This window comes from Delphinapterus leucas, chromosome 14 (assembly GCF_059928025.1).
Source record: "Delphinapterus leucas isolate spDelLeu-1000000601 "Yukka" chromosome 14, BTC_Dleu_Yukka2, whole genome shotgun sequence".
Classification (NCBI taxonomy): domain Eukaryota; kingdom Metazoa; phylum Chordata; class Mammalia; order Artiodactyla; family Monodontidae; genus Delphinapterus; species Delphinapterus leucas.
Window position 1 is genome coordinate 89,311,380 of NC_143142.1, and position 287,403 is coordinate 89,598,782.

Here is a 287,403-nt window from a genome sequence, read left to right on the forward strand (position 1 = left end):
GGGGATGAAAATGTTTTTAAACAAGAAAGAGGTAGTGGCTGCATGGCACTCTGAATGCACTAAATGCTCCTGAATTGTGCACTTTAAAATGATTCAGTGTACATTGTATAAATTTCACCACAGTGAAAGCAAACGCTAGTGATCCATGGATCACCCTCTGCCTTCCTCTCATCACCTTCACTCAAAAATGACAATTTCTCTTAGATTTTTGACCCTACGTAAACACTGCCGTGACATATTGCTATGTATTGAAGCCCTCCCCCCATTCTCCCTTCTCCATCTACATAATCTTGTAAAATCAGGTAATAAAGTAAATTATTGGGACTCTTTTGCCATCTTCCAATCAGTAATGGACAATTACAACTTATCTTTGATGCTACCATTCTCTACAAGTAAGGCTGATAGCACTCAACTGACACAGATACACGTCTGCAAGCAGAGACAGGTCACCCGAGTGCTGGCTGGTTTCAGGCACCGTGCCCAGATACTTAGACACGACATCTTATTCCACCTTCACACAAAATCCTGAGATAAATCTGATCGCCAACTCATAAATGTGGCGGTGGCAGTGGGGTCTCGCCGCGGTCACTGCCCAGAAGGGCGTCCAAGGCGGGGGACTGGACGCCCAGGGTGAGGCTGCCCATCCCCGGGCTGTTATTGCGCGGCCGCAGAGGGGCCTGGACGGCCCTAGGGGTCAGGAGGAACGGACCCTTTCTCAGGTGAGCAGGTCCTGAGAGCCACCAGTCCACCGTCACAACTTCACTCCCTGCGTCTTAAGGACTTTCTGGGGTTGAAGCACAGACGCCTCAGGGGAGGCCAGGTTCCCCTGACTTACGCCCCTTTGTCTGCACACAGGTCAGGTGAGCGCAAAGACCCCGAGCTTCAGCCCCGGCTCCAGGGCCTGAGAGAGGAGGTGGGACGTGGCCAGTGATACAGCCGCCTGGTCTCTCACCCTGCTTCCAGCTCAGAGAAGGCCAAGCCTGAGACACGGGACGCCCTGCTTCAAGGAGCCACCTGCAGCGCCCTGGTCCCGGAGCCTCCTTGCAACACACAGAGGCTTCCCTTTGACCCACTCCGAGGCTCTCCCACGCCCCGCCAGCCTGTGACGGGGGCGGCTGACCCCCGGCCACAGCAGCTCTGATACCCAGCCTCTGCTTGCTCTCATTTCCAGTCTGTCCTGCCTGTCACCGCGGACCCCTGCCTCTGACCAGCTGTGGTCCCCACAGAAACCCTTGCGGGAGGTCCCACTCTCTTTGATGTAAGTTCCTAAGCGTTTACTGCGCTTGGTGCGCAGGTCTTGTTATTGGTTCCCATCTGTGCGGCATCCTTGCTGGAATCAGACCATTCCTTTCTATCCTTTTTTGCTGTCTTGGCGTTGCTGTTTTGCGCTGTGCTGACTAAAAGTAGTTTGGTCATAATTATAATCACAGAGTAGAACCTGGCATCGGTCCCATGAGCCTGTGGCTGGAGCTGGCCTCCCAGACCAGCGGTTTGTGATTCCTGTGGACCAGCGTCCTCTTGGGCAAACTCTGCTCGGGGTCGGCAGTGACATAGGATGAGATTGTTCTTTCATCTCAAGCTTGTGTCCTGAGAGCCTGGCTTTGGTCCAGAGACAGCGGTTCTCTCTGGTTTCCACCTGCTGGGGCCAACGGTCAGGGGGGAGCTAAAGGCACCATGTTCAAGAGCATCACATTCCTTCCGACTGTCAGCAGCTCTTGTGGCTCATCCAAGTCTACATCCCCCGCCCCACCCCGCTTCCAGGACAACCCCTGCTTCTTATATGTTCTCTCATTGTAACCCCAGTTCTTGCACCTGTCATTCTCAATGACATCACTTCACCAAGGACAACTTGGGCCTTCAGTGGCCCCTCTGGGGAACATCTGGCTTGAAAAGAAGTCCATTTGAGAGGTATGTAGAAGAGAAAGGGAGTCAGATTTCTCAGGCTCAAATGGCGCTGAGAAATCTCAGCACTGTTTGATTAGTAGAGGCCTCCCAATTAAATTCTGAATCCAAATTCTTTCGCTGGAAGTGTATTTGGCCAAAGCTAATGAACAACTTGACAAACTTCAGCTCCCACCAACTATTCACCTCCCTAGGAAGCCCCGTCCCGAGGGGCCTCCTGCACCCACGTCTCCCTCCCCCACTCCTATCACTTCCCTTCCGCACCTGCATCCACTCTCCCTGCCTCTTCCCCCGTCCAGGCCCCCTGCCTTTCCCCAAAACTCTCCTAAAACCCCAAATTGGCAGGTACCTTTCATAAGCCAAATATGTAGGCAGCTGTAGAATGTAAACCATGGACTCAAGCCAAATTAAAAACTATAATTAAGGATTTCCCTGAACCCAGTAAAACCAGCAACTATTCATAGGATTTAAGTTCTTTCAGATTCAGGGGCCCCCTGGTGGCCCCGTGGTCCTTCTCCCAGTGCGGGGGGCCCGGGTTCATCCCTGGTCAGGGCACTGGATCCCGCATGTCGCAGCTAAATAAATAAATAAGTAAATATTTTAAAAATAAATAAATTCTTTTGGATTCATATGAGCCAGGGTTGCCTGACCTATATCAACAGAACCTCAGATTCTAAATCCTGGATGGCAAAAGCTGACTAGACTGACTTGGAGAGGGATCTACAGAATAAACCTGAGGGTGCAAAGAAGGCCAGATAAGTAGGTCAGAGTTTCCTAAAAGCCATACAGGAAACATTTGCTGTAAAAATTTACTGGACGAAATTCATCATGCAAACAAAGAAAGGTGAAACTATAGGCGATTTTGAGGACATTCTGGAGTTAAAGAAGGTGCTGATGAAATAGCAGCTCTTTTGTCTCATCTGGTCCATGGAGTTAGACCTGAGATTGGAGGCCTAATTCAAGAACAGAAATCAGAACGGGAAATAGCCCTTCACCTGAACGACAGCACCTGGCTTTAGAACAAAAATGAGGCAGGACCCAGAATAAGCCTGGGACCCTGCAGATCAAAGAGCCAGCTGGCCCATCCCCCCAACCAACCATCTCCTGACGGAACGTGTGTAGATACTGTACACAGGGGGACACTCGAACAAAGATCATCCCTTCTTGCAAAAGAAAGACCAAGACCAAGACAAAGCCTCGACTCAGATCACTGAGGGTGCTCCAAGGAGGGAGCAGTGCCCTGAAACACTCAAGGTGAATTAACTCAGTTAAGATCACTGAGGTTATGGTCAACTTCATCAGTTCCTGGTCCATACGGGTGCTACCCTTCCTACATTAAACTCTGCTACCTTTTAGTCAACACATCACGACAGGTGGGAGGTATTTCTGATGACCCCCAGATTTTCCAGATCTCTCAGCCCTTAATTGTAATGTCTGAGCCATTGGCTGAGAAGCATTCCTTCCTGCTCTGTGGTACCACTCCAGCAAATGCAATAGGGAACGACTTATTCTGCTAATGGAATTGTAAGATGAAATGCACACCACAGGGACTATTTCTTGAGTCCCAGAAGACTCCTGTATTCATAATCAAGTTGTGTCTGCCCTGGATATACCTTTGCCTCCCCCATGATATTTATGCAGACCCCAGATAAAGGTCTTGATGCAGTACTTGACAAGGATAAACATACTTGGACCAGACCTGTAATAGTTCAACTAGATCCTACCAAACCATTCCTAAGCTTCCCCCATATTCCTTGAAGCAAGAAGCAAAGGAAGAGATCAAACCTCTGTGGAAGGCCTTACATCCACAGGCTTCTCATATCCTGCGCTAGCCTTCGCAACACTCCGTCCTGCAAGCAGAGGAACCAAATGAGTGAGGCTACTGCTTTGTTCAAGGCCTCAGGGCCATCAGCAAAATTGTGATTTCTCATTTCCCAGTAGAGCCCAGATACCATCCTACGTCCAATTCCTCTGGAAGCCACTTGGCCACTGTGGTGAACCTCTGCCCCTTTCAGGCTGCCCCCCGGATCCTGAATCAAGACTTAAAGGATCTAAAGTTCTCTCATGATTTAGTTCTGGCACAACATGTACATGATTTCCTACTTTTCTCAGAGAACAAAGCCTGTGAAAAGGACTCCATTCACTTTCTCTCAGCTTTGGAAGAAAAGGGACTTAAGGTTTTGAAAGATAAGTTATCAAATTTTACCAAAACACAGTCCATTATTTAGGGTATGACCTATCTAAAGAGGAAGCCTCACTCCTGGTAGACTAAAGACGAGCCACACTTATCCCAGACCCCTCACCAGATGACACTGGGGAGGATTTCTAGGCTTAACTGGATGTTGCAGACAACGGGGGCCAAATTTTTCTAAGATTGTATCATGTCTTTACGAAGTAAGTCCTCAGTGAGGGTCCTTTTCCTCTTGGAGCCAAACATCAACAGGCATTCAGAACCTGAAGAAAGCTCTTCACCAGCCTCCTTCCCTGCACATCCTGGCTACAAACTCCCCATTGTCTGTTTGCGGAGAAGCAGTCTGGACGAGCCCTTGGAATTTTAACTCGGCGTCCTGGGAACCAGCAAACCCATCACTCACTAGAGACCTGGGCAGAATTGCTCCACTGTAGAGGTCATCAGCTCACTCTGAATGTCTTTTCTGAATGGGCTGCTTCTAAGGAATCCCTGGATTTTGAGGTCCCTTTTGAAATAGTCTTCCAACTAGATGGAGTTCTGGACTGCTTCTTTAGTTGTGAATCATGAACCGAGTTATGAAATGTGACTCTGGAGTTTAACTGCTGGGTTTTGTTGTTAACAGTAGACGGTAAGGGGCCTTTCAGTGAAATTCAGGAGCAGTTTTCTCAGATGTCTGTTCCAACAGACAAGACCCCTGAGCTGAAGACCATGAAGAGACTGTTCAGGATGATGTCGTGGGGAGGTGGCCTCAGCCGCTGTTGATGGGACTGGGTGTAGTAGATGAGTCCTTTGCAATGTTTCGCCATGATCTGTGTGCAGGAAGGCAGAGTCTAGTGTTGGAGGTGAAACCCCTAAATGCATCAGCCTTCCCTGTTATCAGATCATAGGGTAACTCATGTATCCCTGGAGGAGTCAACCATATGCCCATAGGGCTATTGGAGCGCTCTTGGTCCAAGGAGCTCAGGGTTTCTGAAAACAGCTAACTTTTTGGTTTTTTTTTTAGGTTTTTTTTTGCGGTACACGGGCCTCTCACTGTTGTGGCCTCTCCCGTTGCGGAGCACAGGCTCCGGACGCGCAGGCTCAGCGGCCATGGCTCACGGGCCCAGCCGCTCCGTGGCATGTGGGATCTTCCTGGACCGGGGCACGAACCCGTGTCCCCTGCATCGGCAGGCGGACTCTCAACCACTGCACCACCAGGGAAGCCCTGTAACAATCTATTGATCAGATTCTAGGTAATTATAAATTTGAATTTAACAACCTTCATAGAGCAATGGGCCAAACACTTGCCACCTGAAAGAGACCAAAGCATATAACCAGCTGAGGTAAGGCCTTGTGTCCCAGGCAACTTCTCTTTAACTGGATTTCCATGGGCCCCTCCTGGGTACTAGTTTTGGGGGACCAGGACCTTTGGTGCTGCTTGCCTCAGACCAACTCCTCATGAACTTTAGGAAGAGTATTCTCAGACTTGTCTATACACAGAGGCCCTAAATCTAGAAGTCACTAAGGCCAGAAATTCTAACTGAGACATGAGCTCTGAAATGAGGCCACCTTGATTACTCAGGCACTTTTCCTGGAGGAATCAGACTCATTGTGATGCCAACAACCAGAGCAGTGTTCCCAAATGTGGGACCATACAAAGAGAAGGGCTCTAAGAGAGTTACCATTAACTCTGGGGAAGCTATGACCACCCCCACCCCCCACCCCCCACCCCCTCCTCCCCACCCCCGGGAGCTGCAGACTGGCAGTGCAGAGAGAGGTGACCACAGTGCTCTAGATTTCGGGTTGGCCAGTCATGTGCCACTGCTAATACTTGCTGTGCTTGGATCAACGAAACAGGCCAAGCAGAACACATGATATGTCACCTTAAAGAAAAAGCTATTTGTCTCTTTAGGGTTAATCCTCATGGTCTACGGGACTTTCTTCTCGCCCTAGGTTGGGCAGTTGGTATTCCTAGTTCAAAGCAACCTACAGGGACTACTGATGGCTCTTGTTTTTGTTGTGGTCATGACATTCTATCCAGCCTCACAGGCTTCTGTGCAGCTGCTCCCTCATCAGCTCAGATGATTGCAATGACGGTACAACTAAAAGAAAAAATAAATCTCGCGATATGATTGTTGATGGAGACAGCTAGAGAATCCCCAAGCTGTGAAGACCAGGATCCCTCACCTTCCCTGAACTGATCAGCTTCCCACAGGTGAGACAGAGACCCAAGTGGGAAGGGGACCGAGAGACTAAATACACAAATGGACAAGGGTCAGACCATTTATGACAGGCTCTGACTCACAGCCTCTGCAGCGATCAGCCCGGAATGATCAGGACTTCGTCAGTGACTGCCAGCTTCCTTATTATTATTATTATTATTATTTTTCGCTTCCACTTCCAACTTAGGACCAGCCAGAAAAAGCCAAATGTGCTCCCTAGCCCGGTCTGCTCCACAAACATAAGGGGTCCCAACTCTAATTAGCCGCCTGCAGCTCCCCAGGGCACCTGCCTGAAGCCTTCCCTTCCCACTCCAAAGGTTTCTCACTCATCTGCCTGCCTCTGAGTCTCTACCAAACACAGGTGACGGCGGCTGACACGCTCGCTACAGCAAGACCCAGATAAATAGCCTCTGTTTGTTCTCATTTGGGGGATCTTCATTTATTTCCACGTGACAAACTGGACTTATGTAGATTGTGAAACTGTCTGAAAAAGAAGGATGCTAACAACTGAAGCTGGAGTGACCTTTCCAAAGCCCGTGCTTATTTAGATCCCCGCCCCCGCCCTGCTTTAGAGCCTTTACTGGCTCCCCTGCCGCTGCTCTTCTAAGCTATCTTGGTTGGCTTCCAGCCTCTCTCCCTTACACTGGTAACCAAACTGACCTTTTATTTTCTGGAACGTGCCTTGCTTTCTTTTCCTTCCTGGCTTTGGGACAGGCAGCTTCTTCTACCTGGATTTCTCCCCTATCTCTCTCTTCAACTGGATGTATCCTCACTACCCCTCAGGTGTGCGCACGGACATCACTCTGTCTGGCCAGCTCGCCTCCGTGCCGGCCTGTGCTAATTGCTCCTCCTCTTGTTAGCATAACAGACCATTTTCCCACTGATTATTTGGTTGTGTTCACCCTTCAACTGTGAGCTAAATTATAGTGGTCATATACCACACCAAGCCTAATCCCATCAGCCCTCACAGTAGTCTTACAATTCCTTATCTAGATAATCTGAATGGACGTTTCCTCTGAAGGAATTATTTCTAGAATTATTTTCTGTCAGTATGGGATCTAATGCTTTGCTGATTACGTAGTACCACCAACTGACTGTACAGTTCAACTCTTCCGTTATCTTATTTGTCATAACTAACCTAGGAAGGCAGTTGTCTACAAAGTGTTTTGTATTTTAACTTTATTATTATATTAAAATCAGAGAATCTCAGGGTAGAAGTGACTTCAAGAACAAGTCCCATCTAGTACATTCCTTTGTGTTGGTTCACTCTTTACTCTCTCTCACCCATGTTCATGGCTTTGTAACCGAGCAGGACCCTATGGGGTCTTCTCGGGACAGACCCCTCCCCCACATGCTCTGCTGTAGCTCCTCTCTGAAGTGCCTGGATAACAGTACCTGATGCACGCTTCCTGAGTTGTTTTACAGATGCTAAAACCACCACCGAGTGGAAGAAATTAACTACCTGATGATCATGAACATGTAGCCCCCAGACCTCCTGGAGCCTAAGGATTGAGCCTAAGGTGCCCTGTGACACCACCTTGGTACCCCATCATCAACCAGTCAGAGAGCTGTGCACGAGCTGATCACATACCCTGCGACCCCCACTCCCTCCCTCACCCGGCCTTTAAAAATGCTTTGCTGAAACCCTTCAGGGAGTTCGGGTTTTTTGAGCACTAGCCACCCTGGACTCCTTGTACGGTGCCTGTGATAAACGCTGCCCTTTCCTTCACCGCAGCCCAGTGTCAGTGGATTGGCTTTGCTGTGCGTAGGCCGGCTGACCCAAGTTTGGTTCAGTAACAGCTTCAATTATTATCTGTATTATGGTGACTTTATATTTCTAACCCAGACCTGCATTCTTAGATCCAGACCTGTATTTCCAACTATTTGATTTTAGCATCTAGAGGTCTCAACAGCCTTCTTCAACATTGTCAAGACCAAACCTGTGATCCCTTCATGCTCTCCCCAGTGTCCTCCCTGCCCTCATTCTTGACACTTCGCTCACAGCCCCGTCCACTCTGTCAGGTCTGGTTCACTTCACTTCCTAAATACCTCTTGGAGCTACCTGCTCTCCATCGCCAGGGCTACCCGCCAAACCCCGGTTCCAAATGGCCATCGTCTTCCCCCTGCACCTCTCTGGTACTCCCCTCTGATTCCCACACCTGCTCTCCTCCACACTAGAGCCAGCTGTGCTCTCCAAAAGCAAATCGCATGCTGTCATCCCACTCACTGAAGACACTTCACTGGCTTCTCACTGGTCTTAAAAAAGACCCAAATGGTTTACTGATCTGGCTCCTAGCTTCCCCTCATAACGTACTTTCTTCCTGTGACCTGACCTGTGATTCAGTCCTTCTGGTTTCCTTGGTCAGCCTGTGCCACACCCGCCCCAGGCACCGGGCTTTGCAGGGCTGTTCCTACTGCCCGGAGTCATCTCCCCTCACCACCTCTGTCTGCCTTGATCAACTCATGCCTCCTTGCCCTTCTGACCTCAGGTTGCCACTGCATCAGGATTGCTCAGCCGGATCAGGTCTTTGGGCTATAGATACCTGGAGAGCCTACCTTCTTCAGGAGCGTTTACTCAGTTGGTAATTAAACTTTCACTGTGTACTTATTTCACTAATGACAATCTCCCTCACTGTTCTCTAAGCTCTGTGAAAGCAGGGATTGAGCTTCTTTTGTTTTCTGCTCGCCGTCTCCTTGGCGTCTAGTAGACACACAAATAAACGTAAAACCAAGGTGAGAAAGGGAAGATCCCATGTCGGGTTTACAAGGAATATCATCTCCCCTTCTATAGACATTTCAGCGGTTTTGGATTAAGCGTAGCAATTAATTTTATTGTAGGTGAGCACGCGGACAGTTGTCTCTGTGTGTTGCCAGATGCAGTTGCAGAGGGTGCTGGCCCAGCTCTGCCCAGAGGAAGGGACACTCCTTTCTCTTTCTTTCTTTGTCTGGAAGCTGGGTGGGGTCCTCAGGGCAGCACACACCCAAGGGCTCCCTCTGTGGGCCAACGTGTCAGGCTCTGGGGCCAGTTTAAGATTTCTCTCCATTCTGTGGTCACCCAGATTTTGCTCTTTTTACAGTGGACAGTGAGTTTTGCAAAAGCTGATGCTGATTTTATAGAAGGAACCAGATGAGAGAGTAGGAAAAGCCCAGCACATCTGTAGACTCAACTGAAGCTAAAATCAAAGCATCTGTTCTCGTACTGACACCAAGTAGGTTGAGAAGAAGCAGAACAATCTTGTTTGTGCTACGACGTGCCCAGCATATAAGTCCTCAGGTCTAACTTCTGATTTTGAATGATTTGGTGACTGAGTCCCTCTGGGTCATATTGCTCATTCCTCTGTCATGGGGAGGGACAGTCCTTTCAACATCAAAGCCGTTGATTGTAGTTTTAAATGTCATTTGTTACATATCCATGCATACTCAAGTGTTTAGCGACATTAGCGACATAGTAGACCAATGTCTGCAATTTCCTTTGAATGCATCCAAAAAACAAAAAAAGATGGAACAAGAGATGAATAGTTGATTCACATTAGCCAAAACATGGAAACAACCTAAATGTCCATCAACAGATGAATGGATAAAGAAGATGTGGTATATATATATACAGTGGAATATTACTCAGCTATTAAAAAGGGTGAAATAACGCCATTTGCAGCAACATGGATGGACCTAGAGATGATCACACTAAGTGAAGTAAGTCAGACAGAGAAAGACAAATACCATATGATGTCACTTATATGTGGAATCTGAAATATACCACAAATGAACCTATCTATGAAACAGAAACAGATGCACAGACATAGAGAACAGACTCGGGGTTGCCAAGGGGGAGGGAGGTGAGGGAGGGAAGGACTGGGAGTTTGGGATTAGCAGATGCAAACTGTTGTATACAGGTTGGATAAACAACAAGGTCCTCCTGTAGAGCACAGGAAACTATATTCAATACCCTGTGATAAACCATCATGGAAAAGTATATAAAAAAAGAACGTCTGTGTGTGTAGAACTGAGTCACTTTGCTGTACAGCAGAGATTGGCACAGCATTGTAAACCAACTGTACTTCAATAAAAAAAAGAATTGAAAGAGATGAATAGTTAGATAGCTGGGTGATAAAGCAAATAGAGTAAAATTGTTCATTATAAGATCCAGGTGATGATGGGCTTCCCTGATGGCGCAGTGGATAAGAATCCGCCTGCCAATGCAGGGCACACGGGTTCGAGCCCTGGTCCAGGAAGATCCCACATGACGCAGAGCAACTAAGCCCGTGTGCCACAGCTCAAGCCCTGAGCCCAAGCTCTGGAGCCCATTGAGCGACAACTGATGAGCCTGTGTGCCACAACTACTGAAGCCCACGCACCTAGAGCCCGTGCTCCGCAACAAGAGAAGCCACCGCGATGAGAAGCCCGCGCGCTGCAACGAAGAGTAGCCCCCGCTCGCCGCAACTAGAGAAAGCCCACGCGCAGCAACGAAGACCCAACGCAGGCAAAAAATAAATTAATTAATTGAAAAAAGAAAAGAATACTGGATACTCTTAAAAATAATTGTTAAAAAAAGGATCTAGGTGATGGTGTTCACTGTGCATTTATTTCAACTTTTCAGTACGTTCAAAGTTTTGCATAAGATGTTGGGAGAAAATTCAACATTTATTAAAACCTTGTGATATTTATTAAAATATTTATAAATATAAATTGTATTAAAGTAACCTAGGCATCAGGGATACAGTGATGATCAGAAGACATGGCTCCTGTTGGTACAGCACTCCCTGAGAGAGACAGACACGTTAGCAGGTGATGATCAAACAGCATAGTGAGTGAAGTGACAGATACACACAGACTTCTCTGGGCATGTCAAGAAGAACCCACCACATTTCGCCATGTGTATTTGTGCGGTGGTGGTGGTCAGGGAGATCTTCCTGGAAGAGAAGCCACCAGAACTCAGCCTCGAATGGCAATGGGATAGAGATCAGGTCAGGTGGTAGGGAAGGAAGGAATTCCATGAACAAACCCTGTATAGTGTGTGCAGCAGCGGGAGATGGGCTGGACTGGTCAGCTCTGGGGGGCTTGTGTTCCAAGCTGGCCAGCTGGGCTTGCTCCTTGGTGGTGCGGGGAGGTGGAATGGCTGAAGGTAAGAATGGAAACGGCAGGGTCAGATTCGCTTTTTGCTGCGCCTCTACCTAGCTGACTGCAGAGCATCCCTGAGACACCAAAGCTGGAGGTCAGGTCGGTGCCTGACTGTGCAGGTGTTCCTGTCAGGAGGTGCACACATGGTAAGAGGGCTCTAGGTGGGGGAACAGATTTGAGGAGCATTAGGATGTAAAATTAGAAAAGTGCAGATGGGAAAGATGAAGGGTGGTAAGCATGCTGCTTACGGTTAGAGGGGCTGTTGAGGAGGGATGATGGCCTCAGCCTTGAACTGAGAGGGGCACCTCTCAGTTAGAGGGGCACCCAAGTGGAGCTGCCAAGTTGGCAGCCAGAAAACAAAGCTGAAACTTAGGGAAGAGGTGGATACACTTCATTACTGGACAAAGCTGAAACTTAGGGAAGAGGTGGATACACTTCATTACTGGAATCGAAATAATGAAGTTTGAATCTGCAGTTGAGACTAACAAGGGAGAGTATGGAGAGTGATAAATGAAAGGGATGGGGTTTCCAATACCTGGAACAGTGCCTGGCACATAGGACGTGGTGATGAATATGAACAAAAGTGGGAAGAATTCTGGGACAAACATTCAAGGATGGGCTGAGAAAGGGAAGCTGGTAAAGGTGTAAGGACCGATCAAAGAGGGTGGAGAAGATTAAAGGTCATGTTTGGGAAGGAAGTGTTTCAGGACAGGGAGGAGGTTACAAATAAAAGATGAGGCTAAAATCTGTTCATGGGTGTAACAGTCGGGAGGTCACTGGTAGCAAAGGGATATCTGCAGAGTGCAGAGGGTGGGGACGAGAGCACAGGGTGAGGAGTGGAAGCAGCTGAGGCATCGGGAGAAATGTGACACAATTCCTCCATACTGGAGCGCCGTGGTCTAGATCAAGGGTGACTGGAAGGCTTTAACTTTTCATCACACCCATAATTACTTGAAGAAAGATATCTAGGGACGTCATACCCGTTTACTGCTGTGATTTATTATCAAATTAAATCATGATTCATAAATAACTATAAAGAGCAAATTCTCCTTCAATTATGGCCTGTATTCCTGTAGGAAAAAAGCAAATTGTGGCTAAGTAACATCAGCCCAGCATTCAACACAATTTTTTAAAATAAATTTTATGTATGTATGTATTTATTTTTGGCTGCTTTGGGTCTTCGTTGCTGCACGCGGGCTTTTCTGTAGTTGTGGCGAGCGGGGGCTACTCTTCTTTGCAGTGAGTGGGCTTCTCATTGCTGTGGCTTCTCTTGTTGCGGAGCACGGGCTCTAGGTGCGTGGGCTTCAGCAGTTGTGGCTCGCGGGCTCCAGAGCACAGGCTCGGTAGTTGTGGAGCACAGGCTCAGTTGCATGGGGGATGTGGGATGTGGGATCCCGCGGCATGTGGGATCTTCCCGGACCAGGGCTCAAACCCGTGTCCCCTGCATTGGCAGGCGGATTCTTAACCACTGCGCCACCAGGGAAGCCCTCAACACAATTTTTAAATTAACTCAGACATTTATTTAGTGCCTGTCATGTTTTTAGTCACTGGGCTAAACTGAACAGAAGTTACCAGTAGAAAGAGAGAAGCTGGAATTACGGGAGAGGGAGGGCTGGACAATGAGGTGCTGGGCAGGGCAAACAGGCCAGGGGTGAAGGTGCTGGCCATGGGCGTGAGGAGACGCAGCCTCTGATCAGGACGGTTGCTCAGGAAACAGGCGTGTGCGTGGGGCCAGGAGTGGGTTCCAGGGAGACCAGGTCTGATGGTCTTGGTGTTCTGGAAGAAGGAGGAGACATGGTCTTCTGCTGAAAAGGAAGCTGAGGATTATCCCGGCAGCTTCAATGAAGTGAGAAAGGTCTGGAATAGTTATTGAGGAGCGATAAATTAAAGTAGCTGTGTGCACACACACCAGGCCTCTCGTTAAACTGCAAGTTCTCTGAGGGCGATGTGGCCCTTTTCTTCCCCCTTGGGCGCTTGACTCCACGAAGGAAGACCCAAAGGCATTTTGAAAGCCTCCTACTCCATGATTTCATTCATTTTGAAAAATAATTATTGCCTCACAATTTTTTAAAGAGTTGGGCATAAGTGAACTTCTAGGCCGTTTAAGAGATTTAACAAATGTATGCAATTAACTTTTTTCCTACACATGTAGTAGCTTTAACTTAAAAATCAGAATTCTCAAGAAAAGATGTGACATTAATTTTCTTAGAAAATAATTACTAAGTCAGGAGACCCTATCCAGTCAGTTCACTAAGATGTGTCAATCAAGGGCATACTTGTCAAAGTTCTGATAGTCCAAGTTCTATCCTCCAATAGCAGGGCAGGCTTCTCCTCACATCTGGTTTCCCATTGGCTCTGAGATGTGGGCGGGGCCACCCATTCCTGCTGCTGCCACTAGCTCCACCCCACCCCATGCAAATGAAATCAAAGCTCTGGTGAACCCACGTGATTGGTCACGTGGCACGACACACTCGCCCCACCCCCTCAAATGACATCATCACCCTCTCAAACTCTCACGAGAGTTTGCACAGATGCTGGTGAGAGGCTGGCAGGCCAGTCCACTGTGGCAGGAGGGGTGTCAGGGGAGGGAGCTTCAATACAGACCCCCATTCCCACTGCTGAGTCTCCAGTCCAGCTTAAGACAGGGGCCCCTAGGGGCCTGTGGGGCAGTGCCCAGGGGTCCCTTGCACACTCTTCCCCCATTGGCTGGCTGCTCCGGCATGCAAATGAGGGCGCGCGTCACTTCCGGAGGCCAATCGAGCGCCATTTTCTCTTTCTGGCCGAGCTGGGAGGAGGGGACGGGGTCGCGCGGGGTGGGCGCGCGCCGAGCCGGGGTCCCGCCGCGCGGGGCTGAGGCGGGCGGGCGCGGGGCCCCAGCGGGCGCGGCGAGAGCGGCGGGGGACGCGGCGGCGCTGCGGTCGCCCAGCGGTAGGTAACCCCGGCCCGCGCCGACGCCCCTGGCCCGGCCCGGCCCGGCCCGCGAAGTCCCGGCGGCGGCCCCGCCCCATCCCGCCCACACCCCGCGGCCCGGGGCCGCCTCACGAATCCCGCGACGTTCTCCAGGCGCGGGGCTAGCCGCCAGAAGGGCGCCCGTCGTTCCTCCGCGTCACGTGGGGGCCGGGGGTGGGGAGGGGGCGGGGATGGGGGTTCGGGGGGCGGGGCGGGGGGACGGGACCGGGGTGAGGGGGACGCGGGGACTGGGCGGCGGCTGGGGAGGGCCGGGCGTGCGGAGGGCGGCGGGACGGGGACCCGGGGAGCCGCCCGGAGCGAGTGCGGACGCGGGCCGAGCGGATGCGAGCTCACCCGGCCTGCGCTGTGGCGGCTGTCTCTCAGGAGGAGAGAACAGCCAGTAGCAAAGCCCAGTTCCTTCACCCCTGAGCGTTTGGTGTGAATATTGACCACATGCAGTTGTTGACATGAACGTTTTAACTTTTCATATGTCGTCGCTTCCTGCGTTGACGTAGTCTGGGTGCAGAATTTCTCCTCTCACTTGGCTTTGGAACGTCCAAACCTGTAGCCACCAGTTCACCCTGTACACAGTTGCAAAATGATAAGTAGTTAAATATTTAAAGTATTTTCTTTGAATTTCAATGGGAGGCTTACCTGAATGCTCTTAAAACTCGTTCTAATTGAATGGAATGGGTAATGGCAGTCTCTTGAGACCTGAAGGACTCTTCTGTGTGGTGATTTACAATGCAGATGGGCAAGTGCGGGCAGACAGCGGCGGGTACCCAGGTCTCGCCAGATAGGTGGGGCGGGGAGTCAAGGTTGTGGGGAGCGTCTTGGGGAGAGGACCGCGTGAAAAGTGCGGCTTCTGGGAAGTGCGTGTTCATCTTTGGAAGTGAAGTAGTGCGTGCGTGACTTACTTAGAGCTGAACGAACTTTGATATTCCGGTTGGAGATGCAGCTGTGTTGAGCCAGTGGTCTTTAGGCGTGGAAGTGACAGACCTGTGTGCAGGAAGGGAACTGGTGCTGGCCTGGAGGGTGGACCGGAGTGGGGCGGAGATGCTCACCCGTCCATCTGAGCGGTGGTGAGGACGTGAGAGCTGGATTTAGGGTTAGGAATTGAAGGTCGGTGACGGGAGGTGAAGGTGGAGTTGTTAAAAGATTTTTAGCTGCAGAGATCTGGGACACCTTTTTAACTTGAACCCAGGTTTGCGATGTGCTTTTGGTGAATTTGTGGTTGAAGTCCCTTTGAGGGGTCACGCCCCAGCTTTCTGCCGTGGCCGCCACTCTGGATGTCGCACACCTGTTAGGGCACTGTTTAACAAGTGGGGAGACTGACTGAAAGATGATGACTTGCTGAAGGCCACAAGTCTGAGAAGGGGTATTCCTGACCTTTGAATCTTGCTTTCATGCATTGTACAAATACTGTGTGGTTTTTTTTTTTTTAAATTAATTAATTAATTAATTTATGGCTGCGTTGGGTCTTCGTTGCTGCGCGAGGGCTTTCTCTAGTTGAGGCGAGCCGGGGCTTCTCTTCCTTGCGGTGCGTGGGCTGCTTCTTGCAGTGGCTTCTCTTGTTGTGGGTCACGGGCTCTAGGCGTGCGGGCTTCAGTAGTTGTGTCTCCCGGGCTTCAGTAGTTGTGGCGCACAGGCTTAGTTGCTCCGCGGCATGTGGGATCTTCCCGGACCAGGGCTCGAACCCGTGTCCCCTGCATTGGCAGACGGATTCTTATCCACTGCGCCACCAGGGAAATCCCTGAATATTATGTGTTTTTAAAGTTACTTAAAAACAAAAAAACAACAAACCTGTATTCCAATAGTTGGGACATTTCATGTAGATTTTTTGGAGTTAGATAATGGCAACTCACAGCCTTATGTTCTAAGTGCTTTTCTTGTATTAAACTGTTCTTTCTCAAAAGTGCTTCTCAGAGTAGGTTGTGCAGAAGGAACTGAGGCCCCAGGATTAAGTGACTTGTCGAAGATCACACAGCTAGTCAGCTGTGGAGCTGATTTGAGCTCAGGCAGTGCAGCTCCAGAATCTTTTGCTCGTGAGATGATTGTGTGGGGTTGCTTCTGAAGTGAAATCTTTTTAGAACTTAGATTTCACAGGAACTGAAAAGCAAGTTCTGTGGCTTTAAAAAGTATTATATTACCTGAATGATTTTCTTTTTTGCAGTGTACTTTTTCAATAATGGAATATTCTTAAATAATCATGATACTAAAAAGCAACAAAAGAAACCCTTTAAGTGCCTCTTTGGGAAGTAATATTTTCTTGTGCACATCAGCGCAATTTTTGGTAATTCCGTGTCTACCACACACTGTGAAATTAAAGGTAATTTACTATGAACAGAGGTTGATAGATTAGTGCAGCTGCATTAGCGTGCTGTTTTCTAATGGTGAAGATACAGATTTAACTGAGTACTAAGAATATATAGAGAACAGCATCAATAAAGGATCTATAGATATGGAAGCACTGAACAACTTCTTTCCTAGTTAATTAATCCACTGGGTCCTCTTTATGAAATCTTGCATCTCTTAGAATGGAGAAATAATGGTAAAAGTCACCTTCTGTTCCCCAAAGTGATTGGCAACAGTAGACCAAGGATTTTGAAAGAATTGTTTTAAGGTTATGAAACTTCTGTGATTTACCTACGTTTTATTTTTTATTATCTTTACTTGGTTTCCCTAAAACAGCAAACTGCTGAAAAGAGGAAACTTTTTTTTTTTTAAATTAAGAATGGATCTGTGTACTTGTTTTGGGAGGGGGCGGGGAACCACAATAGCAATGATGAGGGAATGGGGGCACTTACAGTTGAGAATAAAAAGCTCCGATTCTCCAAATTGAAGAAGACAGACTTCCTTGACCCTCCTCCCAAGCCTTGAACAAGTAACTGCTGAGCCCTTTAAAACTTGCCCAGTCACTGGAAGTCTCTTTTCAGTGCCTTCCTCCTGAGGGTCGGCCTGTCAGTAGCAGCCTTGGGAACCATCCTGTGAAAATTGGCCAATCCCTAAACTGCTTCTGGGAGTGTACCAATCCCTGTACTCCTTGCTTCTCAAAACTGTGATAAGATCAGCACTTGCTTTGTAAGGCCAGATTTCTTTGCAAGCAAAAAATTTAGCTTTTTTGTTTTGGATATATGTGGATGGTGGTCTTAACCTTGGACAGTTCTATTTACCCGCTTTGGGGAAAGAAGAACCCCAAAGGATAGAGAGGATAGTGGGACTTTAAGGAGGAAATAACGGCAAGTCTGATAAAGTGAGTGGAAAGCATAAAGGATTTTTGAGGCATGCTCTGGCCAAGGAAGCCAGTCGGGGCTTGAAAGTGACCTTGTGCTTAATATTTAGGAATGCCACCACGAGGTTCTTGACAGCTCCTCTGTTAAATTATGCTTTTGAAGGCTAGAACCCAATTCAGTGAATTTTATTGTTAATAATTTTATTATTAGTTTTTTTTTTTTTTTTTTTTTTTGCTGTACGCGGGCCTCTCACTGCTGTGGCCTCTCCCGTTGCGGAGCACAGGCTCCGGACGCGCAAGCTCAGCGGCCATGGCTCACGGGCCCAGCCGCTCTGCGGCATGTTGGATCCTCCTGGACCGGGGCACGAACCCGTGTCCCCGGCATCGGCAGGCGGACTCTCAACCACTGCGCCACCAGGGAAGCCCTAATTTTATTATTTTTAACTTTACTTCCTATGATTTTTATATCTCCCAGTTCTAAAATGCTAAATGATCCTTCAAGCTCACTTTCTACTGAGGCTGAGATATACTTTTCACATAGATAACTTGTCTGAAAAGCGTGTCCATTCCAAATCAGCTTCTCAAACACTTCATGTTTCTTTATTACCCACGAAAAGGTTCTCCCACTGTTAACCCTCCCTGCCCCGCTCATCTCTCGTTTTATTCCAGTCCACCTTTTTGGTTTTACTTACCTTTTGCCCAGTATATTCAGACTTTTACTACCTTACCTCAGTCATTTTCTGATGCTGATCTATTCACTTGGAATATCTTGGACTCCAAGTCACCAACCCTCCATAGCCTTTCCATTTTGAACCTCAGTGATAGGCCCAGATGTGCAAAGAAAACATGATTCCTGCCCTGAAGAAGTTCAGTCCAATAGGGAAAATAGGTGTAGAAGTAGATAATTACAACGTAGTGAGGTGAGTGCAATGAAATAAGTATAAACTGGCCACTCTGGGAATTCCTCGAGGGGCACCAAGCTTATCCTTGAGGGAGGAGGGGTTTGGTTATAAGAGGGTATAGAAGTGGAATTGCGGGCTTACAGAAATTGTTATTTAAGATCTTGGGAGGTACTGCCAGTTGTCCTGTAAACATGCAGAAAGTACAGTTTTTCTACTTATCCTCACTACCAGAGGATATTATCAATCTTTAAGTTACTGTTTTGATAATAAAAAATTGGCATTCATTTTTTTACCTGGCATTTCTTTAACTCGAGTTTAACTGATTTTGTTTTATAGCTTGCACATTAAAACTTTTTTTGAAATAGTTTTGGATTTATAGAAAGTTGCAAGTACAGTACAAAGAACTTCTTCCCCTGAATCATTTGAAACTAAGTTGACAAAAATGATGCCACATTACCCCCAATATTGTCTGTTTCCTACAATAAGAACATTCTCATATATATGCAGAACACAACCATCAAAATCAGGAGATCAGTTTATTACCATCTAATCCTCAGACTCCATTGAAGTTTTGCCAGTTGTTCCAATAACATCATTTATAGTAAAGAATCTAGTTAGAATTGCGCATTGAATTTAGTTATCTTTAGTCTCTCTCAGTCTGGAACAGTTCTTAGTTTTTCCTTCCATGATCTTTTTCTAAGTGTATAATTAGTTGATTTTTAGTAAATTTATAGAGTTATGCAACCAACAACATAATCTAATATTAGAACATTTCCAGCACTCTCCCCAAAAACCTATTCATGTGCAGTTACTACCCGTTCCCACCCGCAGCTGACTGCTAATCTACCTTCTATCTCTGTAGATTTGTCTTTTCTGAACATTTCACGTAAATGGAATCAGACAGTATGAGGACTTTTGCGTCTGGCTTCTTTCACTTAGCGTCATGTTTTCGAGATTCATTCATGTTGTAGCGTGCATCAGTACCTAGTTACTTTTATTGCCAGATACTATTTTGTGGTATGGGTATGCCATATTTTGTTCATCCAGTCAACATTTGGTGGACACTTGGGTTGTTTCCACATTTTGGCTATTAGGAATAGTGCGCCCTTGTATCATCTGGACACGTTTGAAGATTGCAGGTTAGGTATTTTGTACAGTGTCTCTTAACTGAATGTCTGCCAGACTTCTGTGAATTACACTTTCCCCTTTGGTTATTAACAAGTATTTTGTGGGGAGATGCTTGGAAACCATGTAAGATATCCCATTCCTCACTAAACTTTCAATTTATTAAATTGTTTATGTTACCATGGACTTAAGTTTATATTCTAGTGGGTTATCTTTTGGTTACTATTTCTGAATACCAAACCACCCCAAAACTTTGTAGAATGAAACATTTTATTAAAAAAACTCAGTAATTCTTTGGGTCAGGAGTTCAGGTGGGAGCAGGAAAGATGGCTTGTTTATATTCCACAATGTCTGGGGCCTCATCTGGAAAGACTCAAAGGCTCAGGGTCACTGGACAGCTGCAGGCTCTAGAGCATCTTCACTTTTTTTTTTTTTTTTGCATCTTCACTTTTGTGTCTGCTAGTTGATGTGGAGCCTCTCCATGTGGGCTAGTTGAACTTCTTACAATAAGGAGTCTAGATTCCAAGAGTAATGGTACCCAGAGGGCAGGCAAAAGCATGTGGCATTTTTTATGGTCTACCTTTGGAATTCACATGGCATTACTTCTGCCACACTTTATTGGTTGAGGTTGCCACAAAGTTCTGCCCAGGTTCAAAGGGTGGGAGCATAGATGCCCCTACTTTTTGGGAGGAGTGTCAAGGACATATTTTAAGGAAAGCATGTGGGATGGGAGATCCTGTTACGCTATCTTTGGAAAATTCAGTGCCACAGATTAATCTGTTATTGTCATTACTTATTTGGTACCCACATTGTCCCACATTTGGCTTGTGGGAACTTCTTCAAGCGCTTGACTTCTTTTCAGTCCTTTTGACATGTCTCACCATTCTTTGAGCAACTTCGTTATTTTCTGGCATAAGACATTCTAGGCTCATCTTGTCTTTTATGTGCTCCAGCCCTAGAATCAGCCGTTTTTTCCAAGGAGCCCTGTTTCCTTTTAATGGAAAGTGGTATTTAGAAAGTAAGATTTGAGGGACTTCGCAGGTGGCACAGTGGTTAAGAATCTGCCTGCCAATGCAGGGGACACGGGTTCGAGCCCTGGTCTGGGAAGATCCCACATGCTGTGGAGCAACTAAGCCCATGAGCCACAACTACTGAGCCTGCGCTCTAGAGCCTGTGAGCCACAACAACTGAGCCCGTGTGCCACAACTACTGAGCCCATGCCCTGCAACAAGAGAAGCCGCCGCAATGAGAAGCCCCCGTACTGCAATGAAGACTAGCCTCTTCTGTCCGCAACTAGAGAAAGCCTGGGCGCAGCAACAAAGACCCCACGCAGCCAAAAATAAGTAAATAAATAAATAAAATAAAAAAAAAAAAGAAAAGATTTGGGCCCAAGGAGTGCTCACTGCTACTGGGGTGTGTAACTGCTTCCAGGCTCTCGCAGTGGACAGAGCTATACAATATACACAGACAGATTAACAAATGTATTTATTTTTAATCTATGTATGTGTTAAAAATAATGAGGTCACAGCTACACCTCTTATCATGGTCAAGTACCACAGGATTTATTTTAATTTTATGCTTTTTCAGGTATTTTAAAAACAGCTTTATGGAGATGTAATTTACATACCATACACTTCACCTTTTTTTAAAAAAATTATTTATTTATTTATTTGGCTCTGCCGGGTCTTAGTTGCGGCATGTGGGATCTTCATGGAGGCACACGGGATCTTTAGTTGCGGCATGCAGGATCTAGTTCCCTGACCAGGGATCCAACCCAGGCTCCCGGCATTGGGAGCGTGGAGTCTTAACCGCTGGACCACCAGGGAAGTCCCCAGTTCACCTATTTAAAGTGTACTTACTAAGTGGCTTTTAGTGGGTTCACAGAGTTGTGCATACATCACCACAGTCGATTTTAGAGTACTGTCACTATTCCAGAAGGAAACCCTGTTCCCCTTAGCCATCACCTTCCAGTCCACCTCAGCCTTAAGCAGCCAGTATTCTCCTTTCTGTCTCTATAGATTTGCCTGTTCTGGATACTTCATATACATTGAATCGTATAATATGTGGTCCTTGGTGTCTGGCTCCTTTCACATAGCATAATGTTCCCTCACACAGGATCTTCGTTGAGGCATGTGGGAGCTTTCGTTGAGGCACGAGGCTTCTCTTTAGTTGTGGCTCATGGGCTCAGTAGTTGTGGCCCACGAGCTTAGTTGCTCCGCGGCTTATGGGATCTTCCCATACCAGGGATTGAACCCATGTCCCCTGCATTGGCAGGCAGATTGTTAACCACTGCGCCACCAGGGAAGTCCCCTTAGCCTATTTTTAAGTTGGGTTTTTTATTTGCCTTTTAATTATTGTTATGTATTCTGGATATAAGTTTCTTATCAGAAGTAAGATTTACAAATATTTTCTCCCATTTTGTGGATTCTCTTTGCTTTTTTGATGGTTTCCTTCAAAGCAGGTAGGTCTTTAATTTTGATGAAGTCCAACTTATCTATTTTTTCTTTTGTTGCTAGTGCTTTTTGGTGTCATATCTAAGAATCCATTGCCAAATCCAAGGTCATGAAGATTTATGCCTATGTTTTCTTCTGAGAGTTTTAAAATTTCACCTTGTGCATGTGCATGTATGATCCATTTTGAGTTAATTTTTGTATATGGTATAAGGGAAGAGTCCAACTTCATTCTTTTGTATGTGGAAATCTAATTGTCCCAGAATAAAAATTACTCTGTTTTACCAGCCCTGTTTTAAAAAATTTTATGTGTGTGTGTATGTGTATATGTACTTATTACAGTTTTGTTTTCTTCCCTTTTAAGGAAAATTTCAAAAATGTTTCAAATTCCCGTGGAGAATCTTGACAACATCAGGAAGGTACGGAAAAAGGTGAAAAGCATTCTTATGGATATTGGGCTTGACAGCTGCAAAGAGTTGCTGAAGGTAAGAAGGCATAAGTAACAGATTAAGAGAAGACAGTAATATTGGAGATACTGGGGGTGGTGAGATTTGAACTGGGAGGTTTTGGAGAATGGGTAAGATGCCTCAAGATGGAAATTGCCGACTCTTGAAATGAGCCGTGGGAATAGCATTCGTTTTTATTCATGTCTTTGACTTAAAGTGGGCTACTTTAGGCTCTTCCAGTTTTTAACGTTACTTTTAGGAGGGACTGTTTATAGTCATTAGTTGCAACATATTTTTGTTTTTTGAGGGGAGTGTCTTGAATTACATAAATTATTTTATCAGAAGAAAACTAACTCAATTTTGTCAGTGATGGTCAAATGGGGATGCATACTTGTATGATAGGGTTGTTTGTTTTCTTTTGTTTTTTTCTGATTTGTGAATTTAATACATTCAGTCTTACAAAAGTTTAAAAATTAAGGTCACAGTCACACACTTTATTGATAAATTATGTTCTCATATAATTTTATCTTTTCTTATAACTGGAGAATATATGGCCGGCATAAAGAAATAAAAATTGTTAAATAAAGCTTGCTTTGTAGCTTTGTAGCCACTTATAATTCTATGCATGTTTAATTCATAGCTATTGAAATAGGGACCGTGTCTGCTTTGAATTTTTCAGACTTGTGAAGAATTCGATTCAAGGTGTTATTGGCCTGGGAAGAGTTCAGTTTCTTAATTTTCAAATCTCAGACTTTGAACCAGATTGACTTTTATTTATAAAAAGGTGTTCAGGTGTTCTGATGCTGAAAGACCAATACTTAACCAGGATTCTCATTAATGGTCAGAATTGATTTTTGCTCTAAAGTAAAATTTCTCAAAGGTAGACCTCAAATAGTTATCTTCAAACATTACCACCGCAGAGAGATCTTCCCCCTAAAATGCTGCCCTTTTCACTTTGTTATCTATCTTACCTGCTCTTTCTTCAGAGCTCCTGCAATACCTGATGTTATTTGTTTATCTGTATCCCTCACTTGAATGTAAGAAGGCATGCACCACATTGTTTTGTTATCCACTCTATTACCTGTACATGCTTAACATATATATATTTTTTAACAAATATTTTTCAAGTGAATGAATGAAAGTAAAACCCAAGTAGAGAAGTACTTTCAATAACAGACTGTGCCTGAAAGTTTATTTGGAAATAAAAGGTTGGAGGAGATACTGAATTGGAAGCTCTGAGACACTGTTGTTCCAGAGCAGTCTTAAAGTGAGAGCACTGTCATTGTTCCTGCAGCTCTGTCTGTAAGTCATATTTTATGCATGAGGAAGAAAGCAGGATAATCTTTTGGAGACAGGTTTGAGAAGGTAGATAGTGGACACATAGTCCATTAATAATAGATAAGTATGTGAGTTTAAGTAATATTTGCAGAGAATATAAAAATAACAAGCTAAGAGCACAATATATATAGACTGAGGAAATTTCAAATGATTATGAGAAAATTTTTGGAATGGTGCCTGGCACGCGGTAGATGCTCAAAAAATGTGCCCTGAAGGTATAGCAGTGCCTTCAGTAACAGACTGAAACTCTCTTTGGAATATTTGGGGGATGAAGGCGTGGCTTTCACTTTAGTCCTGGCTAGCAGCTAGTGGTGTGGCCTTGGGCACATCTGTGACTCTCTGGGCCTCAGTGTCCTCGTTCCAGGGAATGTAGAGAATTAGTCAGGATACTTACCCTTGAAGGGGGTTGACAGTCTAGCAGGAGCTGAGACAAACTTGAAACAGTCATAGTGAGAAACAGACAGATCACTTCTAGCTGAGGAGGCTAGAACAGCCTTTATGGAGGAGATGAGATTTGAACTGTTTTTTGTTTGTTTTTATTTGTGTATTTATTTATTTATTTTTGGCTGTGCCGCATGGCATGAGGGATATTAGTTCCCCAGCCAGGGATAGAACCTGTGCCCCCTGCGATAGAAGCACAGAGTCTTAACCACTGGACCGCCAGGGAAGTCCCCATGTTTTTAAAGATAGGGTAGGATTCTCCAGTGGAATTAGAAAGAATATTTCAGGAACATGGAATTTAGAATCACAACCCAGTTGATTAACCCCCATCACACTAGGCTAAGTGAATTCAGTTTTTTAAAAAACTGTTCTATTTGGAAATAATAATTCAAACTTACAGAATAGTTACAAGAATAAAAATAGTACAGGGAACACTCATTACCCTTTACCCAGACTTACCAGTTGTTAACATTTTCTCCCATTTGCTTTAATATTTGCACACTTTTGCCTGTGCTGTGTGTGTGTAGTATTTTTCCCTGAGCCGCTTAAGTAGGTTGCTTATCTCATGACCCTTATTACCTAAATACTTAAAAGTGTGTGTTTTCTAAGAATAAGATTAGTCTCTTATATTGCCACAGGATGGTTATGAACTTAGGTAAATTTAACATGGATATGACATTTTTGTCTAATCATTTATAGCATTTTTCCCCCTGTCAGTGGTGGACCCAATTTAGGGTCAGGTATTGCCTTTGGTTGTCATCTCTCTTTAGTCTCCTTTAATGTGAATTTACTTTTTAAATGGAATTTTTACAGAATTAGTTTTATTTTTAGGTAAAATGCCAGAAACAACTAAAATTTTTCATCCTGGAGTCCTTTGTTTTTGACATGGCGTAAAACTGGACATTCCTCACTAACTTGCTTCCTCAGTCAGCCTAAGAATTGTTTACTCATCTGAATTTGTTCAGGACTGTTTACTTTTTCTTTCCAAGACTATAGTGACACAGAAACATACATACTTCACAAGAGAAAAGTAAGAGATTTGAATGGCATACCAGAATTGTTAATTAGCTATTGGGTTAAATTTTACTATTTCTTTTGGGGGAAAATTTTTGTTTTATTAATTTGTAGTTGGTCCTATATTTTGCAAAATTTTTGAAAATTCAAGCAATGTAGAAGTTCATTATAGAAAAATTAGAAAATATACACAAACTTAGAGGAAAAAAATGACTCAATTGTAAACCGTTACCCCAGAATCTCCATGGTAAACACTGTTATATCTTTGCAGATTTTTAGAAACAGGACATGATCTAACTATAAAATACTATACTTGTAGCTTTGTTCTTACTTTTCTCTGAATCTCATATGAAGAACTTCTTTCCATGTCAAATGCATTTATTCTTAATCCATTGTATTATTTAGAGTCTCTTGGTCTCAAGCAACGAAAACCAGTACTGACCAAGTTAAGTTAAGCAAGAAGGAATTTATCTGAAGTCTGTGGGTGCTTACAGAGAGTCAGCCCTGGGAACACCTGTCCATGTGGTCCTTTCCGTTTCCTTAGCCAGCATTTCAGATTTCATAGTGAGAAATCACTCTGCCTTCTCTGATTTCCAAGGTATATACGACTCCACTTATCCTAAGAGTTAGGCCCTCAAATCGTAGGCTGTACAGTTCTTGTCAAAAGCCTGGCTGAGAAAAGTGAATCTTAGGGGAAATAGGCTCTTCCAAGAACCTTATCTCCTTTTCTAAAAATAGATGTAAACCCTGCTACTCCTTAGAGTATCTTGAGGAGTTTTTTAAAAAGTTAACATTTGGGGGCTTCCCTGGTGGCCCAGTGGTTAAGAATCCGCCTGCCAAAGCAGGGGACATGGGCTCGAGCCCTGGTCCAGGAAGATCCCACATGCCGCGGAGCAACTTAACTTGTGCGCCACAACTCCTGAGCCTGCGCTCTAGAGCCCGTGAACCTCAACTAACTGAGCCCTCGTGCCACAAGCCCGCATGCCTAGACCCCATGCTCCACAACAAGAGAAGCCACCGCAATGAGAAGCCTGCCCACCACAACGAAGAGTAGCCCCTGCTCACTGCAACTAGAGAAAGCCCACGCGCAGCAATGAAGACCCAGTGCAGCCAAAAATAAATAAATAAAATAAAAATGTAAAAAATAAAATAGGGCTTCCCTGGTGGCACAGTGGTTGAGAGTCCGCCTGCTGATGCAGGGGACGCGGGTTTGTGCCCCGGTCCGGGAGGATCCCACATGCCGCAGAGCGGCTGGGCCCGTGAGCCGTGGCCGCTGAGCCTGCACGTCCGGAGCCTGTGCTCCGCAACGGGAGAGGCCACAGCAGTGAGAGGCCCGCATACCGCAAAAAAAAAAATAAAATAAAATAAAATAAAATAAATTAGATCAAGATATTAAAAAAAAAGTTAACATTTGATCAGTTAATTTAAAGGTTACCTACATAATTTGGAGGGCACTGTGCAAAATGAAAATGCAGGGCCATAGGCGCACTGTCCCAACCCACAGCAGATGGGTGACTCCCAAGAGATTGCAGCTTCTGTGCCAGGATGCTTCTGTTGCCTGGATCCAGGGTGGGCTCAAGGCCCCAAGTTATCTACCAAACACCTTGGTGCTGCCAGTCCAGGGCTGGGCTGGTTACCACCTTCCTCCTCCTCTCCCCGGGTCTTCCTGGCTCCCACCAGGGCGACTGGGGAATATGGACCTCTTGACAACTTGGTTATTGCCCCAGGTGGTGGACAAGAGTCTAGGAGTGGTTGCAGGGTGAGGGGAGTTAGGAGGGTTGTGGAGACTGAGAGCAGGGACAGAATCTGTCCCAGGACAGTGGAGGTAGGACCACGCGTGAGCTGACGCTTCAGGCCCCTGACACATGCTCCACGGTCCTATCAGACTTCACTTTATAAAACAAATTCAAAGATGAGATTATTAACACTTTCAAAATGCTGACAACAGGGATTACACCCCAGCACTGGCCTGTCTGAACACAGGGCTCTGTGCAACTGCATTGGTCGTTTTGAAAACTTTCCCATTTTTTTAATTTAGTTAAAAAAAAAATTTAGTTATTTAACCTCATGTTGAAAATATTATTTCAGTATGTAATCAGTATAAAATAAGTAATGAAATATTTTAACCTCTTTTTTCTCTTAAATCCTCCAAGTGTATTTATAGAATTTTTTTATTATGGTAAGATATATATAACATAAAATTTGCCATTTTAGCCTTTTTTTGGGCCACGCTGCACGGCTTGTGGGATGTTAGTTCCCTGACCAGGGATCGAACCTGGGCCCCAGCAGTGAAAGCGCCGAGTCCTAACCACTGGACCACCAAGGAATTCTGCATTTTAGCTATTTTTAAGTGTACAATTCAGTAGCATTAATGATATTAACACTGTTTTGCAACTCGATTTTCATCATCTCAAACAAACTCAGTAACCTTGAAGTAGTAACTCCCCATGCCCCACCCCAGCCTCTGATAAACTCTAATCTACTTTATGTCTCTATAGATTTGCCTATTAAAAATATTTCATGTGAGTGGAATCATGCAGTATTGGTCCTTTTGTGACTAGTTTATTTCACTAGCTTAATGTTTTCAAAGTTCATCTATGTGTGGCATGTGTCAAAATCTTAACTCCTTTTTATGGCTAAGTAATATTCCATTATGTAGACATATACCACATTTTATCAGTTCATCTGTTGATACACACAGGTTGATTCCATCTTTTGGCAGTTGTGAATAATGCTGCAGTGAACTTTGCCTCACAGGTATCTGTTTGAGTCCCTGTTTCACTTTTAGGGTATATACCTCAGAGAAATGCTGGGTCATGTAATAATTGTTTAGCTTTTTGAGGAACCACCTAACTGTTTCCACAGTGGCTGCACGTTTTTCAGTTGCCACCAGCCATGCATGAGGGGTCCAGTTTACCCACAGCCTTGTTAACATTTGTTCTCTCTTTCAGTCTCTCCCTCTTTCTCTCCCTCCCTTGCCATTGTGGCCACTAATGATGTTGAGCATCTTTTCATGTGCCTATTGTAGTTTTTTGCCCATTTTTAAATTGGATTGTTTGTCTTTTTGTTGTTGAGTTGTAGTTTTTTATGTATTCTGGATATTAAACCGTTATTAGATATGTTTTGTAGATATTTTCTCCCATTCTTTTTACTTTCTTGATAATATCTTGATGCACAAAAGTTTTAAATTTTGACGAGGCCCAATTTATTTGTTTATTTATTTATTTATTTATTTATTGCGGTACCTGGGCCTCTCACTGTTGTGGCCTCTCCCATTGCGGAGCACAGGCTCCGGACGCACAGGCTCAGCGCCCATGGCTCACGGGCCCAGCCGCTCCGTGGCATGTGGGATCTTCCCGGACCGGGGCACGAACCCGTGTCCCCTGCATCGGCAGGCGGACTCTCAACCACCGCGCCACCAGGGAAGCCCGGTCCAATTTATTTTTGTGTTTGCAATGCTTTCTATGTAGTGTCTAAGAATCCATTGCCAAATTCAAGTCAAGAAGATTTTCTCCTTTGTTTTTTTCTGAGAGTTTTATGGTTGTAGTTCTTTTTGTTTAGGTTTTGATCCGTTTTGAATTAATTTTGTATATGGTGTGATATAGGGGTCTAACTTTATTCTTTTGCATGTGGAAATCCAGTTGTCCCAGTGCCATTTATTTGACTAATTTTTCCCACATTGAATGGACTTGGCGGCCTTGTAGAAAATGATTTGGCCATAGGTGCATGGATTTATTTCTGAACTCTCAATTCTAGTCCATTAATCTTTATGTCTATCCTTATGTTAGTATTACACTTTTGATTACCCTAGTTTTGTGATAAGTTTTGAAATTGGGAAGTGTGAGCTCTCCAACTCGGTTCTTTTTTTTTTTTTTTTAACATCTTTATTGGGGTATACTTGCTTTACAATGGTGTGTTAGTTTCTTCTGCACTTGCCCTTAGTGTGTTTTCGATTACCTTCATTAGTTTACTCAGGTTTCCCCATGTAAAACCCTAAAAGAAGTTTTTTTTCAGAACTCGCGCTAGGAGAGTATGTGGCATGTCTTGAGTGTGCTGGACCCACATCAGGGATCGGTCCTGACCATCCTTTTCATTGCTTGGTCAGCCTCGTTAGGCAGGCCCATCCCTTGAAGCTCATTAAAGTGTAGAGGAAACTAGTACTGGGTTGCTTGATTGAAAAAAACAAAAAAACAGAAAAACACATGTAATCAGTGGGAAAGTGGAAGAGACATTGGATGTTCTTTCTGTGTATGATGTGTGTGTTGCTTAGAGGAGAGATTTCTAATGTATGATGTGGACCCTTGAGGAATCATGAAGTTATTAGGGAGTACTACAATTTCTCTGGTGGCTGCAAATTCAAATGAAGCATTGTCTGAGAATTGAAAGTAATCTCTCCCATTAAATTACTGTTATATATCAAATGTTCATAGATACTGAGGTGATTAATATTATCCAAATTTATTTAAAAGTATTACTCTTCCTATCAGCTTTTGTCATCCTCTGTTTTCTCAATTAACAGCTATCAGAGATACAAATACTGTCACATGGAGGCCAGAAACCTTTGAAGAAGCGGTAGGGAAAAAGGGGATTAAAAAAAGAAGGTCCCTAGGTTAGAGTTTCAAAGTATCTATCAGATTTATTGAGGGAGTTTGAGATAGAAGGAATTAATGTTGACTGTCTAGTAGAAGTTTGGATCCATGATCATTTTCGCCTTTTTGTCACCTTGTGGGTTTTTACCTTGTAAGCCTTTTTTTCCTACCAGTCTTGCCTTTGGTGCAAAAGCTTGACTACTCTAGCTCTTGCTTCTCACTGCACTGCACCACGTTCCTTTCTGTGCTGTTCTGCTCAGAGCTGCCATTTCTGAGGCAACTAGTGCACTTCTTTGCATCAAGTTACAGATTAGATGAGAGCATTTCAACCAATGTTTACAAATTTGGGGTTGCTGCATCTAAATTAGGGAAGCTTAAACAAAAAGAGTGCACTGAACCCACCCCATGTCAATCTTCTGAGACCTATATATGTATAAACAGATTTTTTAAAATGTGTTAACCTATGTCTCTACATCTTATGTACAAAAATATATTGAAATATTCTTAATCCATTTATTTCCTAATAATTGTGGTTTTTTTCTTACTAGCTCTTTTTTTCCTGCATCTGACATCTTTCCTTTAAACCCTTTAAACCCTTCTCATCGCCTGTGATAGAACATTACTGCTTCCCTCTTCCTTTTCCAGTATTTTCTTAGGAAAAATTTAAGCCTACAGAGATACTGAAAGGCTTGTACTGTGAAAACCCATGTACCTACCACGTAAAGTCTACAAAATTAACATGAATATATATCTACACTCATCATTTTATCTTATTTTTTGATGCATTTCAAAGAGCGTTGCAGGCATTGATAAATTTGCTGTTTTTGTATTTGAAGTGAGACTTTCGTAGACAGCATATAATTGGATCGTGGTTTTTAACCCAATCTGACATTCTCTACCTCTTATTTGAGTGTTTAGACCAGAGGTAGGCAAACTATGGCCCATGGGCCAAATCTGGCTTGCTGCCCATTTTGTAAATAAATAAACTTCCTTGGAATACAGCCATGCTTATTAGTGTTTACATATTGTCTATGGCTGCTTTTGTGCACAATGGTGGGATTGAGTAGTTGTATCAAACAGAGACTGCATGGCTGTCAAAGCCCTAAATATTTATCATCTGACTCTACAGAAACAGTTTACCAGCCCCTGTTATTTAATGTGATTGTTGACATGATTGGGTTTAAATCTCCCATCTCACTGTTTGTTTTTACCTATCTCATCTGTTCTTTGTTCTTTTTATTCTTTTTCTGCTTTCGTTTGGATGAATATTTTTATGATTACATATTATCTCCATTTCTGGCTTATTAGCTATACTTTGTGGGTACCTTCCTCATATAATACTGCTTCACATATAGTCTACAGCAGCATGCTTTCATTTCCCCTTCCAGCCTTTGTGCTATTGTTGTCATATATTTTACCTCTATATATGTTACAAACCTCACAATAAAAGCAGTGTTCTATCCAATTTTTTTTTTTTTTTGCGGTACACGGGCCTCTCACCGTTGTGGCCTTTCCCGTTGAGGAGCACAGGCTCCGGACGCGCAGGCTCAGCGGCCATGGCTCACGGGCCCAGCCGCTTCACGGCATGTGGGATCTTCCCGGACTGGGTCACGAACCCGTGTCCCCTGCATTGGCAGGCGGACTCTCAACCACTGCGCCACCAGGGAAGCCCCATATCCAATTTAAATCCTTGTAATAATTTGCACTTTTCTCTAGTTCTGAATTGACCTGGTAGCAATGTATTAGCCTAGGTATAGTCCAAGGCAGATGTGATATTAATTGTCATTCTCTGGCTTAACTAATTCTTTATTTTATATTAAAATAGTCTTTAATTATTAAAAAAAACCCAGTAATATATACTGTGAAAGTTAGAAAGTACAGGTTATCATTTCTTTAGAAAATAGAAATATTAAATGCCATGTACCTACCATTCAGAGATTTAGCTTTCTCTTTATGTGTGTAAACATATAAATGTGTGTAGTATTTACCACAGTGAGCTCATAGCGGTCACTCTTTTTTATTGCATGCTTTTTCAGTTACCTTCATCTTTCTGTGTCATTAAATGTTCATCCTATCTAATACCCAGTCCATATTCAGATTTCTCCAGTTGCCCCCAGATATTTTTCACACTCTGTCTCTTTGAAGCGGAATTCAGTCTGAACCCTGCTGCATCTGGCTTTAGGGTCTCAGAGTCACGTCCCTTTCCGTCTTGCCGTCCCTGTGGTGTTGTTAGCCACACACTTGAGCCCCTACGTCACTCCCCACCCTGACACTCTTCTCCATGGTGCTCGCGCTGATGGAAGACAGTGTCTGCTCATGCAGTTTCTGTCTTTCAAAACTTACTTGTGGAAACCTCATCTGTTTATTTCTTATAAAACTGTAACTTTAAAAAAATATATATATATTTATATATATTTTTGAATTTACGGAAGACTAAATACATGGAAAAAAAATCCAGCACCCTAACAAGTACGGCCAGGAAGGAAATCAACTCTGTAATAGGATGGTTTAATGAACTACAATCAAGAAAGGATGGGAAAGGAAGAAAAAAATGTGCATTGAATTTAAGACACTGTAAAAACTCGGAAGACATATTCACTTATTATTCAAGTGTAAACTCAGTAAGTACTTGGTATAAATTAAAAGGCCGCTGCTGAGGTACAAAAACTGTAATATTAACTTGGATTATTTCAACATTTTCCCCAGGTCTCCAACTTGATGGGAACTCTGTCACAACTTGCCATGGGCTGCATTTTCATTTCACTCTTCCCAAGTAGATTTCTTAGGTGCCAAGTAATCCCATCAGGTTCTAATTAAATATTTCTTTATCTTCTGAAATTATGTAATAATCTCTCATTTTCTCCCTTTTTAAAAGGACCTTAAAGGCTTTGATCCAGGAGAGAAGTACTTTTATAACACATCATGGGGAGATATTTCTCTCTGGGAACCTTCTGGAAAGAAAGTGGTATGTATTTTTATTTTTGATTTTCATGTTTCCTAAGAACTTGGGGGTAAGTGTCAATTTAGTTCTGAGGAACGTCATATGTTTTGGGGTTGCAGATGAATGAATGGGAGGAGGAGGAAGTGTGTAAATATTCAGGGAAGTAGAAAGAAAAACAAAGTTAAACGTTTTGTGATATAGGATTATTGATGCTTTGAGAGTTTTCCGCCTATCAAGTTGGTAAAGTGATGTAGTGAAACTATTATTTGTCCTTGATTATTATATGTCCCTGATGTAAGAAGGGCTTCTGATTTATATAACTATTCTTAGTAAAAAGAAATGTCATGACTTTATATGTAATGAAGGTATATCCTGGTTTCAAAAATTAAAATAAGAATATGGAGTTTGAATCGAGGAATACAGTTTATAATAATTTGAAGCCTCACACTTAGGCAGATTCGAGCTAAAATATGTGACATACCGCTGAATTCTCCTCCTTAAAGTGTTTTCTTCTGGAAAACCCTTCCTGCCCCCCAGCCACTGGACTATAGCACCTTCATCAGCGTCAAACCAGCACGTCCCAGATATGACGTCACTGCCTCCCCTCACCGCTCCCCCACCCCATTTGGCCAGACCGTGTTGACCTTGTTGGGAATTCTGGCTTTAACAACAAATTCCGGTAGCCAGTGAGTCATTTCTCTGTCAGAATTTTACTTAAAAAAATTTCCGTTGTCACCTTGTCCTCCTGAGTCCTGCTTTCTGCCCTGCTTTGTGTCTCTTATCCTCCTTAACCCGGAACTCCCCTCTATACCCACAGATACAGGGTTCCTTGAAACTGCTTTGATTTGGTTATTCTGCTCAGAACAGCTCATAGCTATTCAAATATGCCTTGTTTTGAAGACCTTGGCTTTGTGAATATTTTCTTGGGCCTCCCTGATTTTTCTTATCCGAATTCTTAAAAGATTCTGTAACGTAACATGCAATATAGTTGATAATTATATGCTTTTCATCAAGAAACATATTTTGAATTCCTGTTACAAACTAGGTAAAACTTTGAGTGCTTGATACAAAGAGGTGAAAGTTAGGGTTCTTTTCCTCAGGGAGTTTATGTTTTTGTTTGGGTGAATAGGGCCTGGCATAAAAAGTTAAATAACAATATGAAAGAGTGGAGATTGAATTTGTTAAGTAGATACCATATTGAGAAAAAAACCCAATAAACCACTGTTGCCTGGCATGGTGGAGGCTGTGTTGTCTGCTCGTTTTAGTACCTTACCCCTCTCTGTGCCGTAGGTAGCTTCTTGCTTTAATTTGTCTCTGGGTAATAGGATATGTGAACAGAGACAGTTTCGGGCACCACAGCAGAAAAGTGTGACCCTGCTGGATTATGTGGCTCATGCTGCACAGAAATGACATGTGTTGGACTTTTGGGTTTGGGACTGAGATGCTCAGGTTATATCAGGTGATGGAGCCCAGCTGTTGTGGGACCTGAGGACGAGGCCTTAGGCTGACGGAGAGACAGGGACTCTCACGGGGACAGGATTTCCACCAGCACCCAGAACACCTGACTCCACTTCTTTTCTGCTTCTCTCCTGGGTTATTTTTTCTAACTCTGTTACAGTGAACCAAGGTCTCACGCTCAAATTGTTTCTGATTGGTCACTGTCCTAGAACTTTCACATACAAGTTTTTCTCTGAACATTTTGTCAGGGATTTTGTGCTTATGGACTTACTGTTTATTTTCCATTTTAATAGGTTTGTAGTGGTATCTGCTCTGGTGTTGGTTTGCATTTCCCTAGTGACTAATGATGTTGAGCATCTTTTCGTGTGTCTGGCATCTGGATACCCTCTTTACTTTAAAGTATTTGATGCTTAAAATGTTTTGCCAGTTTTCTAAAAATTGGGTTATATGTTTTCTTACTGAGACTTGAACATGTCCACAAAAATGATTCTGGACACAAGTCCTTTATTAGATATGTGGTTTGCAAATATTGTCTCCTAGCCTGTGGTTTGTCTTTTTATCTTTTAAACAGTGTCTTTCAAAGAGCAGATTTCTTACTTTGATGAAGTCTTGTTTATCATTGTTTTCTATTATGGATCATACTTATGGTGTCATATTTAAGAAATCTTTTCTTAACCCAAAGATCTGTTCAATACTAACAGATAGTAACAAGTTGTTAGTAAGTGCTATTGACTCTTTAATTGGGTGTAATTTTCATTAAGTATCTGGTTTTTCAGTACAGCATTTTGTGGAGTATAAGATGCACCATTTTAAAATGAACCACTAATGAAACTAAAGTAATACTTCACACTTAAGCTGTGTTGCAGCATTGAACTGTCAGTTGTAAGGTGTTTTCAGATTTCAGAGATATTAAAATATGGGGGGAAGAGTGTGTCAGAATTAGTGAAAAATGTTTTTTTTTACTTTGTGATCTGTGGTTGGCTGTTGCCCTAGGTTTATTATAGATCCTCCTTGAAGTGCCAGAACCTGGGATTTCTAATTGCTGGGAAGGCAGTAGTAACATGTTGTTGAATGGGTTTGGGTGATTTCTCTGACCAGTGACCCAAGAGGAAAACTGCATGACTAGGAGAGAAGGTGACAAAACGCACAGGAGGGGAGTATGTGTATGTGTGTATGAGAGAGAGCGGTCACGAGAGCACAGATCTGGGAAGGAGCGGGGTGGCCTGTGGCCACTGCAGTAGCTGGAAAAAGGGTTGCAGAACGGGAAGGCCTCTGCCCCAGCGTTTAACCTTTCCGCACCTTAACCTTCCTCCTTTGTGAAACTAGGGCCCGTGTTTCCTGGGGCACCAGCTCTGGGGTCCGGAGGCTGTCATACTGCTCCAGGTTGTCAGACCAGCAAGATTTCCTGGATGCTAGAACAGACTGTGCTCCTCAGTTGGCCAGCTGCTGTACAAATGTCTGTTCTTGTGCCCCAAGCTTGTTGAATTTCCCGTATTTGCCTTACAGAGAAATACCGTACTGTCAGAGTTACAGTCTGTGGCCTGAACTTACCTCAGGATTATTCACAGTGAGTTAGGCACAGTCCCTCTTTCTTCAGTGCTTGTCGCACGGTTTATTGGCTACTTGCTTCTGCCATGCGCTGTCTGTGTGCCTCCTGCCTTCTCCAGGAATCTGGGAAATGGAAGACAGTGATGATGGAGTTAACAATTTGCAAGTTTGGTTATATTAGGTAAATTCCAGAAGTTTTAGAATTTGGAGTAAAAACAACATTGGAACTAAGAGAAGTGGGATGAGAAGGGGAGACAATAACTTTTTCGTGCAGAAAATTGAGTTTATTTTAATTAATTCAGTTAGGACTGCATCAATTCAAACTATAGGACTAAGTAATGAGATTTGTGGTTTAATGGCTGGCTTGGAAACAGGGTTCAGCTAGCTGTGATTTTGGGGCCAAACTGTGTTTGTATGGCCTACATGCTGAGAATAGTTGTTACATTTTTAAATGTTTGGGAAGGAAAGAAATTGAAAAGAATACTGTTTTGTGACATGTGAAAATTTGAATTAGGGTCTCTTGTGTTACTTACACGTTATCTGTGGGTACTCTTCCCTTACAGCACAGCACTAGATCTAGCCAGTTAGAAGAAAAAGAATCATATACTTGTCAACTGTAGGTGTAGCATGTGATAGTTTATTAAACTATGCTTGACTTTCTTTTCTTTTAACAGAGATATCGAACAAAACCATACTGTTGTAGCCTCTGTAAATACTCCACAAAAGTGCTTACTTCATTCAAAAATCATTTACATCGTTACCATGAAGATGAAATTGACCAAGAGCTGGTGATCCCTTGTCCAAACTGTGTGTTTTCCTCTCAACCCAGAGTTGTGGGAAGGCACTTCAGAATGTTTCATGCACCTGCTCGGAAAGTCCAGAACTACACTGTGAATATTTTAGGTGAAACTAAATCATCTAGGAGTGATGTGATAAGTTTTACATGTTTAAAGTGTAACTTTTCAAACACTCTGTACTACAGCATGAAGAAGCATGTGCTGGTAGCCCATTTTCACTACTTAATTAATTCCTACTTTGGCCTGAGAACTGAGGAGATGGGTGAGCAACCAAGAGCTGACGACCCCCGTTCTACAGAGAAGATGCCCCCATCCGACAGGTATTACTGTAAAAAGTGCAGCGCCAACGCCAGCAGCCAGGATGCTTTAATGTACCACATCTTGACGTCAGATATACACAGGGATTTGGAGAATAAGCTTAGGTCTGTGATCTCAGAACATATTAAGAAGACTGGACTTTTGAAGCAAATGCATATTGCTCCAAAACCAGCTGCACGTGTGGCTGTACCACCCAACAGCAGTGCTCCGGGCATCCCAGCCACATCTCCTTGCTTCCACCTGGCCTTGCCACAGAACAGTCAGAGCCAAACTGTGGTACAGCCAGTTCAGGGTGCGCCCCCCCCGGTGACTGTGGCCTCGGGCGCTTCTGGAAGCCTCACCCACTCCCCGCCTGCCGTTGCCCAGTCTCATGTGACTCTGGTCTCCAGTCCTCTGCCAGTGGGCCAGAGCAACCTCACTCTGCCGCCCTCAACACCTCAGCCTGTCTTTCTCTCTCATGGAGTTCCACTTAATCAGGCAGCAAACCCTCCTGCGTTGCCCTTGAGTCAGCCAGTGGGACCTGTAAATAAGTCGGTCGGAACCGGCGTCCTCCCCATAAAGCAGACCATCCGCCCGGGGGTTTTGCCCCTCAGCCAGCCTGTTGGGCCCATAAGCAGACCAGTTGGGCCTGGAGTTCTTTCGGTAAATAGACCTGTTGCGTCCGGTGTCCTTCCTGTCAATCCCTCTGTCACCCCTGGAGTTCTTCAGGCGGTCTCGCCAGGGGTGATTTCTGTGAGTCGGACAGTCCCGTCAGGGGTCCTTCCTGCGGGACAGATGACCCCTGCTGGGGTTATCCCTTCAGGACAGACAGCAACTTCTGGGGTTCTCCCTGCTGGCCAGGTGGTTCAGTCAGGGGTTCTCCCCATTGGCCAGACAGCGCCATCGGGGGTGCTCCCCACTGGGCTGACAGTCCCGCCGCGGGTCCTCCCTCCTGGCCAGACGGTCCCACTGAGGGTTCTCCCTGCAGGCCAGGTAGTCCCACCTGGGCTTCTTCCTCCCAACCAGACGGTCTCGTCAGGTGTTCTCCCTGTGAACCAGGGTATTAACTCTGGTGTTCTTCAGCTCAGTCAGCCTGTCGTGTCAGGGGTCCTTCCTGTGGGCCAGCCAGTGAGGCCGGGGGTCCTGCAGCTTAATCCGTCTGTGAGTACCAGCATCCTGCCTGCTCATCAGCCCGTCAGACCCGGGGCTTCGCCAAACACCGCTTTCCTAACATCAGGCTCTATTCTCAGACAGCTGATACCCACAGGGAAACAAGTGAATGGGATTCCCACATACACGCTTGCCCCAGTATCTGTCACTTTGCCTGTGCCCCCTGGAAGTGTCGCCACTGTTGCCCCCCCCCAGATGCCCATCCAGCTCCTGCAGTCGGGCACGGCTGCACAGATGGCCAGCTCCATGGCCAGCCTGCCCTCCCCACCAGTGGTGGTAAATGCCACTCAGAATATGTTCGTTCAGCCTTCTTCGTCTGTGGCAGAGGCAAATCAGGTACTCAAACAGGCAAAGCAGTGGAAAACTTGTCCAGTTTGCAACGAGCTCTTCCCTTCCAATGTCTACCAGGTCCACATGGAAGTGGCACATAAGCACAGCGAATCCAAATCTGCTGAAACACTGGAGCCGGAAAAGCTAGCGGCATGTGCACCGTTTCTAAAGTGGATGAGAGAGAAAACAGTTAGGTGTTTGTCCTGTAAGTGCTTAGTCTCAGAGGAGGAGCTTATCCGCCACTTGCTGGTGCACGGCCTGGGGTGCTTGTTCTGCCCGTGCACTTTCCATGATATTAAAGGCCTCTCAGAGCATAGTAGGGCTATGCACCTAGGGAAGAGGAGACTGCCTGTGGACTATAGCGACAAAGGATTTCAGCTGGATGTCGATGCCAATGGCAGCCTGCTGTTTCCCCACCTCGACTTCATCACCATCTTGCCCAGGGAGGAGCTGGGTGAGCGGGAGGTCTACTTGGCCGTGCTGGCTGGGATACACTCCAAGTCACTGGTGCCCGTGTACATCAAAGTGAGGCCGCAGACCGAGGGTGCGCCCGGGAGGCCTGGCAACCAGGCGCTGACCTGCCCTTTTTGCTTCGGCACCTTCGTGACGGCTGAGGCGTACGAGCTGCATCTGAAGGAGCGGCACCACATCATGCCAACGGTGCACACGATTTTGAAATCCCCGGCTTTCAAGTGCATCCACTGCTGTGGGGTTTACACGGGCAACATGACTCTGGCAGCCATTGCCATACATCTGCTGCGCTGTCGGAGTGCTCCAAAGGACAGCAGCTCAGGCCTGCAGGTCCAGCCTAATTTTATTGAGAACAGTGAACTGCTTTTAGTCAATGGTGAGGTGATACACGACTCCAGTTTTTCCGTAAAGAGAAAGATGCCTGACGGCCAGTTTGGGGCTGAGGAGCAGAGGGAGGGCGAGGAGCGGCCTGTCACCACGAGCGCTGACACAGAGCCGTCCCCGGAGAAGGCGACGAGCGCCGTGCCTTCTAAAAGACAGAGGAGCGAAAGCAGGGCGGAGGCGCCCCTTGTTCACGACGACGCTCTCCAGGTTTTAGCGTTAAATCCTAAAAGATACGAAGACCGTTCTTACGAAGAAAAAAAGCAGTTTCTTAGAGATTATTTCCACAAGAGACCATATCCCAGTAAAAAGGAAATAGAACTGTTATCCTCACTCTTATGGGTGTGGAAAATTGACGTGGCTTCATTTTTTGGAAAAAGAAGGTATATTTGCATGAAAGCAATAAAAAATCACAAGCCTTCTGTACTTTTAGGCTTTGATATGTCTGAACTTAAAAATGTTAAACACAGATTGAACTTTGACTATGAACCACAAAACTTGTAAAAAAAATTAGGAAATCTAAAGTACTAGATACTTAGTAGTCTTTTTCAATTGAGATTTTTAAAAATGTTATTTTCTTCACTGTATGTTGAACTAATCAATTTCAGTGGTCTTTATGCTGCTCTTTAGGTTTATTTCAGGTGCTCAGAAAGACTTCTATATAAAGAACTGAATAGTTCTTTCAAATTTATTGTTTCCTGCAGCTTGATTTTGTAACAGTTGTTTTTCATTTTTCCTCTGTCATGTAAATTAAATCTTTTGATATTTCATGCATGCCTTGTTTTCCCAGTAGTGTCAGAATCGTATGATAAAAACTGAAATCTATATATGTTTGTTTTTCATTTAAGGAAATTTCAGCTTGTTTCAGAATACTTGATTAACTGCGAATTAAAACTGCTCTCCCTCAGCTTCACAAGTAGCAGCAGATGATACAGTAAATGTTTAGAGAAGTGAGTAGAAGCCCCTGTGACATGTCTGGTTCCTTAAGGATGCACTGCATTAACTTATGCTGATTTCTTCTTGTAAGGTATTTGCTTATTAGATTATACTTTTGATTTATGTTTTTTCAGGTTTGTCCTAACAGCTGTTTTTGATTGTAACTCAGAAAACCAAATGTTTTCATTTGTTAAAAATATACTGAACCTGAAGTCTGGTATTAAAGCTCATAAGTCAAGAGTTATTTTACAAATAAAGTAATTCTGTAGGTACAAAAATACTTCTCAGTGTAGACTTTTCCCCTCTTTTTGATACGCTGATAAGTCTTTTCTCCATTCAAAGATATGACAATAAATCTTTAGTGCCTTTAGAACAAACACTGAAAACACACACACAAGCTCTCCTCCTAACCTAACTGTTCATAAACCAGTGAAAGGGAAGGACCGTGTTACTCAGGAATAAAATGTTGACCCCTGGGTGTGGCTACTAACTGAAATATAAACACAGGTTTTCAGGGGACAAGGTGAAATGAGTAGACCGGAGCTAGTCTCCTGGTTGGTGTATTAAATCTCTGACAGTTTCCTAGAGGTAAATGTATTCACTTTGGGGAAGTGGGCTTTCCCATAGCCTAGTTGTCCAGGTTAATGGGATGGGGTATTGCTAAGGAGCTCAAGTGTATTACTCTCCTTTGGACAGCTAAGCCTCGGTTTTTTCACACAATATAAAATAACTTAAAGCACCAGAAGCAGTAATGGAGACCATCCAGTTTAGACCTTAAGTCGTAGTGCTGATGATACACAGCAGAGGCACCTGTGCAACATACTCAGAAGATAAGACAGTCTCTGGGAAATGAGATAATGTTACCGTCTGGATTTTAAAATACAGCTGCATGTCGTTGCTGTAATGTGCATTTTTGAGGCAGTCGTGAAACTGGTGTGCGATTGTTGGTGTGCTCTGTTGTAAATTCAAGGAGCTTGTTCAAGTTAACTTTTTTTTATCTGTTGTTTTCAGAGTGTCTATTTTGAATTAAAACTTGTTACACCACTGCAAGTAGAACTGTTTAATTCTTTTAACTGTTAAAACATCACGGTGACTCAGGAACAATCTAAACGTAGAAGTAGATACCATATTTGTTTTCTAAAAAACATTACTTGTCATTGTGAAAATAAGCACAACCCAAAAGGGCTAACTAATTACAGGGTCACAAAATAGATGTGGCTAGAGATCCTTGCCGTGTCTGGCAGTGGCTGGGAGTCGGCCTTTCTCCAGGTTGTGCTCTGTGCTGAACGGCGCAGCTTGCTGTCTGCATGGTTTGACCCTCCCTTCTTCAGTTTTGCACGTTAGGGGTTCTGTTGGCATTGGGGCCTGATCATTCTTTGCTCGGGTGACTGTCCTGTCCGCTGCAGGATCGGGGCAGCATCCCTGGTCTCTACCCTCCAAGTCAGTAGCACCTCCACCCCCCCCGCCCCCCCCCGGGCTGGCAGATGTGTCCCTGCCAGGTGTCCCTGTGAGGCAGCAACAGCCCTTGAGGAGAACCACTGTGATGAAGGAATTCCGATTTCTACTTGTATTTCAGCTTTCGATGTGGAGTCTTTTTATACTACACTAGTTACTGGTTATTAAATAATGTTTTAGGCTTATGGATCAAAATTTGATATAAGCTGAGCTTCAAAAAGTACATGGGAGTTCTTGCAAATGTAAAAAATGAGTAAATTTATTACTGTTTTTGCCTCTGCCGTGCGGCATGTGGGATCTTAGCTCCCTGACCAGGGATCAAACCCGTGCCCCCTGCAGTGGAAGCGTGGAGTCCTAACCACTGGACTGCCAGGGAAGTCCCTAAATGTATAATTTGAAAATGAAAAACTAAACTATAGATTAATAGTGGTGGAGGTTTTTTAAACTACTCCATTAAAAGATTAGAAATTGAGAAGGAAAGGAGACAATCCTTTTTATTACCACGGTTACGAATAATTGTATACTTTAAAAAATTTTGTAATCTATGTAGCATGAACTCTAAAAATATTTCATATTTGGAGACACTGCTTGGGAAAGATCCTCCGTGTTCTCCTTGCTGCACGTAGTAAAGCCTCCCTTCTCCTACCCTCTCCCCCACCAGATTACATATTTGAAGTCTACTCAGTGAAAGACAAATTAGAATGTAGGATACTATTTTAGCTTCTGAATTCTGTTAACACATCCTTGTTTTGGATGTGTTATTTTTTAATAACTAGGAATCACATCACTTCATTTGTTAACAGTGACTAATAAATGAGAGACAGTAATTCAGGAGTGCTCCAGAAAGCTTTTTATCCACCAAATAACAGGATAAGCACCTTCACCACCCACGCCTTTGGTTAATTCTTCTTTTGATCACTGCTCTCCCACGCATCCCTCAGCATGCTGCTTCCAGAATGAAACTGCTAGCAAATCTCAGTCTGTCGGATTTTGCCTTAGCAACTCAGCTGAGGAGCAAGTTGGCTTTGATTTCACCTTGTCCTAAGGCCCATGAATGTTTTCTCTAGAAAGCTGCAGGCGAATGAAGTAGGAAGGGCCAAATGTGGACCCTACAGCTCTCGAGGACAGTAGGCCTCGGAGTCCAACACAGCTGCAGGAGTACCTGCCTTCAGTTTCTGTGATGTGGGCCACAGGGCTGGCATGAGGGCAGGCAGACAGCAGAGGTGGCCGTGTCGAGGACAGTGCTGGGTACAAGGGCAGTGTTGGTACCACAGTAGCTTGAAGACTACATGGTATAGGTGGTGTCCGCCCACTCTTCCCCCTTCACCCTCATCAATGAGATCAAACAAAACATAGCCAATCAGTGAAGAGGCCAGGCCGGTCCTGAAAAGCCCACAGGGGCCAGAAGACCCTCATCCACGTACCACCAGGTAACCACAGAAACTAGGCTTCTGCACCACCGCACTGGACTGGCATTCCCGGGCCAAGGAGCTCTCCCAGGAATTCCTGGTCCGGGTGGCTCTCAGGAAAGGGCTGTTGCTCATATGAGACTTGTCAGTTGGCCTCCCTGGCGTTGTGGACACATCATCCTCTCCCTCAAGCTCAGGCCGCTTCAGTCTCCCTTGCAAAAGCCATGCGGTTCTGGTTCTTCATTCAGTATTGAAATAAGACCTCTGGAAGTCCTACGCTGTGCTGTAGTTGGGCAGCGGCTGGGCCAGGCCTGCAGTAGACGGTTGCTCTTCTGCCCCCGAGTTCCCAGGGGTGTGTGGCCAGGGAGGGCAGTCGCCCACCTCCTGTTACCCTTTTCCAACAGCTCTTCACATATGATGATTATGTGCAACTTTCTAAGAGTTCACTAAAGAAAGCAACAACCCCGACCAATTAAGAAAAGAAAAAACAGCCCCAAAACACTAACCTAGTTTTTACATTGTTTTTAAACAGACCTTCCTAGTAGACAATAAACATTTATCCACAGTTTACTATTGCTAGGAAATGGGCTGAGTATTTTAACGACAATGATAAAGATCTATTTAGTGCTTACTCATCTGTGCACAGCTGACATGCATTTTAACTCTCAACCATCCTACAAGGTAAATGGTAGTATCTCGTTTTGCCTAAAAGGAAACCGAGGCATGGAGAGCTTAAGTAAGTTGGCCAAGGCAGGGAGCTAGTTAGGTGAAAAGAGCTAGGGCGATACCTGAGGGCCGAGCGCCATGCTCTTAGCTGGTATGATACATTCCTCTGTTCACGTATTTCCCCATTTAAGCCTCATAATACTCTTATGATGTAGGGTTTATTTTACCTGCATTTTAAAGATGAAGAAATGGGATCCAAGGTAGAGTGACCAGCTGTACCAGTTTACTCAGGACTGAGGGATTTCTCTGAACTTTCAGTACCCAAACTGGGAGCATCCAGGCAGGTGGGGATAAGTTGGTCACCCTACTCAGAGGTCAGTTCACCCCCCACGGTGACATGTCCCTTAACTGATGCAGTACTGTCTGTAATAAATCTCTGTCTGCTCTCTCTAGACGCACACGTAGCCCTTTAGGTGTCGAGATATACAGGGCATCCCGATCCTAGATGGTTACAGCACCAACAGTAACAGTGCCCTCTGTGTGCCAGGTATTGTTCTAAATGCTTTGCGTAATGAACTCAATGACATGATGTGTTGTGAATGAAAAGTGAGAGGAGGGAAGTCCTGGTTAGAACAACAATAAAAGAAGTACACACAGATTTGCTATTTAGATATCTTATAATGTCTCCCCATGTTACTAAATAGAGTCCCTGCTGAACTATCAACTAAGGAATAAAAAATCCAACTGTGAGGTACTGCCAGAAAACTTTTCTTTAGTTTTTAATATTTATTTATTTATTTATCTATTTGGCTGGGCCAGATCTTAGTTGTGGCATGCGGGATCTTTGTAGAGGCATTCGGGATCTTCAGTTGCAGCATGCGAACGCAGTTGCAGCATGTGGGATCTAGTTCCCTGACCAGGGATTGAACTCGGCCCCCCTGCATTGGGAGCGCAGAGTCTTAGCCACTGGACCACTAGGGAAGTCCCACTTTTCTTTAGTCTTAAAAACTTAAACTTAATTTCATTCTCTTACTGATAGTTATAATTTTAATGTTCTCAAACCAATTCCTTTTTCATAGGTGCTGAGAGTAAATATCTAAACATGCATTCCTTAACATAAAGCTTCACCTTGTAGCACACCTGCTGATTTATACTTCTGGAATCTGTTTTTTTCTGTTATGCAGTTATTAAATCTCAGCTTTAGAATTTTTCTAGTTTTTGATAACCTGTCCTAATTACTACTTAGTTTTTAAAATTTTAAAGTTAAAAATCAGATATCTAGGAGGGTTACCTTGTAAAGTAGATTAAAATCCAAATCAAAATCTGTTGTATCTGACAGGGATCTCTTAAGGCCACCATATTGGCAGGTGGAAAACAAACACTAACGCCATTCACTCAGATGACCTAGCTCACTTTTTTTTTTTTTTAAGTCCTTATTGAATTTGTTACAACATTGCTTCTGTATTATGTTTTGCTTTTTTGGTCAGAAGGCATGTGGCATCTTAGCTCCCTGACCAGGGCTCAAACCCTTGCATTGGAAGGCAGTCTTAACTACTGGACTGCCAGGGAAGTCCCCTAGCTCACGTTTTGAGAGGGAAAATGTATATAACGCTGCTAAACAGTAGCTAACACTTGTTTTTCACAGCCCGTTAAAGGAGGTGCTTCCCAAACCACTTTTCTTTATCTGACTCATAAAATCATGAGCAGTGTTCGTTTACTTTTAAACAAACAAAAAATTACATAAATTCCTTTTCAGAAGGAAAACTTTAACAATTAAAATTTAGAATTTTATCAATATTTAAATTATAAATCAAACTTCAGCTATATAGGTATGTTTGCTATGAACAAACTAAGACAGATCACGTGGTCATACTATCAAATGCAAATTCAGAATTAGTTGTCATAAATGAATATATTTTTTCAGAAATTAGTTGCTTACAGTTTACAGTCCACGATATGGAAAGTTTAATATATTAATTTACCATTTGCCTAAACATAATCTGGAGAAAATTGAATAATAGCAACGAATAATGGTTCGGTAGTTTTTCTTAAAACAATGTTTCTATATAGATCTATCTTGAGCGTTAGTTGAGTTGTAAAATCCGTAAAAACAACAGTTTTGCTAGAGTTTATAGATAAGTTGACTCATTCTGCCTCCCCAATCCTCTGTGGAGCAGCTTTCAGAATTGTTAGACTGAAGACCTGGAAAATCCTACATTGACTATGAAATAGTGATACTGACACACATACACACACACAAACACACACACAAGTTAATATGATATCAAACTTAGACTACATCTCACAGATTCTAGAAGGAGTTTCCATGCAGACTTAGATTTAAGGTCTTCTCATTACAAAGAAAGCACCTTTGGTCCTGAAAAGGACAGGAGATTTATCCTCAGTTTGCTGTTGTCTTGTGGAAGATGACTTAAGAATTCTTAACACTGGGAAAGTCATGAGATCATTTTAAAGAAATTATGCATTTTGCAGGGAAGGTAATTTTTGGTTATTTTTAAAATTTAATTTTGTCTAGATTTTATATGTGCTTTCAAATAACTAACTGGAGTGGCTACGTACGTCAATAAGACAACTTACACAAAAGAAGGAGGGCAGCTGATGCAGGAATTTCTGAAGCTCACTGGGGAAGCCTAAGTTTAGCCGGGCCAGTGGCTCCTCCCCACTCCAGTCACATGACTCCAGGCATGTTAGCAGAGGCCTTTTCACTACGTTCTTCTTTAAGGTGAGTGCCCTTCTCATAACTTATCAGAAGATCAATAGCCTCGCACCAGAACTCACATTGTTATCACAGTAGTTTTTGGTGCCCTGTTTCCTTGTTGCCTTATATTTCACTGCTGACCTTGTTTGTCTTCACAGGTGGTGGTAGTGACCATCTTGGTCCAATAAGCCACTAATTTAGAAGTAAGCAGGATACACATATATCAACACCCAGTACGTAGAATTTTCTAACCATATCCTAGCTATTGGCATTGCCAATTTTTTGGCCTCTACATAACATTCTGTGTTAGATGATTTGATGAAGGTGAAGCTGGGATACTAAAAGTAGATGTATTGTTACAACATGGAATCAACTCAGAATTTTAAAAACGAAAATGGAAAATCTTGGTAAATTCATTATGAGATCTATTCAGTAATCAAAGTAGATTGACATTACTGTGATTACAGGTTCTTATCTGAGTCCAACTTAGAAATGAATCTTTAAATATATGTTTAGAACTGCACACTTTTTTTTTTTGGCTGTGCTGCGCGGCTTGTGGGATCTTAGTTCCCCGACCAGGGATTGAACCTGCGCCCTCCGCAGTGAAAGCCACTGTACCGCCGGGGAATTCCCAGAATTGTACACTGTTGTCCAAATGAAACATATCTTATTTCCAGGATCAAAATACCCATAATGTCTGAGGGTTGCAGTGTAATTAAATGATATCCTCAATCTAATTTCTCAACACTTAAGAAGTTCAGGGTGTGAACTACTTAACCTTACTCTGCCATCTGAGAAGCTACGCCGGTTCTGGCTGTACTTTGCCTGTTTTTCCATTCACAAAATGGCAGGTGGGGAGAGGTGATTCCTTCTGTGTTTCATAAGAAATGGCCTCAGTATAATCATATGTTTTATTTTCAATGCACTAGAAATAGAGACTGGGTCTTTGCCAGTTCCTGGACAGTTAATTAGTAATTAACTGCTTCCTTGCAATGACTTGGGTAAGAATAGATTATTAGTTGGCATCAATGCATTCCTGCCCTACAGGGTTGCCAAAGTGTCTACAAGAAAAACACTAGACACCCAATATCTTGTAATAACCTATAATGGAATATAATCTGCAAAAAAGCCTAGTCACTGTGCTGTATGCCTAAAACTAACACAGTGTTGTAAATCAACTATACTTCAATTAAAAAAAAGACTAGACAGATTCAAAGAGTTCAGAACACAGTATATGAGTCTTTTGCCTTCTGATATAAAGTCCACCTCAATCTAGATCATTTGGTTGTAACTCAAACTATGTAGACTAGCATAGAAGTCTAAGAGATTGTCTTTCATTACATTTCTCCACGCACCCCGCATGGTCAGGACCTTTTGCCCATGAGGATAAGCAATGTGAAGGAAGACAGTGCCAGAATGATTAATTTTCTTTGATTTAAAATTTAATATTCATTTATTTAAAAAATTAAGCTGCTACCTACATTTGGTAATGTTATATTCTTCCAGTAGTGGTTTCTCACTGCTAAGACAATATTTGTGTGCATAGTCTAAGATTATCAGCAACATTATTTTATAAGTATTTCACTGTCGGGATAATATTGCAGACTTTTCTTCCTAAAGCAGTAAAGTACCTTTGGACCAGGTTTTCCTGGGTATGTGCTATATATATCTGTCTGCCTATCATAGTTTATATCGATTGAGATGATATGTCCAGTAGTAGAAAGATGCTAATAAAAATGCAAAGGGCAACTTGAGTCGCAGTAAAACAAGGTGAAGTGCTTTGACTGTTGAGTTCATCTGAAGCTGTCAGAATATGTTACACACATCAAGTGTGTCTGCCTCACTTCAGGGGCTTTAGGGAAGTGGGAGGTGCACTTTCACGTACAAGACGTGCAGAGTCCCTACAAACCTAAAATCTAAAAGAAAAGGGTGAGGCTAGAACAAGTTACTCTGATGACATAATTTTGGATAAATGTGGTCTTCATTACTGTATAACGTACTATAGGTTTCCAAAATTTGTCAAAATCAGCCTTTCATGTTGGAACTTTTGAGTTCAGTGGTTCAGTCCCTCGTCACTGGAGGCTCTGGGAGTTTGTACAAGTGTGTGTGTGACTTGGGTCTGTGTTTACATTGCTTCAGCCCCTTCCCCCTGATTCGTTCTCGTATTTTCACCTGAGCCCACCTGTGAGTTGGCGTTAAATTGCCACAGACTGAAGCGTGAACTGCCCTAGAGATTTAAATCCTAACATTGATTCCTTGCCAGGTGCTAGTTACAAAATCATAACCTGAAATGAAAAGATGGTAAATAGATCAAATAGCTTTTTTTTCTGTTGCAAATTCGGTTGGCATCTGAATATTTGGATAGATTAGTTAAAAATCCAAATATCTTTGTAATTTAAATATATCACTATATCTTAGTGTTTAAGTCACAGCAATGTCTGAGATATAATCCAACATACCTGCAAACTCATCAACTGTCCTTAGAAGTCTTCAAGACTCCTGTCTGAATCTTTGTTCTGTAATAAACATTAATTTAGGATTAACTGAATTTGTGCATTTGATTTATGAATAAAATTTATTTTTAAGTTTTTAACGACTGTGCAAAGGATAGTGTTGGTTATTAACTTGGTAATTTGAATTGCAAAACTATTTTTACATGGAATGCTTATGTTTTTAAGTTGATAGCGTTGCTTAATAGAAGTAACTATTAATTCAATTTGATTAACTTCTTGTTTCCATTATCGCCATTTGTAAAACCTGACAGGAATTTTACAAATGAGCAGGGGCTGAGGTGCTTTCTGACTTGTATTAATTTTAAAGGATATATTCAAAACCTCTTGATCACGTGCAATGGTGGCATGCTAAGTATGCGATGCAGCCACTGAAGATGGCGACCAGTGTGGTTGTAGACGGGCACTTGTAGCCACGAGGTACCTCACTCCTCCATTCGTCATTCCCAGCTACTTCAGTGGTGATGCCAGAGGGAGCAGACTTGCCTCAGGTGTGACCTGAGCCCGAATCCAGCACCTGTGCCCTGTCGACTAAGAAACGTGCCTTCCTGAGCTGCTTCCTTAACAAAGGTTCATACTCCTTGTGCCTTATACGTTGTTTGATGGTAAATGAGGCTTGCTTTAAAGGCAAGTTTTGAGAGTTCCAATAAGAAATAGGTGTGATTTTTTTTTTGATGTTTCAGTAGAAAATGTTTCTGAGAGTATGTATTTTGCATTTGCTTAGTACCTGCAGTTTGCTCACCTGAGTCTGACAATCCTGTGGAAGAGATAAGTTAGGCTTTGCTTCTTGCCGATGAGCAAACCGGTCCAGAGAGGTAAATGACTTTTCTTAGGCCATATGATAACAGTGGTTGGCAGAGCCAGGTCTAAATTGGAGTTACTGACTTATTTCTAGCATACACTACCTCTCCATGAAGATAAGTTTTTAAAAAATAATGTTTCAACGTGGGATAACAGATGACCTCAGTGAGAGAGAAATGGGGAAGCTGCTCAATCAACCCAAGTGCAGCCGAGGTTGCTCACTGGTGGAGGGGAGGGAGAAGAGGCCGGCAACACCTGGAAGCACTTGAAGCAGCACCTGAAAGTGGGGTCCTTGTAACAGGAGTCCCACAGGCCTGCTGCTTTAAACTGATGTGATTCCCACAAATCGAAGGAAGCGGCAAACTGACGCAACTTGTATTTGACTTTCAGATTCTCCAGCAGTGTTTTTCAACCTGGGAAGGGCCGAACACCCTACAGAGATTAAAGAGCGTGAGAAAGAAACACTTTCAAAGCTGGACAGCCCTAAAGCCCAAGCGAATCGCAAGCTGCTAACAGCAGTGCACGTGACGGCGGGATCTCCACCCCCGACCCTGACGTCAGCAGACCTTCCCGTGGGCTTCAGCAAGGACGGATTCTGCTCTGGACAGCCCAGAACTTACTTGAAGAAAGCGTTCTGCTGTTTGAAGAGGTCAGGATAAGTGTTGTCTGAGAGGACGTGAGTGATTCCGTGGCCCTGGAGCCTGCCTGCTCTGACACCTCGGCCTTACCTCATTTCAGGTTCAGAGAAAATTAAAGTCTCCGGCTCCACCAAAACCCTAGGACGCTAGCTCCACCCCTTCAGCAGAGGCACAGCCCAGGGGCGAGGACGAACACCTCCAGGGCGGCTGGAGCACCTTCTTCTGACACTGGCTGCCCTTCCAAGGTGGGTGATGGTATCTCACTCATCGCTGTGCCAGCTGGGCTTGTGCAAGGACAGTGTAAAAGGCTTTGTTCTTTAAAACCTGTAGAGTCTGAGTGGCACATGAGTCCTGTCTTTGCTGCAAGGGTCTGGGGTTCATTCCGTGCTTTTTCTTTGGGTACTGAATTCTGCATTCAGTTAGGAAGCATCACATTCAAGTTATTCCTTGTCCCCAGACCTCACTGCCCTCACCTTTCTGCCTGGAACGCTCCAAACCACGCTTAAAGCAGCTACTCCTTTTGTTCCTCAAACTAAGACCAGCGTGATCCTTAGATTCATTGTCGAGAAATTAATGTAATCTGGGAACGTGTCATGTGACCTTTAAGGCCCATTCATACACGGACCCCAAAATGGTTCATTGCTCCACATATTCTTGGTTATCAGACCACAGGTCAACAGGGCAGTGTGTGTGTGCAAAAGGATGTTTGTACACAGGCACCTGAAGAGAGAGGGAAGGAGCCTGGGTGAACAAATCAGCTAAGAATCCAAAGCGTTATTTCTAGACTGCTTAATGACCAGAAATTTGTACTCGTTTCCTTTTTTCCCCCCAATTTAAAAAATTGTTAGAATACACGTAATATAAAATTTACCATCTTAACCATTCTTAAGTGTACAGTTTGGTGGCATTTAAATACATTCACATTGTTGTGGAACCGTCACCACCATCCATCCAGGGAACATTTTTATCTTCCCAAATTGAAACGCTGTCTCTATTCAACACTAACTCCCATATTTCCCCTCCTCCAGCCCCTGGAACCCAGCATTCTACTTTCTGTCTCTATGTATGATTTTGCCAACTCTAGTGATCTCCTTTAAATGGAATCATTCAGGATTTGTCCTTTTGTGACTGGCTCATTTCACTCAGCATAACTCCTCCAGTTTCATCCATGTTGTAGTGTGTGTCAGAGTGTCCTTCCTCTTAAAGGCTGAATAATACTTGGTCATATGTATTTCCATTTTTTGTTTATCTGTTCATCCTTTGATGGACACTGGGGTTACTGCCACGGTTTACCTACTGTGAACAAAGCTGCTGTGAACATGGGTGCCAAGATGCCATGCTCACTTGCTTTCAGTTAACGCTCAGCATGTCTGGGCTCCCGTGAGGCTCAGCTGTGACCTCTACGTGTCCAGGGAGATGGGCTGCGAAGCCCTTGCTGCACCTGGTGCGAGACGAGATGTGACTCCCTTCTTTGTGTTTTTCTGTATTTTACAAGTTTTCTAAAATTAAAGTGTGTTTATTTAGTTCTTTAAAAATACAAGGAGTGTATCATCTAACAGTGCTACCAGTTGGGAAAGGTGATTAAATCCAATCGACCCACACATAAGTGAGATCACTGTATTTGTCTTTCTCTGACTTCCTTCACTTAGCGCGATGCCTTCAAGGTCCATCCATGTTGTCGCAAATGGCAAGAGTTTATTCTTTTTTATGGCTGAGTAGTATTCCATTTATGTATTTATGTAAATATATATTAATGAAAATTATATGTATATAATTACACTAGGCCTGTCAATATTTTCTTTATATACTTAGGAGCTCCTATGTTGGCTGCATAAATATTTACAAATGTTATATCCTCTTGTGGATTGAGCCCTTTATCACTATGTAATGCCCTTTTTGTCTCTTATTACAGACTTTGTTTTAAAGTCTCTTTTGTCCGATATAAGTATAGCAGCCACAGCTTTCTTTTGGTTTCCATTTGCATGGAACATCTTTTTCCATCCCTTCACTTTCAGTCTGTGTGTAATGGAGACAGCATATAGATGGGTCTGTTTTTTTAATCCATCAGCCACTCTGTCTTTTGGTTGGAAAATTTAATCCATTTAAATTTAAAGTTATTATTGGTAGGTATGTACTCATTCCCATTTTGTTAACTGGTTTCTGGCTGTTCTGTAGTTCCTCTGTTTCTTCTTCTCTTGCTCTCTCCCTTGTGGTTTGATTACTTTCTTTAGTGCTGTTCTTAGAGTCCTTTCTCATTATCTTTTGTGTGTCTGCTATAGGTTTTTGTTTTGTGGTCACCCTGAGGCTCACATCTAACAATCTGTATTTGTGACAGTCTACTTTAAGTTGATAACAACCTAACTTTGAACACATTCTAAAGCTCTACATTTTAATTGCCCCCCAACATTTTATGTTGTTGGGGTCACATTTTACATCTTTCATCTTGTATATCCCTTAATATTATTGTAGTTATCGTTACTTTTACTGCTTTTGCCTTTTAACATTCATATTAGCTTTGTAAGTGATAAATGCAATACCTTTACCCTTATCAGTGAGAATTACACTTTCATAGGTTTTCTTCTTAATAATTAGAGCTTAAAGTCATCCTTTTAACATTTCTTGTAAGGCTGGTTTAGTGCTGATGAACTGCATTAGCTTTTGCTTGTCTGGAAAACACTTTATCTCTCTTTCAATTCTGATTGATAACTTTGCCAGGTAGAGTATCCTTGGTTAGAAATGTTTTTCTTTCAGCACTTTGAGTACATTGTGCTACTCCTTACTGGCCTGCAAAGTTTCTGCTGAAAATACTGCTGATAGTGTTATGGGGGGGTCTCTTGTATGTAATAAGTTGTTTTTCTCTTGCTGCTTTTTTTGGAAGTGTAGTAGAGTTACAATATTACATTAGTTTCAGGTGTACAGCATAGTAAATACGTATTTTTATAGATTATACTCCATTAAAAATTATTACAAAATCATGATTATAATTCCCTGTACAATATATCCTTGTTGCTTATCTATTTTACACATAGTATTCAATAGTTTCTATAACTTAATCCCATCCCCCTAACATGCTCCTCCCCACTTCCCTCTCCCCAGTGGTAACCACTAGTTTGTTTTCTATATCTGTGAACCTGTTTCTGTTTTGATATATACATTCATTAGTTTTATTGTTTAGATTCCACAAATAAATGACATCATACAGTATTTGTCTTTCTCCGTCTGATTTATTTCACTAAACATAATATTCTCTAGGTCCATTCACATTGCTGCAAACGGCAGTGTTTCATTTTTTGCTTATGGCTGAGTAATATTCCGTGTGTGTATCGTTTATCCATTTGTCTCTTGACGGACACTTAGGTTGCTCCCATATCTCGGCAATTGTAAATAATGCTGCTCTGAATGTTGGGGTGCATGTATCTTTTCAAATTAGTGCTTTGATTTTTTTCTGGATAATACCCAGGAGTGGAATTGCCAGGTCATATGATAGTTCTATTTTTAGGTGTTTGAGGAAGCTCTGTACTATTTTCCACAGTGGCTGCACCAATTTAAATTCTCACCAGTACGAGTTCCCCTTTCTCCACATCCTTGCCAACATTGGTTATTTGTAGGCTTTTTGATGATAGCCATTCTGACAGGTGGTATCTGAGGTGATATCTCACCTGTTGTTGTTTTGGTTTGCATTTCTCTAATAATTAGTAATAGCATTTTTTCATGTGCCTGTTAACCATCTGTATGTCTTCTTTGGAAAAATACCTATTCAGGTCTTCTGCCCATTTTTTGATTGAGATGTTTGTTTTTATTGATATTGAGGTGTATGATGTGTTTATATATTTTGGATACTAACCTCTTGTCAGTCATATCATTTACAAATATTTTCTCCCATTCATTAGGTTGTCTTTTTGTTTTGTCAGTGGTTTCATTTGCTGTGCAAAAGCTTTTTAGGAGCTTCTTAAAAGCTTCTTAAAAGAAAGCAAAAGCTTTCTTTTGCCTTAGGAGACAGGTCCAAAAAATACTGTTATGATTTATGTCAAAGGATGTTCTGCATATATTCTCTTCTAGGAGTTGTATGGTTTCAGGTCTTATATTTAGGTCTTTAATTCATGTGAGTTTATTTTTGTATATGATATGAGGAAATATTCTAATCTCATTCTTTTACATGTAGCTGTCCAATTTTCCCAGCACCACTTATTGAAGAGACTGTCTTTTTTCCATTGTATATTATTGCCTCCTTTGTCATAGATTAATTGACCATAGTAAGTGGTTTTATTTCTGGGCTCTCTATTCTGTTCTATTGATCAATGTGTCTGTTTTTGTGCCAGTACCATACTATTTTTTTTTTTTTTTTTTTGCGGTATGCGGGACTCTCAGTGTTGTGGCCTCTCCCCTCTCCCGTTGCGGAGCACAGGCTCCGGATGCACAGGCTCAGCGGTCATGGCTCACGGGCCCAGCCGCTCCGCAGCATGTGGGATCTTCCCGGACCAGGGCACGAACCTGTGTCCCCTGCATCGGCAGGCGGACTCTCAACCACTGTGCCACCAGGGAAGCCCTATCATTCTATTTTGATTACTGTAGCTTTGTAGTATAGTCTGAAGCCAGGGAGCATGATACCGCCAGCTCTGTTCTTCTTTCTCAAGATTTTTTTGTTATTTGGGGTCTTTTGTGTTTCTGTGTAAATTTTAGGATTATTTGTTGTAGTTATGTGAAAAATGTCATGGGTATTTTGATAGGGATTGCATTAAATCTGTAGATTGCTTTGGGTAGTATGGCCATTTATTTATTTTTATAGCTGTTTCAGCTCTTTTTAAAAAATTTTTTAAAATTTATTTTATTTATTTTTGGCTGTGTTGTGTCTTAGTCGCAGCATGCAGGATCTTCGTTGAGGCATGTGAGATCTTTTGTTGCAGCACGTGAGCTCTTCATTGCGGTGGGCGGGCTTCTCTCTAATTGTGGCGTGTGGGTTTTCTCTTCTCTAGTTGTGGCGCGCAGGCTCCAGAGCGTGTGGGCTCTGTAGTTTGCAGCACACAGGCTTTCTAGTAGAGGCGCACGAGCTCAGTAGTTGTGGTGCGCGGGCTTAGTTGCCCTGCAGCATGTGGCATCGTAGTTTCCTGACCAGGGATCGAACCCGTGTCCCCTGCATTGTAAGGCGGATTCTTTACCACTGGACCACCAGGGAAGTCCCAGTAGGATGGCCATTTTAACAATATTAATTGTTCCAATCCAAGAGCACAGGGTATCTTTCCATTTCTTTGTATCATTGTATCATCTTCAGTTTTCTTCATCAGTGTTTTATAGTTTTCAGAGTATAGGTCTTTCACCTCCTTGGTTAAGTTTATTCCTAGGTATTTTATTCTTTTTGATGCAATTTTAAATGGGATTTTTCTTTTTCTTTTTCATCATTAATGTATAGAAAAGCAACAGACTTCTGTATATTAATCTTGTAACCTGTAACTTCACTGAAATCATTTAGTGGTGGAGACTTTAGGGTTTCCTATGAATAGTATCATATCTTCTGAAAATACTGACAGTTTTACTTCTTCCCTTCCAATTTGGTTACCTTTTATTTCTTTTTTTTGGTCAGATTGCTGTGGCTAGGGCTTCCAGTACTATGTTAAATATCAGGGGTGAGAGTGGGCATCCTTGTCTTCTTCCTGATTTTAGAGGAAAAGCTCTTAGCTTTTCACCATTGAGTGTGATGTTAGCTGTGGGTTTGTCGTAATGGCCTTTATTATGTTGAGATATATTCTGTCTGCAGCTTTGATGAGAGATCATGAATGCATGTTGCACTTTGTCAGATGCTTTTTCTGTGTTTATTGAGATGATCATGGGATTTTGATCCTTCCTTTTGTTAATGTGGTACATCTCATTGATTGGTTTGTGGATGTTGAACCATTCTTATGTCCCTGGAATAAATCCCACTTAATCATGGTATATGATCCTTTTATATATTGTTGTATTCAGTTTGCTAATACTTTGTTGGGAATTTTTGCATCTATATTCATCAAAGATATTGGCCTGTAATTTTCTTTTTTTGTATTGTCTTTTTCTGGTTCTAGTGTCAGGGTGATGGTGGCCTCGCAGAATGAATTTGGGAGTGTTCTGTCTTCAGTTTTTTGGAATAGTTTGAGAAGGATATGTATTAGCTCTTGTTTATATGTTTGGTAGAATTCCTCTGTGCCACTGTCTGGTCCTGACTTTTGTTTGTTGGCAGTTTTTTTTGTTTTGTTTTTTTTTTTACTACAAACTCAGTTTCACTATTAGTGTTTCACAGATTGTCTGTTTCTTCCCGATTCAGTCTTGGAAGATTGTATATTTCTAGAAAAGTATCCATTTCTTCTAGGTTGTCTTATTTGTTGGCATGTAAGTATTCTTAGTGTTCTCTTATGAAATTTTGTATCTCTGTGTTATTGGTTGTTATTTCTCTTCTTTTGTTTCTTTTTTTTTTGCCTCTATTTTTATTTGTTTCCTCTCTGATCTTTATTATTTCCTTCCTTCTGCTGACTTTGGTCTTTGTTTGTTCTTCTTTTTCTAATTCCTTTCACTGGTAGGTTAGGTTGTTTATTTGAGATTTTTGTTTGTTTGTTTCTGTATCACTTTAAACTTCCCTTTTAGAACTGCCCTTTTGCTGCGTCCCATAGATTTTGGAAAGTTGTGTTTTTATTTCCATTTGTCTTGAGGTATTTTCTGAATTCCTCTTTGATTTCTTCATTGCCCCAATGTTTTTTTAGTAGCATGTTGTTTAATCTCCACATGTTTGTGCTTTTCCTATTTTTTGTCCTGTGATTGATTTCTAGTTTTATACTGTTGTGGTCCAAAAAAAAAATGTTGATATAATTTCTATCCTTTTAAATTTGTGAGGCTTTTTTGTGGCCTAGCATGTGATCTGTCCTCAAAAACGTTCCATATGCACTTGAAAAGAATGTGTATTTTTCTGTTTTTGGATGGAATATCCTGTAGATATCTATTAAGTTCAACTGGCCTATTGTATCATTTATAACCACTGTTTCCTTATTGATTTTCTGTTTGGATGAAATATTCATTGATGTAAGTGGGGTGTTAAAGTACACTATTATTACTTTATTATTGTCAGTTTCTCCTTTTATGTATTTCAGTATTTGCTTTATATATCTAGAAGCTCCTATATTAGGTGCATTTATGTTAACAAATGTTATATCCTCTTCTTTTTTAATAAATTTATTTATTTTATTTTTGGCTGCGTTGGGTCTTTGTTGCTGCGCACAGGCTTTCTCTAGTTGCGGCGAGCGTGGGCTACTCTTCGTTGTGATGCGCGGGCTTCTCATTGCAGTGGTTTCTCTTGTTGTGGAGCACAGGCTCTAGGCGCGCGGGCTTCAGTAGTTGTGGCAGTCGGGCTCAGTAGTTGTGGCTCGCAGGCTCTAGAGCGCAGGCTCAGTAGTTGTGGTGCACAGGCTTAGTTGCTCCGTGGCATGTGGGATCTTCCTGGACCAGGGCTCGAACCCATGTCCCCTGCATTGGCAGGCGGATTCTTAACCACTGTGCCACCAGGGAAGTCCCTGTTTCCTCTTCTTGTGTTGATTCCTTTATCATTATAAAATGCCCTTCTTTGTCTTTTGTATAGACATTGCTTTAAAGTCTGTTTTGCCTGATATGAGTATTGTTACCCCAGCTTTCTTGACATTTCCATTTGCATTCAGTATCTTTTTCTATCCCTTACTTTCAGTCTGTGTGTGTCTTTAGCTCTGAAATGAGTCTTTTGTAAGCAGCATACATATGGGTCTTTGTTTTTTTGGCTGTGCTGTGTGGCATGTGGTATCTTAGTTCCCAGACCAGGGATCAAACCTATGCACCCTGCAGTGGAAGCGTGGAGTCTTAACCACTGGACCGCCAGGAAGCCCCTAGCCAACCTATGACTTTTGATTGGTGCGTTTAGTCCATTGACATTTAAAGTGATTACTGATAGGAATGTACTTATTGCCGTTTTGTTACTTGTTTGCTGATTGTTTTTGTAGTTCTTCTCTGTCTTCCTTTAGTTTCTTCCCTTGTGGTTTGATGATTTGCTTTAGTGTTCCTTTCTCTCTAGTTTTTCTGTATCTATTGTAGGTTTTTGATTTGTGGTTACCATGGGGTTCATATATTTCGACCTATAACTGTATCTACCTGTTTTTTTTTTTAACCTGTTTTAAACTTGTAGTCATTTAAGTTCAAAAAGATCTAAAAGGTTCTTCTAAAAGAGCTACATTTTTTTTACTTTCACATGGTATGAGTTTTTGATGTCATGTTTTACATCTTCATGTTTATCCCTTAACTGTTTATTATAGTTCATTTTACAATTTTTTGCTTTTTAATTTTTGTACTAGCTTAGTGAAGTGGTCAATCCACAGCCTTTAATATACATTTGACTTTACTAGTGGGATTTTTCCTTTCCTATGGATTCTTTGATCTTGTAGCCTTTTGTTTTCCGCTTTAGCATTTCTTTTAGGGTTAGTTTAGTATTGATGAACTCTTTTTGTTTTTGCTTATCTGAGAAATTCTTGATCTCTCCCTCAATTCTGACTGGTTATTTTGCTGGGTAGAGTATCCTAGTTTGTAGATTTTTCCCTTTCAGCACTTTATATCATGCCCTTCCATTCTGGCCTGCAAAGTTTCTGCAGAAAAATCAGCTGCTAGCCTTTTGGGAGTCCCCTTGTGTGTGACTCTTGGTTTTTCTCTTGCTGCCATTAGAATTCTCTCTTTAACTTCTGCTGTTTTCATTATGACATGTCTTTGTGTGGGTGTCTTTGGGTTCATCTTGTTTGGGACTGTTCTTCCTGTACCTGAATATCTGTTTCCTTCTGCAGGTTTGGGAAGTTTTCAGCCATAATTTCATCAAATACATTTTGACTCCTTTTTCTCTCTCTTCTCCTTCTGGGACCCCTATAATTCAAATGTTGGTATGCTTGATTTTGTCCCAAAGGTTCCTTAAACTGTTTTCTTTTTTATGTTTCTCTTTTAGCTGTTCTGAATGAGTGATTTCCATTACTCTATCTTCCAGATCACTTAGTATTCTTCTGTATCACCTAGTCTGCTGTTAATTCCTCTTGTGTATTTTTCATTTCAGTTATTGTATTCTTCAGTTCTGAGGGGTTCTTTTAATATTTTCTAGTTCCTTGTTAAATTTGTCATGTGTTCATCTCTCTTTCTCAGTCAGTATTCTTATTCCCAATGCTGTGAACTCTTCATCTGGTAAATTGTTTATCTGTGTTACATTAGTTGTTCTCACAAGGGTTTTTGTGTTCTTTCATTTGAAACAAACTCCTGTCTTCTCACTTTGCTCATCTTTCTCTGTCTCTGTGAAACTAGATGAAGCAGTTACCGATCCCAGTCTTGGAGGGGTGGCCTTGTGTGGGGATGTCCCGACACAGTCTGCGTGTGCCAGCTGCTTTGCTGGGAGAGCTGGATCTGACATGAGCATGAGCCACATCTTCCCCCAGGGTGTGCTGGCACCTACCACCTTGGTAGGAGGTGGGGCTGGGAGTGGAGGTGGCAGAGTCAGGTGTGAGCTGGGTTCTCAGACCCTGAGGGTCAGTCTGAGCTGGTTCGTTCCCTGTAGGTGTGTGCCCTCCCCTCCGAGCGTCAGCACCTTTGCTCCAGAGGGGAGCGCACTGGAGCGGGTGCCCAGGGCTTGCTGTGGGGTGCCTGAGCAGCATGGGCACCAGTCACAGTTGCAGCCAATCCTGACCTGCTGTGAATGCCAGTAATAGCCATCCTCACCCTGCTCAGGTGCCGTGCTGGGTTGAGTCAGCTCTGGCTCCTCAACCAAGCACTCTGCTCAGCGGCAGCGGCCTCCACCCTCCTGAGGGGCTGCACCGCGGAGCGAGAGGGGCTGCAGGGGGTGCTCAGTGTGGGCCGCGCCGTGGCCCGGGTTGGTGTGGAAACTGACCAGAGCCCGGGCAGTTTCTGTCTCCACTTGGCCCGGGAGTGAGCAGGCATGTGCCCACTCTTCACGAGTAGAGTCTGGGTTTGTCACATCCCCACTGCTGGTTCTACTGGTTTTCAAACCAGCTAAGGGGACTTGGCCTCCTCGTGTTGGACCCCAGGGCTGGGGTACCCAGAGGTGGTTCCAACTGCTCACTCCCCAGGGAGGGTCTCCGAGTCAGTGTCATCCCCCTCCTCCTTTGTGTCCCCTCCCAGGGGCGCAGGTCCCAACCTGATCGCTTCTCCCCGCTTCCTACTCAGCCCTGTAGGGCTCTGTCTTACAGCCTTGGTTATAGAGGAATCCTTCTGCCAGTTTCCAGTGAGAATTGCTCCACATATAGATATAGTTTGACGTGTTTGTGGGGGTAGGTGAGCCCCGTGTCCTCTTCCTCTTCCATCTTGATGTCCTCTGGAAAAAGCTTTTTTAAAAAATTGTATTGAGGTATAGTTAATTTACAATGTTGTGTTTAATTTCTGCTGTACAGCAAAGTGACTCAGTTATACATATATATATTGTTTTTCAGTTCTTTTCCATTATGGTTTGACACGAGATTTTGAATATAGTTCCCTGTGCTCTACAGTAGGACCTTGTTGTGTATCTGTGGCAGTAGCTTTTACAGTATAGAAATATGTAGTCCTGTGGGACTGCTGTGGAGTCCTTGCTGGCCACCAGACGGGCGATCTGAGGTGTCCCCTGGGCAATAGTTGCAAAAACTGGGGCTCTAGACGAGTTTATAAGCTCCTTTCTGGAAGATACCGCTGAGCGGGAGTGAGGCAGAGGGGGCGCATAGGATGGTGTCCCAGCCCGCGTTCCCTGAGAGCACCTCTGTTCCAGGGCCTCGGGCTGAGCCACACCTGGAGCCTGACCCTCAGGCCGAAGCTCTGGGACAGGAAGTAGGCCTCTTTCACGGAGAGAGTCGGGGTGTGTTCCGGTGTGGTGTCTGTGCGGTGTCCTGGGGTGGGACCCTGCCAAGAGCTGTCTCTGACCGTCACAGTCCTGTGGGCCCAGGAGCACAAGCCCACTGGCCGCCAGAGCTGGGTGTTCACGGGCATCCCGGGGCAGCAACAGTGGGACACCAGCGGCGTGTAGGAGCTCCCCCCGAGCCGTGGGCTGTGGACGTGCTGGAGCGAGGATGCAAACACCCAGCTCTCGAGGTCTCTGGAAAGGTTTGCGCTCAGCCCTTAGATGTTGTGTGTCATTAGATGCCTGCTCCTCAGGCTTCTGCCTCGCTGGTGAGCCAGTAGGGCCTCTTTCACAGGAAGACTGAGCTCCTGGGCCTGCCGCCTCTTGTTGTGCCCTGAGGGTGGTAGCTGTCTGAGACTCCGCCTCCATTGGTTATGGTGCTGTGGGACCTGTCCGTGTAAGGCCCACTGGCAACTGGAGCTGGGTGATGTGGAGGTGTCGCCTGGCAGCAGCTGCAAAAATCAGGGCGCCAGAGGGTATAAACTCCTCTCTGGGAGATACCAGTGAGGTGCAGCAAGGCAGGGGGTGGGCAGGAAGATTGCATCCACCAGCCTCCATTCCCTGAGCACCTCTTGGACCCCTGCAAGCCTGCCATTTCAGAGGCCTGCCCCTCAGGCCAAAGCCCCTGGACAGCAAATAGGCCTCTATCTCACAAAGACGGGCGAATGTTTTGGTCTGTTATCTGTGCAGCGCCCTGGGTTGTAGCCTGCCAAGAACTCTCTCCAATGTTACAGTCCCAGGGGACCCAGAAACGCAAGCCCTCGGTGTTCAGAGCCAGGTGATCAAGGGGCATCCCCTGGGCTGAAGCCTCAAAAATCAGGCACCTGACATAAGAACCGGGGCACTGGCATGTGTAAGAGCTCCCCTCCCAGAGGTGTTGGTGCTGTGGGCGTGGCAGAGAGAGCGGTGAAGACATGCACCCTCCCAGGAAACAGGAAAAATGATGGAGCTTGCTGGCTCTCACGAGGCAGAGAGAGTGCCAAGATGGCTCCACAGAGAAAAAAAGGAAAAAGGTTTCAATTAACCAACAGGTCACCCCCAGCTTTAGCAAGAGGGAGCACAGCGGCAGCGCTAGCGCCCTGTCCCTGGAGAGTGTCCCACCAGGCCTGGCTCCTCGGGTCGAGGCTCTGAGATCAGCCAGTGAGCCTCTGCCGTCAAGTCTGGGCCCTGGGCTGAGTGAGCCTGCGTGTCAGGGCGCCTCTGGGCTTCCTGAAGCCCGCTGGGTCTCGCGGATGTGGGGCTGGGTGGGCTGCAAGCCAGATGTTTTGGGGGCTTGTCTCTTGCCGGGGCGCCCTTTGTGGGGCGCAACCTCTGGCTCCTCAGGGAGAAGCTCCAGGTTTGTGATTCCCTCCTTGTGGTGGGCAGCTGTGCCAGGGGTGGGTTTATGGGGAGACTGCGTCAGCCTCTCCCACCCGCTTCCACGTGGCTCTTGCAGTCTCGTTTTTCAACGTGAGGTAGCTGCTCGGCGAGTTGAAGGTCTTTTTCAGAGGAGATGGTCGCACCTGCAGCTGTAGACGCGTGTCTGGAGGAGGAGAGCTCAGGGTCTTCCTGAGTCACCCCACTCTGGGTCCCGATGGCTGCAGTTTGGGGCATCAGTTTGGCAGCATTTCAGCTTTTCTTTTTCCTGCTGTGCTTGCAACTTTTCCATGAGATTGTTTCCAAAGAGAACTTCAAAAATGTTCATACCCTTTGATTCAGTGATTTCATCTAGGAATCTATCCTAGAGAAATAATCAGAAATCTAAGCCACGATTGATGTATAAAGCTTCCACACTTTTTGTAATATAAACACTGTAAATAACCCAGTATCTCAGGGCCTTTGTGCTTTTCGTGTGTCTACACTTTGTTACTTCAGTGCTGAACTGTCTAGATGCCTACGGGGCCATCTTTCTTCAGGGGTTATATTTTTGAGAGTCACACTTTGTGAAGCACCTTGTGGATAGTTTGGGTTGGTACACTTGAAGACAAGGCGGAAGGAACTGGCTCTGTGGGTAGAAATCTAGGTTCAGTATTTGAAGGTGTCTGATGTGCACTTCTGAATGGGCTCAGATACTTGTGGCATTTCAGGGCTCCTGCCTGAACACCCAAAGAGCCCGAGTGGAAACGGGTGCAGCGGAGGCTGTGCAGGGGCAGGAATATGGACGTTGAGCCGGAAGCCTCGACTTAGTCTCGGTTGGCCTTGCACAGCCGGCGACTGGCCTCGCTCAGCCGGGCAGTGAGGGAGGCGTCGTGAGGGCCGCGAGGGGTGCCGCTGTCGGCTGTGAAGCTGCTAAGGGGAGTGGGGGTGAAGCGTCTGTACGGAGGGAGCAGCTGCAGTGGGCAGGCGGAGGCTCGTCCCGGGGTCAAAGTGTTTCTCAGTGGAGTGGCGCTGGCAGTGCAGTCCCAGCAGCACCATTTCCGCGCTCCCAGCACGGCGTCATCCACGGGGATCTAACTCGTTGCCAGCAGCCCCGGGAGGCACTGTTTCCGTCACCCCCATCCCACCGCCAGCCTGAGGGTCCACAGGGACCTCCAGGTTCCCTGCCAAAGTGTCTTCACTCTGCCAGGCATTTCAGACAGAGGAGATTTCACGTGGGGGCTGATTACAGCTGCCCCCAGCCCACCGCCAGCTGGAATAGAACGGGGGGGGGGGTGACCAGTCTGGCTGTAGAGGCAGGAAGCCAGGTGACGAGGACGGGAATGCCGGAGAGGCTGCTAGAGACCGCTTGGAGGCCGGTGTCTTGGGGTCCAGCGCTGTGGCTGGCACACTTCTCCCTCGGCACCACAGAGCATGGGAGGGCGGGCCTGCATCCGAAGAGCGGAAGGTGAGCCACTAGCAACTTAAGGTGTTGTCAACTCACCTCAGATTGTGGCACTGCTGCCAGGCAGCCGGTGTGATACGTCCCTCTTCGCTGCCAAAGCCCCAGTTTTGTCTGGGTGGCCATTCCTCCCATCGTGGTGAAGATGGGCTCCACATCCAGGGTCCACGCCCACTGCCCTGGCTAGTGCTGGATTTGGAGCGTCACGTGGCCTGGAGCTCCACCATCTACCCGTGTGGACAGAGCTGGCCTTTTCTCACGTCTAGTGAGGTGTCGCCAGTCCTGGCGGGTGAGTGTCCTAAGTTAGGAGCAGTAAGGTACTGCCGACCCCACATATGCGTTCTCATTTACTGTGTTTATTTAATGCATATGTGTTCTTTGATCTTAATTTGTACCTGAACCTGGATTTATAGTCGGAGAACTTTCACGTTGCACAAGTGCGGGGCTGGGAAAATCGGGCTCTGCGTGGTTCACCCGCAAGGTCAGACTGATCCCAGCCCCGAGCTGCGGCCGCAGTGGGATGATGTTTCGTCAGCACTAAACATCCTGATCACGAACGTAGCCTTTTCTGCGTTTTGAACCCGAGTTCAACCTGGGATAGTGACAAGGGGCCGGGATGGTAGGAGTGGAAACCATGCAGCCCCTGAGGGAGCAGGGAGAATATGAGCACACAAATTAGGAACAACGTACAGGAGTCCGGGGAGTGCACTTCGTTCCTGTCTAAGAAAGTTCTCACTAATAAACACACCTGTCCCATGCCGGGGAGCCTGACCCCTGACCCCTGACCCTGGGGCATGAGGAGGAGCCGGGGTGAGTGAGCCAGAGGAAAACGGGCTGTGGTTAGGGTAAGCTGGCTGCTGCTGAGCACGGCTGGGTCTCCCAAATAGGCTACCATTCTAGCAGCATTCAGTTCTCTAAGGTGCTTTTAAACACAGAAGTCATGATTCTGAAGAGGGGAAGAGAAAGGATGTTTAGGGTCAGTGGCCCAGGACAGGGAAGTTTCCCTTTGATATTTTCTACCTGAGTGATCCTGGTATGAGCAGCCCTTTAGTGTATATTCTTGATGTCACTTATGCTGGATGACAAATCCTGGAACTACTATTGTTAGATGGACTGGAGGTTTATGGCTCAGTCCAGAATAATTCAAGGAGGAGACTGGTGTTTTTCCTTAGTGGGAACTGTGTGGATGAATGTTGCATTTCTTTTTTTATAAATTTATTTATTTATTTTTTGGCTGCATTGGGTCATCGTTGCTGTGCTCGGGCTTTTTCTAGTTGCGTTGAGCGGGGGCGACTCTTGGTTGTGGTGCACGGGCTTCTCGCTGCGGTGGCTTCTCTTGTTGCGGAGCACGGGCTCTAGGCGCGTGGGCTTCAGTAGTTGTGGCTCACGGGCTCTAGAGCGCAGGCTCAGTAGTTGTGGTGCACGGGCTTAGCTGCTCTGCGGCATGTGGGATCTTCCCGGACCAGGGCTCGAACCCATGTCCCCTGAATTGGCAGGCGGATTCTCAACCACTGCATCACCAGGGAAGCCCCGAATGCTGCATTTCTGGAAGCAGATAGATGGGGCGGGAAAAGTACTGGACGTCAAAAAATATGGGTGTGAATTATGGCTCTGCAAATTACCATGTGATCCTGGAAATATCAGTCTACCTTTACTTCCTCGTTTTATAAAGTAATGGTAAAAATTTACAGTATCCTCCTTCTGGTTTTGTTTTTATTCATAGCAGTTACTGGCAAACAAAATATTACATCTTATACTCATTTGTTATTATCTGTTTCTAAAGTACAAGGTCCATGAAAACATTTGTATGCTCCCACTCACTAAATAAAAAAACTAAGAGAATATAAAAACCTCTGAACAAAGAGCTTATGCTGGTTTAGGAGACAAAACACATAAAACCAAAACAGCAACCTGAGGACATTAAGTAGGGTTTGCAGTGCTTCCCTGAGTCCCTGGAAGCTGGTCTGTGGAAGCTGCTTCTCACCTGTGCTCTGGGCTTTGGGTGGGGTTCATATGAAAAATGTAACTCGGGGGGCTTCCCTGGTGGTGCAGTGGTTGAGAGTCCACCTGCCGATGCAGGGGACGCGGGTTCGTGCCCCGGTCCGGGAGGATCCCACGCGCCGCGGAGCGTCTGGGCCCGTGAGCCATGGCCACTGAGCCTGTGCTCCGCAACGGGAGAAGCCACAGCAGTGAGAGGCCCGCGTACGGCAAAAAAAAAAAAAAAAAAAAGTAACTTGGTCCTGGAGCAATCAGGCAGACGACTCAGTTTGCCGTGAAACACCTGTAGTCTCGCTCAACAGATCACTGGGGTCCCTACTAGAATTAAAACTTGTGTGCAAAGAGCTCTTCCCCCGGCACATTAGCTTGGGGTCAAGAGGGTTCAGGTTAAGAAATGTGTTTCCTTTCAAAGCTCCCTGGGGAAGGGAACGTGGAAAGTGGCACTTGTTTCCTGGGCTGGGGACACCAATGGTGAATCATTCTGTTTGCTTTTTAGTAACATAGTAACAGTTTATGCCATTCCTTGGAAATGTTGTTCAGTAATGCAACGTTCTCAATCCCTGAAAGTTATCTTTTTGTGAAGATAAAGAAGAAAACAAAATAAGTGAGGAAACGTAAGAGGGTAAAAGAATTTGTATATTGACTTGGGATGTGTTTGGGATACGAAATGCTTAGCAGACTGATGTCAGAGGCAGGCAGGAGGAACAGGTGTAGCTGGAATAAAAAGTAAACCACAGAACAGTATTTCTGCCCATCAGGAAATACTTTTTGCAGGCTACCTGATATTAGGGTCTCAGTACCAGCATTATCCAGGTATCTTTGCGACTTGCAACAAGACCCCGCTCCCTGTCTCTGGCTACTTTGTGTAAAACTGTGAGATACTATATAACCTCACTGATTTGTGGACAGGGTCTCCCTATCAGCTGAAAGGTTGGCCCTCCTGAGATGTCACAGGCTCTGGGGCTGGCAACGTGCATTACTACGAGGTCAAGTGACCTGCGCTCCCTGGCTGGTTAGCCAGGTATCTGCCCCTGCATCTCCGACTCCATCACAGGGGCTAACTCAGAGCATGTATCCAGCTTCAGTACCTGCCTGCCTCAGCTCCACCTCACAGGCTGTGGGGGTGACTGTCCCAATGCTCGAGTCCCCCCAGCTCTAAATGGAAAAGGGCTGCCTGCAGCTCAGCATCAGTGAGGGGATTCAGCGAGGTGGTGCACACTGGTGAAGCTGAGATAGTTGCGCCTCTTTCTTCCAGGAGTTATTGGTGTTTGCTGCTGTCACCTTGACATTTGTAATTTACTGAATGAGATCTTGATGTATTATACATTTAGTAATGTCCATGATGATAAAGTGTTAATGGAGGTTTTGCAAACCAGGGTATATTTTGAAAAAGCTGTATAGTAAGTATTCAGAAAAGCTTTTTCAAAAGGACTTCAAAAGAAGGTTCTGGACCTACGACACATCTATCTCCTATCAAATACGAGTATAATTTGGTTACCTGAAATGCCTTACGACCTGCTTGAGTTTGAGCCCATTTTTCCCATCTGTAAAATGGGGCTGCTACTACTTGCCTGTGGAGGAAGTGTGAGGATTACGTGAAAAAAAAAAAAAAAAAATAAGGCACACAAGAGGCACTTGGTAAATATTAGGTATTTCATCCTGAGGCTGAGTTTCTCTCTGCTGACCGTTAACAGACATTCTCTCCAGTATTTATTTAGAACACAGCTGAAAGCAGCAAAGAAAAAGTTTTATTCTTTGATATAAAAGAAAACTTTAATGTGTATACAACATAGTTTTTTTTGTCCTTTTTTTTTAAAAAAAAAGAAAATTGCAGAAATATAGACCTGGGTAGAAAAATACACTCAAGCAGCTGCTCAAGACAATTCATAACTCCTAAAATAATGAACAACAGCACACAAATCTCAGCATAAGCCTTTTTGTCCTTTAAAAAAGTATTCACATTTACTTAAAAACACACCTAGTTATTTGACAAGATATTCAATAACCAGCAATAACTTAATAAAAGAACATTTCCTTTGTGATAGTAAGTTAGCATAAGAGTTTTGGTTCTACAATACTTGTCATAGTAAAAAAACAACACTTCTGACTCCTGGTGCCCAAAAATGCTCATACAGTTCATTGGAGCCCATAAATTTGGGGGTCCTAGACCTCAAAGGGGAGCATCTTTGGTCTTCCCTGTACTTAGGACCAAAACAGACAGTGATCCTGGCATACAAATAACAAAAACAAAGGTGCAGGAGACCACAACTACTCAATAAAAGCTATTTATGCCCAATAAATAGTTTCCGAAAGAAAAATAATTTGCTTTTCACTGAATGAATTCAGGAGAAATGAATTCAGGAGAAATGAACACACTGAGATACACTGTTTTCCACCTGTTATCAACCTGCCATCCATAAAGTCAGTTCTGCCACTACCAGCAGGGGGTGCCGGAGAAGCAGCCACATAGTTTCCCAAAAGGCAGCCTACAAAAATACACGTTTACCTGTATTTACATGAAAACTTCTTTGGGTGAAAGTTTTGTTTTCAAACTACAAGTGTAACATTTTCTCCTCGACACTGGATTCAAGTAGAAAATACAGGTCATATAAAGTTTGATTGGCTGAAACATGAATAAACCTTTAAAATTACTAAATATGTGAATATTGCTAGAATACCAAAGGAAGTGACAATGAATTTAATATGTTAGAAACCTTTACATTCCATGTGACTTGTTATTTAAAATCAAAGACAACAGAACCCATACATCCAAATGACTGACCTTTCAAAGGCCTGTGTGAAGTGTTGGAAACACTTCAGAAACTGCCCTCCGAGTCACAATCCATAGGAAAAGACTGGTTTTTACCTCAGAGTAAATGCTGGCTTTTGATCACAGATGGTACTGGTGAGCTGTGCCTTCCACTCTCTTCCCAAAATCGAATTCACCTCAAAGGCTAAACAGGCCGCCTGTGACGGCCTCAGAAAGCTGCCTGTTGGGGCGAGTCCACCGCTGCGGCCACCACGACCACTTCTCGCTATGTGAGACAGGACCGCAAACAGTGCAACGTTCTGAAATTCATCCTCTACCGCCATGCTTATTATTCCAGGTGTGGGTGCATTTGCTCTTGAAAACCAGCCTCTACCTTCCTGCCACGTCCCATCTTCATAGCCTCTGGCCCGTCAGCAGAATCAGTGCAAGTCGGCAGGAAGCACAGTGAAAACATGAATTCGACTATTTTAAAAAAGTAATTTTAAAGCTTCATTTTAAAAAGTATATTTTTAAAATTTAAAAACGAAGTATTTTCTGCACTTGGTCAGATCCTTTCTACCACTTGACAAAGGTGCTAGACCCTCACCCAGCCTCGTACAGACGGTGCATGTATTTTATGTTCTGTGGAGAAATTCTACAAAAATACAATATTCTTTTCTCTCCATAAGTTGGAATAAAGAGTAGGGTTGTGGGAGAAAAGGGAGGGATAAGTAAAAACAACAAAAAGGAGGCGTGCAGTATACAATTTTTTCTTATTTTAAGACTGGAATAAAACTTGAAGAAGTATTTCCCCTCGGGAAACTGACCTGTCTGACGCCTGGCCCTACAGGGTGACTGCTGGCCCGTGCTCTTCCACCCCTCCGGGGGGCAGGGCCAGGCTGTGGCGGGGGTCGGACCGGAGGGAGCTGAGCAGCCTCTGGACACTGCCCTCCCGCCCAGGGCTGTGCAGGCCGGGCGCCAGGCCAGCACCGTTGACCCGAGCGAGGCTGCCTGGTGGCAGCCTGGGTACCAGCCGGGGCTCCAGGACGCCCTCGAGGACCACGTCGGCCTCTTCGTCGCTCTCCATCTCGTCAGGGGGCAAGTTCTGCAGGACGTGGGCTGCAGGCAGGCTGTGGCGGCTGGCCGTGCTGTCCGAGGAGCGGCCGGAGCTGCCCAACGCACGGCTGCCACGCACCACGTTGTTCCTCTGGTTGGCCGGCTTGACCGTGACGATGAGGTTGTGGCTGTTGGCGATCATCATGTCCGTGACCTGGTCCAGTGTCTTCCCGGCCACCTCAATCCCGTTCACCTCCAAGACCTCATCGTCTACGGCCAGCAGCCCAGTGCTCTCGGCCAGGCCGCCAGGCACCATACGGGAGATGAAGATGCCGGGCACCTTCTCCAGCCCCTGCGGGGCCACGCGCACGCTCGTGCCGTCGCGGATATAGAAGCCCAGTGGCTTCTGGCAGCCGTGCCGGTACAGCCTCACACGGCGGTGTGTCTCGGGGAGGATGTCCACGTCGATGATGGAGGACACGGGGCGGAAGTCATGGGGCAGGCCAATGTGTAGGTGTGTGCGCCGGCGAGGGCCGTCCTCCCGCAGGGCCAGGGGGCGCCGCCGCCTGGACAGTGAACCCACCCCGAAGCTGCAGCGCTCGGCCTCTTCTGGAAGAGCACAGAGGAGTCAGTCAGAGGAGAGACCCGCGGGCAATGGGGAAGCACAAGTCGAACAGCATCGAACACCCAGAGCCTGAGGCTGGCTGTCCAGGTAAGGCCTGGCCTCCTGCAGCTCCTTTCCCGCCGCTTCTCTGACTTGTGGTGTGACCCCAGGGAAGTCTGAGGCAATGGGCAAATCAAACCGTATAGAGAACTGACTGAAACACAAGTCTCCCACACATGCCCAGGAGCTGAATGATCGATTCATTTTGTCACACTTCAGTTTTGGGGAAAGCCTCAACCTCCTGGATGATATGTAAACACAATGCAGTAACTTTATGGATTGTTTTGCTGAGCCCACAGCAATCCTGGCCTCAGGTGAGCTGGCCCAACAGTATTCACCAGGCAAACGTTTGACGCCGAGTTCAAGCACAATCACCTCCTTAACATTAGCTCTCCAGGCAACCAACAGCATGGTTGAAAGGTTAAGAGAATTAACAATAGATGAAAGGTTTAAAAGTGCCTGACTGGATTCTGCAATGACAGTGGAGTGGGAAGCACCAGGAACGTCTCCCAACCTGGACCACAACTGCAGGGGCAGAATCTGTCTGATGTAACTAATTTGGAACTTGAGAGTCTGTTGAAGGCTCAACTTCCAGGGGAAGAACTGGACGGTAATTGCAGTCAATTTCGCTCAGTTTCAACTCTTAGCACAGTAGCAGCTGCCTAGCCCACCCCCCAGCACCCTGGGAGGCAGCTGTGCACTGTTCCTGGAGAGTATGTGGGCCAGGGTGGGCAAAAAGGACCCTGCTCTCCAAACAGGCATCTGTGCTCTGATTAGGGACTGCTACTTCTGATCACAAAGGTGTAGACAGAGGTAGGTGGCTATTGTACCTCCCTGCATTGTTGCAGGCCCCTCCCCTTCTACCTGAAGGAACGTCCAGGAGAGTTAAAGGACTGGCACCCTTTCTCTCCCTTCATTTTTCACCTTTTTTCATTTTGGGAGCCAGACCTTAAAGTCCAGGACAGTAAAAACAACTGCATATATGGGGAAAGTTAGAAGTGACTGTGCATGCTCAAGGAAAGACTCAGAAAGGACCTTAGAAGACCTTAAGTTCACACCTTAATGTTGATACTCAGCAAAGAGCCTCCAACAATTAAAAAAAAAAAACACCCCAAAACAGTAACAAAACCCCAGCAAACCCTGGGGAAGGGGTAGAATCTGATTTCCAGAGCTACCATGTTATTAGTTTAATCTCCAGTGTTCAACAACAACAAAAAAAGTCACAAGACATACAAAGGAACGAGAGTGTGCCCCAAAGGAAAACAGTAATAGAAACTGTCCCTGAAACAACCTGATGGCAGATTTACTAGACAAAGACTTTAAAACAATGGCCTAAGACATGATCAAAAAACTAAAAAAAAAAAGAGATGTGGGTAAAGTCAAGAAAACAATGTATGAACAAAATGGAAACATCAACAGACAGAAAACCTAAAAGGAAACTAAATAGAAATTTTGGACATGAAAAGTACAATAATGGAAATTATTGAACAGGGGACTCAAAGGCAGATTTGAGCAGGCAGAAGAAGGAATCAGTGAACTTGAAGACAGGACAGTAGAAATGATCATATCTGAGGAACAACAAAAACAAAAGGTTAAAGAAAAGAGAACAGAGCGTAAACAATCACTGGGACACCGTTAAGCAAACTGATATATGCCTTGTGAGAGTCTGAAAAGGAGAAGAGAAAGGGGTGGAGGGAATATGGGAAGAAATAATGGCTGAAAACTCTCAGACTTGAGGAAGTGTGCAAATGCAAACATCCAAGCTCAACAATCTCTATGTAAGATGAAGTCAAAGAGACACAAGATTACAAAATAATCAAACTTAATAAAGACACAATATAGGGGGCAGAGTCAAGATGGTGGCATGAGAAGATGCCAAGTTAGCATCTCCCCACAACTAGGGCTCCTGCCTGCCACTGATGGGGGACCCTGATGCCCAAGGAGACGGGAGGAATCCTCAAGTAAACCAGTAGGATGTGGGGGGACTAAGGGGGGGAGGAGAAGTGGAAGCCAGACAGGATGGGGCCCCTGAGGCCGGGGAGATCAGGAGAGGCAGGGGGAGGGGCCCTGTGAGAGGAGCAGGAGAGGAGTGGAGGGCGAGTGCCTGCCCACTCAGGCCCGGGGAGCCTGCTGGGCTCCCAGGCTGATCCCCGCCCTCCAGGACAACCCCCCCACCAGCAGCATTCGTCCTGGAGGCATAGGAAGGAGGCCGAGAGGAGAACAGGAGAGGCAGGCGGGAGGGGCCCTGCGGGAGGAGCAGGAGAGGAGAGGAGGGTGTTTGCCCTGCCCACTCAAGCCCAGGAAGCTTGCTGTGCTCCAAGGTGAAGTCCCCCACCCTCTGAGACCAGGAGTGGGGGGCACGCCTTGGCCCCTTCTGTTCCGTTGAGCCTAAGCCCCACCCTGCACAGCTCCCAGGGCCTTTTCCAGCCCTGTGGGTCCTAAGCATAGGCCCCGCCCACCACCCAAACCTCGCTCTTGCTTAGGCCCCGCCCTCCACAGCCGGGGCCTTTTCCCCCCTTTTTTCCTCCTCTTTTTTACTATTGTGGTACTGTTGTACCCTCTGGTTGTTGATCCATCTATATTTTTACTCATATTATTTCTAACATATCTGTTAGGTTCCTAGTCTAATTTTATTTTGGGCTTTGTTATTGTCCTCTTTTTTTTTTTTTTTGCCACCCCACGTGGCTTGCAGGCTCTTGGTTCTTGAGCTGGGGGTCGGGCCGAAGCTCCTGCAGTGGGAGCTCCAAGTCTGAACCACTGGACTAACAGAGAACCTCAGACCCCAGGGAATATTCATCGGAGTGAGGTCTCAGAGTTCCTTATCTCAGCACCAAGACCCAGCTCTACCCAATAGCCTACAAACTCCAGTGTTGGAAGCCTCAGGCCAAACAACCAGTACGAAAGGAACACAATCCCACTCATAACAACAACAACAACAACGAAAAACATGGGACAGCAAAAAAATATTTCCAGATGAAGGCGCAAGGTTAAAAACCTACAAGACCAAATAAATGAAGAGGAAATAGGCAATCTACCTGAAAAAGAATTCAGAGTAATGATAATAAAGATGATCCGGAATCTCGGAAATAGAATGGAGGCACAGATTGAGAAAATACAAGAAATGTTTAACAAAGATCTAGAAGAACTAAAGAGCAAACAAACAGAGATGAACAACACAATAACTGAAATGAAGAATACACTAGAAGGAATCAATAACAGAATAACTGAGGCAGAAGAACAAATAAGTGAGCTGGAAGCCAAAATAGTGGAAATAACTGCCAAGTAGCAGAATAAAGAAAGAAGAATGAAAAGAATTGAAGACAGCCTCAGAGACCTCTGGGACAACACTAAACGCAGCAACATTCGAATTATAGGGGTCCCAGAAGAAGAAGAGAAAAAGAAAGGGTCTGAGAAAATATGTGAAGAGATTATAGTTGAAAACTTCCCTAACATGGGAAAGGAAATAGTCACCCAAGTCCAGAAAGCACAGAGAGTCCCATACAGGATAAACCCTAGGAAAAACACACCAAGACACATACTAATCAAACTAACAAAAATTAAATTCAAAGAAAAAACATTAAAAGCAGCAAGGGAAAAACAAAAAATAACATACAAAGGTATCCCCATAAGGTTATCAGCTGATTTTTTCGCAGAAACTCTGCAGGCCAGAAGGGAGTGGCAGGATATACTTAAAGTGATGAAGGAGTAAAACCTACAACCAAGATTACTCTACCCAGCGAGGATCTCATTCAGATTAGATGGAGAAATCAAAAACTTTTCAAACAAGCAAAAGCGAAGAGGATTCAGCACCACCAAACCGGCTTTACAACAAATGCTAAAGAAACTTCTCTAGGTGGGAAACACAAGAGAAGAAAAATACCCACAAAAACAAACCCAAAACAATTAAAAGAATGGTAATAGGAACATACATATCGATAATAACCTTGAATGTAAATGGACTAAATGCCCCAACCAAAAGACACAGACTGGCTGAATGGATACAAAAACAAGACCCATATATATGCTGTATACAAGACACCCATTTCAGACCTACGGACATATACAGACTGAAAGTGAAGGGATGGAAAAAAGATATTCCATACAAATGGAAATCAAAAGAAGTTGAGTAGCAATACTCGTATCAGATAAAATAGACTTTAAAATAAAAACTGTTATAAGAGATAAGGAGGGACGCTACACAATGATCAAAGGATCAATCCAAGAAGATATAACAATTATAAATGTTTATGCATCCAACATAGGAGCACCTCAATACATAAGGCAAATGCTAACAACCATGAAAGGAGAAATCAACAGTAACACAATAATAGGGGACTTTAACACCCCACTTACACCAATGGACAGATCATCCAAAATGAAATAAATAAGGAAACACAAGCTTTAAATGACACAATAGACGAGATGGACTTAACTGATTATTTATAGAACATTCCACCCAAAAGTGGCAGAATACACTTTCTTCTCAAGTGCACATGGAACATTCTCCAGGACAGATCCCATCTTGGGTCACAAATCAAGCCTCAGAAAATTTAAGAAAATTGAAATCATATCAAGCATCTTTTCTGACCACAACGCTATGAGATTGAAAATCACTTACAGGGAAAAAAAACTGTAAAAAAACACAAGTACATGGAGGCTAATCAGTGAGCTACTAAATAACCAAGAGATGATTGAAGAAATCAAAGAAGAAATTAAAAAATACATAGAAACAAATGACAACGAAAACATGACGACCCAAAACCTATGGGACACAGCAAAAGTAGTTCTAAGAGGGAAGTTTACAGCAATTCAGTCTCACCTCAACAAACAAGAAAAATCTCAAATAAACAATCTAACCCTACACTTAGAACAACTAGAGAAAGAAGAAAAAAGATAACCCAAAATCAGTAGAAGCAAAGTAATCATAAAGATCAGAGCAGAAATAAATGAAATAGAAATGAAGAAAACAGTAACAAAGATCAATAAAACTAAAAGCTGGTTCTTTGAGAAGATAAACAAAATTGATAAACCCTTAGCCAGACTCATCAAGAAAAAAGGGAGAGGATGCAAATCAATAAAATTAGAAATGAAAAAGGAGAAATCACAACTGACACTGCAGAAATACAAAGGATAATAAGAGAGTACTACAAACGACTATATGCCAATAAAATGGACAACCTGGAAGAAATGGACAAATTCTTGGAAAGGTACAATATTCCAGGACTGAACAAGGAAGAATTAGAAAATATAAACAGACCTATCACAACAAGTAATGAAATTGAAACCGTAATTAAAAATCTTCCAACAAACAGAAGTCCAGGACCAGCAGCTTCACAGGCAAATTCTCTCAAATATTTAGAGAAGAGCTAACACCAATCCTTCTCAAACTCTTCCAAAAAATTGCAGAGGGAAAAACACTCCCAAATTCATTCTACGAAACCACCATCACCCTGATACCAAAACCAGAAAAAGATATCACAAAAAAATTATAGACCAATATCACTGATGAACATAGATGCAAAAATCCTCAACCAAATACTAGCAAACAGAATCCAACAGCACATTAAAAGGATCACACACCACGATCAAGTGGGATTTATCCCAGGGATGCAAGGATTCTTCAATATATGCAAGTCGATCAATGAGATACACCATATGATCATTGCAATAGATGCAGAAAAAGCTTTCAACAAAATTCAACACCGACTTATGATTAAAAACTCTCCAGAAAACGGGTAGAGGGAACCTACCTCAACATAATAAAGGCCATATATGACAAACCCATTCAAGCATCATACTCAATGGTGAAAAACTGAAAGCATTTCCACTAAGATCAGGAATAAGGATGTCCACTCTTGCCACTCTTATTCCATGGCAATCAGAGAAGAAAAAGAAATAAAAGGAATGCAAATTGGAAAAGAAGAAGTAAAACTCTCACTGTTTGCAGATGCCATGATACTACACATAGAAAATCCTAAAGATGCCACCAGAAAACCACTAGAACTAATCAATCAATGAATTTGGTAAGGCTGCAGGATACAAAATTAACGCACAGAAATCTCTGGCATACCTATACACCAACAACAAAAACTCAGAAAGAGAAATTAAGGAAACAATCCCATCTACTATTGCAACAAAAAGAATAAAATACTTAGGAATAAACCTGCCTAAGGAGGTAGAAGACTTGTACTCAGAAGACTATAAAACACTGATGAAAGAAATCAAAGATGACATAAACAGATGGAGAAATAGAGCATGTTCTTGGATTGGAAGAATCAATATTGTGAAAACGACTGTACTACCCAAAGCAATCTACAGATTCAGTTCAATCACTATCAAACTACCAATGGCATTCTTCACCACTGAATTAGAACAAAAAATTTTACAGTTTGTATGGAAACACAAAAGACCCCAAACAGCCAAAGCAATCTTGAGAAAGAAAAACGGAGTTGGAGCAATCAGGCTCCCCGACTTCAAGCTATACCACAAAGCTACTGTAATCAAGACCGTATGGTACTGGCACAAAAACAGAACTATAGATCAATGGAACAGGATAGAAAGCCCAGAGATAAACCCATGCACATAAGGTCACCTTATCTTTGATAAAGGAGGCAAGAATACACAATGGAGAAAAGACCGCCTCTTCAATAAGTGGTGCTGGGAAAACTGGACAGCTACATGTAAAAGAATGAAATTAGAAAACTCCCTAACACCATACACAAAAATAAACTCCAAATGTATTAAAGACTTAAATGTCAGACCAGACACTATAAAACTCTTACAGGAGAACATAGGAAACACACTCTTTGACATAAACCACAGCAAGATCTTTTTTGACCCACCTCCTAGAGTAACGGAAATAAAAACAAACAAATGGGACTTAATGAAACTTAAAAGCTTTTGCACAGCAAGGGAAACCTTAAACAAGACGAAAAGACAACCCTCAGAATGGGAGAAAATATTTGCAAATGAAGCAACTGACAAAGGATTAATCTCTAAAATATACAAGCAGCTCATGCAGCTCAATATCAAAAAAACAAACAACCCAATCCAAAAATGGGCAGAAGACCTAAATAAACATTTCTCCAAGGAAGATATACAGATTGCCAACAAACACATGAAAGGGTGCTCAACATTACTAATCATTAGAGGAATGCAACTCAAAACTACAATGAGATATCACCTCACACCAGTCAGAATGACCATCATCAAAAAGTCTTCAAACAACAAATGCTGGAGAGGGTGTGGAGAAAAGGGAACCCTCCTGCACTGTTGGTGGGAATGTAAATTGATGCAGCCATTGTGGAGAACAGTATGGAGGTTCCTTAGAAAACTAAGAATAGAACTACCATATGACCCAGCAATCCCACTACTGGGCATATACCCTGAGAAAACCATAATTCTAAAGGGTCATGTACCACAATGTTCATTGAAGTACTATTTACAATAGCCAGGACATGGAACCAACCTAAGTGTCCATCAACAGATGAATGGATGAAGATGTGGCACATATATACAATGGAATGTTACTCAGCCATAGAAAGAAACGAAACTGAGTTATTTGTAGTGAGGTGGATGGACTCAGAGTCTGTCATACAGAGTGAAGTAAGTCAGAAAGAGAAAAACAAATACTGTATGGTAACGCATATATATGGAATCTAAAAAAAAAAGAAAAAGAAAAAAATGGTACTGATGAACCTAGCCGCAGGGCAGGAATAAGGATGTAGACGTAGAGAATGGACTTGAGGACACGGGGAGGGGGAAGGGTAAGCTGGGACGAAGTGAGAGAGTGGCATGGACATAAAAACACTACCAAATGTAAAACAGCTAGCTAGTGGGAAGCAGCCACATAGCACAGGGAGATCAGCTCCGTGCTTTGTGACCACCTAGAGGGGTGGGATAGGGAGGGTGGGAGGGAGGCTCCAGAGGGAGGGCATATGGGGACATGTGTATGCATATGGCTGATTTGCTTTGGTGTACAACAGAAAGTACACACCACTGTGACGCAATTATACTCCAATAAAGATGTATGAAAAAAATACTAGACTCAATATAATCTTACATGCTCCAGGACACAGGGCAGGAGCAGTAATTTGAAAGGAGGCTGGGTCACACCCACCTGCTGATCTCAGAGCGCCCCCTGGAGTGGCAGGAGGCATCTGCAGCTCACCCTGGGGACACAGACGCTGGTGGCAGCCACCTTGGGGAACTCATCCTACCACATGGACACCCGTGCTGGAAAGTGCTGTTTTTGAATTCTCCCTATAGCTTATCAGCTTCAGGACCCAGCCCTGCCCCGCCCAGCAGCCTGTAGGCACCAGTACTGGGAGGCCTCAGGATAAGCGACTAGCCAGGCAGGGACACAGCCCCACCCCCACCAGCAGGCAGGCTGCCTTAAGACCCCCCCCCCCGCCCGAGCCCCCAGCCACTCCTGCAGACAGCCCCACCCACCAGAGGGCCTAGGCCCTGGCACCACACCCTGGAACTAGATCCAAGACCCCCACGGCCCTGCCAGAGGGGGTCTTGGATCTAGCCAGAGACTAGAGACTAGATCCACAGCCAGAGACTGCAGGACCCAGCTCTGCCTACCAGTGGGTAAGTACCAGCCCCAGAACCCCCTGGGCCCCCAGCCCTGACCAGAAGCAGGCAGACACCAGCCCCAGGACCACTGCAGCCAGAGACTCCAGGACCAAGCTTCACCCACCAGTGGGTGGTCGCTGGCCCGAGGATCCCTGCCGCTTGCCTTTTCAGGTGTCAGGCGACGTGTCAGCAGGCTGGCAACAGTATCAGGACACCCCAGGACTCAGCCCCGCCCACCAGTGGGATGACACCAGCTGTAGGACCCCAAGGACCCTTCAGCCAGAGGCCTCGGGACCTGGCTCCACCAAGCAGTGAGCTGGAACTAGCCCATGGACCCCCCAGTCCCCAGAATCACCCACCAGAAAGCCAAACCAGCTCTGAGATAACCTTAGAATCCTCAGGTAGCTGCCCAGGGATACAGTGGGCCAGCACCAGCCTTGGGATACTGTAGAACCCATAGCCAGCCATGTCAGGAGCAGGACCCACCCACCAATAGGCCAACACTAGATCCAGGAACCCCGGTTCCGCAGCCATCTATCTGTGCCAGAACCAGGCTCTGCCCAACGGTGAGCACTAGATCTGGGACCACCCTGGGTTCTGCAGCCAGCCACCTTGTGACCTTGTCCTGCCAACCAGAGGCCAGCAGCCTCCACACAAGGCAGGGCCTGGCAAACAACCAGACGGGGCCAGCTGCACCTACCAGACTGCCCACAATAGTCATCCTGCCACAACAGAAGGACCAACGCAGCCCTCATATAGCCCTAGAGCAAACAGCTCTGGTGACTAGAGGGCAGTGTGCCACAGGGAACATAGGACATCTCCTAAAAAAGACTACTTCTCTAAGATCAGGAAATGCAACCAACGTATGAGATACACAGAAATAAAAACAGCAAATTAGGTAAAATGAGGCAACAGAGGAACATGTTCCAAATGAAAAAACCCCAAAGAACTAAGAGAAGTGGAGATAAGCAATCTACCCAATAAACAGATCAAGGAAATGATCATAAAGATAATCAAAGAACTTGGGATAAGAATGGATGACCAGAGTAAAAAGTTAGAAGTTTTTAACAAAGAGTAAAAAAACAGAAAGAAGGACCAGAGACAAAGAATACGATATCTAAAATGAAAAATACACTAGAAGGAATCAATAGCAGATTAAATGATGCAGAAGAATGGATCAGCTACCTGGAAGATAGAGTAGTGGAAACCACTGAAGCTGAACAGAAAAAAAGAGTGAAAAGAAATGAGGACAGTTTAAGAGACCTCTGGGACAACATCAAGTATACTAGCTTTCTCATTATAGGGGTCCCAGAAAGAGAAGAGAGAGAGAAGGGGGCAGAGAACATATCTGAAGACATACTAGCTGAAAACTTCCCTAACCTAGGAAAGGAAACAGACGTCCAGGTCCAGGAGGTAGAGAGTCCTAAGCAGGATCAATGCAAATAGGACCACACCAAGATACACTGTAATTAAAATGGCAGAAATTAAGATAAAGAGAGAATATTAACTGCAGCAAGGGAAAAGCAACAAGTTACATACAAGGGAACTCCAGTAAGGCTAACAGCTGACTTTTCAGCAGAAACTCTGCAAACCAGAAGGGAGTGGCACCATATATTTAAGGTGATGAAAGGCAAAAACCTACAACCAAGAATACTCTATTTGGCAAGGCTCTTGTTCAGATCTGATGGAGAGGTCAAAAGTTTTACAGCTAAGCAAAAGCTAAAAGAGTTCAGCACCATGAAACCAGCCTTACAAGAAATGTTAAAGGGGGGGCCTCCTTGGTGGCGCAGTGGTTGAGAGTCTGCCTGCCGGTGCAGGGGACACGGGTTCGTGCCCCAGTCTGGGAAGATCCCACATGCCACGGAGCGGCTGGGCCCGTGAGCCATGGCCGCTGAGCCTGCGTGTCCGGAGCCTGTGCTCCGCAACGGGAGAGGCCACAACAGTGAGAGGCCCGCGTACCGAAAAAAAAAAAAAAAGTTAAAGGGACTTCTTTAAGCAAAGAAGAAAAGGCCACAACTGGAAACATGAAAACTATGAAAGGAAAAAGCTCATCAGTAAAAGCAAGTATACAGTAAAGGTAGCAAACCTACCATGTACAAAGGTAGTAAGAAGGTTACAAGACAAACGTAGTAAATCACCTATATCTGCAATAAGGAGTTAAGGGCTACATAAACAAAACAAAATGTAAAATATAATATCAAAACAGTTAATTGTGAGGGGAGGGGAGTAAAAATGCAGGGTTGTTTAAATGTGTTTGAAATTACGAGATCAGCAACTTACCATCCCTCATGGTAACAACAAACCAAAAATCTATAATAGATACACACAAAAGAGAGAAGTTTCTAAACATAACACTAAAGATAGTCATCAAATCACAAGACAAGAGAACAAAAGAAGAAAGTATCAAAAAAGAACTACAAAACAACTCAAACAACTAAAATGGCAATAAGTATGTACCTATCAGTAATTACTCTCAATGTAAATGGGACTAAATGCTCCAATCAAAAGATACAGAATGGCTGTATATGGATACAAAAACAAGAGCCATGTATATGCTGCCTACAAGAGACTTACATCAGATCTAAAGAGACACACAGATTGAAAGTCAGGGGATGGACAAAAGTTACTCCATGCAAATGGAAATGAAAATAAAGCCAGGATAACAATACTTACATCAGACAAAATAGACTTTAAAACAAAGACTGTAACAAGTAACAAAGGACAGTACATATTGATCAAGGGATCACCCAAAAAAAGATATAACAACTGTACCTATATATGTACCCAACAGAGCAGCACCTCAATACATAAAGCAAATATTAACAGACATAAAGGGAGAAATTGACAGTAGCACAATAATAGTGAGGGACTTGAACATCCTGCTACCATCAACAGATCATCCAGACAGAAAATCAATAAGGAAACTGGTCTTAAATGACACATTAGACCAGATGGACTTATATATATATAGATTCCATCCAAAAGCATCAGAATATACATTCTTTTCAAGTGCACGTGGAACATTCTTCAGGATAGATCACATGCTGGGCCACAAAGAAGTCTCGGTAAGTTTAAGAAATCATATCAAGCATCTTTTCCAACCACGATGCTGTGAGACGAGAAAATCAACTACAAGAAAAAAAGTGCAAAAAACAAAGCCATGTGGAGGCTAAACAATACTCTACTAAACAACAAATGGATCACTGAAAAAAATCAAAGAAGAAATTAAAACATATCTGGAGATAAATGGAAACGAAAAAACAACGACCCAAAATCTATGGGACGTGGCAAACACAGGTCTAAGAGGGAAGTCTACAGTGATACAAGCCTACCTCAGGAAACAAGAAAAATCTCAAACAAACAGCCTAACCGTACATCTAAAGGAACTAGAAAAAGGACAAACAAAACCCAAAGTTAGTAGAAGGAAAGAAATAATAAAGATCAGAAGAAATAAGCGAAATAGAGACTTAAAAAAATAGAAAAGATCAATCAAACTAGGAGCTGCTTCTCTGAAAAGATAACAAAATTGGTAAACCTTTAGCAAGACTCATCAGGAAAAAGAGAGGACCCAAATCAATGGTATCAGAAATGAAAAAGAAGTTACACCTGACACCAGAGAAAAACAAAGGATCATAAAGAGATTACTATGAACAGCTGTATGCAACTAAAATGGACAACCAAGAATAAATGGACAAATTCCTAGAAGTGTACAATCTGCAAAGACTGAACCAGGAAAAAACAGAAAATTTGAACAGACCAATTACCAGTAATGGAATTGTTGGAGGTTTTTAAATTACTAATTCAAACAAAAGTCCAGGACCAGATGGCTTCACAGATGAATTCTACCAAACCTTTAGAGAAGAGTTAACACCTATCATTCTCAAACTATTCCAAAAAATTGCAGAGGAAGGAACACTTTCAAATTTGTCCTAAAAGGGCAGCATCACACTGATACCAAAATCAAAACCAGACAGAGCTATCAAACAAAAAAGAAAGTTATAGGCCAATATCACTGATGAACATAGACACAAAAATTCTCAACAAATTATTAGCAAACCAAATCCAACAATATATTAAAAGGATCATACACCATGATTAAATGGGATACACAGGATGGTTCAACACCCACAAATCAATCAATGTGATATACCACTTTCACAAATTGAAGAATAAAAATCATGATTGTCTCAATAGATGCAGAAAAAGCTTTTGACAAAATTCAACAGCCATTTATGATAAAAACTCTCTACAGTGGGTATAAAGGGAACCTACCTCAACATAAGCAAGGTCATATAGGGTAAGCCCACAGCTAACATCATACTCAACGGTGAAAAGCTCAAAGCATTTTCACTAAGATTAGGAACAAGACACCATTGCCAGTTCTCACCGCTTATATTCATTCAGCACAGTACTGGATGTCCTGCCCACATCAATCAGACCAGAAAAAGGAAGAAAAGGAATCCAAATTGGAGAAGAAATAAAACTGTCACTACTTACAGATGACATGATACTATACATAGAAAATCCTAAAGATGCCACCAGAAGACTACTAGAGCTCATCAACTAATTCAGTAAAGGTGTAGGATACAGTTAATATACAGAAATCTGTTGCATGTCTATACACTAACAATGAACTATCAGAAAGAGAAGTTAAGCAAACAATCCCATTTATAATCATATGAAAAAAGAATAAATTACATAGGAATAAATCTAACTAAGGAGGTAAAAGACCCGTGCTTGGAAAATTAGAAGACACTAATGAAAGAAATTGAAGATGAGACACACAGAAGGAAAGATATACTGTGCTATGGATTAGAAGAATTAATATTATTAAAATGACCATACTGCTCAAGGCAATCTACAGATTTAATGCAATCCCTATCAAAATACCCATGAGACTTTTCACAGAACTAGAACAAATAATTTAAAACTACATATGGAGGGACTTCCCCGGTGGTCCAGTGGGCAAGACTCTGCACTCCCAATGCAGGGGGCCTGGGTTTGATCCCTGGTCAGAGAACTAGATCCCACATGCATGCTGCAACTAAGATCCTGCCTGCCACGACTAAAGATCCCACGTGCCGCAACTAAAGATCCCATGTGCCGCAACTAAGACCTGGTGCAGCCAAATATGTGTGTGTGTGTGTGTGTGTGTGTGTGTGTGTATGTATATATAAACACGAAAGACCCTGAACAGCCAAAACAATCTTGAGGAAGAACAGAGCTGGAGGAATCAGGCTCCTGACTTCAGACTATAATAACCTACAGTCATCAAAACAGTATGGTAGTGGCACAAAAACAGACACATAGAGCAATGAAACAGAATAAAAAGCTCAGAAATAAACCCATATGCTTATGGTCAATTAATCTATAACAAAGGAGGCAAGAATACACAATGGGGAAAAGACAGTCTCTTCAGTAAGCGGTGCTGGGAAACCTGGACAGCTACACGTGTAAAAGAACAAAAGTAGAACATTTTCTCACACTATATAAAAAAATAAACTCAAAATGGATTAAAGACCCAGATGTAAGACCAGAAACCATAAAAATCTTGGAAGAAAACATAGGTAGACCACTCCTTGACATAAATTGTAGCAATAATTTTTTGGATCTGTCCCCTAAGGCAAAGGAAAGAAAAGCAAAAACAAAAAAATGGGACATCATTAAACTACAAGGGTTTTGCACAGCAAAGAAAACCACTGACAAAATAAAAAGACAGCCGACTGAACAGGAGAAAATATTTGCAAATGATGATTGATAAGGGGTTAATATCCAAAATATATAAACAGCTCACACAACTCAATAAAAAACAAACAACCTTTTAAAAAATGGGCATCAGACCTGCATAGGCACTTTTCCAAAGAAGACATACCGATGGCCAACAGGCACGTGAATAGATGCTCAACATCACTTATCATCAGAGAAATGCAAATCAAAACCACGATAAGATAGCACCTCACACTTGTCAGAATGGCTATCGTCAAAAAAATCGCAAATAACAAATGTTGGTGAGGATGTGGAGAAAAGGGAACCAGTGTTTACTGTTGGTGGGAATGTATATTGGTGCAGCCATTGAGCAAAACACTATGGATTTTCCTCAATAAACTAAAAATAGAACTACCATGTGATCCAGCAATTCAACTCCTGGGCATATATCCGAAGAAAACAAAAATATTAACTTGAAAAGATACGTGCATCCCAATGTTCATTGCAGCATTATTTACAATAGTCACGATATGGAAGCAACCTAAGTGTCCATCAACAGATGAATGGATAAAGAAGATGTGGTATATATATTCAATGGGATATTACTCAGCCACAAAAAGAATGAAAATTTGCCATTTGCAACCACATGAATGGATGTAGAGAATATTATGTTTAGTGAAATAAGTCAGACAGAGAAAGACAAATACTGTATGTTCTCACTTTATGTGGAATCTAAAGAATAAAACAAACTAATGTATATAACAAAACAGAAACAGACTTACAGAGTAGAGAACAAACTAGTCGTTACCAGTGAGGAGGAGGGGCAAGATGGGAGAGGGGATTAAGAGGCACAAATGACTATGTATGAAATAAACTACAAGGATATATTGTAAAACACAGGGAAAATATCCGGTATTTTATAATAACTTTAAATGGAGTATAACCTATAAAAATTTTGAATCACTATGTTGTATACCTGAAACTAATATAATTTTGTAAATCAACCATGTAAAAAATATATTTACATATACATGAGGCAAAAGCTGACAGAATTCAAGGGAGAAAGAGACAGTTCTTAGGAGTAGTTGGACTTCAGTATCCCACTCCTAAAAGTGGATACAATGAATGGACAGAAGTAAGGAAATAGAGGACGTAACACAATAAACCAATGAGATCTAACAGGCACAACAGACAGAGCACTCCACCGAACAGCATAGAGAGTCTTTTCAAGTACACACGGGACTTTTTCCAGGATAGACCATATACTAGGCCACAAATTAATTCTCAGTAGATTGAATAAGATAGATATCACAGAAATTATCTTCTCTGATAACAAGAGGATGAAGTTAGAAATCAGTAACGTAAAGAAAACTGAAAAATTCACAAAAATGTGTACCTAAACAGCACAGTTGTAAACAAGAAATGGATCAAAGAAGAAATCACATGGGAAATTAGAAAATACTTAGAGATGAATAAAAATGAAAACACAACATACCAAAACTTAAGGGTCACAGCAAAGGCAGTGCTAAGGGGAAAATTTATAGTTACATGCTTGCATTAAAAACCAAGAGATCTCAAATCTACAACCTAATTTTACAACTTGAGGAACTAGAAGAATAAGGACAAAATAAACCCAAAGCTAGCAGAAGGAAGGAAATAATAAAGATTAGAGCAGAGATAAATGAAATAGAGAACAGAAAAACAATAGAGAAAAATCAATAAAACAAAAAATTTGTTCTTCAAAAAGATTAACGAAATTGACAAACCCTTAGCTAGATGAACTAGGAAAAAAGAAGATTCAAATTATTCAAATCAGAAACAACTGCGGGGCATTACAACCATTTCTACAGGAAAACAAAAAAGGATTTTAAGAGAGTATTATGAATAACTGCACACCAACAAATTGGAAAACCTAGATGAAATGAACAAATTCCTAGAAACACAAAACCTACCCAGACTAAATTATGAAGAGATGGAAAATCTGAATAGTCCTATAACTAGTAAGGAGATTATACCAGTAGTCCAATTTCTTCCCACAAGGAAAAGCCCTGGACTTGATGTTTTCACTGGTGAATTCTACTAAACATTTAAAGAAGAACTAATAGCCAATCCTTCTCAAACTTCTCCCAAAATTCAAGAGGAGGGAACCTTTCCACCTCATTCTATGAGGACTGCATAACCCTGACAAAGCCAGACAAACACACTAAGAGGAAAGAAAACTACAGACCAATATCCCTCATGAACATCCTGGGCAATTCCAAGTGTGAAGGATTTGGGGTAGGGTGAGGGGGCGGGCGGATGCTCTGAGCGGCAGCATCCGGTACTCCACAGGCTTTGCCCCCGCCCAGAGCATCCTCTCCCCGGACTCAGGACCTGCGCTGTGATTCCATCAGAGCCGCTGGCCTTCCAGGCCCCCCATTCCCCCAGGCTCCCTTCCCCGCGTCCCCAGGCTGGGTGGCCCCAGGGCAGTGGGCACTCCAGGCGCGGTCACCAGACGGAGGCCCAAGGGCTGCGTCCCTGTGCGTCCACCCAGGACTCGGGGGACAGAGGACAGCAGGGCTCCCCACGTACACAGGTGGATGAGGCCCCTGCACGAGACGGGGTGGGCTTCTGCCTCCCGAGCGGGGGGGATGCCCACCTGCCCACCCTACTCCGGGTTCACCGACGTCACACAAACCGCAGGACGACCCCGAGGGTGGTGAGGGGAAGGCGGCCCCAGGACCGTAGCCCCAGGGACCACTTGCTGTTCAGTGCCTGGGTTTTCTGTTTCCAAGGCCGCAGCTTGAGACGCCAGTGTGCACAGACCGGAAGCCCAGCAAAACCGCTCTTTCCACCCGAAGCACCAGGAAGGGGCAGCCTGAAGAGACAGCACTTTTAGGAATCTCTTCCCAGTCCAAATCCAACAGCGAAAAACGCCGCTTTACCCGCATCCGACAGCAAAGGCGGAGGGAGGAGGGCCCCCCCCCTCAGGCCGGAGAAGCCCCCGCAGGTCGGTGAAGGCCGACCCCGGAGGCTGGATGTCCACCCTGGGCGGGGGCATCAGAACAGGACCCGCCCAGGGTCAGCTTCAAGTCCAATGTCCTAATGTAGGCGGGTTAAAAGGACGGAGGAGCCACTCAGACATAAATCAGAGGAAAGCAGAAGCTGCGCTGATAGGTAATGTATACCTCGGGCAGAGGGACAGATGGGCCACACGCAAGACAGTCCACCCGGGAAGCCCCAAGTGCCCCAGCGGGGCCGCAGCGAGGTGGAGCAAACCAACAGAACGAAAACCGAGCAAAACACCCTAGAAGAGCTGCAGGAGAAACCGACAAGTCCCGTCACAGCTGGAGACTCGCCCTCAACCCTCCCGACCCAGCACAGGACCCAGCAGGACAGCCTCTGGGGACAGCCCACGGGGGGGACACCCACTCTTCCAAGCGCCCAAGGGCTCCGTGCCGGGACGGCCGCGCCCCGACCTCAACAAACTCTTCACACCTGGAGTCACACCGAGTGTGCGATCAAAGCAGAGATCAGCACTGGGGAGGCCACGGGAGGGTCTCCAAACGCTGGGGAAATAATCCACAGGTAAACCGGCCGTCTCTAAGGAGAAAACCCGGCACTGGCTGGAGTAGAAAGGAAGCGCAGCCGTCCAAGCACATGAGACGGGGTGGCTGGGATGGCCTGGGGGGAGAGGAGTGCGGGGTGCAGGGACGGGAGAGGCACCCAGAACACGTCAGACAAGGAGAGCAGCCTCTGGTCAGCAGTCAGGGCCCACACCGGAAGGAAGGAAGGAAGGGATAAAGAGAAGAAGTGACTCAACAAGCCTGAAAACAGAGAAAATCCATGACGCCAGGGGCCAAGTCTGTCACAGTCTGATGGGGGTGCTCTCACCCTGTGGTCCTGGGCCCTTGCCCTGGGCCGCATCCCCATGTGTGCTCCAGGCCTGCTGGGGCTCATGCACCATCGCGCCCCCCCCCTCCGCCCCCCGCGCTCAGCTGCCTGAGCGGGTCCTCCACAGCTCTCCTTCCTACCTGCCTTACATGCTCTTGACACGTTCACCCCACCGTCAGGCCAAGTCCAAACTACAGCAAACGCACGTCCCCCCTCCTCCGGAACCCAAACCCTTCAGACTCCAAGGGCATCCCCTCCATGACGTGTTCTCTTCTGGTCTAGAGGGCTCCAGCTTTCCACTTTCCTGTCCGAGTGCTTTTTGAAGGGTCCGTACTGTCCCCACTAGTGTCGTGTGTGAGTGTTGTTCAGCGTCAGAGCACAGGACCACTGGTCCTGGGCCTCCCCGGACCCTAACAGAGAGGACAGTATGAGGGGGCCTCGCTGGCCCACAGACAACAATATAAAAATCCCAGCCAACTTCACGCTGATAAATGTTTTTAATGGTGTTGAATGACTAACCTCTAGGAAGTTGCCAGAAACCATCATTTATCATTGCTACTTACTTCCTGAGTGAAAAAGCTACCCCTGTCACCATCTGGACGTGGAAACAAATGCTGTGACGCTTCCGCTTGTATTTTTCCTTCTGAAATGAAGGCAGGCCCGCCTGCAATGCTGCCCACACAACACAGCCTCGCTACCTGAGGCCGTACGGCCAGGGGGGCACTAGGCCACACGCTGCCCAAGCATCACCGCTGTGCCCCTCCACCCAGTGGCGCCCACCCCAAACGAAACAAGCCCAGGAGCGCGACTGCGAGGTCTTTCCTCAGCAGTCCTGGCCCCGTGCCCTGGATAACCCAAGGAGGCAACACAGCCTGGGCCACCTGTGTGCGGACGAAGCCCCTGCTGATCTGACCTGCCTCCCCAGCCTGCAGGCATGAGGAGGACTCCTCAGCTTGGTGGAACGTTCTGGAATTAGATATTTTCGAGAAGGGCGGAGAGCTGGCAGGAAGGCCTCAGAGCTGCACCCTCTCGGCATGGGTGAATTATTAGCGTTTTCAGGGCTGGAAGTCGTAGCTGGCATGCTCAGTCACTGATGAAAACGTAGTTCAGGAAATGGGAGATTTTCCCATTTCTTGTTAAGTATTTCTCATATTTGCCTAACCATAAGTCAGAAAGTTCCTGTAAGAAAAAGCAGCCCTTACTTTCAAATAATACGCCACAGGGTTTTTGTTCAAATCGTTGGTAATTCCATACCAGCATATCAGCCGGGTACGGTTACTTCCTTAATGACCCTGACATTTTGGACACAGTTTTTGTTTTGACACTTTCCCATGAACATGTTATACACTAGTTTTTCAACATTAAGATTGTTAATCTGTTTCAAATGATAAAATTCTCACGCTGAACCAGATGAATGTTTGAAACTGAATCTCGGTGTTATCAAACTGAAGGCACATAGCTACACATACCACCCCCTCCTTTAGAATCCAAAGAGTTCAATACGTTTATCGTAAGCAATTAATTACAATCTCCCTGGTCAGGGCAGGGCCTGGAACCACGCTTCCACCATGAGGTTTAATTAGCTGCCAGATGAGAAAACACAGCTGCTCAGTGGTGGCTTATTATTTACAAACAAAACAGTATTTTCCATTTTCTGCTAAATGTCCTCAGTAGAGATCATCAGACAAGTGGGAGGAAACTTGCTTATTTCAGCCCATTCCTGCTTCTTGCAGCCACATGTGATGATTTACAAGCCTCTTCCCATCTTCTTGGTGACCTCGGAGAAGCAGACCAGGAGTGTGAGGTGAGGGCTGCAGGCCCACGGCCAGAGGGGGCGGCCGCCTCGTGGGTCCTGATCACACTGTTAGCCAGACCGGGTCCCGGCTGCAGCACCTTCTTGCCTTTCTCCATCTGCTGGCGAGGAGGCCTGCTAACCTCTGAGGATGGCGGGGGAAGCGGGAAGGGGGTTAGCTGGTGGGGCTGGAGCCTGGAGGCTGACCCGGTCCCCTACCACTTGGCCTCCTTTCCTTTGAGGAGCCTCTGAACACAAACACTGGAAGGCCCAACATCTGACCCTGATCATGCTGGCTGAAAGCTGACACTCCATGCTGACCCTACCCTGTGTGCCCAGCTGCCCTGGTTTATTTAGCGGTGCCTCCAAAGGAGTGTCAGCAAATCTAAAGGGGACCAAGGTACCATACCGGGTGCTCAGTCCTTCCAGCAAAGACCCTGTCCAAAGTGAGCAGATACATCCGGGGACCTCATGGGCCTTGTGGGTGTCAAGGAGCAGAGGACATTCTGTTGTGTGGTTCCCATCCTGGGAGCGCCCTGTCTACTGGGAAACACGTATGAACCCGCATGGAAGCACGAAGACACGGGGACCTGGGGACAGGGCAGTAAACCTGGGTCCAGGGGCCCCGAGAAGTGCACCCTGGAGGGTGGGACGGGGTCCAGAAAGGCCTGGGGGAGGCGGGTCCTGAGTGGAGGCTTCACCACATTCCCGGGGGCTGGGAGAGGATGCTGGTGAGAATCGGGTAGGAGTGACCTTGTCCTTTGCTTTGTCCAGCGCAGATCCCCTCTCTGGAAGGGAGGCGTCTCAGAGCCCTGAAACGTTGGTCAGGGTTCCCCAGGGAAACGGAACCAATAGGGTGTGGGGGTGTGTGTGTGTGTGTGTGTGTGCGCGTGCGTGTGCGCGCGCGCAGGTACAGAGAGCAATTTATTATATAGTGGCTCAGGCAATTATGGAGACTGTCTGCAGGCTGGAGGCCCAGGTGAGCCAGCGGTGACCCAGGAGCACTGATGTCAAAGGGCAAAGAGGACGATGCCCCTGCCCAGCAGAAAGAGGGAGAATTCTCCCTCCTCCACCCTTTTGTTCCATCCAGGCCTTCCGGGACTGAATGCAGCCCAGCCTACTTCACTCAGTCTATTGACTCGAATGCTCACCTTTTCCGGAAACGTTCCGAAATGCCCACCCTCTGGGCCCCGTGGCCTGGCCAGGCGGGCACATGCAGCCAACCGTCGACGTTTCCTCCAGGCTCGGGGACCCCTGTCCTCCTTTCTCAGGTGTGGCTGGCGGGGACTCGCAGCGAGAGGTGAGGCGGTCTGGACCCGACCCCGGGTGAGCGCGTTCGGGGTCCTGGGGACCTGCTTTTCAGGCAGGTTGACGCTGGGACTTGTGCCAGGCAGGTTCCGTCCCTGGCCTGGGACGCAGCCCGAGAGCCTCAGGTGATGCACGCGGTTCACGGCTGCTTCTGAATGACGAGGGGGCTGGCGCCAGGCCGGCAAACAACGGTTTGAACGGAAAGGCAAACGAGTCTCGGCGGCGGCGGTCAGGGCAGGCGGCTCAAGGGGGAAAGAAACGACGCCCTCACGAGGAGGCGGGGCGCCCAGGCTTCACCCCGAGTCCCGAGGCCAGCGGCCCCGCGCCCAGGTCCCAGGCGGCTTCCCTCCGTCCTCCCACGTCCTAAGCAGCGCGGCAAAGCTCCGGCCAGACGCCCGGTGCCGACACCGGCGGGGCAGCCCTGCGGCTCAGGTCGTTTCACACAGAAGCCGTCGCACGGGGACCAGGACCTCAAAAACGAAGCTTGGTGTCTAGAATGTCCCACTCCTAAGATCCCGGCTTTGGTTCCTGGAATTCCTTTCCGCAAGAGCAGCACGGTCATGGCTTCTTTATCCCGCAACGTGTTCGATCTTATGTTTTCCACGAAGTCAACCATGAAGGGAGGCCCCTGTTTTCTGGGCGCACGGCCACCGCCCTCTCCCGTTTCACCTTTCCACTCACGTGAAACTATGTTCCCTTCCCCACCTCTGCTTCCAGACGCCCTCGGCAGGAGGGGAGACAAGCCTGCCCGCTTCCCGAGCACGTCTCCCTCCTCGGCCCAGGTCCAGCCGGGGTAGGGCAGGCCGACCGCTCCGCAGTCCTTCCTCACGGGCGACAAGGCCGCTCAGCGCGCCGCGCGTGACACACGTTCGTGGCGCGAGGGGGCTCCTTGGGGCCGTCCTGGGTCCGAGGGCCGGCTGACCGGCCGCAAACCGGCCTCGCTGCCAGCAAACAGCCGTCGGAGCGCCGCCACCTGCACGTGCTCCACTTCTGCCCGCGTGGAGCGCGCTCAGGCCCCGAGGGCCTGGCGGATGCGAGGACACGGGTAGGTGGGCGCGGGTCCCGTCGGGAGCACTCGTCAGGCGGGGGAGAGGAGACGGGCAGGGCGAGGGAGAGCCGTGACCTGAAGTGCCTCTGGGCGCTGGGTTAGGGACCGGCCCTCCCCCGCGAGGAGGGAGCCGTGTCCAGGAGACGCGGGGACGCAGGCCAGCTGAGGGGAGGCTGGGCAGGGGCTGACGGGGGCCCAGGCGGAGGGCTGTGCGCCCCCCGGGGCAGGGTCAGTAGGAGGAAGTGGGGCCGGGCAGAGGGAGGGAAGCGGCAAGGCACCCGCGCGGCTGGGGAAGGCGCCGTGTCGTGGGCCGCTCCGCTGGCTCAGGTCTACTCTGGAAAATCGACCAAGTTACATGAAAGGAACTTTAAAAATTTTAAACTTGAAACTTTTAAATTTGGAAAACGCAGAATCACGTAGGGTCTCCATGATATTTTCCATGTTATAAACACGGAAACTTGTGGACGGATAGTACTCCCTTTCAAGCAAATTGTTTTTTGGCAATTCACTAGAAACTGGACATTAAATTGAAATTTTATTTTAAAAATTCACTGAGAATTTTTTAAATCCAGATGACCAGTAAAAATGCTTAAAAAACAATCCCGGAGTTCATAAAGATTAGCGGCTCCCCCTGCCAAACCCCCAAACCCTCTGATTCTGAAGAACAGGAAACAATGTCTTAAAGTATAAAAGGCTAGAAATCACCATGCGGTGCCTACGGCAAAGCAAGCTCTTCCCTTAGTGTCAGTAAACATTCTACCGTGCGGATGCCAACAAGCCGATTTAAAGTTTACACAGAAAAGCCAAAGGGCCCTGAATAGCCCGTGAGATACTGAAGGAGGAGAACAGGGTCGGAGGACCGACGCCCCCGACTTCAAGACTCACCATAAGGTTGTGGTGAAGGGGCAGAGACACAGCAACTCAACAGAACAGAGCGCTCAGAACAGACCCGCATAAAGACACTCAACCGATTTTTCTGACAAAGGGGCAAAGGTGATTCAACGGTGAAAGGACAGTCTGTTCAACAGACGGTGCTGGAACAGCTGGATGTCCACATGCAGAAGGTGAATTCAGACCCAGACCTCACAACCCTCAAAAAACTAACTCAAAAGGGGCCACAGACCTAAAGGTAAATGTGAAACTGTAAAACCCCTAGAAGCTGACAGCGCAGAAAATCTAGGTGACTCTGGGTTGGCAGCAAGTTTTTAAATACAACACCAAAACATGATCCAGGAGAGGAAGAATGCATAAATGGGACCTTATTGAAATAAAAACTGTTCTGTGAAAGACACAGAGAATGGAAAAAAAAAAAGAGAGGAGCCGCAAACTGGGAGAAAATATTTTCAAAACACACATCTGATAAAGGACTTGTTTCTAAAAAACACAAAGAGCTCTCAAAACTCAACAATAAGAAAACAAACAACCCAATTAAAAAAATGGGCAAAAAGTGTGAACAGATACCTCGCCCAATACACAAATGACACATAAGCACCTGAAAAATGCTCCACGTCACATCATCAGGGAGACAGAAGGTAAAACAACGAGATACCACCACACCCCTATTAGTTCGGCCATTCTAACAGAAGAGCCAAACTGCACAACACTGACAACACCAAGTGCCCATGAGGACGCGGAGCAACAGGAACGCTCACGCGCTGTTGGTGGGAACGCAAAAAGGTGCAGCATCGCAAGACGACAGTTCGGTGGTTTCTAACAAAGTTAAACATAATCTAACGATATGATCCAGCAGTCGCACTCCTTGGTATTTGCCCAAATGAACCGAAAACTTATGTCCTCACAAAAACTGACCCGTGGATGTTTACAGCAGCTTTATTCGTAATTGCCGAAACTTGGAAGCAACCAAACCGTGAGGAGATCACCCGTGGTAAAGCCAGACAATGGAGAATCATCCAGCAATAAAACGAAACGACCTATCGAGCCATGAAAAGAGCAGAAGGAACTTTGAAAAGGTCTATAACTACGCGAAAGACACCAATCCGAAAAGGCTGCGCACTGTGTGATTCCCACTAGATGACACTCGGAAAAAGACAGAACTGTGGAGACGCTGAAGAGACAGACCCGTGGCTGCCCAGGATGGAGTGGGCGAGGGGGGGGCGGGGGAGAAACAGAGCGCAGATCTTCAGCACAGTGAAAATACTCTGCATGATTCTGTTGTGATGGACACGGGTCACTGTGCACGAGGCAAACTCACTGAACACCACAGCACCAAGAGGGGGCCCTAATGTAAACTACGGACTTTAATTCACAGTAACATATCAGTAGTGCTTATCAGCTGTAAGAGTGTAACGCGTAATGTGGGATGCTATCAGCAGGGAGAGAGGGCGATGGGAATTCTCTGTACTTCCTGCTGCCTTTTTCTATAAATCTAAAGCTGCTGTAAAAAATAAAGTCTGTTCATTTTTAAAAATGCCTTAAAGCATAAAAGGCTAGAAATCAGTCTATGGTTCTTACACAAAACAAACTACTCCCTCAGTAGCACTGACCGTTTTCTTTAAAAGTAAACTAGGTATTAGTGGTCGAAAAGCCATCAAAGCAGCTAGAACTGCCTGGAACCATCTCCCCTTGGCCCTCGCAGCCCCGACTCGAGGGCCAGCCCTGGCCAGCTGGCCGGGCGAGCACCCCAGACACAGAGCTCAGATGGGGGCTCAGCCTGGCAGGTTGAGGAGACCTTGGTTTGCCCCAGAGGCCGGGGGATGGTACCTCACTCCCCGCCACCTGCCCGCACCTGTGACCACAGGACAGACAGACAGAACCTCCGTGTCACAGAGCCCCAGTCCAGCGTCGGAGTCAGGAGAACAAGCAGCCGGCAGCAACGTCCAGCAACTGTGCCAGGAAGAAAACAGGCCCGGGAGAGGGTCCGGAGCAGCCCTCTGTGACGGGCGGAACAGGCCGGCAGCCTAGGCAGTGCCAGGAGGCTGCAAGTCACTGTGCTGTAAGCGGTGGCGCAGTTAAAGGCCTGCTTTCCCTTTAAAGTAACGCACGGCAGGTGGGCAGGGGACCCCCAAGAGACAGACGGAAGCTGGGTGGGAGTCCAGGAGTCAGCACACACACCCTTCTCCATCCCCTCTCCCACAAAGAGTTCACACCCAACCTCCCCCCTCCCTGGGTCTGGCTTTGCAGGCCGCTTGCTAACACTCTTGACCTGGAGAAGGGGCCTGTGCGTGGGGGGCCGGCACTCGGCGCCCGGAACCCCGTCCCCTCTGGGAAGCACAGGGCGCCCCCGGGTCTGCTCCACCTCCCTGGGTCTGTGTGTCCTCCTGCTGCCTCGTGTGGGCCCTCGAGGTCAGTCCACGGTGGCCCCGAGAAGCTCCAGCCCATCCTCAGTCCACACTGCCCAGCACCCTGGACACAGCTTGAGGCGAACCACAACCTGCCGGATCACGGTGCCGAGCGGTCATGCCTTGTCCATGCCCAGGGGCCCCACTGACCGAGACTGGACGGGGGGCGGCGGTGAACTACCACCACTGCCACGGCTGCCCCTTGCAGCCCGGTCCAGGTGCGAGCTGCTGCGAGTCGGCTGCGTGGCCACCAGAGGCAGCCAGCAGAGGTCAGGCGTGCGGTCCCACCCCAGGCCGAGTCTGGGGGATCCCTGTCTGAAAGGACACCCGTTTTCCCTACCACTGCTCTTCTGGGTGTTGGCTGTGCTTTAAATAACACGTTTTCGTCTGATTTCAGAAGCAATACATGCTCACTGCTACACTTCCCGGCTGCGCACACGCGGCATCATCATCGCGTGGCCCCCGGTGTTGGGATGCTCTCTGTGCCCTTTGGCTGCTGCCTCCCTGTGTGCGATGCTTTCCCCATTAATGCTGTGCGTTAGGAGTCTGTTCAGTAACTGTTCTGCTTTTAAAGACTACATAAGACACCAGGACATGGACTTGCCCGCAGCTGTCTAACCTACCCCTCACAACTGGATATTTGGTTTGACATCACTTTGCAGTCCTACAAATAACGACGAGGTGGCCGTACATTCCTCCGTTTCCTTAAGGCAGATGCCCGGACGTGAGTCGCCAGGTCAGCTGGCCAGCGCATCACCAGGACTCCCAGTCTGAATGCACTCAACCAGGGCATCACAATGGAAGCACAAACGTGAGAAAACACCACCCATGCCGCTCTAATCTGCAGTTCCAGGAATGGTCTTGCGTGTCTGCAAGTGGTACAAGGAAACAGCTCGGGGTGCACTTTCTGCAGAGCCGGGCTGTGTCCAGAGAAGGCAAGCGGGGCGGGCCGAGGGCAGGAGGCCGGGGGCGCGGCCTCAGCCAGGCTGTGCTGGACCTCAGCGCCTGGACGCCTCAAGCCTGCAGGCCACGCTCCACCCACAGCTCCCTTATGTTCCTGTAACTGCTCAAGGGGGGACGCACCAGACAGATGCAGAAACCTCTGGCAGAAACCCTCTGCCCCATCGGGCGCTCAGTGGCGCTCTTCCTCCAGGATCAGACAGACCAGGCCTGCGGGGAGGGGAAGGCCTCTCCAGGCGCCCTGCCTTCTGTCCAATAAGCTGTCCCCACTGTCCTCCATCCTGCTGTTGCTGACTCAGCTTCTCGAGACACAAGCTGAGGAGGCCTCCTTCCCTCCCAGGACAGTTACCCGACTTTAAAGCACCCCGAGGAGAAGAAGGAACAGCTCCCCAACGAGCCCGATTTGCCACCAGGATCACAAGAGCTGCTGCGAGTCGGCTGCGTGGCCACCAGAGGAGCATCCTGGGCCACGCGGTGCAGGAAGCGGTGCCAGCAGACGGCTGCTGGCTTCTGTGTAAAAGGATTCTAGAAACAAAAAGTGAGAGGAGGGAGAGGGATGGAGGGAAGGGGGGAGGCGGGAGGAGGCCAGAGAACAGGCCGCAGAGAGCTGGAGGCCCTTTCGGTGACGTACCACACAGGGGACGGGAGGCTCACACGGGTGACTTTAACCAGCCGTCAGCCTGGCTGCACGAAAACACCTCCTCCAGCCTTGGCTTGTCCAAGGGTGGTTAAGGCCAAACAGCTCCCCTTCCCACAATTAAGCAAACACTGCAGACACATACAGAAAACATCCCAGAAGAACTGCACCATTGGATCAAAACACAAGTCAGAGTAAGATGTTATTCCTAGAGACACTGGAAATGTCAACATTTTAAAAGTCTGCCACATACGCTGAAGAACAAAATATGCCACATATTACAAAGGAACCCAGAAGCCCCGCAGTTTTCTCCCTCCCCACAAACTCTGTCGTGCAGACTTGGGACCTGTCTCCTTGCTCTATTTCCCCCCGGCGCCCCCAGATGAACTCGCAGAGCGGAACTCCCTGGAGCCCCCGCCGCGCACCCAGCTCTCTCGCCACTCCCGGCTCATCCGATTTGCTGGGCTGAGGGACTCAGTTGGGCCACTCCCGGATGCCCCCCACCCCCCTGAGTTTTCCTCAAAGGACGCCATCCCGGTTAGTCCCCCATCTTTCCCAGGAGCGCAGTCCTCTGGGTTTGGGACGGCTCCACAGGGCACCCGGGGGCCCACAGCTCAGGAGCCGGCTGAATGTGCTCTGAGCGTCGGTCCTGGCATTACGGTTGCTTCTATCGGGGCTGGTTCCAGCTTCAAAGGAAGTTTAAAGAGGATTTCTAAGAAATGACTCGAAATGGATGCAGAATCAGGCCTAGGGCAGTGAGCCCTTTAGGGCCTCTGGCAGTAAACAGCTCCGAGGATCGGGGATTGAGGAATGCGTGGCTTGGGAGCGGAAAACTCTAGCCCGTCACCTGTCAGTGTGTCAGTCTGTGCCTGTTCTGGAAACAAGGACTTGGGCGGGGCTGGGTTGGGCTCAGGCCAATCAGGGCCCCCTGGAGCTGCGGTGCTAGGACCCCTCCCAAAGGTAAACATGCGTTTCAGTCCTTCTCGGGAAGAGGCTGTGAGGCACTGCTTCAGGGCAAGACGCCTCCTGACAGCTTCGGGGCCCCTCTCAGAGTCGTGGTCCTAGGAGCCCTGCCGACGGCAGACAAAGACCTGTCCTCCAGGGGCTGCACGCAGGCTCTGGGGGGCTCGGCACGGCCACTCGCACGTGTCTTGAGTGTCTGCTACTCACCCAGCAGAGAAATTCGGGTAGGTCTGGGTCACCGAGGCCCATCTAGGGGACGGGGAGCGGCAGATCCTTGCTGCGATGCCACAGATGGCCCCGGCCGCGGTGACCCCCGGGCCAGTGTCAGGAGGCTTGGAAGGAGGGCACCCAGCGGCGGGGCCTGGGCATCACTCACAGGGCTCCTGGGGTGGGGCCTTCTCGGTGGCTGTGAGCTCCCCGACACCCCAGAGCAGGGTGTGTCCAGGAACTAGAGTCGGCTTCTGGGCCTTGTGCTCAGGTGACGAGATCTCTTTTAACGGGCATAGAGGTGTCTCCTGTGCTTGTCTTCTGTTCCCAGGCGCTTGTTTCTTCTTGGGTTTTTGCCTCTGTCCACGGCAGAGCTCCCACCCTCCTGCCCCAGCTTCACCGGGACAAGCTCTACTGTGCATCTCACGCAGAGGCTGGCTGTGGCTTGGCCGAGCTGCAGATGGTGGTCAGCAGGGCACCCCAGCCTGGGAGCCGCTGGCACTGGGAGACAGGCCGGTGACCCTGAGCAGCTCCCAGCACCTCCGTCCCCACCTGGGTCAGGTCTGGGAGGGCTATAAGCCTCCCCCAAGAGCTGACTGACCGACACAGTTTCCTTAGAATCATATCTGTGGGTCCACGCTTTCTGGTAAACTCTAAACATCTTCAATGCTTTTGTTCTTAGCAGTACTAACTTATTTGTAACCCAGCTCAACGTAGACTAGGACCCTGGGTCCCGTATAGAAGGATGCCATGCGGTACTCAGGTAAGGACGAGCTCCCAGCAGGTGGGCTGAGACACGCCTGTCTGCTAGGTGTGCACAGAGAGCCTAAGAACGCTGAAAACAGGAAGGGACTCCGGTGCCATTGAGAGCTGGAAGGCCGGGGAAGAGGGGCACCTCGGACTCGCCACAGACGGAGGAAGGGAAACAGGCAAGAGCACGCAGCCAGGGACCCCTCGGGGAGAAAACCTCCCTAGTAACACGGCCAGTCCTCCAGCCCTCCTTCCCTCTCACTTTAAAACACATTCTTTCAAAATAAACTCTCCTCACATGAGCTTCAGAGAGCCTGGGTGCTTGACAACAAGCTTTCTTTTGACAAAAAACCAAAAAACAAAACACAGTACAGTCATTCCTCAGTATCCGAGGGGCACTGCTTCCAGGGCCCCCCGTGGACACCAAAATCTGCGATGTTCAAGCCCCTTACATAAAATGGCCCAGTGTGGTCAGCCCTCCGTATCCGTGGGTTCTGCATCTGTATCCCCTTCGATCCTCGGCTGGTTCAGTCCATGGATGTGAAACCCGTGGATACACAGGGTCAACTGTACTAGTTTTCCCCTGGGTAGTGTCTTCTGTAACTAGGGCATGGAATTCTTAACTTACTTAGGGTGCTGCTTCTGGAAGGCCCCCCACCCCAAGTCCAGGGCAAGGAAAGGAAGAGAGTTTACGTTTTCTTTTGCTTCTGGGCGTCTAGTATCTCATTCTATTAAAAAGTTAACCCAAATCATCCATATGCATTATAGAAAAAATGGAAGCGAAGAATAATTAGAAAACCCCCAAAGCTGTAGCCCCACTCCTAGGTTACCAGTGTCAGCATTCCCCACTAGAACTGTCTCAGGAAAGACTCAGGCCGCCCACCTGCTCCTCTGTGAACCTCCAGCAGGTGACCATGGACAGAGCTAGAGGGCATCGTCATCCCAGGTGGGTGTTTCCACACCCCGCCCCCCAGCCCCCCGACCCCACCCAAGAAAACCTCTAAGACAGAGGAGCTTCCAGGCTCCCACCTCTGCCCCAGCCCATGGGGGCGGCGTCAGCAGCGAGCACCAAGTAGTCCATGCAACAGGCACCGCCCAGCTGTTCACTTCACCAGCCCACGTTTGCTCCCTGTACATCTGGCTCAAGGAAAGGTGTTTTTTAAAAAATTGAGATAAAATTCATGTAACATAAAATTCACCATTTAGATCATTTAAAAATGTACAGTCCGGGGCTTCCCTGGTGGCGCAGTGGTTGAGAGTTCACCTGCCGATGCAGGGGACACGGGTTCGTGCCCCGGTCCAGGAAGATCCCACATGCCGCGGAGCAGCTGGGCCCGTGAGCCATGGCCACTGAGCCTGCGCGTTCGGAGCCCGTGCTCCGCAACGGGAGAGGCCACAACAGTGAGAGGCCCGCGTACCGCAAAAAAAAAAAAAAAAAGAATCTTTTCCTTTAAGATATTTCCAAACAACAGTGAGAGGCCCGCATACCGAAAAAACAAAAATGTACAGTCCACAAGTTTTTAGTAAATTCACAGTGTTGTGGAAACATCACCACTGCCTAATTCTGGAGCATTTTCATCACCCCAGAAAGAAACACCGCCCTTCAGAATGGCTCCCTCCCTCGAACCCCGAGCAAATACTAACCTGCCTTCTATCTCTATAGATTTGCCAATTCCGGACACTTCATATAAGTGGAATCATACCGTATGTGGCTTTTTGTGTCTGACTTCTTTCACGGAGCATAATATTTTCAAGTTCATCTACACTGTAGCATTTATCAGTGCTTCATTTCTTTCTATGGCTGAGAAATATACCACTGTATGGATGGACCACATTTTAAAAATCCATGCCTCCTTGATGGACACTTGGGTTGTTTCCACTTTTTGGCTATTGTGAATAATGTGGCTATGTATGTTTTTGTGTGGACATATATGTTCATTTCTCTTGGGTAGGTGGCTAGGAGTGAAATCGCTGGGTCGTATGCTAACTATACTTTCACCTTTTTGAGGATTCACTGAATGGTTTTCCACAGCGGCTGCACTATTTTTTATTTCCATCAGCAGTGCCCGAAAGTTCTAGTTTCTCCATATTTGTTTTTATCTGTCTTTCATCGTTTCACGTGCTTATTGGCCATCTGAATATCTTCTTTGGAGAAACATCTTTTCAGATCCTTTGCCAAATCTGACACATTCAGGTTTCAATTTGTCTTTTTATCATTGATGAGAATGTTCTTTATATTCTAGACACAAATCTCTTAATAAGATACAAGACTTTAAAATATTCTGTTCTGTGGGTTATCTTTTCATTTTCTTGATATTGACACACAAAAGTTTTAAATTTTGATGAAGTCCAATTTATCTATTTTTTCTTTTGTTGCTTGTGCTTTTTTTTTTTTTTTTTTTTTTGTGGTACGCGGGCCTCTCACTGCTGTGGCCTCTCCCGCTGCAGAGCACAGGCTCTGGATGCACAGGCTCAGTGGCCATGGCTCAGGGACCCAGCCGCTCCGCGGCATGTGGGATCCTCCCGGACCAGGGCACGAACCCCCGTCCCCTGCATCGGCAGGCGGACTCCCAACCACCGCGCCACCAGGGAAGCCCCTCTTGCTTTTGATATTATATTTAGGAAACCACTGCCTAACCCACGGTCATGTCCCTGTGCATTTCTAAGTAAAGCAGCAAACAAAAGTAGCTGTGGCCCTGGTTTTAAAAAACAGAAGCATAAATAACACCCTGTGTGTGGGGTCTGGTCTTAGGAGCTCTTCCCTGGAGAAGAGGCCCAACACAAAAAACCAGGCATTAATAGAAGCTGTCTGGAACCAGCATGATGTAAACATGAACAAACCAACCACACAATGCAGAAAGTCCTAATTTGAGAGGCTGAGTATGGCGCTCAGCTCCCGGTTTCCCAGCCTCCTGTGAGGGTGGTGCACACCGGGGGCCTGAACAAGTTTACCCGGAAAACAAGACTCAGACCAACACTTGGTGTTTTCTGTTAAAAGCTGCCGCAAACAATGGATCGGGTCTTGAAAGCCACCTCAAAGTAAAAATAAGGTCAACTCTGAAATACCTTTCTCTGCCAAAGGAAGCCACGCCCGAGTGGGGAGATGTTTGGACCCACTCCCCGAAGGGTTTGCTGAGAAGCTTTCAAAGCCCACAGTGAAGAGTGCTGGGTCCTGTGTGGCCAGTTCTGGGCAGCACTCGAAATTCTCCACCGAGATTCAGGGTCCAGGCTGCTGGCAGAACCACTGAGGTCAGTGACAAGTGAAGCTTTATGTCGTCAGGACACGGGAGAAGCCCCGGCTGAGGCTCAGCCCGGTCAGCCCGGAGAGCTGTTTGCCTTTTCTGAGCCACGCTCGACCTCCCCCAGGGCTCCAGAGGAAGAACGCGAAGACGCCTGCAGCCAGGAAGTGGAAGCCGTCCTCTCCAACCCTCTGTGGCTGCTCAGAGCCCACCCTTCAGGCCCACAGACACGGGAGCCACTCGGGCGGCTTTCCTGAGGCCTGGAGAGGCCGGCTCAGCCGGGAACAAACCTTCCTGGAGGCCGAGCCGACTAAGAGCTTCCCACCCCGTCCTCCTCGGTCCTCACGGCTCCTGAGGCCCAGGGTAGCTTCCTTCGACAGATGGGGAAACTGAGGCTAGAGGCAGACGCCACTAGGCACGGGACCCAGGTGCTCGCCTGCGGCACTGCGCCGGTGGCCAGGAGGAGTGTGAGCCCCTCAGCAGGGGCAAAGGCGGCATCGTGAAAAGTCGCTACCTTCTGCTGGCTCATTCATTTAAACAGCGTGCAGAGAAAGCGCTCAGCACGCACTGGGGGCAGAACACCCCAGATTGGATCAAGCGGATTAAATACACAAAACAGAAAGAAAATGCCCCGATGGCCCTCCTTCCTAATAACTGTCTCGCGCACACTTTCCCAGGCTGTTTAGTGCGACTAAAACGTATCTGTACTTGTGGGGTTCTCAGCGGCATGGAGCTGACAGGACACATACAGACACAGACGTAGGAGGAGACTTCTCACGGGAAGCGGTTCCGGCGGTTACGGGCGCCAAGGCAGCCCCCAGCCGTAGGCGAGCTGGGGACCCAGGAGCTCCATGTCCGAGGGCAAAGACAGGGAGATGCCCCAGCTCCAGGAGAGAGAATTTGCCCTTCCTTCACCTTTGGTCCCATTTGGGCCCCTAACCGACTGCGGGGGGCCGGGGGTGACCTGCTTTACTCAGTCCACTGATGGAAATGCTCATCTCTCCTGCAAACACCCTGACAGACACACCTGGAAATAATGTTTTATCTGCTCTCCGGGCATCCCTTACGCCAATCAGGTTGACACATAAAATTAACCGTCATGATACCACAGAAAATACATAAAACAGCACTTTAGTAATTGGGAACTTCCTACGCTAGCTCAAGCTGGGTGGTTTAGACGGAAGACGTTTACTTCGCACAGTCCTGGGGACTGGAGTCCGCCCTCGGGGCGCCGCGTGGTGGGTTCTAATGAGGCCTCTTCGTGGTGGAGGGGGAGCTCTGGTGTCCTCTCCTCTTCTTAGAAGGACACAGGCCCCCTCCCATGACCTCATTTAACCTTAATTGCCTCCTGAAGACCCTCGCGTTGGGGTGAGGGCTTCGGCGTGTGGCTTCGAGACATAGCTCGGTCCGTGTTGCTGGGTGCCCGGTTCACAGCTGGCTCCTTCATTTACCGTACCCTGGGCGCTCTCCAGGTAGGACAGGTCTCTCTCTGTCATAGTTATCAGGTGCACACTGCAGGGAGAGGCCTCCGCGTGCCCACCTGGACGCTCGAACCACTCTACGATGACCCTAAGACCGTCACTGTGCCTCTGAGTGGGCTCTTCCCGGAAGCGGGGCTGCGAGCTTTGGGTCAACGTGCACGATGAGCCACGCCGGGCCTGCTGCTGTGACGCCGCCGCAGGCAGCGCCTCTAAATCCGATGACCCCAACGGTCCACCAGCGCCAGCGACACTGTGACGTCTTTCCGGTCAGAGGACAGTAAATCCTGAGAGGCTTCCTGGAGGAGGAGCTTTGCAAGGAGAGGAGAGGTTTGTGGTTTATGAGGACCAGCCTTGAAGGTGGATGAGGAGAGAAGAGCTACGGTCATGATGAAGAGAGAAAGTGGTGAGGGGGTGGAGTTCACATTTTACCTGGAAAGGATTGGTGACAGAAGCAAGTGTGTAGAAGAGGAGGGAATATCGGCTTAAAGGGACAGGTGAGGAACAGAAATCAGAGCAGATACCCGACCACTCTTAAAGTAGCTGATACCTGCTTTTTATTTATTTCTTCATTTTGAATTTTATTTATTTTTTTTATACATCAGGTTCTCATTAGTTACCTGCTTTATACATATTAGTGTCTACATGTCAATCCCAATCTCCCAATTCATCCCACCATCACCACCACCCCCAACCTGCTTTCCCCACTTGGTGTCTGTATGTTTGTTCTCTATATCGGTGTCTCTATTTCTGCCCTGCAAACCGGTTCACCTGTACCATTTTTCTAGGTTCCACATATATGCGTTAATATACGGTATTAGTTTTTCTCTTTCTGACTTACTTCACTCTGTATGACTGTCTCTAGGTCCATCCACGTCTCTACAAACGACCCAATTTCATTCCTTTTTATGGCTGAGTAATATTCCATTGTATACAGGTACCACATCTTCTTTATCCATTCGTCTGTCGATGGACACTTAGGTTGCTTCCATGACCTGGCTATTGTAAATAGAGCTGCAGTGAACATTGGGGTGCATGTGTCTTTTTAAATTATGGTTTTCTCTGGGTATGTGCCCAGTAGTGGGATTGCTGGGTCACATGGTAGTTCTATTTTTAGTTTTTTAAGGAACCTCCATACTGTTCTCCATAGTGACTGTATCAATTTACATTCCCACCAATAGTGGAAGAGGGTTCCTTTTCTCCACACCCTCTCCAGCATTTGTAGTTTGCAGATTTTCTGACGATGCCCATTCTATCTGGTGTGAGGTGATACCTCATTGTAGTTTTGATTTGCATTTCTCTAATAATTAGTGATGTAGAGCAGCTTTTCATGTGCTTCTTGGCCATCTGTATACCTTCTTTGGAGAAATGTCTATTTAGGTCTTCTGCCCATTTTTGGATTGGGTGGTTTGTTTTGTTAATATTGAGTTGCATGAGCATACCTGCTTTTTAATAAAGTTTTTCCTAGTGTCTCTACCTGGAAAACTTCATGCCCTGAGAAAAGACTGATGGATATACCTGTAAGTTACGTTTAAACTTCGAACACGTTAAGTGTTTTTCAGAACCAGTTATCCTACTTAATGTGTATTTACCACTTCCTTCAAAGCTGAAAAAATGCCCCCAAACCCCAGAGAAAAAACCCAGCACCTGCTCTGGGATCTCAGCGTCCACGCGGGCCTCGCCTGAGAGAGGGCACACAGGTAACCCAGGCTGGGGAGCAGGGTAAGGGGCTGTGGCTGTGTGACGGGGGTGAGGGGTCGGCAGGGAGAACGGGAAGGAGTGAAGCACAGTCAGCCTTATAGCTGCCGCCTGCCTGCTTTCGGAGGGCTGCTTCTGCAGCTTGCTGTGGGATGCAGGCCCCAGGACAGCTCCACGGGGGAGGAAAGCACTCTTGGGAGGCCGTGGCCACGAGGGCTGACAGGTATCAGGCGTGGCCCACAGACAAACGTTACTGACGTGAGTAGCCCATGACCGAGCCCTAAGAGGTAGGAAGCACTCGTAAATCGACGTCCGATGGGGCAGAACATCCTGCCACAGATGGGAAAGCGGCTTGTCTTTGTGTGTTCAGTCTTACCAGATATTGCTGTGATTTGCTCTTAAAAATCATGCCAGCACCCACAACTGGGTGCCAAGTAAAGCTAGGCAAACCTGAACAAGTGCGGGTGTGTCACGTGTGACACTTGTGACAGTTTCGTAAACTACCACCACTGGGGGGAACTGGGCAAAGTACACTGGGATCTCTGTATTATTTCTGAAAACTGCAACCATCTCAATAAAAACCTCAATAAAAACCCCATGCCAGCGGGGGTAGGGTCCCGCATGCCCAGCCCCCCACTCCGGCTGAGGCTCTGCAAACTCAGTGTCTTCGGGAGAGTCGAGTGCTGCCATGAGGGCCCCTGGGCCCCCACTGCAAGGCCCCAGCACCGCACTCCTGGCTGCATTCACGGCAGGAAAACTTCTCCCAAACCTTCTGCTCTCTCTGCAATGCAAAGATGAGCAGAGACGCCCAGAGCCCACAGGGATCTTCCTGGAGAATTCCTAACGTGTCCTGCTGGCCAGCTCCCAGCTCCCCCCACCCCGCACCCGGGCCAACACACACACACACAGGCTCCTGCCAGACTCTCGGGTCATCTCTGCTCTAGGGCTGCCCCGCTCACTGGAGCGGGGTGGAGGCCCTCAGAGTGTGATGGAGCCTCACCTTCAGCACAACCCGCTTATCCAGCCCTTGTGGGAAACCCGTCTTTACGTACATAACACAGGGCAGGAAGCAAACATCAACAAATCTGGGTGAGTGGAGACCCAGCCCTGGGGAGGGGTACATGGGAGGGGCTGGGGCTGACTGCCCTACGTTGCTTCGAGAGGACGCGGATCTAAGGCAGAAGGGGTGAGGAACAGCGTTTGGGGGCATCCAGCATGGTTTCCTTGAATGTCTCTGCCCGAGCCAAGCCTGCAAATGCTGAGAATCAGGCGTCCTCTCTCCCCTTCCTCGGCCCCAATCCCTTCCTGCCACCTACGGGACCATGTCTCCTCGGGAAGGAGAGGGGGAGGACGAACCCAACCTGGGCAGACAGCTAATAAAGAACATGCCGAGTCAAGGGGAGACACAGCCAACCACCCGAATTCTTACATTTTTGCAGAAGCCACGAAGGGGGGCTGATCACAAAGCACCAATCGGAACTCGGCGTTCCCGCCTCAAGCCCACGTGGGAGGACGTCTTGCCAAACCTCCCGGCCTCGTGCCCGTGGCCCGGCCCCCACGGGAGGGGCCGGTAGGAGGACTGCAGTCATAGTTTTAACTAGAGGGGAACATTTTCACTTGGAAATCCCGGGAACTGAAGTCACTCAGGTGTGTCTCGGTGAAGCAGCCTCAGACGCACGTCGAGGCCGGGGCAGGACGAAGTCGCCCCTCTGCAACCAGGCTCGCATGCCCCAAACTGCAGCAGCACGCCCCCCGGCGCCTTGGCCGTCGCAGGGGAGTATCCCTTTCCTCGCCAGGACTGCACCCTGCCCTTCGCAGGCCACGGGCCTCAACGTCACTGAGAAAGGGCTGACAGGGGTGGGAGCCCCCAGTGAATGCCCTGCTCCCCCATCCCCAGGTCCCCAGGCAGGTCTTGTCTGAGGTCTCCTGCCTTTGCGCCTGAGGCACTGCACCAACCATGGCACCCTGGGAGCCACTTAGGCCCCAAGGCCGCGTTTTCTCACTGGGTACGTGAGCACGGCGACAAACACCAATGCCGTGGGCTACCTGAGTGTTCGGAATACGCGGCGCCCCGACACTGTCTCATTAGAGCAAATGGCCTGGGTAACGCAAATTTCAGAACAAGCCTCCACTGCCTCCGTGCTGGCTCGGAACAGAGCTGACACAGATGCTCCTGTGGTCTGAGGGCCAAGGAAGCTGCCCCGAGGCTCCAAGAGACAAGGAGAAAGCAGGCTGCAGGGGGCCTCTGCGAAGGTGTGACAAGGCGGCGGCAGCAGTAGGCATGTGCCTGGCTGGCAGAGCTGCACTCAGCTGGTCCTCTCTCCCCGCGGACAGAGGCAGAGGTAACAAAGTCCAGTGCCCTCCCGAGAGATGCAGAAAGGAGACTGAGGTGCCCCATGCGTAAGTGACCGGAAGGCCTGGTCTGGCAGCCCCAGATTCAGGGCTTGGAGCTCACTTTGCCTGAAGGTACGGTCCTGGCAGCCCTACCGGCCTGAGCTCCTGCTGGGGGAGTTCGCAGCAGGGCCCATGGTGCAGCGCTCGGCTCTCACCCTGGGGGGGTGGGACACTCGGCCCACACGGGCTCCCCGGCAGCCCTGCGAGGGGGAGGGACCCCTGCCCACGTCTGCGCCCACGTCTTTGGAAACATGGGCTCCAGGCTCTCCTCGGACCAGTCCCCGAGTGGGGACCAGAGCTCACTTCCCTCCAAGCTCCCTGGTCACGTTCACCGGCAGCTCAGCTGGGAGCCGCCCACGGCCGGGCAGGCAGCTGCCCCCAGAAGTTTCCAGCAGGACCGTCTCATGTTAAGCTTGCTTGTCTCTGTCACACCACAGTGACGGGGTGCCCAGTGTGATGGGGCCGCTCTATCTCTGTAGGAAGCAGGCCTGGCCCAGCTCCTAGCACTTCAGTACACACTCCACACGCCCCAGACCCCAAGGGCCAGCCTTTCCTGGGGAGGCCAGACCCTCAGCCTGAGAGCACAGCGCCTTCCTCATGACCGCAGCACAGAAAGTGACACCCAATGCAGGGAACGGCCACGAGGGTCCCGACCCCCAGGGGACGTGTTGCGACGGTGGAGACGCCTGTGGTTGTCATCAGCCGGGTGCTACTGGCGCCGTGCAGGTGAGGGCCAGGAGCGCCGCCACGTGCCCGCAAAGCACAGACACCCTGCAGCAAAGGGTTATCTGGCCCAAGTGTCAGCAGTGCCACAGGGGAGAACACCCGCCACGCACACGTCTCCAGCAGGTGGGAGGGGCCCCTGCAGAGTCAGGCCGTCTAAGGCGCGTGGCAACACACGAGTGGTCGCGACGTGGAAACGTGGGTCACAGGAGACAGCCGGCCTGGGCGGGCGGGGGGAAGGTGCAGCCTAGAGGGTCCGTCTGTGGTCAGGACACTGTGAGGACCAGCCCTGGTGCTGACACCAGGGCCTGCAGGGCAGGCCGAGCATCCCAGGCCAGGCACAGGGAGGCATCCCCACTGGGGCTCTGCACTGGCCCCTGGTTTCCCGGTGCTGTGGCCTCAGTGCCCCCGACTGGCATGGCCTGCACACGCCCGAGGTGGACATCAGGCCTGGGGCGCACGTGCGCGTTACACACACTCGGGCACCAGGAACTGCCCAGAATGGGGCCGTAAGCACCCAGGGGGTCCGCAGGCCTTTGCTCCCGCCCCCTCCCCAGATTTAGCAGTCTCACCAAAACTGCGTCCGGAGACCCCTTCTCCTCTGCACACTCCCTGAAGGTAGATCTTGCCATGTCCGCTCACAGCTCCCTGCCGCCAGGACCCCAAACAGCGAGAGGGCCGGGGGGCCCCCGGGCTGCCATTAGCGCTGGGAACTGGGGGCACCATATCCATGTGATGGAGAAGACTGTGGGCCAGCGGGCGACCCTGCTGGCGGGACCTGAGGCCAAGGGGGCTTGGGGGCAAACCTGGAAGCCGTCTGCGGTGGACGAGCTGGCACAGATGGGCGACCAGCACGTGGCCGTCCTCTGCCCAGTCCGCTCCCCACCTGGCGGCACACATGGGACACACGGGGGCAGCGCTCGGGTGCCTGTGAGCCCGGGCCACCCTCTGAGAACCTGCGCCCCAGCTGTGCTGGGTCGTGACTGGGGACACAGGGGCGACCTCCCAGCCCGGTGCCCCACCCAGTGTCAGAGCTGCTCGCCACAGCCTGGGGCCGTGGCAGGCTGAGACAGGGGCGCCTGGCCTTTCGCCTGCCGGGAGTCGCCCCCTTCCTGGCGGGGGCCTGGTCCGGCACCCTCCTCGTACGGAATGAACGCGGGAAGCAGGCCCTGGGTCTGCTGAGCGGGCTGGGCCATGGAGCTGCCCCAGAGATCAGACCGGGCCCCGCCCGGCGGAACCCGCATTTAACCAGACCCGGGAGCACCCACGCATGGCCGTGGGAAGCCTGGCGCCTGGCTCCGCCCCCTCTGCCCCTCGTCAGGGGGAACCTGAGGCTGGAAGCGGGCACCCAGAGCACTTACAGCCCTCCTGTGTCTGCAAGTTGACAGCTGCCCTGGACCTCGAGCCACTGCGTCCCTCTCCTGAAACACCCAGGCCGCCTCTGCTGAGGGCCCCGGAGAAACGGCAGCCCCGCCTTCCCTTCGGCGCCCCGACGTCCCCACGAGCAGAAGTACGCCAGGCAAGGGAAGGTGGCCAAAGGACAGGTTCTGTGTCTAATTCTACGTGTTTCTTTTACTGTAACCAGCAGATGCTGGCGAGGGTGTGTGTTGAGGTCAAGGGCAGGCAGTGTGGGTAGAGGCTAGCGTGGCTCTGAGGCTGAGCAAGGGACCTGGGCTCCCTCCCGCTGAGCTGAGCTAGCCATGGCTCCAGCTCGCCCACGGGTGGCACCCCGGGGAGTCAGCGGCGGGGGCCTGCGGTTGGCTGGGCGGTCACCGGTCCTCACAGCTTGGTGGACTCCCTGGTCGTACCCTTGTCCCTGAAGGTAGTGGCGGCTTTGTGGTGGGTCTGCAGTGGCTCGTCTGCCCCTCTCCCCTCCTTCTACTTGTAAAGTAGTGGCTGTGCAGACTCTGGAACTGCACTTAGAAAGCTATTAGCTTTTCTAAACGTCTTTGTCTTCGTTCATGGCTGAGGAATCAATCTTCCACGTTTAGACACCTCAACTCTGAATTTATTTCCAACGATATCTGAAAATACACACTAAAAATTAATTCACACTTTAAGGTAATGATTTTGGCTAATGTGTTCTGAGAACAAACGGACACTGCGTAAAGATAACTTTCAAAGGGAAAAAAAGGTGCTAATCCAACACTTTCTCCAATTCCCTGGAAATCACCTGGGAGGTACAGCCTGCAGCCGATTCCACATCAGCAGTGCCTCAGACGAAGCACGTTCTCAGCGCTTACAAAGCTTGGGTTAACTCTTTAAAAACGCACACTTATTGTTTGGGCAGGACAAACATCTAAGAAGACAGCTGTACGCTTTAGCTCTGGGTACAGGGCTAGACGCTCGGCTGAAGGTGACACGCACCCAGAAGCCGAAGGCCCTCCTGCCGCGTCCCCCTGCCGCGTGCGGCTGGGCCTCCCGGATGGGCTGGCCGGGGGGCAGGTGTCTGGGGGTGGGGTGGGGTCACAGGCGTCCTCCCCTGGAGGTGGCAGGATGCGCTCAAGGGTTGCACCCAGCCCACACTCGTGAGTTCCGTCTGAAGGAGCACCTGCGGGGAAACTGAGGAAGGAGCGGGAGCTGAGGACGACAGAGAGACACAGGCTGAGGGACGATGCTGTGAAACAGCACAAAGGGCTCGGGGAAAGCCACTCACGGGCAGAGTGGAGAAGCACGCCGCTCTTCCCACGGGTCCTTCTAAAAACGAAAACAAAGCCACCCAGAAGACAAAATCCCCAGCACCATTCTCCTTCCTTTGCAGTCAGACAAGCCTCACCGGCCCTGAGGGCACACGCTGGTCAGAGAGGCAGTGCAGGCTCCCGAGGTGAGGGCGGCCCCAGCTAAGCCCACTTGCAGGATGCAACGCCAGGGCAGGGCCGTCTCTCCCCTCCAGCCCTGTGCTGGGAGAAACCCCGCATTTGTTTCTGCAGACATTCCTAGGCTTGAGCACAGCACGTTCCCAAGACCACAAAGATATGCATTTAGCCAAGCCAGGCATAATGACCTTTCCATATCAAACCCAGCCCGAATGACCTTTCACACAACGTTTAAATAAAAGCGAATGGAAAATACAACAAAATGAATGCTCTAAATGGAGCTGGGGCATCAAGTTTCAATGCCCCAACTCAGGAAATCAACTCAGTTTTCCTAGGCTGAGCTGAGAGCCCACGGCACACAACGAAACCACAAGTACAGATACACACGGAACTGTAACTCCGACGACGTGTGTGCCGTGAATGCTGACGCTGATAAAAGTGCTTTAACTCTCGTTTTTATGGGTTTTCTTCTTATAAACATGTTAGTAGTCAAGTAGCTCTATTCTCTTTGGTCGTTTTTATGAAGAAGATGAAATTAAGAACCCACTCCCAGATGCATTTGCCCCTGATGTAAAAAGAAACACTAGGTCTTCAGCCTGATAAAGGGCCTTCATGAAAAAGCCACCACAAACCTCACACTCAGGTGGCAGGCTGGGTGCTTGTCTCTAAACTCAGGCACAAGAGTATCTACCCTTCACTCAACGCGGCCCCTGGAGGTTCCAGCCGGGGGATTAGGCAAGAAGAAGAAGGAGCAGGCGTTCATGCCGGTGGGAAATGTGAAGCACAGCCATCATCAGAAGCAGGACCGCTGGGGCCCGTGGTAATGCCACGCTGAACCTTCTGAGGAGGCACCAAACTGAACTGGATACATACGTCTACACAGACACTTGCACAGGAATGTTTACAGCAGCCAAACGGGGGAAATGACCCCAGTGTCCATCCACTGAGGAATGGATGCAAAACGTGTGGCGCATCCATACATGGAATATTATTCAGCCATAAAGAAGGACCGAAGCACTGACACAGGACACAACACGGATGTGTCTCAAGAACACGATGTCAAGTGAAGGATGCCAGTCACAAAAGACCACACGTGATGGGACCCGTTTATGCGAAACGCCCAGGATGGCAAATCTGGGGGGACAGAAAGCAGATCGGGGTTGTCAGGGGCTGGGAAGAAGCCGTTTTCTGGGTTCAGGGCTTCTTTTTGGGGTGATGGAAATGTTCTACAATCGCTGTGATGGCGGCACAATTCTGTGAACACCCTGAAAGCCAGTGAACTGCACACTTTAAATGGGTGAATTGTATGATACGGGGATTACATCTCAGTAAAGCTTTTATTAAAACAAAGAAGTAAAATTGTTCCTTCCAGCTCTGGGGGAAGAAAAAGAAATACTAGATACAGCCCAGCGCTTCCTAGTTGTTGCATCCTCAGAATGCCTTTTAAGAAGAAGACATCTGTGAGACATTCTCATCTTCTCCCTACTTTTAATCTACTCTCCTTCCCCCAGTTAGACTACAATCAACACTAACGAATTAAAACCTGAACATTTTTGCCTTTATCTGGTTTTGCGTTTTATCGGGTCCACACCTTGCTTGTCCACATTCTCCACTTCCAAACAGGCTCACCTGCACCCGTGTCCCAGGATGGGGCCTTGCGAGGGCAGGGCCAGGAGACCCCTGGGGAGGCTCCACACGCCACAACTGGACGGCTCTGCAACGCCCGTGAACATGGTGGCCATTCATTTTCGCTGAAGGCTCTTTTTCCTCCTGACTAATCTGGATTGCTTCCATTTGCGCTACAAACCTGGAGCTTTTGGTCCTTCTGGCTTCTGTGCAGGGCTCTGAGGAGGCAACGGTAAGGACCGCAGGCTTTGCAGAAGGAAGGAGCAGCAATTTGAGGGGTGACCCCAAACGTCTGCCTTTGTTTTCAGTCCCCGGGAAGAGAGGCGGGTGAAAGGAACCTGCTCCCACTGCAGCTTCAGGGACGCTTCACGCGGACACAGAACCTCACCGCTCAGAAGCCTGCCGTAATTTGCCAATGTTATTTCATTAACTCTGACACCCTTTATCAGATGAGCAACTGACAAGTAAAATAATCCTCATTCTGTTGAAGGCAAAAATTAAGACTTGACACAGGCCAGACGATGATCGGCAAACAAGAGGCCAGTGCCTCCTTCACGCCGAATTCCCCGCTTCAGTGAAGTCCTGCCCCCTTGGGCAGCCCCGGGAGCCCGAGCCCACTCCTCGCGCCTTGGAAAGCAGCCTGCACTCGGCCTTGCCCCCCACAGGGGCAGGTCTGAGCTGGCACCGCTGCTGCCCGCCTCGGCGCAGCCCTCGGGGAAGCTGAGAATAAGCACGGCTGAGCAGACAGCGACCGACCTGCCGGCGCGGTGGGAGAACAGGCAAACGCCGGGGAGACACTCCGGGGACCGGGGCCAGGCTTGCTGTCGGGCCATTTCCTCACGTTGCCTGTGCTGGGCGGCCTGGAAGTGCACGGCGGGTCCGGGTCGAGCTCAGGATCTGACGTGAGACGGTGCGTGTGTCTGAACCAGGGCGTCTCGTCCTCCCAGGTCCTGCTTGGGGCCCAAGGAGACTGTTCTTTCGGGTGTATTATCGGAAGATCAGGTCGTCACTGAATCGGAAGGTCCTGCCCTCTTCAGGGTCTTTTCCAGCAACTGATCTTGATGAACAAAAGTCTAGTCAGCGCTGCTTCGCTTTGCTGACGTCAGTAATCAGTTCCCTTGAGCACACAGGTGGCAAAGTCTCTACTTACAAATCCATTTTGAATGGCCAATTATATCCTCAGAAGGTGACTTAAGGTTCAGTGTGTTAGGAATAAGTGATTTAAAAACTAATTTTAATGAAGGTAAATTAACTTTCACTGTCTTTCCTATTTAGCTACACTTGGGCCCAAAGGTACCTAAGTGTCACACCACCGGGGTGCAAAATCATTCCAGGCACACAACCAAAGACCTCGGGACACAGCAGGACACACACACAGGGGCACGTGCACACGCCAACCGCTGGCTGTGATCAAGCGCTAATAAGCAGTTCTTCTGTAGCCGCTCGTCTTCCAACTGTTTCAGAAGTTAACGCGTAAAATGTCATCCTCCATCCCTAAAGTCTGTTTCGTGCCCAGTGGCTTTTCATCTTTTCTGGTCTTCAGAACCAGCTTAAGCAATGGGGGGAAGAATCCAACAGGAGTCACTCTAATGCCCCTGAAGCCCAATTAGAACGCGTCCCATGGTGGGGCTGCTGGCTGACAGCTCAGGACGCAGGCCTGTCCCAGGCTCCAACCTGGCTTCTGGGAGGAACCGGCAACACACGGGTGCGTTCTGCTCAATGGGCCCCTTCCTAGAGAGCCCTGGGTGTGCAACACCGGCCCTGACCGCTCTTAACTTGTGCCCCAGAGTGGAGGGAACTGTGTCCCGTGGGCAGGACACGGAAGACGGGTGGTGTGAGAGCCACGTACCCCTCGGGCCGAACGACCAGCTTCTCGAGGGGGAGGCTCACTGCTGCTCTGCACTCAGGGAGGTGCTGGGCAGCGGCTGGGCTACCATGGGTCTGAAGGACACCCAGCCCCGCCCCCGATGCTCAAGGACCGGGACCCCTGGGCCCACACCCCGTCACACACACCCCGTCGTCACTCACACCTCAGCCAGGTGCCATGGGAAAGGGGAGGGTGGTAACAGCTAACCCTCACAAAATGCCCTAAGGGGTCAGGCACAGTTCTGAAGATTTAATCCTCCCAAACTGAGGTTTCACAGATGAGGAAACTGAGGCACAAGAGGGATGAAGTGATTTGCCCGAGGCCATGTGGCTGGTGGGGTGAGGAACGGGGACTCACTTTCATCACTGCCATGTCTGAGGAGCACGACTGACCCAGAAGGGAGAGCACGCTGGTGGTCCTAAGGGAGCCGGACTGAAGAAACTCCAAGTTCTGGGGGCTGATCTCAGACAAGAAGCTTAACGGAAAGACCCCGGCGCCAGAAGTGAGACGGCTTGGACTCGGTCAGTCCCACTCACTTCGCAGGACTTCTGCCCCTCCCGAGTCTGCAGTGCAGTGTAATTAAGATCCAGACTCAGTAACCACTGAGAAGTGGGCCGTGAGCAGGCCCTCCTGTAGACCCACCACATCTCTGGACATCCAGGGGACAGAGCTGGTGTCTCTCCCGAGCAGAACACTTTCAGAAACCTAGAATCGAGGGGCACTGATGCCAGCCGTTCTGAGGGTCCAAGCAGCACTTCCCTCCACCCTCAAGTCCGCCCTCACCTCCAAGCGGGGCCGCTGTGCTGACCCGCGGCCCAGACACGATCAACAGTTAACAGCCTGGCCTCACCAGCCCCAGGGCGGCGCGCTGGCGGCTAAGCCCGGCTCGGGCCCCCGGCGGGCAGTCCTTCCCAGTCCCTCTGCCTCGCGGAGGTCGGCCTGAGGAAGAGCTCTCCCCTTTCCCCGCCCTCTCATACTTAACCTTTGTTATGACGTAGGAGAAAGGAGATCAGATAAAAAGCAAGGAAATATGAACCCCCAAGTTCCAAGGAAAACACTAGGCCTCTCAGGAGCCTGTTTCAGGAGCAGGGTTGGATCGCCGGGGGAAGAAACGGGTCAGGCATTTCCGAAAAGCCAGCTCTCCGACGCCCATCAGGGTCGGTGGCTCTGCCCCCAGCTCACAGCGGGTTCCTGAACACAAGGTGATTTCAGGTGCTGAGCAGAGGGTGTGGGAAGAATAGCACGATCGAATCAGAGAGAAGGGGCGCCGTTCACTGGCTTCCCTTCCTCCGAGCGGCCACTTAAAAGCCCCAAGGGGTCGCCGTGCCCTCCAGGAGGAGCGGGGCCATCCACGTGTCCACCCTCCCCCGCTGGCTCCACAGCCGGGGGCTGTGATTCGGCCTGTATTTACGGGATGCTACAGCGGTTACCAGAGGGGACAACTGTAATTGAAACAGCCGAAAATAACTGCTGGCAGGAAAGCCTGTACTTAGAGCAGACCTCCTCCAGCAGTTCCCATGGCCAGCCCTCCACGCTGCAGGCCAGCACAGCACAGGGCGCCGCGGAAGCTCCACGGGAGCCTGGAGGAGGGCCACAGGTCCCCACCCCTGCCCTCAGCGGCCAGGCCTCTGCGCCACCCGGCACTGCAAGCCTCCGCAGCAGAGGCCGCTGGGCAGTGGCTGCCACAGGAAGACGTCTCTGTTCCGCGAGCCCACCGCCAAGGCCGCCGGCTCCAGCTGCCTCTCTCACCAACAGCTCCTGAGTGTGAATCCCAGGGAGCAGTTCCCGGGACCCTACGACAGAGCACCCAGGGGCCAGCCCTGCCCTGGGTCCTCCGCCCGATTCACCCCGAAGACGCTGCGAGAGACACAGCTTCGCGGGCCCTCAGTCCACGAATCCAGAGAGGGGGCGAAGGCCAGTGCAGCTCCGCTAGCGCTAAACACTTGGCTCAAAGAGGCTCAGAGCCGCGCGAGATGCCTGCTTCAGGAAGATGCTTTAACCGCAGGACTGAGCTACACGCCACGTGGTTGGCTTCCACAGTGCCCCTCATTAAGGGGTACAGTTCATCGGTTTTGGCGCACTCGGCTGGGCAACCGTCACCACTGCCTAATTCCAGAACACTTGCATCACCCCGAAAGGAAACCCCAGACACGTCAGCAGTCACTCCCCACCCCGTACTCGAGGTTGTGACTTCTGCTAGTTTATCAATCACTCCAGGTCTATTTATGCAACTACAAGCAAATATGAACAAAGATTCGTACTCCCTCATTTTGTTTCGGGGGTAACGAATTATACACACAATTTTGCGCCTAGGTTTTCCACTTATACATCCTGGAGACCCCGGATTTTAAGAGCTGGACAAGTCATCTTCCTGCTGTTTCTACGGAGCTGCCCAGCCCACCAGCGACAGTCTGGGTCAGGAGAGGGTCCTGACCGGCAGGACTGTCCAAGACGGCAAACCACGGCGACCAGGAACCACAGGGCGTGTCTTTCTCCCGTCCAGAGGAATCTGTGGTCTGTCCGGGGGGCACTTCCTGATGCCCCCCCACCTCAGGCCAGTGGAAACTGTAGCCTGCGGGCTGGGTTTGTGCAAGTGCCTCGGTCCCCTGCTGACCGCTCGGGGGCGCTGCAGCCTCCTCCTTCACTCCCCACTTCAGCCATGGGAGGAAACCAGAGAAATCTGGACAGCCGTGTGGACCTCTCTGGGACTCAGGTTCGTCCTCTGTAAAAGGGACAGGTCACCCCACTCGGGGAGACCATGGACTTGAGGACGCCTGCCTCGACCATGAGCGCTCCGCAGCCCTTGGAGTCTTCACTGGTGCCAGCGGCCCACGCGCCACACCGCCATCTTGACGCAGGAAACAGGGCTCGTTAAGTTCCCGCTGTAACAACAGACCCTGACGCCGTACTCCCGAGCCCCTGTGAAGCACACACCACGTGTGCTGCTCCCTTCACTCACTGTCCCGGGAACGCCTGCCCGTTGCGAGGGGGCCGGCAGAGCAACGCAGGCGGCACACAGCACAAGGGGACCAACTGGGTCGGGGGTGCCAGGTGGATGAGGGTTTAAAAGGCACACGGGGTAAGAAGGACGCGTTTTCATTTCAGAAGCACCTCGCCATAGTTTGCGGTCAGCAGGAATTCCCCGGGAACTCGAGGAGGGTCCACAGCTAAAGGGTCTGGAAACCTCCTTGTGTGAAGCCCTGGAGCCTGCAGCACGAAGTACACGGTCTTCCTCGCCTGTCCGTGAGCGCCTGCACCAGAGAGCTTGTCAAGCTTTGGCAATTGCTCTGATCGACTCTAAGAGCACAGGAGGCCCGCCAGGGTTCACTAGCTAAGTGTGCCCCCACGCTCGACAGTGAAGGCCGCCAGAAAGAGCTGCTGGAGGGAGGGTTGAGGAGGGTCAGGTCCTCGGGCGGACACACCCCAAATCTACACGTGGGCCGGTCTCAGGCTCTGCCCTCTGATGAGCTTGAGCGTCAGAACCGTGTTTCCAGCGTCAACCGCACGAAGAACCTCCATCCGCTAAATGATGCTCAAAAAGATTGGGATGGTTCCAAGGTCAAAGGCGACATCAGGAGGCGAGGCGCCCTCTGCCTGGCGCCTGCTCCCAAAGGCCAGCACACTTTTTCGTGGTGTCTGAAGCTGGCCGGAGATGGGCAGGGGCCACGAGGGGCAGATCTGTGTTGGAGCCCCCTCCCCCAGAGGGGCCTCAACCAAACGTCCACCCCACCCGAAGCCCACCCGAGAGCGAGCCAAGGCCAGGGCTGGGAGCACACCCAAGGCTGCGGACAGTGGCTCCTGGGGCTGGGAGTGAGGACGTGCTCGCACACCGCCCGGCGTCCACCACCGCCAGGACAGGCTGGGCTGCAGGGAGGGCCGGGAAGACGCGACCAGCACACCGGCCTGGGCAAGGAGGGCCGCCAGCCTCAGCCTCCCCATTCTCCTGCTATTCTGTCCGCCAGAAGAGAGTCCCAGGCCTGTTAGCCACAGGAGGAGCCACGGGGGCCCGGCCATCTCCAGGCTCCCCTCACCGGAGTCTGGGAGGCGCGGGGAGAAGGGTCTGCAGGGAAGCAGATTTGCCACACTGCTGCAGCCGCCCTGGCAGAGGGCATCTCGCCCCCAACACACAGACACCCGTCACGCTGCATGCTGCACTTCCCCACTCAGAGGGGTCCCAAGCAGGAGGAGGAGAAGTGAGGCTGGCTGACCCTTCTGAGTCACTGCCGATGCCCTGACGTGTCCAGAGGAGCTGGATTAATTTAACCTGAGACTCTCCACGTGCGACCTGAAGTCCAAGAAGCCCGGTCCTCACTGCCAGCCTCCGGTCCAGGCGTGGTCAGCGCACGGGAACCAGAGGGATGAGGGTGGGCCGCAGACACAGCCCCCAGGGAAGGCCTGGGGTCTCTGCAGGGACACGATGACGCCACTAGCAAGCGACAGTTATTTCCTAAGCGATTTGCTTTTTGCAAAAGTATAATCCCTCACCCCTTGATCCGAAATTCTAAGAAGACCACAGACACCATCAGTTATAGATGTGCCCCATGGGCATTTTATAGGAACTCATACTTACACGGACGGAGGTACTTCTTGGCGTTTGACTTTAACTCACCAAAACACATAATGTTTTAGTGGGTACAGTTTCAGCTGGGAGGTGAAAAAGTTCAGGAGGTGGACGGTGGCTGCACAGCCATGTGAATGTACGGAACAGCCCTGAACTGCATACTCACAGATGGTTAAATGTTATGGTACCTATGTTTTACCACAGTAAAAACAGCCTTTCTTAGTTGGTGTGTACTGTATCAACACTCTCCTTTACAGTTTAACAAGGTACAGAACTCCCAGCCACAGCCTCTCCCCGTCCGTGGTTCTAGCGGGCTGCTGGAATACGGGGGGCAGTGGGCAGGGCCCAGAGGGCGTACCCTGCTGCATTCACGTCCCCGCAGAAAACAACACAGGAGTAAACAGCTCCAAATCCAACCGTCAGTGCCATCCTAATTCTCCGCCTGCATCTGCTAAATGCTACGAAGCGGCTCTCGGGGCTCTGCGAGAGTGCGGGTGCAGGTGGGGCCCGCTAGAGATGGTGGCCTCCGCTGAATCACTTTCCCACAGCAGAGGATGGAAACTACGGGGACACAGGGCAAAAACAGGAAGACAAATCACTATGCAAGAGGAAATCCAAACCTTGCTTACGCTTCTGGAAAAGAAAAAAGTTCATGATGGAAATTTTAATCTCTGGACTCCAAACTAGTACAGGTAAATCATTTGTACGGTAAACTACTTGGCACTAAGGTACCACTGAAGTTTACTGTATTCTAAATAACGATTCTCCTGGCTATGGGAAGACAGTACGGTCTTTAATGTGGTCTTAATTCCAGTTCCCAAGGCTGACTGCTTGTTCTGAGCTGCGGACAGTCACATGTCACACCCATTACAGTGAAATGGTTGGATGTCACCGGCTCTACATCCTTTGTTGAAAGGTGCCAGATAAGCCCTCCCCAGGGGGTATTTTAAATAAATTCCAAACAACTTCAGTTGAGAACTATATTTGGAATGTTTAACCTTTCTTGAAGCTTCAGTTTCAAAACGAGAACAATTATACAACTTGGTTTGTTGTGACAGTCACATGATAGCTTCAAAGTCCTTGGTCAACAGTAAACTGCTAAATGAGCATTCGTCTTGAGAGTAGAAGGGATGTATGTGTTCTGAGGCCGTGTGCGTGAGTCACTGGAGAAGCCAACTCTGACCTTCACCCCAGAGGTTCTGGTTCCTGGGTTGGGACGAGCTCCAGAATCTGTGTCTCACAAGCTTCCTCCCCTCCCTGGGGTTCTGATGAAGGTGGTCCCCAGGGCACACGGGAATTACTTTTAAGGACTCCTCAAGTAAGATGGTAACAGCAGTGGAACTTAGGAAGGAATGGATGTTAAAGGGAAACAAGTGGGCTATGACTGAGCCGGGGAATGACATAAACAAACACAGAAGCCAACATGCGAGATGCTGGCGTGAGAAGCCATGATGCGCGGTAACAAAAAACGCGATGAGGATGCTCGCAGCTGCTGTGGGGCGTGAGCTGTGTGTCAGGGGCCAGTCCAGCCTCTAAGCTGCTGAACCAGGTGTGTGGGCAGAAGGAGGGAGTGACAGGCAGAAGGCCAGCTCAGCCCACCGGGGGTGCCACAGGCTGCCCGGTGGAGCCACAGAGACCAAGAGGAGGGGTCAGGCAGACAGAACATGGAGAAGTAGTCAGCAGAGCTGGAAGACAGGCCAGAGTTTGGGAAGAAAGAAGAAAGAAAGTTAAAAAGGAAAAAATCAGCAAGCAAAAATCTCCAGAGCTGTGAGTTTAAGGGCCTTGGACGAAGGGGGCACCAAAGCAATTTCATTCAGGGCTTTGGAACCATTTTTCTAAAACAGAGCGTCCTTCTTCCCCTCCAGCTGCCTGTTTAGAATGATCCCCTCCTCTTCACTGGTGAATTCCACTGAGGACAGATCACAGCGGATGGGTGGGCTTCAGACGAGGCCACCCGACTGCCACCAGCTTCCAGTCTCCACAGCTGTCCTCTGCAATGAGAAGCCCTTTTAAACAGAAATGGCCGCGCAGAACTAGCGGAACCTGTCACAAGAGTGTCCTTGAGCTTCTCCGTGGGCTGTGCTTTCATGGGAGCTGCACCCGGGGTCCAGTCTCCTCCCTGGGGCTTCCATGGGGCCCACACCAACTGCAGGCTCTCCTCCAGCCGTCTTCATTCTCTCCCCAAAAGAATTTCTTCCAAATGGAGTGGCATTTACTTGGACTGAAAATGACTACTAACGGGAACATAAACAGCTTCCCAGCCCAGTGACCCTAAGGATACAGGTAGGTGTAGGTTAGATGGGCTAGCCTTTAGTTAAGAGGGAAGACGTCACTGTTTTGAGTAACCTGGAGCTTTTTTCTAGCAAAAACGTGTCAAATGCAAAATGCTTAAAAGAACACAATTTAAGATTAATACCGGGCTTCCCTGGTGGCGCAGTGGTTGAGAATCCGCCTGCCAAGGCAGGGGACACGGGTTCGAGCCCTGGTCCAGGAAGATCCCACATGCCGTGGAGCAATTAAGCCCGTGCGCCACAGCTACTGAGGCCCGCGCGCCTGGAGCCCGTGAGCCACAACAAGAGAAGCCGCTGCCATGAGGGGCCCGCGCACCGCAACAAACAGTGGCTCCCGTTCGCCGCAACTAGAGAAAGCCTGCGCGCAGCACCAAAGACCCACTGCAGCCAAAAATAAAAAAATAAAATAGATTAATACCGATCAACTACTTCTCACCTACGCAAAAGATGTTTTAGCCAGCCGCTTTGTAAACACGCTAAAAAGAAAGGTCTCGACTGAAGGCAACTGGAATATAGATCTCCCAAGGGATGTGCGATTGGTCCCCAGATCTTATCAAGACCTTGAAGGGCTTCTCCTATGTGCCCCCTCCTCTCATCTGCAAGCTCTGAGGGGCATCTGTCATCTGACCACATCCTTGGCCAGAAGCTCACTAACGTAGCCACCAGCTTACGAGTGAGCTCCTCCTGTTTGCAGGTGGGGATACGCAATCCCCAGGCTCTCCTGGAGCTCAGAGACCCCTGGTCACCTCCCACCATTTCCTCCCGTCACAGACTTCAGCCTGGCGCTGTGAAACAGAGCCCCCCCCCGCCCCCGCAACTTCCTGCTTCTCCCGTGACCCTGCACACGCTTTTTAGTCGACACTCAGCTCTGGCACCACCTCTTCACAAAGCCCTCCTGGACTCTCCACCTAACGCAGTTCTTCCCAGTTCCCGAAGCACAATCCCCTGAGTGGTCGCTGTTTTCACGGCAGACTGTGGGGCTGCAGGTCCCTTGTTAGCGCAGGAGCCACGACCTGACCTTGTGCCCCAGGACTTGGCAGTGCTGAGCACAGAGCAGGTGCCCATCAGCGAGGTGAGCCTGTCAGTAGATCATGTTAGCCGAATGAGTAAGTCAGCAAAGAGCTGGTAGTTCTGTGACCATTATGAATGATGGCCTAGAAGCCACATCTTTAGTAGGGGCTCTGCATTTTCCAGTGCAGAGTTAGGGCTGGCTGACCTAGGAACCATTATCCGGATCAAAGGGGAATGAAGCAAGGACCTGACTTTCGGAAGCTGCCCGAGGCCAGGTCACCTCTCCAAAATCTCTGTGCTGACACCTGTGGACACCCATCCCCAACAAGGGCCAGGAAAGCTCAACCTTAACCCCTTGCTTACAAAGGCCCACGGGGGCTGGCGCTTCTCGATCTGCTGGCCTTCAGAAACACTCGGTAAAACCCGGTTTTAACTCCAGGCACAGGGCCCTCCCCCAAAGCTGCACACCTGCTGAGGGGACGCTGCCAGCCTGCTCGGCAAAGCAGGCCTTCCGGATGGAAAGGAGCGGGGCCCCAGCTCACGGAGAGTGTGGCCCAGAACACGCAGCAGGCACGGGTTCCCTCGGGCCGCAGGGGAAGCAGGTGCGGTGGGCAAGGCACCACCCACAGGGCACCTCGGCCCCTTCACACAGGGCGTCTGCTTCAACCTCCCCACGGCTCTCCATCAGCCTTGGGGCAACCCGCACGGCCCTGCAGCAGCTGGCCCATCCCTGGGGCTACAATGCTTCCCTGCAACATGCCTCCCAGTAGAACCTGCAGCCAGAGAGCAGGAACACGACCCAACCTGCATGCCGCAGCACTGCGGGGGGGGGGGGGGGGGGCGGGGCGTGAGATTCAGCGAGCCCAAGAAGGAATGACCACTTGCCGGCCTGAACGCAGGTGGGCCCCACGGGAGATGCCTGAGTGCCAGGCTCTGAGCGCCTCCAAGGCCTCAGGCACACATGGGAGGCTGGGGTGTGGGTGCAGAGTTTACAGGCTGGGATGCTTCAGAAGGCCAAAGAATCCCTCCCTTCTAAAAGCAGGCGACACCACATAACCCTCACCCACTCTGGAAACAGAAACACAGCCCTGTTACATTACCTGAGGAGTATGTTGCTTTATGTTTAAAAAGAGTTTTCAAAGAGAAATACTATGGAGAACAGTATGGAGGTGCCTTAAAAAACTAAAAATAGAACTACCATACGACCCAGCAATCCCACTACTGGGCATATGCCCTGAGAAAACCATAATTCAAAAGGGTCATGTACCACGATGTTCACTGCAGCTCTATTTACAATAGCCCGGAGATGGAAACAACCTAAGTGTCCATCATCGGATGAATGGATAAAGAAGATGTGGCACATATATACAATGGAATATTACTCAGCCATAAAAAGAAACGAAACTGAGTTATTTGTAGTGAGATGGATGGACCTAGAGTCTGTCATACAAAGTGAAGTAAGTCAGAAAGAGAAAAACAAATACCGTATGGTAAGGCATATATATGGAATCTAAGAAAAAAAAAAAAAGGTCACGAAGAACCTAGGGGCAAGACGGGAATAAAGACACAGACCTACTAAAGCATGGACTTGAGGATATGGGGAGGGGGAAGGGTAAGCTGTGACAAAGCGAGAGAGAGGCCTGTACATATATACACTACCAAACGTAAAATAGATAGCTAGTGGGAAGCAGCCGCATAGCACAGGGAGGTCAACTCGGTGCTTTGTGACCACCTAGAGGGGTGGGATAGGGAGGGTGGGAGGGAGGCGCAAGAGGGAAGAGATATGGGAACATATGTATATGTATAACTGATTCACTTTGTTATAAAGCAGAAACTAACACACCATTGTAAAGCAATTATACTCCAATAAAGTTGCTAAAAAAAAGAAAAAGAAAAAAAAAGAAATCCTACTAACACAGGCAGCCTGACAACCAGGATTATCAGCTGAAACATGAAAAGAAAGCCCTAAACGGTGCCTCCGTTCCTGGCCTTATTTCCCATCAAAGCAGAACTCCTTGAGCACGTCCTCACTGAGAACTGGCTTAAATACACGTGTTGATGGTCACAAACGAGGCACTCTGATATCGAAGACAGGAAAGAAACGATACGACGCCCACGTTCAGCCACACGGTCCTTTGGCCTCCGTGGAAGCAAACGGCTTCAGCTGGTACCGTCCGCCCCCCTGGGCGGCTTCCCCCCAGGAGCTCACGTCCTGCGGGTCTTCAGCTCCCACCCAGGGAGGCCAGGTTGGGAGGGGCTCCCTGAGCTCAGGAGTCTGGAGCAGGATAATCAGCTCGCGGGGGCAGGCTGGGACCTGCAAGGCACCGGACTCACGAGCCCACGGCGGCTGCCGTCCTAGCAGGAGGGCAGCCCTCCCCCCACACCACTCGCCAGCCCCTCACTGGCCTTTGCTGCAGCGTTCAAGACGGTAAATCCAAAGCTCACGGGCTTCCATGCCACACAAGAACGGCCTTCAAAGATGTGTTTTAAAAAGACCCAATTCAAATGTCATTCTAATGCCCTGCTAAAGAGAGGTCCACTGGCAAAAATATACTTTAGTTAAAGATACGCATGCCTTTTAATCCGGCAAGAACATTTCTACCAATTAATCCTGAACCTGACATGTACATAAAATGGTACAACACAGTTTATTGTAATGAAAAATTGGAACAGTTTAAATATAAATTATTATGGGATTGGTTACATTTTGTTAAATTCATACAACTGCTATGTCTGTTAAAAAGGTGGTGTATATCTATGTATCTACAAGGAGTCAAAAATATGATGCTAGGGGCTTCCCTGGTGGCGCAGTGGTTGCGAGTCCGCCTGCCGATGCAGGGGACACGGGTTCGTGCCCCGGTCCAGGAAGATCCCACATGCCGCGGAGCGGCTGGGCCTGTGAGCCATGGCCGCTGAGCCTGCGTGTCCGGAGGCTGTGCTCTGCAATGGGAGAGGCCACAGCAGTGAGAGGCCCGCGTTCCGCAAAAAAAAAAAAAAAAAAAAGTGATGCTAGGCTACAATAATTTCTACAGTATGTGTATTATGACTCTGTTTATGTGAAACTATATCCAACTAGTTGTATCTACAGCAAGGGGTCTGGAGGGGGCTCACCAAACTGCTAACAATGGTCACCTCAGGGCGGTGAAGTTATTTCCATGTTGTTTGAATTTTCTTTTACAAATACGTTATAAGCAGAAAAAACATCTTTTAAAACAAAAGTTTCACAAAGGGTTTAATGACATAGGATATGTTTATGATATGTAAGGATTTCAAAAAGAATCCAAATTGTTAGTATACTATGGGCTTGAATACATAAAAAGTACATATGACTCTCAAATAAATAAGGGAAGAGGAGAATGCAAAATTCCATCCGTGTAAACTCTCACTGTTTATACACAAGGTGTTCTGTGGGACAGTGAGAGAATAAAATCACCCTCTGATGTGCTCCCCTCCCTCCCAGAGGCCCAACTGGAGGGGAAGTTGCAGACCCAGCGACATGGGTGGAGTGAGCCACGTCCAGGACACGGCGAGGCCCGGGCTGCCCGGCAGTGCCTGCACAGAGTGGCCAGCTTTTCCAGGACAAGCTCTTTCTGGACGGTGGGCGGCTCTGGCTTTGTTTGCTTTTTAATGAGCTACATCAGCACATTCTCTCCCCCCATCCACTCCCACTCCAGGGGTGAACACCGGCTTCAGGCATTTTGTTTTCTGCATGTTCCCACGGTAGAGCAGTGGGAGAGTTTTTGCCCTTTTTCACAGTTGGAAAAAAAAAAAAAGGAAATTCTCCAAACACACGAACTTCCAGGAATCAGTGACAATTAAAATAGCAAATGTGTCTCATGAAAAAGATCCCAGAGCAGAGGGGTGTTTAACTGCAGGTTCTCCTCACACACTTGTTCCTATATGTGTGGGCGCACAGATGAAGCTAATTCAGCCAAACTACATCTTTACCCTGCCCTCAACACACAGCCTCAAAACCTTAGGCAGCATCTGAGGAAAGAGAGTAAAACGGGGAGAGAAACAGAGAGATTCAGCTGTGGCAGCTAAACTGTTAGACCCGCTGAGTGCTTCCTGCTAAGCAGTAAGCCACCAACGTAAAAGCCAAACACGCCTCCTGCTAATTAATGACGAATCCAAGGAAAGCGTTTATAAGCAGAATTTGCAGGCCTGATACTTTTAAGAGTCTGCCAGTGTCTATAACCAAATTTTCAATGATTCTAAACGTTTTACTTTGAAGAACTTCCCTTAATTACTTTTTCAGGCAACACGCTTAAGTGACATCACAAGCAAATACCCCTACCTCCCCACCCTGCCCCGAGTCATGCAACTTTCTGATAAGTCAAAAGTTTTAAAATGTGTCTTCCTCATTCTAGAAACCCCAAAGAATGCTAGAATGCCAAGAGCAGTTCACAGACACATGTAGATGAGCAATATTTACGCTTATTTAAAAGTAAACAGTTGAGAGCCCTCTAACTGTGCTGGAAATCTTTTGGTATAATCGTCTTCAACAAGCCTCCTCGACACCCTGGGAGGCCCCGTACCCCAGGGGCAGAAAGCGACTGAAATTCCATCAGCGTTCCTCCCCTGGCCCTGGGCTGGGACCTGGGGGTAAAGGGCATCTCTTAAGTGATGAGGACACGGGGCTTGCTCGTGTTGGGAGGGTTTATCTGATGGGTAAGTGGTGACAAGTGAGTGTCTGCACTTCCTGTTTATTCTGCTAAAAATAGACTCCCAGCTCCTTTGCCGGTCTCGTCCTGCATTCCCTCTGACTTGGGCCGGTTTCCCCAGTGTTCCTGCAAGCTCGGGGAGGACAGGAGTATGCAGGGGATGGAGAGGATCTGTGGTCCAGGTTCCCCACTGTGACTACTTCATCCTGGTAACGGCTCTTCTTCTTCCCTTAAATGGGCAAAGCATTAAAGTGAAAGGCATAATGACATCTTTTATTCACCCAAGGGAAAAACCCCACAGCTGGTAACAGCAGCCAGCCCAGGACAGAGGACTGACAAAGTCTACTAAACGCAGAAGGAAAGAAGTCTGCAGATGTGAAGGCCGAAGGCGTGGTTCTCTGCCCCCTGTGGACACAAATGCCCCTGACTGGGTCCCAGGAGGGCAAAATCCCAGTCATCGCTGGCCTGTTGTCTGAGCGCCCAAATGCAGACTATCTACAGCTGGGTTCTTAACTCTGAGCCCCAAGAACCCTCAGCAATCTGATGAGGCCTGGGAACTCCTCCTCAGAATAATGTTCTTAAATGCATAAACTAAGAGACATGGGATGACAAAAGAAAGAAATTACTTTGAAGGCAATGATCAAAGCAAGTGTGGGATACTACATATGCTTTCTCACTAATGCATTCAATAACAATCTGTACTATTTAGAAATAATGACCACTGTAAACGATATTCAAGGTCTCTGGCTGATGTGATCACATGATATGAAAACGCTATCTGTGATTTCTACCGGTAACAATGTTGCAGGTCCTGCTAATTTTACTGTGCCTGCCACCGACATTCCCAATGAGTTCAAGGATGGCAGCCAGGGAAGTCCCTTGGGAGCCACTTGGGTGTCCTGAGCGCTGTCTTGAGTCCCAAAGCCCGTGCGTCAGGACAGCAGGTGGTGCTTACAGCTGAGGCCACAGCGAAGAACAAAAAGTCCCTATTACCAGGGGAAAAGACGATTTAAAAAAAAACCTGTACAAATAAATGAGTTAAAAAGTCAAAGTATTCACACGGATTGAGGATGGCTGAAGTTTGGAAATAAAGGCTGGAGATGAGCCCAGATGACTTCACTCAGGGCCGAGACTCAGATCCAGGAGAGTCTGGTTTGAATCTCATACTTTTAATTTTTAACAACTTTACTGGGATATAATTTACATCCCATAAAGTTCACCCATTTCAAGGGTATAATTCAATGGTTATTAGTATATCTACAGAGCTGTGCAACCAGCACCACTATCGAATTTCAGAATATTTCCATGATCCAGCAAAGAAACCCTGTACCTCCCACCCTCATGAATGTGCCTTCTGTCTCTACAGACTGCCCATTCTAGACTTTTCATATACAGTTGATTCTCGTTATTCACAGTAGTTACGTTTCACAGTCTCCATGAACACTGCATTACTGAACACTGAACCATGGCTGCCAGGAAATACAGGGTCCTGTGAGCCTCTGATCACAACATTTTCATCCACGGAGCAATAAACTTGCGTTAGTGTGTTTCTGGTTAAGACGCCCTGATTTCATATACACTATTGATTCATTAACATCAAACACATGGCCAAGAGCATTTTCTAAGTAAAGCACATCCCATGCACCCTGGGCTCAGAGAAGCCCTACAGCACTCTGGCACTATGCTTGGAGCAATTTTATGTGAAATCACACGCACACACACGCACACACAGGAGAGCTCTGGGATGACGGTAGAGAAGGGAGCACCAGGGACACCCCCCACCTGGACAACAATGGCAGGACCTGTCTGGGGTAACTAATTTGGAAATCTGAGGCTGTTGAAGGCTCACGACTTCAAGGGGAAGAACTAGAAGGTTACTGCCCTCAACTCTGGTTCATTTCAGGTCTTAGCGCCCACCCATCGCACCCCCAGCCACACAGCAGGCAGCTCTGCATGTATGTCTGGAGCAGCTTGCAGGAGCCAGGGTGGGCAAAGAGGACTCTGCCCTGCAAATACCAGGAATCTGTGCTCTGATGCTGACTGTTGCGTCTGATCGCAAAGGTGCAGCCAGAGGCAGGTGGCCATTGTTGTTACATTTTCCCCCACTGTTGCAAACCCCTCCCCAAGAAGCTGAAGTGACCTGAAGGGGATTTCAAAAGTGAGTGCCCTTTTATCCCGCCTTTTTCTCTTTTCCCCTTTCATGAACCAGACATTAAAGACTAGGACATTGAAAAACAACTGCGAAAACCAGAAAGTGACTGTGCGTACCCAAGGAAGTCTCAGAGAAGACCTCAGAAGTTATTAATTTTACACCTTACGCTGATGGCTTAGCAGAGAAAGCCTACAACAATAATTTTAAAAAAACCAAAAAAACAAACAAACAAACAAAAACCCCCAGCAAACCCTGGGGGAGGGGTAGAATCTGATTTCCAGAGTTGCCATGTTATTAGATTAAAATGTCCAGTGTTCAACAAAAAAATCACAAGGCATACAAAGAAATAAGAGAGTATGGCCCATTCACAGGAGAAAATAATTCAACCGAATCTGTCCCTGAAAAGACTTAATGGCAGATATATTAGACAAAGACTTTAAAACAACAGTCCTAAAAATGCTCAAAGAACTTTAGGAATATGTGGAGAAAGTAAAGAAAAAGTATGAACAAAATGGAAATATCAATAAATATACAGAAAACCTAAGAATAAACCAAAAAGAAATCCTGGAGCTGAAAAGTACAATAACTGAACTGAAAGATGCCCTCGAGGGATTCAAAGGCAGATCTGAGCAGGCAGAAGAAAGAATCAGTGAACTTGAAGGTAGGGAAATGTAAATCATCAAGGCTGAGGACTAGAAAGCAAAAGATTGGGGGGGAAAAAAGAAAATACCCTAAGGGGCCTGTGGTACACCATCAAGAGGACCAACATATGTATTATGGGAGTCCCAGAAGAGGAAGAGAGATAGAAAAGAGCAGACTATCTGAAGAAGAATGGCTGAAAACTTTCCAAACTTGAATAAAGACATGAATATAAAATTCAAGAAGCACAGCAAATTTCAAATAAGATGAACTCAAAGAGACCCACATTGAGACAAATTTTAATCAAACTTTCAAAAGCCAAGGACAAATAGAGAATCTTGAAAGCAGCAAGAGAGAAGCAAAATCATCACGTGCAGGCCATCCTCAATAAGATTATCTGCATATTTCTCATCAGAAACTTTGGAGGCAAGTAGACAAAGGGCAATGTGTTGAAAACGTGGAAAGAAAAAAACCTGTCAATGAATAATCCTATACCCGGTAAAACTGTTCTTCAAAAGTGAGGGAGAAATCAAGACATTTCAATATATACAAAAGCTGAGGGAGTTCATTACCACTAGACCTGCCCTGCAAAAAATGCTCAAGGGAGTCCTGCTGATGAAATGAGAGGACAGTAGACAGAATTTCAAAGCCAACTGGAGAAATAAAGATCTCTATAAAATTAAATATATGGGTAATTATAAATGCTATAGTATTGTAACAACATTTTAGACTGGACTTTTTTTTTTTTTTTTTTTTTTGTGGCTATATGCGGGCCTCTCACTGCTGTGGCCCCTCCCATCGTGGAGCACAGGCTCCGGACGTGCAGGCCCAGCGGCCATGGCTCACGGGCCCAGCCGCTCCGCGGCATGTGGGATCCTCCCAGACCGGGGCACGAACCCATGTCCCCTGCAACGGCAGGCGGACTCTCAACCACTGCGCCACCAGGGAAGCCCCAGACTGGACTTTTTGTTTTCTACATGGTTCAAAACATTAACACATTTTTAAAAAAAGAAAACAATTATAAGTGTAAAGCCAATATTAAGGTAACTTTGATTTGTAACTCCAAATCTTCTTTTCTACATAATTTAGGAGTCTAATGCACTTAAAAGAATTATTAATTTACGTCTGGGGGCACACAATGTAAAAAGATGCAATTTTGTGACATCAACAACAAAAGTAGTAGGGATAGAGCTGTAAAAGAACAGAGTTTCTGTATGTTACTAAAGGTAAGATGGTATGAATTCAAATTAGTGTTATAACTTTAGGATGTTAAATGCAATTGTCATGGTAGCCAAAAAGAAAATAGCTGTATAATATACACAAAAGGAAATGAGAAGTGAAGTTAAACATTTCACAACCAATAAAACCCACAAAAGAAGATAGGATTACAAAAAATGAGTAACATAAAAGACAGTCTTATATGTTACTCTAAGACATATACTAAACAAATAGCACAATGGCAGAAGTAAGCCCCTCTTATCAGTAATCACCTTATATGAAAACAGATTAAACTCTTCAATCAAAAGACAGAGATTGGCAGAATGGATAAAAACATATGTTCCACCCATAGGCTGTCTGCAAGAGACTCACCTCAGACCCAAGGACAGCTTGAAAGTGAAAAGATGAAAAATGATATTCTATGCAAAGAGTAATCAAAATAGAGCAGGGGTAGCTATACTTATATCAAATAAAATGGATGTTAAATCAGAAAAGATTACAAGAGACAAAGTATAACACTATATACTAATAAAAGGTTCATACAGCAAGAAGATATAACAATTATAAACATTTATAAACCAAATGACAGATCATCAAAATATATGAAACAAAGCCTGACAGAACTGAAGAAACAGACAGTTCTACAAGAATAGTTGGAGACTGAAATACCCCTCTCACAATAATGGATACAAAAGCCAGACAGAAGATAACTAAGGAAATAGAGGACTTAATACAATAAACCAAATAGATCTGACACACACGGAACACTCCACCAAACAACGACCACATACATAGTCTTCTCAAGTGCACATGGGACATTTTCCAGGACAGACCATATGTTAGGCCACAATGTAAGTCACAGAAGATTTAAAAAAGACATCATACAAAGAATCTTCTCTGTTTACAATGGGATGAAGTTATAAACCAAACAAAAAACTGGAAAATTCACAAAACTGTGGAAAGTAAACAACACACCTTTAAACAACCAATGGGTCAAAGAGGAACTCACATGGGAAGAAAGAAAATACTTAAGGACAAATGAAAATGAAAATAAACATACCAAAACTTATGGGATGCAGCAAAAGTAGTGCTAAGGGTAAATTTATAGCTATAATGTTTGCATTAAAAACCAAGAAAAGCCTCAAATCAACAACCTAACTTACAACTTAAGGAACTAGAAAAATAAGAACAAACTAAACTGAAAGCTAGCAGAAGGAAGGAAAGAGTAGAGCAAAAATAAAAGAAATGGAGTACAGAAAAACAGTAGAACACATCATTGAAACTAAATGTTGGTTCTTCAAAAAGATCAAGAAAATCAGCAAATCTTTAGCTAGATAAACTAAAAAAAGAGTGAAGACTCAAATTACTAAACTAAGAAATGACAGTGGAGACATTACTACCATTTCTACAGAAATAAAGATTATAAGAGAGTACTATAAACAATTTTACACCAACAAATTGGATAACCCTGATGAAATGGACAAATTCCTAGAAATACAAAACCTACCAAGACTAAGTCAAGAAGAAACAGAAAATCTAAATAGACCTATAACTAGTAATGAGATTGAATAAGTAACCAAAAATCTCCCAACAAAAAAAAGCTCTGGACCTGATGGCTTCAGTGGTGAATTCTACCAAACATTTAAAGAAGAACTAATACCAATCCTTCTCAAACTTTCCCCAAAACTGAAGAGGAGTGAACACTTCCCACCTCATTCTAGGAGGCCAGCATAACTCTGATGCCAAAGCCAGACAAAGTTACCACAAGAGAAGAAAATTACAGACCAACATTCCTTATGAACATTGATGCAAAAATACTCAACAAAATACTAGGATACAGAATTCAGCAGCAAAGTAAAAGGATTGTACACCATGACCTAGTGGGATTTTTTTCTGCAATTCAAGGATGGTTAAACACAAAAATCAATCAATCAACAACATGAAGGGAGAAAAAAAATCACATGATCATCTCAAATGATGCAGAAAAAGCATCTGACAAAATTCAACATCCTTTCATTATAAAAACACTTCACAAAATTAGAAATAGAAGGAAACTACCTCCACATAATAAACTATATGTGAAAAACCCACAGCAGACATATACTCAATGGTGAAAGACTGAAAGCTTTTCCTCTAAAATCAGGAAGAAGGCATAGATGCCTGCTTTCACCACTTCTGTTCAACAAAGCACAGGAAGTCTAGCCATAGCAATTAGGCAACAGAAAGAAATAAAAGGCATCCAAACTGAAAAGGAAGAAGTAAAATAATCTCTGTTTACAGATGATATGACCTTATATGCAGAAAATCCTAAAGATTCCACAGAGAAGCTGTTAGATCTAATAAATGAATTCATCAAAGTAGCAAGATTCAAAGTCAACACATAAAATCAGTGGCATTTCTATTTATAAGCAAGGAACAATCTGAAAAGGATATTACAAAAACAATTCCAGTTATAAGAGCATCAAAATTTATAAAATATTTAGAAATTAACAACCAAGGAGATGAAAGTCTTATACAATGAAACCTTAAAACACTACTGAAAAAAATTAAAGACATAAATAAATGGAAATATATCCTATGTTCATGGACTGTACGACTTAATATTGTTATAATGCCAAGATTACCCAAAACAATCTTACAGATTCAAAGTGATCCCTATCAAAATCCCAATGCTATTTTTTTTTGCAGGAATAGAAAAACCATCCTAAAATTCATATGAAATCTCAAAGGACTCTGAGTAGCCAAAACAATCTTGAAAAAGAGACTAAAACTGGAAGACTCACACTTCCTGATTCTAAAACTTATTACAAAGCTACAGTAATCAAAACAGTGTGATACTGAGATAAAGACAGACATAGAGACTGATGGGATAGAATAGAGAGCCTGGAAATAGACTCTCACATATAGTCAAATGATTTTTTACAAGGGTGACAGGACCACTAAATGTTTAAAGGACAGTCTTTTCAACAAATGGTGTTGGAAAATAGGATATCCACATGCAAAAGCATAAAGTTGAACCCTTACCTAACATCGTACACAAAAATTAACTCAAAATGGATCAAGAACCTACACTGAAGACCTAAAACTATAAAACTCTTACAAGAATACATAGGACAAATGTCTTATGACATTGGATTTGGCAATGATTTCTTGGATATGATACCACAGGCACAGGTAACAAAAGAAAAATTAGACAAACTGGACCTTGGGAAAAATTTAAAATTTTGTACATCAAAAGACACAATCCACAGAGTAAAAGGCAACCCACAGAATGGGAGAAAATGTTTGCAAATAATATATCTGATGAGGGATCAATATCCAGATAAATAGAGAACTCCTAAAACTCAACAACCAAAAACAAACAACCTAGTACAAAATGGGCAAAAGACTTGAATAGACATTTCTCCAAAGAATACATATGAATGGCCATTAAGCAAGTGAAAAGATGCTGAACACCACTAGTAATCAGGGAAACACTAATCAAAACTACAATGAGCTACCACCTCACACCCATCAGGATGGCTATTATCCAAAAACCAGAAAGCAATGAGTGCTGGTGTGGATGTGGGGAAACTGGAACCGTTACACACTGTTGGTGGGGACGTAAAATGGAACAGCCACTGTGGGAAACAGTATGCGGGTTCCTCAAAAAAAATCAAAAATAGAATTACCACGTGACCCAGAAATTCCACTTCTGGGTTTATACTCAAAGAGGGTCTCAAAGAGATATCTGTCACTCATGTTCACAGCAGCATTATTCACAATAGCTTAAATGTGGATGAAACTCATGTGTTCATCAGCGGATGAGTGGATAAGCACAATGTGGTATAATCATAGAATGGAAGGAGGACTAAATTGTGACACAGGCTACAACGTGGATGAACCTGAAGGACGTGATGCTCAGTGAGATGAGCTGGCACAAAAGGACAAATCCTGTATGACTTCACTTATAGGAGGTACTCAGAGTTGTCAAAATCCTAGAGACAGAAAGTGGAATGGTGGTTGCCAGGTTTGGGGGAGGGGAAATGGGGAGTTACTGTTTAAAAGTCAGAGTGATTCAGTTTTACAAGATGAAAAGGGGACGGATGGTGGCGGCTGCACAGCGCTGTGAATGTATTTAATGCCACTGAGCTGAACACTTAAGAATGGTTATGATGCTAAATCTTATGTTGTATGTATTTTAGTACAATTTCACAAAACAAAAAAGTACAAAAATGTGGAAAATGTGGCATTAAACAGACCATGAAAAGCACGCTTGTTCACAGCGTGAGCTGAAACAAGCAGGCAGAGCAGTGCCTACTTAGCCTCGTCTGGAACATGCGTTGGCAACCTGTGCACGTCTGCAAACGATTGTGAAAGGGCCCTGCGTACTGATGTTGGGTTACAGACAAACTGGACTGAGTTCACAAACACAGAATCTGCACAGGATGCGGACAGGTCATAAATGGAATCCTATAACCCATGGCTGTTTCATCCACTCGGCATTCTTTCCCATCCATACTGCAGTCTGGACCATTTAGTACTTTGTTCCTTTTTATGGCTGAATAATATCTCATTGGATGTATATACCACATTCTGTTTATCTATTCATCCACCACGGAAACATGTTTTCCATATCCTAGTATTTTGCTGAGGGGTTTTTACATCTATATTCATAAGGGGTGTTGGTCTGTAGTTTTACTGTGGTGTCTTTGTGTGGTTTGGGGAGGGGATTAGTAAGTGGCAAACAAATTCATTTTCCTAAACATCACTGTGGGTCTATTTCAACATCTATTAGAAGAATGACTCTTCATTTGTGATGGTCAAACAATTTCCTCTTACAATACACATCAATGTACAGAAAGTTATTAAGTAAACTACAGACCAGGTGTGGTTACAGTAAGATCATGAGGATGGCATTACTGTGACCCAAATCTCAGGACCCACGCTGTAGGAAAAGGACATGGGACTTGAGTGTCACCTCCAGAGGAACCTCATCTCTGCCCCACCCGTGACGGACAGCCCCTTTCACACGGTTAGCGAGTCTTTCCTGAACACGCAGGGCACCAGGATGGCTCCTGCTTGCCGCCGTCCACAGAAACACAACTGCCCTCGCCTCTCCCACTGGGATGCAGTCTTTACAGTTGGACTCCATTGAGGAGAGTGAGAGGAGAGCCCCAGTCTCCCCAGTGATGGAGCGAGGGGCCAGGCTTTGGGACCATCAGGAACATTTTCCTCTCGAAGCCTGACAATAACCTGAGGTAGGTTCTCCCACTGTACAGATGAGAACATTAGGGTGGGGGCTCGTAGAGCCAGCGAGAAAGTGCTGGGGGCAGGGTATGAATGCAGCTCCCTGCCATCACCTAACAGAGAAAGGCAGGGGCTGGAGGCGAAGGCTGCACCCTTACAACACAGGACGGTTAGAAACCCTAAGACAGCTAGTTAAACTCCGGGCTGTTCCTCTGAGGCCAAGGGAAAGAGGAAAAGAAAATAATAAAGACAGGAGGCAGGGCCTGAGCCAGCAAGCTGAGCAGCAAAGCCATCCGAGCGACCCGCGGAAGCTGGCACATCCCCGCCTGCGGCTTCCCGCCTCACCTGAGCTTCGGTGACTCGACAGCACAGGCTGCCAAATGTCCCTAGGGCTGCCCTCACAAAGGGCAAGAGTGCCTGCGGCGGTGCTCCCAACGCAGCAGTACAGAGACGCCTGTTGCCTACACAGGTGGCAGAGCCCGTGTGCACGTCCGTCACTCACAGGGCTTCACACCCACTACTCACCCTTCCGCACCCTGTGAGACGCCGCCGCGACCTGGGATGGCCAGGGCAGAGCTGTGGACGTGGGGTCTGGGCCACGCGCCAGCCTCTGGGAGCAACTGATGATACAACACAGAGAGAGCAGAATAGAGACAAGGGGATGGCGGCGGCGGGGGGGCACAGGCCAATCGAGGCCAGGCCTCGCCGAGAGGGTGGACGGACGAGAAGAGGCACCCAAACGACGTGAGGAGTGGCGGGCTCCCTGCGGCCCCAGCAGCTCCACAGGAGGGCCACCGTGAGGAAGTGACAGCTGTGTTGACCTTCGGTACCGTCAGCAGGACACCCAGGCTAAACCAGGGCTGCAGATGCACAGCTTTCGATCTAGCGCCAGGGAACCAGCGCGAAGTGAGGTCAGCAGATCCCCTGCCGTTCCCTTGCTACACACTCCCTTCCAACACCACAGACCAGAGGACAGCAGCAGCCAGTGTTCAGAGCACGGGCTGCCGGCCAGCACGCTGAGCTCTCGGCATGTGCGGCCTCCCAACCTCGGGACGGCTTGGCGGGCGAGCACGCTTCGAACGCCGTCACGCAAAGGTGGGGACTCGGGCGGAGGAGAGAGAGCCAGGCACCTGGGCCCGCACTTCAGCCTCCTGCAGTCTCACGCTTACCAAGCCTGGCTCCGGCTCGCGCAGCCTGGAGGGCGCCCCGCCCTTCTAGTGTCCGTGAAGCTGCCCCACTGCCCCAGAGGCTAAGACCGTTCTCTCTCCTCCCCTACGCCGGAAGTCCCCACCGCCATGCTGCTCCCCGGGGTGGTCAGCACTTGCTGCGGGCACAGAGGTCTGCTCAGGGAAGGAGCGACGTCGTGACCAGGGCCATCATAAGGTACCTCTTTCTTTAACCTCAGGCCTCGCCTGCAGGTGGCTCTTTTCTTCAGTACGTTATGTAGAATTGTTAGGGTTCTCCCAAGTTCAGAGACGATAAAACAAATCTAACACGCAGCTCTGAGAAGTGACTCCACAGCAGGGTGCCCCACCTTTCAGCCGTTAACCTGTGTTAGTGACTTATTCTCACATAAAATGATATTGTTCTTACTTACAGCAAAGCTAGGCCTTCAGAGCTAAAAGTTAACCAAAGTTACAATCTAAAGCTAACATTTTTTTCAACCCTAAGAAGACAGTGAAAAACATATACTAACAACCTTAAGTTTCACTCTTGGGTTACTGGCTAATGCACCCAGTTAAAATACTGAAAATATCGATATTATTTTTCCTCGGTATTTACAAATCATAAGTCAACACGATTTCAGGTGGAAAATGCAGCTTAAATATTATTAAGCCTTTCTAAGAAATTAACGTCGACCAAACAGATGTTAATTTCTTTAGTCTCCCACCAAAGGCTAGAAAGCAGAATAACATGGTTCTGAAATGACAGACAAAATAGAAAACTGCATTTATTTCTTAAATGAGTGCCAAGCAAGAGCACGAGCTCAGCCTCCTCGGTACCTCGTTTCTGGATGAAGACCCTGAGCAGGGGGTTTGCGCTGGAGACCGCCTTGCAGAAGTTGTCATCGTTGTTGATGGGCAGCAGGTCGCCATGCACGTCCGCGTAGCCGATGGTCACCTCGGTGTTGGAGATGTGATGGGTGTGCACAACCAGCTTGTAGAAGTCTTCGAACTTTCCAGGCTTTTGTCGGTCCAAGGAGAACCTTCGGAACTCGGCTCCAAACTACAACGAAATAGACAGCGGGTCCACGGACAGCAGGGAAAGGGCAGCAGCGCTGTGGCTCGTTCGCCTGACAAAGGAGCACTTACAGGGCCTCCAGGAGGCCTGGGACACAGCTGCGAACACCCCAGTCCTCGGGGCTATGCGAGCCCTGAGGGGAGGGACCGGCTCGCTTGAGTGCAGGACAGGCGCTGGAGCTCAGTTTGTGGGGGACCCTCACCTCCTCTGAGGACGCTGGGGCGCATCTCAGGCCCAGGCAACAGCGCAAGCCCGGGGCAGCCTTAGACACTCAAAGGTGGAAGGGAAGCCAAGGCCAGCTGCAACTTCTGCACTCTTTCCTAAGGGCAATGGGAAGTCCTGGACAACTGTAACATTAAGGAAGGAAACGACTTGATATGATTTGCATTTTTAAAAAGACCAAACAGCTGCACTTCAAAAGGATCAGATGCTTCACAAATATCTGGGGCAGGAGCATGGGTTCTGGACTGGCCAAAAGGACAGAGCAGGTCTTTTCAAAAGAGATGCTATTCACTCTCCTGTTGTAGGAAACATGCAGGGCCCACCTCCTTCCTGTCAGCCCCTGGCTCTGGCTCAGATGCCCACAGAGTTGCCCGCAGACCTCCAGGCCACCTGCCAGGGGTCAGCTCCCATGGGCCGACTGTCCCGCGATCTCAGGAGAGGACCCTGGGTCAGCTCCCATGGCCGGACTGTCCAGCGATCTCAGGAGAGGACCCTGGGTCAGCTCCCATGGCCGACTGTCCAGCGATCTCAGGAGAGGACCCTGGGTCAGCTCCCATGGGCCGACTGTCCCGCGATCTCAGGAGAGGACCCTGGGTCAGCTCCCATGGGCCGACTGTCCCGCGATCTCAGGAGAGGACCCTGGGTCAGCTCCCATGGGCCGACTGTCCCGCGATCTCAGGACACCGCCTGTTTGTTTGGCCTGAGGCTGCTGGCTTAGGACATGCTGTTGTTCCGCACTTGCCAAAGGGACCTTTATTCATCAGGCAGGACAGATTCTGTGCCCTTGTACATAACTGACAACTAATTATATTGGTTCCAAAATACACAAAAACGAAATGTCTAATGTTTACACAAACTAATAGTTACATCATCTAGACATTATGTCAACTACTCAAGGGCAATGCGACTCAAACCATACAGGTGTGAGTGGTTCTGAACTTTGGGGAGGCATCAGAATCACCTGGAGGACCCCAGAGTTCTGGAATTGCCTGATTTGGAATGCAGCCCAGGAATGTGCATTTTAACAAGTTCCCAGGAGAAGCTGATGGTGCTGGTCTGCAAACCACACAGACAAAACCACAGGTTTAAAGGGTTAGTCTTCAGACCTCAACCTCCACAGGTCTCTTAGAAACAGAGCCTCAGATCCCATTTCCCTTTTAAAAAGCAAAGGACAACACCCATCTTGCACTGCCCCAGGAACGAAAAACTTCAAGTTTGGGAAAACCACCTTCAATGGCTAATTGAAACTAAAGCCTGGCTCCGCAAGCCAGGGCCCAGGGGAGCACTCTCCTTCGTCCCCTGCTGCTGCCAGAGATGCCTCCCCTTGAGAAGGGTCCCTCTCCCCTTTACTTAAAAGACAAGCCCCATTCTCCTTCTCAGTATTTTCTCCAAGCGCTCACAAGAGCAGGCTCACAGTGAGCAGGGCGCACCCCACGCCTTACACACGGGGAGACACCCCGGCCGGCAAAACTTCCAGACACAAGAGACGAGCAGACAACACAAGGTTAATGGGATTCTTCACAATCAGTTATCCAGTCACACCACGAACGCTTATTTCAACAGCAGTCAACCACCGTCCTTCCAGTCTCATATATCTCACACATGCTGACTTCCAGAGCAATTAGTTTCCATCAGTCTATGTCTTATTCACGAAATACACAAGAGCTTCATCATGTCTAATGAAACCGCGTATTTTTGACTTTTATATATAATTCCCAGTTGAATATTCCCCCAAACTGGACACAACACACTCACTTTCATCCAAGGGACACCAGGGAACTCTCATTCTTCTCCCTCACGCTAGACTTATGCCACATCTTGCGATTTAAGTAATGAGGAACAGCATGTGTTAAATAAGTCCGTTCTGCAATGTTTTAGTCCTAACTGCGCTTGGTAATTAACTTCAGATGAAGTTTCATTTTTTTCTCAGTTCTTTTAGTAATTTTCCTCAAAGTACATGTTAATTTGAAGTGCAAATGAGTTCTGGCTTTTTCCTGACAGGAAGTCTGATTTCTGCTGGAGAAAGAGGCTGTGGCTCTGTCAATCCAACTACATGTGGGATATGCTTCATATGCTGAATGAGCTCCACAGCTGGGCAAAGAGAGGTGTGGAATGTGATATGATAAAAGCATTTTTTTCAAGCTTTTTTTTTATTGTGGCAAAATATACATAAAATTCACCATCTTAACCATTCTTAAGTGTACAGCTCAGTGGCATTAAGTACATTCACACCGTTGTACAACCATCACCACCATCCATCTGCCTTAACTCTTTATCTTGTAAAACTGAAAGCCTATACCCGTTAAGCAATAACTACACATCTCCCTGCCCCCCAGACCCTGGCAACCACCACTGTGCTTCCACTGTGCTTCCTCTCTCCCTCCCTCTCTCTCTCTCCCTCCCTCCCTCTCTCTCTCTCTATATATATACATATACACACACACACATATATATACATATATGCATATAATTCTTTATCAGATACATGCTTTGTAAACATTTTCTCCCATTCTGTCTTTTATTCTGTGGATCTGGGTCCTTTAAGTAACCAGGGTGCTGGGAGGGAAAGCTGGACTTTTGATACAGTTCTGTAACTTACTTCCTAACCTAGGTCAGGCACATTTAAGGCAAGTTTTTCTTAAAACTTTCCTTAGTAAGTATTGAACTTCATTTGAAATTGGTAATGGAGTGAGCCATTTTATGGGTCTGATTACCGGATAATAGGTGAAGGAGTGAAGCTCTGCGGTCACCATTTCGTGAGTCCTGCCGTGGGAACACAGTCCAGTGAGATGCTGAACACGTTAAAGGGGTGGTGAGTCTCCAGTGAACTTCACTGTTGGTTCAGGCATTTCATAGGGATCCCTCTACCCTAATGCAGTGGTCTCCAAATGTCACATATCCCCTCAAGAATTTTGGAAAACCTACCACTATGAAGAGGATAATATACTTTTAAGTTGGCATCTAAATTCTTCATAATAAAAATAAATAGTTGCAAAGGATATAATTTCCAGCATGCTGTAAATATTTCATTTAAAATATTTTATCATATGATCTTTTAAATATAGTCAGTGAAATCTAAATGCCATAGTGATTTGATACTACTGTCATGCATTTTAAAATAGAATGAACAAGCTCTTTTATAACAATCAGAAATTCAACAAGGATGAGAAACCCCTGCTCGCCACAACTAGAGAAAAGGAAGCCCATGCACCGCAACGAAGACCCAACACAGCCAAAAAAAAAAAAAAAAAAGAAATTCAACAAGGTTCCTTTTTCTCTTTGATCTCGTTTCCATTACACTGCTCCAAGAGAATTTAACCCCGATATTTTATCCTAATAATTTATGCTTGATTACCCTATCACTCTTCTCTACAACAAAGTTAGATAAATTGAAATTAAACATTTTCCCCAAGGCCATAAGGCTCTCTTTGTGAAAAATATTTCCAAGTTGTTTCTAATGGGTGTAGAGTTTTAGTTTTGAAAAGTGGAAAGTGTTCTGGAGTGGATGCACAACAGTGTGAATGTAATTAACGCTACTGAAGTGTACACTGAAAATGGCTGAGCCGGTAAATTTTATGTATGTGTATTTTATCACATTTATAAATCAAGTAATATAAAAGAAACAAAAATAGATGTTTACAGTAAAAAAGTTTCTAGATTGAGTCATTACAATTATTAAATCAAGTTGGAACACATTTATAAAACTTGACAAATAATTATTAGCCTTCCAAAGTAAACATTTAAAAAATCTTTTAACAGAAAGTATTTATTGCTAAATGAGGCAAGGGTAGCATCGATTCTTCTGCTGTTTCTTGTTGTGGTGGTGTTGGCACTGAGAAGCCTTTTCACATGAAGCAGGAGACAGGCACAAAGATGCTCAGCCCTGTGAGTCTCACCAAGTCTTGGGCCAGAAGTAACCACAGAGCAGCCTATCATTAGAATTATTTCAGACAAACTATTCGCTGACAATTCAATTAGGACCACTTTCAAGTTTTTTGAAAACAAAGAATTGGAAAATACTTGACTTGGAAGATTTATTGCCCAGTCATTAGAGCCATTCACTTTTTCAATTTCTGGTAACTATACCAAGAATTATACGACAACGAATTGTGCCGGCTAATTCCTTCATTTAGAGGCAACCTGTCTGATCTGATAGAACAGGGAAGTAAAAATATAAAATTAGTACCACATGCCAATATTTTTAAAAAATAAAATAGTTTTGTCATAATAAAGTTGGACCCTTACCTAACATCATTACAAAGGTTAACTCGAAATGGATCCATGACCTAAATGTAAGGCCTAAAACTATAAAATTCTTAGACAAAAACATAGGGCAAAAGTTTCAGTCCATGAGGTTTGATAATGAGTTCTCGATATGACACCAAAGGCACAGGTAACAGAATTAAAAAAATAGACATTGGACTTCTTAAAAACTAAATCTTGTGCATCAAAGGACAGTATCCACAGAGTAAAAAGGCTTTACACAGTGATAAATACAGTCGTACCTCTGTATCAGCAGAACCCTAAGAAGCCCAAGTCCCTTATAAAATGCCACACTACATGCATACAACCTACGCACGTGCCCCACCCCCATACTTTAAATCAACTCTAGATGGCATATAATACCTAATACAATGTAAACACTAGGTAAATAGTTGTTAATACAATGTAAATAGTGGCCAGTGCACACCAAATTCAAGTTTTACTTTTTGAAAATTTCTGTAATTTTTATTCTGAATATTTTCTATCCACAGTTGGTTGAATCCACGGATGCAGAACCTGTGGATACTGAGGGTCCACCGTATTCAGAATATATAAAGAATTCCTAAGCAAAATGTTATTCAGCCTTAAAGAGGAAAATTCTGGCATCTGCTACAGCATGGGGCCTTGAGGACACTATGCTCGATGAAATAAGTCAGTCATAAAGGACAATACTGTAGGATTCCACTATAAGAGGTACTCAGAGTCGTCAAAATCATAGAAAGTCCCACGGTGGTAGACAGGCGCTTAGGAGGAGGGGAAATGGTTATTGTTTAATGGGTATAGAGTTTCAATTTTATAAGATAAAAAGAGTTGTGGGGATGAATGGTGATGGCTCCACAATAATGTGAATGTATTTAATATCACTAAACTTAAAAATGATTAAGATGGCAAATTTTATATTCTGTGTATTTTTAAAATTTATTTATTTATTTATTTTATTTTTGGCTGCGTTGGGTCTTCATTGCTGCACGCAGACTTTCTCTAGCTGCGGCGAGTGGTGGGGAGGCGCTTCATCGTGGTGCGAGGACTTCTCATTGCGGTTGCTTCTCTTGCTGCAGAGCATGGGCTCTAAGCGTGCGGGCTTCAGTAGTTGTGGCACCCGGGCTCATGGGCTTAGTTGCTCCGTGGCATGTGGGATCTTCCCGGACCAGGGCTCAAACCCATGTCCCCTGCATTGGCGGGCAGACACTCAACCACTGCGCCACCAGGGAAGTCCCTGTTCTGTGCATTTTAACACAAATTAAAAAAAAAAAGATCTAGGGTTCCTTGTCAAAATGGCTAATTCTAGATATGAGTCAAGAACTTTATATGACCCCGTGAATCTCATCCTTCTAAGAAGCAAGGAATTATCAAAGACTGTTAGGGTCATATCAAAAGGACTCAGGAGCTAGTTTGAATGATCTCCCAACAGCTGAAGATGGGACGTTTGTGCATTTATCATCTATAAGGATAATAACTGCTATGGATTGGAACACATCCAATATGCATAAATAATGCATACTTGTTTATAATGAGAACCAAAATTTTATTTTTTACTTTTTGGAGGGTGCCAGCGAACCAACCTACTATTTTGTTTATAATGAGAACCAAAATTTTGTTTATTTGTTTATAATGAGAACCAAAATTTTACTTTTTACGTTTTGGAGGGTGCCAGGGAACCAACCTACTACCTTGAAATAAGTAAATAAAAGGAAAGAATCAAGCACTTTCCCCAAAGAAACATTAATTATTGGGAAATTAACAGATGTAACAACTCCTTATTTCCCAAAGCTTGCAGATAAATAAACTGTCATTCCATTATTATCTTGATAATATTTATTGAATTTTACAGCTGACCCCACCTGTTATTCCCACAAGAGGACAGTAAAAATGGGGGAGGGGGTTCACCTCTTTAAATTTTTTAGTTATCTCAAATATGAAATAAGTAAGTCAGTAAGCAAAAATGAATCAGCCTCTAAATGAAATGTACTTTTATTTCCTTTAAAAATATTACATAAGTAATAAAATGATCATTATAATTAGAAAACAAAGATTTACCTGCACATCTATTTCGACCCTCTTTCCCTTCAGGAAGAAGGGATACTTCTGACAAATGCTTGTTGAATGAATAATACCTGAGCTTAGTTGCTACAGAAGTCATATGCTATTGAGTACACGATGTCACTGATAAAGTCCTTTGTCAACAAGAAGCTTTTCCTTGGTCAAGAAGCAAGGAGACACAAAAGAGTGGTAGAAACCCAAGATAGCTAAGAGCTGGGGAAGTACAAGTTATCTGTTGTTCTAAATGAATCTCGAAGTACTTCTAGAGCAGTGGAGTCATGATCTGCAAAAATCTGCTCCTCCCTAAAAGCAACGAGAACCCTGGCAAAGATAGTAAAAAATCAACTTTTTGAGAACTCTGGAAATTAACCAAAGGTTTGCAAGCAATAATCCACAGTGCATTTATTCCAGAAAAGCAGCTGAATCTCGGAACAGCAAGTTTTACAGTGTTTGAACTTCCCCCGTTCCTCAGCTTTGAAAACCAGCAGCCTAATAGCTTTACAGGGGGCAGAACTGGCTTGGAGCTCACCCAAAAGCCCCATACTTATAGAACTGTCATCTTTAAACGTGTCTCACAAGTCCCTGGAAAAGCCCTGTTCACAGGGTTTGTCTCTATGTGACCTGAGTCAGAGATCACTCATTGGGAAAAGCCCTTTCCTCAGGACATTTGTTGAGAACAACCAGCAGCAACTGTAAGATTATACAATAAAAGTCCCATTTTTAAATGGAACTTTTACAACATGAAGGAAATTATATTCTTTCTAACTATATTTATTACAAGAAAACTTAGATGTAAACTTCAAGATATGTTATCTGTTCTATAGAAGTAATTCTCAAAATTCTTTTAGGGGGTTGTAACATATGAAGATTACTGCATTAGGGTATAGGAATCTCTACAAAAGTACCTGAGTCAAGTACCAGCTGGGACAAACACAATAAAAAGAAATGCTGGGGATTCCCACCTGTTAGGATGACTACTGTCAAGAAACAGAAAACAAGTAGTCGTGAGGATATGGGGAAAGTGGAACCCTTGTGCACTGTTGTTAGCAATGTAAAATGATACATCCACTGTAGAAAAGAGTATGGAGGTTCCTCAAAAAATTAAGAATTACCATACGGCCCAGCAATTCAAATTCTGAGTATACCTCCAAAATAACGGAAAGCAGGGTCTCAAAGAGATATTTGTACACTCACGTTCATAGCAGCATTATTCACAACAGGTTAAATGTAGAACCAACCCAAGTTTCTATCAACAGATGAACGAATAAGCAAAATGTGCCTTATCCAGGCGATGGAATGTTATTCAGCCTTAGAAAGGCAGGCAATTCTGGCATATGCTACAACATGGAGGAACCTGGGAGACAGCACGCTCAGTGAAATGAGCCAGTCACAGGAAGACTAATACTGTAGGACTCCACTTACATGATGTCCTTAGAGTTATCACAATCACAGAGACAGAAAGTAGGACGGTAATGCCAGGGGCTGGGGGAGGGGGAAATTGGAAGTTATTGTTTTTTTCCTTTTTTGAAGGGAGGTCACTCAGTACACCTTCTTTTTTTGTTGTTGTTGTTTTCTGGCTGCGCCATGCGTCATGCAGGATCTTAGTTTCCCAAGCAGGGATTGAGCCCGTGCCCCCTGCCCTAACCACTGGACCGCCAGGGAATTCCCAGAAGTTATTGTTTAACAGGTATAAAGTTTCAGTTTAACAAGATGAAAAGAGTTACAAGGATAAATACTGGCATGATTGCACAACAATGTGAATGCATGTAATACCATTAAACTGTACACCTAAAAATGGCTAAGATGGTAAATTTTATGTTATGTGTATTTTACTACAATAGAAAAATGGAGGAACATTTTTAAAATGCTGGGGAATGAGGTATCCATAGAAGGCTTTGATAAGCTCTGATATATTCCTGGAAATATAAGGGCGCATTCATGTGCAGGACTGTGTGCATGGTCAGGAAAGACATGAGAAGGTTGTAATCTCTCATATCTGGCTGACTTTGAGATTCTGTGCAATCAGGAAGTGAAGGCTAAAGCAAAGTTGTAAACTACTGAAGTGTTGACTATGTGCCCCAATACGTGCCCCTTTTGGTACGTATAACCAAAAGGACTGGAGACTTACTGGTTAAAATCACTTGAGGAAATCTGTGTCCAATCATCAGATGACCATGAAGCTAACTAAGCAGAGCTTCAGTGATCACATATGAGAAAGAATACACTTTTTTACAGCATTAGTCCAGGAAAAGTCACTCAACAAACAAACAGCAGCAACAACCACAAACCCCTGAGGGAAGAGTCTGGCTTCCAGAGTTATGTCATGTTATTTAAAATGTTTAGTTTTCAACAAAATTATGAGATATACAAAGAAATAGGAAAAAATGGCCAGAGTTAAATAAAACAGTCAATGCAAACTGTCCCTGAGGGTGCCCAGAAGTTGCACTTACTAGACAAAGATTTTTAGATAAGCTACTATAAATATGTTCAAATTAAAGGAAACCATGTATAAAGACTAAAGGAAACCATAAAACAATGTCTCACCACTAGAAAATAATAGAGACTAAAATCATTTTTTAAAAAAGAACCAAACAGAAATTCTAGAGTTGAAAATTATAATAACTGAAATGAAAAATTCCCTAGAGGGACTCAGTAGTAGATTAGAGGTGGCAGAGAAAGAATCAGCAAACTTGAAGATAGGTCAATTTAGAGTATCCAGTCTGAGAAGCAAAAGAAAAAGGAATGAAGGAAAATGAACAGAGTCTCAGAGACATACTATCTGTGCCATACTATCAAGCATACCAAGAAACACATCTTGGAGAAATCCTAGAGGAGAAGAGAGAGAGAGAAAAAGGCTAAAGGATATCTGAAGAGATAGTGGCCCAAAACTTCCCAAATCTGATGAAAAAGTTTAATCTACATATCCAAAAGTTCAACAAATTACAAGTAGAATAAACTCAGTGAGACCCACATCTAGATGCATCATAGTCAAACTACCAAACTCAAAACCAAACAGAGAATCTTGAAAGCAGCAAGAGAATAACAATTTGTCATGTCCAAATGATCCTCAATAAATTAACAACTGACTTCTCATCAGAAACCACGGAGGCTAAAATGCTGCGGAATGACATGTTCCAACTTGTGGGTGGAAAAAAGAATGTCAGCCAAGAATTCTATATCCAGCAAAACTATCCTTCAAAATGAAGGAGAAATGAGACATTCTTAAATAAACAAAAACTGGGAGAATTTGTCACTAGCAGAACTGCCTTACAAAAATACTAAAGCCATCCTTTAGGCTGACATGAAAGGACACTCTACATTAACTTAAATTCACATGATGAAATAAAGAGCACTGTTAAAAGTAACTACATAGGAAAAAAAATAACTACATAGGTATGTACAAATGTGTTGTTGTTTGCTTGTAACTTTTTCTTCTCTCTGATTAAAAGACAAGTGCAAGGACTTCCCTGGAGGCGCAGTGGTTAAGAATCCGCCTGCCAGCCTCTTCAATAAGTGGTGCTGGGAAAACTGGACAGCTACATGTAAAAGAATGAGATTAGAACACTCCCTAGCACCATACACAAAAATAAGCTCAAAATGGATTAAAGACTTAAATGTAAGACCAGAAACTATGAAACTCTTAGAGGAAAACATAGGCAGAACACTCTATGACATAAATCACAGCAAGATCCTTTTTGACCCACCTCCCAGAGAAATGGAAATAAAAACAAAAATAAACAAATGGGACCTAATGAAACTTCAAAGCTTTTGCACAGCAAAGGAAACCATAAACAAGACCAAAAGACAACCCTCAGAATGGGAGAAAATATTTGCAAATGAAGCAACTGACAAAGGATTAATCTCCAAACTTTGCAAGCAGCTCAATAACGAAAAAAACAAACAACGCAATCCAAAAATGGGCAGAAGATCTAAATAGACATTTCTTCAAAGAAGATATACAGATTGCCAACAACCACATGAAAGGATGCTCGACATCATTAATCATTAGAGAAATGCAAATCAAAACTACAATGAGGTATCACCTCACACCGGTCAGAATGGCCATCATCAAAAAATCTAGAAACAATAAATGCTGGAGAGGGTGTGGAGAAAAGGGAACACTCTTACACTGCTGATGGGAATGTGAATTGGTACAGCCACTATGGAGAACAGTATGGAGGTTCCTTAATAAACTACAAATAGAAGTACCATATGGCCCAGCAATCCCACTACTGGGCATATACCCTGAGAAAACCATAATTCAAAGAGTCATGTACCAAAATGTTCATTGCAGCTCTATTTACAACAGCCAGGAGAAGGAAACAACCTAAGTGCCCATCATCGGATGAATGGATAAAGAAGATGTGGCACATATATACAATGGAATATTACTCAGCCATAAAAAGAAACGAAATTGAGTTATTTGTAGTGAGGTGGATGGACCTAGAGTCTGTCATTCAGAGTGAAGTAAGTCAGAAAGAGAAAGACAAATACCGTATGCTAACACATATATATGGAATCTAAGGGAAAAAAATGTCATGAAGAGCCTAGGGGTAAGACAGGAATAAAGACACAGACCTACTAGAGAATGGACTTGAGGATACGGGGAGGGGGAAGGGTAAGCTGTGACTAAGTGAGAGAGAGGCATGGACATATATACACTACCAAACGTAAAACAGATAGCTAGTGGAAAGCAGCCGCATAGCACAGGGAGATCAGCTCGGTGCTTTGTGACCACCTGGAGGGGTGGGATAGGGAGGGTGGGAGGGAGGGAGACGCAAGAGGGAAGAGATATGGGAACATATGTATATGTATAACTGATTCACTTTGTTAAAAAGCAGAAACTAACACACCACTGCAAAGCAATTATACTCCAATAAAGATGTAAAAAATAAAAATTTTGAAACATAAAAAAAATGATGAATGTTGGAAACTTCAATATTCCACTTTCATTACAAAATAGAACTAGACAGAAGATCAAAAAGGAAATAGAGGACAACACTAGACCTAACAGTCTATACAATATGCCACCAAACAACTGTGGAATGCACATTCTTCTCAAGTGAACATAGAACATTCTCCAGGATGGACCACATTTTAGACCCTAAAACAAGTCTTAATAAATTTAAAAGGATTGAAATTATACAAAAATATGTCTTCCAACCAAAACAGAATGAAATTAGAAATCAATAATAGGAGGAAATTGGGGAAATTCACAAATATGTGGAAATTAAACAACACACTCCTAAATAACCAATGGGTTAAAGAAGAAATCACAAGGGATATTAGCAAATACAGAGAGATTAAAGAAAATGAAAACATACCATAGCAAAATTTATGGGAATCAGCTAAAGCAGTGCTTAGAGGAAATTCACAGCTATAAACACCCATAGTAATAGAAGAAGAAAGATATGAAAACAATAACCTAAACTACCACCATTAGAAACTAAAAAAGCACAAAAAGAACCCAATGCAAGCAGAAAGTAAGAAATTATAGAGATTAGAACAGAATGAATGTGATAGAGAATAGAAAAAAATATAGAAAATAACAAAACCAAAAATTGGTTCTTTGAAAAGATCAAAGATCAACAAAAGTGACAAATCTTTAAGTAGGTGGACCAAGAGAAAAAGAAGATTCAAACTACTAAAATCAGGAGTGAAAGAGGAAACATTACTATTGAGCTTAAGGAATTAAGAAGGATCACAGGCATCCCGGTAGTAACAATCACACCTAACACCCAAGAAACTCCTTGAGGAATCGACTGGTTCTAGAACTGGTACACAAAATACATAAGATGAGCCTAGGAAATTTTATAACACCAGAAAGTAAGAAAGTGCTGAAAACAGAAACAAAACACATCATCATGGGGGTATGTCAAAGGAAACAGGAACCAATTGAAAAAGCTCCCAATTGCTGAAGCTGGAACCATATGAGCAACAAGATCAATAAAGTATACTGGATTATAACTCAGCATACAAAATAAATGTCCATGTGTCCATAATGACATAATAAATGGTGAATAAATAAATGGGAGAGAAGAGACAGATCTCCCATGCAGAAGAACACCAAATAATTTACGTAGATACACCAACTTCAAGGAGGTAGAACATAACTCCTTAAGTGTAGGCTGCACACAGAGTTCATTCCAAAGAATACAGTATGGAAAGGGAGAGAAAGAGTAACTTTAAGTGGAGAAATCTGGCAAACATTCTCAGCCAGGTCATCAAGGTCAACATCGACAGTGATAAGCCATGTTGACAGCATGTACCCTTGATGTGGTGTGATGAAAATGGCACTTTACCTCTGTGGTCTTCCTCCCCAAAACCTATAATCCCAGTATAATCATGAGAAACACAACAGGCAAATCCCAACTGAAGGATAATCCACAAAGTATCTGACCATTACTCCTTCAAACTGCTGAGGTCGCTGCTTGAGCTGCTACAACAAAATACCATAGACTGGGTAGTTTAAACGACAAATATTTTTTCCTCACAGTTCTGGAGGCTGGGAAGTCCAGAAACAAGGTGCTGGCAGATTCAGTGTCTGGTGAGAGCTCTCTTCCTCATTTGCTGATGGCCGCCTTCTTACTGTGTGTCCTCACATGATGGAGAGCTCATGCATCTTTTCCTCTTTTTATAAGGACATTAATTCCATCATGAGGCTTCTGCCCTGATAACCTAATCTAACCCTAATTACCTCCCAAAGGCCTCATACCTCCAAATACCTACAGTCAAATTGGGGATTAGGGCTTCAACATATGAACTGAATTCAACATTCAATTCATAGAGGTAATAAAAAACAATTAAAGTCAGAGAAATTGTCATGGTCAAGAGGAGCCTAAGGAGACATCACACAAATATGATGTGGTATCCTGTACAGGATTTTGAAACGTTAGGCTAAAAAGAATACTAGGTGAGAACTAAGGAAAAATAAAGTATGTATTTCATTTAAATGTATCAATATTTACAGACTATAACAAATGTACCATTAGATTTTATTTTATTAACATTAGACGTTAATAACAGAGGAAACTAGATGTGGCACATATATGGAAACTCTCTGTACTATCTTTGCAACTTCTCTATAAATCTAAAGCTGTCCTAAAATTAAAAGTTTATTTTTTAAAAGTATGACAAGGGAATACTACTAATAACTGTGTGTCAACAAATTTGATAACCGAGATGAAAAGGACAAATTGCTAGAAATACACAGATTACCAAAACTGACTCAAGAATAAATAGACAATCTGATTAAACTTATTGCAAGGTATTTATTTAACTTTCAAACTGCCCACAAAGAAAAGCCGATGCCCATAGGCTTCACTGGAGAATTCTAGTAAACATTTACAAAAATAATACCAATCCTTCACAAATCTTCTAAAAAGTAAAAGAGGAAGGAACAGTTTCCAACTTATTCTATGAAGTCAGTATTACCCTGGCAAAGCCAGAAAAAGACATTATAGGAAAAGAAAACAACAAATCAATATCCACTGTGAACAGAAACACAGAAATTCTCAACAAGATACTAGCAAGCTATATCCAGCAAAGGACTATATAGAAAGGACAATACATCATGACCAGTGAGATTTATCATAGGAACACAAGGTCAGTTTAACACCTAAAAATCAATGTAGTATATAATAGCAATAAAGAGCAAAGCCACGTGATCATCTCAAAAGATGCAGAAAGAGCATTTGACAAAATCTAACACCTTTTAATGATCTAAAATACTCAATGAATTAGGAATATAAGGGGACTTCTCCACCCTGATAGAGGGCATCTAAGAAAACTCACATGTAACCTCTGGAAATTAATAAAGGAGACCTCAACTAAAATTAGAGTCAGGAATGACCTGTAGAGGGAGCTCTCACGCATTCTCACTCACCATCATTTGTATGCCCTGAATTTCATGTGTATGCCCCACAGGAAGAAGCATACCTTGCACTCCCAGAAAGGAAGTGACTACATTACTATCCCAAAGGAAGAATTTCTCCTTGCTCAGCAACAGTTCAGCCAATGAGAAACATCACAGCTCGACCAAGAAGAAGCCATCACCATCCTGAACTTCTACCTTCCTCCAATGAACTTTCATTTAGAACAACCCCTGCAGCTTCCCCATTTTCCCCATAAAAGCAGACTCCCTTTGTTCTCTGGACATGCCTGTGGTTTGCCATAGACTGCATGTCTCAAATTGCAATTTTTTTGCTGTTCCCAAACAAACCCTATTTGTTGGTAAAGTAACTGCTTGTTTTAGGTTAACACCTCACACTTAACGGTTAAAGACAGAATGATTTCACCCTGAGATGAGGAACAAGAAAAGAATTTCCACTTTCACATCTACTATTTAACACTGTTCTACAGGTTCTACCAAGGGCACTTAGGGAAGACAATAAAGGACATCCAGATTGGAAAGGAAGAATTAAAAATACGTCTGTCCCCATCTGATATGTCCTTACATGTAGAAAGTCCTAAGGAATCTGGAAGAATTAATTATTAGACCTAATAGATGAGTTCAGCACGGTTGCAGGATACAGTATCAACACACAAATATAAATTTATTTCTGTACACTAGCAATGAAAAATCTGAAAATGAAATTAAGAAAATTTCACTTACAATAGCATCAAAAAGGATTAAAGTATTTAGGAATAAATCTAATAAAAGAAGTGAAAGACTTGTACACTGAAAACTACAGAATAGTGTACAGAATACTGTTGAAAAATTAAAGAAGAACTAAATAGTGTGAGCACATATATGGATATCTAAAAAGGACAAAACAAAACAGCTTTTAATTCATAAAGTAAGACGACTAATACATTAACCACAATTCCCTGATGAGTTCCCATTTTGTCAAATATTTTTCTCAAAGTTATTGGCAGGTGTCTCCAGGGAGCAGATGGCTACCTATGGCATGAAAGGAAGAGGGGGGGAAGGAAAAAAGATCTTCAATGCTTATGAAGTGCAAGACTTAATACTGTTAAGATGGCAACAATCCCCAACTTGACTGCAAATTCATTTCAAGCCCTATGAAAATCCTAGCCGCCCTTTTGCAGTAACTGGCAAGCTGTTCCTAAAACTTATATGGAAATGCAAGGGACCCAGAAAATCCAAAAGATTCTTGAAAAAGAAGAACAGGGAGGACTCACACTTCTTAATTTCAAAACTTACAGACTAATGCTGGCAAAGAAGTAGACATATAATCAATATTATAGAATTGGGAGTCCAGGAAAGTAACCCTTATATTTGTGATCAATTGATTTTTGACAAGAATGCTAAGGCAATTCAGTAGTGGAAGAGAATAGTCTTTTCAACAAATGGTGCTGAGGCAATCTGATACTCACAGGCAAAACAATGAAGTTGGACTCCTACCTCATATCATATACAGCTAAACTAAAACTGGATCCCAGACGTAAATGTGAGAGCTAAAATTATAAAACTCTTAGAAGAATACATAGGATTAAATTTATTACTTCACTTAGGCAATGATTTCTTCGCTATCATACTAAAAGCATAAGCAACAAAAGAATAAATTAGATAAATTGGCCTTCATCAAAACTGAAAGTGTTGTGCATCGACGAAGTGAAAAGATAATCTACAGACCGGGAGGAAAATGCTGCAAATCATATATAATGTACTTGTACCAAAAATATATAAAGACCCCTTAAAACTCAACAATGAAAAGACAAACAACCCTATTAAAATGGGCAAAGGACTTGAACAGACATTTCTCCAAAGAAGATATACACATAGCCAATAAACACATGAAAAGAGCTCAACATCGTAAGTCATTAGGAAAATGCAAATCAAAACTGTAATAAGCCACCATTTCATCCGCTATGATGACTACAATCAAAGAGACAGATGACAGGGACTTGCCTGGCGGTCCAGTGGTTAAGACTCCACGTTTCCACTGCAGGGGGCATGTGTTAGATCCCTGGTCAGGGAACTAAGATCCCACATGCCATGAGGTGCAGGCAGAAAAAAAAAAGAGAGATAGATGACAATGTGTTGGTAAGAATGTGAAGGAGTCTGAACTCTCTCATACATTTCTGGTAGGAATATAAAATATATGTCTGTTTTGGTCATCAGTTTGGCTCCTAAAAATGTTGAACAAAGAGTTGCCATGTGGCCCAGAAATGTCACCCCCAGGTATGTACCCAAGATTAATGAACACATAAAAACTTGTACACGAATGTTCACAGCAGCATTGTTCACAACAGCCAAAGAGTGAAAAGTATCCCCATGTCCATCAACTGATGAACGGATAAACAAAAAGTGGTATATACCCTATTAGTGAATATTACTCAGCCATAAGGAATGAAGTATGATATACGCTGCGACAAATTTGAACCTTGAAACATTATGGTTAATGAAAGACGTCAGACACGTAAGACCATATACTGTATGATTCTATTTAAATGAAATGTACAGAATAAGCAAATTCATAAAGAAAGTAGGCTAGTGGTTTCTAGGGACTAGAAGTAGAAAGGAATTGAGAATGGCTGCTAATAGGTATGGGGTTTCTTTTCGGGGTGAAGAAAATGTTCTAAAATTAAATAATGGTAATGATTGCACAACTCTGTGAAAATACTAAAAACTACTGAATTTACACTTGAAAGGTATGAATTTTATTTCATATAAATTACAGCTTATAGAGCTGTTTTTGTAACTTCACTTCAAAGAATAAGTTTTTTAAACCGCCAATTGAAGGCTTATTGGCGGTTGCGTTGAGAAATAAGGAAACCCCGGAAGACGGTGGTGGACTGGCTGGTGCACACGGAGGCTCGGCTTTTGCCCCAGGAAATCCCAAGAGACCAAGGGTCCAAGCATCGGCTGCCAGCACGCCTCAGTTCAGAAGACGAAGACTTACAAAGACTCAGGGAAGCCCACCCCCCGCCCCGCCGCCATTACTGCTGGCCCTTGCAGAGAACAGGATGGGAGACTTCGTCCAAGCTGGTAGGGCAAGCTTTTCCAGTTCGAATTGGTCCAACAGCGTAGAGCTGGTAGGGAAGACAGAGGGCAGGCACTCTGAACAGGGCAGAACTTGCCTCCTTCACACGCCCATCTCCACCCTGACCCCAAACTGCAGAAGGCCCTCAGTCCCTCTCATCCAATTTAGAAGCTAAAGCTCCATATGAATGACGTTTTTGGAGCCACAAGGCTCTGGCAATACAAATGTATTTTCATCATTCAATGTCACGTGACTCCAAGGTTAGTTCATTACCATTACCATAATTATCTCTTACTTTCCAGGTTAAAAATATTAAAAATGTAAAATTTTCTTTTTCTTGATACCTAAGGATTTCTCTCTACAGTTATCCACATGTTTAAACAAATCCCTTTTGTATGGAAACATATTTAATTCAGAGCGTGAAAGGCTCATTTGGTGTGCACTGCAAGTCTTGTTAGCTGTCTTTACGCCCACAATTAAATCATAAGCTTCCCTAGTGGAAGTGCACTTCCAAGCTCCTATGCTGAGGGTCTCAGAGAGAGAGATTTGCCCAAAGCCATAGAGCTACTTGACTCCAGGCTGGAAATAAAGCCCATTTTCTGACTCTGCTCCTGTGTTCCATCTGCAGCAGTAAGCTGCTGCCACTTCAAGCCACCAAAAAGTTCATTCTTTTCACAACTGAAATCATGGTCCCAGGTTTCATCTTAAACTCGCTTAGCTACTCTTTGCTTAAAAACTCTAAAATGGCACACTTTTGATAATTAGATGCAGCTCTGGCTTAATACCATTCCCAAAGAAACTGAGTCAAGCAGCTGCCATCCTCCTGTGGTCTAACACCAAAGGCAAGGGTAGGAGAATGATAAATGGTATTTTCTTCTCACCTAGGTCCTTTCCCACTGTTGTCTTTCTAACTAGGGAGGGCTCCTAGGGCCTGAACCCCACGTGATGTCCCTGGACGGCCCCCGGTGGGGGGCAACCAATCACCATTTCCATCAGTTGGGGGAAAGCTGTGGGAGGTAAAGGTGCACCCGTGGCTGTGTCTCTAACAGCTATATGGGGGCAGGAAACGCACCACACTGCTGTTACTTTCAAGCTGCCCCCTCCTAGATGTAGGCAGCTAAAACCCAGAGGCAAAGGGGCACTTGGTCACTCTTTGCCACAGCGTCTGAGTCAACCACCCCCAAGCCCCAGCTCACCTCCCCTTTCAGGTTGCCTTTCACAAAAAAGGGGAATTGAACTTTAAGGACAAAGGTCTGTAACTCTGAATTTCTATCCTCCTTCATCATTTCCTTAAGATACTCTGCTGTTTTTAAAAAAGCATCCTTTCCTCTCCTGCATGCAACTCACGGTAATCTTCGCCTCAGAGGCAGTCAGAAAAGCCGACCACATGTGCCTGTGAACACAGTCACTCTGGAGAAACCAGCAAGATTCATGCTGGACCGAAAAAGGGGCGGAAACGCCAAGGGCTGGTGTCTGGTATGACACTTGAGGTGCCACTGGAGCCCAGGGCTCACTGTCCTGCGGCCGTTCCAGTCCTGCCTGGGCCGGGAGGGACAGCTGACTGAGAGAGCTCTGCGCTCGGGAGAGGACGCTCCTCCAGGCTTCTCCAACATGTGTGCTTTTTAAACAATTAGGACCACACAGTTTGGTACATTTATCTTTATGGTTTGAATGGGATAGAACCATACAGCTCAAAATTCAGAAGGAATCCCAGCCACCCAGTGTCCCCTCCACAGGAGCCAATGATTTCAGTTGTAGTGCCTTCAAAAGGCATCTCCTGCATGTAAGAGCAATATCTGTGGCTTGTATCCATATTCCCTCTTTTTTAAACAGGAGCATACTGTATGCACTGGTCTACTCTATGCATTTTCCACTTATCTGCTGTACTTGAAAAACATTCTTTTACTGAATGCTTGTGGTCCTATGAGGTAGGTATCTCAAACTTGCACGTCATCTGGCTCCTGGCTTGTAAGGTGCCCACAAGGTGCCCACAGGGGCGTGATGAGGTATTGTCAGACTCACCAGGCAAGGCCAGAGGAGCCAGGCATTAAGGAGGAGTCTTTACCTGTTGAAATCTGCTTAGGAACTGAGTCACTTATAAGCTACCCCCCAAACCCCAAGCAGCCACAAACTTTCAATTACCGTATGAGCGAAAGCAGGAACCTGCCACCAGACCGTGAGGGCAGGGTCTGTCTGCTGCACCCTAGCACGGTCCCTGCTATATGGTAGGCACTCAAATCTTTATTGAATTAATGAAATAAACCTGTGTTAACCAGCGTCAAAATAAAAGTCTATAAGCTGACATTACCGGACAAAACAGGAATGCAGCAGATGTGAGCACGGAGTCACCAAGCAGGCCCCGCGCCTCAGGCCAGCCCTGCCACATCCCAGCAACCTGAAGCTGAACGCCAGCCCACCCCTGCCCGCCACGTGTCAGCACAAAAGTGAAGACACCTTCACCAGCAAAGGCACTGTTTCAATGAATATTTGCAAAGGGGTGTGACCTGGCAGGTGTAACACACTCTGGCTGTGCCTCTGCTTCAGAGGGCACACAGCTCAACATCAAGTACCAGCTTTAGGACACAGAGGCTCAGGGGGTCTCAGACCCAGTGGCTGCCTGAAGGTGTGCCCTCCGCTAGAGACCACGCGGTGGGCACCCTGCATTTGCGGCAGGAAGGTAGACCCCGAGCCTCTAGGTCGCTCCCACCACTGCCCGCCCCACACCCTCCCTGCAGCAGAACTGACCCTAGAAAGAGGAGAACATCCGAGAAGCATCGTTTGCTTTTGCCGCTCCCTTTCACAAGAGAGGCCCCAAGAACCACCAGGACACTTTTACAAAAGTGTCGTTTCACGTGACATGTGTCTCTTCATTCATGTGAACTCACTCCTCCAAACGACCAAGTAGGAACTTTTTTTTTTTTTGATGTGGACCATTTTTAAAGTCTTTATTGAATTTGTTACAATATTGCTTCTGTCTTATGTTTTGGTTTTTTTGGCCTCGAAGCATGTGGATCTTAGCTCCCCGACCAGGGATAGAACCCGCACCCCCTGCACTGCAAGGCGAAGGCTTAACCACTGGACCGCCAGGGAAGTCCCCCAAGGAGGAACTTATTCATTGAAAAAATATTTTCATGAGCTGGACTTTATAGCTTCAAAAAGAAAACTATGGTCTCCATTTTATCCCCACTGACCCTGGCATAGAGCAGGCACTCAAAGTACATCTGCTGAGTGGACAGCTAGTAATAAGGTATGGCCCCTGCTCTCACTCACGCAGAGAATATCCATGGAGAGGTTCCAAGAAGCAGGTACGGCCCCTCACACTGGGGCACGTGAGTGAACAAAACAGAAAAAATGTCTGTCCTCATGAGACTTACATACTAGTGGGGGGGACAGACAGCAAACAGTAAAAATAGTGAATAAGCAGATCCTATAGTGTGTAGGAAAGTGGTAAGTGCCATGGGGAGAAGGAGAGAATGTAAGGAGATGGGCTGATGGAAGCCACGTGTTTTCCATAACCTGCTGGAAGCTACATAGGAGCACAGACCATGGCAGCTCAAAGGCCTGCTGGATCCCTTCCACAGGGCCTGGACAGGTCGCCCTGGCGCTACAGCTCTCTGGGCTTCAGTTATCCCATCTGTAGGATGCGGCTACCTTAAGGTTTTATGCACACAGAGCAGGTTAGCTGCTTCTGACCACTGTAACAATTTAACCATTACTGTGAAAGCAGTACTTTCCTTCAAAAATCTTCAGGGCTAGACTCTTCCCAGTGATCCTGAGACTCTGCCCTAATCTTGAGGGACCAAGGAGGATGCTAGATGCTAAATCTTCTCATTCCAATCCCCACTGACTGCTCCCTGGCAGCGGCCTGGGGCTGAAGCACCCAGGATTCCTCAGCTCATTTTCCTATTGTAAAATGTGTTTCTCTTGAAGATACCTGAGGGTTATCCAGGGGGCTACTATGTTCTTCCACACACGAACGACCCCTTATAAGTAAAGGCTGTCTTACAACGCAGACTTCAAACGATGCATACACGTTACCCAGCCTTCTCACTGCAGGAAGCGACCCAGCCCAGCACCCTGGATCCTGCGGTAGAGGCTCCGCCCCCAGGCGACCCCACCCCGGGGCACCACCCCATACCAAGGCCACCACCCCCGGCCCCTCAGGTGAGAGCAATCACAGGAAGAGAAGCACAGGTAGATTCTGATAGAAAATCTTCATCAAAATACGGTGAAAAACGGAAACTGTAAAAGCTCGTCAAACAGATGAAGCACGCGCGCAGGATGAAATACGATGAAGCCAACAGAGGTGCTGTTTCAGCGCTCAAGGAAGCCTTTACAATATGGAAAGTGAAAGAAAACACAACCCAACGGTAAATCCACAGTGTGATCCCAATCAGGTTGAAAATTACTTGGGTGCAACACAGAACAAAGCAGCAAGGCCCCACCCCGGGCCTGGGACTCCTGCCTAAGCCAAGAGCCCAGGGAGCTGTGTACACCTGGCCCACCTTTGGCCAGTGAAACCAGGCTCTCAGGGCTGCGCCCAGGCACATGGAATCAGAATCTGCATTCTAACAAGATTCCCAGTGACCCAGGTACACACTAAAGTCTCAAAAGCAGTGTCATAAACATCCCAGTAAGCATCTTGCCAGTAACCACTATGGGCTACTTTTTTTTTTTTTTTTGCGGTACGCGGGCCTCTCACTGCTGTGGCCTCTCCCGTTGCGGAACACAGGCTCCAGACGCGCAGGCTCAGCGGCCATGGCTCACGGGCCCAGCCGCTCCACGGCATGTGGGATCCTCCCGGACCGGGGCACGAAGCCGTGTCCCCTGCATCGGCAGGCGGACTCTCAACCACTGCTGCACCAGGGAAGCCCTGGGCTACTTTTTAGTACTCATTCATTCATTCAACAAGATTTCACTGAATGCCCAATACGGGCCAGGCCCTGTGCCAGTGATGAGCGTCTTCGTGAGGCTGATGGTTTAGCTTGAAAGCCCAACACTGAGACGCTGAACAGTAATCACATGTGCAAATGTGTAATGACAAACTGAGAAACGTAAACGAAGAAGTGGCATGACACAGGCCCTGGTTTAAACTGTGCGCACGAGGAAAGCAACAAGCAGATGGAGAAGGGGCTGCAGCACATCACCCACATGTGGCCCGAAGGAGCTCCCAACAGCCCAGGCACCGGGGGGCAGGACCTCACTGTGTGCACGAGGAGGCTGCCGGGGCAGCCCTGTGGGCTGTGACCTATGTCCTGCTCTTCATCGGGGTGGGTCCTGGAGTCACAATCAACACGACATTCCAACCATAAAAGATCTCAGGAGCATACATTCGTAGGGTAAACGCCAGCACCTCGGGACCATTTCAGGACAGGGCCAAGGAACATGTGTACACAGCATGCCACGTGGAAAACTGTGGAGAGACCTCCATTTATGGGATGATCAGGTAGCACAGGCTGTCGTCCTAACGAGGCATCTGTCAGAGCGTGGGACCTGCCATGGGATGACCTCCTGGGCTGACACGCTGGGACAGTTTAAAATCGGGCCACAGACCTGTGAGTCAGATGGGGCGGAGCCTGGCCCCTTGCTGTGCCCCGTCCACCCACCTCAATCCACAGCAATGATGGCACAGCTGTCAGCACCTGCAGAACTGCTCAGACAAGCACCAATTCCTGCATGAGGCTGCCAGACAGCTGCTGGGGACTGAGAACCCACTGCACTTGTGGTCACCTCTACGAGCCCCACGTGTGCTCCAGACAGGTGGGCACACACTCCTCTGCTCATGAATGCGTGGCCAGCACCCATGGACCCAGTACTGCTAAATGTAGCGGTGGGGCAGGGTTGAGAGTGGAGGAGAGATTTAGGAATATGGCCTGTGGTCCCTGCCTGGCAGGGGTTTCCACGGTGGTAGAGGAGGTGTGGTGGGCGCCAAGCTTTGCGTGCATGCTCTACGTGACCCTGACGGCGACCCTGAGGTGTCACTGTTCCCATTTTACAGACCAGGAGACTGAGGCCTGGAAGGATTCCATAACAGTGCACGGGTACAAGGCTAGTAAATGAAGGAACTGAGGCTAATACAGGGGAGAATTTAGACAAGACCTAAAGAGCGCCCATGGTGTGGGTGAGAATTCCAAGGGACAGGGACGCCCTACGTGGGAAGGGACGGCACCCAGACCAGCTGACAGCGTGGACAAAGGGGGGCCATGGTGGGGTTAGCAGCATGAACCCGAGTCGGGCTGCTCTAGAAGCTGGGGGTAAACATGCAGGGAGACCCTGGTGTTGAGGTGGGGCTGGCGGACTGGAAGGTCCACCTGGGCCAGAGTGTGGAGGCAAATGCCAGGGTGCTCATCTGTCTTTGTCTTCACAGAACTTTCCTGGAACAGAAATCCGCTCAGGCAGAGGACTGGAGCCCCAGCCTGAGTGCGGAGGCAAGGTCACATTCGGACATGAGCTCAGGGTGCATGGAAAACCGTTAGTGTCCAGGGAGGGGATGAGCTGAGGCGGGACGCTGCCTGGGCCAGTGGTAGCTTATCACACAAAAGGCAGAGTCACCAAGAGCGAAGGCTCTGGACCAGTGTACTAGGTTCAAAGTCCTGACTCACCTTGACTGGCTGGGTGACTCGATAATTTCAACTTCTCCAAGCCTATCTCCTCCTTTGTAAAAGAGGGACAAAGCATATTCCTCGTAGGGTTGTTGTGAGAACTGAATACACATCCATGTGCTGCTCGGAGTGAGATTCCAGCAAACAGCAGCTAGTCACCAGCTCGCACTCGATCAGCTTTGCTCCCGGAGCTTTTGCTCTTCTTGGCCAAGCACGCGTGGAGAAGTTTTGCACTGAGCTAGACCTTCCACACGCATTCCCAGGGCTGTACTGAGCCCTTCTCAAAGCATCAGACTTGCCAGCATCATAAAGTGAGACCTTTTGCCGGTGTGGGTTTATAAATGACAGAGCAGGAAGCTCGCGGGCCCCCAACAGCAGCGTTCCCTCCTTCAGCTGAGCCACCTTCCTAATTTCTGAATGCGAGTCACGGCTTCCATAGGCCCTGTCCCTTCCGCCACTGGCAGGCAGTTGTTGTTCAGGGCATTTTTCACAGTGAAACCACCTTTTTATAACTCTGTGAGAGAAAAGCTGTGCTCAGGAGTGTGACCCTAACCCCGATCTCTGGATGGGGACTCAGAGCTAAGCTGAGCAGGCGCTGCCCACCCCCAGCCTTGCAATCCAAGGGGCCTCCACTGAGTCACATGTCCAGTGCGCTAGAGACCTGGGAGCTCACCGCTAACACTGACCACAGTTGCAAAGAGCCTCTGCAGTGCTACAGAGGAAAAGGCTCTCCCTGTACCCTCCCCATCTCCCTCCAATCAGACTGTACACAGGCCAGAGCTCGTGGGGCTGCCGAGGAGAGGGGATTTCACAGGATGCAGGAGGGATATTTAAGAAGCAGTGCAGCCCTGAGCTGGTGTCCAAGAGGTGCTGGGGAGGAAGGTGGAGAGACACATGCTGTGACTTCAGAGCACGTCTGGACCAGGTAGGTGCTGTCTGTCTTCCATGAGGTGGAACCAGGGGATAATAACTAGATGGGAAGCAGGATGGCACAGCAATTGAGGGTTTAAGATCTGATTCTGCCACTTGGCTGGGGCCTTGGCTGGGCGAGCTAACAGCCTGGTCAAGACCCCAGGTCCTCCCCTCTACAGCCCATGTATAAGGTGTCATGAGCGTCAAGGAAAACATCTGTGACGAGCACCCGGCAGAAGGGCCGGCAGGAAGCTGGTACACAGCCGATGCTCCAAGAAGGGAAGCTGCAACCATGAGACGCCACTGAAACTGACGAGAGAAGGTCACACCTGCCTGGACTCTCCTCCAGGTGAGGTGACCTGGGTGGCAACTGCTCCCACCAGTCTGGACCTAGCTCCTAGGGCAGGGAGGGAGCCCAGAGACTGTGCGTTCCCCAGAACCTCACTCCAGGAAGGACTGCAGGGCAACCCCGATAGCACATGCTTGCTCACTCTCAAGGGCTGGTCCCTGCGGATCCTCGGCCTGGCGGTGTCCAGAGTCTGTGACCCACCACCGGGTGGGCTGAGAGGAGGCACCACTGATCAGCAGTGCGGTCGCATTCCTGGGAAACTGCTCCCAGTTCGGGGCGGCGGTGCACAGGACCGGTGACTCCGAGCTCGAGCCGAGCAGGGACAAAGCTGCTCCAGGGCAGCTCCTCTCCGGAGAACCCTCGACACACTGCTTCCCACAGGAGCGTCCAGACGTACGGGCTTCTGCATCCCCTTCCAGGCCAAAGGAGCACGTTCCTGTGAAATCTGGGTGCCCCGCTCGTCCTGCGCCTGTAGCTGCTGCCAGGAGCCAGGGGCCGCCTCCTCCTCTGTGTGAAGGACCTTCGTGCAGGCAGAGCAGTTTGCCCCACAGCAGCAGCCCGTCATCATTCCAGGCCAGCGAGGGAAGTAAGGGCAGGGCTTGTGGGTGGGGAAGCTGTCGCTCAGGCCCCCAAGCGTGGAAAACAGGACGCGAACATTCCTTTAGTCTCCCAGTTCCTCTAGCATAGCTGACCATGGAAAGACAGCCGCTTAATGGTCCTCACAGTTCTTTTCCACAGCCCTTAACCAGGGACCCCAGGGTCCTTCCATGGCAACACGCACCCCCAAAGGAGGCCGTCGGGGGGGCTTTCTGCCTCTGTGCATCAGTGCCCCACGTCCTGTCTCGGAAGCAAAGGCACAGAGAGATCTGCTCTGTAGACTGACGGACATACAATCCAGCTTTCGACAGGCACACTCACGCCGTGAAACGGAAAATAAACATGCCGGATCACTAGGCAGGACTTTCAGGGAGAGCAAAGAAATTCCCGAAGGCAAAGGGTGCGGCTCACCAACATCCTCAGGTGTGCGAGTGGTGAGCTGCAGGACGACACAGGGACACCCCTAGGTGAAGGCCACGTGAAGCTCCTGGCTCCACAGCCCGCCACGGTCAAGGCCGCCGTGGGGGTCTTCGTTCCGCGTGGGAAACTCAGACAGTTTTCAAAAGGACAACTGTGCACCGTCACCAAAGAGACTGTGGCAGAGGTAGAGAACAAGCGTACAGACACCAAGGGGGGAAGTGGCGGGGGGGGGGGGCGGCGGTGGGCTGAACTGGGAGATTGGGATTGACATGTACACACTGATGTGTATGAAACAGATGACTAATAAGAACCTGCTGTATAAAAAATAAATAAAATAAAATTCAAAGAAAGAAAGAGACCGTGGCACGAGCTGTCCTGGACCCGTCAAGCAGCACCAGGCCCGTCCTTGTTCATGTCGTGTCTCAGTTTCTCCCCGAGCACCTGGCCCACCAGAAGGGCCCACGCCAGGTAGTACGGGGTAAAGCGGGGCAGAGGAAGGCAGGACAGAAGCAACTCAAACTGCAGAATTAAATGAAAGACCGGGGCGGGGGGGGGGGGCTTCCCTGGCAGGCCAGTCCTGGCAGGACTCCACGCTCCCGATGCAGGGGGCCCGGGTTCCATCCCTGGTCGGGGAACTAGATCCCGCGTGCGTGCCGCATCTCAGAGCCTGCGTGCCACAACTGAGAGTCTGTGTGCTGCATCTCAGAGCCTGCATGCCACAACTGACAGTCTGCGTGTCGCATCTCAGAGCCTGCGTGCCACAACTGACAGTCTGCATGCTGCATCTCAGAGTCTGCGTCCTGCTACTAAAGATCCCGCGCTCTGCAACTAAGACCTGGCACAACCCAAATAAATAAATACATAAATATTTTTTAAAATAAATAAAGGAAGGCCCTTCAATTCTGTAAGACAAATTCCTCATTTGTTTGGATTCAGTAATCAACAACCTATTAATAAGCTGTGGCTCAAGGTCTTCGGGAACTCCTTAACCCTCAGAACCCTACAACAGCTGCTCCACCCAAATCCACCCAAGTCCAGGGTCGGAGCCCGCACACCTGACGCTCCAGAAGAGCCACAGTGGGCTGTGCGCTAGCCTGACCAGGGCCTCCGCCAACCGGCCCCCAGCAGCATCGAGAACGGCTAGTGAAACTCACAAGCACGCTGAAGGGGAGCTCACAGGAGGCTTTGGCTGCCTGGACCTCCAGCAACACAGACGGATGCATAAGAATACTTTTTTTTAACATCTTTTTTGGAGTATAATTGCTTTACAATGGTGTGTTAGTTTCTGCTGTATAACAAAGTGAATCAGTTATACATATACATATGTTCCCATATCCCCTCCCTCTTGCGTCTCCCTCCCTCCCACCCTCCCTATCCCACCCCTCCAGGTGGTCACAAAGCACCGAGCTGATCTCCCTGTGCTATGCGGCTGCTTCCCACTAGCTATCTATTTTACATTTGGTAGTGTATATATGTCCATGCCACTCTCTCACTTCGTCCCAGCTTACCCTTCCCCCTCCCCGTGTCCTCAAGTCCATTCTCTACGTCTGCGTCTTTATTCCTGTCCTGCCCCTAGGTTCTTCAGAACCATTTTTTCTTAGATTCCATATATATGTGTTAGCATACGGTATTTGTTTTTCTCTTTCTGACTTACTTCACTCTGTATGACAGTCTCTAGGTCCATCCACCTCAATACAAATAACTTAATTTTGTTTCTTTTTATGGCTGAGTAAAATTCCATTGTATATATATACACATCTTCTGCACAAAGGAATACTTTAAATCCATAAAAAACAGATCTCTGGATGCACACAACATGGATGGACCCTGCGGACACAGACTGCATTGTGACATCGCGCCTGACAACCAGCACGCTCATCTTTGGTGACAGAGGCCCTGCTGGTGGTTACACTGGGGATGGGGGCTGACTATACAGCGCACGAAGGCACTTCCTGAAAGCCGAAATGTCCCACACTGTGTGTGCACAGTGCTCACCGGGTGTGCAAACATGTAAAATTTCATCAAGCCACACGCCTGAGATTAGTGTACTTCACTGTCACACACACCGCACTCCACACAGGAGATTCCCTGGTGTGAGGCGGGGCTGGAACAGTTTCCTGAAAAGGCAGCTGTTTCAGCCTTGAGGCATGGCAGAGCTTCCTGCATAAGTGTAGGAGAGGATCAGGTTGCAGACGGTCAGCCCGTGGACCTGGGGTGGGTGACAAACTAAGAATTTAACAGGGATGGGCCATGCAGGAGGCTCCTTAAGCGGCAAAAGCTTTTTTTTTACTTCCCTCAAGTAAAAAGCTACACATATACCCCAAAATACAGAGCACATGCTCTGGCTGGGGATGGTGAGAGGAGCCCACCCGCTTGGTCTCCTCTACCAGCAAGCATCTTTGCAGAGCCCCAGAGGAACACAGTCTTGACGAGCCGGAGAGACGGATGGTGGGGTGCGGGACACATATCCCTGGACCCCAGGAACCTGGCAAGCACTGAACTTAGGGGACAGGGAAAGGAGGCATCGAAGGTAACTGCTGTCCCAGCTGTAACAGTGAGAGCCCTGTCCTGCTACCCCTAACCTATGGGTAACACAGGGCTGCCCAGGCGCTCTGGCAGAGGAAGCAGGTAGGGCCAGTGGGGTTTACAGGGAAGAGGGGTGGGCAGCACTCGTGGAGATGCACAGGAGCTGGTTCTGACGACATGCCCCGAGCTGGGCCCCTGCAGCTCTCAGCCTACAATTTAGCACTAAGGAAATAAGGAGACACTAACAACAGCAGCGGTGTCCACGTGGACTTTTAAATCAGCTTCCTTTGAACTTCCAAATTTTCTCTTCTTTGTTCAGCTCATCTGCTACCCCGTTCTCTCCCTTCCCCTCCGGGGCACTAGCAGGCAGATGACAAGGCCCCTGACCCCTCTCAGAGATGCCCTGGGAATAAGTCAATTGGTGAATCCAGCTTTGGTCACCTGCCCCAAAAAGCAGTTCTTTTTGCAAGTACCCTGACAGACCACTTCTGAACTAGCAGCTATCAGGAAAATCATCTGATTTCAACTCAGCTAACATTTATTGGGCACCTACTGCATGCAAAGCACTGCTTGTCACATTTTAGGCACTGAATGTTTTCCTTGGAGCGTGCTACTGAGAAAGGTAGCACAGGGAGAGAGCTAGAGTCCCCAGATGCGTACAAGTGGGGACCAGAGCCCAGCTGCTTCTGGAAGCAAGGAGGGGAGAAGATGCTCTGACTCATCTCAAAGCAACCCGTGGGGGCACCGCTGTTGCTGACGCCAGAGAAGATAAGAGCAGCTCCTGGATGCCCGAGCACCGACTGCTCTTGCTATGTGGGCAAGACAGCCAGGATGCACCGGGAACCTCTGGTCTCAAGATGTGAAACTGTGGATTTGGTGATACTTCGGATATCAGAATGAAGGACCCCCGCGCATCCACCCACTCCGATATGCCCATCAGTGACTGATCCTTCACTGGATCATACGTTTTTAAGGTGAGGATACTGGCTGTCTTGGTTACCTTTGTACCGCAGCACGAACCCCACACCTGTCACACTGTAGTTGCTCAGTAAATGAATACATCAATGGATGACAGGCTTTTAAGAATGACTACTGAACACTGGACTTCCCTCAAGGCCACACGGCTAGAAACTGCTCCCGGATGGAAGAAAAGTAGAGCTTCCTCCCCGCAAAACACTAGGCCTAACCCTTCCAAACTCCAGATCCAGACAGCCCGAGAGGGACTGCCTCATTCTACACGGGGTGAGCTGTGAACACCTGCGTCAGTATCCGGACCTGGACTTGAGGGCTTGTCAGAGGGAGAGGGGCAGCAGTCCTCCTCCAACAGGGCCACAGACCGTTCATGGTAAAGAGCATGGGGTCTGGAGCCGAACTGCCTGAGCTCCCTGACCTGGGCCAGGTTAGTGGAGCCACCTTGACTTTTCAGTGCTCTCTTGTGTAAGGGAGGCTATAACGGAGCCCATCTGGCAAGGCTGTGATGGGGATTAATGAATTATTATTTGCAATGTATTTAGAGTATATATGTATGTGGTTAACCAAATATTAAGAAATACTTCTGAATGCAACCTATACACAGAGTGCAGCATCCAGCCTGGACCATCTCTATACCCCTAGTGTGTTCAGGGCAGCCTCAGAGGAGGGCTACCAGGTGTGTGTTGGGGCTAGAAAGGGGCACAGCACCTCACATTGCTCCCCAGGTTCACAGCTGAGGAGAAATCTGCCGAGAGGAAGTAGGGAGCCTATAAACATGGAAACAGCTAGTTGACCAAATGCAACTCGCAGACCCCTGAGGCCCCTTTCACAGACGCCTCTGCCATCGTCATTCCAAGCTCCTTCCTTGCTTGCCTCTAAAAGTCCAGGAGGCCCCTTCATGGGAAAGGGGCAGGATGCCTCTCTATTTTCGCCGATTCAGGATGTGATTCACAAACATTAGAGCTTCTGACACCTAGAAGCAACCTTGAATGGTTGCATCTCCCAGGCCCTGACACTCCTTTCCTTCCCTAAAATTGGAAGAGCCCTCTATCTGAAATGTCATGGGTCCTAGGAAAGGGCTTGAACCCCTGCTAACTGGGGTGCCCCTAGGAACGCCCATAGGGCTTTCTGCTGCTCACGGGTCGCAGACCCACAGGAGGTGGGCTGCAACACCATCCATGCCCACCAGACTGACACTCCCCACCTGGGTCCCTAATGAGAGTCTCCTCTAGATGCAACTTCCCAAATCAAGTTACCGAACCTGTTTAAACACAGACATGCACGGATACAACAAAACCGGAATCTTAAAAGGGTGTAGCCAAACACAGAGGTGAGTCAAGCTGTGTCAGGCGGTTCTCAACTGGCCCACAGGAGACAAGTGCCCAGCCACCCCATGGGGAGGGCCTGGCCCAGGCTCCAGCCCCCAGATGGAAGGGCATGGCCAGGCAGCCGACAACCTCAGCAGAGACAAGATCTGGGACCACAGGGAACACTGTCACCTAGCACCATCTGCACTGACTGGAAAATCTCCTGGGACAAGCAGCTCCATCACTCAGTAGAAAATAAGAACACTAATGAAAAGAAAAGAAGGGTGGAAGGAAACAGGCAGCTAAAAATAGACATAAAATAGCTAACAAATATAAGAATTTTCTATTCACTAATAACCCAAGAATACAAATTAAATGGGGATAGAATAAGAAAATACCCAGGACTGGAGGGAGGGAGAGGGCTAGACATGCAACAAGGTACACATGTATAGAAGAGACTTTCTAGAAGGAAATTCAGCAATATGTACTCAAAGCCTTAAAAATGTGCAGACTTTTCACTTAGTAATTTCACTTCTAGGAATCTGTCCTAAAGACATAATAAAATTTCTGCATTGAATTAAGGGAATCAGTACTCTTTGTATACTTTTTATGATATACATTCTATATGTACTCTTTATATAAAGATTTAAATGCAAAGTTGCTATTCACAGCATTGTTTATTCTAGGACAAAACTGGAAATAACCCAATAGGATATTAGTTAGATTAATTATGGTTTACACATAAGATGGAATACTACGTAGTCATTTCAAAAATATGTTTTCTAAAATTATTAATGACATGAGAAAACACTTAACACTTCACTGTTAAGTTCAAGGCGGAAACTTGAAGGCTACAGAATAATATACCTATAAAATATGACTCTGATTCTGTAAAACAAAGACATCTGCATGTATACATGCATATATAAAGGGTCAGAAGGACATGCGACCACACTTTGTATGTGAGAATTACCCCCTTGTGCCTGTTATGGTTTCTACATTTTCTACAATGATAATGTATTTGTTTAGAATGCAGAAAAGTCTCCAACATTATCTAAACCAAGCAGCCAAAACTGGATTAAAACCTTTAGAGGTGTTACTCTCCCCTCACACAATGAACACAACAAGCCATGGGGGTGTAAACACAGTCCTGGGTTCCTGTCACCAGCACCGTGACAAAGGCCATAAGATGAGAGAAACACGGGGAAGGGGTCAGAGGATGCAGAAGGCTTGGCCTGGTGAAGACATAAGATGAGCCTTGTAGGAGAGGGTGGTCAGGATAGGGCAGATTCTTCGAGAAAACATTTCAGGTGGGGGGAAAGCCACATAAACGGGACCCAGAGGCTGAAGAAAACCGGATGAGGCCTGAGGGGTAAGGAAACCGGGACAACACGGGCCTCATTTAACACAGGGGCCTCCAGCCAGAGGGTGAGGGCTCAGTGAACAGCAGCTTGCGGACATGGGTAGCTGTGCTCCTCTAGGCTTTTCAGGCCTGTGGCTCGCAATGGCCCCGGGCGGCCTTCTGCCTTCTCCTCAAACAAGTCATCCCCAATTACTCTGCCCCTGCAGACCCCTCCCCCAGCACTGGCCTTCCTGCTGCCCCTCTGATGGGCCAAGACTTGCTCCCCTCGGCCTGAAACATGCTCCCGCAGACAGCTGCACAGCCCCTCCCCACTGCAGGTCTTACAGGGAGAGAGGAAAAAGAGTGAGTGTGAAATGGCGGCCCCATGAACCAGAACTGGGGAGTCAGAAGTGCGTGCCCCTAGAGGGGTGGGATAGGGAAGGTGGGAGGGAGACACAGAGGGAGGGGATATGGGGATATATGCATACATACAGCTGATTCACTTTGTTATAAGGCAGAAACTAACACACCATTGTAAAGCAATTATACTCCAAAGTGCAGAGAAATGCAGCTGGTGGGGAGAGAAATAGATGCATCACAGGTATTAAAACAGAAATGCTGGGGGAGAGCCAGGGGCTATACGATGGGGAAGACTCACCAGGTCAAGATAATGTCTCTGCCTCCAAGGCTTTGGGAACTGACCAGCTGTGGCAGATGGCTAATGCCAAAAATTATGAGAGGATCAGATTTTCAGACCTGATATCCTGAAATGCCACAGAATCTTGACCTGCAGTGCTTAACTCTTACAATTGTGGGTGCTCTGCGGTTTAAAAGTACTTCACATTCATTACCTCATTTGATCCTGGGGGGCTAGCGGAATAGGTACAATGACCATTTTACAGATGAAATAACTAAGGCTCAGAACAGTTAAATAACTTGTGAAAACTCCAAAGGGTAGGTGGCAGAACCGACCGGACTCAGCTCCCGAGCACCACTTTCTCCACATACAAACCCAGGTGTTACAGTGCTACCTTTAGATGGTGGAAAGACATCGCTGTCGTAACGTCTGGCCTCCCATATTTTGACATCAGCAGCTGGACTAACGCTCCCTGCACAGATGGACTCCATGCGTGCAAGTATTCACTACCAAGTGGGTGGGTGGGAGGGCGTGTACAGATGCACGAGCCACATGGACCCTCTGGACAAACAGTAAGGCAAGCCCCCTCTTCCAAAAGGGCGGGGGTCAGTCGTGGTGCTGTGTGTATAACCAGCCAGCCCAGCAGGGCCCAGGCTGGTGTGGCCTGCCAGGGGTGCTCCCAAATTCAACCAAAACTCTCGCTCTGCCACTCACCCCCGGTGGAGCATTCAATGCATCTGAACTTGAACCCAGGCTTGGGCCATGGGGCAGTGCCCCTTCTTCACTGGGGAGTCAAGAAGGTGGGGCAGCCTGAGGCAACCCGCTGGGCCACTCGAACGCCCACAGCCCCCAGTTCCCCAGGAGAGGCAATGGCAGACGCCTACTCTCCAGTCCCCAGGGGTCCTCACAGTGTCCACAGTGCAGAACTGCAAGATAAGGCCTGGTGAGGGCACTTCCTCCAGGGCTGTCCCTCTGGACGGACCCTCTGGAGTTGAATCTGGTCAGGCAGCTGCAAGCCGCCCGTGGCTACTGAGCACAGGGAATGTGGCCAGTGAGACTCAGGAACAGCATGCGATGTTAATCACTTAGAACCAAACTGCCACTGTGAAAGGGCAGCAGGAGGTACCCTTGCGTTCGAAGTGGTCTGTGTTGTGACCGCGCTGGGTCTCAGGAATGAGCATACGACAAAAGCGTGTGACCCAAAAACACCCCGTGAACAAGTCTGATGAGGTCCTGGATGCGACACTGTGATACAAGATGTTACCTTTGGGGAAGTCTCTGTATTCTTTTCCACAACTGCGTGTTAATCTATGATGATCTCAAAATAAACAGTTAAAACGAAACACCACACGGGCTCAGTGGCTATTGCAGGCGACAATGAGCTCCACAAAGCCACCTTCCCACTGAGTTGAAGAAACGTCAATTATTTGGGGCTCCCACTCACGCCTGTCGGTTCTTCTCCCCCACGCAACTCACAGCGGGCACTTCTGATTCCGGGGATGTGGGCACTCTGGGGCTAAAAGCGGGGAGGAGTGCGGGGCGAGGGTCCCAGAATTAGCACACGGGGTAGTTAGAGATAAGGGGTTCCTAAAAAGACTGTCCAACAAGATGGTGATGAAATGCCGCAACTCACTGCAGTGGGCTTCACGCAGAGAATCCCCCATCCTCGGAGGAAGCCCCGGAACTCCTACGCCAAAGCACCCCCCTTGGCCGGTAGGGGCAACCCAGGCAGGGGGCCGCCGGGTTCGTCTTCCCAGAGACCGGACCGGGGCACACACGCCCCGCGACCCAAGCGTGCGCAGAGTTGGAGGTCAGAGCCCACCCTCGGGTCCGGCCCCCTCCCACCAACCACTCAGTTGCCTCCGCCTTGCTTGACCGAGGCGGGGGGCGCGCAGAGAACGGGCGACAGCCGGATCCCAGGCAGCGGTAAGCTGGGCCCCCTCCCTCCAGGACCCTGAACAACTGCAACTCCTCCTCTGCCGCGGGGTCCACCACTGAGACCCTCGCAGACAAAAGCGTCTGCCGCGAAGTAGCCGCCCCCGCAAAGGGCAGAAGCGCCAGATCCTATCAGCCAATTACCCAAACGCGCACAGCAACCCGCAAGTTCGGGCACGCTGGGGCCGGGGCGCGGGCAGCGGGAGGGGCCGCCGGCCCGGCGCGCCCGGGCAATCTGGGCCTGGGGCGCGCCGGGAGGCTGAGGGACTGGTACAGAGGGCCGGACCGGGGGCTGGGGGTCCGGTCCGGGAATCGGGGACCGGCTGCCCGTCTCCCCTCACCGATTCCGAGACTCCTCCGCAATGAAGGAGGCGGCGCGGCCAGGGCCCTCCCCTGGCCCGGGCCCCCGAGGCCCCTCCACGGCCCCGAATCCGAGCAGCCCCTGGGTCGCCCCGGAAATGTCGCCCCTCCACCGTGCGGCGCGCCGGGTCGCCGCCAGCTTGTGGAACAAAAGAGCCGCTCTCGCGAAGGGTCAGGCGGCCGCGCGGCCCTCCGAGCGCCGGGGCTCCAGCTGAACCCTATCGGGCTGCCGGGCTTTGTGCGCGCGCAGGGGCGGGAAGGATCGCGGGACCCCTGCACATCCCACGGACGGCGCCGCGTTCCAAAGTTGGCGCCGGTCCGTCTCGCACCTCCCAGTCCCCTTTGGGGTGCCCATTCATTCGCGGGGGTGGGGGGCGCAGACCGCCGGCCCCCGGCTCACCTTGCTCTTGACTTCCACCGCGCTGCAGTCGTAGAAGCGCAGGGTCTGAGACTTGTGGAAACTCCGGTTCATGGTTCCGGCCCCGCTTAGCCTCGTCTTCGCCCTCGCTCCTCGCTACGGGGGCTGCAGAAGGACCCTGGGTGCAATACCCGCCGCCGCGGCCCCGACCCCGGCCCGCGCTCGCTCGGCCGCGGGGCAGCTCGAGTGCAGCGGCCCGAGCTGGGCTGGCCGCGCGCCTTGGGCACTCCAGGGGCCGCGCGCGGGAGGAGCAGGGGAAGCCGGCGCGCGCCGCCCCGAGGACCCGCCCCCCGAGCCCCTAGAACCTACGTCCCGCCCCGAGCCCAGAGTATCCGCCACCAATCCCCGCCCCGCGCCCAGAGCATCCGCCGCCAATCCCCGCCCCGTACCCAGAGGACCCGGCCCCACGCCCCGCCCCGCGCGCCGACGACCTGCCCCGCGTCGCCAGCGCTCGTACCCCGAGGACACGCCCGGAGCTCGGAGGGCACGCCCTCACGAGCCCCAGGGGCCCACGTCCTGCTCCGCGCCCCGTGGATCAGTCGCCTGTCCCCGCCCCGCGTCCCGAGGACCTGTTCCCCGAGGACGCGCCCCACGCCGAGAAAACCGGCTCACGTTCCCGAGGACCCGCCCCACGAGCCTCAAGGCCCAGACTCGCGCCCTGAGGATCCACCTCCCGAGTCTGGAGGACACGCCCCCTGCCCCCGAGGACTCACCCAACGCCCCGCCCAGGGCTCGCCGACCCGGCCCCCCGAACCCGCCGTCAATCCCCGCCCTGTGCCCCGAAGACCCTCCCCCAGCCCCGCCCCGCGGGCCCGCCCCCAAAGACGCCGCGACCGGGTAGGTGCGTGCTCCAGTCCGCAAAATCAAGAGCGGGGAAGAGACGCCGCGCTGACCCACGCGGGGCGCCTCATTCCCACCTCGGCGCCCACGCTTTTTCTCCCTTGCTCGCTCCCGCCAAGATTTTGTTTGCCTCCACCCGTCGGCCAGGGAAGGGGGCTGATCTGGGGTGATCTTTAACGTTGTCTTGGATAATAGGGGAATCATCGGAGGCGTGACGCCCTTGGGTTCACGTGTCCGTAGGAGCTGCCAGGTGGTAGATAGTCTGGGCGAAGGTTCTGCCGGAGGCAAACTCCTAAGGCATAATCCAGCATAGGCCGAAGTAAAGGGATAGGGAAGGGTCAGAAGCATCGTATAGGCCCGTCTGATGAGAAGGAAGACTTCTGCCAAGGCTGGTAGAAAAAAGAACATGTTAGGAGAAAGAGGTCATCAGTTGTTAGCAATGACATGAGTACTTATTATCTAGAGAGCTGGGGAGGCGGGGCTGCCAAAACCAACATCCTCGCTCTTGAGGAATTTGTAATGAAGTTAAGAACACAGGGCAAATAGGTGTTTCAAAATTATTATAAAGTATACTATACGAGTTTACAATCCAATTTTAGTTTATTATATAATTTTTCTTAGTGTAAATTCATAGGAGGAAAAGGAAGAGGAAATACAAACATGCTAATTTAATTATTATACATACAGAAGGGTGTGTTAGTTAAATCTATGGTTTTATATGTAATCAAGGACTTCCCTGGTAGCGCAGTGGTTAAGAATTCGCCTGCCAATGCAGGGGACACCGGTTCCATCCCTGGTTCGGTAAGATCCCACGTGCCGCGGAGCAGCTAAGCCCATGCCCCACAACTACTGAGCCTGCGCTCTAGAGCCCGTGAGCCACAACTACTGAGCCCGCGTGCCACAACTACTGAAGCCTGTGCGCCTAGAGCCAGTGCTCCACGACAAGAGAAGCCACGGCAATGAGAAGCCTACGCACCGCAACGAAGAGTAGCCCCGGCTCGCCGCAACTAGAGAAAGCCCACGTGCAGCAACGAAGACCCAACGCAGCCAAAAATAAATAAATAAATAATAAATTTATAAAAAAAACAATTAAACTACGTTAAAAAAAAATAAATGTAATCAAGAACAAATTTAGAAAACAATATAACCCCTCAAATTTTCAGAACATTTTATGTATATATACATATATATATATAGAGAGAGAGAGTGTGTGTGAAACGAATGCAAACACGTTGTGAAATACTAATTAAATTCTATAGACAGAAAAAATAACAAAGTAAATAGGAACTGTGAGTATATATATATATATATATATATACATCTGTCATGCCTATAAATGTGAGTGAGATAAAATTCACCTATTTTAAGACTTTCAGATTTGTTCACTAAGTAATACCCAGTCAAAAACAGCAAACAAGAGGGGCCCTCCCTGACGGTCCAGTGACTCAGACTCCACGCTCCCAATGCAGGGGCCCCATGTTTGATCCCTGGTCAGGGCACTGGATCCCGCACGCCGCAATGAAGATCCCCGCGTGCAGCAACTAAGACCCGACGCAGCCAAATAAATAAATATTTTTTTAAAAAACGGTAAACAAGAGACATAACTACAACAAAGTGACATAGAAAGGATGAAATTTAAAATATCAGTAAAAGGGAGAAAATGGGGGTTCTTAATTTAAGATTATGTTGCTTTAGGGACAAAGGCATTACCTCATTTAATGAAAATGAGCCTTCAGATACCACAGACGACAGGAGTTTTTTTTAAGGAAAACAAGTCATATGGGCAAAATTTTTCTTTAGGAATAGTTATTCCTTACTCCTGTTATATTAAGCTTACTCAGTCATTGTACAGACTTTAGACATCTCTTACATGATATTTAAATAAAAGGCTCTATATTTTGGACACACACACAAAAGGAAATGAGCCTTCATAATGAAAATGGTCCTTCATAATGAAAAATGGTATGCCAACATGAAGATCTAATATATATGAACACTACACGGCTCAGCATTCATAAAATAAAATGGCAGGAAATAGAATGAGAAGTTAACTAATGTACCTTTGTTAAAATGCACAGTAATAGGTAAAGAATAGTAAACTTAGTCATTGAACTTATATAACTATTGAATTCTGCCTAAATACAGACAATGGTCCTTTTGCAGTTTTCATAGAACATCCACAAAATAACTGTGTATCAGGACATATGTTAGGACAGGGCCACACGCTACGGCCCATGTGCCAAATCTGCTCTGCTGCTTGATTTTGTAAATAAGGTTTTATTGGAACACAGGGATGCTCATTCTTTCATGTCTGTGGCTGGCTTTGTGCTCCAGGTGCAAAGCTGAATAGCTGAGAGGGAGATTGCATGGGTCACAAACTCAAAAACTCTTGCAGTCTTGCCCATTATACAAAAAGTTTGCTGATCCCTAAATTAGTTTGTAAACACTAATAATTCCAAAGTATAAAAAGAGTATTAATATATATGTATCAATATATAGATAGATATTGATATGTATATGTGGTCACAATGTTTTAAAAATAGGAATGAAAGAAAAAATTAGAAAATAAACACCACAACAAAACTCCTTACTGTCTGGAAGCTAATTTTATGAACTCAAACTGTTATGAAAATACACACACCTTGAATAAATGAGTAAATAAAAATCAGATTAAAATATCTAAAGTAATAATGAAAAACCATAGATCGGAGTGTATATGATATAGTTCAAGGAGTGCTCAGAGGAAAATGTTATAGTAGGTAATTATACTAATAAATAAGTGAGAATGAAAATAAATGAATAAAAGATCAAATGTAAAAATTTAAAACAATAACAATAAAATAAAATTGTAGGATGGGAAGCAGAAAGATTGAATTAGGAAAAGAATAATAGAATCAATAAATAAATGCAGGAGGTGGCTTTTTGAAAAAAACAAACAAATATTAGGTAACCTAACCAATTAAAACATTATTATCAAATATACCATAAAGGACTATAATTTATAAGTTATGTAATTATAAATGTACCATAAGTTCATTGTAAAAGAAATATGGAGAATACAAACACATAATAGAAAGAAGTTAAAATCACCCATAATCAAGCTACTGAGCAATCGACTGTATTTATTACCTTTCTGGTATATTTTACCTGTATTTCATTGTTCTGCATTTATATTTATATATTTCACAAAATTTTGATCATGCTGTTTAACCAGCTTCGCAAGCTGCTTTTTTTTTAACCTCATGATATATAAAAAACATTTTCATTAAATGTTCTTAAAAAATATAGTTTTTAATAACTGCATATATGAATACAGGTATAATTTTTAATCATTCCGTTATTGAATATTTAGAATGTTTCCAATGTTTAGGTTTTATATAATGCTGTGTTTATTGAATTCTCTTATTTCTGATTTCATTAGAATCAACTCCTAAAAATGGAATTACTAGGCCATAAAGCACACCTATCCCTAAACCCTTCAATATAGATTGACAAACTGCAGTAGGCACAATTTAATTTTCATTTCCTTTTACTACATATGCTGTTACATGCCAGGGACTACAATCAGAGAGGCAGCGATTCACGGTCCCTGCCCTTAAGAGAAGGGTGGCCAGTGGTCCAGACATGTAGACAGAGTTCCACAACAAGGCACAAGTGAAGTAAGCAGGCAGACAAAATGCTGAGAAATTGCCACAGACAGCCAGGAGAAAACTGTTCCAGACAGCAGGCTGAGGATGTCCGCTTGTCTGAAAGCTACAAAGGACCTGGTATATTAGTTTGCCATCTATGCAAAACTTAATAAATTCCAGGTAGAACAAAAAAATGTCAGAGGGATACACAGTGGGCAAGTGGGAGAGTAAACTGTGTACAGAGGTGCTGACTTTCTCTCAAAGGGAAATTTCCTAATCTGAATGCAGGTCTTTGGCTCCGAGGAGAGTCACAGGTTATGGCTGACAGTGGGCACCTTCGTCTGGTGTGGGTAGGAGAGGCTCCGGGCATGCTCATGGCGAGCTCCCACCCAGATGTTTTAAGAAGGAGGGCTAGAGGCAGAGGGAGGATGAACAGCGCCCTTGGGGCAGAAGAGAGGAAAGGCTGGAAGCCACAGGATTCCAGGCTTGGCGGAGGAAAGATCGTCTCTGCCACGTTTGTGGCCCGTGTGGTCCGAGGCCCCATAACACGTGTTCCCGTGGCACTTGTTAGGGATCCCCCAGGCCCGCTGCAGCGCGATCTGCACCTGAACATCTGCACCCTTTCTCACCCATCTCTCTTCTCATCTGTTGCCGATCACTTGTTGGTTGGCGTGGTCAGCAGGAGGGAAGGCTGGGAAAGCTGCCTGTCTGCATGTGGAGCCTGAGTGTCCAGCTGAGACTTGAACAGGATCCTTTAGGGCTTCAAGGCTGTGGGTGGGTTGGGTCTAGACAAACCAACTTGCCTAGTGGAGCCTTCAGGTGGAAAAATCTCTTCAAAGTTCAGAAGCATAATTGAAAATCTCTCCACAGGTCCCGGCCTGACACACACCGTGGGGTCACAGAGCCCTGGGAGGCCTCGTTGGGAGGCTCTCTATGGCTGGAAGGTGCATGCTTGCCCCACAGGCCAGATACAAGATGTTGATTGCTGTTCCGTTAGTTGTCTCTGAGCTAGCTGCCTAGTCAGGTATCCAGAGATTTAAATGAAGTTAAATTTGGAGTCTCTCAGCAGAAGTGCTGGGAGTGTGTGGAGGCCTCATATTTCCATTGTGCAGCCTGCAGGCATCTTACGAAGGACCTGGATCTAGGTCAACTTGGACAAGTCACTTAACTGAGCTTCAGCGTTCTTTCTTCGTAAGGTAGGCGCCGCCGTGCTTCCCTCGCCTACTTCAAGGCGATATCCTGGCAACAAGAGGACACCATGTGGGCCCACTTTGAAGTCTTTAAAGCAGTCTGCCAATAAAAGTGGCAGGAGGTTGCACCTTCCCAGCAATGCCTCACCTGGTCTGGGGTGGAGAGGGTGTCAGGAGTGAGCACACTGTCCTTGAGATGAATGAACACAGCCCAGCCAGAGGTGTTCCTTCACTGAGGCCCGGGCTGCAGAGGTTCACACTTTCCATGTACACAGGCTAGTTTCAGATGGAGACTGGAAAATAGGCAGGTGTAAGGGTGCAGTCCTCCTCAAATCTTTGGCTTCAAACAATCCATCCCAAACTGGTACCCGAGCCCCTCAGTATCAGAAAGGAAACATGCTATAGACCCCGAAAATCTGTTTCCCAAAAGGCCTAGGTTTGCTCTCACAGTCATCAGTATCTAAGATGGAAGTAGCCGTAGGCTTAAAATCTTAAACTTCTAGGTACTCGGGGACCAAAGGCACTTTCATCAGAAAGAAAGGGATTTAATAATGAAAACGCAGAGAGATAAGTTGTTTTCAAACCCTGAAAAGAGAGAAGAGAAATGTCAACCTCATGGGAGTGGCAGAATCAGCCGTTAGGATTTTTGGATGTCAACTCTGGTGGAGAAGAGACTCCAGCCTGTACCCTCCCTGCCCACCCTCCCCGGTATGCCTGGTTAGGAGGTGAGTCCTGCATGCATGGTGGCCCCTGGGCTGGCCAGAGCAGCAGGGTGAGTGCAGGGGTTCCTGAACAGAACAGTTTTACCCTCCCTCCTCAGGGACACCTAGCAATGTCTGGAGGGTGGGCTAGTGGCAGGTGGCCAGGGACGCTGCTAAACATACCACAATGCCCAGGACGAGCCCCACCACAGAGAATGATTCAGCCCAGAACGCCAGCAGTGCTGAGGGTGAGAAACCTATGTATGTGGTAATGCTGGCCTCCAGGAGAAGCCCAGGAGACAGCCCGACCCTCTTCCTGCCCACAAGGGGGGGATGGTCCTCTCCTGTAGCTTGGTCAAATTGAAGGACCTTTTGCTGTCCACTCTTGGTGAGTGACCCACTGCCCTGGCCTTAGGATCTGGGAACTGAGGGCCTTGTTAGCTCTCCGAATTCCATGGACTCAGAGTGCACCTTACCCCACCCTCCCCTCTGTTGTAGAGCAGGGTCTGAAAAGCCAGAGGGAGTGGCTGCTGGATTTGGCGCTAGCAGACTTGGTCTTGGTCTCACTGGTAATGTACAATGTATATTTGGGGTAGAAAGAGACAAATTAGGCCAATTAGTAGTGAGGTGGTGGCTGCTCTGTGGAGCACCCTTGAGTCGCGAGACTCCAGGGTCAACTGATAAGTAGCAGAGGTGTGACGAAGACACAGCCTCACACCCTACTCCACAGCCTGGGCCTTTCAGAGTTGACCTCTTCAGAAGGCTCTCCCAGGCACCGACAGCCCCATCCCCAAGCCCCAGCACGCTGCCAACTCTACACTGGACATCTAGGGGTAGTGTGGGGTGTGGTGTCCATGCCAGACTAAAGTCCAGGCCCGAGGGGCTCAGCCTGAGGCTGAAAGGAGACGGGTGGATCGGTAGGTTAGTGGCGCGTATCTCTTGGGAGGGAATCACAGGGAACTTTGACTTCTTCTCAGTTATCTTCTGCCGTAGGTATGCATTTCTGTAATCAAAACCTTACTAGAGTGGAAGCTTAGTGGAGCAGCTTTGCAAAAGGATCCTGCCTGACTCCTGACCCACCTGTGTGCCTAAATGCACATGAAGTTGGGGGCTTGGTCGGCAGCGGTGACCTCCTGAAACTATTTACAACCTGTAAACGGTGCGTGCTCCTCCACGGGAGACTTCAGTTCTGTGATTCTCAGGTTCTTCATCTGTGCAGAAAAAGGGCAGATATGTTCTACAAATGTCCACAATTCCCCGTGGAGAATGTGCCTCTGGGCATGAACATGTGCTGGAGTGCAGTGATGCTGGCGTCTGCCCCTCACAGCTCGATCTCAAACACTCCAAGCAGAGCTACTTATTTTATACTTTTCTTCCCTTCTGAAGACATTGGCTGGCACGTGGCCTTGGTCCAGGTTGTACGCCTTCTTCAGGACGGGGCTTTGAGAGGGCACACACGGCTCTCCTTCCCAGCCACACACCTCCTTTTCCTTGAAGAGAACTTGTAGAAGCTCTCCCTTCTCCTACTTTGCCAGCTGCTTCGTCCTCTTCTGTAACCTGGGCTCTCCCATCTGTCTTCAGTTTTTCATGTGCTCATAGCTGGCTAGAAACCTGCCAGGGGTGTTTTTCAGATGAACTTGAGTAACTTGCCCTTGTAGATTAGTTAAGAGCCTGTAGGTCTCGAAGGGATTTGTGGAAAAGACCCAGCAGAGTCTCCTAGAACCCGAGGTGGCTGTGGCTGGAGCCAGGTGAGCCACAGGTTAGGGGCGTCTGGGCCTCATCCTGTGTGAGGTGGATGTGCTACTGCTCTTCTCTGCCTCGGACCCTCATCTGTGAAATGGGGATACAGTGAGGTCTCCCCTCCTGAGGTTGTCATGAGGCTTAATGTGTGAATGCACTGACCACTCAGAGCAGCCCTCACAGCAGGGAGCAGTGCGTGTGTGCGTGTGTGCGTGTGTGTGTGTGTGTGTGTGTGTGTGTGTGTGTGATTGTAGCCACCGGGCTTCGCTTTTCTCCACTAACTCCTTCTTCAGGGGAGGCAAGGAGAGGCATGGGAGGGAGGGAGGGAGAAGGCTAAGGAAACTTGGCAGAGGGAGGTCCCTGGGAAGGGTTTCTGCCACTCATGCATGGGTGGCCCGGGATCCAAACTTGGGGTTTATACCAGGGCGTGTGAGCAAGGGGCTGCAGCTAGGAGCAGAGCATTTACCGACCGCGCACAGGTCTGGACAGAGCAGGAAGACACCAAGGCTCTGCTTCCTCCCAGCTGTCAAGGCCCGAGGCAATAGGTTACTCCCTCTGAGTCCCTGAGAAATTGGGAGCTGCTATAGTCCAAGGGCACAAAGTTTCAGTTATGCCAGATGAACAAGTTCTGGAGTTCTGCTGTATAATATGGTGCCTGTAGTTAACAATACCGTATTGTGTGCTTAAAATTTACTAAGAGGATGGTTCCTTTCTTAAGTGTTCTTACCATACACACAAATGATGATAATAGGAATAATAATAAATAAAGGAATGAATAGGTCAGGAGCAAACCTTTGGAGTGACAGATATGTGTACGGTGTAGGTTGTGGTGATGGTTTCATGGGTGTAATCTGTCTCCATTCTCACGAAGTTGCATATATATTAATTATGTACAGCTTTCTGTATGTCAATGATACCTTCATAAAGTGGTTTAAAAAAATAAAATAGGGGAGAATATAGTCACTCCAAGTACTGAGCACATTTCCTGTCACAGTAAATAAGCAAGTAAATGTAATTATGGTTTAACCTTAGCTCAGGACTGAGAGTGGGTGCTTGGCAGGTGGTGTCTGTGGCCAGCTGCTCCACCCTGGCTCAGCACCGCTTCTGTGAAGCACAAGGGCTGCCCAAACACAGAGACCAGCTCCAGGTGCAGCTCCTGACGGAGGAGGTGGGCTGGTCGCAGACATCTTGCTTTGGTTACTTGCTATTCCCTGCCCCGCACACCCTTTCACTGTCCTGGTCCTTAACCTTTAGCTCCTGTAAGAAGCGGGGTTTGCAGATTCCTGAAGACATTTTGCAGTGTGCAGACCTGTTTTGCCTTTGTTCCCCATCCTTGGGTCTGGAGATAAACGCGGGAAAACAGTACTCTATGAAAGCAGCAATTGTAAACATCAGGCACGCTCACCGTCAGATGCCTCAGACTTCAAGGAAATGGCAAGCTAAGCACATCACTTTATACACGGCCCTCTTTAAGTACACGTATATGCACATAAAATGAAACTGTACTGAACATAAATCTTATTACTGAACGTTTGCTTTCCAGAAGACACTTTGGTGTAAAAGTCCCTAAGAAAATGTATTTTTTAAAGGACCAAAAATGAGATGAATGTGTAAATGCAAAGTATGTTCCACAGGTAAAGACCTTTTTCTTAACGACGGAAGGTGAAGTGAGCAGGCTGTGCAATTTGGATTCCAGCTGCATCTCCATCACTACCCTTGGGAGTGTGCTGGAAGGACCCCAGAGGGCTGGCTTGCTGGGATGAGCTTATAGACTTTGACCCCCGACTGGGAGGATGGTAAGCATCCCTGCTGCTCTGGGTTCATCAACACCCAAAGTGGGTGAGGAGGGGGCTGGGTGGGAGGTGAGCGAGGGCACAGTTTTGCCCAGAGCTGTCTTGGTGGCCTGTGTTAGAGGAACAGAAGGCCAGAGCAGGCCTGCGTGAACCCGAGGTGCTGAATGTCTTCAGCTGGAGCAGCAGTTGCCTTTTCCTGGTGCCTGGTCTTCCCCTCAGCGTCCCCTGCTGGTCATTTTCTGGTCCGGTGACCTCCCGCCAAACCAACACCTGTAGCTGTTCAAGGAAACAACTGCGCCCTTCCTCGCGGAGGCTCTCCACCCCACACCCCGGTCTGGCCGGCCCAGCACAGCCCCTTGGTCCTCCTGCTGGCTTCATTGGTCCCCTGAATGTTCCCTGTCGTAGCACTCGTCACACCATACTGTCATTTTCTGTCTCTCTGTCTGTCCTTGTCTGGATAGTTTATTCATTCTAGATTGTTATGGGTTAACCCAGCACTCTTAGAACTGGGTGGAAATCTTCCTGGAAGGTGGTGCTCCTGTACGCGATTACAAAACTCACAGTAGCACATGAAGAAAGTGAACAAGGAACTTCCTTAGCCTAAGGAAGACAAGGTTTGGATTCAGGCAACACCCAGTTTGATACCCAGTCCTTTAACCAGAGGCCCTCTGTCCTCAGTATGCACCCATTCTAGCTGTTCTAGCGTGTCCCACTAAAAACCCCAAGGACAAACTGGAAGCCCACTGGGTTCCCTCGGACTATCCTCTTCTGATCTCTGGTCCTGTTCATTTCCCCTTATCCACATGTCTGCATCCCCTTCTGGTGTCTTCTTCTCCTTGATTAGTCCTGGATCTCCCCATTTTACTGGGAGAATAACTGCTCAGACTTTCACTCACTGTGGAATCTTCACATTCCTCCTATCCTCAAAGTGGTAAGCAAGTAGCAGAACTTGGGCTCCTCTTTCCTCCTTCCTTCCTACTCATATTTCGCAAGATCTAAATCATGCACTCAGGCAGACCGTCTGGACACTTGTCACTATGGCTTGACCTATACAGCGAATCTCATCGTTTCTGCCCTTGCTCCTCTCTCCCCAGATTGCTGCTCCTAGACGCTTCCCGTGTTGTGCCCCCTGTCTGCCATCCCACCCCACCTGCCCAGCAGTCACCCAAATCTCGTCTACCGCCTGCACATGGTCCCCTGGCGCGATCTTGTTCTGGCGTCTGCTTGGATGCGTGCAGCCTTTCCTAGCTGCTCTCTGCAGGGCCCCGCTCCCCTGCATACTCCTCACAGGGGCCCAGGGCTCGCTCTAAACCCTGGAGCCTCCCAACCCTCTCTCAGGGCCGCCCCGTTGTTCCCACCAGCAGCTCAGCTCCCATCCTCCCGTCCCGTATATGCCCAGTATTGGGATTGCTGGGTTGTATCGTAGTTCTATTTGTAATTTTTTAAGGAACCTCCATAGTGTTCTCCATAGTGGCTATATCAATTTACATTCCCACCCACAGTGCAGGAGGGTTCCCTTTTCTCCGCACCGTCTCCAGCATTTACTGTTTCTAGATTTTTAAATAATGGGCATTCTAATCGGTGTTCATTGTAGTTTTGATTTGTATTTCTCTAATAATTAGTGATGTTGAGTATCTTTTCATGTGCCTCTTGGCCATCTGTATGTCTTCCTTGGAGAAATGTTTGTTTAGGTCTTCTGCCTGTTTTTGGATTGGGTTGTTTGTTTTTTTGATATTGAGCTCCATGAGCTGTTTGTATATTTTGGAGATTAATCCTTTGTCTGTTGTTTCATTTGCAAATATTTTCTCCCATTCTGAGGGTTGTCTTTTTGTCTTGTTTATGGTTTCCTTTGCTATTCAAAAGCTTTTAAGTTTAATTAAGTCCCGTTTTTTTATTTTTGTTTTTGTTTCTGTTACTCTAGGAGGTGGGTCAAAAAAGATCTTGCTGTGGTTTATGTCAAAGACTGTTTTTCCTATGTTTTCCTGTAAGAGTTTTATAGTGTCTGGTCTTACATTTAAGTCTTTAATCCATTTGGAGTTTATTTTTGTGTATGGTGTTAGGGAGTTTTCTAATTTCATTCTTTTACATGTAGCTGTCCAGTTTTCCCAGCACCACTTATTGAAGAGGCGGTCTTTTCTCCATTGTGTATTCTTGCCTCCTTGATCAAAGATAAGGTGACCATATGTGCATGGGTTTATCTCTGGGCTTTATATCCTGTTCCATTGATCTATAGTTCTTTTTTTGTGCCAGTACCATACTGTCTTGATTACGGTAGCTTTGTGGTATAGTTTGAAGTCAGGGAGCCTGATTGCTCCAACTCCATTTTTCTTTCTCAAGATTGCTTTGGCTGTTTGGGGTCTTTTGTGTTTCCATACAAACTGTAAAATTTTTTGTTCTAATTCAATGGTGAAGAATGCCATTGGTAGTTTGATAGTGATTGAACTGAATCTGTAGATTGCTTTGGGTAGTACAGTCATTTTCACAATATTGATTCTTCCAATCCAAGAACATGCTATATTTCTCCATCTGTTTATGTCTTCTTTGATTTCTTTCATTAGTGTTTTATAGTTTTCTGAGTACAAGTCTTTCGCCTTCTTAGGCAGGTTTATTCCTAGGTATTTTATTCTTTTTGTTGCAATGGTAAATGGGAGTGTTTCCTTAATTTCTCTTTCTGATTTTTCATTGTTGGTGTATAGGAATGCCAGAGATTTCTGTGCGTTAATTTTGTATCCTGAAACCTTACCAAATTCATTGATTAGTTCTAGTAGTTTTCTGGTGGCAGCGTTAGGATTTTCTATGTATAGCATCATGTCATCTGCAAACAGTGAGAGTTTTACTTCTTTTCCAATTTGTATTCCTTTTATTTTTTTCTTCTCTGATTGCTGTGGCTAGGACTTCCAAAACTATGTTGAATAAGAGTGGTGAGAGTGGACGTCCTTGTGTTGTTCCTGCTCTTAGTGGAAATGCTTTCAGTTTTTCACTGTTGAGTGTGATGCTTGCTGTGGGTTTGTCATATATGGCCTTTATTACATTGAGGTAAGTTCCTTCTATGCCCATTTTCTGGAGAGGTTTTATCAAAAATCGGTGTTGAATTTTATCAAAAGCTTTTTCTGCATCTATTGAGATGATCATATGGTTTTTATTCCTTAATTTGTTAATGTGGTGTATAACATTGATTGATTTGTGTATATTGAAGAATCCTTGCATCCCTGGAATAAATCCCACTTGATCATGGTGTATGATCCTTTAAATGTGCTGTTGGATTCTGTTTGCTAGTATTTTGTTCAGGATTCTTGCATCTATGTTCCTCAGTGATATTGGTCTATAATATTCTTTGTTTTGGTGATATCTTTTTCTGATTTTGGTAGCAGGGTGATGGTGGCTTCATAGAATGAATTTGGGAGTGTTTCTCCCTCTGAAATTTTTTGGAAGAGTTTGAGAAGGATTGGTATTAACTCTTCTCTAAATGTTTGATAGAATTCGCCTGTGAAGCCATCTGGTCCTGGACTTTTGTTTGTTGGAAGATTTTTAATTACGGTTTCAATTTCATTACTTGTGATAGGTCTGTTTATATTTTCTAGTTCTTCCTGGTTCAGTCTTGGAAAATTGTACCTTTCCGAGAATTTGTCCATTTCTTCATGGTTGTCTATTTTATTGGCATATAGTTGTTTGTAGTAGTCTCTTATAATCCTTTGTATTTTTGCAGTGTCACTTGTGATTTCTTCTTTTTCATTTCTAATTTTATTGATTTGCATCCTCTCCCTTTTTTTCTTGATGAGTCTGGCTAAGGGTTTATCAATTTTGTTTATCTTCTCAAAGAACCAGCTTTTAGTTTTATTGATCTTTGTTATTGTTTTCTTCATTTCTATTTCATTTATTTCTGCTCTGATATTTATGATTACTTTCCTTCTACTGACTTTGGGTTTTCTTTGTTCTTCTTTCTCTAGTTGTTTTATGTGTAGGGTAAGATTGTTTATTTGAGATCTTTCTTGTTTCTTGAGGTGAGCTTGAATTGCTATAAACTTTCCTCTTAGAACTGCTTTTGCCTCGTCCCATAGGTTTTGGGTCGTCATGTTTTCATTGTCATTTGTTTCTATGTATTATTAAATTTCTTCTTTGATTTCTTCAGTGATCTCTTGGTTATTTAGTAACGTATTTTTAGCCTCCATGTCTTTGTGTTTTTACCTTTTTTTCCTTGTAATTTATTTCTAATCTCATAGCGTTGTGGTTGGAAAAGATGCTTGATATGATTTCAATTTTCTTAAATTTACCAAGGCTTGACTTGTGACCCAAGATATGATCTATCCTGGAGAATGTTCCATGAGCACTTGAGAAGAAAGTGTATTCTGTTGTTTCTGGATGGAATGTCCTATAAATATCAATTAAGTCCATCTTGTTTAATGTATCACAGATCTCAGGGATTTAAATGGATGGAACAGGTTGTCCTGACACAGAGTCTGTCTTCCAATGACTGTCACTGTCTTAGTAACATCCTTCACACCTTATTTCAGCCCCATTCAGGGTCCAGCTGAGGGCTTGATTACATTCAGTCACCTGTCCCAGGTCCCTATAAGCTACAATGTCACAGTGGAAGAGCCCGACCAGGGCCTCGGGTGTCCCTCCTGTTGACCTGGCCTCCAGGCCCTGAACTTGGCTCCTGTGTTCCCATCTCTCAACCAGGCTCCAAATTGGATGGGGCCGCCATTCCTCACAGGGTCCCATTGCCCAGTCAAGGGGGTGCATTCTTCCAAACTCAGCATCAGGAGTGGCGGGGGTGACAGCCCCCACTGGGTCTTCTTCATGTGAGACCCTGTGCTTTTGAAAGAGCAGGCACCCTGCCCTTGGGGGTGGGGGGCTGGGGGGTGACATGTGGCCCACAATGGGCAGGCGGTTCCCTGGGTGGGGATGAGCCAATGTACAAGGAGTTCCACAGTGGGTTCTCCTCTCCAACGGCTTCTGTGCCCCAACCTCTCCCCGTGTCTCCCCTTGAAGACAGCTTGGTGCCCGTACTGGGTGTCAGCCCCAGGGCATGAGGTCGCCTGACTGGGAGCCATAGGAGCCATCAGCCACCGCCCCTTCTACAAACACACACACACACACACACACACACACGCACACACACACTGCAGGGAAGCAGGACCTGAGTGCAGGGTTCTCAGTGGCCCTGAACGCCCCGCCTGGAATTGGCCAGCAGAATGGACAGACCGGATCTCCCAGCCCGGACCATGCAGGACTGTCCTGCCTGGGCTTCCAGTGCAGCCACCTCCTTCTGGAAGCCTGGGAGGCTGGAATCAGTCCACTTCTTGTCTGTCCTTGCAGGAGACTGGGCTGCACTACAAGAAGTTCATGGCTCACCCGTGGATCCTGACCAGAGATACTGGTAACATTTTTTTTTGCCTATTGAAATGTTTAATGACAAAGATCTTGATCAGTTTCCTGATGTGGGTGTCCAAAGATGAGAGACCCATGTATGTGACCTGTACCTCCTATGAGGTACCCTAAGCTAGCTTAAACATGGTCAAGTTCTGTCTACATGGAAGATTTAGACTTCTGCATGTCCTGTCTACTGATTATTCTTAGAGCTGACCATGTGCTGTCTATAATAAGAAGATTGAGACCTAACCATGTTCTGTGTATGCTAGGACTATGGGAACCTGGGTAGAAACCCCGGCCTGGCCTCAGTACTGGGAAGCTCCGTGCCTGCATCTGAAGGTCAGTGCTTAGATGTCTGGGGTCTGGAGCTGAGGTGGGCTTGTCTAGGTAACAGCCACTCCTCTGAGTGTGGTTACCTGGCCCTCCCAAGGGTCAGTGCTCTGGTCAGGGCCTTAGTATTTATCCCTGCAAGGTTCACCTTTCCTGAGACTCATAGAGAATCCTCAGGAGGGCTACCTGGAAATTATTCCAATTCACCAGCACGTGCATGGTGCTTAGGGAGGCAGGTTTACCTGGTGAACTGATTGCAGGGCAAGCAGATTGGGCAAAAGGCTGATGGGCAACAGGTGAGGCTGCTGCTGAGCTCTCCTTCCAGTCTCCCATCCCTACTCAGCAGCGTCCAGAGCTGCCCCTCGGCTTTTAGCCCTGCTGTCCTGTGAGTTTTCTCAACATGTAAGTGAGACAAGAAAGGACTGAGCCTGCCAGAACCAAGTAGTGTGTTCATCTCTAGCATGAAAGCTTTAAACACAGGTAAAATCAAAAGAACCAAAGTGAAAAGAGGAGGACTTCTCTGGGACAAGCGTGGGGAGAGGAGACCCACCTGTCACTTTTTCCAATCCCAGAAGATCCCAGGAACCCAGATTGTTTCTATATTAGGGGAGCCACCAGCAGAGCCAGGGTATCCTGACCAAGGGGACATGTGACCCCAGGTGCAGGGTCTGGGGAGGTGGGATCACCCTGGGAATGTGCACTTTTCACCCCACTTGGGGGTGTCTGGGGAGGTGAGGTCACCCTGGAGACTATACAGGTGGGGGAGTCTGGGGAGGAGGGGTCACCTGTTGAGAGAGAACGTGTGACTTTAGGTGCAGGGTCTGGGGAGGTGGGGTCACTGTGGTGAATGTGGATGTGTGACCCCAGGTAAAGGGTGTGGGGATTGTGGGGGTCTCACCACATCTGCATGGGTCAGGATCACATGTACGGGGAGACCACATATGTGCTCTTTGCCTGCAGTGTGTCTTGTCCCCTTTGAGATTTCCAATATCTGAATTAAGGGTGTTGCCCTGATTAACCAGTGCTTCCTTTTCTTCTCTTAATCTTGTCACATTCATATGAGGTCAGGCATGTTTGAGTGGGTTGCTGCTCTGTGTTCTGGTGAGAGACAATGCTTGATGGTATAATATTAATATCATAGCATATCATATATCTAATCTATGGGGGTCACCACTGCCTGGGTCCCCCTGGACAGAGGTCAGGTGAGCACAGACTAGCCCCCCCTAAGAATGGACCCCATGTGCCACGTGAGGGTACCATGGTGGTCCCTCAGGTGGGGGACTGTGTTTGGGCCTCCGACATTTGTGAAGGGGAGTCGAAATGGAATCTCAATTAACAAGACATTATTTTAGGAATTTATTTTAAGTGAAATAAAACACACGTCACATACCTTTACCATCATCACCATTTTAAGTGCACGTTTCTGAGGCATCAGATCTATTCACTTTCTCGTGGAGCCCTCACCACCATCCCTAGAACTTTTCATCTTGCAAAACCAAAATTCCATAACCATGAAAGTCTCACTCCCCGTTCCCTCCCACTGCCCCTGGCACCGATATCCACTTCAGTCCCTGAGTTGTCGACTCCAGGGCACCCACTGGAGTGGAATCCTGCAGTGTTTGCTGACGGTCACTTTGGAAGAGCTGACTTTCAGTCTGAAGCTCTGCCTGTTTGCATCTGAAGAACCTGCATTTAAGGAGAGGGTGTATGAGGAAGCGGGTGTATGAGGGACAAAGGTGTCCGGCGTGCAGGTGAGCCAGGACCTGACCAGCTGCCTTTTGGGTCCTCTGGTTCCACCTCTTGGTCTGTGCCTCATCTGCATCATCACGGGCCCCGCTGGCGCCCCTGGGGTGTTGTTGTCTGAGTGAGATTCCCCTGGTGCCCCTGCTCTCCTCCCCTCCTACTGCTGTTTGGGGAGGGAACTGCTTGCTGTGTGGTCTCTATTCCTGAGGCACGAAGGACCCTGCAACATGGACCTGCAGAGTGTGGGTGTGGTCCCAAGAGCATGGGACCCACATAGGACACAGCATTGGGGCATGACAAGTGCTAGGGCTGCCTCATCACTGACAGGGGATGTTGCCAAGATCCTGCTCGGGAGGGCTTGGTAGGTGGCCTGGGACCCCAGAGACCCCATTCCTATCCTGGAGCTTGGACAGTGCATCCCCATGGGCTCCAGATTCACCCCATATCTCAGCCATATCCCTCTGTCCTGTCTTTGAACTCACGAAAATGAGCTCTCTTGTCCAAAACATCGGCCTGGTCCTGTTGGTATTAGGGTTCTTTAATTTAGCTGTCCTGGGTTAGCAGCTCTTTTTAGGCCTAAGAAGGAACAGCTCAGGAGTGTAAAACATTTTCAGATGAAACTAATATTCAATGACTAGCTCTATACTGCTAGGTTGTTGACTTCTATTAGTCATTATTCTCCTGGTTTTTTAGCTCTGATGTGGGGATTACAGAGGAGTCAATATTTAAATCTTCATAATCTGTGTATTTGTAGTGTCAGTATCATTACTGACCCATAGTTTGTATGGTTTGGGAAGAGTTATTGATTTCATGTATCTTGTAAAGGATTCACAATGATGATAGGGCAATTAAGATTACAATAATGGCTGGTAAATTGTTCACATTTTCTCTACCTGTGCATCTATTGTATGTATATGAGGTAGTTTAGTTGTCAATGTTAGTGAAATAATATAGAGGACTAGAGAACTGATTTTAAAAATAACTATTAATGTGTGATTATGAACATGTAAAAGTTCTTCCATAATCGGTGATGTTACATCTTGAGAGCCTAGAAGAAATTGATATACCTTTTGATATACAGTAATTTAGCCTATGATTTAACTTTGACAAAGTTACATCACTTTTAACTTTTATCTCATTTATTGAGAAAGACATAATTGTTATGGTGTTGGTTTGAAACTGGTTGAAAAGGACTTGAGTCCTTCCTTATTTTACATTTACATAGGTAGGATCTTCAAACATAGGATATGGTGGAGGGCATCCGTGCAACCATTCTAGGTTAGGAGTAGCAGTTTCCACTGCTGAGACTTCTCGTTTGGATGCAAATGCTTTTCAAAGTATGAAGATTATTAGCATTACTCCTGCTACTGAGATGAATGAGCCTAAAGACAAAATATTTCATGTTGTGTGTGCCTCAGGGTCCTCAGACTAACGTAGTGACATCCCTGAGAGGCCAGGAAAGTGCAGCAGGAAGTCGTATTTACTACGACAAATATACCTGTGACGTGACTGTTTGCTCATGCTGAGTTAAGTGTATAACCTGAGAATAGTGGGAATCAGTGTAGGAAGCCTCCTATAATAGTGAAGACTGCTCCCATGGACACTACCTCATGGAAGTGTGCTACTACATAGTATGTATCCTGGAGGACAATGTCCGGGGATGAGTTGGCTAAGATGATTCCTGTCAAACCACCTACTGTAAAAAGGAAAATAAAGCCTAAAACTCATAATAGTGTGGGAGCTCATATAATATTACCTCCGTGAAGAGTTGCTGATCAGGGACTTCCCTGGTGACGAAGTGGTTAAGAATAGGCCTGCCAATGCATGGGACACGGGTTCGATCCCCGGTCCGGGAAGATCCCACATGCTGCAGAGCAAAAAGCCCGTGCGCCGCAATTACTGAGCCTGCGCTCTAGAGCCCGTGAGCCACAACTACTGAAGCCCACGCACCTAGAGCCTGTGCTCTGCAGCAAGAGAAGCCACTGCCACAAGAAGCCCGCGCACAGCGACGGAGAGTAGCTCCCGCTCACCGCAACCAGAGAAAGCTGGCGCGCATTAACGAAGACCCAACGCAGCCAAAAAAAAAAAAAAAAAATTAGGGCTTCCCCGGTGGCGCAGTGGTTGAGAGTCCGCCTGCCGATGCGGGGGGCGCGGGTTCGTGCCCCGGTCCGGGGGGATCCCACATGCCGTGGAGCAGCTGGGCTCGTGGGCCGTGGCCGCTGGTCCTGCGCGTCCGGAGCCTGTGCTCTGCAACGGAAGAGGCCACAGCAGTGAGAGGCCCGCGTACCGCAAAAAAAAAAAAAAAAAAAAATTAAAAGAAGAGTTGCTAATCGGCTAGATACTTTTACTCCTGTAGGGACAGAAGTAATTACGTAGCTGATGCAAAGTATGCTACTGAGTCGACAGCTGTCCTTATGGTAAATATAAGACGGGCCCACAAGAGAAATCCTAAAAAGCCAGTGGACATGACTCATAACATTCCCAAATAGATGAAAGGCAGTTTTTGTCCTAAATAGTATGTAATGATATGTGAAATTTAACAAACCCTGGTAGGCCACGAATACACACTTCAGGGTGACCAAAGAATCAGAATAGGTGTTGGTATAGGATTCGCTCTCCTCCTGCAGGGTCAAAGAAGGTCGTGTTGAGATTTCTGTCTCTTAACAGTATAGCAATTCTGGCTGCTCGGACTGACACTGGTAATTATGGTAATATGGCTATAGTTGGGGAAGATTAAACTAATAATGGTGTTTGGTGTTGGGATATGACTGCTGGTTTTGGATTAAAGACTATAGTAATACAAGAAATAGCACGAAGAATTGAAGAGACACCTGCTAAATGTAAGGAGGAAATGGTTAGGTCGACAGAGGCTCCTGTGTGGGCCAGATTGCAGGCTAGAGCTGAATACACGGTTCCACCTGTGCCAGAACCAGCTTCTATTGGTGATATGAGTAGGAGTAGGAATGATGGGGGAAGTAGTCAAAAGTTTATATGTTTTATTTGGGGAAATGTTACCTCAGGTGCCCCAGTTATTAGTGGCCCAAGTCAGTTTTCAAACCCTGCAATCATAATGGGTACAACTGTAGAGAATATTATTACAAGTGCAGGGACTGTTATGACTATGTTAAAGACTTGGGCATCTCCAGGTAGCGCTCCAGGTTAGCATAGCTCAGCCTGGATTAATAGCAGCAGGTGCTTCCTGCTACTCCAGCCCAAGCACCAAATAGTCAATATAAAACGCCGATATCTTTGTGATTTGTTGAAAATAATCAGCAGTGTATGAACAGAGGTACAATGACTTGAGCTAGCATTAGACTGTAAACCTAGAGACAGGGACTGAGCCCTCTGCTCTTGTCCCGTTTAGCTGTGGATCTAGATGGGGTCAATGCAGATTTCATCACAGCCCCTGAACGAATTTTGTAACCGTTTCTCCCTGTGGGTTTTTTTTTGTAATTTATTTTTATAATGAGGTGTAGCTGATTTTCCATGCTGTCTTTCTTGCTGTTGCACATCCACTTGATTCACTTACAGAGAGACATCCATAAATTCTTTTCCACATTCTTACCAGTCGTACATATTCTTTTCTGGTGACTAGAGTGTGCCCAGTCCAGTTCCTTGAGCTATAGAGGAGGTCTTGTCGATTACCTATTTGGTCTTTGGAACGGTATCTGTGCTAATTTCAACCCTCTGGTTTATGCCTCACCCCACCCCACCTTTCCCCTTTAGCAGCCATAAGTTTGTTTTCTAAATGTGTGACCCTGTTTGTTTTGTAATTTAGTTCATGTGTAGCCATTTTTAGATTTCACCTATAAGTGATATCTTATGCTAAGTGTCTTTTTGTGTCTGACTTATGTCACTTAGAATGATCGTACCTAAGTCCACCTGAGTTGCTGCAACTGGCCTTATTTCATTGATTTCATGGCTGAGTAATATTCCATTGTACAGAAGTACCATATCTTCTTTATCCATTTTTTCCTTCCAAGGACATTTACATTGTTTCCAAGTCGAGGCTCCTGCAAAGGGGCTGCACTAACAGTTGAAGTGCCTGTGTCCTATGGATTTATGGTTATCCCGAGATATACACCCAGGCGTGGAAGTGCCGTATGCTCTGTAGCTCTATTTTTTAAAATTAATTAATTGTTTTTGCCTGTGTTGGGTCTCTGTTATTGCACGTGGGCTTTCTCTAGCTGCAGGAAGTTGGGGCTACTCTTCGTTGAAGTGCGTGGGCTTCTCATTGCACTGGCTTCTCGCAGAGCACAGGCTCTAGGCGTTGGACTTCAGTACTTGTGGCACATGGGCTCAGTAGTTGTGGCTCATGGGCTCTAGAGCACAGGCTCAGTAGTCGTGGTGCACGGGCTTAGTTGCTCCGCGGCATGTGTTATCTTTCCACACCAGGGCTCGAACCCGTGTCCTCTGCATTGGCAGTTGGATTCTTAACCACTGGGCCACCAGGGAAGTCCCTATAGCTCTGTTTTTTAGAATTTTTAGGAAACATCATACCCTTCTCCAGCGTGGCTGTTAGCAGTTGACATTCCCACCATCAGCGCAGCAGGGTTCCCTTTTCTCCACGTCCTCTCCTCCATTTCTGGTTTTTACACTTTGTGAGGGTGGCCATTCTGACTGGGGCAAAGTGACACATCTTTGTAGTGTTGATTTGTTTTTCCCGCATGTTTGGTTGGCACAAGGGCGTATGGATTTACACTGTACGCCTTTTTTGGCCAACTGAATCATAGGCAATGTTGAGCAGCTTTCATGTGCTTTAACGGCGAGTCCAATCTACGTCTTGCAATCCGGTTCCTGCAATTCTGCCTTGTTTTCAAGTCCTTTTCAATTACTTACCCCAAGATATTTTTCCACCATAGTTGTCATTTACAACCCTGCAGGCATTGTGGATTGCAGTGCCCCTGAGCACCTGTCTTCAACATGTTTCTGGAACCGGCCACAAAGTGGCAGGATTGCTTTAAGCCCCATTCTGGTTACAGGAGCAGCCTGAGCCTTTGGGAAATTCCTCTTCCTGATTGGAAATTAAAGTGGTATGTGCTGTCCAAACACGTAGAGCTTGTTTCTCATTCTTTCCCCCGCTTCCCCTTCATCCTCCGGACAAATTCCATGCCGTGCACGACCGGCTGTTGAGTGTGTTGACTTCCCCAGGTAGGGAGACTCTAAGGAACGAGGCTGGAGCAGGGACCCCTCCCCCAGGACATGTGGAGATAAGGTGACTTTTCCAAACTCTTCCCGCCCATCCGGGCCCCCATCCTCTGGGGTTCTGTCTGGACACTGCGTGGTTTCCAGCGGTGCGGGGCTCTGGCGCTGCCCTGCAGGGAGCAGCCCTGCTACCCGCGCCTGCAGCGCCGCCTGCTGGTCTCTCCGTCCTGCCATCGGGCACAGTCTTCACCTTCCCCGCTGCCTCGGATGCTCTGTCTCCGCACTGTCCTGTGATCAGCCCCTCGTCCCCACCGCCGTCACCCCCAGCTCCACACCCCTCCTCCAGCCTCAGGGATGACCCAGGACCCTTCCTGGGCTCCCCGCCTGCCCACCCTTGGTCTGTGTCCTCAGTCCACCTGTGCAGACAGGTGAGGATCCCCACCAGAGGCTCCCAAACGCTTCACCCCTACATCCTCCCCGGGGTCAGCCCCTGTCCTGTCGCGATGTTCCACCCTCACCAAGCCCCCAAATACATGGCAAGGGCAGGCATCAGGCCTGCTGCGTGCACTGCTGTGCGTCCGTCTCTATACACAGGCATGACACTGCCCAGGGTGCAGGAAAGGCAGTCTTACCTCGGGACGTGGGGAGAGGGGCTGCCCACAGGGTGGACGTCAGCTCTCGGCTCACCAGGCGAGGGCAGCCGGGTTCTTGCTCCTTGGACCCTTTCTCACCCAGCCGGACCGTGACCCGGCTTTGTTCCCACCCCTGTTGTCCCTCCATTGGCCTCGCTCTTGTGAGCAGAGCAGGACAGTGTGGTCTGTGGTCACAGGCTGAGACACACAGACACAGGCTGACCTGCGTGCACCCAGCTGACCCCACGGAACGGGCACTGCACCGGGGCCTGTGCGGTGTGGGTTCACCTGCCCACAGAGAGGCCGGGCCTCTGTCCTGGCTCCAGAGGTCACCTTGAGTCTGACAGGAGTGTCCGTGCTCCGTGGGCCTCGCTCCAGGCTGGTCTGTGCTGACGGCGTGATGCACGGTGGGACTTCCTGAGTCCCCCCCGGGGGCTGGAGGCTAAGGTCAGGCACATGGTGGTCCCACATTGATGTGACAGACCCCAATAAACCCTGCACTTCAGGACTCAGGTGGGCTTCCCTGGGCTGCCACAGCCGAGGAGGCTAGACCCTGCTCGTCCCCCTGTCCTCGCTGATTTTAACTTGCATCCTTCACCATAATAAACCCTGGGTATAACAGCTTCAGGGAATTCTGGGAGCCTCCAGGAAAAAATAAGCTGGGGAGGGGGTCTCTGGGTCCCCAACTCTGCAGTTGGGGTCAGAAGTCGGTGGGGAGGATCTTGGGGCTCTGGAATCTGAAGGGCCCCCCTACCAGGGGAGGGGTAGGAGACCCTGGGTGGTAGTTAAGCTGAGTCCAAGGCCCTCCTGCGTAGGAGGCTTCCTAGCCCCCAGGGATCCTGAAGCGGCCGGCTCCCTCCTCCCCTCCACCTCCAGGCCTGGTCCCTGCTCTTGAGAGATTCCCTAGGGTGGGGTCCTGGTGCTGGAGGTGCCCCGATGCTGTGGCCTCCTGAGTCTCCAGGGAGGATAACAGGAGTCGGGGAAGACCTGTTCACAGAAAGGGAGCTTCTGCCGGGACAGAGCCTGGGTCTGCTGCGCCCGAACCCAGGTGCACTGGGGCAGGAATGTGAGAGCGAGGCTCCCTCCCCTCCCAAGACACACAGGACACATGGGCGCTGGTCACTGGACTCCCACACGATATTAAAATCTCCCACGCAGGCCTGTTGGGTGAGAGACACTATTTAAAGACTATTAATGGGACCAGGGGGGCCCAGGGAGTGAGGCTGATGTGGGGAGAGTTGGAAATCACCCAAGGATGCACTATCCCTGCAGCGACCCCCCAGGTGAGCCCAGGTGGAGGTGGACCCATCAAGTCAGAGCCCACATTCGGGGTCTTTGGGGGACAAATAGCCAAGCACCCCCAGTACTTGCCTCCACCTGCTGCAGTTAGGGCCTGCCCTGTCTTCTTCATGGTCAAGTTCTCACCCCTCCCAGAAGGCCTCTTGGGGGTTAATGTGATGGGGATGTCCATGGCAGGACTGGAGGGTCTGTGGTGGGCTGGAGGCCACGTGGCAGGCAGGAGGGCTCCCACCGATCCTGCCGGTCCACACCTCCTGGTCATAGGCCCGCACAGAGTCCACCAGGCTGTGGATGTGTTAGAAGGTGCCAGGGACCGGTCCAGCCCATGCAGGTGTCTGACCACCGAGAGGTCTGTGTGGAGTATTCCTAGGGAGCCCTGGCCGTGCTCGCACCCTCCTGGGAAGGACACATCAGCGTGGTCCCTGGAATGACCTGGAGGTCAGCCAGAAGTGCTCCCCACCCAACCTCACTGTTACCACAAGGAACAAGAGACAACTCCATGCAGAAAGACAGAACATCACCAGCCTGATGCTGTCCTGAGGAAGGTCGGCTGGCATCTGGGAACTGGGTGCTATGGTGGGTTGAATGGGGAGGTCCCCCCAAAAGTTATGTCCGCGTCATGGCTCCCAGAATCTGAGAAAAGAACCTTACTTGGAAGTAGGGTCTCTGCAGGTATAATTAGTTATGGATCAGGAGATGAGGTCATCCTGGATCCGGGTGGCCCTGAATCAGTGACAGTGTCCTTCTAAGAGACTAGAGGAGAGACACAGACACACAGGAGACACCATGTGAAGATGGAGGCAGAGACAGGAGGGATGAGGCCACAAGCCCAGGGACGCCTGGAGCCCCCAGAAGCTGGAAGAGGTGGGAAGGACCCTCCCCTGGAGCCTCTGGAGGGAGCGCGGGCCTGGGACACCTTGACCTCAGACGTCTGGTCTCCGGGACTGAGAGAGGACAGGTTTCTATTGCTCTGAGCCTCCGTTTGTGGTCGTTTGTCACAGCTGTCCCGGGAAGCTAATGCAGCTGGTGAGCAGCTCTCTGCCCTGATCTAAACCCTCCCGCCTCCCATTAGGGGCAGCCCCCTGCGCCTGTGCTGTGTGCACAAATCATGTGGCTCATGCTGAACCCCGGCTCCCCTTCTGGGCACCGGCATTTTGGAGCGTGAGGGCAGAACACACCACGTGACCAGCCCCCAGCCGGGTACCAAGCCTCTAATGAGCTTCCCTGGGGGGATGGGGGCGGGGGTAACTGTAATGGTTCTGCCCTTGCTGCTGGGGGAAGAGACACCCTAGAGACCCTCGAGGGAAGGAGGGGGCATGAAGGGTCACGAGGTGACCGGAGCAGGGGCCCTCCTTCCCGTGTATCCCTACTGCGTGCTGTGACCCATCTCAGCTGTAAGGACAAAAGCCACAAGCATGTGCCGGGTCCTGTGAGCCTCCCAGCCGATACCTGAAGGTCAGGGTGGCCCTGCAGACCGCAGCCCTCTCCTCCACGTCTAGTAGGTGGAAGACCCACTTCTCCTTGCCATTCCAGAAGTGGTTCTGGAGCTGTCCTGGGAGGGCTTCTGGGGTTATGCAGGCTGAGCCCCTGTTGCTGTGCCCCCACTTCCGCACAAGAGCCTCCAGAGCAAGCTGTTTGCCCTGTTGCCTGAATGACCACCCACCAGTTTTCTGAGGAAAGAATCAGGGGTTTCTGTAGCAGCGTCTGCAGGCAGCTCTGCATCTGGGCCCACGTTCACATCTTCTGTGTAAACACCGAGAACCTTCCCTGACATGTGTCCCCAGCTGACCCCCTCTTCATGTTGACCACAGGCCCCAGTGCGGGCGTCAGACTGACCGCCCGTCTCAGCCTCCTGTTGTTGTCAGAGCTGCTCCCGGCCCTGCTCAAGCCCCGTGCACCCACCTTTCACAGGGCTGTCCTGCACCCCTACCTTCAGCAGGAGTTCCCCTAAGTATTTAAGTGAAGGGGTCCAGAGGTAAGAAAGGACGCTACAAACAAACAAACAGATGGAACCAGCTGGGACCAGGATGGCAACGAGTGTGACCTCCAACCGACCCCGAGTCTCATCACGAGTTGAATTTACTATATCGGCATATTAGGTGACACAACTACCGGCGGCCATGGCTGGACATGAAGGACCAGAAACGGGTAAAAGGAGGTGGTACCCCAGCCCCTTGGAAGAAGCCCCGCCCCTTCCCCGGAAGGCCTCTTCATCCCATCACTAGCCTCACTGCTCCTCCCTTTGTCTTTATTCTTTAAAATTAAACCTCTCTCTCCAGGAGGGCGAGAAGGCGATCTGTGAGCTCAGTTCCCGCTTCTCCACTCTTTGGCCACTGAGTAGAGCCTGTGCTGTGTTGGTCTCGGCTTTGGTTCTGTTATTTGCCTACTTGAACCCACATGGAAAAAGGAAACCTTCCCCGCTGGTGCAGAGCGCCTCGCAGGCTGGGGCCCGAGCAGGGTGCCCATGACTTCACCTGGTAACAGTCTGTAAGGGGACGGTGGTCTCTGCCCGCGGGGTGGGGAGGGAACACCTACAGCCACAACACCGGCCCCGTGGACGGCACAGCCGCTTGTGGGCCTGGACCGTGTGCTCTCGTCCCCCCACGCCTGACACCCCCCTGACAGTCGTGACGCGGTGACACTGGCTGCTGGGCGTCCAGTCAGGCGGGACCAGAGGCAGCACCTGGTGCCAGGTGAGACGTGCCTTTTCACGGGCAGGGGGCATAGGAGATATTGGGACTTTGTGTCTAGAAAACAAACCAAGAGGCTAGAAGGTGATCTGAGCCGTGGACTTGAAACCCACGTGCGAGGTGAGGGCTCCCACTGGACACTGGCTCGGGAGTTTCCGCACAGGCGAGACCACACCCGTGCTTCCCGCCCGACCCCTGCGGGCACAGCTGGGCCTGCGCCCCTCAGGATCCCCGACCCAGAGCCTGGAGGGCTGATGCTGCCAGGGCCTGGGGACGCGAGGGGTCCCTCCACCAACGATGCTCGGCCCCTCCTCCCCAGTGACCAGGGGAGGGAAGCCCCGTGGAGTCTGAGGCCCGGCACAGGCGAAGCTCGCACCCACCCCCCAGGACCCCCGGTCCCGCCCTGCTTCCTCAGACCCACCACCTGCCCCTCCCGGTGCCTGCGTCCCACCGACCCACATTCCCGGTGTGGACGTCCACGTGCACAAGCTGCTCCGTGTCCTGTTCCCACATGGGACACCCCCATCCCTGCTTCTCCCTAATGATGGCCCGGACCCCGAATGTTCTGGGCAGGAAGAGGGCCGAGGGGGATGGCGGCCTGTCCCACCTGCCTCCCGGGGGCCCAGACACAGGGCTCAGGGCTGCTGGGCCTCGAGGTCTGGATGCTCCCAGGTGTGGGATGAAGCTGCCACTGCCCGCTGGAGCTGCTCCTTTCGAGACTCAGGAAACAGGGTGACCCACCAAACAGAGCCCGTCCCCAGGCTCTGCTGCAAGTCTGCTTGGATTTCCTCTCCCGATCCTGAAGACAGACCTGCGGGAAACAGGGCCTGCGATTCCCATACTGACGGTGTTCTGTGGAATTTCCACTAGGCCCCTTCCTACCCTGTTCTGAGCAAATTACTAGTCAGTCCATGCTACCATCACCCCACGAACAGACCGGGAAGCTGAGGCTCCGAGAAGCCAAGTAATCCAGCCAGAAGCACAGCTGTGGGACCACGGAGTGTGGTCTGCACCCGCCGCCCGCCCAGGGAGACTGCCCACTCCCCACAGCTTCCACGCCTGTTCCCTTCAGCCCCTCCCCGGGCCAGCTCACAGAGCCTCCTCTTGGGGGGATTCACTTACCTTTTTCTAACAGGATCCGTCTCACTCTCCTGTTCTGGGATCACCCGGAAGCTTGTCACTGAAGCACGTTCAGCCTCACGTCACCAGGGCAGCTTTCCTGGATCACACGCACCACCTGCACATCCACTCCCAGCTCAGACCCAGAAAGGCCCCCTCGGCCCCGAGCCCCATGGCTCTGCCTGGGCTCCCACCCCCTCCTGCCTGCTCCGTCCCTCTCATGTCCCCTGCAGGGTCACGAGGAGCTCCCACCTGCCCCAGGCAGGCTGTCTGCTCTGTCCTGGGGAGGCCTCCGTGGTGTCAGGTGGAAGACACAAGAGGTACCCGTGGGGCCTCCCTCACGCAGCCCAGTGGCCAGCACCCGCCTACTCACCCCATCACTCTAGATGGACAGGGGTTCAGGGGGCCCGTGGCATCTCCCGGTTCTCATCTCATCCCAGCGCTGCCCACAGGGAAGTTGCTAAGCAACTCTGTGCCGGCTGCACAGAGATGACGCTCATACACACGCCCCCCTCGCAGCACACGGGGCTCTCGTGACCAGGCCCCTCCCAGGATATGGAGCTCACCTGGGCCGGCACCCAGCAGCCCCCGGGGCTCTCATGGTCCAACCCCTCCCAGGATACGGAGCTCCCCTGGGCAGGTACCCTGGCAGGGCTGGACACACAGGAACCGTGCACGTAGCCCTCATTGCAGAGCACCTCCAGCCCACCTGTCGGTCAGAGCTGACACAGAGCATCTCAGAGCAGGACTTGAACTAACAAACAGCAGCTCCGACAGGTCTGTGACCCTGGGCTTCACTCTGTGTGGCCTCCCTCCGCCTGGTGTTCCAGAGACTTCCACTGCAGCTGGGGCACCAGGCCCTGTCTCCACCCACCACCCCTCCTCTCCCTGACTCCTGGGTTCCTCTCATTAGGAGAGGGCCTCCTTGAAGTTGTCTCCCACTCATGGGCCAGATAAAATGATTAGAAAACAAGCCAGAGCTGCAGCCCCTTGTCTATCCTGACTCAGGAGCCCACACCTGTTCCTTGGACCTGGCAGGTGCCGCAAGGCCCATTTTCTGCAGCTATGAGCCCCTGAGGGGTGAGGATTGGCTGACCTGGGCAGCCTGACCGTGTGCGGGCCAGCCCTCCCCAGGTGTGCCTGGGTTGAGGTCAATATAAACACCGCTCCAGGGAGCAAGAGCCGCTGCAGCTGTGCCTGACGCCATATTCTCTGCCCCGTCAGCAGTGTCGGGGCTGGGCTGCTGGGAGGGAGTGAGGGGCCACGGCTTTGTGGGTGGCCCTGTGTGAGTGGGCTCTGCTGGACTTTCTGCAGGAGTTGCCGGGCTGCCACCTGCTAAAGAAGAGGATGTGTCACCCGTAACTGCCGCTGGAATTTCTCCCCGGGCAGAGGTGAGGAAGGAAAAAAGCAGTGGGGGCCTGGACAGGAGGGATATCTCAGGCAGGGAAATGGAAAGCTTCCAGAAGAGCGCCCGGGGCCAGGACAATCCTGGCTGGCCTGCAGGCACCAAGTCGGCCAGTGTGCTGTCGCTGGGGTGGCTCCACGGCCCTTCCTCTAGGCTTTCACGTCCTTGTACATATTCAGGTGTTTTACCTGGGAAGGGTGGGAACAGTTCAGCAGCAGCTGGCCTGGGGCTCAGCTCACGTTTTCTCACAGATGCCTTGGCATGGTCCCCCAGCTTTGCAATGAGGACGCTCCTTGCGGGGGGGCTGCTGGCTGCATGCGAGACGATTCCCCACCTCTGACCAACTTCAGAATTGTTTACCGCTGGAGCAAGTGCCCTGATAGGGTTTTCCTCTGTATAACTGGTGGGTTCTGTTTATTTTTTTCTTTTTTGGTTCAAGGTAGATTTTATTCCTCTTTTTTTGTATTTATAGATATAAGCCTGGAAATAATTCATTCATATAAATACATGTATGTGAAGGGAATAACTTTTTTCCGTTTTTAAAAAAAATTTATTTTTCATTTTATTTTATTTTATTTATTTTTTATACAGCAGGTTCTTATTGGTTATCTATTTTATACATATAAATGTATACATGTCAATCCCAATCTCCCAACTCCTCCCACCACCAGCCCCCCACGGCTTTCCCCTCTTGGTGTCCATACATTTGTTCTCTACATCTGTGTCTCTATTTCTGCTCTGCAAACCGGTTCATCTGTACCATTTTTCTAGGTTCCACATATATGCATTAATATACGATATTTGTTTTTCTCTTTCTGACTTACTTCACTCTGTATGACAGTCTCTAGATCCAGCGACGTCTCTACAAATGACCCAATTTCATTCCTTTTTATGGCTGAGTAATAGTCCATTTTATATATGTACCACATCTTTATCCATTCGTCTGTCTGTGGGCATTTAGGTTGCTTCCATTACCTGGCTATTTTAAATAGTGCTGCAATGAACAATGTGGTGAATGTGTCTTTTTGATTTATGGTTTTCTCTGGGTATATGCCCAGTAGTGGGTTGCTGGATCATATGGTAATTCTATTTGTAGTTTTTTAAGGAACCTCCATACTCTTCTCCATAGTGGTTGTATCAATTTACATTCCCACCAACAGTGCAAGAGGGTTCCCTTTTCTCCGCACCCTCTTCAGCATTTGTTGTTTGTAGATTTTCTGATGATGCCCGTTCTAACTGGTGTGAAGTGATACCCCATTGTAGTTTTGATTTGCATTTCTCTAATAATTAGTGATGTAGAGCAGCTTTTTATGTGCGTCTTGGCCATCTCTATGTCTTATTGGAAGAAATGTCTATTTAGGTCTTCTGCCCATTTTTGTATTGGGTTGTTTGTTTTTTTAATATTGAGCTGCATGAGCTGTTTATATATATTGGAGATTAATCCTTTGTCCATTGATTCATTTGCAAATATTTTCTCCCATTCTGAGGGTTGTCTTTTCGTCTTGTTTGCAGTTTCCATTGCTTTGCAAAAGCTTTTACGTTTCATTAGGTCCCATTTGTTTAGTTTTCTTTTTTATGGCATTACTCTAGGAGGTGGATCAAAAAAGATCTTGCTGTGATTTATGTTAGAGTATTCTTCCTATGTTTTCCTCTAAGAGTTTTATACTGTCCGGTCTTACATTAAGGTCTCTCATCCATTTTGAATTTATTTTTGTGTATGGTGTTAGGGGGTGTTTTAATTTCATTCTTTTACATGTAGCTGTCCATTTTTCCCAGCACCACTGATTGAAGAAACTGTCTTTTCTCCATTGTATTGTCTTGCCTACTTTGTCATAGATTAGTTGACCATAGGTGTGTAGATTTATCTCTGGGCTTTCTTTCTTTTTTTTTTCCTTTTACACCTTTATTGGAGTATAATTGCTTTACAATGGAGTGTTAGTTTCTGCTGTATAACAAAGTGAATCAATTATACATACACATATATCACCATATCCCCTCCCTCTTGCATCTCCCTCCCACCCTCCATATCCCACCCCTTTAGGTGGTCACAAAGCACCGAGCTGATCTCCCTGTGCTATGTGGCTGCTTCCCAGTAGCTATCCATGTTACATTTGGTAATGTATATATGTCCATGGCACTCTCTCACTTCGTCCCAGCTTACCCTTCCCCCTCCCCGTGTCCTCAAGTCCTTTCTCCACGTCTGTGTCCTTAATCCTGTCCTGCCCCTAGGTTCTTCATAAACTTTTTTTCTTTAGAGTCCATATATCTCTGTTAGCATACGGTATTTATTTTTCTCTTTCTGACTTACTTCACTGTGTAGGACAGACTCTAAGTCCATCCACCTCACTACAAATAACTCAGTTTTGTTTCTTTTTATGGCTGAGTAATATTTCATTGTATATATGTGCCAGATCTTCTTTATTCATTCGTCTGTAGATGGACACTTAGGTTGCTTCCATGTCCTGGCTATTGTAAGTAGAGCTGCAGCGAACATTGTTGTATATAACTCTTTTTGAATTATGGTTTTCTCAGGGCAAATGCCCAGTAGTTGGATTGCTGGGTCGTATGGTACTTCTATTTTTAGTTTTTTAAGGAACCTCTATACTGTTATCCCTAGTGGCTATACCAATTTACATTCCCAGCAACAGTGCAAGAGTGTTCCCTTTTCTCCAGTAAATGCCTCTCCAGCATTTATTGTTTGTAGATTTTTGGATGATTGCCATTCTGACTGCTGGGAGGTGATACCTCAGTGTAGTTTTGATTTGCATTTCTCTAATGATTAGTGATGTTCAGCATCCTTTCATGTGTTTGTTGGCAATCTGTATACCTTCTTTGGAGAAATGTCTATTTAGGTCTTCTGCCCATTTTTGGATTGGGTTGTTTGTTTTTGTGATATTGAGCTACACGAGCTACTTGAAATTTTGGAGATATTTTGTCATTTGCTTCATTTGAAAACATTTTCTCCCATTCTGAGGGTTGTCTTTTAGTCTTGTTTATGTTTTCCTTTGCTGTGCAAAAGCTTTGAAGTTTCATTAGGTCCCATTTGTTTACTTTTGTTTTTATTTCCACTTCTCTAGGAGGTGGGTCAAAAAGGATCTTGCTGTGATTTATGTCATAGAGTGTTCTGCCTATGTTTTCCTCTAAGAGTTTTATAGTGTCTGGTCTAACATTTAGATCTCTAATCCATTTTGAGTTTATTTTTGTGTATGGTGTTATGGAGTGTTCTAATTTCATACTTTTACGTGTAGTTGTCCAGTTTTCCCAGCACCACTTACTGAAGCGACTGTCTTTTCTCCATTGTATCTTTGCCTCCTTTGTCATAGATGAGTTAGCCATAGGTACGTAGGTTTACCTCTGGGCTTTCTATCTTGTTCAATTGATCTGTATTTCTGTTTTAGTGCCAGTACCATATAGTCTTGATTACTGTAGCTTTGTAGTATAGTCTGAAGTCAGGAAGTCTGATTCCTCCAGCTCTTTTAATTTCCCTCAAGACTGCTTTGGCTATTCGGGGTCTTTTGTGTCTCCATACAAATTTTAAGTTTTTTTTTTCTAGTTCTGTAGAAAAAGCCACTGGTAATTTGATAGGGATTGCATTGAATCTGTAGCTTGCTTTGGGTACTATAGTCATTTTCACAATATTGATTCTCCTAATCCAAGAACATGGTTTATACCTCCATCTGTTTATATCATCTTTGATTTCTTTCAGCAGTGTCTTATAGTTTTCTGAGTGCAGGTCTTTTACCTCCTTAGGTAGGTTCATTCCTACGTATTTTATTCTTTTTGTTGCAATGGTGAATGGGATTGTTTCCTTAATTTCTCTTTCTGACCTTTCATTGTTAGTGTATAGGAATGCAAGAGATTTCTGTGCATTAATTTTGTATCCTGCAACTTTACCAAATTCATTGATTAGCTCTAGTAGTTTTCTGGCGGCATCTTTAGGATTCACTATGTGTAGTATCGTGTCATTTGCAAACAGTGACAATTTTACTTCTTCTTTTCCAATTTGTATTCCTTTTACTTCTTTTTCTTCTCTGATTACTGTGTCTAGGACTTCCAAAACTATGTTGAGTAATAGTGGTGAGAGTGGACATCCTTGTCTTGTTCCTGATCTTAGAGGAATGCTTTTAGTTTTCACTATTGAAAATGATGTTTGCTGTGGGTTTGTCATATACTGCCTTTATTATGTTGAGGTAGATTCCCTCTATGCCCACTTTTTGGAGACTTTTAATCATAAATGGGTGTTGAATTTTGTCGAAAGCTTTTCCTGCATCTATTGGGATGATCATATTTTTATTCTACAATTTGTTAATATGGTGTATCACATTGATTGATTTGTGTATATTGAAGATTTCTTGCATCCCTGGGATAAACCCCGCCTGATCATGGTGCATGATCCTTTTAATGTGTTGTTCAATTCTGTTTCCTAGTATTTTGTTGAGGATTTTTACATCTATATTAATCAGCGATATTGGTCTCTAATTTTATTTTTCTGTAGTATCTTTGTCTGGTTTTGGTATCAGGGTGATGGTGGCCTCATAGAATGAGTTTGGGAGTGTTCCTTCCCCTGAAAATTCCTGAAGAGTTTTAGAAGATTGGGTGTTAGCTCTTGTCTAAATGTTTGACAGAATTCACCTCTGATGCCATCTGGTTCTGGACTTTTGTTTGTTGGAAGATTTTAGATCACAGTTTCAATTTCGTTACTTGTGATTGGTCTGTTCATATTTTCTATTTCTTCCCGGTTCAGTCTTGGAAGGTTATACCTTTCTAAGAATTTGTCCATTTCTTCCAGGTTGTCCATTTTATTGGCATAGAGTTGCTTGTAGTAGTCTCTTAGGATGCTTTGTATTTCTGTGGTGTCTGTTACAACTTCTCCTTTTTCATTTCTAATTTTATTGATTTGAGTCCTCTCCCTCTTTTACTTGAGTCTGGCTAAAGATTTATCATTTTTGTTTATCTTCTCAAGAACCAGACTTTAGTTTCATTGATCTTTGCTATTGTTTTTATTTCATTTATTTCTGCTCTGATCTTTATGATTTCTTTCCTTCTATTAACTTTGGGTTTTGTTCTTCTTTCTCTAGTTCCTTTAGGTGTAAGGTTAGATTGTTTATTTGAGAATTTTCTGGTTTCTTGAGGTAGGCTTTTATTGCTATAAACTTCCCTCTCAGAACTGTTTTCGCTGCATCCCATATGTTTTGGATCATCGTGTTTTTGTTGTCATTTGTCTCTAGGTAGTTTTCGATTTCCTCTTTTATTTCTTCAGTGATCTCTTGGTTATTTAGAAACATATTGTTTAGCCTCCATGTGTTTGTGTTTTTTACGTTATTTTCCCTGTAATTGATTTCTAATCTCATAGCATTGTCGTCGGAACAGCTGCTTGATATGATTTCAGTTTTCTTAAATTTACTGAGGCTTTATTTGTGACCCAAGATGTGATCTATCCCGGAGAATGTTCCGTGTGCCATTGAGAAGAACGTGTAATCTGTTGTTTTTGGATGGAATGTCCTATAAATATCCATTAAATCTATCTGGTCTATTGTGTCATTCAAAGCTTGTGTTTCCTTATTAATTTTCTGTCTGGATGATCTCCATTGGTGTAAGTGAGGTGTTAAAGTCCCTTGGTATTATTGTGTTACTGTTGATTTCCTCTTTTATAGCTGTTAGCAGTTGCCTTATATATTGAGGTGTTCCTATGTTGGGTACATATATATTTATAATTGTTATATCTTCTTGGATTGATCCCTTGATCATTATGTAGTGTCCTTCCTTGTCTCTTGTAACATTCTTTATTTTAAAATCTATTTTATCTGATATGAGTATTGCTACTCCAGCTTTCTTTTGATTTTCATTTGCATGGAATATATTTTTCCATCCCCTCACTTTCAGTCTGTATGTGTCCCTAGGTCTGAAATGGGTCTCTTGTAGACAGCATATATATGGGTCTTGTTTTTGTATCCATTCAGTGAGCCTGTGTCATTTGGTTGGAGCATTTAATCCATTCACGTTTAAGGTAATTATCGATATGTATGTTCTTCTTATTATTTTCTTAATTGTTATAGGTTTGTCTTGGTGGGTCCTTTTCTTCTCTTGTGTTTCCCACTTAGAGAAGTTCCTTTAGCATTTGTTGTAGAGCTGGTTTTGTGGTGCTGAATTCTCTTAGCTTTTGCTTGTCTGTAAAGCTTTTGATTTCTCCATCAAATCTGAATGAGATACTTGCTGGGTGGAGTACTCTTGGTGGTAGGTTCTTCCCTTTCATCACGTTAAATTTATCATGCCACTCCCTTCTGGCTTGTAGATTTTCTGCTGAGAAATCAGCTGTTAACCTTATGGGAGTTCCGTTGTATGTTATTTGTCATTTTTCCCTTGTTGCTTTCAATAATTTTTCTTTGTCTTTAATTTTTTCAATTTGATTACTGTGTGTCTCGGCATTTTTCTCCTTTGGTTTATCCTGCCTGGGACTCTCTGCACTTCATGGACTTCAGTGGCTATTTCTTTTCCCATGCTAGGGAAGTTTTCAACTATAATCTCTTCAAATATTTTCTCGAGTCCTTTCTCTCTCTGTTCTCCATCTGGGACCCCTATAATGCAAATGTTGTTGCATTTAATGTTGTCCCAGAAGTCTCTTAGGGTGTCTTCATTTATTTTCATTCTTTTTCTTTATTCTGTTCCATGGCAGTGATTTCCACCTTTCTGTCTTCCAGGTCACTTATCCGTTCTTCTGCCACAGTTATTCTGCTACTGATTCCTTCTAGTGTATTTTTCATTTCAGTTATTGTATTGTTCATCTCTGTTTGTTTGTTCTTTAATTCTTCTAGGTGTTTGTTCCTTAATTCTTCTAGGTCTTTGTTAAGCATTTCTTGCATCTTCTCGATCTTTGCCTCCATTATTTTTCTAAGGTCTTGGATCATCTTCACTATCATTATTCCGAATTCCTTTACTGGAAGGTTACCTATCCCCACCTCATTTCGTTGTTTTTCTGAGGATTTATCTTGTTCCTTGATCTGGTATAAAGTCCTCTGTCTTTTCATTTTCTCTATCTTTCTGTGAATGTGGTTTTCCTTCCACAGGCTGCAGAATTGTAGTTCTTCTTGCTTCTGCTGTCTGCTCTCCAGTGATTGAGTCTATCTGAGAGGCTTGTGCAAGCTTCCTTATGGGAGGGACTGGTGGTGGGTAGAGCTGGGTGTTGCTCTGGTGGGCAGAGCTTTAATCTGCTTGTCTGTGGATTAAATAAAAGTTTAATAAAAAGTTTAATCCGCTTGTCTGCTGATGCATGGGGCTGGGTTCCCTCCCTATTGGTTGTTTGGACTGAGGCGACCCAGCACTGGAGCCTACCTTGCTCTTGGTGGGGCTAATGGTGGACTCTGGGAGAGTTCACGCCAAGGAGTATTTCCCAGAACTTCTGCCAGTGTCGTTGTCCCCATGGTGAGCCGCAGCCACACCCTGCCTCTGCAGGAGACCCTCTAAAACTAGCAGCTAGGTATGATCATTCACCTACGGGGTGACTGCTCCTTCCCCTGGGTCTTGATGTGCACACTACTTTGTGTGTGTCCTCCAAGAGTGGAGTCTCTGAGTGCAGTTGAGACTCTGAGACTCGGAGTGGAGTCGCACAGACTCTGGGTCCTGTGAAGCTTCGATGCTTTGTGGTTCTAGAAATCCTATAGGAGACGGTCCACAGCAGGTGAAGCTAATGCTGTCATAGAGGTGGTGAAGCCAAAGATCTGCAGTTCCGACTAGAGGTGCTGATGTACATACAGGACAAAATCATCTCTTGTGAATGTAGTTCAAGCACGTTTAAGATGAATGCAGTCATGTTAATGCCTAACATCTTCTATCTTGTGCCTCTCCTCAGGGACCCCCTCCTCAGTTCCTGAGGCTCCTGTAAGTCATGTACAGGGGAATGGAGAGTGGGCTCTGTCCAGTCTGAGCCCTGAGTTACCCTGTGTGTATCTTAGGATACTTTGTATTTCTGTGGTGGCTCTTGTAACATCATCTCTTTCATTTCTGATTTATTTGGGCCTTCTCTTTTAAAAAAAAATACTACTGTTGTCTTTTATTCTTTACAGAAGTTTAATAAGTGTTTGATCTACTACCCTTACTCTATGTATACTTTTTGCCGTGAGATTTTTACTTTTGTTTGTTTTCTTGTTACTGTCAATAATTAGTGAGAATTCTTTTAAGCTACCTTCAACATTGCTTATAAAGCTGGTTTATTAGTGATGACAGAGCTTTAATGGAAGTCGTGTTCTGGTTGTAAATTAGAATGCAATGTGCCAGCAAAAAGCCTCTTAAGTGTATGTCTCATTACTTCTTATTCTTTTTTTTCCCTTTTTTTCTCTCTTTTTTTTTCTTGTTCTTTTTTAAATTTTTATTTTTTATCAGAGCAAATTTGATTAAAATGTTTTGTTTGTTCTAGGTGTGTAAGATGTGGTTCTTTTACACATATACATATATCTATACTTCTTCAGATCGTTTTCTCATGTAGGTTATGACACAATGTTGAGTAGTCTTCTCTTGGTATTCTGTAGGTCTTTGGTGATTATATATTTCACATGTGTTTCTATATCTATGTTAACCCCAATATTCTAATGTATCCAGTCCTCACACCTTTCCATTTGGTGAACCATAACTTTGTTTAATGAATCTGTGATTGCCTTTCTCTGTGGAAATATCTTCATTGGTATCAATTTTTAGCTAACACCTATAAGTGATATTATAGGATATGTGTCTTTTGCTGTCTGACTTAGTACAATTTGCCTGATTACCTCTAGAATCATCTACGGTGCTGCAAATGGCATTGTTTCATTTTTTTCCCTAGCTAATATTCCATCTGTGCATGTACCAGTTCTTCTTTGTCCACTTACCTCTTGATGGACGTTTTGGTTGCCTCCATGTCTTGGCTATTGTAATACTGCTGCACTGCACATTTGCCTGCCTGTGTCTTTCCAATTCTGTCTTCTTATGTTATAGGCTCAGGAGTGGGCCTCCTGTATCATATGGTATCTCAGGGTTTACCGTTTAAATGCACCACGATTCTGTGCTCGTTAGTGGCTCTTTCCAGGTTACATCCCACTTAAAGTTGAGGGTATGCATTTCTCCACAACACCTTCAGCATTTATTTATTTATTTATTTTTAACATCTTTATTGGAGTATAATTGCTTTACAATGGTGTGCTAGCTTGTGCTTTACAACAAAATGAATCAGTTATACATATACATATTTTCCCATATCACTTCCCTCTTGCATCTCCCTCCCTCCCACCCTGCCGATCCCACCCCTCCAGGCGGTCACAAAGCACGGAGCTGATCTCCCTGTGCTATGCTGCTGCTTCCCACTAGCTATCTATCTTACGTTTGGTAGTGTATATATGTCTATGCCTCTCTCTCCCTTGGTCACAGCTTACCCTTCCCCCTCCCCATATCCTCAAGTCCATTCTCTAGTAGGTCTGTGTCTTTATTCCTGTTTTACCCCTAGGTTCTTCATGACATTTTTTTCCCTTAAATTCCATGTATATTTGTTAGCATACGGTATTTGTCTCTCTCTTTCTGACTTACTTCACTCTGTATGACAGACTCTAGGTCTATCCATCTCATTACAAATAGCTCAATTTCGTTTCTTTTTATGGCTTCAGCATTTATTGTTTGTAGTTTTCTTGCTGATGGATATTCTGACTGGTGTGAGCTGATACCTCTTTGTGGTTGAATTTGCATATGACTCATAATCCTTTGAAATTGAGCTTTAAGGCATGTCCTTTTTATTTTTCAAACTGTGATTACAGCTTAGCTCTTCAAAGTGTTTTCTTAAAGTATGTGTTACATTTTGAAATTTATTGGCCATTACCTCCCTCAAAACATTTTGAGGGCAGGTTTCATTTACAGCCCTGCAGTACTTGTTCACATGAAGTGACCATTAGCACAGGCTTTAAAGCTGCTTTTGCAGGTAACGGCCAGATTGCGGCAGCCTTTCTTTGTTCCCCATGCTGGTACTAGGGAAACAGAGCTTCCGGCCAGTGGTCTTCCTCGGTTATAAATTAGAGTGGAATGTGTCCGGATAAACCCCCAAAAGGTGATGTCTCCTTACTTTTGTTTGTTTTTGTAATTTAATTTATATTTTTATCGGAGTAATATTCCATTGTGTATATGGACCACTTCTTGGTGCATTCCTCTTGTTGATGGACATTTTCGTTGCTTCCAAGTGTTGACTATATTAAATATTGCTGGAGTGCAAGATTGCCAGCCTGTGACTTTTTGATTCTCATTTTCTCAGGTGGTAGGCCCAGCAGTGGGTGTGACTGATTGACTAGTAGCTCAATGTTTACCTTTTCAAAGCACCTCCATTGTGTTTTCATTAGTGGCTCTTACCATGTCTCCCTTAGAACCGAGGGTATGAACTTCTCCACAATCCCTTCAGCATTTATAGTTTGCAGCAGTTTTGCTAATGGCCAGTCTGACTGCTGTGACCTGATAGGTTTTTGTAATTTGGGTTTGCATGACTTTAAAAATTCCTAAAATTCATCATTTTCCACGCCTTTCTCCTTTCTGTTAAAAATAAAGTGTGAGTACAATATAACTCTTGAAGCTGTCTTCTTGGAAGGTTGCCCTCTTTTGAATTTTTGGTCGATATTCGACCCCAGGATTTTTTTGGAGGGCAGATGTCATTACAGAACTGCAAGTTTGGTGAATATTTAGTGACCATTAGCACTGGGTTTAAAGCTGGTGTTGTGGGAAACGGCCACAAGGAGGCAGCATTTGTCCTTTCCCAAATCTGGGTACTAGGGCAGCAGAGCCTTTCTGGAAGTCGTGATCCTAGGTTTTAAGTTAGAATGGAATGTGCCAGGAGGAATGCCCATAAGTTTATGTCTCATTACTTCTTCTTGGTTTCTAAAATTTATTTAATCGGGGTAATGATTAGATATTGTTTGTCCAGATGTACACAATCTAGTTCACTTGTACAATATATATGTCTATTCATGTTCAGATCCTCTTCCCATGTAAAATATTACAGAGTGTTCCGTAGACCTCCCTTGCTATACGGTCCGTCTTTTTGATATATGTTTATAATATGCATTTGTATACGTATGGTAACGCTAATCTTAATTTATCCATTCTGCCCACCTTTCCTTTTAGATAAGCATACTTAATTTCTAAGTCTGTGAGTGTCTTTCTCTGTGGAAATATGTTCATTTGTGTTAGTTATTAGATAACGCCTACAAGTGATATCATAGGATATAGGTCTTTTGCTTTCTGACTTACCTCATATTCTGTGATTATCTCCAAGCTCATCTATGGCGCCTCAAATAGCAGTGTTTCATTGTTTTCCATGGCTAATATGCTATTGTGAGCGTGGACCACTTCTTCTTCATCCATACATCTGTTGATGGACATTTTGGTAGCTTCACCGTCTTGGCTATTGTGAATAAGGCTGCAATGCAGCTTTTGCAGCCCGCGTCTTCTCGATTCTGGTCTTCTCAGGTGAGAGGCCCAGTGGTGTGACTGCTGCATCGAATAGTAGCTCAATTTTTACTTTTAATCGTAGCTCCTTTCTGTTCTCATTATTGGCTATTACCACTTTACATCTCACCAGCAGCTAGAGGGTACACAGTTCTCTAAAACCCCTTCAGATTTTATTGTTTGTAGACCTTTTGCTGATGGTCAGTCGACTGGTGTGAGTTGAAACCTTTTTGTTGATTAGATTTGCATGAGTCTAATAATTCCTGAGGTTGAGCTTTCACCCATTTTCCTTTTTTTAAACAAGAGAGTGAGTCAAACTTACCTCTTCATACTATCGTCTTGAAAATTTTGCCAGTTTTGAATTTTATTGTCCATTCCCTACCTCAGCACAGTTGTTTAGGGCAGGTGTCCTTTGCAGCCCTGAGTCCTTGTGAATGTTAAGAGACCATTAGCTGTGGGCTTAACGCCGCTCTTGCGGAAAACGGCCACAAGGCAGCAGAAATTCTACATTTCCAACTCTGGGTTTTTGGGCAGCAGAGGCTTCCTGGAAATCGTGTTAGTAGGCTGCAGATTAGAGTGGAATGTGCCAGAGCACATCCCCAAGAGCTTATATCTCCTTACTTCTTGTTTGTTTTATAAATTTAATTTTTATTAATTATCAGAGCAAACTTGATAAAAATATTTTGTTTCTCCTAGGTGTACAGAATCTGGTTCATTATATCAATGTATCTGTCATTTGTCTTTGCATTCTTTACTGTGTAGGTTATTACAGAGTGTTGCCTAGACCTCTCTTGGTATTCCATAGGTATTTTGTGATTATATATTTCATATGTATTAGTACATGTCTGTTAACCCCCATATCCTAATTCACATATTCCTTACACTTTTCCATTTGGTTAAACATAATTTTTTTTTCTTAATCCATGCTTTTCCTTCTCTTGGAAATAAGTTCATGAGTATCAACTTTTAACTAACACCTAGAAGTGATGTCATAGGATATCTGTCTTTCACTTTCTTTCTTTCTTCAAGTTGGGCGATTATGTCTAGGTCCTTATATGGTGGTGCAAACGGCACTGTTTCATTGTTTTCCATGGCTAATATTCCATTGTTTACATGGACCACTTCCTTTTTGTGCATTTTTCTGTTGATGGACATTTTGGTTTCTTCCAAGCCTTGGCTATGTTAAATGTTCCTGCAGTGCAGGATTGCCAGCCTGTGTCTTTTCCATTCTGCTCTGCTCAGGTGATAGGCGCATCAAAGGACCTACCAGATCACATGGTAGCTCAGTTTTTACCCTTAAACGCACCTCCATTATGTTCTCACTACTGGCTGTTACCAGTTTACATCCCCCCAGCAGCTGGAGGGTACACAGTTCTCTGAAACCCCTTCAGCATTTATTCTTTGTAGGCTTTTTGCTGAAGAACATTCTGACGGCTGTGAGGTGAGCGTTTCTGTAATTGGATTTGCATGGCTTTATTCATTGTTGACGTTGCGCATTTTTCAATTCCCTTTTATTTTAAAGAGAAAAAAGAGAAAAGACAAAATGTGCGTAAAACATGCCTCTTGACATTGTCTTCTTGAAATGTTGACGTCTTTTGAATTTTCTGGTCGATTTACGACCCCAGGACATTTTTTGAGGCCCGGTGTCCTTTACAGTGCTGCACATATTTTGAATATTAAGTGACCATTACCTCTTGGTTTAAAACTGCTGTTGTGTGAAACAGCCACAAGGCGGCAGCATTTTTCCTTTACCAAACCTGGTTACCAGGGCAACAGAGCCTTAATGGAAGTCCTGTTCTAGGTTGAAAATTAGAATGGAATGTGCCAGGAAAAATTCCTTTCAGTTTATGTCTCATTATTTCTTGTTCATATTTTTAATTTAATTTTTTATCGCAGCAAATTTGATTACAATGTTTTTTTTTGTTCTAGGTGTGCAAGATGTGGTTCTTTCACGCATATACATATATCTATTCTTCTTCGGAACCTTTTCCCAGGTAGGTTATGACACAATGTTGAGTAGTCTTCTCTTGGTATTCCGTAGGTCTTTGGTGATTATATATTTCACATGTGTTTGTATATCTCTGTTAACCCCAATATCGTAATGTATCCAATCCTCACACCTTTCGATTTGGGGAACCATAAGTTTGTTTAATGAATCTGTGATTGCCTTTCTCTGTGGAAATATCTTCATTGGTATCAATTTTTAGGTAACACCTATAAGTGATATACGTTAGGTGTCTTTTGCTTTCTCACTTACTACAAGTTGCATGATTACCTCTAGACTCATCTATGGTGCTGCAAATGGCGTTGTTTCATTTTTTTCCCGAGCTAATATTCCATCTCTACATGTAACAGTTCCTCTTTGTCCACTCATCTGTTGATGGACTTTTGGTTGCTTCCATGTCTTGGCTATTGTAATACTGCTGCAGTGCAGATTTGTCTGCCTGTGTCTTTCCAATTTTGTCTTCTTATGTTATAGGCCCAGGAGTGGGCCTGCTGGATCATATAGTAGCTCAATGTTTACCTTTTAAAGGCACCTCCACTCTGTTCCCATTAGTGGCTCTTACCAGGTTACGTGCCACTTCAAATTAAGGGTATGCATTTCTCCACAACCTCTTCAGCATTGATCGTTTGTAGTTTCTTTCCTGATGGTTATTCTGAATGGTGTGAGCTGATACCTCTGTGTGGTTGGATTTGCATGCGTCTCATAATCCTTTGAAATTGAGCTTTCAGGCATGTCCTTTTATTTTTCAAACGGTTATTACAGCTTAGTTCTTCAAATGGTTTTCTTGAAATATCTGCCACATTTTGAAATACTTGGGCCTTTACCTCCCTCAAGACATGATGAGGGCATGTTTCCTTTACAGCCCTGCCGGACTTGTTCATATGAAGTGACAATTAGCATAGGTTTTAAAGCTGCTTTTGCAGGTAATGGCCAGAGGGTGGAGCATTTCATAATTCTATGAAATGTAACTGAGCACACAATACATATTTTTTCTTTTAAATTTCCATTGTTACTTTTTTAAAGTACAATTATAATTGAAGTTCTTTGTAACAAGTGAAATTTAAAAAATTAAAGGAAAAGATAATATTTTACCACTTGCCATCCTTTCCCATGTACTGAAAAGACCAGCATAATGTGTAGATTTCTCATTTTATCCAGGTGTTCTATACATCCGGAATATCATGCTTCTCACTGTAGAAAAACAGATTTAGCTCTCACACTTTTTATAGGCTACATAACAGTCCATAGAACAGAAGTACAAACTATTTCAGACTTAGCTTTTTGAGGGACACTCAGGTTACTTTCTGTTTTATTTTGTTGTTCTTTTTTTGGGGGGGGGTAGGAGTTTATTATTTATTTATTTATGTTGTGTTGGGTCTGAGTTTCCGTGTGAGGGCTTTCTCTAGTTGTGGCAAGTGGGGGGCCACTCTTCATCTCGGTGCGTGGGCCTCTCACTATCGCGGCCTCTCTTGTTGCGGAGCACGGGCTCCAGATGCGAGGGCTCACTGGTTGTGGCTTATGGGCCTAGTTGCTCCACGGCATGTGGGATCCTCCCAGACCAGGGCTCGAACCTGTGTCCCCTGCATTAGCAGGCAGATTCTAACCACTGCACCACCAGGGAAGCCCCCTATTTTTTTGTTCTGCTAGTTTGTTTTAACCCAAGAAAATATTTTTTTAAATACAAAAAAACAAAATTGAGCTAGGGGTAAGGATTAGGGTTTAGGGTAAGGTTTAGGGTTAGGATACGGGTTAGGATTATTGTACGGCTTAGAGTATGGTTTAGGGTTAGGGTTATGGTACGGGTTAGTGTTAGGGTACAGTTTAGGGTATGGCAATGGTTTAGTGTTAGGGTACGGGTTAGGGTATGGGTTAGTGTTAGGGTATTGGTTAGGATTAGGGTACGGTTTACGTTCAGGGTTATGGTTAGGTTTAGTGTATGGATTAGTGTTAGGTACGGGTTAGGGTAAGGGTTAGGGTTAGGTTTAGTGTTAAAGAACGGGTACAGTTTAGGGTACAGGGTAGGGAACAACAAAGGGTTAGGGTTAGGGTACGTGTTAGGGTACAGTTTAGTGTTAGTGTACGGGTTAGGATTAGGGTATGCTTTAGGGTAAGGTTTAGGGTTAGGGAACGGGTATGGTTTGGGGTACAGTTTAGGGTATGACCATGGGTTAGGAGTAGGGTAAGTGTTAGGGTATGGTTTAGTGTTAGTGTACAGGTTAGGATTATGGTACGGGATAGTGTAAGGGTTAGGGTTAGGGTTAGGGAATGGGTACAGATTAGGTTACATGTTAGGGTATGACAATGGGTTAGGGTTAGGGTACATGTTAGTGTATGGGTTAGGATTAGGGTACGGGTTAGGTTATGGGTTAGTGTTAGGGGATGGGTTAGGATTAGGGTACGGGTTATGGTACGGTTTAGGGAAAGGATTAGGATACGGGGTAGGGTTAGGATAAAATTTAGTGTATGGCTATGTGTTACTGTTAGGGTACATGTTAGCATATGGGTTAGTGTTCGTGTACAGCTTAGGGTAAGGGTTAGGGTTAGGGAAAGTGTATGGTCTCAGGTACAGGTTAGGGTACGGCGGGATAGGGTTAGGGTACGTGTTAGGATGAGACTTCTTTGTAGTGCAGATTTGAATTTCCCGCTTGCTTGGTTGGCCAAAAAGTACGTATGTGTTTTATCCTGAATATATTCAGGAAAAAACGTATACGCCCTTTTTGGCCAAGAGCATCATTGCCGAAGATCTGCCACTTTTCATATGCTTTAAATACAATTCCAATCTACCTCCTGAAATCTGTTTCCTGCAATTGTGCCTTGCTTTCAAGTCCTCTTCACAGCCTTACCTCAATATATTTTTGGACGATAGTTGTCCTTTATAACTCTGCAGGTTTGTGAATTGCAGTGACCCTGAGCTCCTTTTTTCAACTCGCTTTCTGTGAGCTGGCCTTAAATCAACAGGATTGCTTCAGGTCCTATTCTGGTTCCGGCGCAGCACACTGAGTCTTTGGTTAATTCTACATCCTGGTGGGAAATTAGAGTGAAATGTGCCAGTCCAAACACCTACAGGTAGTCCCTCATTGGTTCTCCCTATTCCCGTTCATCCTCTGCAGAAATTGCAAACTGTGCCAAACAGAGGTTAAAGGCACTGACTCTCCAAGTGGGGAGATTGTTAGTAAAGCGTCTGGAATGGCGAACCCGAGTACCAGAGGACGAATAATGAGATGCGTTTTAGAAACCTTGCCCGATCACACTGTGGACCATCCTCTGGGTTTCCCACGCATGTTTTAGCTGTAGGAAGAATCCCTTAAATCTGGAGATTTGGGACCCATGGAATGGGTGGCACGCAGTACTACTTCAAAGGGTCTGCATTTGCTCACCGAACCTCACCAATCCTCTCAGCCCCAAGTGTCCAGCCTTATGTCTCACCCAGCTGTGGGTGTAGATGTGGTAAATCCAGGTTTCATCACAAGCCCTGAATGAATTATTTAAGAATTTCTCTTTCACTGTCTTTGTGTTTTGATTTTGAAATTTATTTTTATAATTGGGTTTAGCTGATTTTCACTGCTGTGTTTATGCCGCTCGATGCACACTTGGTCCTCTTACGGAGACCTGTAAATACATAGGTTTTAAGATTCTTACTAGTCAGATATATTCCTCTGCGGTGAATAGGGGGTGTTGAGTCCACTTCGTTGAGCAAGGAGTAGGTCTTGTCTATTACATATTTGGTTTATGGAACGGTATCTGTGCTAATTTCAATCTCTGGATTTATGCAGCACCCCAACTCACCATTCCCCTTAAGCAAGCATAAGTTTGTTTTCTAAATGTGAGACTCTGTTCTGTTTTGTAATTCAGTTCATGTGTAGGCAAGTTTACATTCCCTCTATAAGTGATATCTTATGATAAGTTTCTTTTTCTGTGTGACTTATTTCCTTAGAATCATCGTACCTAAATCCACTCATTATGCTGCTATGGGCCTGATGACATTGATTTCATTGCTGAGTGATATTCCATTGTACGTAAGTACCACTACTTCTTTATCCATTTTTCTCTTTCTGGGATATTTAAGTTGTACCGTAGTCGAGGTTCTTGTAAACACAGCAGCCCTAAACTTTGGGGTGGCTGTGTCTTGTTGATTTTAATTTTCCTCAGCGACAGGGCCATAAGTGGAAGTGCCCTAGGATCTGTAGCTTTGTTTTTTAGATGTTTCAGGAAACACCATACATTTTTCCATAGTGGCTATTGGCAATTTACATCCCGCCCATCAGCATAACAAGGCTCCCTGTTCTCCATGGCCTGTCCTGCCTTTCTGGTTTTTACACATTTTTCGGATGGCCCATTTGACTGGTGGGAAGTGAGGTTTCATTGTACAGCGGATTTCCATTGCACGCGTGCTTGTTTGGACTAAAAGGGCTTATGCGCTTTTTCCTGCATATATTCAGGAAAAAAACGCGTACGCCCTTTTTGGCCAAGTGCATCATTGTCGAAGTTCTGCCACTTTTCATATGCTTTAAATGCAATTCCAATCTACCTCCTGAAATCTATTTCCTGCAATTGTGCCATGCTTTCAAGTCCTCTTCGCAGCCTTACTTCAATATATTTTTGGACGATAGCGGTCATTTGTAACTCTGCAGGTTTGTGAATTACAGTGACCCTGAGCTCCTTTTTTTCAACTCGCTTTTTTGTGAGCTGGCCGCAAAACCGCAGGATTGCTTCAGGCCCTATTCTGGTTCCAGCGCGGCACGCTGAGCCTTTGGTTAATTCTTCTTCCTGGTGGGAAATTAGAGTGAAATGTGCCCGTGCAAACACCTACAGCTAGTCTCTCATTGGTTCTCCCTATTCCCGTTCATCCTCTGCAGAAATTGCAAACTGTGCCAAACAGGAGGTTAAAGGCACTGACTCTCCAAGTGGGGAGATTGTTAGTAAAACGTCTGGAATGGCGAACCCGAATACCAGGGGACGAATAATGAGATGCGTTTTAGAAACGTTGCCCAATCACACAGTGGACCATCCTCTTGGTTCCCATGCATGTTTTAGCTGAAGGAAGAATCCCTTAAATCTGGAGAGTTGGGACCCATGGAATAGGTAGCATGCAGTATTACTTCAAAGGGTCTGCATTTGCTCATTGAACCTCACCAATCCTCTCAGCCCCAAATGTCCTGCCTTATGTCTCACCCAGCTGTGGGTGTAGATGTGGTAAATCCAAGTTTCATCACAAGCCCTGAAAGAATTATTTAAGAATTTTCTCTCCTTCACTGCCTTTGTGTTTTGTTTTTGAAATTTATTTTTATAATTGGGTTTAGCTGATTTTCACGGCTGTGTTTATGCTGCTCTACACACACTTGATTCCCTTATGAAGACATATCAATACATAGGTTTTAAGATTCTTACTAGTCAGATACATTCCTGTGCGGTGAATATAGTCTGTTGAGAGCAGTTCGTTGAGCAAGGAGTAGGTCTTGTCTATTACATATTTGGCTTATGGAACGGTATCTGTGCTAATTTCAATCTCTGGATTTATGCAGCACCCCAACTCACCTTTCCCCTTTAGCAAGCATAAGTTTGTTTCCTAAATGTGAGACCCTGATCTGTTTTGTATTTCAGTTCATGTGTAGCCAAGTTTACTTTCCCTCTATAAGTGATATCTTATGATTAGTTTCTTTTTCTGTGTGACTTATTTCACTCAGAATCATCGTACCTAAATCCACTCATTATGCTGCTACGGGCCTGATGACACTGATTTCATTGCTGAGTGATATTCCATTGTACGTAAGTACCACTACTTCTTTATCCATTTTTCTCTTTCTGGGATATTTAAGTTGTACCATAGTGGAGGTTCTTGTAAACACAGTAGCCCTAAATTTTGGGGTGGCTGTGTCATTTTTATTTTAATTTTCCTCAGCGACAGTGCCATAAGTGGAGGTGCTCTAGGCTCTGTAGCTTTGTTTTTTAGATGTTTCAGGAAACACCATACACTTCTCCAGAGGGGCTGTTGGCAATTTACATCCCGCCCATCAGCACAACAAGGCTCCCTGTTCTCCATGGCCTGTCCTGCCTTTCTGGTTTTTACACATTTTTCGGATGGCCCATTTGACAGGTGGGAAGTGAGACTTCATTGTAGTGCGGATTTCCGTTGCACGCTTCCTTGGTTGGCAAAAAAGGGCATATGCGTTTTTTCCTGGATATATTCAGGAAAAAACGCATATGCACTTTTTGGCCAAGTGCATCATTGTCGAAGTTCTGCCGCTTTTCATATGCTTTAAATGCAATTCCAATCTACCTCCTGAAATCTGTCTCTTGCAATTGTGCCTTGCTTTCAAGTCCTCCTTGCAGCCTTACCTCAATATATTTTTGGACGATAGCGGTCATTTATAACTCTGCAGGTTTGTGAATTGCAGTGACCCTGAGCTCCTTTTTTCAACTCGCTTTTTTGTGAGCTGGACGCAAAACCGCAGGATTGCTTCAGGCCCTAATCTGGTTCCGGCATGGCACGCTGAGCCTTTGGTTAATTCTTCTTCTTGGTGGGAAATTAGACTGAAATGTGCCCGTGCAAACACCTACAGCTAGTCTCTCATTGGTTCTCCCTATTCCCGTTCATCCTCTGCAGAAATTGCAAACTGTGCCAAACAGGAGTTTAAAGGCACTGGCTCTCCAAGTGGGGAGATTGTTAGTGAAACGTCTGGAATGGCGAACCCGAATACAAGGTGACGAAAAATGGGATGCGTTTAAGAAACATTGCCAGATCACACGGTGGACCATTCTCTGGGTTTCCCATGCATGTTTTAGCTTTAGGAATAATCCCTTAAACCTGGAGAGTTTTGACCAATGGAATGGGTAACATGCAGGATTACTTCAAAGGGTCTGCATTTGCACACCGAACCTCACCAATTCTCTCAGCCCCAAGTGTCCAGCCTTATGTCTCACACAGCTGTGGGTGTAGATGTGGTAAATCCAGGTTTCAACACAAGCCCTGAACGAATTATTTAAGAATTTCTCTCTCTTTCACTGTCTTTGTGTTTGAAATTTATTTTTATAATGGGGTTTAGCTGATTTTCACGGCTGTGTTTATGCGTCTCTACAAACACTTGATTCTCTTACGGAGACACATAAATACATAGATTTTAAGATTCTTACTAGTCAGATATATTCCTCTGCGGGGAATAGGGGGTGTTGAGTCCACTTCGTTGAGCAAGGAGTAGGTCTTGTCTATTACATACTTGACTTATGGAATGGTATCTGTGCTAATTTCAATCTCTGGTTTTACGCAGCACCCCAACTCACCTTTCCCCTTAAGCAAGCATAAGTTGGTTTTCTAAATGTGAGACTCTGTTCTGTTTTGTAATTCAGTTCATGTGTAGGCAAGTTTATATTCCCTCTATAAGTGATATCTTATGATAAGTTTCTTTTTCTGTGTGACTTATTTCCTTAGAATCATCGTACCTAAATCCATTCATTATGCTCCTATGGGCCTGATGATACTGATTTCATTGCTGAGTGATATTCCATTGTACGTAAGTATGAACACTTCTTTATCAATTTTTCTCTTTCTAGGATATTTAATTTGTACCGTAGTCGAGGCTCTGGTAAACAGAGCAGCCCTAAACATTAGGGTGGTTGTTTCTTTTTATTTTAATTTTCCTGAGGTATAGGGCTATAAGTGGGTTTAGGGTTAAGGTTAGGGTTAGGGAAAAGGTACAGTTTAGGATACGACAACGGTTCAGGGTTAGCGTACGTGTTAGGGTACGGGTTAGTGTTAGTGTACGGTTTAGGATTAGGGTACGGGTTAGGGTAATGTTTCGGGTTAGGGTTACGGTTAGGGAACGGGTATGGTTTAGGGTACAGTTTAGGGTACCACAACGTTTTAGTGTTAGCATAAGTGTTAGGGTACGGGTTAGTGTATGGGTTAGAATTAGGGTACTTGTAAGGATAAGGCTTTGGGTTAGGGTTAGGGTTACATAATGGGTATGGTTTAGGGTACAGGATAGCGTACAATGGTTTAGGGTTAGCGTATGTGTTAGGGTATGTGTTAGTATCACTGTACGGGTAAGAATGAGGGTACAGGTTAGGGTAAGGCTTGGGGTAAGGGTTAGGGTTGGGGTTAGAGTTAGGGTTAGGGAAAGGGTATGGTTTAGGGTACAGGGTAGGGTATGTCAAAGGTTTAGGGTTAAGGTACGTCTTAGGGTATGGGATAGTGTTAGTGTATGGGATAGGATTTGGGTATGGGATAGGGTAAAGTTTCGGGCAAGGGATAGGGCTAGGGCTTGGGTTAGGGTTAGGGAATGGGGATGGTTTAGGGTAGAGGTTAGGGTACAACAATGGTTTAGGGATAGCTTACGTGTTAGGGTATGGGTTAGTGTTAGTGTATAGGTCAGGATTAGGGTACGGGTTAGGTTAAGGCTTCGGGTAATGGTTAGGGTTAGGGTTAGGGAAAGGGGACGGTTTAGGGTACAGGTGAGTGTATGATAACGGTTTGGGGTGGTGTATGTGTTAGGGGACGGGTTAGCGTTAGCGTACGGGTTAGGATTAGGGAATGGGTTAGGGTAAGCCTTCGGGTTAGGGCTAGGGTCAGGGTTAGGGGATGGTTTAGGGTACAGGTTAGGATATGACAACGGTTTAGGGTGAGGGTATGTGTTAGGGTACAGGTTAGTGTAGGCATACGGGTTAGGATTAGGGGATGGGTTAGGGTAAGGCTTCGGGTAAGGGTTAGGGTTAGGGTTAGTGTTAGGGGATGGGGACAGTTTAGGGTACAGGTTAAAGTATGACAACAGTTTATGGTGAGTGTACATGTTAGGGTACGGGTTAGTTCTAGAGTACGGGTTAGGATTAGGGGACGGGTTAGGGTAAGGCGTCGGGTAAGGGTTAGGGTTAGGGGACGGGGAAGGTTTAGGGTACAAGTTAACGTACGACAACGGTTTAGGGTGAGCATACGTGTTAGGGTACGGGTTAGTGTTAGCATACGGGTTAGGATTAGGGGGCAGGTTAGGGTAAGGCTTCGGGTAAGGAATAGGGATAGGGTTAGGGTTAGGGGATGGGGATGGCTTAGGGTACAGGTTAGGGTACGACAAAGGTTTCGGGAGAGCGTACGTGTTAGGGTACTGGTTAGTGTTAGCGTATGGGTTCGCATTAGGGGTCGGGATAGGGTAAGGCTTCTGGTAAGGGTTAGATTTCGGGTTAGGGGACGGGGACGGTTTAGGGTACAGGTTAGGGTACGACAGCGGTTTAGGGTGAGTGAACGTGTTAGGCTATGGTTTAGTGTTAGCAAACGAGTTAGGATTAGGGGATGGGTTAAGAAGAGGCTTCGGGTAAGGGTTAGGGTAAGGGTAAGGGGACGGTGTAGGGTATAGGTTAGGGTACGACAACGGTTTAGGGTGAGCATACGTGATAGGGTATGGGTTAGTGTTAGCATAGGGGTTAGGATTAAGGGACGGGTTAGGGTAAGGCTTCAGGTAAGGGTTAGGGTTAGGGATAGGGGACGGGTTAGGGTTAGGGTTAGGAGACACACACGGATTAGGGTACATGTTAGGGTGAGGGTTAGGGTTAGGGGACAGGGACGGTTTAGGATACAGGTTAGGGTACGACAACAGTTTAGGGTGAGCGTACGTGTTAGGGTACGGGTTAGTGTTAGCGTACGCGTTAGGATTAGGGGACGGGTTAGGGTAAGGCTTTGGGTAAGGGTTAGGGTTAGCGTTAGGGTTAGGGGACGGAGACAGTTTAGGGTACAGGTTAGGGTACGACAACGGTTTAGAGTGAGCGTACGTGTTAGGGTACGGGTTAGTGTTAGCGTACGGGTTAGGATTAGGGGACGGGTTACGGTAAGGCGTCGGGTTAGGGTTAGGGGACGGGGACGGTTTAGGGTACAGGTTAGGGTACGACAACGGTTTAGGGTGAGTGTACGTGTTAGGGTACGGGTTAGTGTTAGCGTACGGGTTAGGATTAGGGGACGGGTTACGGTAAGGCGTCGGGTTAGGGTTAGGGGACGGGGACGGTTTAGGGTACAGGTTAGGGTACGACAACGGTTTAGGGTGAGTGTACGTGTTAGGGTACGGGTTAGTGTTAGCGTACGGGTTAGGATTAGGGGACGGTTAAGGGTAAGGCTTCGGGTAAGGGTTAGGGTTAGGGTTAGGTGACGGGGACGGTTTAGGGTACAGGTTAGGGTACGACAACGGTTTAGGGTGAGCGTACGTGTTAGGGTACAGGTTAGTGTTAGCGTACGGGTTAGGATTAGGGGTCGGGTTTGGGAAAGACTTCGGGTGAGGGTTAGGGTTAGGTTAAGGGTTAGGGTTAGGGGACGGGGATGGTTTACGGTACAGGTTAGGGCACAACAACGGTTTAGGGTGAGCGTACGTGTTGGGGTTCGGTTTAGTGTTAGCGTACGGGTTAGGATTAGGGGACGGGTTAGGGTAAGACTTCGGGTAAGGGTTAGGGTTAGGGGACGGGGACGGTTTAGGGTACAGGTTAGGGTACAACAACGGTTTAGGGTGAGCGTACGTGTTAGGGTACAGGTTAGTGTTAGGGTATGGGTTAGGATTAGGGGACGGGTTAGGGTAAGGCTTCGGGTAAGGGTTAGGATTAGGGTTAGCGTTAGGGGACGGGGACGGGGACGGTTTAGGGTACAGGTTAGGGTACGACAACAGTTTAGGGTGAGCGTATGTGTTAGGGTACGGGTTAGGGTTAGCGTATGGGTTAGGATTAGGGGACGGGTTAGGGTAAAGCTTCGGGTAAGGGTTAGGGTTAGGGTTAAGGTTAGGGTTAGGGGACGGGGACGGTTTAGGGTACAAGTTAGGGCACGACAACGGTTTAGGGTGAGCGTACGTGTTAGGGTTCGGTTTAGTGTTAGCGTACGGGTTAGGATTAGGGGACGTGTTAGGGTAAGGCTTCGGGTAAGGGTTAGGGTTAGGCTTAGGGTTAGGGGACGGGGATGGTTTAGGGTACAGGTTAGGGTACGACAACGGTTTAGGGTGAGCGTACGTGTTAGGGTACGGGTTAGTGTTAGCGTACGCGTTAGGATTAGGGGACGGGTTAGGGTAAGGCTTCGGATAAGGGTTAGGGTTAGCGTTAGGGTTAGGGGACGGAGACAGTTTAGGGTACAGGTTAGGGTACGACAACGGTTTAGTGTGAGCGTACGTGTTAGGCTACGGATGAGTGTTAGCGTACGGGTTAGGATTCGGGGACGGGTTAGGGTAAGGCTTCGGGTAAGGGTTAGGTTTAGGGTTAGGCTTAGGGTTAGGGTTATGGGACGGATACGGTTTAGGGTACAGTTTAGGGTGCGCCAACTTTTTAGGGTGAGCGTACGTGTTAGGGTACGGGTTAGTGTTAGCGTATGGGTTAGGATTAGAAGACGGGTTAGGGTAAGGCTTCGGGTAAGGGTTAGGGTTAGGGTTAGGGGATGGGGCGGTTTAGGGTACAGGTTAGGGTACGACAACGGTGTAGGGTGAGCATACATGTTAGGGTACGGGTTAGTGTTAGCGTACGGGTTAGGATTAGGGGACAGGTTAGGGTAAGGGTTCGGGTAAGGTTTAGGTTTAGGGATAGGGTTAGGATTAGGGGACGGGGATGGTTTAGGGAACAGGTTAGGGTACGACAACGGTTTAGGGTGAGCGTACGAGTTAGAGTACGGGTTAGTGTTAGCGTACGGGTTAGGATTAGGGGACGGTTTAGGGTAAGGCTTCGGGTAAGGGTTAGGTTTAGGGATAGGGTTAGGTTTAGGGGACGGGGACGGTTTGGGGTACAGGTTAGGGTACGACAACGGTTTAGGGTGAGAGTACATTTTAGGGTATGGGTTAGTGTTAGCGCACGGTTTAGGATTAGGGGACAGGTTAGGGTAAGGCTTCGGGTAAGGGTTAGGGTTAGGGATAGGGTTAGGGGATGGGGACGGTTTAAGGTACAGGTTAGGGTACGACAACGGTTTAGGTTGAGCGTACGTGTTAGGGTACTTGTTATTGTTAGCGTACAGGTTAGAATTAGGGGGCGGGTTAGGGCAAGGCTTCGGGTAAGGGTTAGTGTTAGGGTTAAGGTTAGGGTTAGGGTTAGGGGATGGGGTCGGTTTAGGGTACAGGTTAGGGTACGACAACGGTTTAGGGTGAGAGGACGTGTTAGGGTACGGGTTAGTGTTAGCGTATGGGTTAGGATTAGGGGACGGGTTAGGGTAAGTCTTCGGGTAATGTTTAGGGTTAGGGTTAGGGGATGGGGACGGTTTAGGGTACAGGTTAGGGTACGACAACGGTTTAGGGTGAGCGTACGTGTTAGGGTACGGGTTAGTGTTAGCGTACAGGTTAGGATTAGCGGACGGGTTACCGTAAGGCTTCGGATAAGGGTTAGGTTTAGGGTTAGGGTTAGGGGAAGGGGACAGTTTAGGGTACTGGTTAGGGTACGAAAACGGTTTAGGGTGAGCGTACGTGTTAGGGTACGGGTTAGTGTTAGCGTACGGGTTAGGTACAGGGAACAGGTTAGGGTAAGGCTTCGGGTAGAGGGTTAGGGTTAGGGTTAGGGTTAGTGTTAGGGGACGGGGACGGTTAAGGGTACAGGTTAGGGTACGACAATGGTTTATGGTGAGTGTACGTGTTAGGGTACGGGTTAATGTTAGCATATAGGTTAGGATTAGGGGACGGTGTAGGGCAAGGCTTCGGGTAAGGGTTAGGGTTAGGGAACGGGGACGGTTTAGGGTACAGGTTAGGGTACGACAACGGTTTAGGGTGAGCGTACGTGTTAGGGTACGGGTTAGTGTTAGCGTACGGGTTAGGATTAGGGGACAGGTTAGGGTAAGGCTTCGGGTAAGGGTTAGGGTAAGGTTTAGGGGACGGGGATGGTTTAGGGCACAGGTTCGGATATGACAACGGTTTAGGGTGAGCATACATGTTAGGGTATGGGTTAGTGTTAGCGTACGGGTTAGGATTAGGGGACGGGTGAGGGTAAGGCTTCCGGTAAGGTTTAGGGTTAGGATTAGGGTTAGGTGACGGGGACGGTTCAGGGTACAGGTTAGGGTACGACAATGGTTTAGGGTGAGCGTACGTTTTAGGGTACGGGTTAGTGTTAGCGTACGGATTAGGATTAGGGGACGGGTTAGGGTAAGGCTTCGGGTAAGGGTTAGTGTTAGGGTTAGGGTTAGGGTACAGGGACGGTTTAGGGTACAGGTTAGGGTACGACAACGGTTTAGGGTGAGCGTACGTGTTAGGGTACGGGTTAGTGTTAGCGTACGGGTTAGGATTAGGGGACGGGTGAGGGTAAGGCTTCGGGTAAGGGTTAGTTTTTGGGTTAGGGTTAGTGGACGGGGACGGTTTAGGGTACAGGTTAGGGTACGACAACGGTTTAGGGTGAGCATACGTGTTAGGGTACAGGTTAGTGTTAGCGTACGGTATAGGATTAGGGGACGGGTGAGGGTAAGCGTTCGGGTAAGGGTTAGGGTTAGGTTTAGGGTTAGGGTTAGGGAACGGGGACAGTTTAGGGTTCAGGTTAGGGTACGACAATGGTTTAGGGTGAGCGTACGTGTTAGGGTACGGGTTAGTGTTAGCGTACGGGTTAGGCTTGGGGACGGGTGAGGGTAAGGCTTCGGGTCAGGGTTAGGGTTAGGGTTAGGGGACGGGGACGGGGACGGTGTAGGGTACAGGTTACGGTACGACAACGGTTTAGGGTGAGCGTACGTGTTAGGGTATGGGTTACTGTTAGCGTACGGGTTAGTATTAGGGGACGAGTGAGTGTAAGACTTCGGGTTAGCCTTAGGGTTAGGGTTAGGGTTAGGGGACGGGGACGGTTTAGGGTACAGGTTAGGGTACGACAACGGTTTAGGGTGAGCGTACGTGTTAGGGTACGGGTTAGTGTTAGCGTACAGTTTAGGATTAGGGTACGGGTGAGGGTAAGGCTTCGGGTAAGGGTTAGGGTAAGGGTTAGGGTTAGGGTTAGGGTTAGGGTTAGGCGACGGGGACGGTTTAGGGTACAGGTTAGGGTACGACAACGGTTTAGGGTGAGCGTACGTGTTAGGGTATGGGTTAGTGTTAGCGTACGGGTTAGGATTAGGGGACGGGTGAAGGTAAGGCTTCGGGTAACGGTTAGGGTTAGGCTTAGGGTTAGGGGACGGGGACAGTTTAGGGTACAGGTTAGGGTACAACAACGGTTTAGGGTGAGCGAACATGTTAGGGTACGGGTTAGTGTTGGCATACGGGTTAGGATTCGGGGACGGGTGAGGGTAAGGCTTCGGGTAAGGGTTAGGGTTAGGGTTAGGTTTAGGGTTAGGGGACGGTTTAGGGTACAGGTTAGGGTACGCAACGGTTTAGGGTGAGCGTACGTGTTAGGGTACGGGTTAGTGGTAGCGTACGGGTTAGGATTAGGGGACGGGTGAGGGTAAGGCTTCGGGTAAGGGTTAGGGTTAGTGTTAGGGTTAGGGGACGGGGACGGGGACGGTTTAGGGTACAGGTTAGGGTACGACAACGGTTTAGGTTGAGCGTACGTGTTAGGGTACGGGCTAGTGTTAGCGTACGGGTTAGGAATAGGGGATGGGTGAAGGTAAGGCTTCGGGTAATGGTTAGGGTTAGGGTTAGTGGACGGGGATGGTTTAAGGTACAGGTTAGGGTACGACAACGGTTTAGGGTAAGCGTACGTGTTAGGGTATGGGTTAGTGTTAGCGTACGGGTTAGGATTCGGGGACGGGTTAGGGTAAGGCTTCGGGTAAGGGTTAGGTTTAGGGTTAGGCTTAGGGTTAGGGTTATGGGACGGATACGGTTTAGGGTACAGTTTAGGGTGCGCCAACTTTTTAGGGTGAGCGTACGTGTTAGGGTACGGGTTAGTGTTAGCGTATGGGTTAGGATTAGAAGACGGGTTAGGGTAAGGCTTCGGGTAAGGGTTAGGGTTAGGGTTAGGGGATGGGGCGGTTTAGGGTACAGGTTAGGGTACGACAACGGTGTAGGGTGAGCATACATGTTAGGGTACGGGTTAGTGTTAGCGTACGGGTTAGGATTAGGGGACAGGTTAGGGTAAGGGTTCGGGTAAGGTTTAGGTTTAGGGATAGGGTTAGGATTAGGGGACGGGGATGGTTTAGGGAACAGGTTAGGGTACGACAACGGTTTAGGGTGAGCGTACGAGTTAGAGTACGGGTTAGTGTTAGCGTACGGGTTAGGATTAGGGGACGGTTTAGGGTAAGGGTTCGGGTAAGGGTTAGGTTTAGGGATAGGGTTAGGTTTAGGGGACGGGGACGGTTTGGGGTACAGGTTAGGGTACGACAACGGTTTAGGGTGAGAGTACATTTTAGGGTATGGGTTAGTGTTAGCGCACGGTTTAGGATTAGGGGACAGGTTAGGGTAAGGCTTCGGGTAAGGGTTAGGGTTAGGGATAGGGTTAGGGGATGGGGACGGTTTAAGGTACAGGTTAGGGTACGACAACGGTTTAGGTTGAGCGTACGTGTTAGGGTACTTGTTATTGTTAGCGTACAGGTTAGAATTAGGGGGCGGGTTAGGGCAAGGCTTCGGGTAAGGGTTAGGGTTAGGGTTAAGGTTAGGGTTAGGGTTAGGGGATGGGGTCGGTTTAGGGTACAGGTTAGGGTACGACAACGGTTTAGGGTGAGAGGACGTGTTAGGGTACGGGTTAGTGTTAGCGTATGGGTTAGGATTAGGGGACGGGTTAGGGTAAGTCTTCGGGTAATGTTTAGGGTTAGGGTTAGGGGATGGGGACGGTTTAGGGTACAGGTTAGGGTACGACAACGGTTTAGGGTGAGCGTACGTGTTAGGGTACGGGTTAGTGTTAGCGTACAGGTTAGGATTAGCGGACGGGTTACCGTAAGGCTTCGGATAAGGGTTAGGTTTAGGGTTAGGGTTAGGGGAAGGGGACAGTTTAGGGTACTGGTTAGGGTACGAAAACGGTTTAGGGTGAGCGTACGTGTTAGGGTACGGGTTAGTGTTAGCGTACGGGTTAGGTACAGGGAACAGGTTAGGGTAAGGCTTCGGGTAAGGGTTAGGGTTAGGGTTAGGGTTAGGGTTAGTGTTAGGGGACGGGGACGGTTAAGGGTACAGGTTAGGGTACGACAATGGTTTATGGTGAGTGTACGTGTTAGGGTACGGGTTAATGTTAGCATATAGGTTAGGATTAGGGGACGGTGTAGGGCAAGGCTTCGGGTAAGGGTTAGGGTTAGGGGACGGGGACGGTTTAGGGTACAGGTTAGGGTACGACAACGGTTTAGGGTGAGCGTACGTGTTAGGGTACGGGTTAGTGTTAGCGTACGGGTTAGGATTAGGGAACAGGTTAGGGTAAGGCTTCGGGTAAGGGTTAGGGTAAGGTTTAGGGGACGGGGATGGTTTAGGGCACAGGTTCGGATATGACAACGGTTTAGGGTGAGCATACATGTTAGGGTATGGGTTAGTGTTAGCGTACGGGTTAGGATTAGGGGACGGGTTAGGGTAAGGCTTCCGGTAAGGTTTAGGGTTAGGGTTAGGGTTAGGTGACGGGGACGGTTCAGGGTACAGGTTAGGGTACGACAATGGTTTAGGGTGAGCGTACGTTTTAGGGTACGGGTTAGTGTTAGCGTACGGATTAGGATTAGGGGACGGGTTAGGGTAAGGCTTCGGGTAAGGGTTAGTGTTAGGGTTAGGGTTAGGGTACAGGGACGGTTTAGGGTACAGGTTAGGGTACGACAACGGTTTAGGGTGAGCGTACGTGTTAGGGTACGGGTTAGTGTTAGCGTACGGGTTAGGATTAGGGGACGGGTGAGGGTAAGGCTTCGGGTAAGGGTTAGTTTTTGGGTTAGGGTTAGTGGACGGGGACGGTTTAGGGTACAGGTTAGGGTACGACAACGGTTTAGGGTGAGCATACGTGTTAGGGTACAGGTTAGTGTTAGCGTACGGTATAGGATTAGGGGACGGGTGAGGGTAAGCGTTCGGGTAAGGGTTAGGGTTAGGTTTAGGGTTAGGGTTAGGGAACGGGGACAGTTTAGGGTTCAGGTTAGGGTACGACAATGGTTTAGGGTGAGCGTACGTGTTAGGGTACGGGTTAGTGTTAGCGTACGGGTTAGGATTGGGGACGGGTGAGGGTAAGGCTTCGGGTCAGGGTTAGGGTTAGGGGACGGGGACGGGGACGGGGACGGTGTAGGGTACAGGTTACGGTACGACAACGGTTTAGGGTGAGCGTACGTGTTAGGGTATGGGTTACTGTTAGCGTACGGGTTAGTATTAGGGGACGAGTGAGTGTAAGACTTCGGGTTAGCCTTAGGGTTAGGGTTAGGGTTAGGGGACGGGGACGGTTTAGGGTACAGGTTAGGGTACGACAACGGTTTAGGGTGAGCGTACGTGTTAGGGTACGGGTTAGTGTTAGCGTACAGTTTAGGATTAGGGGACGGGTGAGGGTAAGGCTTCGGGTAAGGGTTAGGGTAAGGGTTAGGGTTAGGGTTAGGGTTAGGGTTAGGCGACGGGGACGGTTTAGGGTACAGGTTAGGGTACGACAACGGTTTAGGGTGAGCGTACGTGTTAGGGTATGGGTTAGTGTTAGCGTACGGGTTAGGATTAGGGGACGGGTGAAGGTAAGGCTTCGGGTAACGGTTAGGGTTAGGGTTAGGGTTAGGGGACGGGGACAGTTAAGGGTACAGGTTAGGGTACAACAACGGTTTAGGGTGAGCGAACATGTTAGGGTACGGGTTAGTGTTGGCATACGGGTTAGGATTCGGGGACAGGTGAGGGTAAGGCTTCGGGTAAGGGTTAGGGTTAGGGTTAGGTTTAGGGTTAGGGGACGGTTTAGGGTACAGGTTAGGGTACGCAACGGTTTAGGGTGAGCGTACGTGTTAGGGTACGGGTTAGTGGTAGCGTACGGGTTAGGATTAGGGGACGGGTGAGGGTAAGGCTTCGGGTAAGGGTTAGGGTTAGTGTTAGGGTTAGGGGACGGGGACGGGGACGGTTTAGGGTACAGGTTAGGGTACGACAACGGTTTAGGTTGAGCGTACGTGTTAGGGTACGGGCTAGTGTTAGCGTACGGGTTAGGAATAGGGGATGGGTGAAGGTAAGGCTTCGGGTAATGGTTAGGGTTAGGGTTAGTGGACGGGGATGGTTTAAGGTACAGGTTAGGGTACGACAACGGTTTAGGGTAAGCGTACGTGTTAGGGTACGGGTTAGTGTTAGCGTACGGGTTAGGATTAGGGGACGAGTGAGGGTAAGACTTCGGGTTAGTGTTAGGGTTAGGGTTAGGGTTATGGGACGGGGACGGTTTAGGGTACAGGTTAGGGTACGACAACGGTTTAGGGTGAGCGTACGTGTTAGGGTACGGGTTAGTGTTAGCGTACGGGTTAGGATTAGGGGACGGTGAGGGTAAGGCTTCGAATAAGGGTTAGGGTTAGGGTAAGCAGACGGGGACGGTTTAGTGTACAGGTTAGGGTACGACAACGGTTTAGGTTGAGCGTACGTGTTAGGGTACGAGTTAGTGTTAGCGTACGCGTTAGGATTAGGGGACGGGTGAGGGTAAGGCTTCCGGTAAGGGTTAGGGTTAGGGTTAGGGTTAGGGGACGGGGACCGTTTAGGGTACAGGTTATGGTACGACAACGGTTTAGTGTGAGCGTACGTGTTAGGGTACGGGTTAGTGTTAGCGTTCGGGTTAGGATTAGGGGACGGGTGAGGGTTAGGCTTCGGGTAAGGGTTAGGGTTAGGGTTAGGGTTAGGGTTAGGGGACGGGGATGGTTTAGGGTACAGGTTAGGGTACGACAACGGTTTAGGGTGAGCGTACGTGTTAGGGTACGGGTTAGTGTTAGCGTACGGTTTAGGATTAGGGGACAGGTGAGGGTAAGGCTTCGGGTAAGGGTTAGGGTTAGGGTTAGGGTTAGGGTTAGGGGACGGGGACGGTTTAGGGTACAGGTTACGGTACGACAACGGTTTAGGGAGAGCGTACGTGTTAGGGTACGGGTTAGTGTTAGCGTACGGGTTAGGATTAGGGGACGGGTGAGGGTAAGGCTTCGGGTAAGGTTTAGGGTTAGGGTTAGGGTTAGGGTTAGGGGACGGGGACAGTTTAGGGTACAGGTTAGGGTACGACAACGGTTTAGGGTGAGCGTACGTGTTAGGGTACGGGTTAGTGTTAGCGTATGGGTTAGGATTAGGGGACGGGTGAGGGTAAGGCTTCGGGTAAGGGTTAGGGTTAGGGTTTGGGTTAGGGTTAGGGTTAGGGGACGGGGACGGTTTATGGTAGAGGTTAGGGTACGACAACGGTTTAGGGTGAGCGTACGTGTTAGGGTACGGGTTAGTGTTAGCGTAGGGGTTAGGATTATGGGACGGGTGAGGGTAAGGCTTCGGGTAAGGGTTAAGGTTAGGGTTAGGGTTAGCGTTAGGGGATGGGGACGGTTTAGGGTACAGGTTAGGGTACGACAACAGTTTAGGTTGAGCGTACGAGTTAGGGTACGTGTTAGTGTTAGCGTACGGGTTAGGATTAGGGGACGGGTGAGGGTAAGGGTTAGGGTTAGGGTTAGGGTTAGGGGACAGGGACGGGGACGGTTTAGGGTACAGGTTAGGGTACGACAACGGTTTAGGGTGAGCGTACGTTTTAGCGTACGGGTTAGTGTTAGCGTACGGGTTAGGATTAGGGGACGGGTGAGGGTAAGGCTTCGGGTAAGAGTTAGGGTTAGAGTTAGGGTTAGGGGACGGGGACGGTTTAGGGTACAGGTTAGGGTACAACAACGGTTTAGGGTGAGCGAACATGTTAGGGTACTGGTTAATGTTGGCGTACGGGTTAGGATTAGGGGACGGGTGAGTGTAAGGGTTTGGGTAAGGGTTAGTGTTAGGGTTAGGTTTAGGGTTAGGGGACGGTTTAGGGTACAGGTTAGGGTACCACAACGGTTTAGGGTGAGCGTACGTGTTAGGGTACGGGTTAGTGTTAGCGTACGGGTTAGGATTAGGGGACGGGTGAGGGTAAGGCTTCGGGTAAGGGTTAGGGTTAGGGTTAGGGTTAGGGTTAGGGTTAGGGGACGGGGACGGTTTATGGTAGAGGTTAGGGTACGACAACGGTTTAGGGTGAGCGTACGTGTTAGGGTACGGGTTAGTGTTAGCGTAGGGGTTAGGATTATGGGACGGGTGAGGGTAAGGCTTCGGGTAAGGGTTAAGGTTAGGGTTAGGGTTAGCGTTAGGGGATGGGGACGGTTTAGGGTACAGGTTAGGGTACGACAACGGTTTAGGTTGAGCGTACGAGTTAGGGTACGTGTTAGTGTTAGCGTACGGGTTAGGATTAGGGGACGGGTGAGGGTAAGGCTTGGGGTAAGTGTTAGGCTTAGGGTTAGGGTTAGGGGACAGGGACGGGGACGGTTTAGGGTACAGGTTAGGGTACGACAACGGTTTAGGGTGAGCGTACGTTTTAGCGTACGGGTTAGTGTTAGCGTACGGGTTAGGATTAGGGGACGGGTGAGGGTAAGGCTTCGGGTAAGGGTTAGGGTTAGGGTTAGGGTTAGGGGACGGGGACTGTTTAGGGTACAGGTTAGGGTACGACAACGGTTTTGGGTGAGCGTACGTGTTAGGGTACGGGTTAGTGTTAGCGTACGGTATAGGATTAGGGGATGGGTGAGGGTAAGCCTTCGGGTAAGGTTTAGGGTTAGGTTTAGGGTTAGGGTTAGGGAACGGGGACAGTTTAGGGTTCAGGTTAGGGTACGACAATTGTTTAGGGCGAGCGTACGTGTTAGGGTACGGGTTAGTGTTAGCGTACGGGTTAGGATTAGGGGACGGGTGAGGGTAAGGCTTCGGGTCAGGGTTAGGGTTAGGGTTAGGGTTAGGGGACGGGGACGGGGACGGTGTGGGGTACAGGTTACGGTACGACAACGGTTTAGGGTGAGCGTACGTGTTAGGGTACGGGTTACTGTTAGCGTACGGGTTAGGATTAGGGGACGAGTGAGTGTAAGACTTCGGGTTAGCGTTAGGGTTAGGGTTAGGGTTAGGGTTAGGGGACGGGGACGGTTTAGGGTACAGGTTAGGGTACGACAACGGTTTAGGGTGAGCGTACGTGTTAGGGTACGGGTTAGTGTTAGCGTACGGGTTAGGATTAGGGGACGGGTGAAGTTAAGGCTTCGGGTAAGGGTTAGGGTTAGAGTTAGGGTTAGGGGACGGGGACGGTTTAGGGTACAGGTTAGGGTACAACAACGGTTTAGGGTGAGCGAACATGTTAGGGTACTGGTTAATGTTGGCGTACGGGTTAGGATTAGGGGACGGGTGAGTGTAAGGGTTTGGGTAAGGGTTAGTGTTAGGGTTAGGTTTAGGGTTAGGGGACGGTTTAGGGTACAGGTTAGGGTACCACAACGGTTTAGGGTGAGCGTACGTGTTAGGGTACGGGTTAGTGTTAGCGTTGGGGTTAGGATTATGGGACGGGTGAGGGTAAGGCTTCGGGTAAGGGTTAGGTTTAGGGTTAGGCTTAGGGTTAGGGTTATGGGACGGATACGGTTTAGGGTACAGTTTCGGGTGTGCCAACTTTTTAGGGTGAGCGTACGTGTTAGGGTACGGGTTAGTGTTAGCGTATGGGTTAGGATTAGAAGACGGGTTAGGGTAAGGCTTCGGGTAAGGGTTAGGGTTAGGGTTAGGGGATGGGGCGGTTTAGGGTACAGGTTAGGGTACGACAACGGTGTAGGGTGAGCGTACGAGTTAGAGTACGGGTTAGTGTTAGCGTACGGGTTAGGATTAGGGGACGGTTTAGGGTAAGGCTTCGGGTAAGGGTTAGGTTTAGGGATAGGGTTAGGTTTAGGGGACGGGGACGGTTTGGGGTACAGGTTAGGGTACGACAACGGTTTAGGGTGAGAGTACGTTTTAGGGTATGGGTTAGTGTTAGCGCACGGTTTAGGATTAGGGGACAGGTTAGGGTAAGGCTTCGGGTAAGGGTTAGGGTTAGGGATAGGGTTAGGGGATGGGGACGGTTTAAGGTACAGGTTAGGGTACGACAACGGTTTAGGTTGAGCGTACGTGTTAGGGTACTTGTTAGTGTTAGCGTACAGGTTAGAATTAGGGGGCGGGTTAGGGCAAGGCTTCGGGTAAGGGTTAGGGTTAGGGTTAAGGTTAGGGTTAGGGTTAGGGGATGGGGTCGGTTTAGGGTACAGGTTAGGGTACGACAACGGTTTAGGGTGAGAGGACGTGTTAGGGTACGGGTTAGTGTTAGCGTATGGGTTAGGATTAGGGGACGGGTTAGGGTAAGTCTTCGGGTAATGTTTAGGGTTAGGGTTAGGGGATGGGGACGGTTTAGGGTACAGGTTAGGGTACGACAACGGTTTAGGGTGAGCTTACGTGTTAGGGTACGGGTTAGTGTTAGCGTACAGGTTAGGATTAGCGGACGGGTTACCGTAAGGCTTCGGATAAGGGTTAGGTTTAGGGTTAGGGTTAGGGGAAGGGGACAGTTTAGGGTACTGGTTAGGGTACGAAAACGGTTTAGGGTGAGCGTACGTGTTAGGGTACGGGTTATTGTTAGCGTACGGGTTAGGTACAGGGGACAGGTTAGGGTAAGGCTTCGGGTAAGGGTTAGGTTTAGGGTTAGGGTTAGTGTTAGGGGACGGGGACGGTTAAGGGTACAGGTTAGGGTACGACAATGGTTTATGGTGAGTGTACGTGTTAGGGTACGGGTTAATGTTAGCATATAGGTTAGGATTAGGGGACGGTGTAGGGCAAGGCTTCGGGTAAGGGTTAGGGTTAGGGGACGGGGACGGTTTAGGGTACAGGTTAGGGTACGACAACGGTTTAGGGTGAGCGTACGTGTTAGGGTACGGGTTAGTGTTAGCGTACGGGTTAGGATTAGGGGACAGGTTAGGGTAAGGCTTCGGGTAAGGGTTAGGGTAAGGTTTAGGGGACGGGGATGGTTTAGGGCACAGGTTCGGATATGACAACGGTTTAGGGTGAGCATACATGTTAGGGTATGGGTTAGTGTTAGCGTACGGGTTAGGATTAGGGGACGGGTTAGGGTAAGGCTTCCGGTAAGGTTTAGGGTTAGGGTTAGGGTTAGGTGACGGGGACGGTTCAGGGTACAGGTTAGGGTACGACAATGGTTTAGGGTGAGCGTACGTTTTAGGGTACGGGTTAGTGTTAGCGTACGGATTAGGATTAGGGGACGGGTTAGGGTAAGGCTTCGGGTAAGGGTTAGTGTTAGGGTTAGGGTTAGGGTACAGGGACGGTTTAGGGTACAGGTTAGGGTACGACAACGGTTTAGGGTGAGCGTACGTGTTAGGGTACGGGTTAGTGTTAGCGTACGGGTTAGGATTAGGGGACGGGTGAGGGTAAGGCTTCGGGTAAGGGTTAGTTTCTGGGTTAGGGTTAGTGGACGGGGACGGTTTAGGGTACAGGTTAGGGTACGAAAACGGTTTAGGGTGAGCATACGTGTTAGGGTACAGGTTAGTGTTAGCGTACGGTATAGGATTAGGGGACGGGTGAGGGTAAGCGTTCGGGTAAGGGTTAGGGTTAGGTTTAGGGTTAGGGTTAGGGAACGGGGACAGTTTAGGGTTCAGGTTAGGGTACGACAATGGTTTAGGGTGAGCGTACGTGTTAGGGTACGGGTTAGTGTTAGCGTACGGGTTAGGATTAGGGGACGGGTGAGGGTAAGGCTTCGGGTCAGGGTTAGGGTTAGGGTTAGGGGACGGGGACGGGGACGGTGTAGGGTACAGGTTACGGTACGACAACGGTTTAGGGTGAGCGTACGTGTTAGGGTATGGGTTACTGTTAGCGTACGGGTTAGTATTAGGGGACGAGTGAGTGTAAGACTTCGGGTTAGCCTTAGGGTTAGGGTTAGGGTTAGGGGACGGGGACGGTTTAGGGTACAGGTTAGGGTACGACAACGGTTTAGGGTGAGCGTACGTGTTAGGGTACGGGTTAGTGTTAGCGTACAGTTTAGGATTAGGGGACGGGTGAGGGTAAGGCTTCGGGTAAGGGTTAGGGTTAGGGTTAGGGTTAGGGGACGGGGACGGTTTAGGGTACAGGTTAGGGTACGACAACGGTTTAGGGTGAGCGTACGTGTTAGGGTATGGGTTAGTGTTAGCGTACGGGTTAGGATTAGGGGACGGGTGAAGGTAAGGCTTCGGGTAAGGGTTAGGGTTAGGGTTAGGGTTAGGGGACGGGGACGGTTTAGGGTACAGGTTAGGGTACAACAACGGTTTAGGGTGAGCGAACATGTTAGGGTACGGGTTAGTGTTGGCATACGGGTTAGGATTCGGGGACGGGTGAGGGTAAGGCTTCGGGTAAGGGTTAGGGTTAGGGTTAGGTTTAGGGTTAGGGGACGGTTTAGGGTACAGGTTAGGGTACGCAACGGTTTAGGGTGAGCGTACGTGTTAGGGTACGGGTTAGTGGTAGCGTACGGGTTAGGATTAGGGGACGGGTGAGGGTAAGGCTTCGGGTAAGGGTTAGGGTTAGTGTTAGGGTTAGGGGACGGGGACGGGGACGGTTTAGGGTACAGGTTAGGGTACGACAACGGTTTAGGTTGAGCGTACGTGTTAGGGTACGGGCTAGTGTTAGCGTACGGGTTTGGAATAGGGGATGGGTGAAGGTAAGGCTTCGGGTAATGGTTAGGGTTAGGGTTAGTGGACGGGGATGGTTTAAGGTACAGGTTAGGGTACGACAACGGTTTAGGGTAAGCGTACGTGTTAGGGTATGGGTTAGTGTTAGCGTACGGGTTAGGATTAGGGGACGAGTGAGGGTAAGACTTCGGGTTAGTGTTAGGGTTAGGGTTAGGGTTATGGGACGGGGACGGTTTAGGGTACAGGTTAGGGTACGACAACGGTTTAGTGTGAGCGTACGTGTTAGGGTACGGGTTAGTGTTAGCGTACGGGTTAGGATTAGGGGACGGTGAGGGTAAGGCTTCGAATAAGGGTTAGGGTTAGGGTAAGCAGACGGGGACGGTTTAGTGTACAGGTTAGGGTACGACAACGGTTTAGGTTGAGCGTACGTGTTAGGGTACGAGTTAGTGTTAGCGTACGCGTTAGGATTAGGGGACGGGTGAGGGTAAGGCTTCCGGTAAGGGTTAGGGTTAGGGTTAGGGTTAGGGGACGGGGACCGTTTAGGGTACAGGTTAGGGTACGACAACGGTTTAGTGTGAGCGTACGTGTTAGGGTACGGGTTAGTGTTAGCGTTCGGGTTAGGATTAGGGGACGGGTGAGGGTTAGGCTTCGGGTAAGGGTTAGGGTTAGGGTTAGGGTTAGGGTTAGGGGACGGGGATGGTTTAGGGTACAGGTTAGGGTACGACAACGGTTTAGGGTGAGCGTGCGTGTTAGGGTACGGGTTAGTGTTAGCGTACGGGTTAGGATTAGGGGACAGGTGAGGGTAAGGCTTCGGGTAAGGGTTAGGGTTAGGGTTAGGGTTAGGGTTAGGGGACGGTTTAGGGTACAGGTTACGGTACGACAAGGGTTTAGGGTGAGCGTACGTGTTAGGGTACGGGTTAGTGTTAGCGTACGGGTTAGGATTAGGGGAAGGGTGAGGGTAAGGCTTCGGGTAAGGGTTAGGGTTAGGGTTAGGGTTAGGGGACGGGGACGGTTTAGGGTACAGGTTAGGGTACGACAACGGTTTAGGGTGAGCGTACGTGTTAGGGTACGGGTTAGTGTTAGCGTACGGGTTAGGATTAGGGGACGGGTGAGTTTAAGGCTTCGGGTAAGGTTTAGGGTTAGGATTAGGGTTAGGGTTAGGGGACGGGGACAGTTTAGGGTACAGGTTAGGGTACGACAACGGTTTAGGGTGAGCGTACGTGTTAGGGTACGGGTTAGTGTTAGCGTATGGGTTAGGATTAGGGGACGGGTGAGGGTAAGGCTTCGGGTAAGGGTTAGGGTTAGGGTTAGGGTTAGGGTTAGGGGACGGGGACGGTTTATGGTAGAGGTTAGGGTACGACAACGGTTTAGGGTGAGCGTACGTGTTAGGGTACGGGTTAGTGTTAGCGTAGGGGTTAGGATTATGGGACGGGTGAGGGTAAGGCTTCGGGTAAGGGTTAAGGTTAGGGTTAGGGTTAGCGTTAGGGGATGGGGACGGTTTAGGGTACAGGTTAGGGTACGACAACGGTTTAGGTTGAGCGTACGAGTTAGGGTACGTGTTAGTGTTAGCGTACGGGTTAGGATTAGGGGACGGGTGAGGGTAAGGCTTGGGGTAAGTGTTAGGCTTAGGGTTAGGGTTAGGGGACAGGGACGGGGACGGTTTAGGGTACAGGTTAGGGTACGACAACGGTTTAGGGTGAGCGTACGTTTTAGCGTACGGGTTAGTGTTAGCGTACGGGTTAGGATTAGGGGACGGGTGAGGGTAAGGCTTCGGGTAAGGGTCAGGGTTAGGGTTAGGGTTAGGGGACGGGGACGGTTTAGGGTACAGGTTAGGGTACGACAACGGTTTTGGGTGAGCGTACGTGTTAGGGTACGGGTTAGTGTTAGCGTACGGTATAGGATTAGGGGATGGGTGAGGGTAAGCCTTCGGGTAAGGTTTAGGGTTAGGTTTAGGGTTAGGGTTAGGGAACGGGGACAGTTTAGGGTTCAGGTTAGGGTACGACAATTGTTTAGGGCGAGCGTACGTGTTAGGGTACGGGTTAGTGTTAGCGTACGGGTTAGGATTAGGGGACGGGTGAGGGTAAGGCTTCGGGTAAGGGTTAGGGTTAGGGTTAGGGGACGGGGACGGGGACGGGGACGGTGTGGGGTACAGGTTACAGTACGACAACGGTTTAGGGTGAGCGTACGTGTTAGGGTACGGGTTACTGTTAGCGTACGGGTTAGGATTAGGGGACGAGTGAGTGTAAGACTTCGGGTTAGCGTTAGGGTTAGGGTTAGGGTTAGGGTTAGGGGACGGGGACGGTTTAGGGTACAGGTTAGGGTACGACAACGGTTTAGGGTGAGCGTACGTGTTAGGGTACGGGTTAGTGTTAGCGTACGGGTTAGGATTAGGTGACGGGTGAAGGTAAGGCTTCGGGTAAGGGTTAGGGTTAGAGTTAGGGTTAGGGGACGGGGACGGTTTAGGGTACAGGTTAGGGTACAACAACGGTTTAGGGTGAGCGAACATGTTAGGGTACTGGTTAATGTTGGCGTACGGGTTAGGATTAGGGGACGGGTGAGTGTAAGGGTTTGGGTAAGGGTTAGTGTTAGGGTTAGGTTTAGGGTTAGGGGACGGTTTAGGGTACAGGTTAGGGTACCACAACGGTTTAGGGTGAGCGTACGTGTTAGGGTACGGGTTAGTGTTAGCGTACGGGTTAGGATTAGGGGACGGGTGAGGGTAAGGCTTCGGGTAAGGTTTAGGGTTAGGGTTAGGGTTAGGGGACGGGGACGGTTTAGGGTACAGGTTAGGGTACGACAACGGTTTAGGGTGAGCGTACGTGTTAGGGTACGGGTTAGTGTTAGCGTACGGGTTAGGATTAGGGGACGGGTGAGGGTAAGGCTTCGGGTAAGGGTTAGGGTTAGGGTTAGGGTTAGGGTTAGGGTTAGGGGACGGGGATGGTTTAGGGTACAGGTTAGGGTACGACAACGTTTTAGGGTGAGCGTATGTGTTAGGGTACGGGTTAGTGTTAGCGTACGGGTTAGGATTAGGGGACGGGTGAGGGTAAGGCTTCGGGTAAGTGTTAGGGTTAGGGATAGGGTTAGGGTTAGGGTTAGGGGACGGGGACGGTTTAGGGCACAGGTTAGGGTACGACAAGGGTTTAGGGTGAGCGTACGTGTTAGGGTACGGGTTAGTGTTAGCGTACGGGTTAGGATTAGGGGACGGGTGAGGGTAAGGCTTCGGGTTAGGGTTAGGGTTAGGGGACGGGGATTGTTTAGGGTACAGGTTAGGGTACGACAAGTGTTTAGGGTGAGCGTACGTGTTAGGGTTCGGGTTAGTGTTAGCGTACGGGTTAGGATTAGGGGACGGGTGAGGGTAAGGCTTCGGGTAAGGGTTAGGGTTAGGGTTAGGGTTTGGGTTAGGGTCGGGGACGGTTTAAAGTACAGGTTAGTGTACGACAACGGTTTAGGGTGAGAGTACGTGTTAGGGTACGGATTAGTGTTAGCGTACGGGTTAGGATTAGGGGACGGGTGAGGGTAAGGCTTCGGGTAAGTGTTAGGGTTAGGGTTAGGGTTAGGGTTAGGGGACGGGGACGGTTTAGGGTACAGGTTAGGGTACGACAACGGTTTAGGGTGAGCGTACGTGTTAGGGTACGGGTTAGTGTTAGCGTACGGGTTAGGATTAGGGGACGGGTGGGGGTAAGGCTTCGGGTAAGGGTTAGGGTTAGGGTTAGGGTTAGGGGACGGGGACGGTTTAGGGTACAGGTTAGGGTACGACAATGGTTTAGGGTGAGCGTACGTGTTAGGGTACGGGTTAGTGTTAGCGTACGGATTAGGATTAGGGGACGGGTGAGGGTAAGGCTTCGGGTAAGGGTTAGGGTTAGGGTTAGGGTTAGGGTTAGGGGACGGGGACAGTTTAGGGTACAGGTTAGGGTATGACAACGGTTTAGGGTGAGCGTACGTGTTAGGGTACGGGTTAGTGTTAGCGTACGGGTTAGGATTAGGGGACGGGTGAGGGTAAGGCTTCGGGTAAGGGTTAGGTTTAGGGTTAGGGTTAGGGTTAGGGGACGGGGAAGGGGACGGTTTAGGGTACAGGTTAGGGTACGACAATGGTTTAGGGTGAGCGTACGTGTTAGGGAACGGGTTAGTTTTAGCGTACGGGTTAGGATTAGGGGACGGGTGAGGGTAAGGCTGCGGGTAAGGGTTAGGGTTAGGGTTATGGTTAGGGTTAGTGTTAGGGTTAGGGGACGGGGACGGTTTAGGGTACAGGTTAGGGTACGACAACGGTTTAGGGTGAGCGTACGTGTTAGGGTACGGGTTAGTGTTAGCGTACAGGTTAGAATTAGGGGACGGGTGAAGGTAAGGCTTCGGGTAAGGGTTAGGGTTAGGGTTAGGGGACGGGGACGGTTTAAGGTACAGGTTAGGGTTCGACAACGGTTTAAGGTGAGAGTACGTGTTAGGGTACGGGTTAGTGTTAGCGTACGGTTTAGGATTAGGGGATGGGTGAGAGTAAGGCTACTGGTAAGTGTTAGGGTTAGGGTTAGGGTTAGGGTTAGGGGACGGGGACGGTTTAGGGTACAGGTTAGGGTACGAAAACGGTTTAGGGTGAGCGTACGTGTTAGGGTACGGGTTAGTGTTAGCGTACGGGTTAGGATTAGGGGAACGGTGAGGGTAAGGCTTCGGGTAAGGTTTAGGGTTAGGGTTAGGGTTAGGGTTAGGGATAGGGGACGGGGACGGTTTAGGGTATAGGTTAGGGTAAGACAACGGTTTAGGGTGAGCGTACGTGTTAGGGTACGGGTTAGTGTTAGCGTACGGGTTAGGATTAGGGGACGGGTGAGGGTAAGGCTTCGGGTAAGGGTTAGGGTTAGGGTTGGGGTTAGGTTTAGGGTTAGGGGACGGGGACGGTTTAGCGTACAGGTTAGGTTACGACAAAGGTTTAGGGTGAGAGTACGTGTTAGGGTACGGGTTAGTGTTAGCTTACGGGTTAGGATCAGGGGACGGGTGAGGGTAAGGCTACGGGTAAGGGTTAGGGTTAGGGTTAGGGTTAGGGGACGGGGACGGTTTAGGGTACAGGTTAGGGTACGACAACGGTTAAGGGTGAACGTACGTGTTAGGGTATGCTTTAGTGTTAGCGTACGGGTTAGGATTAGGGGACGGGTGAGGGTAAGGCTTCGGGTAAGGGTTAGGGTTAGGGTTAGGGTTAGGGGACGGGGACGGTTTAGGGTACAGGTTAGGGTACGATAACGGTTTAGGGTGAGCGTACGTGTTAGGGTACGGGTTAGTGTTAGCGTACGGGTTAGGATTAGGGGACAGGTGAGGGTAAGGCTTCGGGTAAGGGTTAGGGTTAGGGTTAGGGTTAGGGTTAGGGGACGGGGACGGTTTAGGGTACAGGTTAGGGTACGACAACGGTTTAGGGTGAGCGTACGTGTTAGGGTACGGGTTAGTGTTAGCGTACGGGTTAGGATTAGGGGACGTGTGAGGGTAAGGCTTCGGGTAAGGGTTAGGGTTAGGGTTAGGGTTAGGGGACGGGGACGGTTTAGGGTACAGGTTAGGGTACGACAACGGTTTAGGGTGAGCGTACGTGTTAGGGTACGGGTTAGTGTTAGCGTACGCTTTAGGATTAGGGGACGGGTGAGGGTAAGGCTTCGGGTAAGGTTTAGGGTTAGGGTTAGGGTTAGGGGACGGGGACGGTTTAGGGTACAGGTTAGGGTACGACAACGGTTTAGGGTGAGCGTACGTGTTAGGGTACGGGTTAGTGTTAGCGTATGGGTTAGGATTAGGGGACGGTTGAGGGTAAGGCTTCGGGTAAGGGTTAGGGTTAGGGTTAGGGTTAGGGTTAGGGGAAGGGGACGGTTTAGGGTAGAGGTTAGGGTACGACAACGGTTTAGGGTGAGCGTACGTCTTAGGGTACGGGTTAGTGTTAGCGTACGGGTTAGGATTAGGGGACGGGTGAGGCTAAGGCTTCGGGTAAGGGTTAGGGTTAGGGTTAGGGTTAGGGTTAGGGGACGGGGACTCTTTAGGGTACAGGTTAGGGTACGACAACGGTTTAGTGTGAGCGTATGTGTTAGGGTACGGTTTAGTGTTAGCGTACGGTTTAGGATTAGGGGACGGGTGAGGGTAAGGCTTCGGGTAAGGTTTAGGGTTAGGGTTAGGCTTAGGGTTAGGGGACGGGGACGGTTTAGGGTACAGGTTAGGGTACGACAACGGTTTAGGGTGAGCGTACGTGTTTGGGTACGTGTTAGTGTTGGCGTACGGGTTAGGATTATGGGACGGTGAGGGTAAGGCTTCGGGTAAGGGTTAGGGTTGGGGTTAGGGTTAGCGTTAGGGGATGGGGACGGTTTAGGGTACAGGTTAGGGTACGACAACGGTTTAGGGTGAGCGTACGTGTTAGGGTACGTGTTAGTGTTAGCGTACGGGTTAGGATTAGGGGACGGGTGAGGGTAAGGCTTGGGGTAAGTGTTAGGGTTAGGGTTAGGGTTAGGGGACGGGGACGTGGACCGTTTAGGGTACAGGTTAGGATACGACAACGGTTTAGGGTGAGCGTATGTGTTAGCGTACGGGTTAGTGTTAGCGTACGGGTTAGGATTAGGGGACGGGTGAGGGTAAGGCTTCGGGTAAGGGTTAGGGTTAGGGTTAGGGTTAGGGGACGGGGACGGTTTAGGGTACAGGTTAGGGTACGACAACCGTTTAGGGTGAGCGTACGTGTTAGGGTACGGGTTAGTGTTAGCGTACGGTATAGGATTAGGTGACGGGTGAGGGTAAGCCTTCGGGTTAGGGTTAGGGTTAGGGTTTTCGAACGGGGACAGTTTAGGGTTCAGGTTAGGGTACGACAAATGTTTAGGGCGAGCGTACGTGTTAGGGTACGGGTTAGTGTTAGCGTACGGGTTAGGATTAGGGGACGGGTGAGGGTAAGGCTTCGGGTCAGGGTTAGGGTTAGGGTTAGGGGACGGGGACGGGGACAGTGTTGGGTACAGGTTACGGTACGACAACGGTTTAGGGTGAGCGTACGTGTTAGGGTACGGGTTACTGTTAGCGTACGGGTTAGGATTAGGGGACGAGTGAGTGTAAGACTTCGGGTTAGCGTTAGGGTTAGGGTTAGGGTTAGGGTTAGGGTACGGGGACGGTTTAGGGAACAGGTTAGGGTACAACAACGGTTTAGTGTGAGCGAACATGTTAGGGTACTGGTTAGTGTTGGCGTACGGGTTAGGATTAGGGGACGGGTGACTGTAAGGCTTCGGGTAAGGGTTAGTGTTAGGGATAGGTTTAGGGTTAGGGGACGGTTTAGGGTACAGGTTAGGGTACGACAAAGTTTTAGGGTGAGCGTACGTGTTAGGGTATGGGTTAGTGTTAGCGTACGGGTTAGGATTAGGGGACGGGTGAGGGTAAGGCTTCGGGTAAGGGTTAGGGTTAGTTTTAGGGTTAGGGGACGGGGACGGGGACGGTTTAGGGTATAGGTTAGGGTACGACAACGGTTTAGGGTGAGTGTACGAGTTAGGGTACGGGTTAGTGTTAGCGTACGGGTTAGGATTAGGGGACGGTTGAGGGTAAGGCTTCGGGTAAGGGTTAGGGTTAGGGTTAGGGTTAGGGTTAGGGTTAGGGGACGGGGACGGTTTAGGGTACAGGTTAGGGTACGACAACGTTTTAGGGTGAGCGTATGTGTTAGGGTACGGGTTAGTGTTCACGTACGGGTTAGGATTAGGGGACGGGTGAGGGTAAGGCTTCGGGTAAGTGTTAGGGTTAGGGATAGGGTTAGGGTTCGGGGACGGGGACGGGGACGGTTTAGGGTACAGGTTAGGGTACGACAACGGTTTAGGGTGAGCGTACGTGTTAGGGTACGGGTTAGTGTTAGCGTACGGGTTAGGATTAGGGGACGGGTGAGGGTAAGGCTTCGGGTAATGGTTAGGGTTAGGGTTAGTGGACGGGGACGGTTTAAGGTAAAGGTTAAGGTACGACAACGGTTTAGGTTAAGCGTACGTGTTAGGGTACGGGTTAGTGTTAGTGTACGGGTTAGGATTAGGGGACGAGTGAGGGTAAGACTTCGGGTTAGTGTTAGGGTTAGGGTTAGGGTTATGGGACGGGGACGGTTTAGGGTACAGGTTAGGGTACGACAACGGTTTAGGGTGAGCGTACGTGTTAGGGTATGAGTTAGTGTTAGCGTACGGGTTAGGATTAGGGGACGGGTGAGGGTAAGGCTTCGGGTAAGGGTTAGGGTTAGGGTTAGGGTTCGGGTTAGGGGACGGGGACGGTTTAAAGTACAGGTTAGGGTACGACAACGGTTTAGGGTGAGCGTACATGTTAGGGTACGGGTTAGTGTTAGCGGACGGGTTAGGATTAGGGGACGGGTGAGGGTAAGGCTTCGGGTAAGAGTTAGGTTTAGGGTTAGGGTTAGGGTTAGGGGACGGGGACGGTTTAGGGTACAGGTTAGGGTACGACAACGGTTTAGGGTGAGCGTACGTGTTAGGGTACGGGTTAGTGTTAGCGTACGGGTTAGGATTAGGGGACGGGTGAGGGTAAGGCTTCGGGTAAGGGTTAGGGTTAGGTTTAGGGTTAGGGTTAGGGTTAGGGTTAGGGTTAGGGGACGGGGACGGTTTAGGGTACAGGTTAGGGTACGACAACGGTTTTGGGTGAGTGTACGTGTTAGGGTACGGGTTAGTGTTAGCGTACAGGTTAGGATTAGGGGACGGGTGAAGGTAAGGCTTCGGGTTAGGGTTAGGGTTAGGGAACGGGGACGGTTTAAGGTACAGGTTAGGGTACGACAACGGTTTAGGGTGAGAGTACGTGTTAGGGTACGGGTTAGTGTTAGCGTACGGGTTAGGATTAGGGGACGGGTGAGGGTAAGGCTACTGGTAAGTGTTAGGGTTAGGGTTAGGGTTAGGGTTAGGGGACGGGGACGGTTTAGGGTACAGGTTAGGGTACGACAACGGTTAAAGGTGAGCGTACGTGTTAGGGTATGTGTTAGTGTTAGAGTACGGGTTAGGATTAGGGGACGGGTGAGGGTAAGGCTTCGTGTAAGGGTAAGGGTTAGGGTTAGGGTTAGGGGACGGGGACGGGGACGGTTTAGGGTACAGGTTAGGGTACGACAACGGTTTAGGGTGAGCGTACGTGTTAGGGTATGTGTTAGTGTTAGCGTACGGGTTAGGATTAGGGGATGGGTGAGGGTATGGCTTCGGGTAAGGGTTAGGGTTAGGGTTAGGGTTAGGGGACGGGGACGGTTTAGGGTACAGGTTAGGGTACGACAACGATTTAGGGTGAGCGTACGTGTTAGGGTACGGGTTAGTGTTAGCGTACGGGTTAGGATTAGGGGACGGGTGAGGGTAAGGCTTCGGGTAAGGGTTAGGGTTAGGGTTAGGGTTAGGGTTAGGGGACGGGGACGGTTTAGGGTACAGGTTAGGCTACGACAAAGGTTTAGGGTGAGCGTACGTGTTAGGGTACGGGTTAGTGTTAGCGTACGGGTTAGGATTAGGGGACGGGTGAGGGTAAGGCTTCGGGTAAGGGTTAGGGTTAGGGTTAGGGTTAGGGTTAGGGGACGGGGACTGTTTAGGGTACAGGTTAGGGTACAACAACGGTTCAGGATGAGCGTACGTGTTAGGGTACGGGTTAGGATTAGGGGACGCGTGAGGGTAAGGCTTCGGGTAAGGGTTAGGGTTAGGGTTAGGGTTAGGGTTAGGGGACGGTTTAGGGTACAGGTTAGGGTACGACAACGGTTTAGGGTGAGCGTACGTGTTAGGGTACGGGTTAGTGTTAGCGTACGGGTTAGGATTAGGGGACGGGTTAGGGTAAGGCTTCGGGTAAGGTTTAGGGTTAGTGTTAGGGTTAGGGTTAGGGGACGGGGACGGTTTAGGGTACAGGTTAGGGTACGACAACTGTTTAGGGTGAGCGTACGTGTTAGGGTACGGGTTAGTGTTAGCGTACGGGTTAGGATTAGGGGACGGGTGAGGGTAAGGCTTCGGGTAAGAGTTAGGTTTAGGGTTAGGGTTAGGGTTAGGGGACGGGGACGGTTTAGGGTACAGGTTAGGGTACGACAACGGTTTAGGGTGAGCGTACGTGTTAGGGTACGGGTTAGTGTTAGCGTACGGGTTAGGATTAGGGGACGGGTGAGGGTAAGGCTTCGGGTAAGGGTTAGGGTTAGGGTTAGGGTTAGGGGACGGGGACGGTTTAGGGTACAGGTTAGTGTACGACAATGGTTTAGGTTGAGCGTACGTGTTAGGGTACGGGTTAGTGTTAGCGTACGGGTTAGGATTAGGGGACGGGTGAGGGTAAGGCTTCGGGTAACGGTTAGGGTTAGGGTTAGGGTTAGGGTTAGGGGATGGGGACAGTTTAGGGTACAGGTTAGGGTATGACAACGGTTTAGGGTGAGCGTACGTGTTAGGGTAGGGGTTAGTGTTAGCGTACGGGTTAGGATTAGGGGACGGGTGAGGGTAAGGCTTCGGGTAAGGGTTAGGGTTAGGGTTAGGGTTAGGGGACGGGGAAGGGGACGGTTTAGCGTACAGGTTAGGGTACGACAATGGTTTAGGGTGAGCGTACATGTTAGGGTACGTGTTAGTGTTAGCGTACGGGTTAGGATTAGGGGACGGGTGAGGGTAAGGCTTCGGGTAAGGGTTAGGGTTAGGTTTAGGTTTAGGGTTAGGGTTAGGGTTAGGGTTAGGAGACGGGGACGGTTTAGGGTACAGGTTAGGGTACGACAACGGTTTAGGGTGAGCGTACGTGTTAGGGTACGGGTTAGTGTTAGCGTACAGGTTAGGATTAGGGGACGGGTGAAGGTAAGGCTTCGGGTAAGGGTTAGGGTTAGGGTTAGGGGACGGGGACGGGGATGGTTTAAGGTACAGGTTAGGGTACGACAACGGTTTAGGGTGAGAGTACGTGTTAGGGTACGGGTTAGTGTTAGCGTACGGGTTAGGATTAGGGGACGGGTGAGGGTAAGGCTACTGGTAAGTGTTAGGGTTAGGGTTAGGGTTAGGGTTAGGGGACGGGGACGGTTTAGGGTACAGGTTAGGGTACGACAACGGTTAAAAGTGAGCGTACGTGTTAGGGTATGTGTTAGTGTTAGAGTACGGGTTAGGATTAGGGGACGGGTGAGGGTAAGGTTTCGTGTAAGGGTTAGGGTTGGGGTTAGGGGACGGGGACGGGGACGGTTTAGGGTACAGGTTAGGGTACGACAACGGTTTAGGGTGAGCGTACGTGTTAGGGTATGGGTTAGTGTTAGCGTACGGGTTAGGATTAGGGGATGGGTGAGGGTATGGCTTCGGGTAAGGGTTAGGGTTAGGGTTAGGGTTAGGGGACGGGGACGGGGACGGTTTAGGGTACAGGTTAGGGTACGACAACGGTTTAGGGTGAGCGTACGTGTTAGGGTACGGGTTAGTGTTAGCTTACGGGTTAGGATTAGGGGACGGGTGAGGGTAAGGCTTCGGGTAAGGGTTAGGGTTAGGGTTAGGGTTAGGGGACGGGGACGGGGACGGTTTAGGGTACAGGTTAGGGTACGACAAGGGTTTAGGGTGAGCGTACATGTTAGGGTACGGGTTAGTGTTAGCGTACGGGTTAGGATTAGGGGACGGGTGAGGGTAAGGCTTCGGGCAAGGGTTAGGGTTAGGGTTAGGGGACAGGGACGGTTTAGGGTACAGGTTAGGTTACGACAACCGTTTAGCGTGAGCGTACGTGTTAGGGTACGGGTTAGTGTTAGCGTACGGGTTAGGATTAGGCGACGGGTGAGGGTAAGGCTTCGGGTAAGGGTTAGGGTTAGGGTTAGGGTTAGGGTTACGGGACGGGGACGGTTTAGGGTACAGGTTAGGGTACGACAACGGTTTAGAGTGAGCGTACGTGTTAGGGTACGGGTTAGTGTTAGCGTACGGGTTAGAATTAGGGGACGGGTGAGTATAAGGCTTCGGGTAAGGGTTAGGGTTAGGGTTAGGGTTAGGGGACGGTGACGGTGACGGTTTAGGGTACAGGTTAGGGTACAACAACGGTTTAGGGTGAGCGTACGTGTTAGGGTACGGGTTAGAGTTAGCGTACGGGTTAGGATTAGGGGACGGGTGAGGGTAAGGCTTCGGGTAAGGGTTAGGATTAGGGTTAGGGTTAGGGTTAGGGGACGGGGACAGGGACGGGGACGGTTTAGTGTACAGGTTAGGGTACGACAACGGTTTAGGGTGAGCGTACGTGTTAGGGTACGGGTTAGTGTTAGCGTACGGGTTAGGATTAGGGGACGGGTGAGGGTAAGGCTTCGGGTAAGGGTTAGGGTTAGGGTTAGGGTTAGGGGACGGGGACGGTTTAGGGTACAGGTTAGGGTACAACAACGGTTTAGGGGGAGGGTACGTGTTAGGGTACGGGTTAGTGTTAGCGTACGGTTTACGATTTGGGGACGGGTGAGGGTAAGGCTTCGGGTAAGGGTTAGGGTTAGGGTTAGGGTTAGGGTTCGGGTTAGGGGACGGGGACGGTTTAGGGTACAGGTTAGGGTACGACAACGGTTTAGGGTGAGCGTACGTTTTAGGGTACGGGTTAGTGTTAGCGTACGGGTTCGGATTAGGGGACGGGTGAGGGTAAGGCTTCGGGTAAGTGTCAGGGTTAGGGTTAGGGGACGGGGACGGTTGAGGGTACAGGTTAGGGTACGACGTTTAGGGTGAGCGTACGTGTTAGGGTACGGGTTAGTGTTAGTGTACGGGTTAGGATTAGGGGACGGGTGAGGGTAAGGCTTCGGTAAGGGTTAGGGTTAGGGTTACGGGACGGGGACGGGGACGGTTTAGGGTACAGGTTAGGGTACGACAACGGTTTAGGGTGAGCGTACATGTTAGGGTACGGGTTAGTGTTAGCGTACGGGTTAGGATTAGGGGACCGGTGAGGGTAAGGCTTCGGGTAAGGGTTAGGGTTAGGTTTAGGGTCAGGGTTAGGGGACGGGGACGTTTTAGGGTACAGGTTAGGGTACGACAACGGTTTAGGGTGAGAGTACGTGTTAGGGTATGGGTTAGTGTTAGCGTACGGGTTAGGATTAGGGGACGGGTGAGGGTAAGGCTTCGGGTAAGGGTTAGGGTTAGGGTTAGGGTTAGGGTTAGGGGACGAGGACGGTTTAGGGTACAGGTTATGGTACCACAACGGTTTAGGGTGAGCGTACGTGTTAGGGTACGGGTTAGTGTTAGCGTACGGGTTAGGATTAGGGGACGGGTGAGGGTAAGGCTTCGGGTAAGGGTTAGGGTTATAGTTAGGGTTAGGGTTAGGGTTAGGGGACGGGGACGGTTTAGGGTACAGGTTAGGGTACGACAACCGTTTAGGGTGAGTGTACGTGTTAGGGTACGGGTTAGTGTTAGCGTACGGGTTAGGATTAAGGGACAGGTGAGTGTAAGGCTTTGGGTAAGGATTAGGGTTAGGATTAGGGTTAGGGTTAGGGTTAGGGGACGGGGATGGTTTAGGGTCCAGGTTAGGGTACGACAACGGTTTAGGGTGAGCATACGTGTTAGTGTTAGCGTACGGGTTAGGATTAGGGGACGGTTGAGGGTAAGGCTTTGGGTAAGGTTTAGGGTTAGGGTTAGAGTTAGGGGACGGGGACGGTTTACGGTACAGGTTATGGTACGACAACGGTTTAGGGTGAGCATACGTGTTAGGGTACGGGTTAGTGTTAGCGTACGGGTTAGGATTAGGGGACGGGTGAGGGTAAGGCTTTGGGTAAGGGTTAGGGTTATAGTTAGGGTTAGGGTTAGTGTTAGGGGACGGGGACGGTTTAGGGTACAGGTTAGTGTACGACAATGGTTTAGGGTGAGCGTACGTGTTAGGGTACGGGTTAGTGTTAGCGTACGGGTTATGATTAGGGGACGGGTGAGGTTAAGGCTTCGGGTAAGGGTTAGGGTTAGGGTTAGGGTTAGGGGACGGGGACGGTTTAGGGTACAGGTTAGTGTACGACAACGGTTTAGGGTGAGCGTACGTGTTAGGGTACGGGTTAGTGTTAGCGTACGGGTTAGGATTAGGGGACGGGTGAGGGTAAGGCTTCGGGTAAGGGTTAGGGTTAGGGTTAGGGTTAGGGTTAGGGTTAGGGGACGGGGACGGTTTAGGGTACAGGTTAGTGTACGACAACCGTTTAGGGTGAGCGTACGTGTTAGGGTACGGGTTAGTGTTAGCGTACGGGTTAGGATTAGGGGACGGGTGAGGGTAAGGCTTCGGGTAAGGGTTAGGGTTAGGGTTAGGGTTAGGGCACGGGGACGGGGACGGTTTAGGGTACAGGTTAGGGTACGACAACGGTTTAGGGTGAGCGTACGTGTTACGGTACGGGTTAGTGTTAGCGTACGGGTTAGGATTAGGGGACGGATGAGGGTAAGTCTTCGGGTAAGGGTTAGGGTTAGGGTTAGGGTTAGGGGACGGGGACGGTTTAGGGTACAGGTTAGGGTACGACAACGGTTTAGGCTGAGCGTACGTGTTAGGGTACAGGTTAGTGTTAGCGTACGGGTTAGGATTAGGGGACGGGTGAGCGTAAGGCTTCGGTTAAGGGTTAGGGTTAGGGTTAGGGTTAGGGGACGGGGACGGTTTAGGGTACAGTTTAGGGCACGACAACAGTTTAGGGTGAGCGTACGTGTTAGGGTACGGGTTAGTGTTAGCGTACGGGTTAGGATTAGGGGACGGGTGAGGGTAAGGCTTCGGGTAAGGGTTAGGGTTAGGGTTAGGGTTAGGGGACGGGGACAGGGACGGGGACGGTTTAGGGTACAGGTTAGGGTACGACAACGGTTTAGGGTGAGCGTATGTATTAGGGTACAGGTTAGTGTTAGCGTACGGGTTAGGATTAGGGGACGGGTGAGGGTAAGGCTTCTGGTAAGTGTAAGGGTTAGGGTTAGGGTTAGGGTTAGGGGACGGGGACGGTTTAGGGTACAGGTTAGTGTACGACAACGGTTTAGGGCTAGCGTACGTGTTAGGGTACGGGTTAGTGTTAGCGTACGGGTTAGGATTAGGGGACGGGTGATTGTAAGGCTTCGGGTAGGGTTTAGGGTTAGGGTTAGGGTTAGGGTTAGGGTTAGGGGACGGGGACGGTTTAGGGTAGAGGTTAGAGTACGACAACGGTTTAGGGTGAGCGTACGTGTTAGGGTACGGGTTAGTGTTAGCGTACGGGTTAGGAATAGGGGACGGGTGAGGGTAAGGCTTCGGGTAAGGGTTAGGGTTAGGGTTAGGGTTAGGGGACGGGGACAGGGACGGGGACGGTTTAGGGTACAGGTTAGGGTACGACAACGGTTTAGGGTGAGCGTATGTATTAGGGTACAGGTTAGTGTTAGCGTACGGGTTAGGATTAGGGGACGGGTGAGGGTAAGGCTTCTGGTAAGTGTAAGGGTTAGGGTTAGGGTTAGGGTTAGGGGACGGGGACGGTTTAGGGTACAGGTTAGTGTACGACAACGGTTTAGGGCTAGCGTACGTGTTAGGGTACGGGTTAGTGTTAGCGTACGGGTTAGGATTAGGGGACGGGTGATTGTAAGGCTTCGGGTAGGGTTTAGGGTTAGGGTTAGGGTTAGGGTTAGGGTTAGGGGACGGGGACGGTTTAGGGTAGAGGTTAGAGTACGACAACGGTTTAGGGTGAGCGTACGTGTTAGGGTACGGGTTAGTGTTAGCGTACGGGTTAGGAATAGGGGACGGGTGAGGGTAAGGCTACGGGTAAGGGTTAGGGTTAGGGTTAGGGTTAGGTTTAGGGTTAGGGGACGGGGACGGTTTAGGGTACAGGTTAGGGTACGACAACAGTGTAGGGTGAGCGTACGTGTTAGGGTACGGGTTAGTGTTAGCGTACGGGTTAGGATTAGGGGACGGGTGAGGGTAAGGCTTCGGGTAAGGGTTAGGGTTAGGGTTAGGGTTAGGGGACGGGGACAGTTTAGGGTACAGGTTAGGGTAAGACAACGGTTTAGGGTGAGCGTACATGTTAGGGTACGGGTTAGTGTTAGCGTACGGGTTAGGATTAGGGGACGGGTGAGGGTAAGGCTTCGGGTAAGGGTTAGGGTTAGGGTTAGGGTTAGGGGACGGGGATGGGGACGGTTTAGGGTACAGGTTAGTGTACGACAACGGTTTAGGGTGAGCGTACGTGTTACGGTACGGGTTAGTGTTAGCGTACGGGTTAGGATTAGGGGACGGGTGAGGGTAAGGCTTCGGGTAAGGGTTAGCATTAGGGTTAGGGGACGGTGACGGTGACGGTTTAGGGTACAGGTTAGGGTACGACAACGCTTTAGGGTGAGCGTACGTGTTAGGGTACGGTTTAGTGTTAGCGTACGGGTTAGGATTAGGGGACGGGTGAGGGTAAGGCTTCGGGTAAGGGTTAGGGTTAGGGTTAGGGGACGGGGACAGGGACGGGGACGGTTTAGGGTACATGTTAGGGTACAACAACGGTTTAGGTTGAGCGTACGTGTTAGGGTACGGGTTAGTGTTAGCGTACGGGGTTTGATTAGGGGAGGGCTGAGGGTAAGGCTTCGGGTAAGGGTTAGGGTTAGGGTTAGGGGACGGGGACGGTTTAGGGTACAGGTTAGGGTACGACAACGGTTTAGGGTGAGCGTACGTGTTAGGGTACAGGTTAGTGTTAGCGTACGGGATTGGATTAGGGGACAGGTGAGGGTAAGGCTTCGGGTAAGCGTTAGGGTTAGGGTTAGGGTTAGGGTTAGTGGACGGGGACGGGAACGGTTTAGGGTACAGGTTAGGGTACGACAACGGTTTAGGGTGAGCGTACATGTTAGGGTACGGGTTAGTGTTAGCGTACGGGTTAGGATTAGGGGACGGGTGAGGGTAAGGCTTCGGGTAAGTGTCAGGGTTAGGGTTAGGGTTAGGGGACGGGGACGGGGACAAGGACGGTTTAGGGTACAGGTTAGTGTATGACAACTGTTTAGGGTGAGCATACGTGTTAGGGTACGGGTTAGTGTTAGCGTACGGGTTAGGATTGGGGACGGGTGAGGGTAAGGCTTCGGGTAAGGGTTAGGGTTGGGGTTAGGGTTAGGGTTAGGGGACGGTGACGGTTTAGGGTACAGGTTAGGGTACGACAACGGTTTAGGGTGAGCGTACGTGTTAGGGTACAGTTTAGTGTTAGCGTACGGGTTAGGATTAGGGGACGGGTGAGGGTACGGCTTCGGGTAAGGGTAAGGGTTAGGGTTAGGGTTAGGGTTAGGGTTAGGGGACGGGGACGGTTTAGGGTACAGGTTAGTGTACGAAAACGGTTTAGGGCTAGCGTACGTGTTAGGGTACGGGTTAGTGTTAGCCTACGGGTTAGGATTAGGGGACGGGTGAGGGTAAGGCTTCGGGTAAGTGTTAGGGTTAGTGTTAGGGTTAGGGTTAGGGGACAGGGATGGTTAAGGGTACAGTTTAGAGTACGACAACGGTTTAGGGTGAGCGTACGTGTTAGGGTACGGGTTAGTGTTAGCGTACGGTTTAGGATTAGGGGACGGGTGAGGGTAAGGCTTCGGGTAAGTGTTAGCGTTAAGGTTAGGGTTAGGGTTAGGGTTAGGGGACTGGGACGGTTTAGGGTACAGGTTAGGGTACGACAACGGTTTAGGGTGAGCGTACGTGTTAGGGTACGGGTTAGTGTTAGCGTACGGGTTAGGATTAGGGGACGGGTGAGGGTAAGGCTTCGGGTAAGGGTTAGGGTTAGGGTTAGGGTTAGCGTTAGGGTTAGGGGACTGGGACGGATTAGGGTACAGGTTAGGGTACGACAACGGTTTAGGGTGAGCGTACGTGTTACTGTACGGATTAGTGTTAGCGTACGGGTTAGGATTAGGGGACGGGTGAGGGTAAGGCTTCGGGTAAGGGTTAGGGTTAGGGTTAGGGTTAGGGTTAGGGTTAGGGTTAGGATTAGGGGACGGTTTAGGGTACAGGTTAGTGTACGACAACGGTTTAGGGTGAGCGTACGTGTTAGGGTACGGGTTAGTGTTAGCGTACGGGTTAGGATTACGGGACGGGTGAGGGTAAGGCTTCGGGTAAGGGTTAGGGTTAGGGGACGGGGACGGTTTAGGGTACAGGTTAGGGTACGAAAACGGTTTAGGGTGAGCGTACGTGTTAGGGTATGGGTTAGTGTTAGCGTACGGGTTAGGATTAGGGGACGGGTGAGTGTAAGGCTTCGGGTAAGCGTTAGGGTTAGGTTTAGGGTTAGGGTTAGGCGACGGGGACGGTTTAGGGTACAGGTTAGGGTACGGCAACGGTTTAGGGTGAGCGTACGTGTTAGGGTACGTGTTAGTGTTAGCGTACGGGTTAGGATTAGGGGACGGGTGAGGGTAAGGCTTCGGGTAAGGGTTAGGGTTAGGGTTAGGGGACGGGGACGGGGACGGGGACGGTTTAGGGTACAGGTTAGGGTACGACAAAGGTTTAGGGTGAGCGTACGTGTTAGGGTACGGGTTAGTGTTAGCATACGTGTTAGGATTAGGGGACGGGTGAGGGTAAGGCTTCGGGTAAGGGTTAGGTTTAGGGTAAGGGTTAGTGTTAGGGTTAGGGGACGGGGACGATTTAGGGTACAGGTTAGTGTATGACAACTGTTTAGGGTGAGCATACGTGTTAGGGTACGGGTTAGTGTTAGCGTACGGGTTTGGATTGGGGACGGATGAGGGTAAGGCTTCGGGTAAGGGTTAGGGTTGGGGTTAGGGTTAGGGTTAGGGGACGGGGACGGTGTAGGGTACAGGTTAGGGTACGACAACGGTTTAGGGTGAGCGTACGTGTTAGGGTACGGTTTAGTGTTAGCATACGGGTTAGGATTAGGGGACGGGTGAGGGTAAGGCTTCGGGTAAGGGTTAGGGTTAGGGTTAGGGTTAGGGTTAGGGGACGGGGACGGGGACGGTTTAGGGTACAGGTTAGGGTACGACAAAGTTTAGGGTGAGCGTACGTGTTAGGGTACGGGTTAGTGTTAGCGTACGGGTTAGGATTAGGGGACGGGTGAGGTTAAGGCTTCGGGTAAGGGTTAGGGTTAGGGTTAGGGTTAGGGTTAGGGGACGGAGACGGTTTAGGGTACAGGTTAGGGTACGACAACGGTTTAGGGTGAGCGTACGTGTTAGGGTACGGGTTAGTGTTAGCGTACGGGTTAGGATTAGGGGACGGGTGAGGGTAAGGCTTCGGGTAAGGGTTATGGTTAGGGTTAGGGTTAGGGTTAGGGTTAGGGGATGGGGACGGTTTAGGGTACAGGTTAGTGTATGAAAACGGTTTAGGGCTAGCGTACGTGTTAGGGTACGGGTTAGTGTTAGCGTACGGGTTAGGATTAGGGGACGGGTGATGGTAAGGCTTCGGGTAGGGGTTAGATTTAGGGTTAGGATAAGGGTTAGTGTTAGGGGACGGGGACGGTTTAGAGTACAGGTTAGGGTATGACAACGGTTTAGGGTGAGCGTACGTATTAGGGTACGGGTTATTGTTAGCGTATGGTTTAGGATTAGGGGACGGGTGAGGGTAAGGCTTCGGGTAAGTTTTAGGGTTAGGGTTAGGGTTAGGGGACAGGGACGGTTATGGGTACAGTTTAGAGTACGACAACGGTTTAGGGTGAGCGTACGTGTTAGGGTACGGGTTAGTGTTAGTGTACGGGTTAGGATTAGGGGACGGGTGAGGGTAAGGCTTCGGGTAAGGGTTAGCGTTAGGGTTAGGGTTAGGGTTAGGGTTAGGGGACGGGGACGGTTTAGGGTACAGTTTAGGGTACGACAACGGTTTAGGGTGAGCGTACGTGTTAGGGTACGGGTTAGTGTTAGCGTACGGGTTAGGATTAGGGGACGGGTGAGGGTAAGGCTTCGGGTAAGGGTTAGGGTTAGGGTTAGGGTTAGGGTTTGGGTTAGGGGACTGGGACGGTTTAGGGTACAGGTTAGGGTACGACAACGGTTTAGGGTGAGCGTACGTGTTAGGGTACGGGTTAGTGTTAGCGTACGGGTTAGGATTAGGGGACGGGTGAGGGTAAGGCTTCGGGTAAGGGTTAGGGTTAGGGTTAGGGTTAGGGGACGGGGACGGGGACGGGGACGGTTTAGGGTACAGGTTAGGGTACGACAAAGGTTTAGGGTGAGCGTACGTTTTAGGGTACGGGTTAGTGTTAGCGTACGGGTTAGGATTAGGGGACGGGTGAGGGTAAGGCTTCGGGTAAGCGTTAGGGTTAGGTTTAGGGTTAGGGTTAGGGTTAGGGTTAGGGGACGGGGACGGGGACGGGGACGGTTTAGGGTACAGGTTAGGGTACGACAAAGGTTTAGGGTGAGCGTACGTGTTAGGGTACGGGTTAGTGTTAGCGTACGGGTTAGGATTAGGGGACGGGTGAGGGTAAGGCTTCGGGTAAGCGTTAGGGTTAGGCTTAGGTTTAGGGTTAGGGTTAGGGCACGGTGCCGGGAAAGGTTTAGGGTACAGGTTAGGGTACGACAACGGTTTAGGGTGAGCGTACGTGTTAGGGTACGGGTTAGTGTTAGCGTACGGGTTAGGATTAGAGGACGGGTGAGGGTAAGGCTTCGGGTAAGGGTTAGGGTTAGGGTTAGGGTTAGGGTTAGGGTTAGGGTTAGGGGACGGGGACGGTTTAGGGTACAGGTTAGGGTACGACAACGGTTTAGGGTTAGTGTACGTGTTAGGGTACGGGTTAATGTTAGCGTACGGGTTAGGATTAGGGGACGGGTGAGCGTAAGGCTTCGGGTAAGGGTTAGGGTTAGGGTTAGGGTTAGGGGACGGGGACGGGGTCTGGTTAGGGTACAGGTTAGGGTACGACAAAGGTTTAGGGTGAGCGTACGTGTTAGGGTACGGGTTAGTGTTAGCGTACGGGTTAGGATTAGGGGACGGGTGAGGGTAAGGCTTCGGGTAAGGAATAGGGTTAGCGTTAGGGTTAGGGTTAGGGTTAGGGGACGGGGACGGTTTAGGGTACATGTTAGGGCACGACAACGGTTTAGGGTGAGCGTACGTGTTAGGTACGGGATAGTGTTATCGTACGGGTTAGTGTTAGCATACGTGTTAGGATTAGGTGACGGGTGAGGGTAAGGCTTCGGGTAAGGGTTAGGTTTATGGTAAGGGTTAGTGTTAGGGTTAGGGGACGGGGACGGTTTAGGGTACAGGTTAGTGTATGACAACGGTTTAGGGTGAGCATACGTGTTAGGGTACGGGTTAGTGTTAGCGTACGGTTTAGGATTGGGGACGGATGAGGGTAAGGCTTCGGGTAAGGGTTAGGGTTGGGGTTAGGGTTAGGGTTAGGGGACGGGGACGGTTTAGGGTACAGGTTAGGGTACGACAACGTTTTAGGGTGAGCGTACGTGTTACGGTACGGGTTAATGTTAACGTACGGGTTAGGATTAGGGGACGGGTGAGGGTAAGGCTTCGGGTAAGGGTTAGAGTTAGGGTTAGGGTTAGGGTTAGGGTTAGGGGACGGGGACGGTTTAGGGTACAGGTTAGGGTACGACAACGGTTTAGGGTGAGCATACGTGTTAGGGTATGGGTTAGTGTTAGCGTACGGGTTAGGATTAGGGGACGGGTGAGGTAAGGCTTCGGGTAAGGATTAGGGTTAGGGTTAGGGTTAGGGGACGGGGACGGTTTAGGGTACAGGTTAGGGTACGACAACGGTTTAGGGTGAGCATACGTGTTAGGGTACGGGTTAGTGTTAGCGTACGGGTTAGGATTAGGGGACGGTTGAGGGTAAGGCTTTGGGTAAGGGTTAGGGTTATGGTTAGGGTTAGGGTTAGGGTTAGGGGACGGGGACGGTTTAGGGTACAGTTTAGGGCACGACAACAGTTTAGGGTGAGCGTACGTGTTAGGGTACGGGTTAGTGTTAGCGTACGGGTTAGAATTAGGGGACGGCTGAGGGTAAGGCTTCGGGTAAGGGTTAGGGTTAGGGTTAGGGGACGGTGACGGTGACGGTTTAGGGTACAGGTTAGGGTACGACAACGGTTTAGGGTGAGCGTACGTGTTAGGGTACGGTTTAGTGTTAGCGTACGGTTTAGGATTAGGGGACGTGTGAGGGTAAGGCTTCGGGTAAGGGTTAGGGTTAGGGTTAGGGTTAGGGGACGGGGACAGGGATGGGGACGGTTTAAGGTACAGGTTAGTGTACGACAACGGTTTAGGGTGAGCGTACGTGTTAGGGTACAGGTTAGTGTTAGCGTACGGGTTAGGATTAGGGGACGGGTGAGGGTAAGGCTTCTGGTAAGTGTAAGGGTTAGGGTTAGGGTTAGGGTTAGGGGACGGGGACGGTTTAGGGTACAGGTTAGTGTACGACAACGGTTTAGGGCTAGCGTACGTGTTAGGGTACGGGTTAGTGTTAGCGTACGGGTTAGGATTAGGGGACGGGTGATTGTAAGGCTTCGGGTAGGGTTTAGGGTTAGGGTTAGGGTTAGGGTTAGGGTTAGGGGACGGGGACGGTTTAGGGTAGAGGTTAGAGTACGACAACGGTTTAGGGTGAGCGTACGTGTTAGGGTACGGGTTAGTGTTAGCGTACGGGTTAGGAATAGGGGACGGGTGAGGGTAAGGCTACGGGTAAGGGTTAGGGTTAGGGTTAGGGTTAGGTTTAGGGTTAGGGGACGGGGACGGTTTAGGGTACAGTTTAGGGTACGACAACGGTGTAGGGTGAGCGTACGTGTTAGGGTACGGGTTAGTGTTAGCGTACGGGTTAGGATTAGGGGACGGGTGAGGGTAAGGCTTCGGGTAAGGGTTAGGGTTAGGGTTAGGGTTAGGGGACGGGGACAGTTTAGGGTACAGGGTAGGGTACGACAACGGTTTAGGGTGAGCGTACATGTTAGGGTACGGGTTAGTGTTAGCGTACGGGTTAGGATTAGGGGACGGGTGAGGGTAAGGCTTCGGGTAAGGGTTAGGGTTAGGGTTAGGGTTAGGGGACGGGGATGGGGACGGTTTAGGGTACAGGTTAGTGTACGACAGCGGTTTAGGGTGAGCGTACGTGTTACGGTACGGGTTAGTGTTAGCGTACGGGTTAGGATTAGGGGACGGGTGAGGGTAAGGCTTCGGGTAAGGGTTAGGATTAGGGTTAGGGGACGCTGACGGTGACGGTTTAGGGTACAGGTTAGGGTACGACAACGCTTTAGGGTGAGCGTACGTGTTAGGGTACGGTTTAGTGTTAGCGTACGGGTTAGGATTAGGGGACGGGTGAGGGTAAGGCTTCGGGTAAAGGTTAGGGTTAGGGTTAGGGGACGGGGACAGGAACGGGGACGGTTTAGGGTACAGGTTAGGGTACAACAACGGTTTAGGTTGAGCGTACGTGTTAGGGTACGGGTTAGTGTTAGCGTACGGGTTTTGATTAGGGGAGGGTTGAGGGTAAGGCTTCGGGTAAGGGTTAGGGTTAGGGTTAGGGTTAGGGTTAGGGGACGGTGACGGGAACGGTTTAGGGTAAAGGTTAGGGTACGACAACGGTTTAGGGTGAGCGTACGTGTTAGGGTACGTGTTAGTGTTAGCGTACGGGTTAGGATTAGGGGACGGATGAGGGTAAGGCTTCGGGTAAGGGTTAGGGTTAGGGTTAGGGTTAGGGTTAGGGGACGGGGACGGGGACGTTTTAGGGTACAGGTTAGGGTACGACAAAAGTTTAGGGTGAGCGTACGTGTTAGGGTACGGGTTAGTGTTAGCATACGTGTTAGGATTAGGGGACGGGTGAGGGTAAGGCTTCGGGTAAGGGTTAGGTTTAGGGTAAGGGTTAGTGTTAGGGTTAGGGGACGGGGACGGTTTAGGGTACAGGTTAGTGTATGACAACTGTTTAGGGTGAGCATACGTGTTAGGGTACGGGTTAGTGTTAGCGTACGGGTTTGGATTGGGGACGGATGAGGGTAAGGCTTCGGGTAAGGGTTAGGGTTGGGGTTAGGGTTAGGGTTAGGTGACGGGGACGGTGTAGGGTACAGCTTAGGGTACGACAACGGTTTAGGGTGAGCCTACGTGTTAGGGTACGGTTTAGTGTTAGCATACGGGTTAGGATTAGGGGACGGGTGAGGGTAAGGCTTCGGGTAAGGGTTAGGGTTAGGGTTAGGGTTAGGGTTAGGGTTAGGGGACGGGGACGGTTTAGGGTACAGGTTATGGTACGACAACGGTTTAGTGTGAGCGTACGTGTTAGGGTACGGGTTAGTGTTAGCGTACGGGTTAGGATTAGGGGACGGGTGAGGGTAAGGCTTCGGGTAAGGGTTAGGGCTAGGGTTAGGGTTAGGGTTAGGGTTAGGGGACGGGGACGGTTTAGGGTACAGGTTAGTGTACTACAATGGTTTAGGGTGAGCGTACGTGTTAGGGTACGCGTTAGTGTTAGCGTACGGGTTAGGATTAGGGGACGGGTGAGGGTAAGGCTTCGGGTAAGGGTTAGGGTTAGGGTAGGATAGGGGACTGGGACGGGGACGGTTTAGGGTACAGGTTAGGGTACGACAACGGTTTACGGTGAGCGTATGTGTTAGGGTACGGGTTAGTGTTAGCGTACGGGTTAGGATTAGGGGACGGATGAGGGTAAGGCTTCGGGTAAAGATTAGGGTTAGGGTTAGGGTTAGGGTTAGGGTTAGGGGACGGGGACGGTTTAGGGTACAGGTTAGGGTACGACAACGGTTTAGGGTGAGCGTACGTGTTAGGGTACGGGTTAGTGTTAGCGTACGGGTTAGGAGTAGGGGACGGGTGATGGTAAGGCTTCGGGTAGGGGTTAGGTTTAGGGTTAGGATAAGGGTTAGTGTTAGGGGACGGGGACAGTTTAGAGTACAGGTTAGGGTACGACAACGGTTTAGGGTGAGCGTACGTATTAGGGTACGGGTTAGTGTTAGCGTATGGGTTAGGAGTAGGGGACGGGTGAGGGTAAGGCTTCGGGTAAGTGTTAGGGTTAGGGTTAGGGTTAGGGTTAGGGGACAGGGACGGTTATGGGTACAGTTTAGAGTACGACAACGGTTTAGGGTGAGCGTACGTGTTAGGGTACGGGTTAGTGTTAGTGTACGGATTAGGATTAGGGGACGGGTGAGGGTAAGGCTTCGGGTAAGGGTTAGCGTTAGGTTTAGGGTTAGGGTTAGGGTTAGGGGACGGGGATGGTTTAGGGTACAGGTTAGGGTACGACAACGGTTTAGGGTGAGCGTACGTGTTAGGGTACGGGTTAGTGTTAGCGTACGGGTTAGGATTAGGGGACGGGTGAGGGTAAGGCTTCGGGTAAGGGTTAGGGTTAGGGTTAGGGTTAGGGTTAGGGGACTGGGACGGTTTAGGGTACAGGTTAGGGTACGACAACGGTTTAGGGTGAGCGTACGTGTTAGGGTACGGGTTAGTGTTAGCGTACGGTTTAGGATTAGGGGACGGGTGAGGGTAAGGCTTCGGGTAAGGGTTAGGGTTAGGGTTAGGGTTAGGGGACGGGGACGGGGACGGGGACGGTTTAGGGTACAGGTTAGGGTACGACAAAGGTTTAGGGTGAGCGTACGTGTTAGGGTACGGGTTAGTGTTAGCGTACGGGTTAGGATTAGGGGACGGGTGAGGGTAAGGCTTCGGGTAAGCGTTAGGGTTAGGTTTAGGGTTAGGGTTAGGCGACGGGGACGGTTTAGGGTACAGGTTAGGGTACGACAATGTTTTAGGGTGAGCGTACATGTTAGGGTACGGGTTAGTGTTAGCGTACGGGTTAGGATTAGGGGACGGGTGAGGGTAAGGCTTCGGGTAAGGGTTAGGGTTAGGGTTAGGGTTAGGGTTAGGGCACGGTGCCGGGAAAGGTTTAGGGTACAGGTTAGGGTACGACAACGGTTTAGGGTGAGCGTACGTGTTAGGGTACGGGTTAGTGTTAGCGTACGGGTTAGGATTAGGGGACGGGTGAGAGTAAGGCTTCGGGTAAGGGTTAGGGTTAGGGTTAGGGTTAGGGTTAGGGTTAGGGGACGGGGACGGTTTAGGGTACAGGTTAGTGTACGACAAAGGTTTAGGGTTAGCGTACGTGTTAGGGTACGGGTTAATGTTAGCGTACGGGTTAGCATTAGGGGACGGGTGAGGGTAAGGCTTCGGGTAAGGGTTAGGGTTAGGGTTAGGGGGCGGGGACGGGGACTGTTTAGGGTACATGTTAGGGCACGACAACGGTTTAGGGTGAGCGTACGTGTTAGGGTACGGGTTAGTGTTAGCATACGTGTTAGGATTAGGGGACGGGTGAGGGTAAGGCTTCGGGTAAGGGTTAGGTTTAGGGTAAGGGTTAGTGTTAGGGTTAGGGGACGGGGACGGTTTAGGGTACAGGTTAGTGTATGACAACGGTTTAGGGTGAGCATACGTGTTAGGGTACGGGTTAGTGTTAGCGTACGGGTTAGGATTGGGGACGGATGAGGGTAAGGCTTCGGCTAAGGGTTAGGGTTGGGGTTAGGGTTAGGGTTAGGGGACGGGGACGGTTTAGGGTACAGTTTAGGGCACGACAACAGTTTAGGGTGAGCGTACGTGTTAGGGTACGGGTTAGTGTTAGCGTACGGGTTAGAATTAGGGGACGGCTGAGGGTAAGGCTTCGGGTAAGGGTTAGGGTTAGGGTTAGGGGACGGTGACGGTGACGGTTTAGGGTACAGGTTAGGGTACGACAACGGTTTAGGGTGAGCGTACGTGTTAGGGTACGGTTTAGTGTTAGCGTACGGTTTAGGATTAGGGGACGGGTGAGGGTAAGGCTTCGGGTAAGGGTTAGGGTTAGGGTTAGGGTTAGGGGACGGGGACAGGGACGGGGACGGTTTAGGGTACAGGTAAGGGTACGACAACGGTTTAGGGTGAGCGTACGTGTTAGGGTACAGGTTAGTGTTAGCGTACGGGTTAGGATTAGGGGACGGGTGAGGGTAAGGCTTCGGGTAAGGATTAGGGTTAGGGTTAGGGTTAGGGGATGGGGACGGTTTAGGGTACAGGTTAGGGTACAACAACGGTTTAGGGTGAGCGTACGTGTTAGGGTACGGTTTAGTGTTAGCGTACGGGTTAGGTTTAGGGGACGTGTGAGGGTAAGGCTTCGGGTAAGGGTTAGGTTTAGGGTTAGGGTTAGGGTTAGGGGACGGGGACAGTTTAGGGTACAGGTTAGTGTACTACAACGGTTTAGGGTGAGCGTACGTGTTAGGGTAGGCGTTAGTGTTAGCGTACGGGTTAGGATTAGGGGACGGGTGAGGGTAAGGCTTCGTGTAAGGGTTAGGGTTAGGGTTAGGGTTAGGGTTAGGGGACGGGGACGGGGACGGTTTAGGGTACAGGTTAGGGTACGACAACGGTTTAGGGTGAGCGTACGTGTTAGGGTATGGTTTAGTGTTAGCGTACGGGTTAGGATTAGGGGACGGGTGAGGGTAAGGCTTCGGGTAAGGGTTAGGCTTAGGATTAGGGTTAGGGTTAGGGTTAGGGGACGGGGATGGTTTAGGGTACAGGTTAGGGTACGACAACGGTTTACGGTGAGCGTACGTGTTAGGGTACGGGTTAGTGTTAGCGTACGGGTTAGGATTAGGGGACGGGTGAGGGTAAGGTTTCGGGTAAGGGTTACGGTTAGGGTTAGGGTTAGGGTTAGGGGACAGGGACGGTTTAGGGTACAGGTTAGGGTACGACAACGGTTTAGGGTGAGCATACGTGTTAGGGTACGGGTTAGTGTTAGCGTACGGGTTAGGATTAGGGGACGGTTGAGGGTAAGGCTTCGGGTAAGGGTTAGGGTTATGGTTAGGTTTAGTGTTAGGGTTAGGGGACGGGGACGGTTTAGGGTACAGTTTAGGGCACGACAACAGTTTAGGGTTAGCGTACGTGTTAGGGTATGGGTTAGTGTTAGCGTACGGGTTAGAATTAGGGGACGGCTGAGGGTAAGGCTTCGGGTAAGGGATAGGGTTAGGGTTAGGGGACGGTGACGGTGACGGTTTAGGGTACAGGTTAGGGTATGACAACGGTTTAGGGTGAGCGTACATGTTAGGGTACGGTTTAGTGTTAGCGTACGGTTTAGGATTAGGGGACGGGTGAGGGTAAGGCTTCGGGTAAGGGTTAGGGTTAGGGTTAGGGTTAGGGGACGGGGACAGGGATGGGGACGCTTTAGGGTACAGGTTAGGGTACGACAACGGTTTAGGGTGAGCGTATGTGTTAGGGTACGGGTTAGTGTTAGCGTACAGTTTAGGATTAGGGGACAGGTGAGGGTAAGGCTTCGGGTAAGGGTTAGGGTTAGGGTTAGTGGACGGGGACGGTTTACGGTACAGGTTAGGGTACGACAACGGTTTATGATGAGCGTACGTGTTTAGGTACGGGTTAGTGTTAGCATACGGGTTAGGATTAGGGGACGAGTGAGTGTAAGGCTTCGGGTAAGGGTTAGGGTTAGGGTTATGGTTAGGGTTAGGGTTAGGGGACGGGGACGGTTTAGGGTACAGGTTAGGGTACGACAACATTTTAGGGTGAGCGTACGTGTTAGGGTACGGGTTAGTGTTAGCGTACGGGTTAGGATTAGGGGACGGGTGAAGGAAAGGCTTCGGGTAAGGGTTAGGGTTAGGGTTAGGGTTAGGGTTAGGGGACGGGGACGGTTTAGGGTACAGGTTAGGGTACGACAACGGTTTAGGCTGAGCATACGTGTTAGGGTACGGGTTAGTGTTATCGTATGTGTTAGGATTAGGGGACGGGTGAGGATAAGGCTTCGGGTAAGGGTTAGGGTTAGGGTTAGGGTTAGGGTTAGGGGACGGGGACGGGGACGGTTTAGGGTACAGGTTAGGGTACGAAAACTGTTTAGGGTGAGCGTACGTGTTACGGTACGGGTTAGTGTTAGCGTACGGGTTAGGATTAGGGGACGGATGAGGGTAAGGCTTCGGGTAAGGGTTAGTGTTAGGGTTAGGGTTAGGGTTAGGGGACGGAGAACGTTTAGGGTACAGGTTAGGGTACGACAACGGTTTAGGGTGAGCGTACGTGTTAGGGTACGGGTTAGTGTTAGCGTACGGGTTAGGATTAGGGGACGGGTGAGGGTAAGGCTTCGGGTAAGGGTTAGAGTTAGGGTTAGGGTTAGGGGACGGGGACGGTTTAGGGTACAGGTTAGGGTACGACAACGGTTTAGGGTGAGCGTACTTGTTAGGGTACGGGTTAGTGTTAGCGTACGGGTTAGGATTAGGGGACGGGTGAGGGTAAGGCTTCGGGTAAGGGTTAGGGTTAGGGTTAGGGTTAGGATTAGGGTTAGGGTTAGGGGACGGGGACGGTTTAGGGTAGAGGTTAGGGTACGACAACTGTTTACGGTGAGCGTACGTGTTAGGGTACGGGTTAGTGTTAGCGTACGGGTTAGGATTAGGGGACGGGTGAGGGTAAGGCTTCGGGTAAGTGTTAGGGTTAGGGTTAGGATTAGGTTTAGGGGACTGGGACGGTTTAGGGTACAGGTTAGGGTACAACAACGGTTTAGGGTGAGCGTACATGTTAGGATACGGGTTAGTGTTAGCGTACGGTTTAGGATTAGGGGACGGGTGAGGGTAAGGCTTCGGGTAAGGGTTAGGGTTAGGGTTAGGCTTAGGGTTAGGGGACGGGGACGGTTTAGGGTACAGGTTAGGGTACGACAACGGTTTAGGGTGAGCGTACGTGTTAGGGTACGGGTTAGTGTTAGCGTACGGCTTAGGATTATGGGATGGGTGAGGGTAAGGCTTTTGGTAAGGGTTAGGGTTAGGGTTAGGGTTAGGGTTCGGGTTAGGGGACGGGGACTTTTTAGGGTACAGGTTAGGGTACGACAACGGTTTTGGGTGAGCGTACGTGTTAGGGTACGGGTTAGTGTTAGCGTACGGGTTAGGATTAGGGGACGGGTGAGGGTAAGGCTTCGGGTAAGGTTTAGGGTTAGGTTTAGGGTTAGGGTTAGGGTTAGGGGACGGGGACGGTTTAGGGTACAGGTTAGGGTACGACAACGGTTTAGGGTGAGCGTACGTGTTAGGGTACGGGTTAGTGTTAGCGTACGGGTTAGGATTAGGGGACGGGTGAGGATAAGGCTTCGGGTAAGGGTTAGGGTTAGGGTTAGGGTTAGGGTTGGGTTAGCGGACGGGGACGGTTTAGGGTACAGGTTAGGGTACGACAACGGTTTAGGTTGAGCGTACGTGTTAGGGTACGGGTTAGTGTTAGCGTACGGGTTAGGATTAGGGTACTGGTGAGGGTAAGGCTTCGGGTAAGGGTTAGGGTTAGGGTTAGGGTTAGGTTTAGGGTTAGGGGACGGTGACGGGTTAGGGTAGAGGTTAGGGTACGACAACGCTTTACGGTGAGCGTACGAGTTAGGGTACGGGTTAGTGTTAGCGTACGGGTTAGGATTAGGGGACGGGTGAGGATAAGGCTTCGGGTAAGGGTTAGGGTTAGGGTTAGGGTTAGGGTTAGGGTTAGGGGACGGGGACGGTTTAGGGTACAGGTTAGGGTACGACAAAGGTTTAGGTTGAGCGTACGTGTTAGGGTACGGGTTAGTGTTAGCGTACGGCTTAGGATTAGGGGACGGGTGAGGGTAAGTCTTCGGGTAAGGTTTAGGGTTAGGGTTAGGCTTAGGGTTAGGGGACGTGAACGGTTTAGGGTACAGGTTAGTGTACGACAACGGTTTAGGGTGAGAGTACGTGTTAGGGTACGGGTTAGTGTTAGCGTACGTGTTAGGATTAGGGGACGGGTGAGGGTAAGGCTTTTGGTAAGGGTTAGGGTTAGGGTTAGAGTTAGGGTTCGTGTTAGGGGATGGGGACGGTTTAGGGTACAGGTTAGGGTACGACAACGGTTTTGGGTGAGTGTACGTGTTAAGGTACGGGTTAGTGTTAGCGTACGGGTTAGGATTAGGGGACGGGTGAGGGTAAGGCTTCGGGTAAGGGTTAGGGTTAGGGTTAGGGTTAGGGTTAGGGGACGGGGACGGTTTAGGGTATAGGTTAGGGTACGACAACGGTTTAGGGTGAGCGTACGTGTTAGGGTACGGTTTAGTGTTAGCGTACGGGTTAGGATTAGGGGACGGGTGAGGGTAAGGCTTCGGGTAAGGGTTAGGGTTAGGGTTAGGGTTAGGGTTCGGGTTAGGGGACGCGGACGGTTTAGGGTACAGGTTAGGGTACGACAACGGTTTATGGTGAGCGTACGTGTTAGGGTATGGGTTAGTGTTAGCGTACGGGTTAGGATTAGGGGACGGGTGAGGGTAAGGCTTTGGGTAAGGGTTAGGGTTAGGGTTAGGGTTAGGGTTAGGGTTAGGGGACGGGGAGGGTTTAGGGTAGAGGTTAGGGTACGACAACGGTTTAGGGTGAGCGTACGTGTTAGGGTACGGGTTAGTGTTAGCGTACGGGTTAGGATTAGGGGACGGGTGAGGGTAAGGCTTCGGGTAAGGGTTAGGGTTAGGGTTAGGGTTAGGGTTAGGGGACGGGGACGGTTTAGGGTACAGGTTAGGGTACGACAACGGTTTTGGGTGAGTGTACGTGTTAAGGTACGGGTTAGTGTTAGCGTACGGGTTAGGATTAGGGGACGGGTGAGGGTAAGGCTTCGGGTAAGGGTTAGGGTTAGGGTTAGGCTTAGGGTTAGGGGACGGGGAAGGTTTAGGGTACAGGTTAGGGTACGACAACGGTTTAGGGTGAGCGTACGTGTTAGGGTATGGGTTAGTGTTAGCGTACGGCTTAGGATTATGGGACGGGTGAGGGTAAGGCTTTTGGTAAGGGTTAGGGTTAGGGTTAGGGTTAGGGTTCGCGTTAGGGGACGGGGACTTTTTAGGGTACAGGTTAGGGTACGACAACGGTTTTGGGTGAGCGTACGTGTTAGGGTACGGGTTAGTGTTAGCGTACGGGTTAGGATTAGGGGACGGGTGAGGGTAAGCCTTCGGGTAAGGTTTAGGGTTAGGTTTATGGTTAGGGTTAGGGTTAGGGGACGGGGACGGTTTAGGGTACAGTTTAGTGTACGACAACGGTTTAGGGTGAGCGTACGTGTTAGAGTACGGGTTAGTGTTAGCGTACGGGTTAGGATTAGGGGACGGGTGAGGGTAAGGCTTCGGGTAAGGGTTAGGTTTAGGGTTAGGGTTAGGGTTAGGGTTAGGGGACGGGGACGGTTTAGGGCACAGGTTAGGGTACGACAACGGTTTAGGGTGAGCTTACGTGTTAGGGTACGGGTTAGTGTTAGCGTACGGGTTAGGATTAGGGGACGGGTGAGGGTAAGGCTTCGGGTAAGGGTTAGGGTTAGGGTTAGGGTTAGGGTTAGGGGACGGGGACGGTTTAGGGTACAGGTAAGGGTACGACACCAGTTTAGGGTGAGCGTACGTTTTAGGGTACGAGTTATTGTTAGCGTATGGTTTAGGATTAGGGGACGGGTGAGGGTAAGGCTTCGGGTAAGGGTTAGGGTTAGGGTTAGGCTTAGGGTTAGGGGACGGGGACGGTTTAGTGTACAGGTTAGGGTACGACAACGGTTTAGGGTGAGCGTACATGTTAGGGTACGGGTTAGTGTTAGCGTACGGGTTAGGATTAGGGGATGGGTGAGGGTAAGGCTTCGGGCAAGGGTTAGGGTTAGGGTTAGGGTTAGGGTTAGGGGACGGGGACGGTTTAGGGTACAGTTTAGGGTACGACAACGGTTTAGGGTGAGCGTACGTGTTAGGGTAAGGATTAGTGTTAGCGTACGGGTTAGGATTAGGGGACGGGTGAGGATAAGGCTTCGGGTAAGGGTTAGGGTTAGGGTTAGAGTTAGGGTTAGGGGACGGGAACGGTTTAGGGTACAGGTTAGGGTACGACAACGGTTTAAGGTGAGCGTACGTGTTAGGGTACGGGTTAGTGTTAGCGTACGGTTTAGGATTAGGGGACGGGTGAGGGTAAGGATTCGGGTAAGGTTTAGGGTTAGGGTTAGGGTTAGGGGACGGGGACGGTTTAGGGTACAGGTTAGGGTACGACAACGGTTTATGGTGAGCGTACGTGTTAGGGTATGGGTTAGTGTTAGCGTACGGGTTAGGATTAGGGGACGGGTGAGGGTAAGGCTTTTGGTAAGGGTTAGGGTTAGGGTTAGGTTTAGGCTTCGGCTTAGGGGACGGGGAGGGTTTAGGGTACAGTTGAGGGTACGACAACGGTTTAGGGTGAGCATACGTGTTAGGGTACGGGTTAGTGTTAGCGTACGGGTTAGGATTAGAGGACGGGTGAGGGTAAGGCTTCGGGTAAGGGTTAGGGTTAGGGTTAGGTTTAGGGTTAGGGGACGGGGACGGTTTAGGGTACAGGTTAGGGTACGACAACGGTTTAGGGTGAGCGTACGTGTTAGGGTACGGGTTAGTGTTAGCGTACGGGTTAGGATTAGGGGACGGGTGAGTGTAAGGCTTCGGGTAAGTGTTAGGGTTAGGGTTAGGGTTAGGGTTAGGGTTAGGGTTAGGGGACGGGGACGGTTTAGGGTACAGTTTAGGGTACGACAACGGTTTAGGGTGAGCGTACGTGTTATGGTACGGGTTAGTGTTAGCGTTCGTGTTAGTATTAGGGGACGGGTGAGGGTAAGGCTTCGGGTAAGGGTTAGGGTTAGGGTTAGGGTTAGGGTTAGGGTTAGGGGACGGGGACGGTTTAGGGTACAGGTTAGGGTACGACAACTGTTTAGGCTGAGTGTACGTGTTAGGGTACGGGTTTGTGTTAGCGTACGGGTTAGGATTAGGGGACGGGTGAGGGTAAGGCTTCGGGTAAGGGTTAGGTTTAGAGTTAGGGTTAGGGTTCGGGTTAGGGGACGGGGACGGTTTAGGGTACAGGTTAGGGTACGACAACGGTTTAGGGTGAGCGTACGTGTTAGGGTAGGGGTTAGTGTTAGCGTACGGGTTAGGATTAGGGGACGGGTGAGGGTAAGGCTTCGGGTAAGTGTTAGGGTTAGGGTTAGGGTTAGGGTTAGGGTTAGGGGACGGGGACGGTTTAGGGTACAGGTTAGGGTACGACAACGGTTTAGGGGGAGCGTACGTGTTAGGGTACGTGTTAGTGTTAGCGTACGGGTTAGGATTAGGGGAAGGGTGAGGGGAAGGCTTCGGGCAAGGGTTAGGGTTAGGGTTAGGGTTAGGTTTAGGGTTAGGGGACGGTGACGGTTTAGGGTAGAGGTTAGGGTACGACAACGCTTTACGGTGAGCGTACGTGTTAGGGTACGGGTTAGTGTTAGCGTACGGGTTAGGATTAGGGGACGGGTGAGGATAAGGCTTCGGTAAGGGTTAGGGTTAGGGTTAGGGTTAGGGTTAGGGTTAGGGGACGGGGACGGTTTAGGGTACAGGTTAGGGTACGACAACGGTTTAGGTTGAGCGTACGTGTTAGGGTACGGGTTAGTGTTAGCGTACGGCTTAGGATTAGGGGACGGGTGAGGGTAAGTCTTCGGGTAAGGGTTAGGGTTAGGGTTAGGCTTAGGGTTAGGGGACAGGAACGGTTTAGGGTACAGGTTAGGGTACGACAACGGTTTAGGGTGAGAGTACGTGTTAGTGTACCGGTTAGTGTTAGCGTACGGGTTAGGATTAGGGGACGGGTGAGGGTAAGGCTTTTGGTAAGGGTTAGGGTTAGGGTTAGTGTTAGGGTTCGGGTTAGGGGACAGGGACGGTTTAGGGTACAGGTTAGGGTACGACAACGGTTTAGGGTGAGCGTACGTGTTAGGGTACGGGTTAGTGTTAGCGTACGGGTTAGGATTAGGGGACGGGTGAGGGTAAGGCTTCGGGTAAGGGTTAGGTTTAGGGTTAGGGTTAGGGTTAGGGTTAGGGGACGGGGACGGTTTAGGTCACAGGTTAGGGTACGACAACGGTTTAGGGTGAGCTTACGTGTTAGGGTACGGGTTAGTGTTAGTGTACGGGTTAGGATTAGGGGACGGGTGAGGGTAAGGCTTCGGGTAAGGGTTAGGGTTAGGGTTAGGGTTAGGGTTAGGGGACGGGGACGGTTTAGGGTACAGGTAAGGGTACGACACCAGTTTAGGGTGAGCGTACGTTTTAGGGTACGGGTTATTGTTAGCGTATGGTTTAGGATTAGGGGACGGGTGAGGGTAAGGCTTCGGGTAAGGGTTAGGGTTAGGGTTAGGCTTAGGGTTAGGGGACGGGGACGGTTTAGTGTACAGGTTAGGGTACGACAACGGTTTAGGGTGAGCGTACGTGTTAGTGTACGGGGTAGTGTTAGCGTACGGGTTTGGATTAGGGGACGGGTGAGGGTAAGGCTTCGGGTAAGGGTTAGGGTTAGGGTTAGGGTTAGGGTTAGGGGACGGGGATGGTTTAGGGTACAGGTTAGTGTACGACAACGGTTTAGGGTGAGTGTACGTGTTAGGGTACGGGTTAGTGTTAGCATACGGGTTAGGATTAGGGGACGGGTGAGGGTAAGGCTTCGGGCAAGGGTTAGGGTTAGGGTTAGGTTTAGGGTTAGGGGACGGGGACGGTTTAGGGTACAGTTTAGGGTACGACAACGGTTTAGGGTGAGCGTACGTGTTAGGGTAAGGATTAGTGTTAGCGTACGGGTTAGGATTAGGGGACGGGTGAGGATAAGGCTTCGGGTAAGGGTTAGGGTTAGGGTTAGGGTTAGGGGACGGGAACGGTTTAGGGTACAGGTTAGGGTACGACAAAGGTTTAAGGTGAGCGTACGTGTTAGGGTACGGGTTAGTGTTAGCGTACGGTTTAGGATTAGGGGACGGGTGAGGGTAAGGCTTCGGGTAATAGTTATGGTTAGGGTTAGGGTACGGTGACGGGGAAACTTTAGGGTACAGGTTAGGGTATGACAACGGTTTAGGGTGAGCGTACGTGTTAGGGTACGGGTTAGTGTTAGCGTACGGGTTAGGATTAGGGGACGGGTGAGGGTAAGGCTTCAGGTAAGGGTTACGGTTAGGGTTAGGGTTAGGGTTAGGGCACGGGGACGGTTTAGGGTACAGGTTAGGGTACGACAACGGTTTAGGGTGAGCGTACGTGTTAGGGTACGGTTTAGTGTTAGCGTACGGGTTAGGATTAGGGGACAGGTGAGGGTAAGGCTTCGGGCAAGGGTTAGTGTTAGGGTTAGGGTTAGGGTTAGGGTTAGGGGACGGGGACGGTTTAGGGTACAGGTTAGGGTACGACAACGGTTTAGGGTGAGCGTACGTGTTAGGGTACGCGTTAGTGTTAGCGTACGGGTTAGGATTAGGGGACGGGTGAGGGTAATGCTTCGGGTAAGGATTAGGGTTAGGGTTAGGGTTAGGGGACGGGGACGGTTTAGGGTACAGGTTAGGGTACGACAACGGTTTACGGTGAGAGTACGTGTTAGGGTACGGGTTGGTGCTGGCGTATGGGTTAGGATTAGGGGACGGGTGAGGGTAAGGCTTCGGGTAAGGGTTATGTTTAGGGTTAGGGTTAGGGGACGGGGACGGGGACAGTTTAGGGTACAGGTAAGTGTACGACAACGGTTTACGGTGAGCGTACGTGTTAGGGTACGGGTTAGTGTTAGCGTACGGGTTATGATTAGGGGACGGGTGAGGGTAAGGCTTCGGGTAAGGGTTAGGGTTAGGGTTAGGGTTAGGGTTAGGGGATGGGGACGGTTTAGGGTACAGGTTAGGGTACGACAACGGTTTAGGGTGAGCGTATGTGTTAGGGTACGGGTTAGTGTTAGCGTACGGGTTAGGATTAGGGGATGGGTGAGGGTAAGGCTTCGGGTAAGGGTTAGGGTTAGGGTTAGGGTTAGGGTTAGGGGACTGGGATGGGGGGGTTTAGGGTACAGGTTAGGGTACGACAACGTTTTAGGGTGAGCATACGTGTTAGTGTACGGGTTAGTGTTAGCGTACGGGTTAGGATTAGGGGACGGGTGAGGGTAAGGCTTCGGGTAAGGGTTAGGGTTAGGGTTAAGGTTAGGGTTAGGGTTAGGGTTAGGTTTAGGGTTAGGGTTAGGGTTAGGGTTAGGGGACGGGGACGGTTTAGGGTACAGGTTAGGGTACGACAACGGTTTAGGGTGAGCGTTCGTGTTAGGGTACGGGTTAGTGTTAGCGTACGGGTTAGGATTAGGGGACAGGTGAGGGTAAGGCTTCGGGTTAGGGTTAGGGTTAGGGTTAGGGGACGGGGACGGTTTAGGGTACAGGTTAGTGTACGACAACGGTCTAGGGTGAGCGTACGTGTTAGGGTACGCGTTAGTTTTAGCGTACGGGTTAGGATTAGGGGACGGGTGAGGGAAAGGCTTCGGGTAAGGGTTAGGGTTAGGGTTAGGGGACGGGGACGGTTTAGGGTACAGGTTAGGGTACGACAACGGTTTAGGGTGAGCGTACGTGTTAAGGTATGGGTTAGTGTTAGCGTATGGGTTAGGATTAGGGGACGGGTGAGGGTAAGGCTTCGGGTAAGGGTTAGTGTTAGTGTTAGGGTTAGGGTTAGGGTTAGGGTTAGGGGACGGGGACGGTTTAGGGTACAGGTTTGGGTACGACAACGGTTTAGGGTGAGCGTACGTGTTAGGGTATGGGTTAGTGTTAGCGTACGGGTTAGGATTAGGGGCCGGGTGAGGGTAAGGCTTCGGGTAAGGGTTAGGGTTAGGGTTAGGGTTAGGGTTAGGGGACGGGGATGGTTTAGGGTAGAGGTTAGGGTACGACAACGGTTTAGGGTGAGCGTACGTGTTAGGGTACGGGTTAGTGTTAGCGTACGGGTTAGGTTTAGGGGACGGGTGAGGGTAAGGCTTCGGGTAAGGGTTAGGGTTAGGGTTAGGGTTATGGTTAGGGTTAGGGGACGGGGACGGTTTAGGGTACAGGTTAGGGTACGACAACGGTTTAGGGTGAGCGTACGTGTTAGGGTACGGGATAGTGTTATCGTACGGGTTAGGATTAGGGGACGGGTGAGGGTAAGGCTTCGGGTAAGGGTTAGGGTTAGGATTAGGGTTAGGATTAGGGTTAGGGTTAGGGTTAGGGGACGGGGATGGTTTAGGGTACAGGTTAGGGTACGACAACGGTTTAGGGTGAGCGTACGTGTTAGGGTACGTGTTAGTGTTAGCGTACGGGTTAGGATTAGGGGACGGGTGAGGGTAAGGCTTTGGGTAAGGATTAGGGTTTGGGTTAGGGTTAGGGGACATGGACGATTTAGGGTACAGGTAAGGGTACGAAACGGTTTAGGGTGAGCGTACGTGTTAGGGTACAGGTTAGTGTTAGCGTACGGGTTAGGATTAGGGGACGGGTGAGGCTAAGGCTTCGGGAAAGGGTTAGGGTTAGGGTTAGGTTTAGGGTTAGGGGACGGGGACGGGGACGGTTTAGGGTACAGGTAAGTGTACGACAACGGTTTAGGTTGAGCGTACGTGTTAGGGTACGGGTTAGTGTTAGCGTACGGGTTAGGATTAGGGGACGGGTGAGGGTAAGGCTTCGGGTAAGGCTTAGGGTTAGGGTTAGGGTTAGGGTTAGTGGACGGGGACGGTTTAGGGTACAGGTTAGGGTACGACAACGGTTTAGGGTGAGCGTACGTGTTAGGGTACGGGTTAGTGTTAGCGTACGGGTTAGGATTAGGGGATGGGTGAGGGTAAGGCTTCGGGTAAGGGTTAGGGTTAGGGTTAGGGTTAGGGTTAGGGGACTGGGATGGGGACGGTTTAGGGTACAGGTTAGGGTACGACAACGTTTTAGGGTGAGCATACGTGTTAGTGTACGGGTTAGTGTTAGCGTACGGGTTAGGTTTAGGGGACGGTTGAGGGTAAGGCTTCGGGTAAGGGTTAGGGTTAGGGTTAGGGTTAGGGTTAGGGGACGGGGACGTTTTAGGGTACAGGTTATGTTTAGGGTTAGGGTTATGGTTAGGGTTAGGTTTAGGGTTAGGTTTAGGGTTAGGGTTAGGGGACGGTGACGGTTTAGGGTACAGGTTAGGGTACGACAACGGTTTAGGGTGAGCGTTCGTGTTAGGGTACGGGTTAGTGTTAGCGTACGTGTTAGGATTAGGGGACAGGTGAGGGTAAGGCTTCGGGTAAGGGTTAGGTTTAGGGTTAGGGTTTGGGGACGGGGACCGTTTAGGGTACAGGTTAGTGTACGACAACGGTCTAGGGTGAGCGTACGTGTTAGGGTACGCGTTAGTGTTAGCGTACGGGTTAGGATTAGGGGACGGGTGAGGGAAAGGCTTCGGGTAAGGGTTAGGGTTAGGGTTAGGGGACGGGGACGGTTTAGGGTACAGGTTAGGGTACGACAACGGTTTAGGGTGAGCGTACGTGTTAAGGTATGGGTTAGTGTTAGCGTATGGGTTAGGATTAGGGGACGGGTGAGGGTAAGGCTTCGGGTAAGGGTTAGTGTTAGTGTTAGGGTTAGGGTTAGGGTTAGGGTTAGGGGACGGGGACGGTTTAGGGTACAGGTTTGGGTACGACAACGGTTTAGGGTGAGCGTACGTGTTAGGGTATGGGTTAGTGTTAGCGTACGGGTTAGGATTAGGGGCCGGGTGAGGGTAAGGCTTCGGGTAAGGGTTAGGGTTAGGGTTAGGGTTAGGGTTAGGGTTAGGGTTAGGGGACGGGGACGGTTTAGGGTACAGGTTAGGGTACGACAACGGTTTAGTGTGAGCGTACGTGTTAGGGTACGGGTTAGTGTTAGCGTACGGGTTAGGATTAGGGGACGGGTGAGGGTAAGGCTTCAGGTAAGGGTTAGGGTTAGGGTTAGGGTTAGGGTTATGGGACGGGGACGGTTTAGGGTACAGGTTAGGGTACGACAACGGTTTAGTGTGAGCGTACGTGTTAGGGTACGGGTTAGTGATAGCGTACGGGTTAGGATTAGGGGACGGTGAGGGTAAGGCTTCGGGTAAGGGTTAGGGTTAGGGTTAGGGTTAGGGTTAGGGAACGGGGACGGTTTAGGGTACAGGTTAGGGTACGACAACGGTTTAGGGTGAGCGTACGTGTTAGGGTACAGGTTAGTGTTAGCGTACGGTTTAGGATTAGGGGACGGGTGAGGGTAAGGCTTCGGGTAAGGGTTAGGGTTAGGGTTAGGGTTAGGGTTAGGGTTAGGGGACGGGGACGGTTTAGGGTACAGGTTAGGGTACGACAACGTTTTAGGGTGAGCATACGTGTTAGGGTACGGGTTAGTGTTAGCGTACGGGTTAGGATTAGGGGACGGGTGAGGGTAAGGCTTCGGGTAAGGGTTAGGGTTAGGGTTAGGGTTAGGGTTAGGGGACGGGGACGGTTTAGGGTACAGGTTAGTGTACTACAACGGTTTAGGGTGAGCGTACGTGTTAGGGTACGGGTTAGTGTTAGCGTACGGGTTAGGATTAGGGGACGGGTGAGGGTAAGGCTTTGGGTAAGGGTTAGGGTTAGGGTTAGGGTTAAGGTTAGGGTTAGGGGACGGGGACGGTTTAGGGTACAGGTTAGGGTACGACAACGGTTTAGGGTGAGCGTACGTGTTAGGGTACGGGTTAGTGTTAGCATACGGGTTAGGATTAGGGGACGGGTGAGGGTAAGGCTTCGGGTAAGGGTTAGGGTTAGGGTTAGGGTTAGGGTTAGGGGACGGGGACGGTTTAGGGTACAGGTTAGGGTACGACAACGGTTTAGGGTGAGCGTACGTGTTAGGGTACGGGTTAGTGTTGGCGTACGGTTTAGGATTAGGGGACGGGTGAGGGTAAGGCTTCGGGTAAGGTTTAGTGTTAGGGTTAGGGTTAGGGTTAGGGTTAGGGGACGGGGACGGTTTAGGGTACAGGTTAGGGCACGACAACGTTTTAGGGTGAGCGTACGTGTTAGGATACGGGTTAGTGTTAGCGTAGGGGTTAGGATTAGGGGACGGTTGAGGGTAAGGATTCGGGTAAGGGTTAGCGTTAGGGTTAGGGTTAGGGTTAGGGGACTGGGACGGGGACGGTTTAGGGTACAGATTAGGGTACGACAACAGTTTAGGGTCAGCGTACGTGTTAGGGTACGTGATAGTGTTAGCGTACGGGTTAGGATTAGGGTACGGGTGAGGGTAAGGCTTCGGGTAAGGGTTAGGGTTAGGGTTAGGGTTAGGGTTAGGGGACAGGGGAGGTTTAGGGTACAGGTTAGGGTACGACAACTGTTTAGGGTGAGCGTACGTGTTAGGGTATGTGTTAGTGTTAGCGTACGGGTTAGGATTAGGGGACGGGTGAGGGTAAGGCTTCGGGTAAGGGTTAGGGTTAGGGTTAGGGTTAGGGTTAGGGTTAGGAGCGGGGACGGTTTAGGGTACAGGTTAGTGTACGAAAACGGTTTAGGGTGAGCGTACGTGTTAGGGTACGGGTTAGTGTTAGCGTACGGTTTAGGATTAGGGAACGGGTGAGGGTAAGGCTTCGGGTAAGGGTTAGGGTTAGGGTTAGGGTTAGGGTTAGGGTTAGGGGACGGGGACGGTTTAGGGTACAGGTTAGGGTACGACAACGGTTTAGGGTGAGGGTACGTGTTAGGGTACGGGTTAGTGTTAGCGTACGGGTTAGGATTAGGGGACGGGTGAGGGTAATGCTTCGGGTAAGGGTTAGGGTTAGGGTTAGGTTTAGGGTTAGGGTTAGGGGACGGGGACGGTTTAGGGTACAGGTTAGGGTACGACAATGGTTTAGGGTGAGCGTACGTGTTAGGGTACGGGTTAGTGTTAGCGTACGGGTTAGGATTAGGGGACGGGTGAGGGTAAGGCTTCGTGTAAGGGTTAGGGTTAGGGTTAGGGTTAGGGTTATGGGACGGGGACGGTTTAGGGTACAGGTTAGGGTACGACAACGGTTTAGTGTGAGCGTACGTGTTAGGGTACGGGTTAGTGATAGCGTACGGGTTAGGATTAGGGGACGGGTGAGGGTAAGGCTTCGGGTAAGGGTTAGGGTTAGGGTTAGGGTTAGGGTTAGGGAACGGGGACGGTTTAGGGTACAGGTTAGGGTACGACAACGGTTTAGGGTGAGCGTACGTGTTAGGGTACGGGTTAGTGTTAGCGTACGGTTTAGGATTAGGGGACGGGTGAGGGTAAGGATTCGGGTAAGGGTTAGGGTTAGGGTTAGGGTTAGGGTTAGGGTTAGGGGACGGGGATGGTTTAGGGTACAGGTTAGTGTACGACAACGGTTTAGGATGAGCGTACGTGTTAGGGTACGGGTTAGTGTTAGCGTACGGGTTAGGATTAGGGGACGGGTGAGGGTAAGGCTTCGGGTAAGGGTTAGGGTTAGGGTTAGGGTTAGGGTTAGGGGACGGGGACGGTTTAGGGTACAGGTAAGTATACTACAACGGTTTAGGGTGAGCGTACGTGTTAGGGTACGGGTTAGTGTTAGCGTACGGGTTAGAATTAGGGGACTGGTGAGGGTAAGGCTTCGGGTAAGGGTTAGGGTTAGGGTTAGGGTTAGGGTTAGGGGACGGGGACGGGGACAGTTCAGGGTACAGGTTAGTGTACGACAACGGTTTAGGGTGAGCGTACGTGTTAGGGTACGGGTTAGTGTTAGCGTACGGGTTAGGATTAGGGGACGGGTGAGAGTAAGGCTTCGGGTAAGGGTTAGGGTTAGGGTTAGGGTTAGGGTTAGGGGACGGGGACGGTTTAGGGTCCAGGTTAGGGTACGACAACGGTTTAGTGTGAGCGTACGTGTTAGGGTACGGGTTAGTGTTAGCGTACGGTTTAGGATTAGGGGATGGGTGAGGGTAAGGCTTCGGGTAAGGGTTAGGGTTAGGGTTAGGGTTAGGGGACGGGTACGGTTTAGGGTACAGGTTAGGGTACGACAAAGATTTAGGGTGAGCGTACGTGTTAGGGTATGGGTTAGTGTTAGCGTATGGGTTAGGATTAGGGGACGGGTGAGGGTAAGGCTTCGGGTAAGGGTTAGGGTTAGGGTTAGGGTTAGGGTTAGGGTTAGGGGATGGGGACGGTTTAGGGTACAGGTTAGGGTACGACAACGGTTTAGGTTGAGCGTACGTGTTCGGGTACGGGTTAGTGTTAGCGTACGGGTTAGGTTTATGGGACGGGTGAGGGTAAGGCTTCGTGTAAGGGTTAGGGTTAGGGTTAGGGTTAGGGTTAGGGGACGAGCACGGTTTAGGGTACAGGTTAGGGTACGACAACGGTTTAGGGTGAGCGTACGTGTTAGGGTACGGGTTAGTGTTAGCGTACGGGTTAGGATTAGGGGACGGGTGAGTGTAAGGCTTCGGGTAAGGGTTAGGGTTAGGGTTAGGGTTAGGGTTAGGGGACGGGGACGGTTTAGGGTAGAGGTTAGGGTACGACAACAGTTTAGGGTGAGCGTACGTGTTAGGGTATGTGTTAGTGTTAGCGTACGGGTTAGGATTAGGGGACGGGTGAGGGTAAGGCTTCAGGTAAGGGTTAGGGTTACGGTTGGGTTAGGGTTAGGGGACGGGGACGGTTTACGGTACAGTTTAGGGTACGACAACGGTTTAGGGTGAGTGTACGTTTTAGGGTACGGGTTAGTGTTAGCGTACGGGTTAGGATTAGGGGACGGGTGAGTGTAAGGCTTCGGGTAAGGGTTAGGGTTAGGGTTAGGGTTAGGGTTAGGGGACGGGGACGGTTTAGGGTACAGGTTAGGGTATGACAACGTTTTAGGGTGAGCGTACGTGTTAGGGTATGGGTTAGTGTTAGCGTAGGGGTTAGGATTAGGGGACGGTTGAAAGTAAGGATTCGGGTAAGGGTTAGGGTTAGGGTTAGGGTTAGGGTTAGGGTTAGGGGACGGGGACGGTTTAGGGTACAGGTTAGGGTACGACAATAGTTTAGGGTGAGTGTACGTGTTAGGGTACGTTTTAGTGTTAGCGTACGGGTTAGGATTAGGGGACGGGTGAGGGTAAGGCTTCGGGTAAGGGTTAGGGTTAGGGTTAGGGTTAGGGTTAGGGTTAGGGGACGGGGGAGGTTTAGGGTACAGATAAGGGTACGACAACCGTTTAGGGTGAGCGTACGTGTTAGGGTACGGGTTAGTGTTAGCGTACGGGTTAGGATTAGGGGATGGGTGAGGGTAAGGCTTCGGGTAAGGGTTAGGGTAAGGGTTAGGGTTAGGGTTAGGGTTAGGGGATGGGGACGGTTTAGGGTACAGGTTAGGGTAAGACAACGGTTTAGGGTGAGAGTACGTGTTAGGGTACGGGTTAGTGTTAGCGTACGGTTTAGGATTAGGGGACGGGTGAGGGTAAGGCTTCGGATAAGGGTAGGGTTAGGGTTAGGGTTAGGGTTAGGGGACGGGGACGGTTTAGGGTACAGGTTAGGGTACGACAACGGTTTAGGGTGAGCATACGTGTTAGGGTACGGGTTAGTGTTAGCGTACGGGTTAGGATTAGGGGACGGGTGAGGGTAAGGCTTCGGGTAAGGGTAAGGGTTAGGGATAGGGTTAGGGTTAGGGGACGGGGACGGTTTAGGGTACAGGTTAGTGTACTACAACGGTTTAGGGTGAGCGTACGTGTTAGGGTACGGGTTAGTGTTAGCGTACGGTTTAGGATTAGGGGACGGGTGAGGGTAAGGCTTCGGGTAAGGGTTAGGGTTAGGGTTAGGGTCAGGGTTAGGGTTAGGATTAGGGGACGGGGACGGCTTAGGGTAAATGTTAGGGTACGACAACGGTTTAATTTGAGCGTACGTTTTAGGGTACGGGTTAGTGTTAGCGTACGGGTTAGGATTAGGGGACGGGTGAGGGTAAGGCTTCGGGTAAGGGTTAGGGTTAGGGTTAGGGTTAGGGGACGGGGACGGGGACGGTTTAGTGTACGGGTTAGGGTACAACAACGGTTTAGGGTGAGCGTACGTGTTAGGGTACGGGTTAGTGTTAGCGTACGGGTTAGGATTAGGGGACGGGTGAGGGTAAGGCTTCGGGTAAGTGTTAGGGTTAGGGTTAGGGTTAGGGTTAGGGTTAGGGGACGGGGGAGGTTTAGGCTACAGGTTAGGGTACGACAACGGTTTAGGGTGAGCATACGTGTTAGGGTATGGGTTAGTGTTAGCGTACGGGTTAGGATTAGGGGACGGGAGAGGGTAAGGCATCGGGTAAGGGTTCGGGTTAGGGTTAGGGTT

General features: G+C 48.0%; 2 protein-coding genes across 9 annotated transcripts; one reads left to right on the top strand and one right to left on the bottom strand.

Annotated features, from left to right (window-relative positions):
* Positions 1–14,239: 14,239 nt before the first annotated feature.
* On the top strand, positions 14,240–68,284 carry ADNP2 (ADNP homeobox 2). 8 transcript variants are annotated; one of them, XR_016387675.1, is made up of 10 exons: positions 14,240–14,340; positions 22,435–22,555; positions 32,774–32,863; positions 36,520–39,674; positions 40,140–40,318; positions 44,211–44,304; positions 46,294–46,500; positions 49,297–49,556; positions 50,178–50,436; positions 50,526–68,284. XR_016387675.1 is itself a non-coding variant. In XM_089895375.1 (5 exons), the coding sequence occupies exons 2-5, from the start codon at positions 22,448–22,450 to the stop codon at positions 40,219–40,221; spliced, it is 3,435 nt and encodes a 1,144-aa protein (XP_089751501.1). In that variant the 5' UTR covers positions 14,240–14,340; positions 22,435–22,447; the 3' UTR covers positions 40,222–41,277. The 8 variants fall into 8 exon arrangements, 3 of the variants coding, with proteins under 3 accessions (XP_089751501.1, XP_022415736.1, XP_089751500.1); XR_016387677.1 differs by having other exon boundaries at positions 40,140–40,241; XR_016387678.1 differs by lacking the exon at positions 44,211–44,304 and having other exon boundaries at positions 40,140–40,241.
* Positions 67,846–175,545, bottom strand: PARD6G (par-6 family cell polarity regulator gamma). The gene is made up of 3 exons (XM_022560033.2): positions 175,387–175,545; positions 139,316–139,538; positions 67,846–70,528 (listed from the first exon to the last, which is right to left on the bottom strand). The coding sequence occupies exons 1-3, from the start codon at positions 175,456–175,458 to the stop codon at positions 69,708–69,710; spliced, it is 1,116 nt and encodes a 371-aa protein (XP_022415741.1). The 5' UTR covers positions 175,459–175,545; the 3' UTR covers positions 67,846–69,707.
* Positions 175,546–287,403: the final 111,858 nt, after the last annotated feature.

What these genes read in the sequence shown, in the direction of transcription:
- ADNP2 (XM_022560028.2), top strand. Translation starts at nt 22,448, where the DNA reads ATGTTTCAAATTCCCGTGGAGAATCTTGACAACATCAGGAAGGTACGG. An exon ending in GCTGCAAAGAGTTGCTGAAG is followed by an intron (nt 22,556 to 32,773) that starts GTAAGAAGGCAT and finishes CCTTTTTAAAAG; the next exon opens with GACCTTAAAGGCTTTGATCC. An exon ending in AACCTTCTGGAAAGAAAGTG is followed by an intron (nt 32,864 to 36,519) that starts GTATGTATTTTT and finishes TTCTTTTAACAG; the next exon opens with AGATATCGAACAAAACCATA.
- PARD6G (XM_022560033.2), bottom strand. Translation starts at nt 175,458, where the DNA reads ATGAACCGGAGTTTCCACAAGTCTCAGACCCTGCGCTTCTACGACTGC. An exon ending in CGGTGGAAGTCAAGAGCAAG is followed by an intron (nt 139,539 to 175,386) that starts GTGAGCCGGGGG and finishes ATTTCGTTGTAG; the next exon opens with TTTGGAGCCGAGTTCCGAAG. An exon ending in GGTCTTCATCCAGAAACGAG is followed by an intron (nt 70,529 to 139,315) that starts GTACCGAGGAGG and finishes GTGCTCTTCCAG; the next exon opens with AAGAGGCCGAGCGCTGCAGC.